The 288358-nt window shown below is 34.7% G+C and overlaps 1 protein-coding gene and 2 long non-coding RNA genes across 3 annotated transcripts; 1 reads left to right on the top strand and 2 right to left on the bottom strand.

The window, feature by feature from the left end:
- The first annotated feature begins 3499 nt into the window (after positions 1 to 3499).
- Positions 3500 to 5120, top strand: LOC138306642 (trophinin-like). Its single transcript, XM_069247083.1, has 2 exons — positions 3500 to 4401; positions 4433 to 5120. The coding sequence occupies exons 1-2, from the start codon at positions 3500 to 3502 to the stop codon at positions 5118 to 5120; spliced, it is 1590 nt and encodes a 529-aa protein (XP_069103184.1).
- Positions 5121 to 103386: 98266 nt separating this feature from the next.
- Positions 103387 to 247509, bottom strand: LOC138306247 (uncharacterized). Its single transcript, XR_011205816.1, has 3 exons — positions 247164 to 247509; positions 166730 to 166769; positions 103387 to 103897 (listed from the first exon to the last, which is right to left on the bottom strand). It is a non-coding gene; the product is annotated as an uncharacterized lncRNA (long non-coding RNA).
- LOC138306246 (uncharacterized) lies at positions 153424 to 159702 on the bottom strand. The gene is made up of 4 exons (XR_011205815.1): positions 159599 to 159702; positions 154690 to 154834; positions 154323 to 154368; positions 153424 to 153766 (listed from the first exon to the last, which is right to left on the bottom strand). It is a non-coding gene; the product is annotated as an uncharacterized lncRNA (long non-coding RNA).
- Positions 247510 to 288358: the final 40849 nt, after the last annotated feature.

Genomic DNA, 288358 nt, shown 5'->3' with positions numbered 1-288358 from the left:
ATGCATTACATCTCGATAACATGCATATTGCCGTTAAGTGTTATGGTGTAAGAGAATAGAGATCAAATCAAACATGTTAATTTGATAAATGGTTGTTCTGATGCGTATTTCTGATATGTATAATAATTTGTGTGTCCTTAATTTCATCACTGTATCACTACTTCATATTCCAAAGGTTGTACTATTCCAATCATGCAAGCAGAACAATGCCCTTAGGACGGCACCCTGATTACCTCAACGTTTCGGCATTCCAAATGCAATATTAAGGAATATTAACTCAGTTCTTGTATAAATGAAAACATCGAAATACAAGCTATTTATCGAACATCCCGTGACCATGTATTAACAAATGAGAATAGTGGAATATCATAACAAATATCATATTAAAGAATATGCTCACATCAATGAGTGGTGAACGTTTTGCGCACCAAAACTCTTGATAGAATCACCGATTACCTGTAAATTATATTCTATCTCAATTTGTAACTACATCATAGAAGCAAGTGGTGTCAACTGGTATATTGGCAAATCGTAGATAGATGAACAAACTGCATGCTGTAGTCTTGACTCATTGATTCCGGAAATAACATAATAACGTTTTACCGTTTGATAATTACAATAAAATGTTGAAACGTGCATTCATTGGCTACGACGTAATTGTAAAATGGTAATTTATAACGATAGCTCCTGTTGTGTCTTTTACATTATCAACATTTAAATCACTTTTTATATCGAGTTATAATACCGTCGCTCGGTGAATATTAATATTTAATTGTGTGTAAAAGCATAGTGATAATTACTCCCAAAGCGCTAACATTCCCTTGCAAATGTTTTGTGAGTTATTTAAGAATAATTTAGAATATTACAATGGTTTTTTTTATTTAACACATCAACGTGACAATTAGATACACATTAACGAGCGCAAAATGGCATCATCTCCAAAAGGGTTGCTGCCCAATCACTTATTCATCTTTCAGTGCTCTCTGAAACAGTGTGTAACTAGATACATGGATACTGTTCTGAGTCTGAATTTGATATTATTATCTCAATACAAACAAAACATGTGATGTATTTACACAATGCGGTAACATACATCATTCACAACATTATAAGTAAAACAAAAGCTGTTAACAAAACTAGTCATGTAAAATTAATCGGAATATCTTCTGTTTTACTTTGATATGCCGAGAAGCGGTCTGTGGAAAACTCTGCCATTATCGAGATCTGTCCGACTCGCACCATTATCAAAGACTTTATGGTTGTCTATAAAGTGAGTTTAAATCAAAACTGAATATCACAAACATACATTTTGTTTTAGATAATTGTTCAAACAATGTAAAATGGACCCAGTGTGTACTACAAACTAGATAGGAACCCTTTATAGTTTGATGGGGAGAAACAGTGAAGGTTAATGCTTCAAAAATAATCGAATAAAATGGCTTATCAATCATCTATAAAGATATTTTTATTACTGGTCCTAATGGAAATGTGGAAAACAGTCAAAATCGGATTAATGTGAATCCGCGTTGTATGCATGTAACCAAAAAGGATTTACACGAAAAACATTTACATACAGGTAGTTGAAATAGTGTACTTATTTCATGATGTTTGGTAGAAGTGAATCACTCTGTATTCAAAACACATAAATTGGACCTCGATGAACAAAAATAATATTGTCGGACTCAGATCGGTCACATAAAAAGATAAAAAAAATGAAAAAAAAACCTACTTATTTACCATGGTTTAATACTCCTACTATTAATTATATATACATGGATTAGTATTAGTCATAAGCATATAGATGTCTTTCCATCATTGACAGTTATCATCGCTTTATTGTTGTATAAGAACTAGGATTTCTCTCTGAAATTCATCATACATGTAGCTCAACAACATCATCATCTGATGAGAAACTATAGTTCACGTTTCTATGGAGCCTTTTGGATCTATATATCAAGGTAAAAGAATAATGTTACCATGACTAAACACAGACACATGTGTAATTCGGTCACATGTTATCTCATTACAAATGCAATTTACACATACGGAACTGGAAACAAGGAACCGTCTACGGAAGTTGGTAATAGTTCGTAAACCGGAAGTACTGACCTTTATTCTAACTAATTACATCCAATCAGATCGTGATTGTACTTTTAGCCCCGTCCTACATCCATTTCCGTTTTATATCACAGTGCATGCATTAATCATCCATCAGATCCTATAGCAAACAACCATTTCTAGTGTCTTGTCAACAGAGGTGTTATCGAAATTGTCAAGTTTCATAAAACTTCTTTTATTATACACATACCACAGATGTGCACATGCGACTGTGATTTAAGTCATCAGAACCTACATCATATTAAACATTGCTGTATACCAAATATGTATTTTATGAATTGAAATTTAGATATAACAAGGAGCATACCCTTCATACCGTGTCAGCCTCTGAAACACAGACGGAAACGTATAAACTTAAGATCTGCTTCAAGTCTGGAATGGTATCCTAGAATACTCAAACCTGTATTAGGATGGTAATGCCATCGATCATCATTACTTATGGGACACAGGGGACGTTGCCTAATTACAGATAATTAATTAGCTAAACAATTTCACGATTAAAGTCAATAGCATTTCGAGTGCTTGCAATTTTTTTCCAGAGGGAAATTCAACTCAAATGGCACATCATCAGTAAATCTTGAGTAAAAGTGTTGATTTAATTAGCGGGTAATGCAACGCTTTTCGAGGGTGAGCGAGTTTACAAAGTCAACAAAGCACTAATTTAACTTAAATTCAACTAATTATAACACGCCACGTAATCTTAAGTTGAATAATGCATGATTGGATGATGCTTCTAAACTTCAAATTTTCAAGGACTTTTATTATAGCAAATGTAGGCTTATTTCATAACATGGTGATTCCATACAACGTAATGCTAATACATACCACAGAGTTATATATACAGTCACTTGCCATTTCTTTGGTTCATTTGGAAATATAATTAAGAAATGATACCAAAATATGGACAACATAATATTTAGTTCAAAAACAGTTTATATAGCGAATGCATGTTTGTTCTTCATAGTCTGTCGAGCCAGTGGAATTTCTAGAATAGCAACTGGAAAAAATATGAACGTGTTGTTTAAGCAAGGGACAAATATAGCAATGATACATGTATAATGATTGTGAATAACTTGACTTTAATGTGAGATTTGGTGACAAAGTTCCTACTACAATGCTGATATACATGTACCTCCACATCTCACATCATTTGGCAAAATTAATCATATTATCCATAGCGAAACTATCAATTAAATATAGAGATTTAATCACATTCAAGTAAAAAGATAGGTTATTAGGTTCAGATTTATGGTACTTGTTGTTTGTTGAAAATTACATAAAATGTTAAATTCGAGACAAGGTAAGGAAATAATGGCCCCAAGCCACGCATCAAATGTAAAACAAGGGACCCAGATTGGAGCCACGCAAGGATACATTAAACATGAATAACAAGTCCATTGGAGGGAGAATTACAGTGAACAAGTCCATTGGAGGGAGAATTACAGTGAATAAGTCCATTGGAGGGAGAATTACAGTGAACAAGTCCATTGGAGGGAGAATTACAGTGAACAAGTCTATTGGAGGGAGAATTACAGTGAACAAGTCTATTGGAGGGAGAATTACAGTGAACAAGTCCATTGGAGGGAGAATCACAGTGAACAAGTCCATTGGAGGGAGAATTACAGTGAACAAGTCCATTGGAGGGAGAATTACAGTGAACAAGTCCATTGGAGGGAGAATTACAGTGAACAAGTCCATTGGAGGGAGAATTACAGTGAACAAGTCTATTGGAGGGAGAATTACAGTGAACAAGTCCATTGGAGGGAGAATTACAGTGAACAAGTCCATTGGAGGGAGAATTACAGTGAACAAGTCCATTGGAGGGAGAATTACAGTGAACAAGTCCATTGGAGGGAGAATTACAGTGAACAAGTCTATTGGAGGGAGAATTACAGTGAACAAGTCCATTGGAGGGAGAATTACAGTGAACAAGTCCATTGGAGGGAGAATTACAGTGAACAAGTCCATTGGAGGGAGAATTACAGTGAACAAGTCCATTGGAGGGAGAATTACAGTGAACAAGTCCATTGGAGGGAGAATTACAGTGAACAAGTCCATTGGAGGGAGAATTACAGTGAACAAGTCCATTGGAGGGAGAATTACAGTGAACAAGTCCATTGGAGGGAGAATTACAGTGAACAAGTCCATTGGAGGGAGAATTACAGTGAACAAGTCCATTGGAGGGAGAATTACAGTGAACAAGTCCATTGGAGGGAGAATTACAGTGAACAAGTCCATTGGAGGGAGAATTACAGTGAACAAGTCCATTGAGGGAGAATTACAGTGAACAAGTCCATTGGAGGGAGAATTACAGTGAACAAGTCCATTGGAGGAGAATTACAGTGAACAAGTCCATTGGAGGGAGAATTACAGTGAACAAGTCTATTGGAGGGAGAATTACAGTGAACAAGTCCATTGGAGGGAGAATTACAGTGAACAAGTCCATTGGAGGGAGAATTACAGTGAACAAGTCCATTGGAGGGAGAATTACAGTGAACAAGTCCATTGGAGGGAGAATTACAGTGAACAAGTCCATTGGAGGGAGAATTACAGTGAACAAGTCCATTGGAGGGAGAATTACAGTGAACAAGTCCATTGGAGGGAGAATTACAGTGAACAAGTCCATTGGAGGGAGAATTACAGTGAACAAGTCTATTGGAGGGAGAATTACAGTGAACAAGTCCATTGGAGGGAGAATTACAGTGAACAAGTCCATTGGAGGGAGAATTACAGTGAACAAGTCTATTGGAGGGAGAATTACAGTGAACAAGTCCATTGGAGGGAGAATTACAGTGAACAAGTCTATTGGAGGGAGGATTACAGTGAACAAGTCCATTGGAGGGAGAATTACAGAGAACAAGTTCATTGGCGGGAGATTTACAGTGAACAAGTCCCTTGGAGGGAGAATTACAGTGAACAAGTCCATTGGAGGGAGAATTACAGCGAACTGCTTAACAAACAGTCATAAACATACAATGCCATTGGAGGGAGAATTACAGTGAACAAGTCCATTGGAGGGAGAATTACAGTGAACAAGTCCATCGGAGGGAGAATTACAGTGAACTGCTTAACAAACAGTCATAAACATACAAGTCCATTGGAGGGAGAATTACAGTGAACTGCTTGACAAACATTTATACATGTAAGCATACATGATATCTTGCAAAACTAAGCGGTAAGAATCAAGGGTAAAAGGGTGATAATACATGAAAATATTAGCCTTTTTTATCTAATCAAACGTAAACAATACGTAAAATCAACAATGTAAAGAAAAAGTCGATATATCATAAAATGATTCATTTTTCTTTGGAATGACATGATATACACAACATTTAAATAATTGAGGAGTATCCTTATTATGATGATTTACCGTTTGGAAGCTGTTTGTTGGAATCAATATTGACATGTTTTTCTTACTGCTATCCCACCCTACCAACCTGTCGAGAAGTTCCTCATCAAAATGCAAAACAATTGTGTAGCATGACAGTGACATTCCCCATTTAATATAGTTAATATATATCAAACGTTTATCAAACGTTTTCGAAAGGGAGGCAACTCGAACAAAATTTATTACACTCACATAATCACGGGGTTACGTGATCTGTTTGTGACAAAGAAAGCAATTAAATAGTGTCAAGTTGTCATTTTCCCAGCATTGACGTGAAAGCATGTAATGAAACATAGGAAAATTTGCCTGAAAGCGAAAAGCATTGACTCATATTGTGTCTTCAATTATATGGTACATTTTTTATTACTGCTGAACACGGTATCAAGAGTTGGTTGAAAATGCCCTATACTTCGCTATGTTTCTATGATGAAAACTATTTGAGATTTTCTAGTATAAACAAATACAGTTATATTGTATTACAACTCCACTCAATTGACATGTCAATGTTAAGCAGAGTAGTGTTCGCGGAAGACTGACACCAGTACTCTTTACGGTACAGTAGCCAGTTGTGGTTGGCTTCCGTGTACTTTTACTAGACATCCCACCCTCCCAACCTGCCGTGTAAATCTGTTTATATAAAAACAGTTTTGCTTGATACTGGTACAACTCATTTGCATATAGTAAATCTATTATCAAACGTTAACTATACGTTTTCGAAAGGGAGGTAACTCGTACAGAAAATGAAATTGTGTGTAACCTAAAATCAATTTCATCCTTTAACGTTGTCATTTTGACAGTATTGTTTGTTTGTTTGATAGATTAACGTCCTATTAAGGATGTACTCCTCTGAAAAGTCAAATTTTTCTTGTATTAAACTTTTTTCTCATCAATATTTTTGGAAAAAGGTGTTAAAACATATGTCTGTGTGCTCGTTTTTGAGCTTTTGTCACTCAAAGACACCTAGTTGACAAAATATTGGATTTTATGGGAATTTTGCCGTTTTGACCATATAAGAAATAGATTTAAGCCATAATTTTCTAATGAGGTGTTTGATGTGTATGAGTGTTTTTCATTTCAAAATATTTTTATTAAATCATTATATCTAATAGGGATTGAGCAGCAGGCTATGCCTATATAATACCTATCCCTGTTGATACATACATGTACATCTCAAAATCATATATATAATATATGTAATTTTAAAGACAATATTAAAATGTGGATACTGTATAGCCAGATAATAATAAGTTGAAATTTATAATGGATTCATATCAGTTCAATATATACAGTTCCTTGATTTAAATCAGTTCATATTGATTTGAATTTAATTTGAATTTGAATCCCTCAATATCACTCCCACACAAGCCATTCCTAGTGACCGGGCAGTACTATAAAGTCCATAGTGTTACCACTGAGTACTGATCCTAGTCAGGAATGTCCAGAGAAAGAGCCATACTGAGGGAGTATATTAAAACATATGCATATAAATTAATTATAACATTGGAGAAAATGGGTTTATACATAATGTAATATAAAAATATGAGTGTTATAAGGGTTTACCTATGATCTACTCCTGTCAAAGAACTTGGTACAGACAAAGGATAAAACTTGTTATATTATATCTAGGTAATTCATTATAATAAAATGTAATACCAATAGTTCAATACAAATTTGAGAATCAAATGGTTGAGTTATGGTATGGATATATTTGAGAATAATAACCAATGCATACCTGCAGACAAAATAGTTGAATATATATATCCAAATCCTCCAATACTATTCATTCTTCATATTTCATGAAACAGTTAGATTATGTTTGTATAAGAAGTCATAAACATGTTAATATTCATATAATATTGGATAGTACAAAATGGATTATTTTGCTAAATTCTAATACGTACTTGTATATCAATAGATCACACTTTACACATAAACAAATAGTATAGTGACTTGAACTTATGTAATGAGGATTTACTTACTTGTATAGTGTGAAAAGCACTGAAGGAGTCTTCATATCATATACATGTACACACATGTATATATACCAGTGTATATAAATTGTGTTAATTTTTATGTTTTCTCATGTACTTGATGTTTTACATGTTAATATGATAATTATGGTGGGGCTCAAAGTCTGCCAGATGATTCAATAAATGTATGAGTGTTTGTAGAATTCATTTTCTAGCAGTCTTCTTTAAAATTATACCAGTTTTGATCAACTAGACTATTTTTTTCAGAATAACAACATATTCTACCCCTACCCATAATTTTGAGCTACGAAATGCGCCATTTTCAGCCATTTTTTTGCCAAATTTAAACATTTATAGAAAAAGTTCTGGTATTAACCTTTTGTTATTATTTTGCATATCAATAGGGAAACGGTTGTTCTTTCTAAATTATGAAGAAAAATTAGGGATCCGTGTGCTTACTTTTCTGCCCCATTTGAATTTTTGTTATTTTTCAGTATTTTAGACTTAGAAATAAAAGTGCCCAAATTACCACTAAATGTAAAAATAAAGTCACAAAAATTTATCGTTTCACATATTAATGCTCAATATTTCAATAACTACAAACCTAGTAACGATTTACAGCAATAATTAGCTAAAAAAAGCTAATAATGCTGGCGCAGTGATGATTTAAGTAAAAACAATTTCAGTAACAAATGGTAAAACTGTGGCTCTACTTGAAGCGAAAAAAAGACACAATTTCAAAATGGCCGCAAAATGGGCCATTTCTTAAAATCCCCGTAGAAAAAAATAGAAATGTAATTTTTTGACAAAATTTGCATCTGGCAACTTGCTACAGATACTGGTAAATTATATATGAAAATATCATAACTTCTTTGATATATGTTGAAACGAGACTTCAACGGGACTGAAACCTCAGAAGAATACATCCTTAACAGCTATGGTCATGTAAGAACGCCTCCAATGTATGCTGTATGTTGCGCGTATGTTGTTCGAGGTGCGTGTTTTGGGACACTGCTTTATATTCATGCAGTGTCTTCTTGTATAGTGGAACTGTTGCCGCCGAAGACATCAAGCAAAACACCCCACCCGGTCACATTATAATGACAACGGGAGAACCAATCGTTCCGCTCCCTGAATGCTGAGCGCTAAGCTGGAGCAGAAACTACCACTTTTATAGACTTTGGTGTGTCTCGGTCAGGGGACAGAACCCGGAGCCTTCCTCACATGGGCGAATGCTCAACTCAAGGCCAAAAGTTAGGCTGTGAAAAAGGAGGCATTAGGAAGGATGAAGCTAGTGAGGATGAAGTGAAAAGATAAAATCCTCAATTTATTTGCCTTTTACGATCATGCAATAAGGGCAGCAGGTACAATTCTTACGCCAGGACATTATTGTTTAAAGAAAAGTAAAGACTGTGAATAACGTCATGTCTGTCATCATATATTATGATAATAATATTTATTTTGAGTGGGTATGGATAATTTAATCAATGGCTGGTTATAATGTCTGGGTGGCAGGTTAATCAATTCTGCACGAGTTATTACTATTGACCTCGAGTCTTTAGATATATATGTCAGAATCAAATACAAATCAGATAAAGAGCAACCTGAAGTGAAAAAGAATATCCAAAGAATAGGCAAATAGCTAATTCTCTTTTCGCTGCCAATGAAATAATTTGAATTAAAAGTGAAAAAAAATCTGGTATTGGATTGCGATTAAAACCCGATGGAAGCATGATAATATCCACGTTATGCTGTGGCAGAGACCCTTCCGGAACCCCTATTTAACCTCAGATGTTCGCGTATTTCACGCAAATATCAACATTGGACTGGGCACATTTTCTCATATTTCTCTTGGTAGACAGTCTTTTATTAGCCATCCTGTGTGTTTTCCCTTGTCTAAAGTTTAAGACCTCGTTCTGATTTCTTAATCAAGTCCGAAATTTGATGGCAGCTTTGCTAGCGTTAGACTATTCCGTTTGTTTAATTAAGTCGGGATATCCTTGAGGCCTTCTCGTATGTAAATACTGGCAAGAAAGGCTCATCTATGGAGCATCTGACGGCAACACTGACACACAAAAAGTGCTGTCAAATACCTTGTCTTCATCTATCCCCTGAACTAATTATTAATGAAGTTTAGACTATGTTTTTAGTAAATATCACACTTAAACTACTATTATTAATTTGTATTCCAATCCTGTTATGCAGTACAGAAATATATGCTAAGCTGTAAAGTTGTCTTCGCGTTGTCCCAATCCCATCACTGAATGTTCTATAGTATATTGTGCTGGTGTCTTAAATCTCTGATCATCGCCAACTGTGCCCACACCCAGGTCATGTTGATGAAGAAGCAGTTGCCATAACGACGCTATTTAATGTTGTTTTACGAGGAAAGGATATAGATGACTGTATTAAGAATACCTACCAAACCCTTTTTCCCGGAGCGAGCGTAGGATTGAGAATTAGCACCTGTGGCCTACCATTAATTACATGTAACTATAAAACATCTTTTGAATGAATCGTTTTTTAGAGAAATGATATCGGTATATTTAGACATGTAGGTGTTTTGTTTGTATAAAATGTAATGCGAACCTTCAAATGTAGGATCGCGCAGTAAAAAGAAATGTTTTCAATATTTGTATTTAGATAGGAAAACATATTTCATAAACGCATTACATTTTTCAAAGGCGAATCTCTCGTCCATTGTGCAGTATCTCTATGTGCTCTAATCTATGATACATTTTTATGACGTTATTTCAATTATAAACTAACAACAAAACTGCTTTACGACTGTAAACCAGTTTTACTCTCCTCTAAAACGCTGTAAAATGACTGGCACACGGTAATGAGATATATACTGAATAGTATTGATGTATCCCTGGTAACATGTCAGTTACATGAAAAGTGCGTGCGCGCCGCCTATTTCGGGAGAAGTTCGAATTAATTTTGGTAGTTATTTTTCTTTTTATTTCTATAGTGACAAAGCGTATTGGAATACATACAGGGATATTAAATTCATGAACTGTTTGAAGATCGTTTATCTAAACTCGATCTGGGTTTTACAATAGAAAGACTTATCGCATGAAATATTTTACAATCTGTGACTTAAAACAAATAATATCCTAGATTGATCGTGCTGTGAGTCTCAGCGAAATATGAGCGGCCTATAAGCATCGAAATCCGATCAAAGATAGCGCTGACGCATATCTCCCTTCCAATAAGTTATACATCACTCGTGAGAAACGAAATAATGTACGTACTATTAACGAGGCAATTTATCTGAATACTTATGTCCCTTTGCTTCATTGTAGTGATTTCCCCTTAATCTGTTCCATTGTTTCTTTTTTTAATTTTCACTGGGGAGTCAAATGAGAACTTTAAAAATTCAGCAGCGGAGTAGTGAGACAGAATGTATCGATGACATCACGATATTTTGAACTGTATGCAGCCCCCATGTAACTTTGATGAATCTCACGCCGAGAACGTGTATATTTTACAGCTATAATGAAAGATAATTTGAATACTCTTTACAAAACTAAATCTGTAATACATAACTCATACTAATTTGTTTGTAGACGTTTAAACCTGATCAATTTACGATTTTTTTGTAAATATGATAAATACTAATGCAAGAGAGAAAGCGGTTGGAACGCATTCTTAACAATAATTATGATAGATGCATGTATTAGGAATATTGTAATATCTTAATCTACACTTGCCTATTGGTAAGACATATGTATATGCGAACAATATCTTTTTATGGAGGCATTAAGTGAAAATCACGACATTTCACTTTTTATTAAAGATGCTCCACCAATGACAGATCATAAACGATACTAATTACTTGAACAATCATTTGTGTTTAATTGTGTATATATAAGTCTAATTAACACAAAAAATGATATAAACATTGATTTTGCTTTCGGTGCCAGCGCAACAGTACATTCTGTTAGACATAGTACCACGGATATCTTTTTCAGGACGCAATTAATTATTTTTAATACTTCTTTTTTTATTTTGAAGTAAAATAGGAAGTTCAACTTCTCAATGGTGGTAATGGTGTAAAGAACGCAACTTGTAACTGTAGAAAATTACTAATTCGTCTGCTCCTGTTTTTGATAGAGAAAAATATCGTTTGTCAGCGATGAAGCACCGTTAAGAAGATACATGTAAACCGCCAGATTTCTTATTAATGCGGTTATTGGTCTTGTTTAATGTATATATGGTTAGGGTAGATTTTTCAAAAATGTTGTTTTTCTTAAAAGCTTTGGATAACTCAAGGAATAATAAAATAAAGTGTGTACCTAAAGACGGAAACCATTGAGTAAATGTCAGCAGATTACACTGATTTATATATCTAAATGAGCGAAATAAATAGGATTTAAGATGGTTTGTTAAATGTAGGTTTCGCCCAACCAAATAAATATTTTTGTAAAATCTGATAAACGAAAGAAAATGTGGGGGAAAAACCATATTAAAAATACCTCAATTTAATTTCTTAATGCGTATGAGATGGAACAAATGTGTCTTGAATACAAAATTGAAGGAAATCCTTGATTTATTACGATCGTCAGGCTGACAGGATTGGATGCAAATGAAACTGCGATGAATTGTGTTATCGAAGTTTCGCGCATACAAATCGTTATGCACTAAAAGTAAACAAAATAGCTGGACGAAATCGTGTGTGAAAAAATGTATCAGAATCGGCATCAAAGAGTTTGAAATTAGCACCCTGGGATATATATCTACTAGGGAATGAAACTCAGAGATGACATGTAGCAATAGAAGAAACAGAAGCCACATCTTAAGCGGAACTCGCCCGATTTCAACACATGTACCAGCGAACATACAGCGGCAGACTAACTACATACATGTTTGATGTACTAAGCTAGCGAACGTATGTAAGTAACTTGAAGTGTTCTAGATTATTTAACATGTATAAATAATCCATCGTACTTTGATTTGTTGTTGTTGTTTTTGACTAAACATGCCGTGTCAAGACTGTTACTTCTATCTGACATTTTATTGCACGCTTCCATTTGTTGATGCGACCTCGTTCTGGAAAAAAATACGAAATGTTCTATGTAAAGCTTGACTTCGTTCTTTTTTAGAGGAGTATTTTCCTGGTCAAGCTAGGCAACTGACCACCCATATTGTTCGTTGTATGCATCGAAAATGATCTGAAGATTATATCTATGTACAGGATAAATTTCAATTTCGTAAACTTTATATTTCATTGGGCGAAACCTACCTTTAACATTTCAAGTTCCATAAATTTTACATAAAATCACCAAATGATTTCCATATAAAATATTGCCTTTTATAGACACGACATAATCAATGTATGAATTGTATGATAAAGCTATAACTTTTTGGGTACGTACATCAATCTTTTGAGTAATAAACAATTTGGTTTTATAAATGGGAGATCTACGCAACTTCAGCTACTAATGATTTTGGAAGAATGGACAAAAATAATTGACAATGGTGGTCGGATGTAATTTACATGGACTTCATGAAAGCATTTGATAAAGTCCCACACCGTCGTCTAATAAAGAAACTTAAAGGATATGGAGTGAGTGATAGGGCTACTAACTGGATAGCAAATTTTCTTAGCAATAGATGCCAAAAGGTCATTGTAAATGGAGAAACATCAAAGATATATCCTGTATTAAGCGGCATACCCCAGGGAAGCGTCCTTGGACCAATTTTATTTGTACTCTACATTAATGATTTACCGGAAAATACAGAATCCCAGTCGCCACTTTTTGCAGACGATACAAAATTATACAGAGAAATCAGAAGCATAGATGATAAAAACATTTTGCAAAGTGACTTGATCAATCTTGAAAAATGGTCTGAAAAGTGGATACTTAAATTTCATCCAAATAAATGTACCGTCCTTGCGATTAAATCCAAAGAAAAGAGAGTATATAGTATGTCCGGAACAACAGGCGAGCAATTAGATCTTGATTATATTACATCAGAAAAGGATATTGGAGTAAAAGTGGATGAAGATTTAAATTTTAGAACACACATCAATTAGGAGTAAATAAAGCAAACAGCATTTTTGGACTGATAAGAAGAATCTTTACCTTCCTGGATGAAAAAATGTTTAAACTACTGTTTAAGGCTCTCGTGAGACCCCACCTGGAATATGCCTCAAGTGTGTGGTGTCTTTATATGATAAAGGACATAGAACTTATTAAGAACGTCCAACGAAGAGCTACAATGCTCATACCAGGACATTGCCATACCCAGAGCGTCTAGAGAGACTAAATCTGCCTACCCTAGAACATCGAAGGAAAAGAGGGGATAAATGTTTTCAAAATCTTCAAAAATTATTTATGATGAGCGCGTCACATCGTCTATTTTCCAAATGGATACCAACAGCAGGACAAAAGGACACTCCATAAAAATATTCAAAAAACGATGTAACACTGATATTCGAAAACATTTCTTCAGTTTTCGAGTTGTAGATACCTGGAGCAATTTACCCCAGCATGTTATAGATGCAACAGATGTCAAGAAATTTGAAATTCGTTTAGACAATCATTGAAGAAAGTGTCAACAAACATTTTAACTTTAATATATGCTTATTAACTCAAATGAACATTAAATACCATGTACATGTATATATTATATGTATATTGTATACTCTACATATAGCGATTAGAAGAATATGGATACAAAGAACATTTATAATTACTCTAGAAGTACTGAAGTAGTAATCATTGTATCATTGAATTCATGTAATATTGATATAGATATAGAGGCTAAAAGCCTGCATCTATTATATGTCGTATTAAATCGTATTAAATCAATATTAATAAACCATTTGTAGATAATAAATCAGAAGATGTGAGACATCCGCTCTAGCTTCTATACCTAAAATACAATCGTGTAGCAAACTCGTGCCACATATGAACACCAGTGGAATCTTATAGCTTTCGTAGACGTTTTCTTTTGATGTCCTATCTCAGATTAGTTGTGTATTTGAAGAATATTACTTCAGAAAGGAACGTTATGCCAGGCACTGTACATCAAATATTTTGTACTGACTTCGTCGTACAAAATATATAGATCGTTTTCAGAATTTATATCTGTCTCTCCTCCGTATGTCAATCATACAAGGAACATACTCCAAGTAACGTATCGTTGATGATGATATTATCTAATTAAGTAACGGAGATTTTACAGGCATTACAAAACCAGACCGCTTCATCATCTCCAAGGAACTTGACAGTGAAGTGTTCATCTTAATGACATTAAAATAACTCGTAACGCGGAAGTAATAGAGGCAAGAATTTTATGGCAACACTCTGAAATGAATAACGTTTCTTCCGTTCAAACTACTCAAACGTATAGAATGATGGTTTGAACAAGCACTGTTACCGGTGTCAATTGTACAACAACTGCTTCTTAATGTAGTAATGTAGGAAGTAATGCATCAGATCATACCTCATTATAGGTTAACCTTGTCTCTGTTCACAGATTAATCATACCTCATTATAAGTTAACCTAGTCTCTGTTCGCAGATTAATCATACCTCATTATAGGTTAACTTAGTCTCTGTTCGCAGATTAATCATACCTCATTATAGGTTAACTTAGTCTCTGTTCGCAGATTAATCATACCTCATTATAGGTTAACTTAGTCTCTGTTCGCAGATTAATCATACCTCATTATAGGTTAACTTAGTCTCTGTTCGCAGATTAATCATACCTCATTATAGGTTAACTTAGAGTCTGTTCGCAGATTAATCATACCTCATTATAGGTTAACTTAGTCTCTGTTCGCAGATTAATCATACCTCATTATAGGTTAACTTAGTCTCTGTTCGCAGATTAATCATACCTCATTCTAGGTAAACTTTGAGTCTGTTCGCAGATTAAGCATAGGTTAACTTAGTCTCTGTTCGCAGATTAATCATACCTCATTATAGGTTAACTTAGTCTCTGTTCGCAGATTAAGCATACCTCATTCTAGGTAAACTTTGAGTCTGTTCGCAGATTAAGCGTACCTCATTATAAGTTAGCCTAGTCTCTGTTCACAGATTAATCATACCTCATCATAGGTTAACTTAGTCTCTGTTGCAGATTAATCATACCTCATCATAGGTAAACTTAGAGTCTGTTCGCAGATTAATCATACCTCATCATAGGTTAACTTAGTCTCTGTTCGCAGATTAATCATACCTCGTTATAGGTAAACTTAGGGTCTGTTCGCAGATTAATCATACCTCGTTATAGGTAAACTTAGAGTCTGTTCGCAGATTAATCATACCTCGTTATAGGTAAACTTAGAGTCTGTTCGCAGATTAATGATACCTCGTTATAGGTAAACTTAGAATCTGTTTGCAGATTAATCATACCTCGTTATAGGTAAACTTTGTATCTGTTCGCAGATTAATCATACCTCATTGTAGGTTAACTTAGTCTCTGTTCGCCGATTAATCATACCTCATTATAGGTTTACTTTGTATCTGTTCGCAGATTAATCATACCTCGTTATAAGTTAACTTAGTCTCTGTTCGCAGATTAATTATACCTCATTATAGGTTAACCTAGTCTCTGTTCGCAGATTAACACCAGTTGAATCATATACATGTAGCTCTCGAAGACATTTTCTTTTGGTGTCCTGTCTCAGATCAATTGTGTATTTGGGGAATGGTACTTCAGAAAGGAACGTTATGCCAGGCATTGTACATCAAATGTTATGTACTGACTTCGTCATACAAAAATATAAATATGTATTCAGAATTTATGTCTGTATCTCCTCCGCATGTCAATCATACATGACACATAATTCCAGTCGCGTATCGTTGATGATGATATCATCTTATTAGGTAACGGAGATTTTACAGGCATTACAGAACCAGTCAGATCCATCATTTCCTAGGAACCTGACAGTGAAGTGTTCATCTTAATGACATTAAAATAACTCGTAACGCGGAAGTAATAGAGGCAAGAAGTTTATAGCAACACTGATAAATGAATAACGTATCGTTAGTTTAATTTTTATCAAACAGAATGAAGTTAAAAACAAGAATTTTATCGTGTGTCAGTCATATAGTAATTACTTCTTAATGTAGTAATGTACAATAAACATGCATTAAGTAATGCAGCAGATCATTCCTTATTTAGCTTGTCTCTGTTCGCAGATTAATCGTACCTTATCTTGATTTCATACATTTGACTCAAACAAATACCAACTCACAAACTATATTTTCGCTGTGAATCCCCAACAATTTTACTAATTCGTGCGGTATATGTAGTTAAATAATGTAAACAATGGTATAACAGGAAAACATCGCATTATAGGTGGACCTATTTGTCTTTCTGTTGAAACTGAATCAATTGATTTATTTAAAGATGTTTTAAACAAACAACATATCTGCTCTAAATATTTAATACCTCGCTTTTACTTTTGATGCACACCATCACTTCGTATTAAAGGTCGACCTATTTTCCTTTGGCGGATTCAACACACATCGTTAATCTTTTGATTTATCAATCACGTTCATACAAATAGGGCATGCACATATACGTCACTGTTGGTATACAGAAAGGGCAAAGGTCACACCGCTCATGAATATATTGGTTTTGAAAATGGAAACCAATCAGTCCGACTGTCAATCACCACCAGCGACAGTTCATTCCGCGGGATGTCCTTTTGAGGTCGAGTGTCGAGGATCTTGTTGACTTCGGATTGACTCCTTCATATAGTAGATGGAGTCTACAACACTATCAATTTTCTATGCATTCGTAATTTGACGGCGGATGAATAGTACAGAATGGCGGATAAAATGTCACACAAACAGTTTGATGATGTTTCCACATACAACGTTATGACCGACTTTGGTTGCGGTTGTAATGAAACGGAACAGAATATGAGGAGTCAGATTGTTTAAAATTGTATTTCTTGTAATTTTCACCATCACAAACTGTCATAAAACATACAGTGTGTGATTATGACTGCTAAATATGTTGGTTCAGATCCATAGAAGTGCCAATATACTTTTGACATAGCTGTTAATAGGACGTTAATAAATAAAAAAACGCATAAAATGTCACACGTTTTGAACGAATTGCCACAGTCAATGCCATATTTCAAACTTTCGGGAAATATCTGAAAACCGAGTTGCATCAAGTGATCGACATCGGCGATATCCGTATAGATCGGAACCTCCCAAGCCGTATCAGCCGTTTATAATTACGCATGGCCCGATGACGATAGAAATTGACCCTTTCTACATCTGACATTTTAAAGACAACAACGCTAGGAAACGGCATATGATATTTTGATACAAATTCGGCTTTATGTTGTTTTTCTTTAATATATTTTAAAATTTTGCATGTTCGTGACTTCTTTGGTTATACTGAAAAAATAGTATAACATAATAAATATCATATCTGCATTTTAATAAGAGTTGAAATCATGGAGGAAGCATTGAAAATAAATGGCGTTTTCACTCTAAAACAACTACCCAATTTTCCACCAATATTTATTTTTAAGATAGAATGAATGGAAATATATTTACTGTACGTGGAGATGAAAGATAGTGGCAAACATTCGCCATCCTGACCACACCGTGGCTGACGTGGCGAGCCAAAACATTCATTTTTTACATGGCTACACAATTGTTTTCAAGATATTTATTTACAAACATTATACAGAATGGAACAACACCAGATTAAAAAGTCAATCACCAGATACAACAGACATGAAACTGTATAGACAATCCTTAAGGGATGAGATATCGGCTGTAACATGGACGTGAATATATACTGAAAGTATCAAAGATATCAATCTAACTATTGCCACAATAATAAAATTATATCTAAACTGGAAATCTTTATATTTTACCATAAGTTTGTCAAAGTCCTACAACACTAAGGACAATATTTCAGTTTTAAACTTGGATTTGCACTACGTCTTTGTCATAAATTATAAAAAGATCTTAGCCATGAATTATAGGACACGTAGAATGAGGAGTGAACCATCTGCCTTTAAAGTGTGGGATTTCCTCAGCGAATTTTCACCATCACAAACTGTCATAAAACATCATTATGACTGCGTAATACAACGAAACCATAGAAACCAATATACTTTTGACATAGCTGTTAATAGGACGTTAATAAATCAAAAAAACGGATAGCATAAAATATCACACGTTTTGAACGAATTGCCACAGTCAATGCCATATTTCAAACTTTCGGGAAATATCTGAAAACCGAGTTGCATCAAGTGATCGACATCGGCGATATCCGTATAGATCGGAAACCTCCCAAGCCGTATCAGCCGTTTATAATTACGCATGGCCCGATGACGATAGAAATTGACCCTTTCTACATCTGACATTTTAAAGACAACAACGCTAGGAAACGGCATATGATATTTTGATACAAATTCGGCTTTATGTTGTTTTTCTTTAATATATTTTAAAATTTTGCATGTTCGTGACTTCTTTGGTTATACTGAAAAAATAGTATAACATAATAAATATCATATTGCATTTTAATAAGAGTTGAAATCATGGAGGAAGCATTGAAAATAAATGGCGTTTTCACTCTAAAACAACTACCCAATTTTCCACCAATATTTATTTTTAAGATAGAATGAATGGAAATATATTTACTGTACGTGGAGATGAAAGATAGTGACAAACATTCGCCATCCTGACCACACCGTGGCTGAGCCAAAACATTCATTTTTACATGGCTACACAATTGTTTTCAAGATATTTATTTACAAACATTATACAGAATGGAACAACACCAGATTAAAAAGTCAATCACCAGATACAACAGACATGAAACTGTATAGACAATCCTTAAGGGATGAGATACCGGCTGTAACATGGACGTGAATATATACTGAAAGTATCAAAGATATCAATCTAACTATTGCCACAATAAATAAAATTATATCTAAACTGGAAATCTACATATTTACCATAAGTTTGTCATAGTCCTACAACACTAAGGACAATATTTCAGTTTTAAACTTGATTTGCACTACGTCTTTGTCATAAATTATAAAAAGATCTTAGCCAGAATTATAGACAAGTAGAAGAGGAAGTGAACCATCTGCCTTGTAGGTGTGGTATTTCCTCAGCGACATCACCTGCCGTATACACCAACGTCAAACGATAGAAACAAATGACATCTAGGCTAGAATATATTGTCATGTTTTATAGTCTTAAATCTCTAACAATAAATCTATCAGGGACAGTATGGTTTTTTTTATAACATGAACACACATGCAATTTCTTCTGGTCCATCTGTTATTCTGTAAGTACTAAGACAAACTATCATAATGATCATTAATCCAAGTGCATTTCACATAGTTGCATTTTAAAGCATATGATTATTCACATATAACTCCTTTTCACTAAAAATGCAAAACTGCTATGCAATAATGAGAACCATATGACAAACCTATTTTTTATAATCAATTTATATTGATTCGTGTTTACGACCTATCCATGGTAGTGACATTTCTTTCAAAATATGAACATATAGCATTTCAAATTTTCATTAAGATTCTAAAATGATCGCTCGACTAATCAGCAGAATTCTTTATTTTGCTACTGGATTGTATTATTAGATAATCATACTGTATATCTTCAAATGTCATTACCTTATTACATTCTTGATTTGAATAAATAAAACACCGCTAACGTCTATGTATTCTTGTTTTCTTGATGTATATTACTACAATGTTTCACTTTGATGAAGTGTTATCAATACCTTTAGGATTAATATCTTATATCGGTTTGATGACATGTGATATATAACCAGAGAAACCGTATACAAAAGTACACAGAACTTCTGGTCGGCCCTACTGTGTGACGGTTCTTCATGGCAATGACAGAGAATCGATTGTTTATTGATTGTTGTCGAAGTGTTAATCCAAATGTTTTAACTCTCCACACAGTATTCATATCACAGCATTGTAAGCTTGACAAAATAAAATCGGATACAAGATACTTAACGTCCTAAACATGTATTAAATGCTAGAGTCATTTGTGCTGCGTGTGTGAGTGTCTGTAGAAATTTTTATAGATTGATGTTTAGCCTTATTGTTTGTCTTTGCAATGGTGGAACTCTTGCCGGTATTAATGTTAAAAAAAATCATGATATGTGATATTTCTAGTAATATTACGATATTGAATCAATTCTTTATGCATCTACTTTAGATTCATGTAAATTAATTTAGTAGTAAAACTGTCAAATATGTGTATGTATTACGTATACTACTATTGTTTGCATTCATTGGTAGTGATATATGACATATAGATAAATTTCCTATGTCCAGTCAAGAGATTAAATTATACATTTGCAGTTGTTCAATGTACACATTTGAAGTTAGCATCGTATTAACAACCAGGATTATTAGTTTTAAAGAATGATACATTAAGCTAACAAAGCTTTTTTGTCCAAGTCCTGGCAGTGACGCATGTGACGTAATCAATACGTGATAAATGCGAGTGCAGATAGAACTAGGTTTTATTTTTTAAATTAACATGCGACGAGCTAGAGTACATAACAATCGTTCTGAAACAAAGGAAGAAATTACGAAAAAGAACATTTATTTTAAGATCATCTAGAACAAGTCTTTTTAAGATTTAGAGTTTATTTATAGAAACTGTGTCTATAAAATTGTCAATGTTTCAAATGATTTTTTACACCATAGCTTATTCTTTAAGAATTTTCTACACAAGATACAATCGAAACTGTTTCAATAATTCAGACATCTTACTGCTAGAGTTCAGTGATATTTCAATACATTTTTTTACATATCGAATTCTTATAAAGACAGTTCGTCGAGACGAAGATGTAATGTTTTTAATAGTTTGATGGATTGGTTCTTCATCTGTCAATTTATATCCATAACATCCGCTTAGAAATTCTTTGTTTCAGCACCAAGCATTTGAAATAGATGTGACTGTAGTATGACGATCCAGGGGAGGCAACTCTTATCATGACCAGGAGGAGAGGAATTAAGCATGTACACATTTTATGTTTCGTTTTTTTGTCTCTAAAGTTATTGTCCATAAGCAATATAACTACGATGTACACAAAGCATGTATTTATGTATAATTATCTTTTTATTCAATTTTCATTCAATACAATATACAAATACACTCGATAGACTCTCAACCACATACATACAATGTACATACTGTTAAAAGACCCATATTTAACATAAATGTATGCATGTACCTGATACATTCAAAAAGCAAATAAATGCCTTTATGGAACTAGTGTAATTACCCAATAACATATATACACAGTAGATTTTTTATACGGGGATTTTAAGAAATGAAATTGTGTCTTTTTCGCTTTGAGTTGAGCCACAGTTTACCATTTTTTACTGAAATTGTTTTTACTTAAATCATGCACTGCGCCAGCATTTTCAGCTGTATCAAGCTAATTTCTGCTGTAAATCTTCACTAGGTTCGTGGTAATTAAAATATTGAGCATTAATGTGTGAAAAGATACACTTTCGTCACTTTTATTTTTACATTTTTAAATAAGCATGATCAAGCTTTAGGCTTTAGGTGGAAAGTGGAAAAAAATAGAAATTCAAATTATATACTTTAAAGTAACCCCCTTTGGCTAAGAAACAAATTCCATAAAGAATTAAGTTGTTTGGAAGGCCATTTTTACTGATTGGCATGGAAATTTGGTTGCCATGGCAACAAGGTCTCATAATTTGAAAAATGTTGAAAAAGAAGGATATTTGTATGAAAATTCAATCATTTATAAAAATGACATTTTTATGAAAACAATATATATTCATAATATGAAGTATATTTGATTAAAATAAATCATCAATAAACAATCCAAAATTATAGGATGGTTGCTATGGTAACAGTAAATATCCACATCCCTGATTTCCAAAATTGACGAAAAATGTGTACTTTTTGTTGAAAAATTATGGAAAATCCGTACATTTGCCATGCAATTTATATTACTGAGGATCATTAATGGATGTTTAAGTAATGAAAGAAAAAATAAAATTGGGTAGAAAATTCAATCTGTTTTCTTAATGGATGACTGAAATTAGGTCATTTTTACACATTTTTATTAGAAAAATATGGTCATTTCTGTTTGTTATTCTTTCAATGTTGTATTTGTTTCATTCAAAAAAAATATCACTGCTGGAAGCTTATTGAGTATGCTTAAAATTGGGCACATATTAAGGCCAAAAACATAGTTAACAGCATATTTATGCAGGCTTGAAAACATGCTGTTCTGTAAATAGATCGTCTTTTGTTGTTTCATGAATGGAGAGTTCCAGGCAAGGGAGGTAATTATATACTCAATCACTGGCAAGGGAGATAATCCAAATGCTAAATTATGCCATATTTCAGGAAATTCACAGGAAAAATATATAATTTATTCTTTCAATTTCATTTTTCTACCCAATTTTATTATTGATTATTTTTAACCAATTAATGCTTATTGTTTTAGTATAAATAACATTATCAAGCAATGTATGGATTTTGAGAAATTTTTCATTACTTTTAGCAACATTTCAACATATTTTAACTAATATTTTGGGGGTTTCCGGCCTCTTGGAACTTAAGAAAATTATGAAAACATATTTTTTGTTAATTTTTCACACGCCTATAAGGATTTAATCAATTTAAAATGTTGTGCATTATGAAACATGGCATAAATTTTAAGAAATTTCGTTATTTTTTAGATTAATGCATTTTTTCACATACATAATTGTATATACCCCCGGTTGCCATGGATACAAAAAATATTTTTTCATATCAACCAACTTTTTATGATTAGTTCTTTATATATAACAAATAAACAAACAATCATCAACTTCTGTGATTTTCACACTTTCCACTAATATGTGTACGAAGCTCGATGCTTATTGGCACGGTCTCTTAATGGTACTTTGAGCACTTTTAATTTTTACTGTAAAATATTGAAAAATAACAAGTATTCAAATGGGGCAAAAAAGTAAGCACACGGACCCCCCATTTTTCTGCATGATTTAGTAAGAACAACCCTTTCCCCTATTGATATGCAAAATATTAGCAAAAGTTTACTACCAGAACTTTTTCTAATAAGGGTTAAATCTTGCAAAAATGGTTTAAAATGGTGAATTTTGTAGCTCAAAATTAAGGGGTAGGGGTAGCATGTGTTGATATTCTGAGTAAAAATATGAGTCTTATTAGTCAAAACTGGTATAATTTTAAAGAAGACCACTGGGAAGTAAATTCTACAAACATCCATACTTATCACACACCTCATTAGGAAATTATGGCTTAAACATCTTGTGTATATGGTCAAAAAGGCAAAAATCAGATAAATTCCAATATTTTGTCAACTAGGTATCTTTGAGTGACAATAGCTCAAACACGAGTACACAGACATATGTTTTTCCTTCCATTTTCTTTTATGGTATAAACTCCTATTTCCAAAAATCCATATGAGAAAAAAAGTTTAATACAAGAAATTTTTTTGACTTCTCAGAGGAGTACATCCTTAAAACAAATATTGGTTTACGTATACCTACTTAAGCTGAATTATCATTCCATTGAAAGTAAACATAATTTGTCAAATTGATTCATGGAGCCCATAATCAAATATACAGAAACATGTTTAGGCGCCGCAAAACGTTAGAACAATCTACAAACCTTAAAACATAGAGGCATACCACATACTTGATAACTTTAAATAGTAAGAGTAGAAATTAAGGAATTATTTTTTTTAATATCCCTGTTTTGTTGTCGCTATACCAAGTAATACATGTTCTTATTGCAAATGATTTAACGTAACAACACCCTGGTGTATAACTATATAGGCAGTCTGCTGTAGAGTGTAAGCAAGTTGTAGTTATCTCCCTTGCCACACTCCGTTTTTACATTTCCAATAGTCCTGACGACCAAGGACTTGCTATCTAGCTGTACACCAATGCAACTAACGAGAATGTCGAAAAGAGACCAAACCACGTAATTAAATGAATAGTTGTTGTATCCGGAATACATCGTAATATTAAAAACCAATTTAATTTGTTATACGTGACCATTGGTTTAAAAAATAGTAATGTGAAGTGTTTACTCAAAAAATGTATTTTATCTGCATATTATGCCATATGATCAACGTATGATATCTTCCAAACATAACTATTTCATATATCAAAAGTACTTTCAAGATGTTCCACCGCTGACAGAGTATAAATTATATTCATCATTTGAATAATAATTGGATTTTAATCGTATATACATGTGTCTAGTAACACACAAAAAATAATCAGTACGTCATTCCATACAAGATTAGTGCCATGGGAATTTTTCGGATGCAATTATTTCTTTATATTTTTAACTTTAATCTAAATAAGAAGCTCAAACTTTTTAATGATGGTAATGGTGTAAAGTAAGTAACTTTTGTAACTGAACAAAAGTACTAATTCGTCTGCTTCTGTTTTTGATAAAGACAAAAAAAAAATTTGTCAGCGGTGGAATATCTTTGAATTATTGCATATTATATACTATTTCATATATGCCACAATATTACAACAAAGGTTTGCATTTTTCTGTGTGTTGGTAATTATCGTTCCCCAATAATGACATATCATATATAATATAGATAAAATACCAAGTCACAAAAATATGTCACTTCAAATTCTCTTAATGTGCGATTGATTATGAAAATGTTGTTTTCTCGGTATTCCATAGGTAAGTTACAAAATGTTTAACAAAACACCATTTGTCCTTTAGATTGAAGTATACATTCATAGATATGATTTTAAGTATTTAAAAGTGAACAGTCGGGCAAAGATGGCTAAAGTCGGTAAAAATGGTGTGAATGTATCCAGAATAATTTCTTATGGAATAGAAAAATAAACTTTCTCGTCAAAATCTGTCTGCGCACGTAGAAATTAATTTAAAGTATAGGAATCCTAAAACGTCCTCCCGGCTGACTATGCCCGTGGTTACATTTCCACGCAGCCTCGCTTTCAATGTTTTCACCTTTTCTTTATTTCAATGGTCAGAACTGGGAAACGTAAGCAGACCTTGACCGTCGCATTAATATGTGAGAACTTTTGGAAGGCCAATGAACGCATTTAGACTGGTTTTCTTTGCCCGACTATTCACTTTAAGTATGATGCGTTATTTATAAATCCATCATAGACTAAACAAATAATATAAAACAACATCACAAGTAGTTTTACTTTTTGAATCGTGCCAGTGTTTGTCCAGTAGTTTTACTTTGTCAGAAACAAGTAAGCATCGTGATACCATCATTCACACATGTGTCAGAATGTGCATGCTAAACCATCAATGTGAAGAGAGACTGGACAGGATTAAAGAGCAGAAAACCCTTTGAGGATATTGTCTATATTTGATGCGATGATTAAAATAGTAATAATATATGTGCATATATGTGTTTTATGTCGGCTAACTTCAAACATCAAATATATACAGATTTTATAAGCTGTTAACATTCGAAAGATGATATGAAATCACTGATGACAAAGGACTTTGTGGTTGAATCCCATACGATTCATGTTTGACAGCTTGGGATTGCAAGAGAACACGAAATGTAATGGCTTCACGTAGCTGATCAATATTCCGATCCGTGGTACACATAAAAGGCGTGTTAAAAGCGTGAATTGTCTCCCTTTAATCAGCTCTTCGATCTGTTCACCAAAACACACTGCCATTCAATCAAAGTTGATTTCGATTTTACGAGTGGATGGCTGGTCCGATAGAGTTCTTTATGAGTTTCCATCTGATTTTATACTTGTTTAAGTAGCTGGGACTGTTCATTTGTCAGAACTGCAATGACAAGTGTCGCTAGGCTAGCTGTACATCTCAGTGAGGCATTTAGATTTAAACAGATAGGTGGGATATTAGGGTATAGATAGATAGATGGGTAAATAACTCCATGGGAAGGTGGTACAAAATGTATCGACTGAATATACAGGGTAAGCGTAAGATGCGCTCGGAAACTTATGACACTTAGTCTAAATATATTTTTCACGGAAAAATGTGATTTCGCCGAATTTTTGAAGTAGACAGAAAACTTTAAAACAATTGAAATATATTTTGAATGAGTGAACTAAAGTTCTTCTTCACAAGAGTCTTGAAACCGCCTCAATTCTTGGCCATTTATTGAGTTGAGAGTCCGCCCCAGGGTCTTGCCTTTTTGGCCGATTATACAACATGGTCTATCAAACGGTAGTTTCCGATCCAACCTAATTCTAAGCGTATATGGAATGGGTCGACTGGTTTACTCGTTATCAGTGTAATGTAACTGGATGAGGGATATCATACGGTGGAATACGTTGATGAGATAAAATACACAAAGGGACACGAGATCCAGTATAACAAGGAAAAAAGAAAATTAATATACCATAATATACTCCATAAATCATTGTATATGAACGTCTTTAGTCGACTTTAAATGTGAGGGACGTTAGTACACCAACCAATATGGAAAAGTATTTTCGAAAAAAAAATGGTTTAGGACCAGAGTGTAGGAGTAAGTGTTGGTTTCAATATGTTTAAATGTTTCGGTTATAATAGTGACTAGGAGACTGTTAAGGATAAGGGGTAACGCAATATCATTATTTTACGATCAAATTGTTAGGGTACATTTTCTGTGTATATTAAGAAACTACAGCCTACGTTCCCAGTGAGTGATAACACCAACCTAACAGCCTACGTTCCCAGTGAGTGATAACACCAACCTAACAGCCTACGTTCCCAGTGAGTGATAACACCAACCTAACAGCCTACGTTCCCAGTGAGTGATAACACCAACCTAACAGCCTACGTTCCCAGTGAGTGATAACACCAACCTAACAGCCTACGTTCCCAGTGAGTGATAACACCAACCTAACAGCCTTGTAGATACGAGGGAGCAAACTACTTTACAAGTAATTGAAATCAATAGCAGTAAAATCGTCATCCCTGACTGAACAATAAATTGGCGAATTGGACAGGAAGCCGTAAAGACGGATGCAGACAATTAAAGATTCCTCCTCGATATGTTACGTTTTATCCAAGGATGCTGTCATATACAGAATAAAGGATATAAGTTACCAAGTTTGGCTCTACGAACTCTTTTATCGTGGCGCTGATGCCCTAAGACATGGGCGAAAAACTGTTCGACAACACCGATACTGTATCATTAATATCTTGTACATTTTGTATTGATTAGAAACCGTTGTTTAATTTCATTTAAAGAACATAATTACGTTAGCATTATTTTTGAAATTTTGTTATTTCAAATTGTTTAAAATGTAAACTGAAGATTTAATCGAAATAAGCTTATTTGTGATAAGTCATCGTTACTAGCTGACACGATAACAATCAGAAATCGATATCGACATGTGAAATGTAGCATTAAGTGCGTTTGCCATCAGGGTTTTATTCACAGATGTTCTCATCATTAAGTAATTAAAATTAGAAATTAAAAATTAATATCTCTTGAATTAAATTGATCAATATATATATTTATAATATTTTTCTGTTTGTATGTGCGTAGCGGTTAACCTAATCGATAACACAGGTTCTATCAGGACACTTCTGTAGTTATTTTTTTACATCATTTAACAGTAATCTCTGAATACTACAAGTAGACACAACATGATTAAAAACAGCATCCTAAAACGATACAGACATCTGCAAACGCAGCTTATTGCACATAGAGAGGCTATATTTGAATGATTTGTTAATAAATGTAATTACCCGGCCATGCATACAAGGAATATAATATAATTTCACAGATAACTTAATATTCATAAAAGACGAACTAAACATGTAAACCACCTCATGTTTGCAAAAGCAAAATATGCTGACTTTTCTTTAAAAACGTGAAATATGGCATTTTAATGCGTCCACGCAGAAATCAATCTATTCATAACACATAATATATTCTATTAACATGTAAACATGATATAATACGCTTCAAAAGTACCTTGAGAGTGAGTTTCAATTAATTAGAATTTAAGGTTTTTTTCTTTGATATTTTCAATCTCAAAACTTTTGGCAGGCTCTGGAGTTCATGCAACCTATTTTGCCTTGCATTAGAGGGATATTACACTTACTATTTTTCCTTGCACTAGGAAGATATTACTCTCTCTATTTTTTTCCGACCAAATTATTATCAACGGATTATTCTTTAGCACTGTTACCGCTTCATAATTACTGATAGAAATCTTAATGATGCACATTAAATGTTTCATTAGATCATGAATCATGACAATTGAACTAGAAACATAAATTATGTCTGAGTCTGAACTTTAGAATCATTTTCCGGTTATCAAACCCATGAAAGCTGAAAACAATTGTTCAACTTATCACAAAATGGAGGTAAATGATAATTAAAACCAAAATTACGACAAGATCCGGAACAAAGTATGAACCATTATACAGGAGACATCGCCAGTATTAATGAATTATTTTAGCGATTGCCAGTATTAATAAATTATTTTAGCGATTATTAGGGACGTTAACACATTATAAAATCAAATCAATTAAAATCATCTCCAAAAAACGTTAAAATTAGACCAGGCGGGTATCCCTGCTGTGCGATCACTATTGGTGATCTTCCGAGTTCGATATTTGTTAAAATCTTATCAAGGGCGATACCAAATTTTAAGCTGATAGACAACCATAAAACACACATATATCAAAATACATGTATACACTAATGCTGGTTGATTTTGATATGTAGCATTGTATGTCCAACTTAACATACCTATTGTACATCTGGGAATGATGTGCTTTACTTGTTTTCTCTGTCTAATTTATTTAACGTATTCAAGGTCCTATTTTGTATATCTCTTCCGATGAACAGTGGAAACATTTTCTAAAGACAAAGTGGCATTACAATAGGTTTTAAAACTGATGGCAATTGCATGAAACAAAGTCCCAACAGTGAACGGGCTATCTAAATATCGCATGCAGACATCATATATATCGGAACGGTTTCTCTATGCAAAACAAATAGTAATTGCATGATAGAGACAATATTTGAGATATCCTTAAATAGAATATATCATTTATTCCAAAAACAGATCAAACACCTACCTATATTTTTTTTTTATTTCATGTGAGAATTCTAGCATCATTGTATTTGTTGTTCGCTAGATGTTTTCTCTAAAAACCGTATCCCTTTACATAATTAAACTAACAGGCACGTATGCAATCTTCCTTAAGTAATATTGTTTTCTGAGGAGATGGAATTTTAGTTAGATAACTTGTGATTTGTATTGTTATAAGCGTTTGAGATGGCAAACCATCAGTGCATTGGAATTACACATAGAACGGAATGTTTACCATACCACAATGTTCCCCGGAGTAACAATAAGTGTTTTCGGTCAGAAAAATATCTAATAAGATATATCACTACATTGATCATACTGTCCAGTTATCTGGCATAATAGTACGTACAATGTGTTAATATCCCAACTGACCAATCTATAGAATATGTTTGCATTCATTGCCTAATGAATGGCAACGTTGAGGAATCATTTCTCATATCACGTCTTACAGTACGGCAAATGTGTTACCGTCCCACCAGACCAATCTGAATCGGATGGCATTCATTGGTTTATAAATAGCTTCACGCGATGCTTGTCTGATATCTAGCCTTTCATTGCTACAAACGACTTTACATCCTGATATATAAAGCGGCAGAGAGGTTTGCATTAAAACCGGATATACATGGTGAGATAGCGATTGCCGCTCTATTGCTGTTATACTTTAATTTGCAGAACAGAAAGTACATATCTAATATAAGCGTTTGATATATATTCATTACTATCTAAATTGCTTGGTTGTGATTGTGATTTGGGTCTTTGAGATACCTTTGATAGTGTAATAATCCAAAAACAATGTTTCACTATACCTGTATTTTTTTTATGTCAATAGAAAAAAATGCGTTCGAGAATTTTGTAAAATCGCATAATTTATAAGTTTCCTGTTAATACTACATTCCCTGAAGATATAAGAAATAACATCAAATACGAAACTTGCGGGTCGTCTTACGTTTACCGTCGTCGTCCTAAGTACCGAGCATTAGTTGACTATCACTGCGCCAGGCATTAAAACAGGTAAAATCATTTAGATGAACATTCCTTTACAGCATCGATCTATTCAGGCAACACAGTTAGTTGTATGACCACACCATATCTCATTGATATAGAGCTAAATAGTCAAAGGGGTAATTATCAACTTTGAATTTCTTACGGAAATGTAACTGGTGGTTAAAATATCAAACTATCCCCAGCTTTCCATAGGACGTTACGCATAACCAGTCAATGAACAATTGCAACAATATGATCCCAGACTTATCATGTAGATGACATTGATTATAATTGTGCTGCCGACATCTTCAGTACCATGTTAAATACAAATATGCAATACAGCGTGATAATGCTATATCGGAAGTATCAAGAGCAGCATCTTTGATGATAATAAAATGTAATATGTTATTGTTTGTGTTCAGTTATTCATTTACAGTTTAAGAAATTCTGAGCGGTTTGTTGTTTATGATGGGGCTATACGTGATGACGAATTTCCATCCACTGCAGAAATGCATCCATAGTCTCACAGGAAGTAACATGCAGCCTGAACTAACTATAACTTTGTATTATTTACATAAGAATATAAGTTTTACATCACTATGACAACAAAATTCAATAAGAATTAATATAAAAAGCAAACAATTTGATTAAAATACAAATCCTTATAACCACTCCATTAAATTGGGGATCTGACAATATTATTCCATAGGGGGTCACGTCCAGATGATCTTTATACCACGTGTACATCAGTTCTCTACACCTTGCAAAATCAATTGAAAACGTTATTTCGTCCCAGTATAGATAAACTATTAGCTTTGTTGTGCTCTTTGGGCGAGATGACTACGTAAACGAAAATAATTCTGACAGGTTTTCTAAACTATCTCGTCACCCGAAATCCACTGTCAAGTTTCTGCAGGTAGCAATTTGATTGGTCATTTTCAAAGGTCACCTGGACATGACCCCTAATGGGATTTGCTCTGACCCTCTTATCGAACGTATTGATAATACAACGTGTAAGTATCGGCATTTTTAATCAGATTGAAAAAAAAACCAAAATGCCAAATATGGAACGGTATAGAAATAAAGAATGGCAGACTCATTTTGAGGCTAAATAAATCACGACTGTCCTATCTACCTAACAATGTGTAGATAGTGGACCGATCCACCTTACAATGTGTAGAGAGTGGTCCGATCCACCTTACAATGTGTAGAGAGTGGTCCGATCCAGCTTACAATGTGTAGAGAGTGGTCCGATCCAGCTTACAATGTGTAGAGAGTGGTTCGATCCAACTTACAAAGTGTAGAGAGTGGCCCGATCCACCTTACAATGTGTAGATAGTGGTCCGATACACCTTTCAATGTGTAGAGAGTGGTCCGATCCACCTTACAATGTGTAGTGAGTGGTCTGATCCAGCTTACAATGTGTAGAGAGTGGTCCGATCCACCTTACAATGTGTAGAGAGTGTCCGATCCAGCTTACAATGTGTAGAGAGTGGTCCGATCCACCTTACAATGTGTAGTGAGTGGTCTGATCCAGCTTACAATGTGTAGAGAGTGGTCCGATCCACCTTACAATGTGTAGAGAGTGTCCGATCCAGCTTACAATGTGTAGAGAGTGGTTCGATCCACCTTACAATGTGTAGAGAGTGGTCCGATCCACCTTGCAATGGGTAGAGAGTGGACAGATCCACCTTGCAATGGGTAGAGAGTGGACAGATCCACCGTGCAATGGGTAGAAAGTGGTCCGATCCACCTTACATTGTGTAGATAGTGGTCCGATCAACCTAACAATGTGTAGAGAGTGGCCCAATCCACCTAACAAGGTGATGAGAGTGGTCCGATCCACCTAACATTGTGTAGATAGTGGTCCGATCCACCTTACAATGTGTAGAGAGTGGCCCGATCCACCTAACAATGTGTAGAGAGTGGCCCGATCCACTTTACAATGTGTAGAGAGTGGTCCGATCCACCTTACAATGTGTAGAGAGTGGTGTCCGATCCACCTTGCAATGTGTAGAGAGTGGTCCGATCCACCTTGCAATGGGTAGAGAGTGGACAGATCCACTTTACAATGTGTAGAGAGTGGTCCGATCCACCTTACAATGTGTAGAGAGTGGTCCGATCCACCTTGCAATGGGTAGAGAGTGGACAGATCCACCTTGCAATGGGTAGAGAGTGGTCCGATCCACCTTACATTGTGTAGAGAGTGGTCCGATCCACCTTACAATGTGTAGTGAGTGGTCTGATCCAGCTTACAATGTGTAGAGAGTGGTCCGATCCACCTTACAATGTGTAGAGAGTGTCCGATCCAGCTTACAATGTGTAGAGAGTGGTTCGATCCACCTTACAATGTGTAGAGAGTGGTCCGATCCACCTTGCAATGGGTAGAGAGTGACAGATCCACCTTGCAATGGGTAGAGAGTGGACAGATCCACCGTGCAATGGGTAGAAAGTGGTCCGATCCACCTTACATTGTGTAGATAGTGGTCCGATCAACGTAACAATGTGTAGAGAGTGGCCCAATCCACCTAACAAGGTGATGAGAGTGGTCCGATCCACCTAACATTGTGTAGATAGTGGTCCGATCCACCTAACATTGTGTAGATAGTGGTCCGATCCACCTTACATTGTGTAGAGAGTGGTCCGATCCACCTTACATTTGTGTAGATAGTGGTCCGATCCACCTAACATTGTGTAGATAGTGGCCCGATCCACCTTACAAAATGTGTAGAGAGTGGTCCGATCCACCTTACAATGTGTAGAGAGTGCCCGATCCACCTTACAATGTGTAGAGAGTGGCCCGATCCACTTTACAATGTGTAGAGAGTGGTCCGATCCACCTTACAATGTGTAGAGAGTGGTCCGATCCACCTTTGCAATGGGTAGAGAGTGGACAGATCCACTTTACAATGTGTAGAGAGTGGTCCGATCCACCTTACAATGTGTAGAGAGTGGCCCGATCCACCTTACAATGTGTAGAGAGTGGTCCGATCCAGCTTACAATGTGTAAAGAGTGGTTCGATCCACCTTACAATGTGTAGAGAGTGGTCCGATCCACCTTGCAATGGGTAGAGAGTGGACAGATCCACTTTGCAATGTGATGAGAGTGACATTTTCTACACAGTTCATTAACAATAAACACCGAGACTACGTGATGTTGTAATTAACAGTACATGTGTGTTTCGTCTAATGTATCTGTCATACATACTTGTATTTCTTGTGGATATCTATCAATATGAGTGTGTATTACGCCAATCAGAGGCGTTGTCGTTGTAATATAATTTGATTATTAAACCAGACAGATTAATTAAGGTGCTAAAGTGACGTTGTCGATTATGCGGTTTTTTATGTCAGGAGAAGCATTATGTTACCCATCGTAAAGAATCGATCAGTAACTTTGACCTTTAGTATTTTTGTCGTGTAGTGATTACTTATAGATATACATATTATAATCCGAAATGCTAATAAAAAGGAAAGATGATATATAATTATCATATATGACGATCGGAAATTGCTTGTATGTCGAAGCAAATTAATTTACAGCCCGGCATTCTAACTGACTTAATTTGATTTTGTATCTTATAAATTCAATATTTATTCTCTCCACAAGAAACATGAAATCCCTGCAAATCATTATTAAACCGTTTTTCCGTTAATTTCAGGTTATATTTCGGTTTTATGTTTCAAATAAAGTACACGTACTCCTCCGTCTATAGGAAGGCAGATGGAATATGATTCTGACCACTACTTGAAATATGTCTTTTTATAGGTGCGTAAAGTCAATAACAAATGACATTTACGAATGCAGCGCGACAATAAGGCAATAGTATCGTCCGTCGAGAGAGATATTCTCCGCCGAAATGTTTACCATACGCCGACGTTCCCTGGATTATCAATCAATGTTTTCTGTCAGATAAAGCTAAAGCATGATATATCGCTACATTGACTACACTGTCCAGTTATCTGGCCTAACAGTACGGCCAATGTGTTCATTTCCCAACTGACCAAACTCTAGAATATGTTTGCATTCATTGCTTAATGAATGAAGACGTTGAGAAATTATACATAATATGATGTTTTTCAGTTCGGACGAATATGTTAACGTTCCGATAGACCGATCTGCAGAATCGTTGGTACCTTTTAGTTCATAAACATCATGAACGAATCCCTATGTCCCTACAGATCGATGAACGGGTATTCATTCATATACAAATAACAATATTAGGATCATTTCGGTTGGTATTGTCCCAATTATCCCAACAGATATGACTGATTCCACTGGTCTGTAATGAATTTATTACATGATATATGTTAATGAGAATCTATAACGACTAATTCAATTTAAATAAACAATTTTCATCTCACCCCACACATGAAGAAACTTCAGTTAATTATTTAACACAACTCTTAAAAGTAGCTAACGAGTATTCAATTGAGTCTACTATCTAGGGTTGACGTGGTATTCGTCTGGTGCCGATTGATGTCTAACTCATCCACGCAGCATACTCTAATAAAGCACTACTTAAAAACCGTCGTTTGCCATCTTTGTCTTGCTCTATACATTCATATAGCTCATGGTATGAATGACATATTGTCATAAAAATTGTTAAGTATTATTCTCAATATCTTTCGGGGTTATGAAGTCATAAAAAACACGGAAGGACATTCTTCATAAACGCTCTTCGCGTCCATCAAGAAGAATGTCCGTCCTTTTTAAGTCTATAACTTCATAATGCCGAAAGGTACTGAGAAAAATGAATGTAATTTAATTCAGATAACCCACCAAGGTACTAATTAGGCATGCATTTTCATGGTTTTTACCTAAGGTGAGGGTACCCAAATTGTGACAGTACCCAGATTGTGACAGTTTTCACTAAAATGATTCTAACACGCCAAAAGAGTGCATTCAAATAAAATAAATGTCTACGACACCATAAAACGGTGTTGTTGGCGTTATTTTTTCATTGAAACCTAGTTGATCACTAGTGCTGTATCGCGATAGGCCTGCCTGGAAAATGGGCGAGTCTTGCGACATTGTTGGCTTCTGCACTTCGTCGCCCATAAGGAAAACAATCAAGAGTACTAATAACAGGTGATCATGACAAAAACAAATTTCCAACTTCAGCATCCGTACGTTTAGAAACATTATTTAAATGCATTTTCTGAAATAATGATATACCAATAAAATTATTAAAAATTAACAACTACTGTTGCTCATGAAGCTATAGATATATACAATAAAAAAGGTGCTTAAGTGACGTACTTGATTATGTTACGTGTTTTTTTTTGCGTTGTGGCGCAGTAATATCTTATCCAATAATTTAGTTTGGCCAATGACTGTGCCGCTTTTAAGATTCCCCCGAAACAGTTTTGTGTTACGTATGAACTTAAATCATTTATTGATAACGGTACAATTAAATAAAGACTTATAATAATCTTCCCCTGATTATTACATGCGGATAATTGTCGATTTTTATATATCATAAAATGGAACGGAAATGGTGACCACTGGAAAACTAATGTGTAAGATTTGGAGATTTAAAGGTCCACATTTTTATTGTGCATGACAATGGATGTCTTTATAAGTATCAAGGTTGTCCATCCCTGTCTAGATGCGAAGGAAAAATAATGTTATTTAAACATTTAAAAATGTAAAAGTTAAGCACGACATATTGAGCTATTTCTGTCCACATAGACAGAGTTGATATACATTTATAATATAACCAAAATGTCTTCGATTGATACTGACATGCATGCTTCTTTGTCTAGCATATCGTGTATCTGATGTAGTATTTACATCCAAAAATGTTTTAACGAAATCCGAAACGTACATGAAGATAATGGTCTAGACTATCACTAGGAGTTTTTTTTGTAAGAAGGGATTAGATCAAATTACTTGTCTTTCTGGCTGATGTCCCGGAATACGTTCATATTATTACACCACTATGTCTTAATATGTGATTCCTAGCACCAGACAGATAAATCGGGATATGATAACAAAATAATTAACGACGTTACGTATAGTTGTTTACTGGTCAGTAGACGGGTTGTCACAGGTGGTCTGATAGCTATAGAGAGTGTTGACCTGTGGTCAGTTCTGATCAGAACTAAAAGCTGTTAAATATTTGGGAGTGTGTTTGGATTGATGATAACTTCATTATATCACATTCTCAAACTGAACGTCATATCAACGTATTTGGCTACTTATTGTTAATGGTGTTTGTGGAATGACACCCTCTAGTTTGAATCAGCTTCGTGCTAAGTTAAGGTCCTAATATCCGCATCTTTTTTTTACTTTTTCATAATTTAGAAGAATTTTGAAAAACAAATCCTTTTGTAAATTAGGTAGGGACAAGACTAAATCGAAGTCAAGATGGGCGATAATGATTCGGAAACTTTTGATTAAAAATAAATAAATATTGAACATTGCTAGGTGAGTCATATTTAGTCAAACAATATGAAGTTAACCGACATTGTAACGTCTTTGACGAGAACGTCATATGACTACCGTTACTACGTAACGTTCTGTCCGAACTCTTCCGAGAACGGTCAAGGACTTTCCGACTTCCGTTCGGCAATAATCGTAACTTCTATTGTGATCAGTTTAAAATGAAGGCATGTTTACAAGTATCGAATTCAACAACTGTTCTAATAAAGTTGTTATTATATATATATTTTTTATATAACTTAATTTCAACTACATCTACAAATACTAACAATATCGGGGTAGAATCTAACTTGACTTTTTGTTGATAGGTACGTATGGTGTGACTTAAATAATAGCGCATGAGTGAGGTGCGCTGTCCGGTATATCTAGCGGTTTGCTTCAGTAAAACAACATTATAAATTCCGGAAGATTCCACAATATTATTGAGAGACACACCACTAATATACAGCAGCCTCCTAAACGGCAAGCCTGATTACCAAAACCAACCAAAAATTGATATATTTATGTAAGATATCATTGAAATTTTCAGTATAACCCTTATATTATATCTTATGGGATTATCATAGAGGAATAGCAACACACATTTACATCTGAATCCCTTTTATTAGCTGACGATACAACCCAAACTGTTTACAATGATACAATATTATTCATGGAACACCAATTGAGTATTTCCAAACCCTCTATTTCTGAACATTCGAATGTTACATGAGTTTTTCACTAAAGCTAAACCAGTTATCTGATAAAAACATTTCGCCTGCGTCCGTGGTCCGTCGTCCGCCGTCTGTCGTCCGTAAACAATGCTTGTTATCACTACTTCTTAAAAACTACTGCAGGGATTTTTGTTCAAACTTCACATGGAGGGTCCCCTTGGTCCATATTTGTGCCATACAGATTTGTTGCTGATCTTAAAACCAATGATGGCCGCCCAGGCAGCCATCTTGGATTTTGGCAGTTGAAGTTTGTTAATCGATATTTCTTGAGAACTGCTGAAGCGATTTTGTTCAAACTTCACATAGATTTTTTAAATGATACCATGATGAAAAAACAAGATGCAGCCATCTTGGATTTTGGATAGCTTTGAAGTTTGTTATCGATATTTCTTGACTCCATGTACTAAAGGGATTTTGTTCAAAACTGGGCATCACATGGAAATTACCGTGGTACATTTGTGCCATACAGATTTTTACGATCGTGAAAAAACAAGATGGATCCAGGCAGCCATCTTGGTTTTTGGTCAGTTGAAGTTTGTTATCAATATTTATGGCAATACTGAAGGAATTTTGTACAAACTTCACATGGAGGTTACCCTTGGTCCCTCGTTGTGCCATATAGATTATGTTGACTGAATCGAAAAAAAAACAAAGATGGCCGCCAGGCAGCCATCTTTGGATTTTGGCTGTTGAAAGTTCTTGTTATCGATATTTCTTGAGAACTGTGACGGGATTTTGTTCAAAACCTTACATGTGAGGTTTACCTTTGCGTTCCCTTGGTTGTGCCATTACAGATTTTGAGGCTGATAGGAAAAAAAAACAAGATGGCCGCCACGACGGCCATCTTGGATTTCTGATAGTAAATGGTTTGTTTGATATCCCTATTTCTCAAAAAATTGCTGCAGGGTTCATTTCCACCACAATTTAATATGTAGGTTTCCCTAGGGACATAGTTGTGTGCATATTGGAATTTTGGACCAATCGGTAGACACACAATGGCCGCCAGGCCGCCATCATGGAGTTTTGATAGTAATAGTTTTGTAATCGCCTATTTCTAAAGATCCCTCTTGCACTTTGTCCGATCTATAATCATTCGTTTGGTGGGCGCCAAGAAGAATCCCTCTGGGATCTCTTGTTATATTATAATTTCTATTATTTAAACCCAATCTATCACATGATGAAAACTGAAAAGAAGTCTAAGAATATTAAGATTATAAAGAATTTTTTTAAATGTTACCATGATGAAATGTAACTTTTGTGCTTCATATAGTGTTTTTTAATGATAGGTTTTTAAATCATTGAATGTATTAACAGTGCATGATTGTTAACTCCATGTACATTTCTTCATACGTGACTCATAAGGCTATAACGGCCTGGCATCAATAAAATTACTTTGTTACATATTATTATATCGATGGCTTGTATATTTTTTACGATGCGTGGACACTCAATAATAGAAGAATGATTGCTTGGTTGTTTTATCGAATTCCCCATTCAATTGCTCTTTATGTAACATGCAGCACAATAGAAACCTTCCTTAAGAGAATGATCTTTTTGGAAGGTTATATGAATGATCTGTGCCATCAAAGAAATGAATCTGTATCACATCATATCAGTTTTAAACTGTGACAGGAACTTTAGGGTCTTCATGGATTTCTTCGCATTTGCAGATGACATGGTGAGGTGAAACTACAAAGGCATCGACTTTCAGATTGGTATCAAAAGTATAAAAAAAGCAAGGCTAAAAAGCTTTCAATATTTTTTTTTCCTTTTTTAAGGATATTTACTAGAAATGCTTGTTCATGAGGCGTATGGGCCAAAACATGATTTTTTTTTTTTTTTTTTTTATTTTTTTTTGCTTTCACTCTATAATACAATGGCCGTGCGAACGGAACTGGAGTAAGTTTGAGAATCGAAATCCTCGATGTTTTTATTTTTCATTTGTAGAAAAAAAACTAGGGGTCGGAGGTAAAACATAGTTCGTCGGGTAAACCTAAATTAATACATATGTTTTTTTACAACCTAATGATACATACGCGTCAAACAGCCTAGAGTACATATAAAAGTGGCTTCCCTTGAAATGTGAATAATGCCTTGCGTTGTGGCTGATGTATTTAGGAGGCTGCGGGGGGTTATATGCGGTGTCAGTGTCTCCTTGTATTATTGGGAACTCTTGTTTCTTGTCTTTCACGAGCTAAGATATGTGAGAGGTCTAATTAAAAGTTGCTGTTGTCATAGAATGCAGAAGTTAGCAGATCAATGACATTGATTCTGATATATCTGGTGTGGACAGATAGTCAAATGGTATCTATCGAGTAGAGGATTCGCTGCCGAAATGATTTACCCATACGTCGTTGGTTTTCCTGTGGATTTATCTATCGGGGTTGTATTTCTGCCTGATAAAGAGTAAAGCATGATATATCGCTACATTGACCACGCTGTCCAGTTAATATGGCCTAACACGGACCAATCCCTCTAGAATATATTTTTGTAGTCATGGGGTGGATAATTATGCCGGACGTTGATATTTTTTCTGATGTTCCTGAATCTTACCAGTACGGGTTCTCGCTTTCAATCACAAAGCCAGACCAGGTCACAGACATAACATGATTTCTATCCGTCCGACAAATTACGAGTATTTATTCTTTTTTTTCTGTTTAAACATGTGGTATATGTCTGTCTGTGATTCTAGAAAGAAAAAAAATATAGCCCTTAAGACTCAGATTTTGTAGTCCTGACCTTTATCAAACTGACATTATTACATAGAACCAACCCAATCATATTTTAGTGTTTACGTTCATTATTTGCCAAGTCTTCATTACATTGTTATATCATCAAACTCGCACTAGTACCACTTGTTTTGTATAGGCTATGCAATATCCTTGTGTACTTTTTGTAGGACGTTTTAAAAATATTTCTCGGGGTAGATATGATTCCAGGTTCCGGTTAATTTATGGCACCACTTACATGGATTGAATATTTTCTGTGTTGCTATTTAGCAGTCATAACAAGTAACCATATTGGATCATATTCTACGGAGAAAATATATTTATCTATTATAAAATACAAATGCCCAGGTATCAGCATTGCTATCTGATGTGGGGACAGAAACGTATGCTATAATTAAATAAAAATACAACATAGGTTTTACATCTGGCAGTGGTTATACATTATTACAGTCATATTGTTGTGTGTATGCTTTCATACACCAATCTTCTGATCAAGGACATTTTAGATATCTAGATCCTGTCCGGATAATAATCTATTAGGATCTATGTTCAAGCGATAAAAAGACACATAGGTTGTTCTATTTTTGGTCTGTTTTTATGACTCCGCGGATTTAAATTATGATAAATCCTTATAAAACGAAGTTGGCGATTCTGCACTTTCGTTTTGACCCACTGGCAAACGAATTTGTTTTTTGTTAAGAACGGCACGCCATTTTTTAAATCACTATTTTCGTTACAAATGCCATGTATTTTAACCATGGATCTATGGCATTTAAGCATTTTATGTCTGACTATTTTGGTAACTTCATCGGGTGTATGAAGGGAATTTTCGTTTGCAAACAAATGTGTTAATTCCGCTGGATTTACTATTAAACAGTTTGCGATCAAAATTTATTTTACCATACCCGATTGATAGTTAAAACACATAGTGACCATCAAAAACTTAAGACTATTTTCTTCATACTACTTGTACTTAATATTGTCCATGATAGCGTCGAGTCCTCACGACATTCTATGATTGAATTGTTTCTTATTTCTCTCTCTTGTATTCATTAAAAATCAAAACAAAAGGATGATATTCAAAAATTCACATAGACGCAATAAGTAATAATATGTTTCTTTCGTAGAAGGAATTTCCACACTGTTCTTAATTTTACGTTTTAAACCTATCCTTTACTCTAATAAAACATCTAAATCATTGTTACTGATGTGAAAATAGAATCATGCAAATACTGAGAATAGGGATTTCGATATACAACGCAAAAATAAAAATTGAATTATTTCACCTTACATATGTTTCGGAAATCGAAAAACTAAACGTTTCCCTTTAGCCCTTGATGATGTGCGATAAGGCGTCACACTAATAATGCACATTCCAGTATATAAACGCTTTATCAATTGATAATTATAAACAGCACAAGTCGATATGCATAAAAATTTCATAAAAAACCCAAACATAAACAACAAAAAATAGTTTTTTACATAGCATGTGTGTACGTAATTTTTCCTCGTTAATTTAATATTTGTTACATGCCGCCATAGAAACTATTACAGGTCCATGCATCAATCCACTAAACGAACCGTGGTACCCCCCCTCCCTCTATAGTAAGTCAGTGGGTATGCTGTGATATTTCGCCGGTCCGTCTAACATACAACTTTGCTATCCCCAACCAATGTTAAACTGTATTAATAACAAACCATACTTTGATTCCCAAGCCTAGTCATAATAAATAAAGGCATTGCTACTGTTGATAACCAACGCTTACATCACAAAGAAAATAGACGAAAATCATTACTTATCATTTGCATAACCATTACGGGCGAATGACTCTGGATACAAAGGGTACACAATTATAGTAAATAATTGAGATGTAGACAGTGAAACAGCCAGGGAAAGAGTGGTTATACATCACTATCAAACCATTTGTGACTACTAGTGGCTTTATTTTGATTGGTATACCACGGAAAAATAGTGTTAAGTAAATTAAGAATAACCTTCAATTTTCATTGATCGGACCCCATATTATTCCTGTTCAATACACATGGCTCATAACGTTATCATCATGTGTTCAACTATTCCTTGGCAAACACAGGTCTTTGAACTTGATTGATTCCGTATAGGGATCAAATTTCCACAATCAACGATACGGTATTCTATATGTCATTTATAATAAATCACTTGTCATCGCTTAGGTTACAAAGGGTATACTGGTATACCACTTCTAAATATTCGCTTAATTTACCCCTAAAAGGACATTTCAAATCTTGATAGTATTAAAAACTTCTAAGGTTCATATGATTATTGCCTGGCTTTTTGAAGAACATATCTATGCTGTATTCAGTGATTCACGTAACAGGATCTAGACCATCTTTACGTCTTTGTATTCCAAGAGTGGTTCTATTTTACATCAAACTTGGTTGCCTTCCACATTAGTGTGGAGGCAAGTGTCGTCGAAACATCCCAATTATCCCGTCTGCGTGTCACTATTAAGACATTTACTAGATAATAGTAACACTCGCAATCGTTATATAACTTGATTCGTAATCTCAGGCCAATAGCAAATTTATCGTATATACATAATGATAAAATGACGTTTATTATAATAGGAGTATGACCGGTGCAATAATACTGATTCAATGGTCTGTTCACGCTCGTGCACCAATTGCCCGTCACATTGCGTTATGTAGTCATGGTAGATTTTTCCATGAAACTCTTTATAATAAACTTACGTTGCGTGGGGCCTAACATCGACAAACAGCAAAGATTAACTAAAAATATTGTCTAATCTATATATGCAAGGGAGTGTGTATGTGAGTGGCGTCAATGTATACACTCTCGGAAGAGTTTTAGGCATATACTCTTGTGATCGTGTTCTCCCTTGTATTAAGAAAACTCTTACTCTTTTTATATGGTTATCACCACTGAAGCATACTGGGCATAGACACCGAGTAACAGGCACACTCATTAAACAGTCACTTTACTAACTGATAAAAACGTACATAACCATTTTCGGGCCGCTAAAGTTACGCGGAGGGCTAGGGGAGCAGGAAATACGAATATTCTTTTTATTGATACTGCGCCAAGCGGGACATTGCTTACGACTAGGGTCAGTGGTGATTGCCTTATCTTAAATCAGGACCTAGTGTCCTGTTTTAATGTAGCGAACAAGACTAGAATCCTATGGTTGGAGGGGATTTCAGAATTTCTTTGATCCTTTCTCCCAAAGTGAATTAATACAGATGTATGTTTCAAACAGTTGCATGTACCTAGTAGTACAAACTAAGCTATAGTTTATTTAAATATATACAGAAGGCCAACTTAAATTTTGTCGAATAATCATAACATTGTACATGCTTTGTGATCCTCTAATATCTGATAAACATATATCATTTTACACAGCATCTATAAATACATTGAATTAACGAAGGCATCGTTTAGACTTTCCATCGTAAGCTTTTTGAGTACAGAAAGTCGATATTGGGTGATTTATGTGAGCTCGGATGGCAATGATCCTATGAAAATTTGTGAATGGTGTTTAGTAAAGTCTATAATATGCTTTGCCGTGGAAACATTTTAATTAAAAGCTGGGGATAAATCATATCACCATATACAGAATGTATATAGCGTAATGTGTTATGATCGTTTTATGTATTTGTTCTGCCATACACAGAGCGTCAGACATCCTAAATCGGTAATGGTATAACGAGTCTCAATGTCTGCAGCATTTGAGTGTCTGATGCTAGAGATAGTGATCGCTAGGACTAGTTTATTTTCACTTTGTTTTCAATTCCATCCTTAATGGTTTTAAGTTAAATGTATTTAAGCGTTAACTTTAAGCTATTCTTTTACTATATTTTTTCATTACGACACACTATTTTTAAGTACAACATCTGGTCCAAGTAAAATCGTTAAGTGAATTTGCGACCCAAATGTTGCTTGATATTTTTGGGTTATGCATAATGAGAAGGTATTCAGTACAATTTACAGTAAAAATAGGACCAAAATGCGGGCCGCAAATTCACTCAGCAATTGCACTTTGACAGGATAATTTACTTTCAGAAAACAATGTGTTTTACGTACATTGGTACGTATGTCCTTATTCCAAATATTTTAAAATATGTTCTAGGATACAGACTGCTTTGTCGTTAATTATATATTATTTATATGTAGCATGAATTGTCATATGAGCTATGTAACACTGAAGGGAATACTAAAATAACGAATAAATACTATAATATGCACGAATAAAAATATTTCCGGAACACTCCTTCTTTTGCTATCCAAATGCATTTTCATTTAAAACAAAATTTCATTTAATTACTTTTGTTCTTGACAGCATGTCAAACAGCGACGAAATAACCAATTTCAATGTCTCCTTTGTATCTGAATTTACAAAGCATGGCCCTTACTCCTGTCATCCGTACGGAACACTACTCCCATCTTTCCGGTGAGCTCGGCAACATTAAAGCTAATGACCTGTCAGTGATGATCTGTAATCCATATATTACATAAAAGGCGCAATCTACTCTGATATATCAATGATAACCCGTCACAGGGAATATCTCTAATGATAAGACATCCCGGAAATAGGATCTCAGCGATCTCTCAGACATCGCTAAATATACAGCATAAACCGGACAAAAGGATTTATTCCTTATGCTATATCTCAAAATACATAATTCAGCATCGTTTGTCGTCGGTCTTTGTTCACAGTGTTGCTATTTGATTCTCTATCATTTTCTTTATTGCACATTTATATGTACGTATGCAACACATGAAATCTATACTATATATACGTCTTCGTTAATCGATCTCTATCGCCATGATCTTATTACACTACAGTGAAGGCAAAAGAACTCAAACGCTCTAATCCCTTCTTAAGCAGGATTAACGGAGATATATTGGATATGCCGAAGTGGCATCACAGTATAATGATTGTTATATTTCCATGTCCGATAGAAGGATTCGGATACTGCAAGTGATATGAAAGTACCATTCAGAGAACTTTAAGAAATACAAATATAGAGGCAAAAACAATATATGATTCACAACCAATAACTGATAGAATGGTAAATTTACAACAAATACTTGTAGAACGAGTCCCGACCATTATCAACAGGGTGCTAGAGTCTTCTTTTTTATGAATGGAAACCGTTATTATTTACATGCCTATTGATTTTTTAAACGAAATATTTAAAAAAGGTGATAATTGTATTGTGCGTAAGTTCATAAACATCGGGAAACATAATGACATACTGTCGTATAAAGTCGTATAACCTTGTGCTTTTTCCGGCAATAAAAAAATGTTTTATCCGCAAAATTCACGTGAATCACGCATTTTTTCTAAATTGAGCCCAAACCTTAACCTTTTGGCGAAGATAATCTTATTTAATCCCGCCAAAGTGTGAGGTTGCATTCACCAGAATGACGTGATTTTTACGAAATCGAAACCTCTGTATTGTGGTATCGTCGTTTTTGGCTCATGGCGGATGCATGTATTCTAGATAATAATATGTTAGGAAATGCCTGCGTCATTTTTAGTGATATTACACTCTGAATTTTGAAAGCATGGCTACTGGTACTTCCATAACATGAGAGTCGACTGGTCAGCCTTTTTTTATTGGACGTTATTTTGCTGACTGTCGACTCTCATTTCCGAAGCGTTATTTCTTTGATGCAGCTTCCGACGTCAGATGAAGGCGGAAGGAAAAGTGCAATAATACCAATATTTATATCTTTAACAGTGATGAAATTGATGTGTACTAACAGTTTAGGTATTAATTATCCCATTTATCTAGGAAAACCATAACATGAGGCATCATAAAATAGCATTTTAGCGGATTAGATATGATGAATCCTTTCCGTAACATTTTGACCTAGTTTTAAATATGGCGACTGGTTACTACACAAAACGGAACGTGAACTCAATCGGCAGAATGCAAGTAAAAGTAAAGGCAAATCAAGCGTTTTGGGGACTTTGTAATTTTTTTTACTATTTACCGGCCGGGTCGCTATCAACATGAAGTTTTGTATGGGTTATGAAAGTTAACGTTAGAAGATGTAAATATTTGTTTTAGATGGATTTTACGGCTGATATTGTCAAAATACTTGTTGATTTATGAAAAAGAGGTAGGTATATGACATTGATGACTATTTAAATATGATTTAAACGTTTATATATTGTCACAATCCAAACTTTGAAGTGATACCCACAGCATCGGGTAAATAGCCTATCGGAAGTTAGAGGTTAGACACGACGTAATGTTCCAAAAGTGTCTCGTCGTGCTATACCTCTAACATTGTTGGAGTAGGATACTAGAACTGTTATGTGCGCTTATAGATATTTCCCACGGCAGTAAAAAAGTGAAAAAAAAGCTTCATCAAGATTTATAGAGTACGACACAGTAGCGTCTCGCTTCAAGCAAAACTAAATAAATTTGCTTTCGTTTTGAATTTCGTTTATAACCCAATAGTTGCAATATAAACAGAATACACGGATGAACACCAAAATAAGTGCTATAGTCAATGCCTGAAGTCGTTACACCAAAATAAATCTCATAGAGGTGACCCCGTCATCTAGCTATAGGCTTGCCGAAGTCTTACACCAAAATAAATCTATAGGCTTGCCCGAAGTCTTACACCAAAATAAATCTATAGGCTTGCCGAAGTCTTTACACCAAAATAAATACACCAAAATAAATCTATAGGACTTGCCGAAGTCCTACACCAAAATAAATCTATAGGCTTGCCGAAGTCTTACACCAAAATAAATCTATAGGCTTGCCGAAGTCTTACACCAAAATAAATCTATAGACTTGCCGAAGTCTTACACCCGAAGTCTTACATCAAAATAAATCTATAGGCTTGCCGAAGTCTTACACCAAAATATATCTATAGGCTTGCCGAAGTCTTACACCAAAATAAATCTTGAATTGTACGATATTAACCATGTATTCTAAATATATTTCCCATTATATCTGAAAACAACATATCTGACAATGAAAGATACAAAATGTACAAAATGTCTTTATTACTATTACCATTTCACTTGAATCTGTTTCGTGTGTATAGACTCCGATAACACATTACCATTTATTTTAAATACGTACATATAATACGTTCGCATTTTCAAACTCGTTAAATATTTTGTTATGTCACTCGCCTAAAAGCGAGTGTCATGTCAAAATATTTGACTCGTTTGATAAATATCAGATCATATTGCCACTCATACAAGATAATCTATATATGGTTTTGCACAATGTAATAACATCATTGAACAAATAGAAATAACATTGAAATCATCTATAGCTTATGAATTGTTCGCATGGGAGATTTTTTTTTCAGGTTTACCGAATAAAAATACGATACATCTATCAACAGTCGCAAACGAAATTTGCACACGGTCCTTTTAAAGAATATTATTAGTGTCAATATGACATCCAACGTACTTTAAAACTTACAACAAAACCAAAAGTCCTGAAATTCGCCTGTTTATCTTAAATTCATTCTTGAGGTGAGGAACAAAGAATTTATCACAAGCCCAAATCACACATGTATTTATCTGCAGGAATTACATCAGAAACGATGTGAAACGACTGGGAACAATACATGGTATTCCATTAATGACGTTAACATTCAGATACACTTATAAAAGTATTCTGGTAGATTTGGTAAATAATCAACCTTTAAAAAGATAATATTCTTTCTTTCCATATTTCTATCTCTGGGATATCTTTGACCTAAAATTCAGAGTGTGTATGGAAATTGTGTAGACTTAAAACCATAGTTCCTACATTGCCCTTTTAAACCTGTAATATATATAAGCAGTTCCATAACCATGAATTTAAACCAGTTTACCTACTTTCAGTCGGCGGATGAAGATAAGCCAGCCGTACTCGAAATGCTCAGTAGGACCACACTCCGCGTGTTTGTGATGAAATTGTACTTGGTTCAAGATCAGCACTACGGCCCTGAGTAACCCTGAATAAAGAGATATCTGCATTGCATATAAACGCGTGTTTGCCGAAAATGTACAAGGCAGCTTCATATTTGGTACATGAAGGGTACTGATTGAATTTATAGGTGGTGCAAGCGGATCGTTACTACTGGACATTGAGCTGAATACCGTAATGTGGACATATTGCATTATGCCGAAATAATTAAGGTTAACCTGCGTTACATTGAACCTGAGTACTGACCAACTTTCGTGTTTTGATTTTAATTATCAATATATTTATCTTTTTGAGATAATTCAAGTGATCTTTTCCTACATTTTCTGAATGGAATTGATGTGCCTATTTCAAAAATGGTTACCCACTAGGTAGTAAATGAATCGTATCATGGAAGTAATATTTAGCGACGATACTGAGTCGAACAGTTATTATATCACCATATCCAATACCGGAAACCCGGTTTAACCTAGAGATAAGTCATGTCACTTTGATTACATGGGATACAACGATCCATCCTAGTTAACAAAATGAAGTGAAAACTTATATCAAATTATGATCGTCCCTAGTCGTTCCGAATTTCCTTCGTGAATCAGTCATCGTGAAAAGTAGACCGAAAAACAGCATACCATATATAATGTCAAACATTTTGGCGGGAATTTAGCAAAGATCAAAGGAATGTTCCAAATGGCATACAGCATTAACCGGAAGTGCTACCGAAAAATAAAAGACACCAAATTCATCAGAATGACATTCTGCATCGATATGTGAAAAGAAATTTCGGCAAAATCAAAAAAAATAAAAATTTGTGAACTTTGATCTCATAGCGAACTTTTTTGTTTGACCTTTGACCTAATTGCTGTAACTGAATAAAAATTAGTCTTTTATACGATCTACATAAAACATCAAAAATATTTGCTGTATCTTAAACGGTTTTTGAGGTATGGCTGTTTTAAACTTTTTAGGTATGACGTCATGGCGGCCATCTTGGATTTTTGACCTACTTAAAAATGTTGCGGTCACCCCTTCAACTCATGCCATACAATATAACAATAAGGCCATTGGCATACCTCATACCATTTTAAAGATCTTTTGGACACAAAAAAAAGTGTAGAAGAATAATAATAATAATAATAAAAAACAGAACAAAAACAATAGGTCTTTTCACCACATGGTGAAAAGCCCTAATAATACATTATAAATTTTGCATTAATGGTCAAGCTTATTAATGAATCAGTTAAATGGTGCAGGTAAGAATGCTCGAAGGTATTGGCTTTCTCAGTGGTTGATGTAGGTCATGTATAAAATCCAGAAGCAATCGAATTTTTTCGACAATTTAGTTGTACACTGGAGTGTTGGAAAATCACGATTTGTGCTATAGATCTGGTTATACGCGGATATTAGTTCACCTTCAGATGTGTTTGTAAAGATATGACTATTATATATGTATTTTCTAAGATATCGTATACTAATAAGTGCTTGACTTTTCTGTACTTTATGTGTTTGTAACTCAACGAGATCATAACCAAACGTTTATGGTTCACTTACAAAAGCTTCGTATTCTATGAACATCTAAGGATTATACCTACTGATTTTAACTTATGTATATCAAGATCAAAGCTTTTGTCCTTTTGCCGTTTTACACTTCTAACATTGTTAAAGCAATCCGAGTTGAATTATCTTTGATGTTCTCGTATCACCAAGGGTTGCCGAGTCCGTCACACAGTGAAGACTCTTTATGTTGTGATAATGTGTAATGTGGTATGAGCTTATTTTATCAATTTAAGGCAGAGAAAGTGGCGAACAAAAGCTAAAACAAAAACAAATGAACTTTTCGGTAAGCCATTAAAATCTTAATCTCTGTATCATTTTGTTCTCTTCATCTATTGCGATCAGAATATTTTAAAAGGCACCACTCTTTGATTTTAAAACAATCATAATTGCATATACTTATATTTTACGTACATACATGTAAGACAGATACCATCGCATTAAGTTTTACCCCCTTGCGACCCTTTTTAAAGATAATTGGAATTATCGCTAAAAGTAAAGTAGAATTGACTTTTGGTTTTCAATAAAATATTTGAAAAATTCACTTTATGCCTAAAATATTTCAACAAGCTTATCTTTAAGTTATAAAAAGATTTTCAAATGTTACAGAATTAAGAACGTTACAAAAAAAACCTCATATCTATAAGCATTTAATGAGATTTATGATAGAATTGTATTTTTTCTATTCTCACATGCGGCTATTTTTTTTTTAGTTGGTCATGTTTAGAGATATATTTTTTTTTCTTTTTTTCTTCCATCTTTCTGAAGGCATGTATTGTTAAGGGTTTTTTTTCATTACGATGTTTTGAAGGTCCCATGTCCACAGATATAGATTACATACTGACACGAATCTAACTTTGTTCAGTACTTGTTTTCATTGTCGACTCTCTACGTTATTCAGTACACAAGGAACTCAAACAACTTCTTCATCGCTGCCGACACTGGTTCAGTTACACCATATGTATATGTCACATATCATATATATCGATAAAATAAGGTCGCCAAAGTTATGCACAGTTTAATAAGAACAGCGAACACTACCACATCTTAACGGATTTTATCAAGATATAGGAAAACATGAGAAACAAACTAATAAATCAAAAATGTCATTTTAATATATAACATTGAAATATAAGGTTTTATGGTGAAAATCTATGTGGTAATTTTCATCTAAGTTAAATACCCCTTTAGAGACTTTTGATATTTTCAATCGATATTGACCAATCGGAATACAGCATATACAGAGAAAATTTCGTATTGGCAGGGAAAATATAACTGTAACTCGTCCAAAACAAAGAATATCCTTTATATATTTAAATTGCTAATGAATGAACTAGAAGTACATGTCCCCTTTCTTATAACAACATCGTGATCCTTATCTATCGTTGGAATTGTCTAGGAGACACACATATACTATACCGGACCTGAGACCAAGATAAAATAGCCTGCTGTAAGCTTCAAATACGTCTGGGAATGTAGACACAAGATCTGAAAACTTCTTAAACCTGCCTAGATGGACTTTAGAATACACTGACCGGGACAATCTGACGTGTCTAAGCCGGACATAGATGTCTGTAAATGTCAAGCGGCAGTGATACATGTTTAAATATATCTCACTCCAAGGAGCTAGGTACCGGGACTTCATAAACGACAATATGCTTTAAAATGCAGATCATTGTACTCCGTGTCATGGAGGGATGCCGACGAATCCATTGGGGCAATAGAAAGTAGTAATAAAAAAGATCAATATTTATCAGATTGCATTCACATGGAAACTAGTTTTAAGTTAGTACAAAAGTGCGTTCGTTTACAATTTTTCGAAATTCAACACGTTGTAATCATCTAATTTTGATCGATAAGCAAATAATCATGTACTTAGAAAAATGATAATAAACTGACATGCTTCACTAGACAAGAGGATGACAACTCAGTGGACAGGAAATTAGAACATTAAGTTCCATTGTATACAGTGTGTTACAGATAGTGATATTATGTTATTTTTTCCAAGATACCTTGAAAATTTGTTATGCAAAATATTTAGAATGGTTTAATGCTATATAGCCTTAAAGACGGATCATAAAAATGGAAAAAAAATTTGATTTCCTCGATTTCAGATCAAATCACGAAAATGTTCGACAGTTTTCAGTATAATGTGACCGGTTGGGTGTGTCTCTTGGTGTCTTTTGCAGCATGTGGGAGGCCGTCCTTACATGACCTGGTTGTTAATAGGACGTTAGTTAATCAGTCAAAAATGAAAAAAAAAAATATGTAGGAGAGGAGAAAGAAATCGGTGCCTTTCTTAATGGACGAGAGACTTTTACCATTGCTATGTGTAATGTACTACGCCACTCACTGGTAGATGTAAGTTGTATCGAGGGAGACATTAACAAATAGAGAAAAATCACAAATAAGTAAGAGGAGAAAAGATAAGACACGAAATGAAGTCGACCATTACAATTATGTTATCTCACAAAAGGGAAGCAAACTATCGTTTTGGAATAGGCAATTAAGTGGTTACTGGTCCCCTGGGGAGTAATGACCACTTCGGTGTGGGGATTCGTCCGTTAGGATAGTCGCTATCAGATACAGCCAGCCAAGTCATGCGGCCAATACCATTTCTGTCTGATGTATGGCCACGAACGACTGTACAATGTATTTACATTAGGTCGAGAGAACCGAGTCCAGCAGTTCGTATGTTCATATGTGATTTTTATTAAACGGTAAAGCACTATTCTTGATATTGAATAGGCTTTCATTGCCTGATATACACAGTAAATGACGTATGAAATGCTTTTCCGAAATTGCAAAAACAATCCGTACAGAAGCTGTCTCCAGGGTATTACTAGAGTTCATTGATTAGAAATCACTAGCAAAAAGTTGAGGTATACAGGTGGCGTGCACTACATAAACTACGCCACCATGGCCGATCTGTCAGAGATGTATACATGTAGTTAATTTCCTCCTTATCTGAAAGTACAGCGGTAAACTGATGTCACATATATTCACGTCCCGGATGGGTAGTTAATAGCACTATACAAGGGACATGATGTTAACTACAATGAGCATGCATTCAAAGAAACACAAATAGGAAATAACAACAAATTACTCCTTGGCTCTAGAGAATAAAGAGACACATGTTGTTGTTTATTGTGAAGGAAATCCACAAGCGAAAACCACCACCATATAGGGACAACAATCACAGCAGACATCATCCTTGAAACCCCAAAACTTCAAACGACGCACTGCCTACCTAATCCTGTAAGTGCGCGTGCGAGCGTTTCATCTGCATCAAATCGACAAAGATGAAAGATGAAGAAATTTGAGGTATCATTTCACAATTACATTAAAATATATACCTTTACACATTACTGTAAACCAAAGTCCTTTCGCGGTACTAAATTTCACGATTTCCGTTTCAAATTATTTTTGCGCAAATTAAGTTTCGCGGATATAAAATCAAAATGAGATAATCTTGGGATTTAATTGTGTTAGAATGATCTAGATAAAGGTACGATTTTTTTTGGCGGAGATGAACATTTGCAATTAACCTTGTTCGTTTAATTCGCTAAAAATAAATCGCATGCGAAAGAAAATTTGTTTTCCAGTACTCTAGTATACGACAATGATTCACCTATGCTTGTGACGTCGTTTCTTTTACGACGTCATGAAATATTACGAAACAAAAACGATTAATAGAATGTTCACCCGAATGGAAACTGAAACAAAGTTAGGAAAAACGTGCTTTTTATTCAGACTATATACGTATGTTTAATAAATATACCAAACTTCTATGTTATCTCACCTTTCACCTAGCCATCCGGGTTTCGATTCGTGGCACGGAAAGATATACTTATACACGATAATAGTATTGTTTGTTTGTCTGTTTGAGTGATAATTTTAACGTCCTATTAGCAAACAGGGTTATGTAAGGCGGCTTCAAATATATGTAGTGTGTAACGTGTGTGAAGTGCGAGGTGCGTGTCTTGGGGGACTGTGGTATGTTCATGTTGTGTCTTCTTGTATAGTGGAACTGTTGCCCTTTTTATAGTGCTATATCACTGAAGCATGCCGCCGAAGACACCAAGCAACAAACCCCATCCGGTCACATTATACTGACAACGGGCGAACCAGCCGTCCCACTCCCTGTTTGCTGAGCGCAAAGAAGGAGCAGAAACTACCACTTTTATATTATTGAATGAGAGATTAGACGTAATAGAATGATGACTATGTACAGGCTGTTTATATGTAAATGTTTTAGATAATAAAATAGGTATGAAAAGATACAAACTAAAGTTTATCTAAGTAGCGAAGACGCGGTACCTTCGTGGTTTCGTTTTCAGGTTCAATAATAACAGAACCATTACATCGTGTCATTACTAGTTCTACCTAGGAGTATGGGGCCGCGGTGGCCGAGTGGTTAAGATGTCCCGACATATTACCACAAGCCCTCCACTTCTAGGATGCGGGTTCGAATCCCATGTTGGGCAGTTGCCAGGTACTGACCGCTGGCCGGTGGTTTTTCTCCGGGTACTCCGGCTTTCCTCCACCAACAAACCTGGTACGTCCTTACATGACCCTGGCTGTTAATAGGACGTAAAACTTAAACCAAATCTACCTAGGATACATTGTCACGTCATTTAATTTGACAATTATTTTAATCGGCACTTATGCATTTACCATCAAAGTGCACGAGTTGTCATATTGTGTAACGTACACAATAACAGCCTACAAAGAAAAACATATCTAAATTACATACTGATCTCGGAACAGAGTCTGACAAACACATTAATTGTAACTGTAATTCCGAACACGCCATCATGTTTTGTGGAAATCTTAAAGTAATATTGGATACTGACATATTGCATTCACAAATGCAATGGAATTACGTTAGCTACAAATTTAACGCGAAATTTAGCAGAATTCAATTATTGTTTCCCAAGTTGAAAATTTAACAATGTTTTTTTTTTATATTGTTATTCGTAATTGCTATTAAGACTCACCATTAATGACGTTGTTGCACTAAACTCAAATATATCAATAACTGCACCCTGGCAACTAGTTGCTATTCCGCCATTGAAATACTATACCAATGCACGCACGAAAGTTTGTCATGGTTATCGACATCGCTCAATTGCTTCTATTAAATCCAACTAACAAGACAACTTGGCGGTACCCTTTGGATGCTATTGTGCGAACTTATTGCTGGAAAAACAAATTAAAACATTTATGACATACACATCATGTTTTATGTTACGGATACGTAACATTAGTGACATCTACGTTCTGCAGTTCTGTATTGTCGTGAGTAGGTATGTACAGGTGACATATTATAAGACTATTTCATATGTGGATATGAAGGATAGAGATATTCTACCCGAGGGTCACAAAATGTTTTAAAACCCGAGACTTCCGGAGGGTTTTACAACATTTTGTGATCCCGAAGGTAGAATATTCCTATCCTTCACATCCACGTATGAAAGAGTATTTTTCTCTCATAAATCGACGTTTAATTGCAATTTTACTACTATGCTTTTTCGCCATTTTGAAATAAATTTAAACATAAACCGCGACTACAAGTCAATTATCCATACATGAAAATATGCGTGATATTTTCAACACAAATCCTGTTGTTTGTATCTTTTAAATTAAATCCAGCCTAGTTTCTGAAAAAAAAATGTTTAAAATTAATGAGACATTAGTAAAAACAGTAATTTTTGACGCTGTGACGGTAGAGGTAAGCCATGCAATACAGCCTCGGGCGATATGAGTGTACTGCTCTAGACCAGCAAGTATTACACGTGTAGGTATAAGATATATAGGGTAAACATCCCGTAAACCATTGAATGGCCATACTAATACTTAATATTGAATGATAAGTGTATCTCCTGATTACAGGATTTGACAAATAACTCAAGTTGGTATCTTTTATCAAATATTGAGATACGGTAAACGTTTATACTTTTCTGCTAGCGCTTTAAGACTCCAAATTGTTTAATTGTAATGATAGATGGCATATTTCTAACAATATGCCACTCATTCTGTAGAAAACAAAGTATTTCAAAATCGTCGACCCGATATGACGCATGCAGCTTTAAGTATTCCAAATATTCTACAGTCTTGCATATTGACATGTCTATCCGTTTGTAAACTATTCAGCATGCACGCAGTGCTAACGTCGTAGCGTCATACGCTCTCTGACATAACATGGATTCCGACGGAGGTCTCTGTAGTCTAGGCCCACATCATTTGGTGTGTGTTGTGTTCTGAACGGAAAGGCTCTGTTGGTGTCAGACATGCTTGTTTGTGTCTGTTTAGGCTATGGGCTGCTATGCTCCGTTTGGAAATTTAAAAATCAGAGCAATGCATATTTATTATAAAATATGTGGCTAAAATGTGGTTCTTGTTTGTTTTTTTAACACATCCGTATGCCCTTGACATCAGACAGATAGTTATATCTAACGCGTTCTTCATTCAGATTGAATTGTTCCAGGGCTTATGTTTACGCAAAAAATAAAGAGGCGAAAATATTATCCCTTTAACCCCAAACGCCCTTGGTGTATGTGTTGTAATTAACGGATTTGTGTGTGAAGTGAAAAATTGCAGATATCGATCATAACAATTATGGAATTATACCTAACATACACCTTCTGTTTATATAAGATCAGATACAATTAGTTACCGTCATTTTATGTATAGTATTGGCCGTGATATGGAGAACATGATGAGGCTTTACCCGTGTGTCGTACATGTAGTCCAATAGATGTAATGGTGAAAGCTTTATTGTCACTAATCAGGTGGTATTGTACGATATGTATGTATGAATGTATGTACCTACCGAAGCATAAGAACACGTCTATCATGACGATATAACCTTGAAATGCTACATTGTACTACTGTAGTTAATAAATTTTACAATTTGTTTTTGTACTTTATTTTAAGATATAAATTAATAAAAAATAATGTTGTGGACTTAAAATATATCTGGGTAGAATTTAAATTTAAAATATTAAAAGGAGGATGTTGGCATCAAATAACAAGTTGTCGTCTGCTTACACATTGTTATCAGAGCCGGTGTTGGCTTTGTTTATAATGGCATTTGTTGGAGATTTCGACATTTTGCATGATTTACTGATTGATCCAGAAACAGATGATGAATCAAGATTTCCTCAAGTTGAAGGTAACGAAACATCAAAGTCTAGAAATGAAATTAGATCATCATCCTCAACCATTGTGTCGTGTGCTCCCCCTCCTCCTGAACCCACCCCCGATACCAATATATACATGACCTTATTCCATCCCATATTTACACTTCCGGTGTCTCAGATCTGAGAAATTATCCAGAGTAAAAGAAACAAGGACATAGTCATTCAGATCCACGCCAATGGAGATATCAAAGCTGAAGTAAGTTTGATTGTGGAGACTTATGTGTATGGAAAAAAAACAGGAAAAAGGAAGTTGAGTCAAAGAAAGATGGAGTATAATTCAAGTAGAGCGGGGCTGCAGTTGTTGAATCAGGTATACAGCCTTGACATTTGTTGGCGATAATTTTCCCGTTTTTTTTAAATATTTTACTCCACGCAGTATTAAATTCAAGGTCTGTGTTGTCTAATGTCTTAAGATACATATATCATTCAAATTTGACCGCAGTTTTAAATTTGTATTTTCTTTCATCCACCAAATAACACTGCCACAAATATAATCCAAATGTTTTTCTTTCTTTTCTGGTAAGGGCAGATACAGCAAGGTGAATAGTTTTATGAATGTGAAGCATATAGGTGAAAACCTTTAACCTGTTTATAACTAGTACAATGACAGTGTCATAAAGGGCCTAAAAAGAATGTGTCTATGAAGTTTCGTGGAAATATCTCTGCTGGTTTTAGAGTTATGCTCCGGAAATGAACCTGCTACAAAAATATGATATTTTCAGCAATGTTTCTATGGTTACAGAAAAAAGCACAAAAAGTGAAAACCTAAAAATAGCAAAAGGCACTACTAGACCATAAGAATAATGTGTCTATGAAGTTTCATGGAAATATCTCTGCCGGTTTTAGAGTTGTGCTACGGAAACCATTCTTACATAAAAATCTGCCATTTTCAGCAATGTTTCCGTGGTTACAGAAAAAAGTACAAAAAGTGAAAACCTTTAAATAGCAAAAGGCACTACTAGACCATAAGACTAATGTGCCTATGGAGTTCCGTGCATATATCTCAACCGGTTTTCCAGTTATGCTGCGGAAACGAACTTGGTACAAAAGTATGATATTTCCGGTAATGTTTCCATGGTTACGGAAAAAAGTGCAAATAATGAAAACCTAAAAATAGCAAAAGGCACTACTAGACCATAAGAACAATGTGTCTATGAAGTTTCATGGAAATATCTCTGCTGGTTTTAGAGTTATGCTCCGGAAACGATTCTTACACAAAAATCTGCCATTTTCAGCAATGTTTCCATGGTTACAGAAAAAAAGTACAAAAAGTGAAAACCTTAAAATAGCAAAAGGCACTACTAGACCATAAGACCAATGTGTCTATGAAGTTTCGTGGAAATATCTCTTCTGGTTTTAGAGTTATGCTCCGGAAACGAACCTGGTAAAAAAATATGATATTTTCAGCAATGTTTCCATGGTTACGGAAAAAGTGCAAAAAATGAAAACCTAAAAATAGCAAAAGGCACTACTAGACCATAAGACCAATGTGTGTATGAAGTTTCGTGGAAATATCTCTACTGGTTTTAGAGTTATGCTCCGGAAACCATTCGTACGGACGGACGGAACCCATTTGTATATCCCCCGCCAACTTCGTTGTGCGGGGGATAATAAAAACACTGTTAAGGAAAACTGAGGGGTGCATTACAAGATTCAAAGACTGGATCCAAGCTCCTCCTAGGTCCGACCCCAGGGATGTTCTTCAGATTCTGCCATTTGAACTAGATACATACATTGGTGGGTTTTTGCTGTCCCTTCAGAAGAATGATGGTTTTAATTATGAGCCTGATACTCTTACCAGCTTTCACAGGAGTATTGACTGCTATCTTAGAGAAAATGGTTATAGTTTCATCATTTTAACCTCAGATTTATTTGCCACGAGTCGTCAGGTACTTCAGTCTCGGCGTAAAGAGTTGAAACAGAAAGGACTTGGGAATCGTCCCGATAAAGCCCAACCTGTCTAAGACAGCGAAGAGGAAATGTTGTGGGAATGTGGTCAGCTGGGTCATGGCAACCCACATGCTTTGCTAAACACCGTCTGGTTCAATAACACTTACACTTTTGGGGTTCAGAGGGTGTGATGAGAACAGACACTTAAAATAGGGAGATATAGAATTGAAGCAGGATGAAACTGGATCAGAATACCTGGAATTTAATGAAAGAACAACAAAACCAAGAGGGAGAAACAGTACAGTACACACATGAGATCGTTTAATCCGAAACAGTTTGGAAATCCTGAAAATAAGTTGCGATGTCCGATCGAGGCCTACAAATTGTACGCAAAGCATCGACTTCAAGCGATGAATACACCCGAATCTCCATTTTACGTTGATATTAATCAAAACAACAGTGGCCAGAAGTGGTTCAAAAATCAACCCGTCGGAAGAAACAAACTCGGTGTAATGATGAAAAGAATGGCAAGTAACGCTGGATTAACTGTTAGAAAACAAACCAATACTTGAAAAAGACACTGTGTACAAAACTCCTTCATTTAGGTGTTGCTCCTACGACAATTATGCAGTTATCTGGTCACAAAAATAAATAGCGTAAATAACTATGCCGTCGCCTCATTTAACCAACAGCGTGAAATGTGCGAAATTCTTCAAAATATGAAAACGTCTACTGTATCCTCCAGTGTGGATTCCAGTGTAACTTCCACAGTATCACGCAGGCCTATGACCATGACGGAAACATCACACAGGAAGAGTTTACCAGATGTCACCACGTGTTGTGAGAAAGACGAAAGCCTACAAAATCTTGCGACGGGAATGTTTTCTTGTGTAAAATATCAGTGGTGGAACGTTCAATATCTCTTTCCAAATATCATCCCAGAAAAAAAATACAACATCTCCTAACACTTCACCTCCTTGTATGTACGAACGTTTAGCTCAGCTACCGGACTCCGATTCTGACTGAAGTTAAGTCGTGGGAAATTTTGAGTGTGTGACCGATGTCGGTGACGTCACGATCAGACCATGATATCGCGAGTTGGGAGAATTTACTATGTTATTGTGGTTTTTTTTTATCTTATTTTACAAGTAATTGTTGTAAATCTTAATGAGAAATTATTGTCATATATAAAAATCAAAACCTGTATCTTACTTGTTGAGTTATAATTTCGCTGACTAAATTAAAGAAAACGAGATAGTTTGCAAAATCTACTCTTTGTAGCATTTTGTCTCTTCTCTCTCTGATATGCAAGGCAGTGGCTTGTACCGAAATTGGTTCAGACCGGTTTTTGAAAGACGAAGCGAACTGAAACATTTAGATTTTTGTTAATCATCTCAAAGTCAATAAAACGATCTACATCAAATAGGGAAGGTATGTGATAAAAGCAAGACCACACACTTGTGTTTTTCTAACGAATCAGAAAGCACGAGTTTATTGTGCGGACCAATATATTCATGAGTGCGCTGTTATGTATATACTCAAAACAAAGACGAGGTGGAAACTTACGTTATGTCTGATGTTTATATAAAAACACATTATCAATGATGTTTATATATAAACACATTATCAATATAAGTTCTAACTGTCGGTTTTACCGCCATTTATTTACACGTTCGTCTTTTAGTTACATCATCCTTTTGTTTATTATATTAATATTTCTTGACTAGCACAGCCACAAACAAGTTTTGTTGCTATTACACTATATACATATGCAACAAATATTTCACGAGCGAGGTCTAGGTATATCTGACGAATAATGTGATAACATTTCTTTCTGTGCCATAACACGTCATATAAACGTTCGAGTTGTACCCTTCACTGATCTTGCCGATAATCTGTAGAATGACCTGCTGTATTGTGATCAAACATCTTGCTTATCTGTCTAAAATACATTCTCGATTTGATAATATACTGGGTTTTTAAGGAGAATTATTCTCCGCTAAAAGACACTTAGTAATATATCAGAGTTACCAGAATCCGGCAATGAGCAGTTTTCAGTATGTAGACCAAGAAAGATGAGTGATACAGCAATAAACAAAGATGTAAACTTTAGTTCGTTTTCTCCTCTCAAATCGTAACGATGCAGCAACTCCTTTTGATGTGAATTTACGTTCTATATCAAGGTCGATCTTACAAGACTCTTTTACACGCTGATATATAGGCTATATGGGTATTACAAAATGTAGTAAAGAAAATCCCTCCCGAACCTTGACGAGAGTACTACAACCTTTTGTAACCGCGAGGGTAGAATATATTTTCCCGTCATTACCACATATAAAAGAGTATGTCTCTGTCATACATCGACTTTTTATAGCAATCCTGCTATTTGTATTTTTTAGTATTACTATTAGACTTTATGAAAATAACTTTTTCAGCGATGATGTTATGATGTCACACAACTGTATTGCATAGGTAGCCATGTAATACAGCCTCAGGGGTCATAAGTGTACTGCAAAGGATAAACCAGTGTTTTACCCGTAGGTATGAGAGAAATACATAATTGGAATCTCCTAAAGAAAATTACACTAAAGCTAACCAGTCTCTAGAATATTGAAAAAAATCACTAAACTTTGGCTTGATTATTTTTGTCTCTACAACATGTCTGAGAAAGTTTTAACAACAACTTTGGGTCTGGTGGCCGGTCTAGCTAAAACTGTAAACATTCAAATTCGCCTTTGGTAGTAAACAACTATTGTTCTTTAGGTCAACACCAGAGAAACCAAGAACAATTTCTGTGAGCTTGCTATTTGACTATTATGTAGACGCTACTTGTAGGCTTCTGTTTGAAAAAGACCAAACCATACAGAAGAAAAACATGTAATGCTTTTATTTTCTAGAAGAGGAGTCTCTTATAACCTAGATGAAGTGCCGAATAGTCATACAAACGTGTCCATATAAATTACATTCCTAATCCTGTGTCCTTCCCACTACCGGATGTCAGACTGTATCGTCCTGTGACGGGATCCTATAGAGTTTGCTCGCGTGCTCCCGTTGTCAACATAGCTCTATTATCATGTAAATTGGCAGCTTGAGACGAGATTAAGACGTTAGTGACCACTGTATAGAATACGTTACCTATCCATGATTGGAAGTATGAATGGGCACAGGATCATAACGGCCTTGAAAATAGTAGCGATAAACACGCACATACACTGAAGAAGTTTCCATCGTACATAGACACTGGATACTGATTTCAATTTCTGATTGTCATTGGTATATTTGTGGATTGTGTCGAAAAATATATTTCAGGCACAATATGCGTAATATATAAAGTAAACTTAAGTAAACTAAGAGTCCTTTATTAGACCTGTGATAAACAACAACGATGATTCAGACAACCTATACCTATCCATCACTGTATCGTTACTCATTCCATACATCGTTTTTAATACAAACGCCCCTTGTTTTCGCCTTGCCATTCGCTGGTCTCTCAGTTTCGATAACGTTGCCCTCACAAATCAAGGAAACAGTCTATAAAAACAGATATACATATTATGTATTTAATCAAACGTGGTTTTACTTTTGAACACTTCGACTTGAGGAATATCTCAAGAGTTGAGAAAACTGAGTTGAGGTATTTTGCAAGCCATTTTGAGGAATATCAGGCAATTTGAGAAAATCATTCGAGATGAGGTAAGACTTTATAAAGGGAGTCTGCGTTCCGATTTACTGTGGAAAAACAACGTATGAAAAACGGCATTAAATTTTGGAACAGAGGAGGTCGCTTGCGAACGCATTCAAAACATATATGCATCCACGTGCCATTGACCATAACTAGGAGTTGAATGTATCATAATAAACCTCGGCATTGGCTTCGTGTATCATTAGAAGTCGTGGACGCAATATCGAAACGTAATTTGAACATAACGAGAGCACATACTAATAATTCTGATTCAAGAAGTTACATTTTTGTTATTGTCAATATCTAATTACCTAGATTGATTACTCAATTACAATGAGTTCATAGAGGGAAACAGGGAATGACTTTTAACGTAATGTATCTACAGAAAAACTCTATAAATAAAGATGCTGCGCATGGAAATACCAACGAAATACCAATCTATTGTGACTTATTTATGACCGTCATAAGAAAGTTTTGCGAACATATATGCAAATATATGCAGCAAACACATTGCTGATAGCTTGCTTTTTAAAATTGGGAACATTTATGAACTACCAGACGGAAGTGCTTAAAACAAAATACAAGATATTTTTTTTCTGAAGTTAAAACGTCAAGAGTGAAAATTTGAAAAAAAACCAAAACAAAAAAAAAAACCAGATTACCAAATACTGAAATGCAGAAATGACATTATAGGATTAAACTAGTATATAAATTAAATGTTTAACTGTTCATAAATGATATAATGATATAAAAAAACTGAACATTCTTCATATGCTGATACCATTAATAAATGTATTTTGATATTGAACATTGACTATAGGTCGCTGTATATTTGACAACGTAAACGGTCATGTGCATATGATTTAAAGGTATATTAAAGTGTTTATTCATTAATTTCTCAATTGTGTAATTTAAACTAAAACTACATAATCTATATACTATAATCTATTTTTGAGTGGCATTTATTTTCGCCAGTGATTAGATTTCGCAAAAAATAAATTAATACAAAAAAGATCCAACTTCTTCGACTATAGAGCGTATTACCTGTAAATCGCAAAATTAAGCGTTATTGGCCTCAGGATTATAAAACAGCCGTAAACTTCATTTTTAGCCCACCATCTGATGATGCCTTCAAATTGCCTTTTGTCTGTGATCCGTCGTTCGCCCATCTTTCCGTCATTCCGTTGTCAAGGGCCACAGTTGTGCATATTGCATTTTGGGACCGTTTGGTCTACAAGATGGACGCTAGGCACCGATCTAGAATTTTGACCGTTGAAAATTTTTACCGCTTTTTCGCAGAAAGTACCTTAGGGATATGTCTCAAATTTTGTTTGTAGGATTTCCGAGGACCCTAGCTGTACATGTCACATTATGGGGCCGATCGGTCAACAAAGTGGCCGACTTACCGCCATCTTGGATTTTAATAATGTAAGAGTGTTACCGCTCTTTCACAAAAATATATGGAAGAGGTTTTTCTCAAACTTCATATGTAGGTTCCTCAAGGGCCATTGTTGTGCATAATTTTGGGACCCATCGGTCAACAAGATGGCTGATCACCCACCATCTTCAATTTTGATAGTTAAAGTTTGAAATGCAGAGTAAAAATCTCTCTTGTTGTCAAGCATAGATCAATCTTTGGTGGGCGCCAAGATGCCTCTGGGATTCCTTGGGATTTTTTTTTTTTTTTTTTTTGCATAGCGTATCAAAACTGACGTTACTAATTTTAACGTTATCTGTAATTGGTTAATTTCGAACTTATTACTACTTTAGACTTAAGACCGTTTGATGAGCAAGGGTCCTGGAATATAAGTTAGTTAACAGTGTTTCGTAACATTGTTGATTTGCCAATATCCAAGCTTACAAACTTCCTTTTAATAATAAGAATTTTTGACAGGTAATCAATCACGTCTTGTTATTCTATCAGATGCGCATACGCCTGGACCTACACGTTTCCAATCCGTTTAAAAGCAAATATAGTTAAGACGTCCTAATATAATACATTTTGACGTTAATCGGATAACAATCAATCTTAATAACAGCAATATACACGTATTATTACAATAATAGTCTCATCTTAGAAATGCTCATTTGCTGCATGTCGTGTGATGTTCTATATCGATTTATCATTAATACCGCCCGCATGTATGTAAACATTACTGAGAAGTGTACACTTTAATTTGATACTTCTTAATTATTAAATCTTCACTATAAATAAACATGATCCATATTAGAAAATGTAATACATGACATATATAAAGCATAATGTTCCATTTTAAAATACAAGACGATGTATAATGTGATGACAAAAGTAGGTCAGCTAATGATATATGATCTGGGCCCCAGTTAAACTTACTGGATGTAACTTAATCCAGTTAAGTTAAACTACATCTCTAACCATTAACATGTCAGGAAGAGATTTACACTAATCTACAGTTATTAAATACGGCGGAATCGGAGTCCTCGTCCTAAAGTGGCAGTCACTTATCACATCATTACTGGAAAACAAGATTTCTTGAATCAATACAGATTACTTATTAATAAAGGATCTTTGATTTACCAAAAGAGCCTTCAAGGAAATCCAATATAAACAAATATTTTTTTTTATATGAAGGAAATCTGAAAAAGTTATCATATTGCGTATTATTAATTAACTACTTGCGTATTGGTAAAAATATGAAAAAACGGTCCGATCAATATCACTGCAAAACTGAGCCAATATCGGCAAAAGTGAGCCAATATTGAAAAACTGAACCAATACGAGAAAACTGAGCCAATATGGATAACGCGCTAATCGAACGCACGCAGAGACGTTCGGAACACATTTCGGCTTTTCGTCAGCGACTACGTATATTTCCGAGGCGATAACGACCTTCACCTTATCATCCATTCCGCTTCACTGGGGGCAGACGACAACAAACTGAAACATGGAGAGAGTGTCAGACAGGTACGCAAAACACGGCGAGGACATGCTCGCTATTTTAATGCATGACATCGATAGATACGAGGCTTTGGGCGAACTAGATGATTTTAACGATGTTCTAAAGAATAATACAGCTGTAAACACAGCGCAAGATCTTGACGGAATCGACATCCAACTGTTTTGTTAAATTTAAATATATTGTTGTTATTAAATTTGTTGAACTGATTACATATATTGTTGTCATTACTAAATATGCAAGTAGTTAATTAATAATAGTATCATTAATCAGCCAATTCCATATTGGCCCTGTTATTAGGCCTCGGTCTGTCACATTGACCCTCGGCCTACGGCCTCGGGCCAATATGACAGACCTTGGCCTAATAACAGGGCCAATATGAAATTGGCTGATTAATAACCCTATATTATATAACAGTGCTTGCTAAGAACCGTATCGATGGTACTTAAGATGCTAGGTCTCTTGTATGTAATAGTATGTTTAATATTCTATCTTTTATTTGTATTCTTTTATTCCATATGTTTCTTCGCGAATAATTGGCGTGTTTAATCTTTATGTCAGCCGTATCAGATTTTACTCATTAATTAGAAGATATGTTACTATTTGTGTTCTATTACAGTTCTAGAATGTCCTCAGCCTATTATTAGTAACTCAAGTAGCTAAAGACCTCATGGACTTCTTCTCATTTCGTCATTGTGTCCTTTTATGATAAGATCTCCTTCTCATTTCTTGATTGTGCCATTTTTAACAAGATACGTTATTAATTACTGTCTGTAACCGAGACTAAAGGTAAAAAATAGTAATCGTAGCTTCATTTGTTTAGTTAAAATATACGAATTATTGACGAAACTCTATAGCTATCAGGCGTTGCGGTATAATTGCCTTATTGCCATCGGTATCATCTTGACCACTGAAATTATCATGAGGCCTCGTGCGTGTTCCTTTATCATTACGTTGTAAAGATGCCCGTGACAAATGTGACTGTCCCTGACCTAATCGGAATGCCTCTGAACAATAGAAGAATTGGTAGTATTGTAATAGTTGGCTTTCCCATTCATCTGACATTTCTAGCAATCTATGCAAAATATTCAATAAGATATGGTTGCCCTTCGCCCTGTACATTCTTGGCCTTGTCGCAATGACTCTGGGGAGATAATAAACGCTGGAGACTATATACGTTATCTTCACCCACGCAGACGAATCAACAATTACTAAACAAAATACTATGTAATACTGACACACGAGGGAATTTTTTATCATGATACCAATGCTTTGTCGGTTTGGTTTTCTATATCCTACACCAGTACGTCATCGTCGGTTCAGACTGTTATGTGAGAATGCATATTACGTAATTACAGATAATCATCATTTTGTCATAGTGCAACGTTTGCACTATGACGAAAGTCTGTTTAGCAAGTAATCAACATATTCCAAATAAACCAGAAACAAAATACCAGGCCCGAGATCATGAAACAGTATTAAGTCCGAAACAGTTTTGAGTTCATACCTCACCAGGTTTAGACTTGAAATCGTCATTCATACGACATGCTGCAATATCTTAAACCTTTGATCAATTTCGCGAGGTATTACATTTTGTGATTTTGGATGGAACTGCGAATTTAGCGAAATAAAAACTCCCGCGAATATTACATCTATACAGTAGGCCTTGAATCGATGAAACATACACAACTATACAAAGGTGATCAAGTGTTATTCGGACTACACATATCCCTGATGCACATACAACACGGCTATTACTGGTCTTTTTAGATATTGTATTATTAGTCTATATGAATACAATCTGATTGAAATGAAGATTCTTATAACCACTCCGTTAAATAGAGAATCTGACAACATCCGATTAGGGTCACGTCCAGATGACCTCTTGAAATGGCCAATCAAATTAGCACTGCCAGAATATTGACTGGAGGCGGAATAGTTAAAAAAAAACTGTTCGAATTATTTTTCTGTACCTAGTCATCTCGCCCAAAGAGAACAGCAATGCTAAATCTTAATATATACTGGGACGAAATGGCGTAATCAATTGACGTAGCAATGTATAGAAATGTATTTGATTTGAAGCACACGTGGTAAAAAGTTCATCCGAATATGACCTCTTATGGGATGTTGTCAGATCCTCTATTGAACGGAGTGGTTATAAGGTTTTGTATTTTAATCAGATTCATATGAATATTATATAGCAATACTGATAAGTCTAACGATGTAATACGTGCACGATATTTTATATATTCATATGCAAGTCAGCTGTTTCTATCGACCGTTGATACATTTAAATGGTCATTAAAACATCAGTAAAATGTGTTCACAAAATCTGCTATCATCCAGGTTTTTTTATCAGTACGGTTGGATTAGTATATATTTCTTATGTAACAAGTGAGGAGAAAATGTAGCGGCCAGACCGGGATTCGAACCCGGGACACTCCGAATACTAGCCGAGTGCTCTTTCGACTGATCCAATCCCGCTACACTTAAATCATTATCATCCTCGTTGAAGAAATCGGAATAAGTTTCAATTGAAGAAGACGAGTAGGCGGGATATGGTGGGGAAGGGATTACAATTAAACGATGTGTTTTTTCGTTAAACTAGCGTTGTTGGTCATGGCGTATATATGTTTAAGGTACAAATACATATCAACATTCGACGATGGTTACGAAAGGAGATAATATTAATAAAAACCCATATTAAGTGCAGAACAATGTGTAATGTTTTTTAAGTTTTTTACATCGTACCTGTCCAATCGTTTTCAGACTGTATGTTTTAAATCATCGCTTAGCGACCCATGTGAAATTTTAACTGGCGTACCACAGGGTTCGATTATTGGTCCCCTGATGTTTTTATTATATGTAAACGATATGCCTCTCCATTGTAAACAATGTGAAGTTTTTATGTATGCTGATGACACATCCATGCAAGTAGCAGACAAGAAAACTGATGTTATCGAGTCTTGTCTACAATCTGACTTCGTAAATGTTAAAAGTTGGTGTGAAACAAACAAAATGGTCATTAACACTGAAAAAACAAAAGTTATGCTAATAGGAAGTAAACAGAAAAAACAAAGGGTTTCAAATGAGATTAATATATTATGTGATGTATCTGACAACAACAGTAAGTTAGAAAATGTCACACATGAAAAATTACTTGGTGTTTGCATTGATGATACCCTTACTTGGGATAAACATGCCCAAGATGTTATAAAAAAGGTCAATTTTAAAATTCATCAATTATGTCGTATAAAGAAATTTTTACCAATTTCATCTAGAATTACGTTTTTTAATTGTTTCATTTTACCTTACCTTGATTATTGTTCAAATGTTTGGGGCCATTGTAGCCAGCTGTACATAAGCAAACTTGAACGAATGCAAAAGAGAATACTTCGTATTATTTTAGACGAAGATTATACCGTATCAGGTGAGGAACTTCTTTGTAAATTAAAATGGCTACCTTTTAGCAAAAGAGTAAAATATAATGAGTGTATTCTTATGTTTAAAGTTATTAACAAATTATGTCCTAATTATTTAGATTGTAACAATTTAGTATCCAATATTCATGAAAAGAAGACTAGATCAGCCACTTCAGGGAAATACTTATTACCTAGATTTAAAACAGAAAAATTTAAGAGCTCATTTAAGTATAGTGGACCATCACTATGGAATGATCTACCACAAAGTGTTTCTAAAAATACAAAACTTTCCAAATTCAAATACGAATGCAAAAAAACACTTCCTACATGTATCCCAATAATCACTGTTTCATTTGCTTCTTAATACCAATTTTTAGTAAACTCAGCACTTTTTGTTCTTTTATTGTCTTAATAAACTATCGTTAATTAATCAAACAAAATCAATTTTAATACATGCTATAATAGCATATATTCTGTCAATTTTTATTCTTTTGTCATATTTGGCATATATGTATATTAGACACTAATTCATTAAGATGTGTTTTTATTTTTCCATATATTTATGCACTATGAGCTTTATGAGTGCCTTTTTAATTTTTACTATTTTCTGTGATAATCTGACTGTGATATCCATTATAATAATACATGCAACGCTGTAATATGTATTGTCTATGATATATTCCATGTTGTAAATATTGTATATTTTTATGTCGACCACTTGGAAGACGAGTCTGTGACTCAAAGTGTTATCGACTCTAAATAAAGTCTATTATTATTATTATTATTATTACAAGCTAACCGACATTTACATAATATATAATTTTCAGTCATGTGGACATGACGTACATAGGAATTATTTTACATACTGAATAATTTGCGTGCCCCTGTGCTTGGGCTGAGGTGACCAATATTACATTTAAGGGTCCCGGAATAGCAGTTGAGATGGGTTGTTTTTATCTTGTACATACGTTCCTTCCACATATTCATAATTCTAAATACAACTGTCGAAGACAGATATATCTGGATCAAATTATCGATGAAAAGTTACATAATACATATGTATAAGACCACGATCAAGTGTATTGTGGGTAGAGATAGGCCTAGGACGTCTCCTTGCAGGCGGTATATGGAATTTTCAAATTATTATTTGCCTAGATGAAATAAATGATTTGTTTTAATGTCCAGGAGACAGGAGTCATCTCGTCTTTCCGTGTCAACACCAAAATAAAACTAACAGGCCTATTCAAGGACACGTCCTTGGCCTAGCTACTGTAAGATACTGACCATGTATATATCCGATGTAAATCCTCAGATATATAATTATTTATTCTGTAGTAATAGAGCTACATGTACATGTAGCCCTCGCCAGATATTGTGAATAGTTTGAATAGGCATGTTTGTATGATATATTAAAAAAAATGAAAAAAATTGTCGCCGGTGGAGAATCGAAAGATCAGAAGATCTGCACGTTAACACTAAACCAGATTTCTGCTTTTTTATATACAGTGATTTTTTTATAAGAAGCAGATAACATTGTTGTATGATAGAGTATTTCCTTATAGGAAAAATAAAAAAATTGTAAATGTAATGTGCATGTAGCTGTTGTTTCAGCATGAAGAAAAGTGAAAAAAGGATAATAACACATTGATAACAAATCACAAAGTTTTTTGTTGTTCTTTAATATACCTGGTATACGATAATCTTTGTTATTTTATTGATTTTTTCTGATATGCTCGAACGTCGTTGAAGACACCCCCTGAGAGGAATGAGCTAGATTTCGCCGAGACGAAGCACACGCTCGTGTTACGTTGATACGGAGAAAACGACAGTTTTCATTTTATACCATGGAATATCAAAGTTATATTATGCATTGAGAAATTGTACAATACAATCTTTTTTAGATTATATCTTTCTACTGCGTATGCATCGTAAAATTCTACTAAGTTGCATGAAAAAAAATCACGATAACTGCAGGTACAGGTATAGTAGGCCTAATGTTATACAATGCACAGTCGATGTCGAGAACAGATCCGATTTGATGCATTCAACTCAAATATAAAGAAATGAATGCTATAGCCGAAACCTTTTGAACTCAGAGATAGTCAAAGATCGCTTTTTTAATGAATAAGAAGAAATAAACACGAAAAAATCACGATAGCTGCTCGCAACCCAGTGGTACCGCGGTTCATCGGTTTTCGACGGCGAAAGACCAAAATAGATTTTTTACACACAATGTCAAACATATTCAATTCAACTCATTAATTATATGTGTCAGAAGCATGTTAATGATGTTTTTTGTGCAATATTTCATGAAATTCATCTACTAAACGAAGCCTTGTATCCACAAACGCTGTAAGATTTACATTGTAGCCTACGTATGCCTACTGTTTCTTTTTGTCAAAGTGACGTTTAAATAATGAAATGTTCCAAGATAAAGTAACACCATTATTTCAAACTATGTTAAGCTGTATATGAGTGCAAATTGTCACCATAATACCGCAAATGAGTGCTTATTCAATCCTTCAAAACGTCAGCTTGCAAGGTCGAATTACCCGGGCTCATATACAGTAGAGGACTAAAAAGTGACGTCATTGGAATGTTCGGGATCAAATCGTCAAATTTAGAAATGGTAATCAGAATAAAGAAATTAATCATTTATTTACTCACATCGCAATATTTTCATATCGCAACTGTTACAGGAAATTCTTATTACCTGGTATCGAGTTCTATGCCTGATTACTGTAATCTCGATATTTAGTGTTGAAAATATCTGGTTTATTGATATTATTCCGCTACTTTTGTTGAGTTTGAATTCGCAAATTCGAAGGGCGTCAGAACGCTTGTTTTCAACCGGAATCAACACCGTAGTGATAAAGACCTTCCAAGAGGATTTTTTTCATCGACATAAAAAGTTGATTTTCTCAAAAAGTAAGAAAAATAAAATACATTAATTTTGCTGGAACACTAAAAAAAATCATTCTGATTTTGGAACAGTTGGAATCATGAAGATACCTCTAACAGTATTTTTATTATTATTATTATATATTATGTAAGTAATTATGTAAACTAATGTTAAGATGTACACAAACTAATCAGATAGCTCGCTAATACCAAATTGGTCACCGGCCACTTATCTTCTTCAATAAAAAAACCCATCAAATTCAATAGCTTAAGATTTAATTCAGATAGCTGAAGTCACCATGCACCAGGTAACTCTCTGAGGTAATTATGTAATGTTATTTTATGGATAACAATGATGAAGTGATATTTCAGACGCGGCAAAAATCCACCATTAATGAAGATAAATCTTATCCGCCTACACGGCGTTTCAACGGAAATTCTAATGTGATGTTTGCAATTTTCCAAAGGTTTGGTGTTCAGCTTATTTAGATAAGATTCAATATCGTTACATTTGCTGTCCTACTTTTCAAACACAGAGATGACCATGGTGTGTGTCATGGTTTGTTGACTAACTTCTGATGAAGAATACGGCATTGTTTTGCAGTGTCAATTTCAATTATTGTTATAGCCCTAACTGATTAAAATATATATCCTTATTATCACTACGTTTGATGAGAGGATCTAACAGCATCTGTCCCTTGTAGTATTAGGAAGCGAGCGGAACGACTTGTTCGCCCATTGTTAGCCGTATGAGGTGTGATTGTGCGGTCTGTCCCTTTATCAAGACACATCATATTTGAAAAATAGAATCCATTTCCGCGCCTGACTACCATAAATGGTGTATTTAAAGTCCATGTGTAATACATTCTATGTCTTGTCTAAAGCCTTTAAAAGACATGCTACCAAATTGTTGTCGTCTTGTACTAAAATCGTCCTTTCCATAAAAGATTAAAAAACCTCAGAGAGAAGAAGAATAACCTTAAACTTTGACAGATGAATCCGTAACAACGTGAACAATTTCCTGGTGTAAATAATTCTCAAAATATACATTTGGACGCATTTTTAATGCATAAAATTTTCAAATCTTAATGTTTCTGGAATTTTATATTTTAAAAGTCAAAATTTCAAAATACTCTTTATTCGTGAAAATACTACATGAATATATCTTTGAAAAGTAATTGATTTGCAGAAATTTACTATTGTGAGCAAAATATTGAAATGCATTTTATTCATGAATTAATATTGATCTGTGTTCTCCCTGATGTGTTGTTGAATTAATCAAAAGACGTCGTTAAAAGGCTGTCTAGTAGACTCTGTATTCAAGTAAGGTTATTAGCAACAGCAGATAATCAAAATTAGATTTCAGCACTTTTTTGTATTTGCTGCATACTGCATTCTAAACTGCTGATAACTTTTTGTGAAAATACTTAGTCATTGTCACACGTTCTTTTGTGTTGCTGTCTGTAGAAGTCAATATAAGTAAATAACTAGACGAGATGTTTTGTAAATAGATTATTCTAATTGTCCAATACTTTTACGACCGTGGCTAAACTGGTATTCTTTTATTGTATGGCTATCGCATGCTGACAACCTGAACAGAAACGTTCAAATCCGTAAAATGAAATAATTCAAACTTCAAAATTAAAATTTAAAGTTAAATATTTGTTGTCAAATAAAACGGATACGAAGTTTGGTCAAGAAATGAAAATAATATGGGTAATGTTTTAAGATTATTCAGGTTTTTCCTATCATATGAAGACTGCGTAAAACAGATAATTTGTCGAAGAAAAAAACCTTTTCTGACTCGATGCAATCAAAACATTGCTACATATAGCACATCCAAAAATATAAGAAAAACACCGTTCGCACACGGAAACAAACAGTTGTTTCTGTGTTCCATATGTTGCCCCCCCCTACCAATTCTGACCATCTGTATCAGGCTCCAGGAATCTGAAATACTGCAATCAATGTCAAATAGCCTTTATATTGATCGGCAATACCCACTCCGTAGTCAACAAGCGTTTTGTTTGATTTCATCTGGCATAATTGGATCAGTGTGATAAAGACGCTTGATAATATCCATGGACAGATTTGTCATGGTACAATTTCACACGAGATGTCGTCTGCGGCCAGTAATCGTTGTGTCTGGCATCCCACCTGATTAGCCAAAATTACATTTGGAAAATGCGCTTTCGACGTAATTGGCCACTAGGTCATGTAGTATTACACCTGTATTGTGATACCATAACTGTTGATATAGCAGAAAGAGAACAATAATTGCTTTGTAAGCTTTATTTTAATCCAAAGTCAAAGTTAAATGCAATAAAGACGAAATGCCATGCACAATCCCGCAACTAAATCTTTTTAAACATATTCTATAGCTCTCTTTGATTACCTTACATTGCTAAAGGCATCGATAAAGCATAACAGAAACCAAGGGAATATCTTAAGTTTTGGAGCCTTCTTTTAAATCCTTAAATGTAAGAAATGTTTATTAAAGTGGGCTAAGGACCAGTAGAATCGACATCTAGCGAGAAGGGGTGAACTCTTGTGTTGTATTATACCACATTATACCTAATAAATTTGTGAAAAAGTACGATTGATTGCCATTGAATCGCCTGATTCTGAAATTATACTTGTGAAATGAATGACACACATATACATTATATAATAGGCTATAAGAGTCATTAGCATTGTCTACCACCTGCTGTCTGGACGCGATGTACCTAAAATGATGGCTGGGCTTTTGTTCTATACTAATGGAGTAGGAACGATATAAAAGGTTTCGTGATAATTGATCAATCACCTTTCGATAATTTCTCTGTATATTCCTTGGGACTTTTGTACCAAATGATCTGCCTATATAAGGAAATAATGATTTATAATTCATCATATACTTATAAGTAGATAATAATATAATTGTTGATAGTATTGTGATATACAGATGGTTGGCCTTGTAGGCAGATCGATGCATTCTGTGATGATGAGTTCATGTTCAAGCAGACTAATATATGACAATGGTTTTGGTTTGTTTTTACCGTCATAGGGTCATTTAAGGACGGCATTCCAGGTGTGAATACCACAACCTCCCAAAATATGACGACAAATAGGTAACAGATCGTTAAAAGTTAATATAAAATTACATATATCATTACATATGGAGTATTGTATTGATGTGTTTAAACAAAACCTATACAATGTCGTGTTAAAAGAAGGGAAAGGATATGGAATTAAATACTGACCTTCGATCACTTAATGTTTACTTCAATGTATGTGCATGATATTGAATTCTTGTGATATATTAGACAAGACAATATTGTAACTTCATACCGCTTGTATCTTAAATAGGGAGAGAGGAATATAAAAACTAACTGAGTATTAGACCTTGATGTACCAATGTACACATTACCAAAATAAACATTCGAAAAGTATGTTTAGATGTTGTCTACGAGTAGACAATTATCAAACGCTTGAATCCTACAGGGCGTCAAAACGATAAATGTAACGGACACTGTAAAGTAACTTCAAAATAATTAAAATGTACGTCCTCAAGGATAGACTTTAAATAGGGGACTAACTGATAGGACAGTTACATGTTTAGTAGCAATAACAGCTGATACGATACTCAATTAGCGTACGTCAAAGTTACATGTAGATTACGGTATAAAACGTCAAGTTAGTATCAAAACTATTTACCCGGAGATCCCAAGAGAGGAGTGCTATGTAAGATACTACGTCACAGAGACAAACCAGATGAAGCATGTCACGTATTTGGATGATAGCTGATCCTCAGGAATGACATCTGTCGGATAGCTCTACCTATGACGATATCGTCAACACTGATCGAGGGTGTGGTGTTCAATGTGAGATGACAGTTTGGTGATTCGTGATTGGCGGTAACTTGTCATTCTTTAACAAGTGAGATGAACTAGTGTATCTCTAACATGATTAATGACGTTAGCGTTGGCATTCAATAACGGATTAAATCTTAAAATTGATGTGTTCATTTTTTTACCAAGGATGATTAAGAAAATAATTTTGACATTATCAAAACCAGAACAGTACCATATAATCATAAAAACGGATTGTCCCATCATCTCTGAAACATAGTGATCTTGCCAACACATATATATTAAAACCAAGCTTATCCAATAGTTTTGTTATTGATAAAACGTTATTTTTAAGTATTAACAAAAAAATAAAAATAGTATAAAGTAAACAGTTAGCCAATTCCGACCGGTTTGACAACCCAAATATATTCATGTAAGGATGAAACTCGTGTTATAAGTATGTTGTGGTTAAAAATTTCATCTTTAATGTGCTATTATGTGTTTTAATTGAAAAGAAGCTGGATCTTTGAAAGAAAGTAAATGAGATTGTCAAAACCAATGCGTGAAAGTCGATTTTCAATCATTTCATATTGGCGTTTTTCATTAAACCTTCTATGTCTATCTCTAGGGTTTAGATCATGCACAGAGTATATGAATGGTTTAAAAATAATGCCTTTTTACTGTATATGACAAACAAGTCTAATCCAAACGGTAGCTGCTGCATTGCTTGTACTAGTATCATTTCATTAAATAAAAAAATGTTCCAAATAACGTAAACTACATAAAATTAATCAACTATTTTCTTTGTTCACATTTAGCAATAGGAATGAAGACCGCCTCATTAAGGCTCTGTTTGGCGAATTTGTGCTATCCTTTTAACATGCGTTGAGGCATAATACATGACGTAAATCATATTGATCGTAGCCCTAATGGTTTAGCCTAGATTTTACAGTTAAGCGTTCTGAACGTTTTCGATGATTGAATCGTTGACGGGTTATTGTATATTTTTATACGTCCTAATGAAGCTATTTATTTGCATGTCTTTATATGTTTGAGCGCAGTTTGTTCGATATGTTCCCTTGCAATAGTAGAAATCCTTTTCTATTCATAACGCTATCTCAGTGAAGCATGTCACCAGAACAACCGACCAGAACATCCCATCTGGCCACATTATACTGTTAACGAGCAAACCAGTCGTCTCATTCTCTGTACGCTGAGCGCTATATTGGAGCAGAAACTACCAAATTAATAGAGGCTAAAGGACACTACACAGGAGCTCGACTATATAAATTCAGCCAAATGGCGGTGTCAAGATAAGATGATCCTAAATTTAGTCTCCTTTTACGGCCTTGTAAATTGTTCCAAGTATACAATTGATATACTCAGGAAGTTAACAATAATCAACAAATCTTTACTAAAGTAATGGTATTAATCAATTGAATAGTAGCATGCAATTAACTGTCTATTTAGATAATTAATATCGTATAATGTCAAAGGAAGAAACGATCCTGTAAAATAAGTGACAAATGAAAATCGCAATTCATTATCCAAATGTTTGCCATGTGGATTAAGCAATTCATATGGTTAAAAAACATTTGCTGCATCCTTCAAGTAGTATCCGAGGTAAAATGTCCCTGTAGAAACACCATATATGTCAACCTCACCATGTTTAAAGTAATCGTATCAGATATTCCTAAATCAAATCAGATTCTAAGAGCTCTCAAAATCCATCTAGCAGAACAGATTGTAATCGACATATCTGCCGATCTAATTTGCGTTCCTTGTACTCTTGCTATTCAACAAGGAATACGTTCTAATGTTAGTAAATAGTTCTAGAATGTCTTGTAGACAGGTTTCCTGGAATTCCATTTGAAGAAACACTTTACGTAATTAAATCTTACTAGAGTGCAACATGTGCACAAATACATTATTTTCTAAATTCGTTATTTCCAATGCACCTCTTCCATATGCCATTCCAACGTATTTGAAAGCAAAACATTCATGTATGCAAACTTTAATTCGATATTATTAATATATAACTTCCAAATGCCTTTAAGTCCTAAATGCAAACACGTTTGTGAGTGCAAACAGTTATACAAACATATTTTGTTCTATTTTCCTCTAATTGATAACTTCCATATGCCCTTATAAGGCACTACTGTAGAACCCTATATAGAGCAATGAAACGTATTGTTGTGACGTTTATTTTACTTAATATTCCGTGGATATACCTAAATTCTTCCCCAATTATTCTATTGTCTTGAATGGGTGCTTCAATCTAATATTATCATGGCTTTATATCTAGTACACACCACTCCAACTCGTTAGGAGACCATGAGATCAACATGTATATACCTTACTAGTAATGGTATGTACGTGATTTATAATTATCCAATTACAGAAGATGCTGCGTAATTTCAGCGATATTTACTTTTTAACCTATTCTGTATTTTCATAAAACAGAATTATCTCCCTTGCGGGTAGGTATTGATTGTGACGTCATATGTTTGTGAGTGTAACGTTATACGTTTTGGAGAAAACGACGTGAATTACACTCACAATATAATGACGTAACACGATACCTAACCGCAAGGGAGCTGACTCTGTAATATGCAAAGACGGAATATGACTCAAAGTCATCAGTGTGTGAGGATTAGCTTTACCCTTTAATCTACAATAATGTAAGCGGTAACATGCATGAACCGTGCTATATACGAAAATGTAATTAGCAATATATATGAAATGTATAGATCAAAAGTGAAATAAAACACAGAAAATACCTAAGAATAATAACCGTATCCTATTATGTAATCGTGTTCGTTTTGTATGTCTTGATAAAGGGGCAGATCGCCTCGAAAAATTTACAATTTTGTTTTGTCCACACGGTTGGAATTACTTTCTTGTCCCATATTTACCATTTGAAGTAATTCGTTTCCAACAGACTTACGTTTGACTGGATCCCGTGTCATCTGGAAAATCCTGTTGATCTTACTTCTTTGACCCCTAACAATAATACAGAAACAGTGTAACACTTATTCTCCTCCATAGAAGTCAGTGATCTGTGACGACTATAACATCATAAGCTTCATGGATGAATGTTGCTCTGTACAACGCATTTAATATTTATAATTACATCCAACTCCGTATGCCTTCTTATAGACTTTATATTTTATAGAATAGATTTTATTGTTAACACCATAAATGCATTTATCCAATTATAAATAATAAATGCCGGTTAAAACAAACAATTCTCTGGGACAGCTGTTCGCCGATAAGCTGTCCCAGATTAGCGGGGGGTGTCCTTATATCCACAGAACAAGTCCCTTTAAGATTGTATATAACTCACTGACTCTGATTGTTACAGTGTTTATTAATAGGATTACAGTAAACATCTCTTTGAATGGGATGCTTGTTTCACTTTTTGAGCCCATCTGTATAGTTTATGGCAGTGTAAATTTGTTCGATGTTATATGTCTCCATCGGAGAGAAAAATATCAAATTGATTCATATCCGGAACGCGACTGGTTTTCAATACATGTTGCACGAAGGCAGTGTGCTGTGTATTTCCTATCGAGGTGTGCACCTTTACAAATATCCGGCATCATATTGGTATATATGCGGGCAGCGAGAAGTTTACCGGGAAACCAAACTGGAGTTGACACGACAACATCACGGATATAGTGATTGAATTACATTGATGCGGATTGTTCAGTCTTAGAAATCAATAGACAGCATTGCTACGGGACACAACTCCGAATTTCCCATTGCCTTTTGTCGGAAGGAGGCTCCAGATTTGTGTTTCCTTGGAATGCTTTTTCTTATGTTAGGTGATTATAATTAATTGTCACATATTCAAGACCGTTTTCATCGTGTGCAAAATTAGAGGAGTCTAACCGGAGCTGTTTGTAAAATTCCAGGCCGCGACTTATACAAAGTGTATTGCTAAATTGTACCAGAATGCTTGTCTAAGGATAACAGGAGAGGAGTTGTAGCCATTTTTGAAGTAAGTGCTTATTTTTTCTAAACCTTCTCTACAAACGATTGCTTTGTGAGCTGTAGCTCTGGATATACCAGAACGCATTCTCTCCTTTAGCATACCATTTATCACTTTATTGCATGCTTTGAACTGACTGTCTGTCACAATATCAATGTTCCTACCCAAGTCCTGTAAATGTCCCTACCCAAGTCCTGTAAATGCCGATTTACTCCTGCCCTAATGTTTCTAAGTGTGTTTGTATGATATTGCTCTGCATGTTGTTTTTTTCAGGCTATTTTCCCTCTGTTGTACATTCTTTGGTCGGGCTTCGCAATAAAATTTACATAATTTTGAAGCCAGAGTTTCCGGAGAAATTTCACCGAAATCTACCGAGCAGCAGAAGACTTCCTGGTGCCAATCTACAAATACAACCAAAAAATATTATCCTTTGTGTAATGATGGCATAATTCGTATGATTGCTTAATTTTAAATGCAATTGTCGATTTATTTTATCAGTGTGACGATTTGTTTGTGAATCGGTGCACACGTTTTTACACAGAGGTTTAAACGTCATGACGCCTATTTAAGATGCTGTACCAGTACATACAATCTTTCAATATTTGTTATATTTTAATTTTACCTTGGAAAAATCAAATTGTCCAAATAGTATTTCTCTTTGTCGAAGTTCTTTGATTTGCATCCTCAAACTTCTGCATTTCCTCGTCAGTTACTGTTTTGAATCTTTTTGTTGATTGTTTGTTTGTGACTGTATCAGTTGCGCCTGCGGGCATTTCAGGTGAAAACAAACCATCCATGTCTGATTCCTTCTGTGCGCTTTCAATATCCTGGATTTCAAATTCAGAAAGTTCTGATGCAGCTATTAAGTTGCCAATATAATTTTCATCAGATGTTGAAATATTTTTGTTTACAATTGCGTCTGGTGTAAACAAAGAACGCTGTGTACGTAGGTCGCGTGATAGTTTTCTTTTCTTTTTTTTTTTTTCATTTTTTTCTTGTTTTTAATTAAAATATAATCTAAATGCTAATTGACATTCACTTTATTTTTACTGCTAATATTATGGTGTTTAAAATTGTTTTACATTAGCTTTCTTTCTTTGATCTATTTTCAGTAAATTCTCACACTGACGTGAACCCAGTGTTTTCGTGACCTCTTGAACTCTGATTGTGGTATTAATACGCCAGAGCCTAACTACCAATGTTAATATTGGAAAATAACATACATTGGGCTTAGTATCAACATATAGACACTGTGCAGTGGTAATGTAAATATTACGTGATAACCTCAATAGCGATTCAGTGTTGATACAAATAATATACAAATGATATATCCTGATAGAGTACATATATCTATAAAAAAGTAATAAAATAGAAGAAATAAAAATGTACCAGAACCCAGACTCATCAGGCCTTAGTAAAATGGCACTTTTCTGTGAACGTATGTGCATTGTCACGTAACGTTATTTATGACGTTAATGAATTGTCCTTAATAAAAAGACATCCATGAAGAGTTGATTTATTGTTTTCTGTATATTGAACTCGACATGGACACGCACGGTCTCGACTTGTTATTATCCCCGACCTGCTCTATACTGATACAACCGAACATGTGAACGCTGCCTGTATCCCAGACGTACAGGGGATGCAATAATTAGGATTTCACGAGAGATAGCTGTTCGATCTTCAGGAAAGATAAAACGATGACTGGTGATACAATCCCCACGAGTACACTGAGATCGATACGACAGGTAAGCACGGCGTAACAGGGCTGACAGACAGACGCGGGGTGTAGCGGATGAACTCCTGGCATGACGGTCACACCCTGTTGCCGTGCCTAATGAAGCATGATAGTCGTTATGGCTATTTTATCGGCGTGTCTACAAACACACGTGTCGAAGGTTCGTCAGTGTATTGACGACTTATATGCCATATAAATAGTCGGGGTTTAAAAGACTCGTTAGAAACTATTGTTGATGGTGCTTGATGACCATAATATAATTATATTGAACGGATCAGAAGACTCTGAATGAAGTTGATAGCGTACTATGACCGTGTTACCACAGATACAACACCAAGATAAAATAGCAGGAATATACCAAATAGTAATGGTTCGTACATTTTATTTATTGCTCTAATTTGAATAAATATCAAACAGATATTCAGAGTTATTTAAAGCTGACAATGCAAGTTTAGAAAAAAAATATTCAAAAACATCGGAATACTGGTAGAAAGAACAACAAAAATAGCTGTCCTCAACAGGGGAATCTCTCATAAACGATTCATGATATACAACTGTACTGAATGCTTTGAACGGTATATTGTTTATGCGGTGTCATACGTGAGTGTTTGCGTGTTTTGGGAGACTGCAGTAAGTTCGTGTTGTGGCTGTTGGTTTTGTATTATTTATTTTTTCACTTAAGCTTCCTGAAAGACACAGAACAGTCGAAAAACAAGCATGTCTTCTGTGCTATACTTTCTATGTAAACGTACATTGAATGTTGTTTCATCAACCGCATTATATGTATCTTAAGGGGATAGCAGAACACATGACTGGTAAAAATTCAGACGAGCATGAATCGGTAAAATAGACCGGTTCTAACCCTAACCCAAAAACAATGGCGAAGGGTAAAATATAGCGTATCGACCGTATTGCTTCAATGGCATTATTTTAATGGGTGGGCTATTTGAAAGTAGGTATTTACATATATGTAACTTATGGAAATGAGTATAATATACCTTTGGCAAAGATGTGTTCGTAACAAGTACATTATGGGAAATTTTATTATGTGTTTAAAAAGCAAAGCCAGATTCAAGTAACAGCGAATCCATTTATTTATGTCATTTTGTGGAATATAAGAGCAACGGATCAGCAATTGGCTTATTTCGCATCACAACACTTTTGTTATGTATTTGTCTTTAATTGTAACATATGTGAACAGTTATACTTGCTCTTTCATGTGAACGACACATTGCACTGTTCTACTCGAGAAAAAGTAGGAAAGACTTGGCACACCGTCATAGACAATTACGTGACAATCCATACTATTATCTCGCTGTCATATTTTGTCAAAACACCGAACTGGATTTCTGTTCCTGTCATATTACAGTGACAACGGACAGTAGACTGTGTACTTGATTCGTTATATATCATGTCCGTTCTGCTGAATGATGGGATGTCCAAATGAATAAACGTGAAAACTTACCACTAAAACTGGGTTATTTCTTTGGTACTGGATATTGCATTTTTAAAGCATTGCAAAAATGAATTATTTATTGACAGCCGTCGTTAAGACTACTATCAGGTTTTGAAATATCACTCAGACATAAAGTTAATTCCCATGTCATATTTTGTGTGTATATATCAACCGAGACCTTGAGATATCCATATTATATGTGATTGATTTCGCTGCTGCTCATAATTAGTGTAACTATTTACAATATCTGATATTGGTGTTCATATTTCACTATATGAAGAGCTTATATACAAAATATCCAGAAGATATGTTATTTATCTTTAGTTGATTGCGCTAAATAATGCTATTACGATTTGTTGTTAATCAATTGATAATCCGTGAATATCGGATTCCGTCTGGTATTATAAATTACGTGTCAATGGGGGAAATCAGGACATATTCCACGTATGTGTTAGTTCAATCGGTTGAATCGATCGTTCTATATACCCTCTGTTTTTGCAACGCAGTAACCATAAGAACGATTCGGGGGCTTCTGTAGGCTTGTGGTCCGAGTTCACGGCCCCTATCAGGGTTCTAATGAATCTATTACACGTGCATTGACGGCTCATATCAGTGCAAACACCGGTATGCATGTACAAGGAGTTTCCCTGTGTCAACAGCCTATTGCTCTAACGCCAAAGACGTTTTATCGTGATATTGGCCACAGCAAGAGGTGATGAATGGAAAACGATCATTTTAAGCATGATTTTTTGTCATTCGGACAAAAACTGCAGTTTTTGCTTTCGGTTTTTTTGGTTTTCCAAGCTTTTGAAATTTTGCAGACATTTTTTTTAACGTGTTGATAAAATTCGAAAGACTGAACGTTTAGTGTAAAACTTTCGTTGTTTTTTTCTTTCATTTTCAAAAGAGAAAATGCCAATATTCAGCCACCACAGTTTTGCGTCTCTGCATCAAAACATAACACATTTTTCATCATAGTGACATCGGAGGCAAATATGACGTTTCGAGGAACCTGGGACAAAGGTCAATAGGGAAGGGAAAAAATAAGATCAAAAACTTCTCCGGAAGTCGCCATGTACGATTATGCAATCGAGTACCAGCGACAATTGTAAAGCCTTGAATACAGGACATGGTTGACAAATCACCCATAATAGTATGTGTTTTTTTCATAATCTTATAAGATAATTATTTTAATGATAACAAAACCTACGATAAACGTTGAAGCAATTTGTAATTTAAACTACCATCCCCCACTAGAGTCTCGACTATGCGGAGCTTGTGCAGAACATTTATGACAGACCAAATGGCTGAAATACTATATCATTCTGTATTTAGAGTGTCTTATGTCAAGTTTTTGAGTCTGGAATTATATGGATTCGCAGTGTTATAACTTTCTAAGCGTCTTCGTTCATGTGATATGTCAAATGCTGTAATTACAGCAGTAAATACAAATTGCTCAGTCAGATTGCACCATCGTATTTTGAATTTCTCCGAAAACAATTCCTATTACTAGTAATGGATTTGTTTTCGTCGCAACTTAATTTTGCATCTCCGTACCTAATATTTTTTTTCTCTGGCGATTGAATTTCGCGAAATAGCTCTACTGTTTGAAACATTTTTTTGCTCGATTAATTTTTACGTTCTAAGACATCGCCAAACAGATAAATAATAATTTATTTTCAGAATATTGCCAAACAACAACATTTTCTATGTAATCTGGAATATTACAATTTGTGCTGTTTTTATATGTACTGCCTACATTGTATAGAGTGACAGCGTTGTTTTAGTTTACTATAAAATTTCGCGGGTGTAAAAGTTGGCGAATTACTATTTTAAGTTTATTATTTGACAAATTATTTAGAAAGCATTTGTCATCCATACAACATGCTATAATATATAAAATTATTTTGATAGATCTTATATTTTGATGGAGCCGTGAATGTACCGAAATTAAAGCTATTTATATTAACAACTATACAGTTATATAGAATACCTCCGTAACATACCAAAAGTTTAAATGTAAACTCCGTTGCTGTACACATCGGTAACTAATTTGTTTCGAGCTTTTGACTAGATTTTTATTAGTCAAACTGGGAATGACAAACTTGGCCCCTTACTTCAGTTAATTTTTATTCAAATCTTCCCACTGTGCGCGGGAGAGCTCCGTCAAGATGTTTAGGTAACTTGAACACTATAAACAAGATTTTATACATTGGCTGTTCCTGGTATACCGGATACTTGGTAGCACATGGGGACATGCGTAGACATCTACGCATGCTTTCCTTGCCGAAATTCCGGTTACTTTGGTAACCAAGTTACTATACACAGGTTTTGTAAAACGGCCATTAACTTATTAGTTGTTGACAAACTTGGTAAATATATTTGTGACATATGGATATCTATATTGTCACACATCACATGCTTCAATAACAGTTACCATGGAAACGTATTGGAGAAACATTGGGCTGCTATGCTCTCATATAAAGGGTAGCGGAATCTATTACAGTTTTCTAGATAATTACAGGTTTACCAAACTAAACAGGATTTTAGATTTCGAATCACTGTTGCGTCTGTACCATTCTTATTGAAAACCTGAAAACTTGAAAACAACGCACAGTGTTATCCAACAGATAATACTATTAATAAATACAAGTAAAAGTAGGAGTGCTCTTATGGCATTGTTCACAACAATATATAGCATTATATAACACCCAACGTCATACAAATTCAATAAATTGAGACGAAATTTGAGCATTAGACATTTTGGAGTGGTTAGTTAATGTGTTCAGAAAAAATCTATACATACATTCTTCATACATTAACTTTGTTAAATCTTAATAACAAAAAGAAAGTCTGGGTCAACAAGTCAAGGTCTGTGACATATTTAGGTCGAATTCCATTATTCTTTCGAAACCATGCTTTTTTGTTGGTGTATGAGGGTCAACCCTTGTGCACTAAAACTTAAGTTTTAACTCTTTACCATCATAAACAATGAATTGAATTTCGGAGAGCTATTTACAAAAAGTAATATTATGGATGTTAATTCTCAATAGCATTTAGCAAACTTAAAGTACAACAGAGACCTGAGATGACCTTAGCCTTTCATCTGTTAACAATGATTATATTACTACCATCTTTTTTCTATAAATTCCTGTAAGAATATAGATCAATCTATTATGTCAGTGTAAACCTAGATCTATCGAGACTGGGGAATGAGCGACTTGTGTTGCGATAACCTTGTCAATCAGCACAGACAGTGACACCCTCATGGGTGTCGGACCCTCGATACATCACCTGACAGGTAAGTTGTCTATCCTTTGGGATCCGTCACCAGGTACAGACACACATTGCAACAACGTCACTGTTCTATGATAATAGTATAGATATAACAGCCGACATCTCGGTAAATTCAGATACCCTTTACCTCTAGCACTGAATTGTTCTCCGGATATCTGAATATGACGGCGTTTAATCAGCTGTGATATAATATGCTGCTTGTGGCATTTCATTGTATTTAGTTTAATGTTTATCATTTTACTAGTCATTAATCCCAAGGACAAACAGTGTCAAAATTACAATATGTTTCTATGCAATGGAGGGACACACCAAGCAATATGGCATTATCTTCAACACATGGTAAGTGTAAATTCAATTCGATGCAACAACAGAAAATGAAAAGCATTTCCTGACTAGAAGACATTTGGTGAGAAAAGATGTCTCTTCTTCATCTGTTTTCTTTTCGAACAACTCGTTTCAAGGTAATGTAAGGATGTGTTCTAGTGAGGTTTAAATTTAGTGCTGTAAAATATTTTGGAATTGTTCATAAATTGCCATTATTTGTATGACGTAATCATATTAAAATTACATCACAATTATACTTCTATTAAATTCATATTTAGGTTTAAATCGTCCATTGTTTTACATATTACGCTTCATTTCGTTCACTTAATTATTACTGATACCTTATTTTCAATTACACATACCTTATTACTGATACCTTATTTTCAATTACATATACCTTATAACTGATACCTTATTTTCAATTACACATACCTTATTACTGATAACTTATTTTCAATTACACATTATTCAATTATACGATACGATATAGATTATAAAGCAAATAAAGTGAACATTTTGATATAATTGATATTAAAGTATAAATTGTTAGTCCAAACTTATCAACAAATAACAAATATCAAAATGGTAAAACTAGTAGAAAAAAATCAATTAATTTTGTTCTTTATATATACAAATTAATTTAAAAAAATAATTGCTTTATGACGTGTTACATCTGGCAAAATCAACAAAATAACTAATTTCTAATAATAATATAGGTGTAGAGGTAAAAAACTGATATTCTGAGTAAATAGAAAGGGTAAATAACAATAAGTTTAATTATTATTTGGTGTAGGGAAACAAATGATTGTTTCATTCTTTAAATTGTCATATATATCAGAGAACATTCCCTGAAAATAGTTCTCTTGTCTGCTGTGTGCATACAAATGTAGTGTTTCACGTATTCTTTCAATCATGTATCTTTGGTTGGCAATGGCTAAAACACGAGTACACAGTCATATCATTTTACACTTTTGAACTCCCATTTCAATAAAAATAAATATGAGAAAGCAAATTTGATATAGAATATAGAAGAATTGTTATACACTTACACAATAAATTTAGATATACGGATTTCCAACATACGGTTCAATCTTACTCTATGTTAAATCGATACAGCCATCCGTCAAACCACATTGTGATATAACTGTATGCCCAGGAACGATGGACAGGCTATTGTAGTCATTAAGATAGGGGTCACGACCTCTATCATGGCTCTGACGTGTCCATTACACGTGCATTGACGGTCATATCAGTACACTTACACCTATGTATAATTAGGTAATTAATATCGTCGTGTCACGGTCGTGACTGATTCACCAACATTGTTGTTACACCGTATCTACGTTAATATGATTTTATATCATCACAGCATGCATATTACGTTGGTTAGGGGGCCGCGGTGGCCGAGTGGTTAATATACTCCGACATATTACTACAAACCCTCTATCTTTGTGTTGTGAGTTCGAACCCCATGTGGGGCAGTTGCCTTGTACTGACAGCTGGGAACTCCGGCTTTCCTCAATCAGCACGTCCATACATGACCCTGGTTGTTAATGGGACATTCAACTAATAAAAAATATCAAAAACGTTCGTGAGACTCTCTCAGATAGCAATAGGTCTACATGAGTTTTTCCGTATATTCAAAGAATTTCTGTTCATAATATACATATTATATTAGGGGATTATAGTTTACGTACTGTGGTTAACCCAATGAAATGGGCAGCGCATCATCACAATATTTTGTGTATTATAACCAAATATATTCATTTGGAATGGGCAGTACATCATCACAATATTTTGTGTATCGTAACCAAATATATTTAATCAAATATTTATGAATAACCTGTTATCACCATTATGATTCAATGAGCTAGAACTATAAAGGAGGGAAGGATTCCAGTATTACAAAGGGGCGACACAACATGCACGAAAATACCGCGCACTCCCAAAATAAACATAAATTCATGCATTGCAATACTTCGCACACAGACCTTCCTTAAATGGTCCTGGATGTTAATAGGGCATTAATATAATAAGCAAAACCAAACCTTAAGCCTCCTAGTGCCGAAACAAATCGTAATGATTGCGCTGGGATGTACAAGTCCCCGCGCACATCATTAAAAACGGTTAGTCATTGAATTGTGCAGAGAGGTACACGCGCACTTTTCCTGTAGATACAATATATCTTGGTCCTTGTGCTTAGATGCAATTATCCAAAGGATCAAGATGTTGCAATGAGCATTAAGTTAAGGATTAGATGTTATAGGCAAATTCAGTACATGTCTGGGTGAATTATTACAGACTGGGTCTGGAGATAAGTCGGAGAGGACAAACTTTTGAGATCTACTTTTGTGGACCTATTAATGCAGTGACCGGCGAATCTATTGAGATTTAGCCACACATTTATAGACAGTGAGGTGTAGCGGAATTGATAAATGCTTTGGATATGTCGCCACTGGGAGGCGCGGTTTGGAAATGTGTCAAACTTAAAATAAAGATGCAAATATAAAGTTCGAATACTTATGAACAGTATTTAACAGTATTTTGTTTATCGTTTGTGACTGTGGTCTAAAAATACCAAAGTGAAAAATATATTTGTTAGAATTCAATCGGTTTGGACAAAGTTTGCATAATCATAAAAACATGTTAACAGCAAACCAATGGCAAATAAGTAGTGTTTTTTCACGTTATTTTAATAAACATATATAGGAATAAACTTATGACGAAGAACTAGTACCGCACAACTGTATCTTACTGTGAATCAAACAAGGTGGATATAACACATAATGTCATGATAGGTGATTTGCAAATTGTATATCATATTGCACAAAATAAACGACATTATAGACAATATGCTACCAGTTAAAACAAAACATGTCGGGATCAGAAAAGGTACATATCACATTAAAAAAGTATGCCAACATAGATATACCGATATGAAGCTACAATGGAAGCGACAACTCAGTGATTTAAATAAAATCTAAGCACATATTACAAAAATATACAATATTAGTCTATTGTATTTCTTAGATACCAGATCATGCATTCCCCTCTCCGAATACTTCACTTAGTTTATACTAGTCTATTGTATTTCTTAGATACCAGATCATGCATTAAGTAAATTTCAACATTTTTATTGACATATATTCAGCCAATATGTATGCGGTACGTTATGTCGCTGAACAATTTTCTACATTGATATAAACGATATTTCCATGCTGTTAATTCAACAATATGAAACGCACACTGCAAAAACATTGTTTTCTTTATTTTTTACCAATCGACATTGCATTTGATTGATATTGTTTAATCAATATTTGTAACTTACATACAATATACATAGCTTCAAGTAGAATGATGTTTTTTAAGGACTTTGTCATCACGTTTACACAATTAAACACTGCGACGCGCGTTCGAGCTCTCAACAAAAACACCTACACCGAGATACATGTAACATGATAAAAAGGCAAAACAAAACATCGAACATGTCTATAGTCCACTTATACTTTTAATGTAACACACTCCAGATTGAGTAGAGTTGTGACACATTTCTTGCCATGTTTGACGAGTTATTTTAATGTCAATACATAACGCTACGATTAAGCAGAAGTTCCAATTAACAAAAACAAATATATTCAGAATGGCCAACTGGCAATCCTGAAATAATGACCACTACTCTATATGTCTGGTTTCTATGCCGATGGTACCATTAGAAAAGCCATGCGTCCAATACGTCTTGTATTCGATAACATTATTCCTTGATATATGACTGTAAACGATACTTAAGTATTTGTACACTGAGTCGCCGGAATGCTTCCAGCCATTTGTAGGCCAATTTGCTCTACGTTATTGAATGGTAAAGAACTTTATTTGGCAATGAAGGGAATCGTTTTACTACGTTAACTACGCTGCGAATACCATCAATAAAACGTTCCCGAAACTGTCCTGAACCACGCCATACATCCCCAGGGATATTAATTATCATACATTGATTGGGTTACCTTCATGACTTTGTGACCGTTTGGGGTATGTTGCTCGGTGTCTTCTGCTGCATGCTGGGGTGATATAGTACTTATCCTGCTGCTGCCCACATACTGACGGATAACTATTGCCCGACAAACTTGTGTTTTATCAATCAATACAAAATGTTTTATCCTATAAAACAAAATACTTACTCCGCCAATACAATCATGTAAATTTGTTCCATATCTGGCGGAACGTTTTCATACTTGACCCAGAAGTTTAACGTTCCGGTTAAGGAACCGCTATTCAGACCCGTTTAACAATGACGTTACATTCACCGGAATAACACCATTTTTACGATATCAAAAATCTGGTAAGTGCGGTGTCTTCTTTTTCTCTTGGCTCATGAGAAAGGTATGTATTTTAAAGGAATTCTTTGGCTATTTATTGGTAATTATTGTTTTTTGAGTATATTCATATTGTTTCAGAGGTACTACGCATCGTCAACTCGAACAAAAATAAATGTATATTGTAAGATACTAACCACCATATAAATAAAAGACCTTTTATCCGATCAATGTGTTTTAGAGCCATATCGAAAATTTCCTTTGTGCGGATTAGGTTACACGTAGCGTTCTATCAACAACCAAAGTTATTGGTATGCGAAGTGTTACGTGTGTAAAGTCTGTATGTTTTGGTACGACGAGTATAGTTTATAGTTTGGCAAAAACAACTACAAACTGTTCCTGCATTAGCGTATATTATTCAGCTCAAAAGACAACATAAACGTCTGGATGTATTTGGGGAGGTTTGTGATTGAGGTATCAAATGGGGATGCCATTAAACTATTGGAATCATGATTCATATTCTTTTGTATTCCCTCATCTTTTGAGGTATTGGACTAAACTTAAAAAACATAATTATACAAATAAAGAAGTATATACGTAAATATAAGAGAAATGAAACATATAAAAGCATGGTACACAAAGATTTGAAAGCAATCACTTTTATATCTTTCTGTACCAAAACAGCGGCCGAAAACAGCCATGGTACAGAAAAATGTAAAAGGCAAAAGACTCAAATGTTACTGAGTTTGACAAATGACTTCCTGATAAAGTTACCAACAGTTTGATAGTATACATCTTCATGGGAAAACACCACAAAACAATTAGACAAATATGTCAATGTTATGAACCATGTTTCATTTATTTACCTATATAAATACCACGTCATACCGGTTTTAATTGGCAATTGTAGGCCCCAAATTACACCAGAGAATTAGCAAAATAATTTTGTGTAAGTTTGTCCTCAGAAATGCTTAACTATAATTTATGCTTGTTGTGACGCCCTAATCAAATCGCTACTACTCGGGGTCAGTTCCGGTCATGGTGTTTAATAAAAAACATTCCAATGCTCCTTTCACATCTTTGTGTACCAGTTTCACGCGTTTTTGTACCACTAATAGGACAAACAGATGTGAAAGCTCAGACCCGTTCATACCTTTTTGTACCACTGATTGTAAAGGTAAGTTACATGCTTATATAACATGCTTTCACATCTTTTTGTACTACAAGTGGTATAAAACAGCTTTCACATTTTTTTGCCGGCTCATTTCGGTTTTGGTACCTAAACAAGTGAATGTAATCTGCTTTTTTCCCGATATATTTGTAATCTTTCTGTAAAGCACTCTCATATGTTTTTGTACCATAAATTTTCTACAAAAATATGTGAAAAACTGTACCATGATACAGACTGGACACAAACAATGCATTAAATTTATTTTCCTCATTTGCGTTCAAATATGGGTCTAAAAATGACCTGTCGTACCTTAGCGTAACATTAATTAGACATGCTGTAAAACCTTCAATTTAGCGTACGATTTATTTTAGCGCTTTACCACAGTAAACTGTTGATATTAAATTAAACTTTCGCTGAACTCTGTATTGCTTACTTTTATACACTATGTATAACAAGCACGTATTTATTGTTATTATTTATAATCTGAGTATTTATAGTTATAAATGATCATTACGATAATAATAATTACTGACAACTGCTGCGTTGTCATTTGTCCGAAAAGTGTGACTAAAGTCTTATAGTCCAGTCAAATAAATGTGCATTTTGGCCTAACAAATAAATAATTGCACAAGAAAAAGATTTCATTTTTGCTGTTGTTTGTGTTTTTATTTTATTTTTTTTTCCTATTTTTTTTAATTTTTTTTTTTAAATTTATTTTTTGTCTTTTTGATTAGAAGTAATCGGTAAAATAAAAACAAACAAAAAATAAGAAAATACTTGTCTAGTATATTGCAAGATCAGAAAATTCAGCATTTAATTGATTTTTGGTCACACACCCATATCTTACCCGAGTGCGACATTTTATGTCAGAGTTACCTCCCTTCCAAAAACGTTAGGTGAACGTTGAATGGATGATGGATGCATTTTATTATATGCAAATGAGTTGTACCACTTCCATGCAACACATTTTTTTGAATAAGAGGAATTACTTGGCTGGTGGGCGGGTGGGATGTCTAGTAGACACACTCCTACTAATTCCAACTCAGAGGACTACTCACCAGGTTTGGCATTAGGGGAACTCGCAAAACAGTAATATGTCTGCCTAATCTGGATCAAACAGGGGTACTCCCCAATTCACACAACTGAGAGCATTTAAAGAGTGATATACCTGCCTCCTTTGTAACACTCATCCTAAAAAAATATATGTGGAATCTAAATTTAGAGTAGTACATTGGTTTGTTTCTTGTTTTATAGAGATGAAGTGTATTTTGCTTTCAGGCAATTGACATTCATATTTTCGTTCAATTTAAATATTTGTAAATAAAAAAAAACCCAGATACTAAAATAGTATTACATGTATCTAAATTTATTGATTTTATCTCACGGTATTTTGGCAAAGCAGTTAACTTTCAAATAGTATACCAAAACAATTAGCATTTTCCATTTGGTCGGCAAATACAAAAACATTCACTGTACATATGTTTTACAAGACTTAAAATATCGATGTATGACAATTGACATGTCTTTCCTTAGCGCAATTTCAAACCCACTGTAAAATCTTTTACCACTTTAGTGCGCGATTTATTTCAGCAGTAACGCATAAGCACTAAAATAAAAGCTTATTGATATGTGTACTGATCAACATGTTTTAATCTACATAGAACAAAGACATGTTTGTTAGTTGTAGTCAGATTATTTATAGTTGCAAATAATCAGTACGAGTTACCCCGTGGAGTACCCCACTGTACAGGTAAGGTTTAGTGACTGTGAGCTGTTTTAATCAGTCAACCATGCTATTGAAACCGTTACCATCAGTTCTTATATAATCATCCATATAACGTTTGGTATTCCCCTTGTCTGATGTGTCAATCATGACGATTTATTGATAGTTTACAGATACGGGAGTTTGAATTCTCACCAATTTCCCAAGCGATCTCTGAATTTAAATTGCGACAAAAAGGTATCTTATTCACGAACTCTACAATTTTCGCTGAGTCAAATTGAATGGTTTTACAGTTCTTAAAAGTTCAAAGCAATACATTAGGTTTTTTTTATACATTTTTATATTCTATTAGAAATATAAAGATGTAAAAACGTTATTTGAAAAAAAAAACCTTGCCGAAATATTTTTTTTATTAAAAACATCGCGTAAAGAAAGTTTTGATATGCATTTTTATTTGTATCTTTAATTAATCAAAAATATAACTCTAGTAGCAATAAAAAATAAGTCTTATTTTCTAGATTATTAATTTTCTTCCCGTACGTTTATGAGAAACTTTTTAACAGGAATGACGTTATATTTGTTCTACTGCCCCTATTTCATGGTCGTAAAAGGTGACTAAATCTAGGATCATACCGTTCCTTTCTTTCTAACTTGCTTTGTTCTCCCTAATGTTTCCATTGACGCTTTTGCCCTTCGATTGACCTATCGCCCACGTAAGGAAGGTTCTGGGTTTCTATACCCGTGGCCGAGGCAAATCAGTCTATAAAGGCAGTTTTTCTCCTCCTGCTTAGCGCTCAGCATTAATAAGGTGGGACGACTGGTTCGCTGATTGTCAGTATAATGTGACCGGGTGGGGTGTGTTGCTTGGTGTCTTCGGCAACACTGTACAAGAAGACACAACACGAATATACATTGTAATGCACCTCAAACTTCCCACACGCAGGACACCATATACCTCGGAGACTGTTCTGAAACGACGTTATTAATAGGACGTTAATTAGTCAAACAAACAAACTAAAAGTACAACACGATATAGATATTTCGTGAACATGACGTGTTAAGAAACACCATCTGAAGCTTCGGCTAACAAAATTAAATCCATTTCTACAGCAGGTCGGATAGAAATATATAAGTAGTGTTATTCAACTCCTGTGTCACTTCTATTTCGAATCTATCCTCTCCGCACTCGAAATAGCAGACTCGTGTCGCGACAAATCTGTCTATCAGCGACAGCTCTGCCTATCCGTGTAGACAGATTGCCACCTTGATGCGCATCAGACGTGGGACCTATAGCTTACTGACACATTACTGGAGCCTTGTCAGTAGTTACAGACACTGACATTAACACCGTAACGTACAGGTGATAAATACACATTTATCTCTGGAGCAGTGGTAGGATACTGATACAATAACGATTTGTCTTAGTTGATGTTTGTTGTTTCCCTATTATTTCACCCGTGGTGACATTCACTTCAATAACAAATCATAGTAATGACTCTGCATCCTGATTTTGATGATTATGATTACAATTACAATATGTTTATTATGACAAATTGATTAATCTCCTGACGTTTGAATAGTGTTTCGCTTTGATATATTTTGTACAAAGCCATATATATATATAAGCTTTTATGTTGTAATGAACATCAATGCTATTACTAACAGCCTTCAGTCTTTATTACGTCTTAAATCGATCGATATTCTGTATTTTAATACGCATCTTCTTGATTTTGTTTTTATGAGCGATATCTCATATTTTTTTTTTATTTTAAGAAATATAAGTATACGTTATATTATGACGTTGCATTTTATCTAGAATTTTACTCATATTTGGACAGATAGTGTAGTCTTTTCTGGCTATTTCATTTTTTGCTTACAAAAGTATCGCAGTACACATTATTGATATCAACATGTTATGGTGTAAATTTATAAATACTTTTTTTAAGATTTATAAATATCTTTTGACGTCCAATTTCATGTTAATCCAGATTTAAGGCAATATTGCACGGAAATTTTTCTATCAAAGCCTTTTTCCGTCAATCTCTATTTATGGTTACAGTGTTATATTCCTCGGCACGGGTTTCAGGCTATCGTAGGCGTACGAACAGAGGTCATCGGCCTAACCAGACCTGACGAATCTATTACAGTAGAATTGACGGCTTATGTCAGTATTAATACTTTTATTCTTTAATACTTATATTCCTTATTCCATACATATGACAGATGATGCGACGAATGTTACGTTTTAAGCATAATACAATTTTAGCTTACATCGTAATATCTGCGTGGTGATTATGCAAAAAGTGTTGGTTAAATATTGAACGTATCGATGTTAGGACTGCCGTATATGTTTGTTACAGTTAAATTATTTATAACAACACTAGGATCGAGACTAATATTTATCACTAAATCCACCTGATATCTAGTGATTTTACCCGTGTAATATTTTTGCGTATGTCACTAGTGTAATATGACCTGGAGCGATTTTCATCGACTGGAAATGCATTGTGACGTCAGACAGAAATGATAAAATGACGTTGCTGGAGTTTTGACGTGAAATTCAATGTTAAAAAAGTATTTGTAGTAATATGATAAAACGTATATATTTTTTTTTGTTTCTTTCATATGAAATTTTATGAAACTCGTCTCGAAGTTTTCGTTTTAGCTCGACAAGGCTCGCAAAAATAAAAACTTCTTCGACTCGTTTCATAAATTCTCATATGACATGAACATTCATGTAAGATCATATGTATATGTATATTTGACAACATCACTGAAATGTGAACAGACGAGGTTGCTTAAATGCAAGTCGAATTTTATACATTATGTTGTTCAAGAAAAAAATAAATATCAACGTAGATTTCCCTCACTGACGACAATGTGGTATTATTATCATTATCTCCATTTTCTCCAAGTTCAAAGATTACATAAAGAATAGCTATCAGAATAAAAACATCAAGTAAACAGTGAGTCAATTACAAAACAGGTACATGTACAAGCAGTAACAATTAAATCGTAACACTAAATATCATATATTTACCTTGATGAAGTAAGATGGGTATCAATTTTTACTAAGTAAGCTAATGACGTATTTTCCAAAAGGGATTTACTGATGATAAAATGAGAATCTAATGTAATTATTTTCAAAGTTACAAAATAAAACAACGTTTAATTTACCTATTTCAAACTCATTGTTTACAAATCATCTGGAAAAATAATATCGATGTTTGTGATAACCACGTCTATATATGATAACGGCAGTACGCGGGTAATAAAGCGATACCATGTATCTCTTATTTATGTCCAGTTACGACCATTAATCACGTTTACATTGACTTTGGGGAATGCTTACGCAAGCGGTAGTCCTATTTCCTTCATATTATTAAATAGCGCTGTACGGTATTCAGCAGTTCAGGGAAATCGCAGATAAAAACATTGAAATGTTTCCGAAGCGACAACAGAAACAGTTCGGTTATATACTTTTGTTGATTCCAAACAGTTTTCCTCACGAATAAAAATACTATTGTATATATTTATTGAATGTGTTTAATCCAACGGTTTACGAGATTAAAGGGAAACATACAGTAAATGGTGACTATGTCTTAGCAGTAATTTCATTGTAGCGCTTTTCGCGGTAGCTTTGTTGCGCTAAGTTTATTTTTTCGTATTTGATTCATAAAGCTATTACTGTATAGTTACTAATATTCGTGTGATTTGTTTTCGGTAAATTCCATTGATTTTTAGATTTAAAACCTCCCGATATTATTTCAAAACCCTGGTTTTATACATCACATCGTATCAAGTGAATGACACATTCAAAATCTACAAAGGTGATTCACGAAAATAAACAACCGCGAATATATTGCGAACAGTAAGTCGCGAAATTTTACATCCGCGAGCTTTAACAGCTATACAGTACGGTGAAAGCTGAATTCGCTAAACTGACCAGTATTATGATTGTTTACAAAAATATGTTTAAATAATAAAGTTGTATTTTTTGTAGTTTTCACAATCACAAATTGTCATAAAACATACAGTGTGTGAATATTGAGGCTTATATATGATGGTTCAGATCCATGAAAGCACCAATATACTATTGGGATAGTGGTAAATATCGTATAAAATGTCACATGTTTTGAAAGAAGTGCCATAGTCAATGCCTTTTTCAAACTTTCGGGTAATATCGGAAAACCGAGTTGCATCACGTGACCGACATCAATGATACCCGTAGAGTTCGGATCCTCCCGAGCTGTATCACGAGGGCAATATCGGCAATACACTTGCAAATCGGAATAGATCGGAGCATTTCGGATACGTCCGAGCTATTTCAAACGAGTACACGTTAAAAATCAATATTTTAATTTAATAGTTAAATAACTTTACAAAGGTCGATAGATATCGGAAGTTTAAAATTTAAAGAGGCAGAGAAAAATATGTAGAACAACTTTATTTTTTTTTCTATGCCAAAATTACAACTAGTCACAGACCATACAACTTTAACGAATCAGTGGTATAGTTTTAGTATAAAGTGTTAGTAATATAAGAGGGAACTGTTGGATCTCAAAATGTGTTCAAATGTGTAATTTCTTAAGAGGGACAAAGATGTTCTCTCTGAAATGTGCAAAGTTTTTTAAATGTGTGTTTTCGAATTTTTTACAGACAGGAATCCATGCACAATTGATTCAAGATGTTACTTATTGTGTAATTGAAACGTCCCAAGTTTTTAAATGACACTGTTTTCGAAACACATTTAACCTGGTTACAGACAGTTTGCATCCATTGAAAATGTAAAGCCGACAATAATCTATAATATCTTTCAAGCTGATAAAATGATAAATCAGTTAATACAAAAAAAATCATAATCAATGCATGTAGAAATGTGTAGCATGTATAAGCTGTAGCATGTAAAAGCATGTAAAAGCTGTAAGAAATGTGTACGTCGAAATTTCGGATATTGTTTCGCTATGTTTGGCTTTACAAGGGGCACATACTTAAATAATAGCGAAAACTGTATTGATAATATAGCCGAACAAATCACCCTAATGTGTTTTTTTTAATGTTATGTCATAAATTAAGCTCGTTCGATACTTTTACCATAACCAATATCCTTAAACCTCACATTACGTTATACATTATAGGAAGTAATAGCAAAACAAGGATAAAAAACCGTCTGCTCCAGTTTCATAACAAGGACATAAGTATATCGACATATCATCAATATAATAGCAATGAGTTTCAATTGCTGTTCACTAAGGGAGTGGTTCTTGTCCAGACGTAAATATTGCATATTTGGTACAGAAACTTCCTTTGATAGTGCACTAAAACGCTCAATCTTGAAGATCATATTCCAAGCTGTCCTTGTCAGTCTACGAGTATAATTGCAGTGAATTAACCGAGATTTATTATTTGTGTACGCCTACAAGACTGCTCTCAAAATACTTGAAGAAAAATTAATGACAATTACCATGGCGATAACATTGATCCTGTGATTTATAAATATATATATTGTGGAATATTGTTTTATTTTCAGTAATTATATACAACGTTATCAGGTTTTTTTCCGAAAAAGCAAAAGCAAATTGTATATACGTCAACTAAATGTACAATTACACGATATGAGTGTTCTTTACTCGATAGTATAATGGCAGCATGCAGAAAACATTACAAACGTCATATTATTTTGAAATACATTATATTCGTATCATATTTCTATACAAACTAGCTAGAAAAACAGAAATTGTAATATATATATCACAGAAAGTGTGTATCCTTTCATTATTTTTTTTCAATTTTAAGGGGATAAACAAAAATGTGTTTACAATCTGTGAGTCAGTGAATCCTCCCCCCCCAATAACATCTAACGTAACAGTGATAACCATACTTACTGATAATTAATATTTCAGACTACATTTTTATTGACAAAATACGATTCTCATAATTCAAAAAATATTTTCCATATTTAATAGCAACGTCTATATTGTGATGTCGTGATAATGATGTTTTCCACACAGTTTTGGTAAAAAAAAAATAATCGGCCAATCAGAAATTCAGATTTAGTGTGAAATTATCATGTGCCACTAAATTCATATTGCGACGTAACATTCGTCCATTTATATGTTTGCTAAGCTCAGAGCACTGCATAACTGTTGCATCATTTCAAATGCATAAAGTTGTGTATTCTAACAACCGTCCAAAAATGACTTTGCTTATATCGTTAACATTCTTTTAATAACTTACGTTTACTACCGCTACTTATAAGAAAGTACGAAATGTGTCACATTATACCTATCAATGATTTATACACAGTTTGATAATTTATGTTTAAAGCTAGTGTCATTCCAGGACGGGCTTCACTTTATACATTGCGTGAATCATGCCATCGACAAGTATGTAGTAATATCCCACTGGAACATACAAAGACTCCGAACAACACAGCTCACCCGATCATACTTTGTCACCATTTCGATTGGTCGTCCCTCCCCATGTATGCCGTGTATGTTTGTGTTGAACAGGGAACGGAACCAGAACCTTTCTCAGAGTGTAAAGCTTAAATTATATCTATAGTCGATTTTTATATCGTACAATGAAGATACAAGATGGAAAAGTACACGCCATACTCCATACAAAATGAAGCAAACAGGGCCGCGGTTCAGATCTACATTATTGAATAGTCGAAACAAGTTAAATGTAGAAGATATCGGGGGTTTGAAATATAAATGAATATAAATAACTAAGATACTTTTATCATGATCGCCTCCCGGACGTGTGACATTTAGGAACGATTTTATTGTAATCCACACACAGGTGCGATTTCTGAATGAAACATACGGGATATTTTGATTAGCGATGTGAAAAAAAAACAAATTAAAAACATCGAAACAAATACAATCGTATTATATGTCAGTAGCACAATCGATTTTAAGAAGTGTGTCATGGATATACATATGATTATTATAAATACTTGGATGAATGATTTTAATCAGGTAACGTTTGATAATTTATCTTGGTTACTGAAACTTCCATGTGGTCTGCGTTTCCTGACAATCGATCATAAGGTTGGGCCCATAGTAATTGAACTCCAACTTCTGGCAGTTCTTAGTGTAACAGTGTATCGATATTGTGGAGGACAAACACTGTAGAGAGATTATGTTAAGTTTGGATGTTGGTCCGAGTAGATTACACGGGGATCAAACGTATTTACCGGAGTCAATCATGGTATACATATGTATGAGTTGTTGTCAATAACAAAAGGCGCGGAAAATAAAGGAGGAGGCAACAAAGGAGAACAGTTGCTGGTCAATACGTACATTGTATTTATGTAACATATTGCACGACTTCAAGTGTACGTGTGACTTTATAAAGAATGCATTAATAATGTTTAATGAATATTTGCAATATATACCTAAAATGAATATGCGTAATATCTATTAATATATGTACGTATTTTTATTTCGCTTGTAACAGTCTTTCATTAGCCAAATTCATTTGTTTATCAAGAGAAAGACCGAAAAATCAAGCACATATCTGGACGACATCATATTTCAACGCCAAGTTCACTAGTCATATTTTTTGTATTAAACAAGTATATAATGGTCAGTGTTATGTGACCGGAAAGGGTGTGGTCAGAGTCTATATGTAAAGGACAGAAAACCACACAAGACAAAGACACACAGCACATTGCTCACAGTCCGTAAATGACGTTTAGTGATGTCATGCCTTATTCTGTATTTGCATATTACAGCGTTGTCTGCCCTTGCGGGTAGGTAGTTATTGTTACGTCGTGCATTTGCGAGCATAATGCCATAGTTTTCGGGGGATAACGACGTGAATTGTGTTCACAAAACAATGACGTAATAAATGATACTTACCCGCAAGGGAGATAACTCTGTAATATGAAAAGACGGAATAAAATAGCCTACCAGCAAATCATTCACATATAGACTAAAATATTATCCCGCCCAAACCTCACTAAACATTAAATATATGGTAAAATGATTGTATATGTAGATTTATACTTAAAATAAAAACTGTATATTTGCTTATAGCACAACTAAAGAGCACAAATCGTCGCCATGCTGTGGATGTTAAAGGCCAGCTGATTATCATCAAAGTTAATATTAATCAATTTAGTTAACTTCCCAGGAACAATAATTATAAATGTTTGAGGTTTGATACAATTTTCCTGTCATCGTTTTTTAAAGTGTCTAGTGAAAGAAATAATTGTCACATAATTATATGGACAGCAGACAGTATTTGCCGTTCCCGACATTCCTTTTCATGGTGGCATTGTAATTTATCAATGTAAAACAAAACGCCAGTAAAAGTCAGTTAGTTTGACATTTATATATACTAGTTTAAAATTAATTTTATTTCCACTATATTCTAATGTGCAAAAGAATTCAATTTTATAGAATGAATATTTACATGCGTCTTTCACATACAAAGTCTCTATGCGGGGATTGTCTTGTTCTTAATCTGTGTTTCCGATTCATTTAATCATGTTTTGCATATCGTAGAAACCCCTTTATCTGAGGTTGGCCATCACCGCCAATAGAAAATACTACAAGAACCAAATGTTACTGTGGTGTTTGATGACTGTTTATTGTGTTATATTTCTATTCGATGATCCCTTTTCACCTCTATTTAACACTTTAAATGTGTTTTCCTAACATGTCCCATTAGTGATCTTGGTAATGGCACGTTTGTTTTCGTTTAATGAGAAAGAAATTAGAAAAAAAAAAAATATTACACAACTCTGTTATATTAAACGTGCTTAAAGTCTTTCTTGTGTGACACCATTACATTATCGCTTAAGAATTGACAATTCATGCTGATTAAAACCATGCCAAACTTTATTTCTCCTTTGACGTGGTATAAAATATACGTATGGTTGTGATGTAAGGTTGGATTTCCAGTCTATTGGGATACATAAAGAGAAATATCAAGAGTAGTGGGCACATTTTTTTTAATGTCATCATAAAATCATCATATTTTCGTAAGCAATTTTCATTGATCTTCTGTCTCGATAGAAAGCGCATGTTTTTTTGTTGTGTTTTTTTTAAAACAATATTTAATGATCGAAAATTTGATCTTTTATTTTTCATGCATACACATAACGTTTATAATTCACGATTTAGGCTAATGGTGTTTTTTATTTGATTCTCCAAATACGCATAGAAAGTCAAGATACAATAGATACACAACAGGTTAACTCCAACCCATATTAAGTCACTATGTATTAAAACTTTCATTTCTGGCGATTTAATAGGACACATCCATGTAAAAGAAACAAACAGAATGATAATTATTGTTAGGATGTTTGAATTTACAACCTTTCAACAACAGAAGCCTTTATAATATAAGCTTGAATATTAAATAAAAGTACAAAACTGTAATCTTGCTAAAATATATAATTAATTTCATTTCACTTTTGTTCATTTTCTGATTTAGGGTACGGTGCAATTTACAAGGTTTAGAGAGTTGCATCTGCTTCAAACATTATCGACTGTTATCAATGTATAGTTTTTGTTGTGACTCTGGCAGCAGATCGTCCATCAGTCAGCCAGTGTAACTAAAAATCGTGTTTATCACGGAGGGGACGAAATGTTTCCGCCGGATCAACAAAACAAATGACATGTTAGACAAACCACCATGATGGATGGCCTGTTGTACTGTGTGGGTTGATGCCTAAAGCAGCAGTTACAGTGATAACATTAGTTACTTACCCCTGTCTGGTTATCCACTTACGAAGATAAAAAGTCAGCTTTGTAAACGTCCGGAAACCGAAAATAAACCTTAAGCTTTCCAAGGAACGGGAAATTAATCCTTCCGCACAGGAATATGGTCTGGAGATAGAAATGGTACTCACATAGATTTACACTAAATCCCACATAGATGGCCGAATTCTTTATCCATTAGGAATAACATAGATATCCAAATGGAAACGTCTTGATAAACAACGTTAATCCCTTGTCGACGAGGTGTCCTAGAAGTATCTTCTTGTTAAATAACTTCAATCACTTTGAAACCAGCATCATGCAGGATCAAATTGATCTGTGTATCAATATTTGTTTTCAATCTGGAAAAAAATCACAAAAACATGTGTTACTGTTGAATTCAAAACAATAGCAAAGCGTGCAAAGAGGTCAATTTTGTAAGAAGTATAGGCCAACTACATGACCAGTCGGACACGTGACGTGTAACATATCCATCTAATCCTACTAGGATATTGGGAGATTTAGTCCGCGATTGGTCTCATAGATACTCGTTTATACGACAGCGCTAGGCTAACCGTTCACTATTCCATGAGCGTGTTTTGACGCTGGCGGACAAGATTTCCTCTTGACAGCAGTCGATACGCTGTATGTCTCTAATGTAGAATGTTTCCCAATTATCAATAACTCAAATTTCCTTAGCTGTTAGCAGTTCCACATATTATATATATTGGCCATGTAAAACAAATTTGGTAGGTTCCCTATTCGAGTTGTTTAACTGATAATAAAATACTAGCCTTCTAACATGTAACAAACCTAGTTCATGTGGCATTGGCAAAGTGTTGGACATGATTCAAACAAGTACAGTGTCCGCGTAACAAAATGAATATAAAATTGGCAAAGGTTTTTATTACAACAAATAATAACAAAACGAACATACTTCTGTCTCCAATAAAAGTGCACGCATTTTACACGTACAACCGCAAAAGTAAGGGAGATATCCTAGAATAGCCCTCGTTGTTGAGATGGCGGTAATCCATTTCAAACAACCAACTAGTAGTGAATTATAATATAATATAAATAAATAAATGGTGACGTTTATACATGTAACGACGCCAATGATTTGCTTAAGCGAAATGAATTAGTGATTTATATAAGACAACCCTAGAAATACAAATTGTATAACCGTAAGGAATGAAGGAATTAAGGTAAGATATAAACATAACTGTTTGACATATTATACAGTAAACTTACGTATATTGGTCACGAAAAATTAAAATTAATCTTGAAACAATATAAACATTCAAAGCTATCGTAGGGTTATGTTACCAAAAGCGTCAGATCGTGACCACGAAACAGACATTTACAAACAAGTGTCATTTATGTAACCGTTAAATAGATTTCGAAGTCACGTTAAATATCGTTAGTCTAGTCTCGTGTTGGATTCCGATCTGCTATTTATATGGGCGCTTTCTATTCGTATAATACGCCTGTTAACCATAAAAATCGCGAAATTCTCAATCACAATAAAATATCTTGCTGGAGATTCCAATCCTGTAATTTGACAATCGATGATATAATTACTTGACATTGCGTTTGTGTCACAGTGAGAATTGTAATCGAAAACTTAGAATCAACAGCATAAATTGTCGACAACACATATGATTCGTATTGACAAATACAATGAACGCTATGTGTTTTCGAACTTAACAATGTGATTTCTCAAAATTAAATTAGTAGGAGAAGCTTAATAATAAACTTATTACCGATACTTAAGTTGTTATTTGTAATTGCGTCATGAAATTAACAATAATACTAAAACAAACTTGGTCCTCGTTCGTAACTACATGTCAATCCGTCGTACAAACCTGAGCATTATTCACGCTAATTGCGAAATTATTTGTCATTGCAGCGCACTTGCCATTCATTTCACCTTGGTTTCCGTGTGTATGTCAATAATCCACAGTTCACCGCCGAATAATGCTATATATATCTATTAGCACAAGATTATATTAAATAGTATTTTCCTTCAGTAACAAAAGTTACGTAGTTTACACTATTACAATAATTGAAAAGTTTGAGCTTATATTACTTCAGAACAAAAGTATTTAAAATATATTATTACATCCCGAACAAAAATCTATGATACTATGCCATACATAATTTTATGTGAAATGAGGTGTTGAATACGCAGACAACAAATGAAAAACAATTCATTTTATAAGTATTTTTTTGTGCATTAGACATATATAAATATGCACCAGTAAACATCAACTGGTATCCAATATTGTTGATGATCAAAATTTATTTTCTAGCGAATATGTGTTAAATATATTAAACGTGTTACTGCGGCAAAATATGTCAAAACAAATTAAATTAATATTAGTAAAAATAGACGACCATTTTGTCAAGTTTTAGAGAGGAGTCGGAATGTGTCTCTTCAGACGTTTGGGCGTATCTAACGCATTATAATGTGGAGATCGTGTAAACTGCATCAGATACCTACCTCAACTGTCATCAAGAAACCGTCGATATTTTCAAACAGTTTCTGTTCTACTGTTTGTGTAGTGTTCAAAACTGAAAATACTTGACAATGTTGATAAATGACCCTGTTTCGAAAACAACGTGTTTAATCTGCATATTGGTCGTTGACCCTTGTATACTGAGAAAAGAGTCACACCGAATGTTAGATTCACTGGGTGGTGCTTCTCCTTGTATAGATGGAGTATGGGGACGAATGTCCGAATGTCCAGTGGCGCTAGCATTGACGCTATTATATCAGTAGAGTTGTCCTTAGGACATATTCACACGTGTTCTGTATAAGACGAGGATTAGATGTCAAACAACAAGTACTATCAGTACACCAGACGTGCCGGGAATGCAATGACAGATAGAGGGTCTGTGAAGACAGATTTCCTGTGGAACACCCACAACTTCTATATCGGGAATTGTCTCTCAGAAACCAATTACTACCCTCTGAGGATTGCATTGTCGAATACAATATACAACGCAGGTGTCATATTTACTTACTCTGTCGATCGCGTAACGTTGCCCCAGCAATATTTTTTATACATTTACAATATAAATCATTAATATATTGACGAGATGTCAGGAACTGGACATATCGGACCAAAGAAACCATCACCAGTCTTATATAATAACATTTTGACCAAATCGTTTGTCACAGCCTGACATACATTGAAATTTGATATTTAGATCACTTTGCGAGACTTGACATCGGACATCTTTATAGCATGCGTTATAGTCGACTTTGATCGAGATTCTAGCGGTTTATAGGACGATGAATCCTTATAAATATAATTCATGTTTGGAAAATGATGCCTTAATTCCTTACGGATACGTAATAGTACTGTGATCTACATGTATTATAAAGACATTAAGGTAGGTCCATATTTTGAAAACCGCGCCAGTTCATATGACGCGAAACCGGAAGCTGTCGAAGTTGTTTTGAATTCCAGAATGGTTTCCGATACGCTACGACATTCAACTTGGAAATTTTCCCAATAGGTAAAAGTTGTTTACATATAAAATTGAATGTTTAAAATCATTAAATAAATCCAATAAAACCATTTAGTGAATATTACGATGCTATCTCTGAGGTTTTTGCGGGCCCTGTCGTTTACGGGGATGTATTTTCAAACACTGGATATGACGTTCGTCGCTATAAATGATAACAGGGGACCCGTCCGGACCGAAATTCCGGATTTCTTAAAAAAAATCGCCTGCGGATTTCATGAAAACTCAAAATTTGGAGAAAATCATAAAAATAAACAGAAGTAAACCAGATACAATATCACAAAAACGTATGAACTGATGTTGAATGTTTTTTTTTTTTTTTTTTTTTTTTTTTTTTTTTTTGGCATGATTTTCAAAAAATAGTCAAATATGACCCATCTTAGCCCTGGATGAAATGGGTTAGGGTTGTGATTTACAAACAAACAGTTTGCACATTTGCTACGCGGATTCACACAGTTTACAAACAAAATTTCTTTCATACCCCGATGAAATTAAAAAGTAGTGACTTCATTGCTTAATTACAGACAAAAACTTACTTCTTCTTAACGAGACTGTGAGTAAGCAGCGTTCTCTGTTGTTTGTGTTAATTGCAAATTCGGAGAGTGTTATTAAAAACCATTGCACTAAATTTTTCAACAAACATATTCAATCCTTATTTTGGATAAAGGAGACGCATTCTCCTCCATTTGTTTACCTGAACATGATTCCTAGCATCAGTCCCTGAGGCGTCATGGATTCTTTACATAATTAACATTATTATGTTTAATCCAAGAAGCATGCTATTCTTGTAATGGTCTGCACACACTATTAGTCAGATCTCACCATTACCATTGCTGCTATATTTTTCATTATCAAGCAAAAAACAAGATTTCGTTAATTTACTTTGAAGTTTTAAATGTAAAAAATAATACGATTTTCGTGTTGAAATAATAGGTCAAATCAAGTTTCAATTATCCTTGTGCGCTTTTCTCTTTTAATCACAAGACACGTGCCACAATTTTTGTCACGCGAAAACCCATGTAATGTGTGACACCTTGCACGTCCATTTACTGACAAACAAATAACTTGGTGCGTGATCTGGGACGTTAGATACAAATAGTAATTTCTGTAGTTCATGATATTATATTTGAATTCTTAGTATAACTATATTTGTAAAATATTGATCTCAATACATATAGTTAGCACCATAGTTTTTTCAACTTCACGATGTCTACAAAAACACAACCAGAACAGGGAAAACCTGTCGATATTATTTCAGATCTCACTAATTATACATATAAAACACGTTCTTAATACAAGACACGCCAAACTCCCTACAACAATTCTTTGATAAACTATCACAGACACGAATGAAGATTATTTATCAGATGTGACATGGTAGGGCAAAACCGATCTGGTCAGGGTCATAGATTATCTTTGACCGAGTGCAAGATTGACATGGAGATAAAATATTTTACATACTAGCTTCAGATGTAACAGACTGTCATTGTTGTATGTAAATATAAGATATTTTACATACTAACTTGGGATGTAATCCTGACCAGACTGTCATTATTATATGCATATACAAGATATAATTCATTTTATACCACAATACGCCGTGTTATTCAACTGTCAGGCCATTGTATAAATGTGCTGGGCATTTGATAATTATATTGATATTCAACTAGCGGAATAAAACCTTCCGGTTTATTGATTGGTCGAGATTTTTACTACGTCATCAATTATCGAATGGCGTCATGTTGATGTACTCTGATTGCTGCTTGCAGAACAAACCGCTGTTAAAACCGAATGTGTGACGGCGTCGAAATCTCTCCTGTCTCCCATCTAACACACCTAGGCCGTACTCTAACTTAGTTACAATAGGCTGATGATTATTTGGCGGGAATTTAATGTCCCTTTGCCGTAAATATGTCCAAATGTAGTTCGGCAATGATTATGTCATTGTTTAAGTACCAATAGAAATTTCACATCAAAAAGACATTCGGTAATTAGGAATGCATGGAATGGTTGTTCATAATTAAAAGGATTGGTTATGAATACATTATTTAAGCAATTAAGATTTTTGAATATTAATGAGTGCCTATTTGCTGATGATGATATCCCTACACCTTATTTGCATATGTCGGCAAATGACGTTATCTTGTTCTGGCCTTCATGTAGATGATTTAATTGTGATAGATACAGGTCAGACAACCCGGGGTTATTAGATATGGAATTTATTACACTCTTAATCTATTGTAAAAACTTTTAAAAATATCTCACTCGTGTGTAATAAAATCCATCATATCCAGCAACCACGCGTTGTGTGACCTCTATCTAATAAACCAAGCCTATGTATAAGCGTGATATTTATACTCTGATATATTTCCATCTCTGTAGTCCTACACGAAGTTTCTCATGTAAGATACATTACGTAATGATAATTTACGTTGTACTTTGCCAAGGTGAAATAGCCAATAAATTCAGAGGAAAGTGGCACACATCTATTCCAATGTCGGGTGAAATAATAAAGCTTTTTAGTCTCAATGTACAGATCGATATGCTATTCCACTGGGTATTCATCTTGTACTCACTGCACACTCACAATGTACACAAGAACATAATATCATCTAAGTAGAGAGCATGGATCTATGTCTAATCTCAGGCTGATTCAATGGTAATTGTTTTCATTCTACAGCTAACTTTCTGACTGGTCGATGTTTTTTTCAATGAAAACAAGTAATCCGAGAATGGCGCGAAATCACGACTATATTGTGACTTCGCAATAGAGAAATTAACGATGCGCATTTACTGGACAATAACCTCTTTAACCATCAATGGAATCGTACAGTACAACGTTTTTTTATTGGATCAAGTAGACGACAAAATTTATTATAAGCAATGTTGTCACTGTTTGTTCAGTCTATTGAGTTATAAAAAAATGTGTGTAAACATTTGTCAATACTCTAATGAAAATTAGAAATAGCTACAAATAGCGACATTTGTAGAATACTTTATTTCATTACATATATTGATGCTCTATCATAAAAACTTCACAAATCTAAAATACATTAAATATAAAGAAAAACAATTTTTACTCCCTCTAGAATCGCAAAAATAACATGCATTAAGGGATTATGTTGTCTAAAACATTGCATTAGTGAAATATTGTTCACGATGGGAATTTGCTTTCTTGAATAATGTATGTCTTACTCAATACGTTTCATGATGACATGAAAAAAGGGTGTGAATATGATTGATCTGACAAAAATTATCAAAACAACTATCCATAACATATCAGGTGATTACCGTAGCAACTAAAGCTGAATAATATTTAAACTTTCGTCACCATTTGGTGTACAAAAATATTTCAAGTACGTGTATAACTTCCGAATGGTCTAATCATCTATATGCCATAGTCAAGATCATACCTTGTAAACGGAAAGAAAATATTTTATAGATTGATGTTTTTTTTGTAATATTAGCTTTTTAGAAAAGAATTTCATTTAAAAAAATTGTTGAAATAAACCCGGAGACTACCTAATGGTGAGATGCAGTATAATATAATTTGTAAGATTGTGTTGGTAATATCTTTACAACTGTTTTATGTCATATTAATTTCGAAGGTCTATTTTGCCTTAGTTGGTTGTTTCTTGTATCGCATCATTATTATGTGGGATATTCTCTTAAAGATGCTCCACCATCGACAGAGCATAAACGATACTCATTATTTGAACAAAAATTGATGTTTAATCGTGTAAATGTATGTCCAATTAACACAAAAAATAACATAAAATAATTAATTTTGCTTTCGTTGCATGCGCAATCAGTACTTCATTCAGTTTAGGATATAGTGCCACGGATTTTTTTCGGGTTGCAATTAAATATTTTTAATATTTGTATCTTTAAGTAAAATTAGAAGTTCAAACTTTTCAATGGTGGTAATGTAAATATAACATTTAACAAGAATTACAATCCATCTGTTCTGTTTTTGATAGAGAAAAAATACTGTTTGTCAGCATATTTAATATTAACCTTCCATGCTCATCCCCTCTGCCCCGGGTGTCGCTATGTATCGGCGACGCGAAGTCTTTGTGGGTAAAATGTTGTCTAAAATCGAGACTGGAGGCCAATAGACTTATACGTACTCCGTCATTCTAATTATAGTGTAAACGTACAAAAGACAAAGCCCCATCATGATTAGGCACCGTGATACAAGCACCTCATTACGACCATAATCAGCTACAGCGGAAACAATATCAGTAGACCTAGGGGGATTATACGTTTATTACGCTTGTTTTAGTCTGTTATGGGTGAAAGGTCTACCCTTACTATACACGTTCTCTTGCTAAGCCTTTTTTCTGCTTACATACAACAATGGTGGGCGGTTAGATTCGATCGATTACACGCCGCTTTATGTTATGTAATGCACGGCTGCTGCTTGAATTAAGTATATTTGGAAGTCTTGATTCTAAGTTCTTATAATCGAGTATATCATACGGCACAGAAAAGTAGCCGAAGCCTACTCCATTGATCAAACCTGCAATTAAAATTAAATCTTGTTTAAGTATATATAGGGTTTTGTGTACTTAGCGTTATACAATATACAGAGCCTATCATGTCATATGTATGAATTAGAAATCTATGACAATGACATCAAGAGGGAAACACCAGGGTATAAAGTATTACAATCAGCACACGCCACTAAAATCAGTGTAAAATATATAGATAGGATACCAACTTCTTTTTTATGGATTTTAAAACGACAACCGGACAGTTACTACGCGGTTTCATATGAATCCATCCAGTCAGCCAACCAGCCGATGATGCCACATACATAATGGCCGAATAGGAAAGCAACAGATAGACACGTCTAGTTGAAAGATGTTATAAACATATAGTTATGTATATTAAAACAAACTCAGTAAAACAATGTGCAAGATAAAATACCCTAAAACAAACACATATGGTTAGGGTTAGGTGTGCCATCAGTAGACCTCCCCAGCCTGGCCTTGTCAATCTGTATTAGCCTCTATAGACCTCACATAATGTAATCAGCGCAAAATAGCCTTTGTATTGATCGGAAATAGCCACTCCGTAGTCAACAAGCGTTTTGTTTGATTTCATCTGGCATAATTGGATCAGTGTCATAAAGACGCTTGACAATATCCATGGACAGATTTGTCGTGGTAAATCTTATAAGAAGTGTCGCCCGTAACAGTTATCCTTTCGTCTGATATCCTGCTTGATTATGCGAGATTTCGCTTGGGCGAAGCGAGCGAGTAGTTTCTGTCTTTTGGAAGCATGATATCCTCTGGCACAGAAACATTATCTACCAGCTAAGGCAAATGTCATCACGCAATAACCAGCCGTCCTATAATTGTTGTATATTTCGTTTACTTGTTTTCCCTCATCAATTGCATCTTCACCAAATGTGATGATGTCTGCCCCAAACATTCGTTTTATGAGAGAAAAATATGTTTAGCAGGTACACTATATAAATATATATTTACGGTGACCAAATACATACATTGATGTTTCTAAAATGCTTCGAGTATGCAGGACTCAATAAGGTGGCAGTTGCCAAGTACTAAAATCATATTGGTGGTTGTTTTCAGGGTACTCCAGGTTTCCTTTACATCCTTAGTATGCTATGTCCTTATATTACCATGTTTAAAAAGAGTAGCCCACGAGAACAATTTCTGCCTAGTTTCGCATATTCAGCTGATTGTATTTTAAATGCATGAAACAAGATTCTTGGGGCTTTAAAGCATTTTCGCAGGTATATTAGGACACTGCGTTGCTTTCATGACTACAGATTGTTTTTATTGAGATTTATAAAAATCTTTATTTTATTTGTTTTCTAAGGCCATGATTATCTATACAGATGAAGCGGAAGTGATATAAACAGCCGGAAGCTGTTATTGCCATTTAATGATCCGATAACTTGATGTATTCAATTCACAATACTGTTTTGTCATTAACAAAACAAATGGTTCTTGTCGGCATAGTATTATAGTCTTGTAACATCGCCTCAGATTTCACAGTAATTTTTGGTTGGCTGGTTGATAGGCTCAACGTCCCACTAAGAGCTATATATAAGCTGTGTTGCAATTACGGTATCCCCTATATGCGATGTGTTGTGTGTGAATGCCTGTATGTCTTTTGTTGTATATTTGTGGTGTGTTTCTTTGCGATACTGACAATTTCACTTTTTCAAAGTTAAGTTATATATCACAGCAAAAGATATCATGTTTATTTTCTTTATAAAGTGACGATGTTTTTATCATCCAAATGTTCAAAGGATGTCCGTATTACAATACTACACGATAATGGTTGACGGCTTTAACATTGTTAAAATGTACGTCGGGTCTTCAACATGAACCATTCTTATAAAATTAAAACTCAACAAGGTATATTATGTACACCAAACGAGAACGATACGATGATGAACAATCACGACAATCGAGTGTCTCCTTTATATATTCGATGGTCAGTCTGAAGCATTTGGTAAAAAGCTACATAATAACTCTCTATGTCTCAACAATTTGTTTCGGTTTAACAGGCTCAGTTAACACCTACTGTCATTTAACTGCGACATTCCGTGTGGTCAATGTACACGTTAGGTGTGCAAATGTTTTGGGAGACTGCGATATATTCGTGTTGTGTTCCCTTGTAATAGTGTTCGACTTATTACAATGAATCATGCATGCAACAAACGGCATATTTCACTCGTTCACATTATGAATAGAAACTCCCACTTTTAAAGACTATGGTGTGTCTAAGTCAGAACTCATAGCTTTCCACACAGAGGCGAACACTCAACTCAAAGCTTAAGTGGGGCGGTGTCAAGTGAGTCGTTTAAGAAAAAGTCCGTTAAGAAGAGAGAATAAAAATATCAAATTAAGTTTCCTTTTTTCGATCACGCAATGAGGGAAGCGGGTACTATTATAATGTTCAATCTAGGTCACAACAACAAGAATTTATCCAATAGTGAAAATACTACATTATGTTTCCAGTAACCTTGAATTAATGAATACGTCTTATCTATGTCAATGTTCTGATATCAATATCACCTCTGTAGACATATATAATTATCGCATCAAATGAAATCTTGTTTCAAAAAGATACACTGTTAAATTCATAATTTAGAACGGTTGTGTGAAGTTGGCTCGACATAGGGCATTCGACATTGAACATTCAAATTATTTCTATATTCTATATTGTTGGCCACCGAGCGGAATTTGAATGTCGAATGTCGAGCAGCACGACATTCAAATTCCGTCTCGTTGACCAGTTATAGGTTTTGTATATTAAATGTCGTATGTCGAGCTGCGCAACTCTATATACGTCCTTGAGAGCAGGTGCTAGACTGGGCTAATGGACTTTTTTTCAGTCGATGTAATGTATCCCAATTCCCCATTTTCACATAAAAACCAATCTGGAAACCTAAAAGTTGTTTGGCTTTGTTGCATAATTTGTAATTACAATCTTTCGAACTTAATAACTTATTTAGTTTCTGGCTCATTTTCCTCAAAAATCATGTGCACTTATGTCATATGCCGTCTATTAATATTTACTTTCAATCGCTACTTGCCATGAACGACTGAGATGAATTGCTTGCAGACAAGTACGAAATATCCATTGGAGATAAGGAACCGTTTAGATACAAACCATGGTTCTGTCCATCCTCTTATCTCTCAGAATTTTACTTATGTATGACATCAACATGTGTAACAATTCTTCTTATGTACATGTATTTCATTATTTTTCTCTCGAGATTTTGGTCTTGATTATGCATAAAAAATATTTAAAAAAATATGAAAATGTTCAAAGATAAATTTCTTGCTTGATAGTATAAATCAAACTGTCATTTGTGTTGATATGATATGAGCAGAATAATCGTTTATATAAAACAAACTTTTGTTTACGTAACGTCTCGAGCTCAAATTCTATGTGGAGCAGTTGCCAGATACTGACCGCTGATCGATGTTTTTTATGTGGGTACTTCGGCTTTCCTCCACCAACAAACCCGGTATCTCCTTAAAATGGCACTGGCTGTCCATAGGACATTAAATCCACACTGTACGTAACTATCAACAAAAAGTTAGATTCGACCCCGATATTGTTAGTATTTGTAGATGTAGTTGAAATCAAGTTATAACAAAGAATGTTTATAATTATTTCTTAATAACTTTGGAACAGCAGTTGTTGAAAGTCGATACATGTAAAGATGCCTTCATTTTAAATAGAAGTTACGATCATTGCCGAATGGAAATTAGAAAGTTCATGACCCGTTCACGTAAGAATTCAGATAGGCGTTACGTAGTTACGGTAGTCACATGACGTTCTCGGCAGCGACTTTACAATGTCGGCTAACTTCGGCTTGTTTGACTACATGGAACCCACCTAGCGATGTTCAATATTTATTTGAATTCTATCAAAAGTTTCCGAATCATTATCGTTCATTTTGACTTCGATTTAGTCCTGTGTCTGCATGATTGTCAATAGGATTATTCCAACCTTCTTCTGAATCATGAAGCATATAAGACAGGTACGGATATTGGGACTTCAAACTTATAAAACCTACGCATACATGAATCAAGGGAATATTAGCACCACAAACGCAAAGAATTATTAATAAAAATAATAAAATTATTTGCGATTACGTTCTGTAAGGAAGTCATAACTTGATATATTTAATAATCATGTTTGCACAATAAAGAGGTGTGGGTGTAATTACAAGGATTGTCGGTTCTGATGGGCGATTCGCGTCTTTGTTATAGCGAGTTCTTTATAGTAGCATATATTAGCAAATCTCAATTTGATAACCCTACGTTTACGTCACATACGATCAAAACGTCCCCCAGGATCACCAAATCAAGTGACATGTTATATAAAAACAAATAAATTGTCTATTACAGTTAGTGGTCCGGTCCAATTTTTGCGAACATACTTCAACGTGAGAAAACTCCTTAAACTAAAACCAAAATCTCCATATGAAAGCATTAAAGAAGTTACCTTTCTTCTGAAACTCATTCACATGAATCTTTTTATGATAAGGGAATTATTTTACTTAACAAATGTGGCATCTAGTGTTTAAAACATACGTTATATAGGGATAAATACATGTATGACTTACCATGTCTCGCAATCCAATTACGAAACAACACACATAGCTTTGTGAACGTGAATACGAAAATAACCATTCCGCTTTCCACTGAGGATACACAGTAATTCCATCTCTAAATCCTTATGTTAATCCTGTTCCGTTGAGGACGGTGTCTGAAGATTTGATACCACTATCGATATAAACTTCCGAACATCGTGACGACACTTACATTCTACATGAAGGATTTATATCCATATTGCCAGGTCGTGTCACATAGCGGAAATCAAATAACGATAAGTGTTATACAACCTAGACTGAATATTGTAGGGAATTTCCTTTCAAATCTGCAACACGATAATTGTTTTCTGTAGATTTTAGAAATTGTTATTATTTTACGTTATGTCCAGATTTATAACTGGTAGATATGTACAACACCAGTGATCAGACACGTGACACGTAACAACTTCCCATCTAATCATATACGGATATTGAGAGCTTTAGTCCCGACGATGTCCGAGAGGCAAGGTGGGGGACGATTCCCACAGCGTGCGATTCGATACCAATCAACAGACATACAGTTTGACAACAGTCGACGCACACTGAATTAGCATCAGTAATTTATGAAATACAGATAATATAACTGCCAGATATGCATATACCTATTCGTAATTGATTTGTAATTTCATACTTTATGTTGTGTTTAGCAATACAGAATATGGAGCACATTGCGTTACGCATTGTACAGCTTATATTTCAGTCCAGGTAAAGAAATTTATATTAATGAAAAGTACAATTATAATTACTTACACAATGCACGTGTCTTTTAGAACATACATACATACAGGGTACTAGCCATATGTGTCGTCCTCGTAAAGTTTTAATCTGTTACAAAGGACTTGTCAATAATATTTGCCACGTGTCAGTTTCTGACAAATTCTAAATTGTTCGGAAGCCGCGATTTTCGAGTCATTCCATACGGCTGTTAATCTAATTTTAGCAAATAGCAATGTCATCAATCATCACACTGCATCCCGCTACAAATTCTCGGCATTAACACATACTGGTTCAATTTCTTGGGATATTTTTATTTCTACAAATCAATGGAAAGCGTTCTTTGCCGAAATCTTAGAATGAATAAGATACAAAAATAACCAATTAATTAAACACTTCTTAAGTTTTGTACATTATATTGCTACTGTTATTACAATAAAATTAATTATTTTAAATATTAAAAATTTTAATTTGCAATGGTCAATTTAAGTATTTTGCGGTTTTTATTGTGGTTAAAATTGCTATAATTGCTTTATCACTTCAAAAATACAAAGACAACTAGAAAAATTCGACACATGGAAGCCATTTTAAAACAAAGATGCATCTTAGCACTGCAATCTAAGCATTTTCCACTGGTATGGTCGGATCGTTTGTCTGAATTTGTCACAGTGACGGACCCTTCTCACCGTCGATGGAATCAAAACCACGGAACAGGGCGACGATACCACATGCATTTCATTGTCTAAAACGATCGATAAAAAGTAAATTTAATTATTTCTTACACACTCACGCTTGTACATCGAGATTAACTGAATCACTTTTTGGTGGTGAATGAATAGTGGTGGCGCAATTCTTCTACTATGGTATTGTTACAAGGACACTGGGCATTGTGGACTCGTTGTGACGTCATTGAGCCGAATTCTGGAAACATAAATTGGGATCTTAGGGTCAGCGATTGTTTTTGCAAGATGACCTACCATTCATTAAAACATGATAATCTATTTTGTTTGGACTAAAATATCCATGTGGAATGAGAATAAAATTCTAATAGATTCTTCTTTTCTACTACATATATTCCGTCTTTGCATATTACAGAGTTAGCTCCCTGCGGGTATGTATCAACTGTTACGTCATTATTTTGTAAGCGCAATTCACGTCGTTTTCTCCGAAAAATATGACATAACGCTTGCAAATACTTGACGTCATAATCAATACCTGCCCACAAGGGCAGATAACTCTGTAAATTGCAGATACAGAATACTTGACGTCATACAGCTATTATCTTTTTTGTTACTTCCATCATACGTTGTGCATACAGGTTTAAAGGCGCTGAAACGCGTGCCACAAGGACAAATATAAACAAAAATTTCGATTTTGTTTAATTTAATGTATTATGTCTTACGTCATACTACATGTAACAGCCATGGTCATTTAAGGATAATCTCCCATGTGTGCAATGGGTGAATGCCCGTGTGTATTGGAAGACTGCAGTATATCCGTGTCTGATTGTAAAGCTGGAACTCTCGCCCTTTTGATTGTGTATTTATCTCAAACTATCCGTCCAACTCCCTCTATACTTAGCATCTAGCAAATACAGAAACTACCATGCATAGTTTTAAATTAAGATTATAGTACTACCAAAGGACACACAGAGACATAAAACTAACACACCACAGCTTCCCAAAACACAGACATAGCTACTGACACGCATCATATTTTACGTCATGTGAAGGCCGTCCTCAAATGACGTTAATTGTAAATACGATGGCAATATGTAGGACAACAAGAGATACAACATATATACACCACATCTTCCCAAAACACAGAGACACACCTCGAGACACGCATCACTCTGCATCATGGGAAGGCCGTCCTTAAATGACATAAATATATAATATGACTGAAGGCAAGGCCTTAAAGGGCGCAGCAAGATGTTTTAATATGAATCATGCTCGGCATGGGAAGAGCGAAGCTCTACTTGTTTATTTTATTTTCTATTTCATGTAGAAGATATAATTTAGAAATAAAAAGATGCACTTTAAACTATAGAAGTATATTATGATGTAGTAATTTTCTATCATAAACTAAAAGACATGAACTCAAAAATTCGGATTTCTCTGTGTCCATTCAAGGCCTGAAGTGCCGCGTATGCGAATCCTATGATTTCGCACCATTTGCTGACGTTATGTGACGTTATGATTGCTTGTGCTCATCTTCGCCTTGTTTGATCTTTTGACTGCATTCATAGCTTTTAATTTTCAAAGTGTTATTATTAGTATTTTTTAAAAAATAATAAAAAATGTTTAACTAATCCTGTTATGCAATTGCATTAGTTAAAAATATGTTTACTGGAAGAGCAGTACCGGTGCAAAACACAACCTCCCCATATGTATGAAAAAATGGCGACCGCAAACTGAAGCTGTCAGTGTGTAAGATTGAATTTTGAAGATTGTGATTTTTCTTATATTTTCGTATATTTCTTACCTTTGGAGTGCTTCGCACTTCGTGCCCGGCACGAAGGGCTGCGCCCTAATAATATCAACAAAGAACCGGCATGTTTCAGTTAGATATCAATAAAGGACCATAGGGAATACACAACGGCTTACCAAACACACAGATATTCACTCACACAACACATACAGCGAATGCCGTCCTTACATAAACTAAATATTGGTGTTATGAAGGCTCATTGTGTGTCTAATTGCATCACAAAATGCCGCAGCATCAGAAGATGATTATGCTATAGAAACGTTTTCTGGAAATATCAACCAGATAGTGGAGATGTGTCAGTAACATTATTGTTCTGTATAACGGTTGACGTGCGATTGTATCTCTATAGAATATACACTTTTGGTTGGTATGAAACGTGCTCTCTGACATACCAGCATGAATATCGGTCTGAATTAAGAGATTATCTTTTTTTAATGGGAAAACTCTTGAATACGAAAATCAGACAGAAACTGTAACAATATATTTTTTTATAAGATGTTTTAATACAAAATGTTATAATCCAAATCACTTGACGTCATTCATGGTTAATACGACACAATAAAAGCCGGCAAGTATTCTTAAAATTGATAGAAGAATGGTGATGTCCTTATTAGAACCATTGCTTGACAATTAATTTGTTTTCAACCGAAGCAGTTTAACAAAACACTATCGGTATCTGTGGCACTTGAGTCCGATTTTCTAACATTAGTCCTTGAAATGTCCATGATTAAATTTGTTGATTTCAATCCATATCAATCTCCACTCAAATGACATGGTATTTATAGAGAAAGGACTCGGAACTCCTCCAATGGCTTCCTAAACACGGCTCCAAGTTCATTCAGTGCCCATGTAACACCGCTTCATCGTTGAGTTTGTATCGGTAACAAACAAGTTATATCAACTGTTTAATTGATGCTGCTTTGCCAGTGGACATCGTATAACAGCGATTCATACGTTTACCATAGATATTTGAATGAAATAATTTAGGAACGATATCGATTTATCGTTTAGTCGATGCTGAATGAAATATAAGAGACGGTAAAAACCACAAATATAATCATACGATAGGCTATGGTTTCACTGAAATCATAACAATTGTACAAGGGTATGTAATGGGATACTCCGCATGAAACCTGAGGTATATAAAAAAAATATTCATAATTCCCTTCGCTAGCGAATTTGGTGAATTATCTAAAAAGATGATGTAAACACATATTTCGAAGACATTTTTCTTGAGTCCGTTAGGTAAAAGCTTTGTTTACATATGAAACATCTCACACAATTGCAATACATTGTACATATCGGCGATAGTTATGATAATAGGGGAAGTCTATGTTTAGAAATACCCACTGTTAATAGTTCCTAACCATGTCAGTCAATGGACATATCTGAGTCTAATGAGAGTTCTAAACGTACAGCGTATTTTGCACCTGAAGTTGTAGCCGAGTCATCGAACAAAAAGTAAAAGTTCAAGTTCATTTATAATCTGATCGGAACTACAATTCATCGTACTGGTTTCAAACTTTCAAAATTATAAGTTACTACAACCAAACATTATTTTGCGGCTATTGAATTCCGCGATTTTAACTTCAAAACAAGTTCGCAAAAATAAAAATTTGCGGATTGCAAAATTGAAGGAGAATTTCTATCAATATAATTTATATGGTATAGATGGTAATTACCGGGGGTTAATTTCGCTTTTACGTAAATTCGCAAAAGGAAATCGGACCCGATAGAAAATTGGTTTAAGTTATGAAACGAACGAAAATTCAGTTATAGAAATGCCATAGATTGCGTTTTGATAAAGTTCGTATCCGACTATATCATTGGCTTGCATGCGATATAAAGAAGGAAGCCAATCATTTTGTCTCCTTGACAACATGTCAGAAATGATCGGTACGTGACACTTTCTATAGATCTTCCACTCCCTTGTGACCTCTGACGTCATCACATCGCTATTATTATGTAAATTGGACGATTTAGACGGGATTAAGACGCTAGTGTGTCTCTCTACACTGTACGTCACAAATATATAACAAACATTCATAAATAGCTCGAAGATTAACAATTGTATTGATCAGAAGACATACATATTACATTGTACATATACCTGGATATGCATTGTGTTGTAACAATAATTCTCAATATCTTATCACTGTAACCAAGGATAATTTTAGGGTCACATTCAAATAAACGTTTAGTTATTAATTTATTGAGCTCAATTACCTAATACCGGTCACGTACATTTATTGACAGTCTTCACTGTACGCTGTTCTTTGAATGTTCAGAGTACTTTTTTTTATCCGACTAACATATACATGTACATTGTCTTCTTGTAGCAGTGACATGTTCCTCTCGTCTATTGTCTTATAATTGGAACAGTGTGCCAAGACACCGAGACGGCACACTCCACTCGGTAACATGGACGAAGCAATCGTCCCATTCGTTTTTATGCTGAACTTACAAATTATGGTTGATGTGCCTTAACATATTGACTGAATGCTTGTGTTCACTCAATTTGACACAACACTAATATGCCACAGCCTTCCAAAACATACAGACTTTCCTGTTCGCGACATAATGCAAAGATGTGAAGCCATCCTTAAATGACTAGCTGTTATGTGCGTGCAAATAAAATTGTTTAAACAGAAAATAGATGATACCCTTCTCACTCAGCCATTCTGTCATTGCGCTACCCTATAAATAAATTATTAAATTATTAATACTTCATTGCATTTAAATGAACAATATCAGCGTAAATTTCATCCTTCGTTAATGTTTGTAATGAGAAAAGAGCAGGAAAGGTGTGATCTATTCCACACTTCACTGGGTTATTTAACATCCGATTTTTATGTGTTTAACACGTTCAGTGACAACTTATATATACGATACAGAATTGGAATAATGTTTCGCCATCAATCATCATTACATGTTAATAAAATTAGGCAGCTATGTCAGAAACAGACACATTTCCTGTTCTGGTTCAGATTTGTCTTTGATTTAGAGTGCAGCACTCACTGTTGGCTACTGTCACTAATTAGTGTAGGCTACAATCGTCTTTAGTCATGTTTTCTGATAGTCTCGTTATGGAGTTGTCTAATTCAGAGTAGAGGGAGATGGCTTCTTTGATTCCGGTCTGGAAACATGGGATCATATTTCAAAGATCATATCATTCTTGTGATGTACCTTGTACATTATCAGAGAAATAAAATATAGACGAACATAAATATCGGTGGTATATTTTGTTTAAATAGTCAACACATATGTCTCTCTTAAAAACCACAGTCCAGTAACATCGAAGAGAGATAAGTTTAGGTCATTATTTGCAATATTTCTGAATAATAAGGCCATACGTATCGCAACAACATATTTTAATTGGTAGCTTTATCATGTAAGAAAGGTTCATGTGGATGCATACCATAAATGCGACATTAAAATTTATCTTTTATGACCTTAAAAACTCTTCAGGTCAATCAACCAAACATATCTTTGATGATAATGGGGAACAAATAGCTGATTTAACTAGATTAAACCGTGATAAAAACCAGAGAGAAAAGTGACAAAATCCAATTAAGTCAATACAATAATACACTTCAAACTTGCATTGAGTTTGTACAACGGTAGAAAATTCTTTGAAATCAACACATTCGTTATTACAGTAAAAATTTAGAAGGGAAATGACTAATATAAAACAATCGCATTTGGCTAGAATTTGCAATGCATTTTTCTGAGATAGCCAAGGAATATTCAATAGGAACGAATCCTTGATATTAAACACGTCAAATTGTGCTTGAGATTAATTGTATAATCTGAAAATGTAATTAGAAAAGATTGCTTCAACAAATGAAGAACAGATTGTCAGTGGTTAATGACACTGGTTCGGTGCCACGAGACTGCCTAGATATATGGTACCTGAGAACGACTTGTAACCAAACCTTGATATGTACAAACTTGTAATTAACGCAGCATCGTCTTTCTATTTGTGGACGATTGATGCTATTTCCTACACGCTTCTGTTTCCAGTTCCATTAGAACGGCTCCTTTATTCAGCGTCTTTAATGCAGGTGGCACAGCATGATGTAATTGTTTTAAATAAAAACAATGGTATCGACTGCATTGTCTTAATGATTAGCATCAGTGTATCGACAGGTGATATGGTTACACCCCGCATACATTGAAATTAGAATGTTAATGTCATACATGACAAATGTCAACCACAGAAAGCTAACTCATTGAAGGTAGAAAACGTATTTATCAAGCTGAAGATCACCATAACAAATGATAGGAGTAGTTTTGGTACATAATGTTCATTTGTAAACAGAGGTAGACACGGCATTGTATGTGATGAGAGCAACATAATATCAATAATCACCATTACAATGATACACTGTAATAATAGAGTGAAAGATAAACAGAACATCATAACGTAACGTTAATAGTCAAAAGGAGTAAATTAGTAGCCAACGAAGAAAGCATTAATATTTGGCGCAGAGAGAGACATCTGACTTTCAGTTTACATAAGTTAGGTTCACAGGTCAGTGTATCACATCACTATGAAATGACTGGTGAAATTTTGTAAAAAATGTTTTAAATTGAAAAATGTGCAACGGCATTTGACATACACATATTTATGCAGCTTGATCGATCTGAAATAATTTGACAATCTTTATATGTTTATTGAAGATGTAATCTAAAGCTTATTTAGCCACTTCACAGTAGATCAAAAGTAAATTTAATGTTTGTATGGATGCATTTTGTTATTCTAAAATTCGAAGTTTTTTGTTGTTTTTTTAGTTGTACGATCCATTGACATCTGAGATAAACAGTATATGTGTGCATCTCTTCCTACATCAGTGATTTTAAACTAAATACCAACTGTTATGACAATATAATTAACATACCTATTGGACCCCTGAATAGCGATACCTTCAGATGCTTTATAGTGCTACTTATGCTATATTTCCGTGTCTAAGTGATGAAGATAATTAATGACTTTAACAGTGCTGCTAATTATATAACCGTATGCCTATGATAACAGTGAAATTCGTGTGGTCTACACTATAGCCTATATACCAGATGGCTTACAAACGCGCCATTACATTCATATACAATATATAGTGCCTTTTTCACACTGTTGTAACATGAAAATAAGCAAATGTGAGACGAAAAAACACGTGTTTGTACATGTTATCATGATCAAAGAAAGATGAATGGAGATGTGTTAACAACAAATAATATGTCTGCCCACACGCATACAGTCAAAGTAAATGTAAAGTGCCTTAGTCGTCATTTGAAAGAGGAACGGGATTTTACTGGATGTGCATTGACGAGACAGAGGGGTTGACTATTAGGACTTTGTGTACTAATATAAAATAGTCATCTATTGAGGGCGGTCTCAAATGTGCATATCTGTGTATGTTTGTGAGACAGTGTGGTATATTACCGTTGTGTATCTTTGTCATATTCGACATCCATATGGTAGGGAAGTCCACAGACTATATTATATAACCTAACAAAAACAGTCTACCACGCTTTACAATGTTATTACAATTATGCTTCATATTATCTGGCAATCAAATGTCACGTTAATTTCCGACGGGATTTTGCAGTTTTCTTTCCCGATGCTTTGTTTAGGTATTTCAACGTCCTATCAACAGTTAGGGTCGTGCAAGGACGGCCTCCCATGTATGCAGTTTGTAGCGTGTGTGAAGTGCGAGGTGCGTGTTAAAGGAGACTGCGGTATGTTCGTGTTGTGTCTTCTTGTATAGTATAGTGGAACTGTTGCCCTTTTTATGGTGCTATATCACTGAAGCATGCCGCCGGAGATACCAAGCAACACACCCTACCCGGTCACATTACACTGAACCAGTCGTCCAACTCCCTGTTTGCTGAACGCTAAGCAGGAGCAGAAACTAACATCATTATAGGCTTCGGTGTGTCACCGCCAGGGGACAGAACCAAGAGCCCTCCTCACAGGGGCGAACGCTCAACTCAAGGCCAAAAGTGAGGCGGTGCCAAGGGAGGCATTAGGAGATATAAAGTCAGTTAGGAAGAAGAGAAAAGATAAGTTCCTAAATTTAGTCGCCTTATCCCATCATGCAATAGGGGCAGCAGGTACAATTCTAACGCTCTACCTGCAGGGCTAATTGTTTTCCATGAAGTCACTTTCTGGTTTTTGCTTTTATATGCAAACCAAACATACGAGATTCTTGTTATTTGAACGGCAGGATGTATATTTCCTCGCACAATATCAAAGTTATTACATGCTTAATTTTGTGTTTAATGACATTTTTCTTCTTATCCATTAATATCAATACATACATTGCGTGACTCGGACAACATGGATATTCTAATGATTTTTTTATGCTTGTTTGTAATTTATTTATTTTCCGAACAGTTATATTCGGATGTTAATCTATCCAACCCACCTAACTGAAGAACACACTATATACCGCACGTGACTTGAGACACGTGCGTCATTCTAAACATATCTTGTCCCGTATACACGTCCCCGCTATTGCAGATAGCATTATCAAACTGAAAATGAACACTGCACTCACCTGACAAGGTTTCTTTGAAGTTATATTGGCAGTTAGATCCCAAAAAAATGTCGAGCACAAGCTAATAAAACACTTCAATACACGCTTGGTTTTACACGTACATGTAAACGTGTGTGTCATTGGTAGTTCATATATATGGAAGGGTCGGCTCGTTCGGGACAGGTGTTCACGTGCACGCAGTCGAGTACATCGGGTACGCGAATATACGTGGGGATATGTGGCCGGGTTATTATTTCTATTCACTTATGAGGGAATGTTATTTTGAGAAACATCGACAGCTTTATTTGTGGAGTTCACATGTTTTCTCGCTAAAACAAGCCCCATACAGATTTACTTGTAAGGGATTCGTTTACGTATTAGTAGGGATACATAGTGGACAACTACTAGACTGAGCACATGTGTGTCCATTCACGCGTTTTGTATAGGGGTCGGTGAGTGCGTCGGAATACTGGTAGAGAAAAACATGTATAAGCGATTGAAATACAAGTGTTCTTACTCATTTTTTTAATTCAATTAAATTCTTTTGAACTAATATTGTCAGCTTAAATATTGAATATTGATCTTTTTGTTGTACGCAGGGTTTTCTAATCACCTCTTTTTTCATTAGCCTTTTAGCGTACATGTTATTCCAAATGAATTCAATGTGACAGTGGAAGCAGTCTCCTCCCCTACGCGGACGTCGCCGTAACAAGTCTTTGAGGACCATAGCCTGTCTGAAATCAGTCTAAGAGCAAAATACGTTCACGGGAACCTTTTTTTTTTTTGCTTCAATAAATCAGAAATATTATATTATGATAAGACGCCATGGTAGTGTAATCTTGTAATTATAATGATCACCTGCAGAACACAGAGGAAAACAAAATAAAAATAAAAACAAATATGCGCAAATCACGAGTTTTTCATATCATGTAACACAATAAAGCTCTATCATAAGTAATGAATTGTGTTACGGATATTTTTATATGAAAGATTTTTCGTAACTTTCTTATGTAAATGACTAAGATCTACTGAATATTGTTCTCATTGTAAATACAATACTGTATAAAATGGTTTGTTATATTATGTTTTGTGTTGTTGTATCCTTAGTATATTCAAGAGTTACTTCCCTTGGTTTCCCTCTGATTGAAGGAAATGAAAGGAAAGGGCTCTAATATATCATATATGTCATTCCGATTCTGGTCGTTCAATATTTGCTTTGAGGCAACCAATATCAAGATATCGTTTTGTTTTATTTCGTCAAAGGAATATGAGACTTGTTTTACCGATGGCATTTCTGACAATAATCGTATATGATATCAATCTTCAACTTTGAAATAACGACAACAAATATTTTAGCCATCAATACTTTGCATGCTAATAGGTATCCCAAAATTGTATTTTAATGACAGACGGCCTCTTCCTGTCACCGAGTTTATTGTTGTGCTCCGTATTTTATGGACTTTTCCAGACGTGCTGGAGTTTTAGTCGTGTGGTGGCAGATATCTGTAGTAGATATACTTTACTTTCTACAGATTTTGAAGTTAGGTAGCCAGCTGTATCAGATTAGTAATATAATAACTGAAATATCGTAAACTTAACCACATTTACATCTGAACTGTAGGTTGACGAATTATTGCTACGAAAATACATTATATGTGATTGTTTATCCACATTTAGAAAAGTATATCCATCCCCGCAAGTAGACCATTACAATGGTACCTGCTCCCCCATAGCATGATCGTAAATATAATATCTTATATGTTCTTTTTCTCGTAACTTACTTCCTTGTTCTTGTTACTATCTCCGTTTTGAGTTTAAATTCAGTGTTTGGCCCCACGAAGAACACTATAGCCTCTGTTTCCTGACAGAGAAACAGCATAGTTTATAAAAGTGAGAGTATTTCTTCTGTTTAGCGCTCAGCACTAAGAGAGTGGGACGACTGGTTTGTCTTTGTCGTATAATGTGACCGGATATATGTTAATTTTGCGATATTTTTCAGTATGATAACATTGCTAAGCGGATAAGACACTGATATACCGCAGTCTCCAAAAACATACAGGCAATCACACATGCCGCATATTCCATATTGAGGATGGCATCATTAGATAATCGGAAGGCTTGATGAAGTCCAGGTCATGTTATGCTCTGTGTGTACCATTGTATGTTTGTTTCAGTAGGTTGTGGTATGTAAGTACTGTGTTTTCTTGGAATAAATCTTATCCAATTAACAACGCTGAACGATAAATGTTTTAGTCTTGAAAAAAGAAGGTAATTGGAACGGTCAGTCGTGAAATATGATGATATCATAAATAACGAAACTCATGTTGGAGATTTTTAAAATAACGCTCTTCTGAAAAAAGATATGTATGGAAATGGTCGATACACATAAAATATCCAGCCAGAATCAGCTTTTCACTATTACAATTACTTATTAAATGAGGCTTTGAAAAATTATGCGAATATAACAATCATGTATTATGTTATATCAGTTGAATCAAATAATGTTTTTTAGCAACATCATTAACCAAAACAGTAATTATGTATTTATGACCTACTTCTCCAATTTTTATCTATTTTCTGAGCTGAAACTTACAAACTGTTCAAATACACGTATCATTTCTGCACTAATATGGAATTGATTAGGACTTACATAATCCAAAAACGTCAATGTTCACCCTTTGTCATTTGACTGAAATTGCCATATGCCCTAGAAAGCATGGTTTGAAAAGAACACAAAATACAGATCCTAATGTATCTTCGTGCAAAATAGTTTGCCTGTCACTGAGTGGTATTAGAACGGCCCGACTTTTTCTTCAATTTTTCCCACTCAGATCTAAGAATATTAGATTTTAAGGTGAGCATTTTTTTTCCATCAAAATAGTAAAAATAATAATAATAATACTTAATGTGGGGATTCAGATTCATTACGACTCATTACAGATAAGCCTCTATGTACTGACGGAAAATTTGCAGATTAACCAGATCGCACTAGTTTTGAGATTCAGACCATCGACCAAATTGATTATTACAATATACCTATTAATAAGTTGTTTATTCTTGAATGAATCAGTTACAGGTGTTTAATTGCATTGTTTGTTACAGTTTGGATAATTACATACAATTTTAGTTATCCATTACTGCCATCGACGATTGTTTTTGTCTTATTTCCCTTACATAACGAGAAGAAATGTATAACATCTTTACCGTTGAAGTCGGATAGGATACATCGTGAACCTTTTTGAAACGTTTTGAAAACTGAATAACTATTTTCGTATTCCTTACGTTTCAAGCGGAGATATCTTCGAAACCTTTTTTTCAGACATGATAAGTAATAACAGTAGTAAAACCATCAATAAAATGCTTGTTTATAACTCCGGCTAGGTCAAACTGTACAACAGGCTATCAATCATGGATGTTTGTCTAGCATGTCATTTGTTGATCCTGGGGAAACAGTTTGCCCCGTTACGTGTAACGCGAGGAATTTCTCTAGTACTAGTATAGCCACGCATGCTGAGTGTCACCAGGGCAACTGACAGGTAGATACATGTACCTTTGATAAGAGTAACTGCTCAGTCCGTTACTGATGAATATTCACTACCTAAATCGTGGCCACCTGTGTACATTTTTAAAGCTTCATCCGAAAATGAAATAGTATTGTATACATTGTATAATACTATTAAAAGGGCGCAAAGTACGAAGCACTTTTAAGGTAACACATACATGAAAATATAAGAAAAACTCAATTTTCAAAATTCAATCCTACACACTGACAGCTTCAGTTTGCGGCCGCCATTTTTACCCACTGAAAAAAATCCATCAGCGTGAATGTGATGCTTTGAAGTCAGCTCATTATACAATCAAGCGGTTCAAACGCTTTTATGATCTGATGAAACGTAATCTTCATCCGGCAGAAGCTCAGTGCTATTGCTCTTTATTTGCAAGCGTTCAAGTGATAGACCACCTTTTAATATACTCAGCTAACCAAAAACGGAATATCTGCTACGGAAATAAAAAAAATCTTCTTTTTGTTATGTAGATTTCCTTCTCAAAAAGGGGTTTTGGGACAAGGATAGAGTGTGAATATATGAATGAAAAATAAACAGATAGTTCGTCTCCACGAATTGAACTTTGTAACAGTGCAAAATTGTTACTGAAACATCTGGCTACGCCCTTTAAGGCCTTGCCTTCAGTCAAATGATATTAGTACATCACATGATAATTACTAGGAATTACCAAAAAATTACCAGTCTTTGCCTTCAGTCAAATTATACACATGTATAGTATATAATATAAACAAGTCACTAATGTTGATAGAACAGTAAATGAATATATGGTTATATATTGCTATTTGTTTTTGGATACTGCATCTGAGTATATTATTTTACTTTGACATATTATATTTAAGGTGCTAATGAAAGTCAAGATAATTTATTATGACTGGTATAATGTCGATGTCTGAATGTTTTGTATGGTTGCCGTATATTTCAATGGCGTAATCAAGGACCAACTAACGTCTTTCGATTTTACTTCATAGGCCGTTAAATACGCCCTCATGTGTGCAATACATTGAATGTGAATATGTGAACGTCTATGTTTTGTAAGTTCGCGGTTTATTTCAGTTGCGTTAAATCTATAACAGACCAACGTCCTCCGTGTTGATTAAGCAATATATTTAACGTACTTATGTTTCAATGTGTCTTGGTTGCAATAAAACATCGGATTATTCGATTTTTTATACATATATCCTTGACATACACAGGCAGAGCTGATGGCATTCCGTTTTTTATCTCTCATTATATCATTTCGTAAAGCATAGCCGATCCGATGAAACATTGATTGTTCAAGGGGAATTTTTGCTGTTTTATTACTGTAGCGGGATTAGACGACACAGTCGATCATAGGATTACGATAGGAGTAAAGGAAATAATGCATTCTGGGAATATCCGCCTAATATTGATATTGTCATTCGTTTACATCAGTTAGTATTTATTTTAGTAGGACTACATGCACTGATATTCTATTATGGCCCTTTCCAGAGGGAACAGTTCTCCTGTAGTCTTGTCTGGCGAGGTACATGTATAGTCCCCGAGTCGAAGACGAGGGTACTATTCCTCGCCAGACAACACTATACAGTGTAGGAGAACTGCCGCAAAATAGACCTTGGCTGTTATCCAATCGCATTCCTAGTAATTATCATGTGATGTACTAATATCAAATAAAATATCCATTAATGAATATCGTTATCTATGTAGATATTTTTTAAAAATCGGAGTACATTTCATATAAAAGATGTCCATTCTCGAAAAAAACGTCGGTCCAATCCGGAAAAAGGTATCGACACAAAACACACTAATTCCTCCTTCACCACAATTATGGCTGTAAATGTATTATCGTGTTACTGATTGACACACACACGGGAAGGCTAATAATTATATAATAATTATAACCTGTGCCTCCCTGGTCATGAACATGCTCGTCACAAATGTCATGTAATGGGATTCATTTCTAGGTAAAAGTTCATGCGGCACAATAAAGTCACACCACATGTGTTGTAAATGTCACTGGGCACTTGCTATTGTCTTGTTATGTGTTAGGGATACCAGTTGAAGCGGAGGGTTGTACCAAGTATCTTCAACCAAGATGAAACCAAAAATACTAAATGTCGGTCGAACAGATGACACTATGGAAACAAATTACTTTGTTGTAATTACTTCGAATACAACGTCAAAATTATAGAAAACACAAATTAGGTTTCTACTCATCTTCATTCTTTTTGTAAATATGTATTGCAGTCCATTGTTGCATCATTTTGCTATTACTAAGCGAACACTACAAATACTTTCATTAAAATGCAGTGTGTAATCGGTGTTCGAAATCCTTCATTTCGACAACAGCTAGCTTAATATCCAGGAATCTGGTATTTACACATCTATGAATATCGTAATTTACACCGAAGCCTTAAAATGAGACAGATCCAAATTAACAATACACAATTACTTGGAACATTAGTACTGACGAACGCTTTAGAATTGTCTAAGGCAACTTAACGTCGAAGGCTTCACTAAAATCAAATAATGTATTACATTTGTAAAACATAATGATTTTAATGGATATTTGGAACTGTTTATTAAATTTATCAATACATGACACAGTTGCACTCAACTCAGAGATATAAAAAGAATAAAAAAAAATAGTCAACATGTTTTTATCAGGTTTCTGTTTGTGATCGCCAGGTTATATGTTCAGAAGCAGACACAAGCTTGGTGATATATTATCATTCTATTGTGATGAATATTATTGGACTAAAACTAGTATACAAGATGATGGTAACTCTCAATGACACTAACAAATCGTCACAAGATGATTATATTACCCTTAACTGACGCCCTATATGAATGCGGTGTGAATCAAATCGTCACTGTGGTGGATGGTTAACATTGTGCAATTTTCGCATTATATTGTTTAATGGTATTATGTATAGGCCTTTAGATGTCATGGAACCAATAAATACAATGTAATCAATGTCATTGATATAAATTATTTGCTTCAATTGGATTTCCTATATCGTTAGGATATCTACTTTTAAAGAAGGCAAAACTTTGTAACCACACATACTTTGCTTTGAAACATCCCATTCACATCAATGTCCACAAATTGAAGCTGTTTACTTATGTGTTGTGCTCTCTAATATTACAGTAAAACGTGGCTTCTGTTCAGTTGATAATCATCTGGACCAAGTGTTCGGTGCACGGTTTATCAATAAGGAAATAGCTACTTGGCGTTGGACGTGATGGTATACTGTTGTGTTACAGACTATGATTTGTATCGTACTATAAATCAAATAATCAGTGTAAGGTTCAAAAGGTAAGTTTGGATTAAAGCTTCTGATAAGAATTGCAATTCAGATGTAAGAAGGTTGGGGGAGGGGGTTAGAAAGCGTTTGACTTACTTAATTGATATGGTTTATTGATATATAAAAACAACATAGTATTAAAAATGAATTATAAAATAGAAACGTCGATGCATGAAACATAACGTACATAAAACGTATCCCTACCTAGATATGCGGAAAATCAACTATAGTTGCTTGGAATAAAGAGCGATTGGTTACTCTTTTGGATAGTAAGTCACTAGTCCGCTGTGGGATGCATTTTATAAATAAGTCATATACATCATCATGGTAAATACGTAGGCAGTACGATGTACTATTGCGTCCACATGGTAGATAACTGTCACCTAGACACTGTGTGTACTGCTATTCCGTCTCATGGTCACGTTAACTTATCACCTGATTCGTTACATGAGGCAACTTCTTATGGCGTTTTCTGAAGAGGAAGTTTGGCATGGTAAATGCATACAAGAAAGATTTTTTTTAATATTACATAACTGCAATAACTTACATAACCTTCGCCGTCATCGAATTCCTGTCGTCATATTTTCTATTTACAAAACGTCACGCCATGACTTCAGAAAAGACTCCCAGCCAAAGATAAGTGTTTAAGATTACATTGCACTAGTAACATATGGAACAGGTATTGCATGTGACACTGGCCATCAGGCTCAAATGTACGTGATGAATAAGTCTATTTGCCAAACAGTAATTACAGTCGTCAGAAGATTCAAAATGTATTCAGTATTGACTCAAGTGCAACGACGGTTGTAGGTTCAATTGGTTCCGTTGGTATTTGGACGGGCACCTTGCTGAGGTCGTGAGTGGACAAATGTCCAATGGCGCTGACAAGTAAGGCCACACTAGTGCAGTTATCCTTGGGACATGGTACCTAACAAGCCATGTAAAGTTATTGCGACTTCCACTAACAGTCAATTTGGCGAGGCTAGACGTGTCCGAATCATACTGACAACTAATTGATGTGAGGTACACGGTCAATGATTTATCGTACGGTATTATAGGTACCAATCGACGTACTCACATTTAGACCTCGGCGAACTTTTTCACGACCTTTCGCACAAAAGGGCCAAATTAATTCAGAGGCATGCAGTTTCGTATTAGATACAAATACAAGTAACAATATATTCGTCAATGAATCATTTTCGCATTTTTAAGACACCAATGTTCGGATTGTGATGTACACAGGCCATTCTTACATGACCTTCAGTTCTTTGTTTGATATTTAAGTTATACAAACAAAAAGGGTATGGTGCCAGACACCAAACAGTGATATAGTTTACGGCAGATCCACACAGACACAACTATCTGACAATACTTCCTATCCGAATGTCACAATACAGTTAATAGAAGTGTTCAAGGACAGACTACGATAATAAAACATACCGGCTCCCCTATCACTGAATTAGACATAAGTAAATGTAATCTGAAGGGGTATTTATTATCTGTCGGGACAGTTTATATCTATAATAGAAATGTATATTTTGATTACCAACAAATAAAGTGGTCAGTAAATAATCTCCTTATCTATACCAACACATCATATTGAATACAAAACAGCGTCCAGACATTTGTAATGGGGATGATATGTTTAAGACCGCTATCATAGGGAAGGTTCGACATGAAAAGTCTTCGACGTAAGTTATAAGCCATTAGGGGATTGACTTTGCAGCAGCTTTTAAAGTGTAGCTCTAATATACTTTATGGGGTCGCAGTGTTTTTGTCTGCTATAAAATGATTTTAACTCCGATTAGTGAACAGCCAACTAGATAAAAAAAAGACCTTCGAAATGGCCCCTGTGTATACAAAATTGAAAATTTTATGTCGGCCGCTGATTGGCTGGCTAATCATGAATTCCAAAAGTGAAAAATATTTACTGACAAGTTATTATCCTAGATTACCATGATAAGAATTTGGAAATTCATATTTAGATTTAGGTTCAAAATATCAATTTTGATAATGAATAGGTAAAAATAGAAGAATTTCAGGACTTTTTACTGCAAAATACTTCTGATTTCAACATAGCTACCCTGGTTGGAGTTTGAGCAGAAGGACACATTTTTTTTCTATCTAGTGTTATATGAACCTAGACTTTAATTATAGAACGCAATAGCTAACTAATATTCCTTTGTTTTAATAATACAGTACAAAATTTTAACAAAGTTTAACACTGTGGTCTATGTAAAAAATATTTAGTTGGTTGTTCTCATTAGGATGTTTTAACCTAATGTTCGGATGTAGATGAAGCATAAACAATCATTCATATTGGAGAAAATGTCCTTTATGCAGAAGGAATGCAGAAGTTTTAGTCAAATAGTTTAACTACTACACAAAATGTATGATAACATATTAGCAATATTATAGGGTTATATTTACACTTGCTAGCCTTGTTCACTATTCGCAAGTTCTAGCTGATTTTGTTTACCATAACTGCATGGTAACATTGAACTTTGAACTTGCGTATGAAAATGTTCTATGCAACGTAAAGGGGCAACTTTAAAAAAAAGAAACACACGGCTTTGTTTACATTTTGACGCAACATTTCGTGTATATTGTTGTTGTTCACAGACTTTTTGGAAAAATGTAAACAATACATATATGTTGTATATAAGATACAAATATTTTTTTCAAATTAACAACTGTATAAAAAACTGAAAATTATCGCGACCGGGGCGACGTACAGTGCTTTCATTTTTGTTAAAAATGATGGATGTCAAATGTAAACATTACCTCTATGTCTGTGTTCGTCTTACGATCGAGTCTTTGGGGTGGACGTGCGTGAAACCCTCTGACAGAGGTCAGTTATAAACATACTCTCTTGTCTTTGTTCTTTGAGAATTTAATCGTGTGTATTATAAAACATGCACCATTAGTAATCAACGTGTTGACAGTTGTGCGTCACCACAAATACATTGTATCCATCGAACACAAGTGAAGTTGTTCCATCTATACTATCGATGGCGATAGATCAAAGCGTAACTTTAAATTCTATAATCACATGACTCCCAAGGATGTAATATCGTCAAGTCAGACGACAATCTCAAACACATTGAGCTACTTGAATACCGGTGTTTTGACAACTTCGGCAAACTCCAGTGTGTAAGCGTGCGTCAGCTTCGCTTCGCTGCACAATAACGGTCACCGAGTCCACACATGTGGCCGAGTACAAATACTTTATGTTATTAAGTTATATATTAACTTTTGGCAAAATTGAATATATATTTAAAGTTCTGATCTGATTAAATAAAATTATCTCTGAAATTTACTTTGTTTGTCATGTTTATTTACACTAAAATATTGAACATTTTTGTCGTCGCGGATGAATAATTCCATCTTACGTGAAGAGTCATCATTCGCTGTTAAATTGAGTAAGCTACTCCCACTTTTGACCGACTTTTATTGAATATGTACATCTCTTTCAATTGACGATTTTATTGCATAAAATATAAATAGAAAAATAGTATGAGTGTAAATATAGGGATTAAATTTCGGTTTTATGTTAACCTTGCTTGTATGGAGCGATTCCTCTAAGAAAAAATATTCAATATGGGGCGCTTTTAATATATTCTTTGAGGAATTGCTCCATACAAGCATGGTTAACATAAAACCGAAATCCAATCCCTATATATATTGTTAAGAATGATGCATCAGCCATTCCCTGTTTCGCAGTGTAGATGAATACCTTTAAGACCAATTCATATTCTACGTACACTATTGATAGGTACCGGATTAACAGTGCTAACGCACGCATTTTTTGTTTCAACTCAGAACAATGCAATAAGTTGATACGAATACGTGTTGATCTTATGACACTACCGGGAAATTAATACAGTTCACTTTAATCGATATGCCACCTTTTCATATCTCTGCTTGCCAATATAGATTTAAATGTTGTTGAAAAAAATGTATAATAAAATGGCCAAACAAACGACACTCACAGACATGGTTGCGTCGGTTGGTAACCTCTGGAGACATCAATACATATGCCTTGCCATTACAGGCTACTTCTCGTTTATAGAAATGTTAAGTCAATGATAGAGGTAACTACCAATAGAAGAGGAGACTGACTGGACAACCGTTGTTCAATGCATAGCGAAATATTAATAGGACAATTACAATGCACATAGTGGGATATTATTGAAACGATGAGGGAAAAACGATTGAATAAATCTTTTTCCGAAAACAAAGGATAAAGTAACGGACATTGTTGATCTTTGTCGTATTTTCGCACTTTTTTTAAGCATTAATATTACTATTTTCCAACTTCATAGGGATATGAAAAAAATTGTTTGCAAACTGTGAAAATCCGCAAAGAACTTACAAACACAATTTATTTCATAACCCTATGAGGTTAGAAAATAGATACATTTATACTTATGATTAATTTTTTAGACTACTTGATAACATAAATTACGTTTAAACGTACGATTCTTTTGATTTTCCAATTGATTATTTTTTTCAAAATATTTACGCACCGTCGACGTCTCTATTGTGTAATGTACTACATGTGAAAAAGTACGTGTTGGATCCTCGCGTATAGCCTTGTTGATAGTGAAGTATACTGTCAAATACACTCTACACAATCACGTCATACTGACAACGGGCCAACAGTCCTATCTTGTCTTTATACTAAACGCTAAGCTGGAGCTGGAAATACCACTTTTACACACCTTACTGTTAACCATAAAATCGTTCTATGGTAATCAACTTTATTTATATCATTAACATACCAAATAGTTTAATGAAATTAAATGAATAGACCTACGGTAATAACTAAACGTATTCCTTGCAAACATTTAATGTAATAATCTTGAAATATGCCTAGGTTCAACCTGCTCGGAAAAAAACCAGGCTAAAACGAAGCTTAACAGCAAATGCTACGTTTTCCAGTTGAGCATCCTAGTCTGAGTGACAACACACCGAATAGTCGTGTCTCAGAATACGACATTTGCAGTTTGAGCTGAAATATGAGGATTGCTATTTTCTGTGTTAAATACCCTTCGACTATCTGTCATTCGTGATCACTATGTGACAAGTGACTGTAGAACGCGTGCTCCCCAGTGTTCCGTGGTGTCGACGCGGACTGATTATTATGTAAATAGGAAGATTGAAAGATTAAGTTGTTCGTGTCCCCTCTATATGGTATAGGTTGCATATCGATACACACAGACATACAACATAATTATCTCAGGCATTAGAAGAGTTTAAAATTGTGTATGTCCGATAATAAATAGATTCATGGAAATTCGTAGTTTTATAAAGAATATATTTAGACGTAGAAAACAAAAATAATGTATGTTTAAATGAAGCAATGCAAAAAGCAAATAAAAAAATACTTTAAAGTATTTTGCAACCCTACCAATGTCATGCTATATAATGATATAACATATTTTTGTAATGTACGATTACATTGATTTCCAAGTGATTTTTTTCCAAATTCCTCTATTGCGACGTCATGATTCAGCTAAAGTGCAGTTACAGCTGAACTGTACTAAATTGAAACCGAAATGTATTATTCTGATACCAGTAACAAGTATTACAATGTAAAACAATCATAGTCCAATAAAGCCTTGATTTGTAATGGTATTGTCGTCCGTAGCGTTGTTCTGATACTCGCGGTAGAGATGATTGCTCTAACAGTGATGCTTATGTTATAATCATACGATTGTGGTGATCGTGGAACGCTATGATGTGCGGTCTAATCAATAAATGTTCCATTTATGATAGAAACGTGTCCGTACATCAGTGTTCATTCTGTTGTAAATAAACAAACCAATCATAAATGAAAACATATGATTTGTATCAAAGAAAGTTGAAATGGAAATATTAAACCAATACAATATCCACCCCTGCATGATCTAAGTGATTGATGGAAACTTTTGACAATACGATTTGTATGTATGTTTTTGTTGGTGTTTTCTCTCTCTCTCTTTTGTTTTGATATGTTGTTTGTGTTTTTCTTTTTTATTTACTATCTCTAACCCGAATATAACTTTAATTTCGATAATTTACTACATGTAGTGTCGAAATCTTACTCTTGGTCTGTCATCCTCATGTATTTCCAAACAAATACACCTGAACTACTGGATTTTTAATTTGATTTTCTTCTGCTGATTAATCAAAACATATACATTTATAGCGTCCTATCGATTTAGCTAAGTATTGCAATACAGGGCGATTACAATATGGCAATTACAACGGTTATGTTGTTCCAGAATTATACGTCATTCAATTGGTATGCTGATCAAAGAAGACATCAAAATAAGAATTACGAAATTACTGTATGGACCATTGTGAAACATTTCTCGTCCAACTTTAACTCTAGTGAAATTATTCGTCGCGTGAACAACTAAACATGGGATAATAAACAAATACAATGTATATTACATCTTTCTCCTCTCATGTCGGCAGATACTCTGCTTTATTACCATATTGTTTTGATGGACATTTTGTAAATATGATTATTACAGGCGTCTTTGTCTCAAGGCCACAACGAGGCAGTTTATTGGTGGTAAATAAAGTCTTTCAGGATGTCGACATGTCTGAGATTGAAGCTGGAGGCAGGGAAAATCGTATATATATATATATATGTATCCATTTACCAAATTAAAGTGTACAATTATGTTATAAGAGGCGATGTTCATCAACACAAGATGCCGCATTACAAGTACGTTGTAAGTATCCTGATCCTCACTGAAATATTGGGAAGCCTTCGGCGGGTCATACGATTGCTAAACAAGAATTTCCGATATCGATGAAACGTTACTAACTAAAGAATTTATACCTAATTTTACATTTTCTTCACGCAAACGAAGTTATTATTTGGTACCAAATTAAATTTTTGAAGAATTCGACATATCTGAAAACACAGCTGTAGGCATGAAAAATTCGTATACAAATATAAATTCATTTATCTACTGGAAATGTATATAGTATAAGAGGCTTACGTCAACAATAGGACGACGCTTTACAAATACACAATGACTATCCCGATAACTACCGGTGATATAGACAAGCCTTCGGTGGCTCACGATATAACTAAACAAAAATCTCCGTTATCGATGAATTATTATTAGGATTATTTTAACCTAATGGTTTGTGTGATCCGGACCAAACATTGTCTTGTTGATTGACTAGGTTTAACGTCGTTTAAACAGCTGGCGTCATTTTAGAACAGCCACTCATAAATGCAATGTGGTACGTAGGAAGATGTGGTATAAAGGGGCTCATATTCACTTATAGTACTATATATCACTGCAACATACTGTCAAACACATAAAACAGCATACCCCACTCGGTCGGATCATACCAAGAAACAAATCATCCTATACTATTCAGGTAAGTGCTGTACAAGAGCAGCGAATGATAGTCACGGTTAAAATAAGAAAGGCAGTCAGGAGAAAGAACAAATTTAGCCGCCTTTTTATAATTTGCAATGAGGTAGCGGTGACAATTCTAACGTTTAACCTGCAGGGTAAAAAGGACGTGTTGGTTGTTTACAGGGAGCTAATTATTTTATTCACAGAAAATTACGGCTAGTGGTGCCTGTTCTGAAGGTTTAAGGGTCTTGTTTTATTTGGCATTGCCGCACTCCTTGAGTATCAATTCAGTTCCAGGAAGTTCGGGAATGCAACGTCCTCTTTGTTAACGGCACCTACCAAACATGTATAGCTGACATAAAGAGTATGCTACATTGGCCTATATGGGTTTAGTGGTGACCAACAAATACCTTTTATAGATTATAGTTAAGATGAAATAATGGAATAACGAATTCTGGCGTGAAACCCCAAAGAGTGAGCGTCTAGGGTTTATGATGTTATGTCATCTTATACATGTAAGTTCAGTAGATAGACTCTTTGAGAAACGTCCTTGGAAGCATCAGCTGACCATATTCTGATCTACAAATGACTGAGCTGTTTATTTCTTGAGCCGTCCATGATACGAAGCTTAAACTATGTTTAAATCATGCAGACGTTTACTCAGGCAACGCATGACATACGGAATAGTCAGTCCTTGAAATACACTGGCGGTTACAAGGACGTAAAGTACAATCAACCAACCATATATATGTGTCACCCTCCCCGGCCAATTCTTTGTATATGTCGCCCTCTACTGCCAGCCTTGTCAATTCTATCCATCCTCTATACGATCTGTCCATTTGCTGTCCTCCCCTTCTAACCATGTCCATCTGTATTAACCTTTAGAGACCACAGATAATGTAATAAATAGCAGCCTGGGTTCCTATTGATCCCAGATGGCCGCTCCGTAGTCAACAAGCATTTTGTTTGATTTCATCTGGCATACTTGGATCAGTGTCATAAAGACGCTTGATGATACCCCTGTATTTGTAAATCCGCATAACCTGTCATCTAATAAGAGTTATCTTAACGTTTTATGTTCTTTCTTATCATTAGGAAACACATACTCTACAAATTGAGCAATATGTCATCTGATGCCTCACAAAACGTGTTTAATAAAACGGAAGATAGCGGTTGTTCGCTACTGGAAGTTCTATAACCCTTAATTAATATATCATCCGGTACCAAATGCCAATGTTACTTAGCAATATATTGAAGTTATATAAAACTGGTATGCCAATGAATGTCAATATTCATGAAATATATAACAGATGAGTTCCTACCTTACATTTAACCATTGAATTGTTTTATAGTAATAAGATACCACAGTACCCGATGTGTTTCCATAGACGGCTATGTTAACGTTTGTCAATGTTCAGGTTAAATGTAGTTTTGAATAATGGTCCTTAAGCGCTGATTTCATATCAAATGTATCAAACACCTGTGAATTAAAGTTTATCTGGACTCTGTCATCTTGCATCAAATAACACTCACATCTCCGCCCTTGAATAGAACAGACATTATATTATAGAATAAAGATAGAACACAGAAAGTCATAATAAGAACGCACAATTTGTAATACACATCAAAAGATTAGCTATAACCTAATATGCAACCAGAAAAAGGTTTTTTAAATCTGTAATAGCGGCCGCCTTGCCAATGATATTTTGTTTATTCTATTACAAATGCTTGGATCAAGGTCTTAAGGTTTTTAATAAATGCTGCAGATGCGTCTGGGAGCTATCCAACAGTGTTGTTACCACTGTTCAAAATATACATGTAACCATGTAATCTGAAGAGAATGAAATATTTATTTCCCGACAATTTTAAATTGTCCGTCAGGGCCATGATTTGCCGATGTGGTAACGATGCTAACTGTCTTTAGCTATTACTATTAGATAGCACGATGAGTTAATGTTATAATGCCATGGTCTTATCAACACACCATACTGTATAATTCAAGGCATCATGGAACCCCATCCTAATCTGTTAAATTCCATCGGATTTAACCATGGGTTTTTGAAAGCAAGATGTCTTTACGCTACGTAGTAACTACATGTGTTTGAATTGCGTTATATCTTACTGTAGTATTGTCGTAATACCATTGGATGTTGTCTACTGTAAATGTAAGCTGACTCGTTATGACAAAAAATAAAGGTATTGAATCGTTACGTATCGCACAACTGCCTTTATGGACCTAGTTGACGGTGTGAAAGTAGTACTCGTGAGTTTAAACATAGGACCGACAGTAAGATTTCTTGGCATTGTTTGTCAGTAGTGCGAAACTGAAGCAGTTATCATTATCGGGTAATTGAGTAGTGTTTCAGGTTGTTGTTTTATTCATTAGTACTTGGTTGATTAAGTTATTGTTATCCATAGTTATGCTATTGTTGTGAAGTGCGTGACAAGTCGACGTACTTGGATAACTTTAGGGTTTTAGGGTGGGTCAGGTTCGCGAACGCGTCCCGAAGGTGACGAACGGAAGTACTTCATTATCCGGCAGTTTGGTTTGATACTCCGTTTGTTACAGGCGTGTATTCATTCTGACGGCTTAGTACCGAACTTTTTTGCCAAAAGGCATATATACATTTCACCATACATTCAAATATATATATATAAAACATATAAACATATATATATATATATGGTTTATGAGTGTCGATAATGTCCTATTGCTTATATAAAAATGATTTATCTGACATAAATATGTAAAGAATGATCTTTGTTTCCTAAAACGGAAGTAAAGACAATTATGCAGCAGGTGGTAGACTGCAAAACATTTGGTATTCGCCTCTATCCCGTTTTAGTAAGTCTTACTACTCATTCTTATTTTTTCCAGACATATTGCATTAATGGAATATTTTTTTCCTAAACTAGAATCTAATTGCAAATCGTCTCCCTGTTGACAAATAATTTCGCTTTTTTGCCATTTATATGCCGAAAGCACCTTAATCGTAAACATATGATAGTAAATATACAACATATACATGTAAAAAATAGATTTCTTTTATCATGGCCCATACAACTGGCAATACTATGTATGCAACGTTGCGCTCTGCATCAATGTTTTGCCCGTGGTCGGTATAATGTGACAGGTGAGGTGTTGTTGGTGGCATAGAGCACGTCATATTGAGACCCATGGTCATTTAAAAAGTGCTTACCATTTACATTTTCGTGTGCAGTGTGTTGCAATATGTGGGTGTCTGTATGAATTGGGAGGCTGCGGTATATTTGCGTTGTGTCTACGTGTATTAGTGAAACCCTTGTATAGCATATAGTGTTATCTCAATGTTCAGCATCTCAGTAGAAGACAACAAAGAGTATCTCCATCCAATCACATTATACTGCCATCCACTGTATTTTCAAGTATTCAATATTTCTCTATAATTCATTCATTTATTCATTCACGAATACAACAATTCGTAATCTACTGGTAGTAATGCATTCATAATACGTTTTTACATTAATTGTCGAGACATTTTAACTGACCTCCAAGTATTTTTGCCCTAGCTTGAGAAAATAAAGTACACTAGAGTAAAAATACACTAAAACATTTCCAACATGTTTGCTCAGAACTGTTTTATTAAAAAACGTCCAATCGACACTTTAGGCTAACGTATTGCATGTGATGTTTTGGTTAATTCTGATTATCTACTAGATATAATATTTTACATTTTGTCCCGCATCCTTCACTGATATAAATACTAACAGAAATTACACGAACCAGTGGAATCCTGTGAGTGCGTAAAACTGTGTTTATAAAATCCATCGCATTACGACTCATTTAGCGATTTGCAGTTGCCCCTTAGACCGCATCGAGGCATGGCCAATTGATGCAAATCCTATCTGCTAACATACTTGATGGTATTACAGCGTAGTAGACTGGACATTTATTCAGCTTAAAGTACGCAACATTCTCCCTCAGAATGAATAAATAACCGTTAACGTTCTGTCGTACAGAAAAACGTCATAAGTGATTAGGCTTGTAACTGCACGGAGGGGTCCCATGGATTTCCGTGCCAATGTCCCTCCAATCTGCACTTGATCTGCGTACAGAAGACGTCGTTCGGGATATTGAGAAAGCCGTGTATTTTAGAAAATATTTTCAGCGATGGACGCTTTTTTCTATTAAAAGACATAGAAGTAAAACCAAGACGGCGTTTCAATCTGAAGGTGTTTCATTTCAGTTCAAATGCGGAGTGCCTCGGCGCAAATAATCTTCTTAAACTTAAATCATTTGAAATGATAAAAAATGGAGAAATTGAAACCACAACACTTTAAATGCATGTGTCACATTGATCTGACAACACGTGTTGGTATAAACACCCAGAGATTAAAACAACAGACAATTCAGGATAAAAAACCTCCAGGCCTTCAATGACATTCATAAAATACAAATGTAGAAACAATTGGTAAATACCGCTTAGCTTGGAGCTTGCAGTCACGTCTGTGCCTTGCATTTGCCCTACCTGATTTGTGTCTGATATATAATCAAAGACCAAATAGAACTGCTTTCAATTGTACAAGATATATTAACGGCAGACAGAGTAGCGGCGGTCAATGACCTCCATTGAACAGAAAATCATTAGTATTGACTTATATCAACGGAGATAATACTGAGGTGTGAAGCATACACTTAAACGAGTTTTACAATCATAAAAATCGTATTTCGTCGTAATATTCCTTTTGTTTAAATGATGAATCAGTTTTTCCGCTTTTGTAATTACAATTATTATTTGAATTATATTTCTCATAAGAAGATGAAATCTGCGAATAGATATTGAGTTCATACCGTGGAAATTTGTATACATGATTCTCAACCACATACCATGATAAGCAATGTTCTAGCTAAGTGGCAAAGTGTTGTATCAAAGCAATGTATTGCTAACGTTATCGCAACATTGATTGTTGTATGTTCACAATATGTTTGTAAAGTTACACAAGTTCCTTAATTCAAATTTTAAGAGCCTTATATGCTGTATATGGATTCAGGTATCAGATAATTCTGATCCAGGTTAAGTAGAATAAGGATTTCAAATATATGGACCACATAACATTAAAACTACTTATTCCGATGCAAGATGATATATTTTATATTGCATTTGTATTTTTGGCTGTTTTTATAATAATACCGATCAAACATTGCTATCGTTTATTATGATACTTATTAAGTAATTCTGTGTTTATTCGAATTACTAAAATGTAACATTCTGTGCTGTCATTTAGAAAATATTTCATCAAATTGACATTTATTAAGGAAATTTATATCTTTTTAATTACCATTAAACCTTCACATGACCATATCATCAATTCAAATTTTCTTGACTATACATGGCATTTTGTGTGGTTGGTTTTATTTGACATGCTGCAATAGCCATGATATATAATTTGTTGTATATTTCAAATTAGGGTTAGTTTTGTTACATTGCCTTGTATGTCAATTGCAATCAAACGCTTTTATATAATTCCATTGACTGTATGGCCAATGGTACAAATACAATATCAGTAATTTCATTTTCATTGGAAACATGTTAGTTCCCGCAGCGCCTTGCCAAAAATGGTAGAAAGGTTACACACGCTAATTATCTGACATTCATAAAGTGTTTGTAAAGATTTGGAAGGAAAATCATTACCGTTACCACAAAACTGATCAAAGTAAATGATCATAATTGATCAATTTGATGTAGCGAAACGTCGATGGCAACAACCATGTTTTGATTTAATAATATAATTTCATTTGTTACGCTCATATTCATTGGTTAGAAATATGAGATTATTTTCCCGTAGACTGAAATACTTATGCATAGATTATTGTGACGTAATAAGCGAAGAATATTTTCGCGGGATTTTTTTAAAGCGACTCAGTCATCTGTCAAATAAAACCTTTTGGCGTGGACATCAATCAACCTCAAATTAATTTGTTTTAGTATAAAAGTAAGCAAAAAATAGAAAGTATTTTCATTGACTTACACCACTATCTCAGCCAATAATGTAGACGTACAATTATGTTTTTAGTCAGGTGACCGTTAAGGTCAATGGATGTTTTGTCTTGATTTGATAAATTGTATAGTATTTTCTGTTTTGCTTTCATTAAATATGCATAAATTTGCGGTTCATTTCAAAGCAAACAAAAATGTATTTTTGTTTTGTTTGAAAATGTCAATGTTCATTAAACTACATCCTGCCACTTGCGAGGCTCCGTACACCCAATTAATGTTACAAACAGAAAAAAACACCGTAAATTGTACTTTCAGTGGAGACGTATTCATCTCGTAAGTATCAAATGTGATGGAATTTTTTTACACGCTAATCAGGTGTATGAACGCGAACACTGGGACGAGGAACGCCAATGTTATCAATGATTATGCGCATAATAAGGAACAGAATTATCAGGGTTACTAAAGCCTCTATGTTATCAATCATTTTATGTTTCATTATAAATCAAATCCCATGATATCAATTATGAGTCAATTTCTTAAAATGGATTTCGAAAGGGATTTTAATTACATCGTCGTGAGCTTGAATCAATGTAATAAAATTTATATAAAACAAACTTTTTTTGCACGTAAGAATGGTTTTCAATCTCAACAAAGATTGAACAAGGGAATTATCGTATTCTGTATATACATTATAACAAGGGGAATAACCGGGTGTTTATTAGAAATTGCCTCACCAAGTGACTGATCCACTCGGGTATGGGGCTCTACCAAAAACATGTCCCCATCAACACGGAGTGTATATATCCGTTGGTACAAAGAGGTCATATTAACAAGCATCGGAAAAGCCTTCCCTCGGATAACAAAGAGGGCACTGAAACCATCTAGGTTTAAATCATTCTGATAATAATGTTCCTTGTCATATGCTATTTCGTATGGCAACCATGTTGCGACTGACAACAAAATCGTGTCGAACACGTGTATATCATTATTGTTATGATTATCACAATGTGCCATAGGGACGCTTTTAAAGAATGATAGGTCTTATGAAGGATATGTCGACCGTACGGAAATCAACACTTTCCATATCCATTGAATCAAAAGTATTTTTCTGAATATTATAACGTTAACTTTCATATAGTTCCCTTTCAACTTCCATTTCTTAAAGTGCAAATTTGATGCCTGAAAGTAATGTTCTGAATCAATACAATGTTATAAAAAATATCAATGCCTTTTTTCTTATCTTGGTTTTGACCACGCCCATCTGACCTCGTATTCGTATCTACGACCAGGCAATGGTAAAATTCCTACTTCTGGCCGAGTGAACCCTGGCAGTTCTTAGTGTAACAGTGTATCAATAGCGTGGAGGACAAACACTGTAGAGAGATTATGTAAAGTTGGGATGTTGGTCCGAGTAGATTACACGGGGATCAAACGTATTTACCGGAGTCAATCATGGTATACATATGTATGAGTTGTCATTAACAGGAAGTGAGGAAAGTTTGATTCGACATTAAAAGACAATGCAAACGATATCTAGTCTTGTAAAGTCCAACATATAATTAAATCTTTTGAACAAATACCAATGGCGTTATTTCTACTTCAAAGTGACGCATGTCATTGTATGAAACCTTCGACACATAGTTTGTTTGTTTGTTTGTTTGTTTGAATTTTGTGATGTCCTATTAACAGCCAGGGTCATGTAAGGACGGCATTCAATGTATGTCATGTGTAGCGTGTGTGAAGTGCGAGGTAAGTGTTTTGGGAGACTGTGGTATGTTCGTGTTGTGTCTTCTTGTATACTTGAACTGTTGCCCTTTTTATAGTACTATATCACTGAAACATGCCGCCGAAGACACCAAGCAACCCACCCCATCTGGTCACATTATACTGACAACGGGCGGACCAGTCATCCCACTGCCTGTATACTGAGAGCTAAGCAAGAGCAGAAACTCGACACATAGACGGGAAAGCATAAACTATTCAATGTTTAGTGGTGTACACCGCATACGAAACTTACAGGAATTTGACATATGTTTTGTTGATAACTTTTTATTGTGATTCTGTCAGCAGTCATGACATCAGACAATCAGCGTTGCTAGAAACATTCCGCTTTTAACACCCAACAGGGCAAACATTATCCCGAGAAGAAAGAAAATAAACGACATGTTAGACAAACCCCTTGGATTGATTGCCTGTTGTACCGTGTGGCCTAGTACTCCCAACAAACCTTTTTATTGGTGGTATTGGTTACTTACCGTGTCTGGCAGTTCAATTACGAAACTAAATGTACAGCTTTGTAAAGTTGTAAAATACGAAAACGAGTATTTTACTTTCAAACGTAATCCGAATAATGATATTCTGTTAACAAGAGGTCATTGTTAAAGATCAGACAGGTACAATATCATTAACAGTAAATTTTGCAGATATTGTTGATGCATGAAACATATGTATCACGTTACCTGAATGTCATCAACTCAGCATTCTTCATGAAATGTGTCTGCTTGTAAAATGTCTATTTTTCTAATTTGATTGAAAATTACAAATCACGTGCAATGTTTATTTCGAGCAAATACGTGGATCGACACGTAGAAGGGGCCGTGAGTTGAATAACCAGGACTGTAAAGTATCGATGTTTAATACAGCTTTGATCAGATACGTGACAAGTAACATTTCCTCTAACACTATATGAATATTGAGAGTTTTGGTTCCGACATTGTCCGCTAGTCAGGATAAGCCTTTAGATTATAATATGGATATGAAGGAAAGGGATATTCTACTGGAGGGTTACAAAATGTTGTAAAACCCGAGGCTTGCCGAGGGTTTTACAACATTTTGCGATCCTAAGGGTAGAATAATGCTTTCCATCTTCTTATCCGCGTATGAAAGAGTATTTTTTTCTCTCATACCTCGACGTTTTGTTGAAATTACTACTATGATTTTCCGCCATTTTGAAATAAATTCGAAAAACACAACATTAAGTCAATTCTACATACATGGAAATTGCGTGATATTTTCAACGCAAATTCAGTTGTTTATACCTTTTAATGAAAATCCAGTTTTAGATTGTTAAAATTGCACCGAGAAAATAGTTATTTTGTTAACGCTGTGACGTCACGAGGCTTTATTGCATGAGTAGCTATGCAATACAGCCTCAGGCGACATGTGTGTATTGCCCTAGACCAGCCAGTATTACAGCTGTAGGTATGAGAGAAATATGATTATACGATGGGGATAGCCTAACCTCTAGTCAGAACAAGTCTGTAGATATACGTCTCGTACGATGAGGTTAGCCTAACCACTAGTCAGAATAAGCCTGTATATATACGTCTCGTACGATGAGGTTAGCCTAACCACTAGTCAGAATAAGCCTGTATATATACGTCTCGTACGATGAGGTTAGCCTAACCACTAGTCAGAATAAGCCTGTAGATATATGGCTCGTACGATGAGGTTAGCCTAACCACTAGTCAGAATAAGCCTGTAGATATACGTCTCGTACGATGAGGTTAGCCTAAACACTAGTAAGAATAAGCCTGTAGATATACGGCTCGTACGATGAGGTTAGCCTAACCACTAGTCAGAATAAGCCTGTAGATATACGTCTTATACGATGTGGTTAGCCTAAACAATAATCAGAATAAGCATGTGATATACGTCTCTTACGACGAGGTTAGCCTAACTGCTCACCTTTCCATGAACGGTTGTTTTGACACAGGTTGTTGAGTCGTATTACTAATGTATGATTTACAATAAGACAGATCCCTCTAGCCGCCAGCAGTTACATATCGTGGGTTAACAACAACAAAACGCTTTGCCATCCCGTACCCGATTTATAAATGATATGTTGCCATATGTCCTTTAACAATACACAAATCAATGTAACAGCTATTTGGCTCATTGTCAAAGCAACACACTCATATCGGACAAATACATTATCCGGCCACTAACTTAATTTAGATAACATTGGTATATCATTTGGTATAAAGTGTACAATGTAGTTTTCTTTCTGTAATGACGTTGTTGTATTTGGATGGCATCATGCGTTTGTTAGGGTTAAATGCGTATTAGCCATTTAACTACCATTTAAGGATGCATCCCCATGTCTGTTCTATGTGTCGCTGTGTTTGTATGTCTGTAAGCTGTGGTATGTTCATATTGTGGCACTTTTTTATAGTGCCATCTCCTGAAGCATGCCACCGATATATCGAACAAACACACCTTACCCGATCATATTATACTGACATTGGGTAAATCATTCAAACGAACACAATGTTAGGACGGCGACGGAAATGATCCTCTTATTATCAAGATTTTATATTTTTCATCATTTAGATTCTCCATATTTCTCGAAAAAAATATTATATACACTTTTCCTGCTCTAGGTGAAGATACCGACATTTTAAGATATTCATTTTTATTACCATCAATAACCAATTACCATTATGAGTATATGTTACAGGTACAGACTCATGTTTAATGTTCAGTACCAAACTCAGCGTTGACTACAACGTTACTACTTGATGATGTAAGAGAGTACTCTTACAATACGGAGTCCAGCGTCACAGTTAAGAGTAACAACGTAGATTCATTAGGTATCGATACAAACCCGCCGTTGGAGCAATGTGAGGACGAATGTCCAGCGGCTTTAGTACTTGTCAGCATGATTGACAAGTAATATTGGAATATGAACATACTTTATAAAGACGAATTAAACGGGTACTCAATACTTATCAAAAAACTAACTCTGACTTGCATGAACTCATTTTGCAAAACAAAAAGTGCCGAATTCAGTCAACAACTTAAGTCATTTCCTTATGTTAATGAGAAAGAACACTTAAGTTTGTTATTAACTTACTTTTTAAGAAATCGGGACCAGATATTGTCTCCCCGACTTTTGTTCGTCTATAAAGGAAAATTGCTTATTGCTCTTGTATGGGTTTTAAATGGAAACGCAGTCAGCAAATGCCGTAACTTATTATTCTGGCTTTATTACTATGTCTGAAATATCATGTCCTCACACAGGAAGGATAATTGCAATATTTCTCTGTCATTAAAATAGCAATATATACTTCTTTCTTATAACCAAAACATCGCCATCATATTAAACAATAAGTCTGTGATATAATTATATACTACATACATCTGTAGTGCAAAAGTATCCAAGAATTGATATTTACGGTTTCCATTTAATCCTGATATGTTCATGTCAGCCAATTGAATTTCTTTGATTCAATAAGACAGTTTCTTACCCGTGTTATGATTGTTTTGTCTAATACGTCTCTTTGGTTTCCTTCTCACTGTTGCTACTATTGGAGAGAACTTAAAATAAGATTTATCTGTTTGTTCAATTAGTAACATGCAAAATAATAATTATTAATAATGTTGTATGGGATACCAACTTTAATTACAACAAATCTTGTCACTTGAGCTGATGTGTATGACCATAGGTACAAATCCAGCGCCATTAATTGCACTTCAAATGATCGGTCGGTCAGTCCCCGTAGTAACATTTCAAAATACAATATAATTGTTTAGTCCGCTAATTGGTTGATATAAAATGTGAAGTTTACCACGTCATTATAAAACGTGTCACTATCAAATTACGTAATTATAAGCGTAGTCAAGGGGAACAACTCAGTTGGTACTTCTGTTCACGAGATGGCGTTACCACCACACAGTGTCAGTTCTGTGGTGGATGGTTATCGTTAGTAATCGTTAATCAATTGTAAATAGGCATATCAAATGGATATTATGTGTGTAGCTATAGTTGAGGACATATACAAATATTTACAATATATTAATTGGTGTGTTAATTTTCCCTTTATGACAAAGGTTTGGGTAAACGATTATCAATGGCAGCAATCAGCTAATGGTACACGTGAATAAGTATCAACACAAACTGATTGTAGAAAATAACTGATACATTTGATTTTTTTTTTTTTTTAAGATATTGTTTCGCATAGCAAACACTTCAGCGATGTTCAGATGTTAAGCTTTTCATGCATTGCAATGACAAGCAAATGTAAACCTGGTAGAAGGCAAGACTACCAAGCACTAACCAGAGACACTAACTTCTATGTTCAATTTGAAAGTTGTGCATGTGAAATGAAGATTTAAGAGTATACACGAACAAAATCAAAGTTATATGGTTTTAAATGTTTTTAATGCAATTTAAAACAAGTTCATGGTATGCATCCATGGTCGATCTATCATTATGTAAGTACACACGTACCTCTTTCTCAGTAAACGTGACATTACATATTAGTTTGTCTTTATCTCTGTAACTCAGACAGTTGAATCCGATTTATTTATTACGCTTAGTTAATTGGTTCACTGCTGTTTTCGTTTGGTTGGTTATATCGGGACATCTTCACACAGCCCCCTCGGGTGACATTTTTGTTTTAAAGTATAGAAATATAGAATGTCTTTGGACATTATTCACAAAAGCCATCTCAATCAAGATATTTGGTTTTCGAAAAATGGAGATGCATTTAACATACATATACTACAATTTATTACGATCGTAATTTAGGTCAATAAACTTCTCTGTCTAAAAAAGGTGGTATATATAATTGTCTCTTTGGAATAACAATAATTTCGTTAGGAAAATAGGATTATATGACAAAATTAAATAGTCCATGGCCATATCAATACAACAGTAACACTCATATCACAACAATGCCTTGCCGTAATTTCGACGTAATATAACTAGTCCATATATGTAGTGAAATAAATGTGGTCCTTGAATGGTAGTGTGTTCTATAACGATACAAATGTTCAGATAAAATGTTACAAAAAGGTTTTATTTCAAGGACGCTTATTATCTAAATAGCATCAATTGAAGTGGCGCGTTCCAAGTACCGTTCACAAAGTCTCGTACAGACATGAGTATTACATTTTTATCCCAGAAATCACCCTATCGCACTAGGATATACGTCCGGTAAGAGACTCTGTTGATCTGTTTTATGGGTTATGTCTGGTTTCGGAGGCTATAGTGTCATTGTACCAATCACGATTTGTTATGATTTGCATTAATTTTATTGTTGGTGCTGGTGCTTTCGAACAATTCAGTAGTGGTAATTTTATTCCCGAAGTCGGTGGACATATCAATGCATCCTAAATTAGGTTATGATTTAATTTAGCATATCAATACGCTTCATTCTCAAATTAAAATAGGGTAAAAACCAAGTGAATATTTTGTTATTCTGTTATCTATCTTTTGCGCAAAGCTAAGAAATCGTACTGCCTGTAATTGCCTTCAATATCTATATCAATGTCAATAGAAATACAGCAGTGTTTGATTATTACAGAATATTTCAAATCTAAATAGTTTTATTATGATCATCTGTCCAAACAATCCCCGCAAATTAATCGTTGAAAGTCATTTAAAATGTTCTTCCAACTTCTGGCTGACTAACACCTGAGAGGTTAATATAGAGGTTAGTGTTTAGCTGGTCCGAGTAGCTAGTATTTCACAGCGTTACCTCACCTCTCTTGCGTGTAGGTATTCATCGTGACGTCATGATTTTGAAAGCGACACTCACGTCATTTTCTCTTTAAAAGTACAAGTATGACGTTATCCCACAAAGGAAGATAACTCTGTAATATACAAATGTAGAATAGCTAGCAGAAAGGAATAACAATGCAATGAGTAACATAGGACAACCTCTTAGCAAAATATCCTGTCAAAGTAAAATGACTGAGTGAAATTGCGACCCGAATTTCGCTGAATATCTTTTCATTATGCATAATGTATAATAATGTTTGCCCGATATGTCATTCTGTACCCATTAACAAAGTGAGGTTTTTGGTAGTACATATATAACATTAGCTGAGTAAAGTATATGTTCAGTATAACATTTTGTTCGACATTGTTTGAAACATATGCTTTCTAATTAACCCTAGTTTTCATTTAGATAAATCATAGATAGGAAGATATAAAACCTTCATCTGATATATGTCTCTTTGATTGATTTATCATGTTACTGTCATCGGACCCGACATGTGTCAGTCGGAGTTTGTACACCAATGCGACTTTTACAAATACCGGACAAACTGTTTCTCCAAGATCAACAAACAAAATGGCATGTTAGACAAACCACTATGATTGATTGCCTGGTGCTTACAGAATGCATTGGTGATATTAGTTACTTACCGTGTCTGGTCGTCCAATTACGAAACTAATACACAGCTTTGTTAACCTGAGGAATACGAAAATAATTGTTCAGGTTCACTATACGTTATCCAATCGATGATAATCCCTGTCTTGAGAGAATGGTGTTTTCACATCAAAATTTACAGAAAAAAACATGTCGAATATGTATCAAGTTTACAGACGAAATGGTATAATGATACATCCAGAGGCCGAAATTGGTGTCGATCTTTACTACAGCACTAATCACGTGATAACTTACATCAACTGCAACCCTACACGGATAGTTTACGCTTTGATCCACCTTGTCAGTAAACCGAGACGGGCGTTTAGTTATACGTTATACGATGATACTAAACTAACCGTTTACCATTCCAAGATCGTTTGCTCTAAACCAAGCCGATGAGCTGAAATTTCGACACTTGTCGGGCCTTTGGAAAGTTCTACTGTAGCACACTTCCAAATTATCAATAGCAAAAGTCGCCTTGGTCGTCAGTAGATACAGATCACTAGAACTTATGGTAAAATTATATTTAGAGAACATAAAGAAACAACAAAGGAAATAATAAAACATCTTTTCTTCGCTGGTTTAACCTAAAAGTTGAAATTCTTATATGTAAAACACCAATATATTTTCAGATTACTGTTTTTTAATGTTACAACGAAATATGCAATGGATACATGTAAATCTACTATCAATGACCTAATTTAATCGATATCTAACGTGACGCTACCGAAATTACCACTCAACCGAAACTGTTACACGTTTAATATATATAAAGCAGTATCTTCAGTTTACAATCTAAACTAACAATAGCTGTCCTGAACAAAAGTAAAGGTGCTTAATGGTAAATGTGACATTTTGCATATGTCCCATTCTTTCCTGTTAATTATCATCTCAATCATGAGAATAATAAAATATTTTTTTAAAAATCCGGGAAACGAAGTCGTGCGAAAAACCCTAAAAACGCCATATATTTCAAAGCAATTGCTGAATGGGATAATTTTGACGGATAAGAGGTTTAAATAAACTAAAAAAATGACTTTCCTTTTATGAATTCAAACAATTTTTATCATGTCTAGACATTTATTAATCAAATCAAATCTAGGTGTTGTACTATTTTGGGTACTCAGCAAGCCTAAACACAGGGCTGGACCGGACAAAAATCTAAACTCTCTATCTTTAGATATATGCACTTGCTTACAAATAAACAAATCATGAAATTAAAACAAAGCATTTGTTTGTGGAATATTGAAAGAAAAATCTCGATTCAAGCACACGTTAGAAAATTTTAACAAATATCTCCAAAAGTTGTATCAATTTTCGTAGTGTCATGTTACATTGTTTTATTATTCCCGATGGTAAAAAATAGTTGAACCTTTACAAGTAAAATCTTCTGCTGTGACTGTTTTACGAAACCTTTTCTGAGTCTCCCATTAAGAGTGAATTACTGAGTATCAATATCTTAATTGGGAAACATAATTACAAAAGTCGCCTAACAGCTGAAAATCAGCATCCATGTCGTAAAAGTCATTAGTTATGTGACACTCGACAGAGTACCTGTGTGGAAACTGAGCACTCAGCAGCCTTGAGACGTTCAAATTTTAATTCGATGTTAAATGATAAAAATGTGTAGGACTGTTGATCGATGTGTTGTGGGTCTCATATATCAACATTTTGATTCCAAGGTGAAAAAATATTAAGGCACACAACGTCGCTAAAACACAAGCGGCAAAACTTCACCTATACTCCGTTAAAACTTTGTAGCATAGCAAAGCATTTTAGTTCATCAAGCGGATGTCGTCTTGCAGTAGTTTTATTATGACTGATAATTAAGACATTATGCATATGTTCAGATATTACGCTTTAAACTAATTTAAGATACATGTATAGCATTGCTCGATATAAGAATAACATTGATGAGAATGAACAACATATATATATATAATAAATTTTATATGTATAACAAATAAAAATATATTTTCTTTTCTTTTCTTATTTTGTTTAGGTTTTTTGTGTGTTGTTGTTTTTTTAAATAAGAGGGAAATTGTCTGTGACAACGGATATCTCCTCTTTTATCTAACGAGGATACTGTGTAACTTGTTTTACTATACCGGTTTTTAAAGTATAATTTAGAGTAAAAGTACCATACAATTTCGCTGGAATACCAAGGGATTAAGATTGGACAAGGTACGGTTTTAACAGTTTACACTACTTATATATGTATTATATGTATATATGTGTGTATAAATCACGGTAGACATTGAATCCCTATGACGTGAACAAATTTATATTGATAATGAGCGGGCAATTATTCCTTGAACTTGCGTTCATTAATGCAACAAGATTTAGTCGTTTATCATATGCGATGTATATAGAATGGGGTAACTGATATTCAGGAAGTAGGTTTAACAGGTAAGTCTATATATCACGGTCTAATGATCTTTCCGGAAACTGGCGATGCGAATGTTTACTTTGATGTGTTTGACAGACCATTAGCATTGGCGGTATCGGAAGAAGATTATATCAATATTTATGTATTAAACATGTGTGATGTATGTGTAAACTATACACTGATTTAAGCTGATCTGAAAGTTAATTGATAAACCAGGAAGAAGTATGATGATATCATCACAGTTTTGAGATACCTCGATGATTTGTTTTTATATATCCGGCATGTTTATTTATTCTGATTAAAAGCTCATTGAAACTGCTTTATATATCTAATCACAGTATATATATTTCAAACTTTCATTTGAGAAAGTCGTATTATCTATTCACTACCATGTCGCATTTATCGTTGATTTTTCCTCAATTAACGACAGTGGTTAAAACAGTGCATATTTAACTTGAGTGATATAACACGACATTATCGTCCTCAAATAGCTTATACCTGTAATCTGTGATAAAAATAGTGCTATTTTATTCTTAAATAGATATATCTATACATTTGTTTGTAACAATATCGGTTACCAATGACTATAATCTGGCAAATCTATCAGTTAATAAGTTAACATTTCAAATGCAGTACGCCTTGTTTCTTATGGGTGGCGTTCATGACAGAAACTCAAATATACATGTAACAGGGTGCAACTTTGAAAATCGATAATGTCATATTTCTAATAATTGCTTTAACAATGTATTCCAAGTTTGAAATATGACGATTCATTCTGCATGAAACGAATAAGACGTCTTAAATCATACATTAAATTATGTATGGCAGTGGTTTAACGATCGTTTGATCGTTTTAATGTATAGAAGGATATAAATTAATCTGAAATTGCCCTAATGGCAACAGATATGGAAAACGCGGGTAAAAAAGTAAATGACTAAGTACCCCACACTTAATAAATAACTTTTACAACATGTCGTAATACTTTACACTGTTCTACTCGTATGACATCCAGAGATAAAACGGTTTCAACAGCTTCCAATCATTAACTATTTTAACATTTCGCTCTAGCGGAAGGATACGATACACTGATTGGACGGGGTTTGTCAGTTAGCAGTCATTTTTCCTCCTTACACCATTATTTATGTTTGAGTTAGAGTACACATCTCCGTGTTCTGTGTCAATAACTAATGGGGGACACGACCCCCAACTAATCATGTCCCCATTACATTAGATATGTGTCTCAATCAGATTAAAAACCGAACCTTTCTTTGATTGATTATGGTATGCCACCATGTAGAATTAGCAACAGCACTAACAGATCAAATTGTATGGTTAATTTAAAAGTACGTCGTAAGAGGGGATGTTCGTAAATTCAGATATTTAGAGAATTAATCTGAAAATTGCAGATCATTAATATCCCCTCGTTTTATCTAGGATCTGACAACATCCCATTAGGGGTCACGTTCTGGTGACCTTTTATATAACGTATAACAACGATTTGTGTTTTTGGGCCTATATCTTTTTGATAGGATCCAATTCAACTTAATTACTAACACTCGATGTATTCAGCAACATGATGGGTTGTTTATTTAAACATAACCTGGGGAATCCAACATCCAGATGTTCGCGACATTTCCAGAAAAAACATATGCTTTGCTGATTAAAGTTTGTTAGGGTTAAACAACGAAGTCATATGAATAAATCAAGTAAATATTTCTTTTGTATCTTTCGCTAGGTCTTTCGCTAGTATTTTATTCATGTTTCCGTTATTTACATTACAAATACAATAAACATGTCTTTCTTACTAAAAGTTGCATAAGAGGCTGATTTTCTATTTATACCTGTTACTTGTCTTTTACTAGTTGGTTATTGAAAAGATGGTCGCTAGCGACGTCAGATATTAAATATTATCAAATGACATAAAAACATATTAAGGAATAGTACATGAATAATTCTGAATATTCCAATTTGAATAGTGTTACATTGAAATGCCCAAATTGCATTACTATCCATCTTTTTGGAAAGCACAACGTTAAAGACGTTAAAGTAGTCACTACTATATACATGTATTATAATAATGTTTGGATATAAATATATGTTGTTCTACCCGGGAGTCACAACGTGTTATAAAACCCAAGGGTAGCCAAAGGTTTTACAACTTTGTGCGATCCCAATGATAGTATATCCATATCTTTCTTACACACATGACGAGTAATTTTTATCACATTTCTTCAGGTTTTTATTCCATGTCTGTTGATATACTACCATGTTGTAATAAGATCAAATAAAACTGTGACTGCTAGGCAATTCTCCATGCATGGAAATTGCATTATATTTGAACGCAAAGTTGTATGTTTCTTTTACAATAACAAGAACAAGTTAAATTGTTACCGGGGAGACAGTTATTTTGTTGATACAGTTACGGTTATATCGCATGAGTAGCTATGTTGTAGCTATGTGATACAGCTTCGGCCAACATGGGTGTATTACATGGGATAATCCAGTATTAACCTGTACGTATGTATGGGAGAAATGCAAACATTTCATACTGGGACTAGATGGAAACATTTCAAAACCTTTTCTTTATGGGCCAACATGAATTTCGCATTACACTATTTTGATTTTAAATGAATATAGAAAACACATGCATTTTAAATTGTTGAATACATAATGTATTTCTAAATATATACGTACGTCTTTACATGGGTAACAAAAGTCATTACTTTTAAATTAACCGAGATGTAATGGCTTATGGATACTAACCCGGTTCAAGACACGACTGGTTCTATTTCACGCTCCGGCAAGATGTTGCATCATAATTATCTAAAATACTTTGCATTTACATAAACTTTCTTTAATTTTGCGTAAAAATAAATTTCCGACCTTATAGAGACTTTCGTGACTGATCCTTAGGCGCCACGTAAATGTGAAGTTTACTACATGTATAGGTAATTAGTTTGTTGACTAGGATTATAGCCCTTATAGACATCTCCAATTCTGAGCGTCAACGTATTACATACACGTAGGCGGGCGAGTACTCAGGGACTGTATCAAAATTAAAACACGTGCTAGTAATAAAACAGGGCAAAAATTTAGTCTGATTGGATTTAAAGATACTTGTTACTTGTAAATCCTGTGACATTGTAGTATTATACTATTGGTATCACTAATGTTTACAAAGCACAGGAAATATTTACCGGAACTTGGGGTATGTGTTTTTAGTTTTGAGATGTACCCCGAGTACGGAATCGCATACAAGTAGATATCGTGAGTCTACACTCATAACTGGATTTATCTACATCACTCTGACTAAAGGACAAGACAAAAGCTAAGTTTTTGGATGTATTATATTTACAACAGAGAATAGAATTGTCCAGTTAATGCCATTTTTATTAAATGAGAGTAACATGGAAGACATGGTAACAACAATGTCAGCCATGCTGAATAAACATATATACAACGGATTTGTCTATGAAACACCATTTTCATTTCTGGATGACCTCCAATGTATGCAATGAGTTATGCACGAGTGCGTTCTGGAAATTATTCTACATTTTAATTCTGTCTCTTTATAATGTCGTTGTTAATAATGGCTTATTACAGTGTTATCTCACTGAAACATACCACAATAGACGGCATCAGACAACACACTCCATCCTGTTGGTCATAATATACTGTAATATACTGAAAACTAGTCTCCCTGCTCTAGTTATGCTGAGCGCTAAGCATGAAGCGATACTACCAATTCTGTTTTCAACCATTGCCCTCAATAACCATCTCTCCATTCGTCGCCCTTCCTGTCTGCCATGTATATATGCATTAACCTCTAGATCAAATTTATATATCCAATGCCAACTCGTTTTAATATGGATAGGAAATATATATATCAACTCGGTAGTCAACAAGCGTGTTTTTTTTCTGATTTCATCTGGCATAATTAAGTCAGTATGTCGTAAAGCGCTTGGTAATACCCATGATCATATCTTAAAAGGACTTTGACTAAGTCTACTACCAAATTATCTTTGCGTTTACAACCTTTGAGATTTTTCAAATCATTTTTGGAATATGCAACTTAGACGAATGAGGCCGTTACGTCACTTTATGTCATACATACATGTAGAAGTAACAATTAGTGTCCGAAAGAGTAGTCTGCCCCTTCCGGAAGTGTATTATCCTAAGACGAAGATCAATTAGCTACGCTCCTAAGTCAATATCGTTATGTAACAAAGATTATGTTCAATACGTATTACAACATGCCATGTCTATAATGGAACTAATTCACGTACCATGTGATACCTGAACACGTTTATACGAGATTATGGTTTCTATTCGTGATAGAATGACGTTAAAAGATGATATTCCGTGCTAACATGATTTCAGCGGGAAGATTACAAAGAGTTACGTTCCATCACCTCTGGAGATACTAGTACCGCACACACAAAACCAGGTATCACGTGATACATGACCTAGCCCATTATAGGGTTTCATAACTAATACCACTTGCTGTTTTAAATACTTATAACAAACAAATACAAGAACCGGTAAAGAACCGTTGCGGTATTGGTATTTACACGTTGATCAAACAAACAAAAATAAAAACAATATGAAATTGAAATCAACAGATTTTCCATGGCTTCCAAATGTAATCGTTTTTTTACACTTTATGATCTAGACTTTTTTTCTTTTTTAAAAATAATTTTTTTCTACGACAAAATAAATCCAAAATTCAACATTAGATTGTTGTTATGTGTATTCTTTAAAAATAGGTAGATTATGATTTTAAAGCGTAGACGTAGACGAACATACTATACTTTTAATGATTCCATATGTTTAAATTCACTATGCTATTTCAAATTGTACAGATACGTGTTAATGAATCTATTTAGGAAGTTACATGTTTGTGTAAATATAGGTATTAACTTTTTATTTAGATTACATATGCAAGACAATGAGCCTGACTCAAAGGTGGCGCTTCCATCTACGGTAACATTACACTGACAATGGGGAAATCAGGCATCTGACTCATTTTATGCTTTAGGCGTCACCATATTGTCAGCCAAGAGTATTAGATGGGATTTTAATGGCGACATTGCAACCGTTAATATGACGTAAACGTCTAGCAACTAACCCATCAACGACATTGCATCGCACACGAAAGAAGCCAATTGCAAAAGTTTTCACGTCAGGGTCATGGATAGACTTGGGTCACCCACAAGTGGTACGGTGGATTTTGTGAGCAAAAGTGAGCGAAGCATTAAACCATTAAAATATTAGTAGTTACATGAAAGATATTAAATAACAAACGTTTGAATACTTGATCTTTGCCTAAGCTCAAATATCAGAAAGTGCTTGCATTTCGGTCAAAATAAATAGGATAACATAATTCCATCTCTTATCTACATTGTTTCAAACAGTGTATCTATCACTTCACAAAGGATTAAAACACTTCAGAAATTTGGGATAAAACATTAAAACATAGATGTCCTCTCAGTGGTTATACAGACTTCCAACAAAATAACATAATCCGTTATCCGATATGTGCATAGGGTATAGATTTTTCATTTGTCTCATACAAAACACCTGTACAATTTATGGGTACTATGTAGGATTTATGTTACGTGATATCTGATGGCAGGTACCGTAGATAAAACATTATCACAAAGAATACAAGTCTACCAGACCAATCCTGCCAACATCACATACGCAACATCAAACAGAAAATTAGATTTTCATGTTTGTTATCAAATATCGGTTTTAGTTTCCGTCGTTCTGCAAATGTGTCTGATATGAAATAAGTGCAGCAGATATGTCTAGCACTTTATGTGCATTGCGTAAGTCATACTTGTGTACTTAGCTTGCATATTTACGTAACATTAAAGTACTTTCTTCAACGCTGATGTACGTTAACAAATACTAATGAAATATGCACGATTAATCTTTAATTGTTAAGAATTACTGCACCTGAACAGAAAATGATGGATATAGACCATATTTGCTGTACCAACTTTTTTCCGCGTTGATAACTGCTGACGTTGTGTGGGTAATCGTAATAAGTGCGTGTTTAATCCTAAATTCCGTATTATCGTTTGAGGCTACTGTGCAATGCTATTTCTACATATGTGGTAATATTATGATGACAAATTTCATGCCCGTAACATAAAGCTGTGTTGATATTAATGCCGCTTTAAAAATTATGTGTTAAGGGGATGTTACCAAATACTCATATCACGCGTAGCGATAAAAATGATCTGAATTTCAATCAGATTTGCTATAATGTTATGATGGGGAATTCCATGATTTCATTCATTTTTTTGTTTAATAGCAATATTGAATGTGCATATATAGATGACAATTGAGTTGACATGTACGCACCAGTGTACTGTTAATACCACATCTAATGATTCAACCTGGATAACGTTATTTTCTTATGTTGTCATTCACCGTCACTACCGAGCATTAGCTCCTACTGTTTGTTTGGCATACTTCTTTTCTATTTGGTCCTAATGTCAAATATTGTCCATATCTTATCCCACATGGGATATGGGGTAATTTGGTTTTATGATAACATGATATTTTGATGTCGTAATCCAGATGTAATTTCGAAAAACGTCAAGATATGATGTAATCGGCTTAGATATTATCCCTGACGAGGTTGATGTTGTATTCTATGACCATGCTAGATTATGGATATTCCTTGAGAATGATGGGTACATTTTGATTACATTTAGATATGCGTGTGATATACGTAACACTTCATTTTTTTAATGATCTACTTTTGATGTGATTAGATGTAAACCAATATGTCAATTTTATGCATACTCGTATATAGAACGTCCCATGGCATCGAAACTCATAGAAGACGTACCTTTATCTGTAGTTTAAGTAATGTTATTTTGAAAAATAAGCTATTATAGGCATCTGTAAAGCTCGGTTTTATCGGGTGGATTTAAGTGATATTCCATGTCACACATGTAAGATATATCTTTCTGGTTGTTTTAGGTATCGTATTTAGCCTATATTACGTACAACTGCTCCAATAAAAGATAACATGCATCGTACTCGATATAGGATATGCTTGTTCGTGTATTAGGCAGCATTTTCCAGTGAGATACTAAGTACTATATATAATAACACTCTATGAAGGGTATGCGTTCCGCTTTCGCAAAGAGACACATCTTAAAATAAACCGTACATTCACAACATATTTATCATAAGAGAAAAATGATCCTTGTCGTTACCATGACTGTAAAGGCCCACAACCTTTCCGAAACGGCTTTTAATTTTCACAATGGAAGCATAAAACGAGATTGATAATTCTGTACATTCGCAAAAGTTATCTGCTTACCGTTAATTCTTTACCAATCATCGTCTTATGAACAATTTAATTGAAACAAATTAATTTTAATTTTCATAACGCGGGTCGTATTATGTTTCCGCCGTCGTCCTAATTACCGCGTGTTAGTTGACTATCACTGCGCCAGACGGCAAAACATCGAAATGAAACTGCATTGTTAACATAAATTATGAAGGACCTCATCTTAGGCTATCAGTAGATATTTCCGTTTGTAATTGTTGGTTTAAAGAAACTTAAAATTTGGGTTTTAGAAAGGCAGTTGGTTTTTAAGCTCAATACTAACGTTCAACAGAAATATGACTCTTCGATCTTATCACGATAGCAACTAGGTGTATAAAATAAGGGACATACGAACAAACAAAAATAAATTTCAAACTTATAGGACAAACAGCAGGATTTGTTCTATAACTTGTACAATAATCGTGTCTGCTTTTGAGGCCAAATATCGGGTAAGTAACGTGTGTACAGTATCAGAGACACCCCTAAATAAACAAAATTCGGTTACAGTGACTGAAAGTAATCCTCGTGTATAAGGTCGTCATTGATTTTAAAAAAAAAACATTAAAAATAAGGATTTTGATTAAGAAATAAAATTCAATGACCGTGATGTCTTGTTGCTGATGGTGATAATTATTCTTATTTTGAAAGGCGATTGAAGTGTTACCGAATTGAATCGCGAGATTTACTCCTATAACTAATTAAGTCCTATGTTATCGGTACAAACAACACTGATCAGTTTGACGTCTTCAAACCTTTGTGTCTTCTTAATTCAAGAGTTCTACTAAGGGGACAAAAGTCTTACAGGTATACTACAGCAACGTTTTCAACGCAAACGTTCCTATCATAAACAAATGTGTTTTGAAAAGAGATGAACAATCGAAAAAATACATATAATTCGGAACCGCTGGCATTTTACGTGATGACCGATATGATCACTTTGAAATAACTGGTTGGTAGCATTAATGTATGACTAAAAATAATTATGAAACTCATTCTTGCTATTGTACATTAGAAACCATAGAATACACAACAGTTCAGTATTAAGCTAGGAGTTTAGAATAGAATTCGCGTCTGTTAAATGTGGCAACAGTTTGTTTTGTTAAACTTTCTGAACATTACGATTTTGATCCAAAATGTGATGTTTGTAGGTGAAAAAGTAATATTCTGCTCTAGATTGCAAATAACACAGAAACCCTAAAACGTTACTCACCTTTTGTTTGAAACCACTTTTAATGATAAAGAAAGTATTGACAAGACATCAGAGAAATGTGATGTACTAATTTTAAAAGTCACATGTTAACCTCCGGTGCTGAGTTCACGGTACCACGAGAGACCATTTGACCCACAAACCGAACTTTTAACCTTTTATTACGTGAAGTGTCATTGACCTATTAAAGCCATCGTTCCATGTCACGTGTTTATGATTCGTATTGACTAACACTCTTATGCATGACCATTTTAGGCCGTGTTCTTTCCAAGCAATCATAATGACTACATTACACGAACGGTTTGCTATCAAGAAGTATATCTTTCAACCCTTAGCATGGTTCAGGTAATTTCGATGTAATAGCTATGCTATTAAAATAGAATGTAATAGGCAAGGTGAAGATTTGTTATTGCTCTATTATTTATTATTACGTAAATCTAAAAAGCATAAATAAATATCTAACGAACTGAGTTATTTTGTGCAGAAATAATATCTAATTGTAGAGAACAGATATACTTCAAACATTGTTTCATTAAGGCATTAGGCAATTGAGGATGGCTGAAATAATTTTTATCTCATGTCAAATATATATGTGTTTCAATAAAATATTTTGAAATCAAAATGCAGACAAAACGTAATATTATCCGGTAGTACTTCTTCAACAATTCGTTACATGTTCACTTCCTTTACTGATAACAAAACACGCCATGATCCTAATGTCCAGCTTCACTTCTATACGAGAATAGATACAGACTTATTGATAGATAAAATAGTCTGCTGTAGACTGCTCGTATATCTTGGAATGTAGAGAATACTCCTCCAATATGCTTAGATGTACTTCAGACTATACAATGTATTGTCGGACCTATCTATCATTCCTAAGCTGGACATTAATGCCTAGAGATGTCTAACGGATGTGATAAATGTTGATGTCTACAGTGAACACTCCTACTAAGGTTAATGTATCGGAATCTTGTTAAATTGTAAAGTAGCCTAACATTTGATTTGATACTTGATGGTGATTTTCTTGTTTCATAAGTAACTAATGTCCGATTATTCCAAACTATTGACATCACATTTGACGGTTGGTGCTCTGAATCTCATGGCGTTAATATACGAGGTGACAAGCGTGATGTAATTACCTAGATTTTCTCAACTTGTTTAAACACAAATAGTTGAAAATGTCCACTTGGATATTTGTTGTTTAATGCTTATCACAATTAAGTGTAATTTGGAATTGGCGACCATATTTTACTCTGTGATTTTGGCTTTAGGGTGATACACTTGTGTGGTGATTGCACAAAGTTATGGTGTGCGATGTAGGCATAAAGTCTACACGATGTGATGAATGTGCGGGTATACCGTGCATTCTGTATGTGCGGTTATATGTGTTGTTTCTTTTACACGATACTATATTTGTTTTAATCGCTTTTCGAATAAATATTGAACTTACCATTTGCCGGTTTGCCTTTTCTCTGAATCCGTACACGTTTCTGAAATGGAATTACTTTAATCTATTAAGTGTTCAAAAAGCAAGATCAGAAGTATTATTTAAAACATTTTTTTTCAATAAATCAAACAATAAAACAAAATCTTCATTGAAGCCGAACCAAAAATATGAGTAAGTATATTTGTGAGTTTACGTCAGCGATATGTCTATATATCTCGGTACGTATCACGTCATCAAACGTAGTCCCGATCAAATGGTAAACATTTGTATCACGTGACTAAATGCTGGAAACAGCTTCTACTCTTAATTTGATAGTCTGGGAGTTATATAACGCCCATCATTAATACGATGATATTAATGCATGTTTAAAGGCAGCCCAGACAAGTAAAGGATATTCATTCATGGTTAATACTGTATGATTATCATTATGTAAGTACACGCGTACCTTTCCTATCGACAAACGTGACATTGCATATCAGGTTAACGTTGTCGATATCTCTGCAGCGCAGGCAGCGCAATGTGATGTGTCCAATACCCTTGCTGAGCTGGTTAAAGTGTCAGACTGTTTCTTTGCAGTGTCTTTCTTCTTTCTTAAATTAATCGACCTGTTTATGTTATTTAACACATCACTTAACATTGTAATTATAATTTCAAGAATATATGTCATTTGCATCCTTCTATGCATATTAGTTGATAATTGTTTGATTTTAAGACATCATATTAACAATCAGGGCCATTTAAGGACGGACTTTCATGGATGCATTAAGTTGAGTGGATATTACTTTGGACGAATTCTAGAAATCGGAGAAAAAGTTTCATGTTATAGCAAATATTTGGCCGGTCAGTACGAGTTACCTCCCTCACGAAAACGTAAGGTTAACGTTGGATAATACATTTACTATATGCAAATGAGCTGTACCATTGTCATGCAACACAATTGGTTTGTATAAGAGGAATCACATGGTAGGTTGGGAGGGTGGGATATCAGATACGTTCATTGCCCAAAGTACTGTTCGTATAATCTCCTCTGAACACCAGTCAGTACCGTGAGTGTGAAATAACTGGATTTACTTAACGGTTTAGCAATACAATACGAGGCTTTACTTGTAAATATTGTCCACTTGCTCCGCAAAGTAACCAAGTGACTATCATCTTGGGCAAGTTAAATATGTAATATCTAAAGAGACATGAAGGAATTACAAGGCGTATCTGATTGCGTTTCGGTACATTTCATTTAAACAAAAAATTGATGAAATTTGCAAAGTTGTGGTTGTAAATCCGCCCAGGCTCCTATTTTTTTTTTTTTTTTTTTTTTTTTTTAATTTTGCAATGTTACATGCCTACTTTATATGTGCTTAAAAAAGTCATAAAGGCCCTATAACATTTTTTTTTTCTAAAAAATACTTTTTTAGGTATTTGCAATAAATGACTCTAAATTTAAAAAAAAATGCTCATAGACACCATAATAAAACAACACAGTTAGGGATATAATTTTTTCTAAACTGACACTTGTACTATAAAATAAGTGGATTTTTTTCCTTGCTTTTTCCCTAACAGTTAAAAAAACGAACAGCTAGATATGTTCTTAGAAGAACAAATAGTTTCCTTTTTAATATTAGAAATAAAAGAAATATTGGAATATATTGGGAAGAAATATATTTTTTGTCAGCAACGCCAACTCAGAAGATACAAATTAAAATTATCAATCTCATTTATGTAGATAAAACTATTTTGAATTGAATTAGATATGATTTAAGAGGAAAACAGAGCTACATTTTATTTCAAATAAAATATATTTAATCTAAAAGACTATCAGAAACACAAAGGCTATAATCTTAATTTTGACTAATCAAGGGGCCTTTATTTCGTTACAATGGCAGCAATGTATTTAAAACTGTTACTATCTCATTCGGCATACCTACAATTCATTTGAAGCAATTTTCACATATAGCTAATAATATATAAATTTCAATAAATTAGATACCTCTTTTTTATTTTCATAGCAACTAATGTTTTTGAAAGTGATGTCATGTTACTCAGCATACTTCATAAACCCTACTTATAAATTTCTTTTAAATCTGACAATATCTGAATTTTAGCCAATCAGTACCTCCATTTTGTTACCATAGCAACAAATCTTTTTGAAAGTGAATCCATGATATTCAATTTACCTCATAACCATATTGTACTAATTTTCTTATCAATCTGTTTTTTATTTAAATTTCAGCCAATCAGAAGCCTCCATTTTCTTACCATGGTAACCAAAACATTTTTATTATCTAAAATTATTACTATACACTAATTTTTACTTACATTGGACTCTGATATCTTAAACTAGAGATGTTGAGCTTGATGTATTAACAAAACAAGAGTTTTGTTGCTACCTACATGTACACTCACCGTTCTCTCTGATTTTATTTTTAAACTAAATCACAAATTGACAGAGAATGTCATGGAAGTATTTTTAATGCAGAGAAAAATATGGATTTTAATATGGTGAAATGAGATGACAAAGAGCAATATTTCGTTTTCAATTTTTTCTCAAAGCTAAAGGGTAAATGTTTTGTTAAAATTACATATTTAAAAAAAAAAAAAAAAAACGTTCAAAATCTGAAAAAAATTACTCAGATATAAGTTATACGATTTACTCAAATGATTTATGAATAAAAAAATATTTAACAAAGGATGGTATATTTTGATATATTTGTGCAAGTAGTTTTATTGAAAATAAACACGAGGTTTCAAGCCCTTTGGTCCTTTTAAAATCACAAAAGGAAAAAATAGTCTTACGTTAAGGGGCAACTAGTATTACTTTCGATATGCAAAGACTAAAGAAAATTGGCCTGTTGGCATTTTCTATGGCACTTTTAACATAAGCTTGAACACCATCTTTAGGAATTACGAAAAGACTGTACAGATTATATGGTTTGGACACTTTTTGCCCCCCCCAAATTAATCGATTTTGTGAACTGAGTATCAAAAACTAAAATTGCTGCATTTGACATTTGAGTACACCTCATCACTTGTTTAAAAGTCTTCTAATTTTGTAGATTTAAGTTGCCATGGTAACCATCCAAAATATGCATAAATTAACTGAGCTTGATTTATTTTTCATTTGTTGCCTACTTTTGATAGTTTTTGTCTAAGAAGCATATTGAGAATAGTGAACTTAGCAACTACAGCTACAATGAATGATTGCCATACCTTTTCTACCATATATGTACTCAATATTTTATATTAAACACTAAATAACAGGTTTGAAATGTGATAAATTTGAGGACTAAAAAGCGGCAAACCATAGTCATTTGGCATAAGACAAGAACATTGACTGAATACAAATCCGCGGATTATTCATTGTGATTCAGAAGCTTTGATACACAATGAATAATAAACGTAAATTACTTGACCACTATGGCTGTAAAATTAAATGTTGAAAAAGGTGTATAAGGAAAAAAACCGAAAATGTAAAATACCTAACAAATTCTAACACCAGTACACCGGATATAGCTACAGTAGACGCGACAATACAAAATAAGGATTTTCCTTTATAAAATAAGTATATGATCTTATTTTTTTGTTTCAAAAATCACTATAGTGTCGCTATAAAGTTTCATTTTATAAACAATAAAACGAATTATCCTTGTGATAATATCTATGTAGTTTAATACGTTTCACGCAGCTAAGGGCATTAAAGAACAGTCTCTGTACGTGACGTGTTGTGTGTGTATTCATCAAGAACTGTATTTATTGCCGAAGTGCCAAATGTATCCCGACGCCAGCCAATGTTTTTTTTTTTTTTTTTTTTTTTTTTTCACTCAGAGTTGAGAATATTAATTTTTTGAGCATTTTCTTTTATTCTTTTCATTTTCATAAAAATACCGATTCATGCAATATACATACATACATACATACATACATACATACATACATACATACATACATACATACATACATACATACATACATACATACATACATACCTACATACAATGCATGCATGCATGCATACATACATACACACATACATATACACACACACACACACACACACACACACACACACACACACACACACACACACACACACACACACACACACACACACACACACACACATACATACATACATACATATTGTACACATTTATTATCTACATCTAAATACTCTATTAACATGTACATGTATGTAACATTTGAACATAATCACTCATTCATCAAATAATATAATTGATTAGTTTAATTTGCTCACTTAATATTCTCGTTTCATCATAGTGGGTGAACGATTATTATTTTATTTACATATTTTTCAAATATTAATAAGTAAAGAAATAATTGCAATTCATCCATCATGGATGCTGATAAGTAATGTAAGCATATAACGAAAGCAGGCGGAGGCGCGCGGAGCCTGATCAATTGCACAGAGAGCCAAATTTCCGTGTTGGTCTTATCTACTCTAGCCACATTGATCTGGCTATCTGTACAATTGACCAGGCCTTTTGTAATTACTTAGTATATTATTTTGATATTATTTTGGTAAGTAAGTAAGTAAGTAGAAGACGGTCAGAGAAAAAAGTTCATTGATAGAAAATCCGGATATAATACACCTTTCCGGATCCATAGCAAAACTGTATTAGGTAGTACCACATAACATCCGGTTCAAAAACACGAGGTCCTGGAATATACTAACGCTGAATAAAATGGTAAATATATCCACATTTGTATCATATTATCATGTCTTACATATTACACATTAGTCAAAGTATTTTGATTGTCTGTGATTATAAAAAAAATAGAAAAAATTAGAAACTATAGGCAGTGTTACATAATTGTCTGTCATTATCAGCTGATTATGTAAGAATGTTTTTGAGTTCGGAGTATTTTTCTAGGAGGGTTGAAATTTTGGTTCCAGTCAAGTGCACTCTATTATTAACTTGTAAAAATAAGTGAAGGTTTTCTGATAGGACCGCTTTAAATATTTTGAAGGCTGATAAGGGTGTCTGTCGTTTATTTTGATATTTAATTATATTTCTAACTTTCCATATGACCCATTTAAAAAGTGAAAGTTATTGTACTGACAAACCGATTTTCATCGTCGTCTTCACCAATCAAAATGTCCTTGTCTTCTTAACGTGTGTCGATCAAATTTGCTAATAAATCACATATAAAACGCCAGCCAATGTTCATCGAGTGATAAATGCTGGTATATAGCAGCACCTGCTGTCTAGAGAATTATCATGTCTGGAAAAATAAATACTCTATCTCCTTCATGCTTTATAGACTCTTTATGTTAAACGTTTCAAAATCATATTTTGCAAAAAAAATATTTATTGGAACTAATATTACCGGACGAGGAGAAAAACAAATATTTAATTTTATCGGTGTACCTACGATACCACGAACGATGATAGTTCGAAAACGTCACAGTGTGGACAGAAATATCAGGGAACGGATATCATTGACTAAATAAACAGGATTTCTACAGTCTTGGAATTGCTCCATCTGGACAATGGATGCACTTAAACGGTCAATAGAGGCTCTGACAACATCTACACAAGGTCACGACATTTCGTTCCAGGTTAATATATATATAAGCTTTGTTGTGCGCTTTGGGCGAGATGACTACATATACAACAAAATATTCTCACATCTATTTTACACTATTTCGGCCCCAAAAAAATCAAGATGGTGGAAGCAGCAAGTTGACCATCTCGAAAGGTCGCCAGAATGTGACCATTAATAGGATGTTGTCACATCCTTCATCAAACGGAGTGAAAATGATATATATTGGTTTTGAGGACACAAACGGATTATAGACTCGGTGTATCTAAAATTATATACATCGTCTTGAGTTGTACTGTGTGACCTAGTGCTCAAAACATATATAACATTCGTGGTGTTACATTATAGTTACTTACTGAGTCCTGCAGTCCAGTTACGAAACTAAATATACAGCTTCGTAAAAGTGATACATACGAAAATATCCATTCAGCTGTCTAAACGAACGGTTTTAGTACCCCCAAGTCTCTCGATGGCGCTAATAACGAGCACAATCGGGATATCTGTATCATATTGAAATTATGTGAAAAGTCTGTATTCATGTGGTTAGGTTTTTGAGAAAAAGCTTTAAATCGTACGCTGAAAACTTATACACAATACGATTGAATTGTGCTTTACTCAGATGTGCTTTATCCATTTGAAAGCTAAGTGAAGTTGCGATAGAGCTTAGGAAAACAGGAGTGGTTGCATAGCGGAATCAAATTGTAACGATCTGTTTTAAGTGCGTTTATATTAAGAAATCGTGATTCAAACAAGTTATTTATACATAACATTATCCGTGATTATACGTTATCTACGTAATATCTGTTATATAATATGTACTTTATGAATGAACTTCTGTTGCCAAAATAGACAAATAAAACATAAAAGCTCTTCACTCGTCTGTTCAGAGTTGCGTGCGGGATGTACGTAATGTGTATTATCGTAATTAGGTAGACAATACCATGGACTGTTATGGCTATGCTGTATAATACCACTGACACCACCCAGACAGTGTCAACGAGACTATTCCCTCTGATTGTCACATCAATGTTACACCAAACTTGTAAAGATGTATACTTTACGACTTAAGTATAACTTGGTTTAACGCCGTTGGAGTGCCAGCAAATTATCCTTTGTATGGCCGCGAGAGTCTTTATGGGGTGTAAGGTCATTTGGTAGGAGACAAACAGCATGTCATAATCTCCTGCGGCCGAACGTGTATTTGTGCGGGTATCTTAGGAACACGGTCGACTGTTTGTCATCTAACACATAGTGTCATGGGGCCAATACGTCTCGAAAGCAAAAAAAAAGGAGATCTAAAAGTACATAGTGACAAACAATTTAAAAATCTTGTTTTGCGAGGCGTCAAGTACCATAATTAGTAAAATTAAAAAAAAAAAAAAATAAAAAAAAACAAACAAACAAATAAACTAAAAACGGTAACATAGCTATCATAATTTAAATTATGATATTGACCTCTCCACCGATTCACTGATAAAGACTTGTCACCACATTTTCTGCAAAACCTTTTTTGAAAATTGTACATATGTATCAGCTAAATATTCTATAGTTCGTTGCATCGAACAGTGAGATCGAAACAATGTCGATAGTGTGAATGTTTGTACGTACATGGATAATTTAAAACATATCCTATCTTAACGGCAATGAAATTTATCATGAATATATCTCAAGGTTTAAATAGGTAGTAAGAGTGTACTTAGAACTATTGCAATGTTTAAATAACAAATTGGGAATACACTTTATCCGTCTTTACCTAAAAAGCCTTGTTCCAAAAGTCATTCATTTATGTGTTTGTAAATAAATAAAAAAAACTTACACATCGTGCATGTATGTGCGGGTATCTTTGGTCGACCGTTTATCTCAAATTAAATAGTTTCATGGGGCCGATAACGTCCCGAGAGCATAACAAGGTCTGAAGGTGCATAAAAACAAGTAGTTTACAGTCATTTCTGTTTACACAGATAAGAGAAACGTCTGCCAATTTTGACATGTAACGCTGAGACAAACTGCCAAATAAAGACTCGGACCAGTACACACCAACCTGTTATATCATACATGTACTTAATTGATGGTCAGGGCTAAGCCGGATTACGACTTTTGACGACTATTGTGAGTGTTTCAACCCGGGATAGAAACTGGAGCCTTCCACAACAAAATATACATGTAACATAACACACTCTAGAGATAGAAAATTAGCAAGGATAAAAAAGGAACCATTCATGCGTCGGCATTTCAGGCAATATTTGGGTTAATTCAGTAACTTATAAAATCACATTACATATATTTACTACAATCAGGTCCTCATCGTTGTATCGGGAAACACGGGACTCCTAGTTCGACACTGGATGTGGTTCTCTACTACTAATCACGAAGACGCCAATTGATTGTTTTAATTAATACTTATATTAATTAAAGTAATCAAATATGTCTTGCAAAGTAATTTGAACACGATTAACCGACAGCTCTGAAATGACCATCGCTATCAACGGAAAAAAATAAACATTTAAATAACTATTCGCTGTTAGTTATATCGGGTCATTATAACGAAGACATTCGATCCCATACACACTACAGACATTTGATTTCTTTGTTTCACTAGTACAGACATTCGATCCTTTGTCACACTAGTATAAGACATTTGATCCTTTGTGTCGTCACTATTACAAATTAGATCTTTTGTGTCATCGGGGACATTCACTAATCCTTTGTGTCACTAGTACAGTATTAGATCTTTTGTGTCATCACTAGTACAGACATTCCCTTTGTGCCGTCACTAGTACAGAATGTGCCGTCACGTGCAGACATTCGATCCTTTGTGTCGTCACTAGTACAGACATTCGATCCTTTGTGTCGTCACTAGTACAGACATTCGATCCTTTGTGCCGTCACTAGTACAGACATTCGATCCTTTGTGCCGTCACTAGTACAGACATTCGATCCTTTCTGCCGTCACTAGTACATACATTCGATCCTTTGTGTCGTCACTAGTACAGACATTCGATCCTTTGTGCCGTCACTAGTACAGACATTCGATCCTTTGTGCCGTCACTAGTACCGTCATTCGATCCTTTGTGTCGTCACTAGTACAGACATTCGATCCTTTGTGCCGTCACTAGTACAGACATTCGATACATTGTGTCGTCACTAGTACAGACATTCGATCATCTGTGCCGTCACTAGTACTGTCATTCAATCCTTTGTGCCGTCACTAGTACATACATTCGATCCTTTGTGCCGTCACTAGTACAGACATTCGATTCTTTGTGTCGTCACTAGTACAGACATTCGATCCTTTGTGCCGTCACTAGTACAGACATTCGATCGTTTGTGCCGTCATTGTACTGTCATTCGATCCTTTGTGTCGTCACTAGTACAGACATTCGATCCTTTGTGCCGTCACTAGTACAGACATTCGATCCTTTGTGCCGTCACTAGTACAGACATTCGATCCTTTGTGCCGTCACTAGTACAGACATTCGATCCTTTGTGTCGTCACTAGTACAGACATTCGATCCTTTGTGTCGTCACTAGTACAGACATTCGATCATTTGTGCCGTCACTAGTACATTCATCTGTGCGTATAGTACAGACATTCGATCCTTTGTGCCGTCACTAGTACAGACATTCGATCCTTTGTGCCGTCACTAGTACAGACATTCGATCCTTTGTGCCGTCACTAGTACAGACATTCGATCCTTTGTGCCGTCACTAGTCTAGTACAGGCATTCGATCCTTTGTGTCGTCACTAGTACAGACATTCGATCCTTTGTGCCGTCACTAGTACAGACATTCGATCCTTTGTGCCGTCACTAGTACAGTTCATTTCGATCCTTTGTGCCGTCACTAGTGACGTCACTAGTACAGACATTCGATCCTTTGTGCCGTCACTAGTAGTACAGACATTCGATCCATTGTGCCGTCACTAGTCTACAGACATTCGATCCATTGTGCCGTCACTAGTACAGACATTCGATCCTTTGTGCCGTCACTAGTACAGACATTCGATCCATTGTGCCGTTACTAGTACAGACATTCGATCCTTTGTGCCGTCACTAGTACAGACATTCGATCCTTTAGATGTCTCATCAACATTTATCGTTTCTGGAATGGTAAATATTTAAAACAAAACTGTGTTTAAAAATAAGTCTACATTCAAATGGAGATGAAATGCCAATGTTGCATTCACTTTGTCTGTATATTTTGTTTTTACAAATATTGCCATTAGGTAAAATTTTAGTTCATTTCTATTAACAAATTGAATCTCGTTGACCTTATAATGTTCCTTCCTTGTGTTGCGGTAAAGCCTTGTCAATGTCAATATAAGCTGACTCCTTCGTTCTACGTTCTAATGGTCCTCAAAGTATCCACGTAATATGTTTATCTGTTAGTTCGTCTCAAATGTACATCAATGTATTGAAAAATCACAAAACAGAATTCGGATGTAGACATCATAAAAATAGCTTGATGGTATCTCTAAATGTGCATTATATTGTTGGTCTCATCATAAAAAACATGACAAATACAACCTCTTTGACATTTAATTATAACTGTATTTATTTGACGGACATATAGTGCAGCCTATGCCATCCTACCATTAATATGATGATTATGAAATAGTCAAAGGTGTCACCTTATTTCTGTGAATGATTGGTTACTTGGTAAATTAGGCTTGACTTCCTATCCGTATGCAATGTGTTAAGTGTGTGAACGTCTGTATGTTTTGGAAGGTAAAGACACGTTTCAAAAAGGAACAAAAAGAGATTTTCCACCTTATAATTTCATTCAGATGGTTTATGCAGTGTGGTTTTAAGCCAGCATGATTAAAAAAGCCACAAACCTATTCGATCTATGATTTGAACGAGAAAGGCAATTCCATTTTATCTGGACAGATTGACACAGGTTTTTTTACCTCGAATCTTTGGACGAACCAATCATGGCCTACACTCGGGGGAAATAAATAACGGATAAAACGGATTAATTTTCAGTGAAGTCTTCGATCGTGGTAATATGGAAGAATTCAGTACATTGTTTACTCATATCTCAAACCGAACTGTGTCACAACCCTGATACATGGGATTCTAATGGATTCATGGTCCCTCGCGATGGATATTTGAAAGCCCACTGGTAACGCCTGCTACATTGTGATTACTGTTGGTCGTATGTTTCTTAAATCTGAAGAAAACAATTGTCTACTTTAATATGCAAAACCTTCGGCCATTGTGGAGTCTTTACATCTGATATCACTCATCATTCCTATCTCATCCTATTACTTCAGTGAGTAAAACGTGAACGAGTTGGGTTGGCTGTTCGGTATCTTTGGTAGTGATACAGCTAAAGTGTCGATATGACGTAAAGACCCAACTCGATAAGACGGTATATTCTCAGGATATGTAAGGTAATATTGGCTGCTGTTTTGTAGTTAGTGATTCATACCAGGGACCCAAGTATATGGTTATAACAACCCCCGCCCGGTACGTTACAGAAATCTGCATTTAATTATATTTTACCAAATACAGGCAAGTGTACTGAAACACTAATTGAACTCATGATAACACCAATACAAGGGACTAATGTCAAATCATCTCACCAATTCCGAGTGACGACGTATGGATCAGTCTTACCACATAATACCACCTTTGATAGTAATAAGAGTATTTCCGTTGTTGGTATCTCTCTGTTCATGCGGTAAGGTTATCATGTTACAAGATTCTGTAGAATGTTTGTTCCCTTGTAACATTCGGTGTCACAAAAGACCTATTATTATGTAATTGGATAGCGTAGAAATTGAAATAAATCGCCTCGCTATATACTAACGAGAAAGCACATGCGTCGAAAAGCCATGGCCTATGTGGATTCTACAGTAAAATCGTTTACTGACATTTGTGTGATACAGGATAATCACAACCCGAGGGGATATGGCTCTCGATTTGTTAAATATGACGCCTAATTATCATATCAAGAAGGTCGAGATCTCTAGCAACAAATCAGAAGGGATTATATATATTTCACATAACCTGCTAGATATCCAATGACCTAGCCCGTATAATGTTTTCCATATGTCAGTAGTAGAATATAACCTGGAGTGATTTGATTTTCCATATGTCAGTAGTAGAATATGACCTGGAGTGATTTGTTTTTCCATATGTCAGTAGTAGAATATGACCTGGAGTGATTTGTTTTTCCATATGTCAATAGTAGAATATGACCTGGAGTGATTTGTTTTTCCATATGTCAGTAGTAGAATATGACCTGGAGTGATTTTCATTGGTTGTGTCAGGCATCAGAAAAAAAAAAATCACGTGAAGTCAAAAATGGCTGCCTCACATGGATTTTTGTAACACGTTTTTGCGTTGAAGTTCGTTTTACAGTTACCGACGATATACCGCTTCTGTCGCATTCTAAAAAACTGTTAATGCACAAGTGAGTTCACCCACAATATAGCACGCAAAAAATGATAATGCTTAAAAAAAATGGTTGTAAAATTAGTTCGTCTAGTATATTAGTCCTTTCCGTTGACACATCTGATGTAAAGGATGGGGTAGGGGTACAATTTTAATTACTACACTCTAAAGAAACCGTGTTAACGTCAATCGTTCATACGTTAATTATTGTTTAACCCGTTACCATAGCAATAAACAAGTTTATGGCAAATATTAATTAGTAATTGTAACAGTCTTAATGATTATTGGTTGATACATTTTAAATTACCAACTATTACTCGATAACGAATGTCTTAGAATTAAGTACGTGATATGTGAAGTTTTATCACATCGTTGTCGAGTTCCTTGTTGTAGTACATTCCTCTGTGTATTTATTCAAGCGACGATAACTAATGGGTACACGACCCCCAACTAATCATATCCGCCCGACACATTATAAACATGTCTCGGCCAGATTAGGAGGCAATAGTTACTGTGATTGATAAAGGGAATCACTGCCATTATTCGGGAGAGATCAAACAATTTCCTCATAGACAGAGTGGGGTAACTAGTGCACCCGTTGTCAGTATAATGTGGCTTGATGTCATATTCTGTTTAATGACTTTGGCATTATGTTTCCGTGAGATGTAGAGAATACATGGTTAGTATCTTACAATACAAGGTTTATTTTGTTGCGAGAATTAGAAAAGCCGAGATGACGAGGCTTTCCGAGTCAACTCGGCTTTCCGTGTCGTGAACCACAATAAAACTTGTATTGTTAGATACTAACCATGTAGTCTGTTTATCATGCAATCATTATGACATTCGAAACGAAAGGGAATTGTCAGTTATTTACTTGGTTTTGCTCGAAGCAGGATGCTTCTTTAATGCGGAGGAAAAGATTCATTCATTAAACCGAACGAGAGTGTACTCTTTTTTACTTCTGTGGGATATATAGAAGTGCATTCGCAAACAGTACCAGTAATTATATTGCGTGTGTAATATCACTGAAACAATATAAAAATACTTAACATCACACAATTTTTACGGATAAAGCATTTTGAATTGACGGCTAAAGCACAATTTTAACCAGCCGTAGATATCCGTCTACTGGATTTTGTATGTAATTGAAGATTTCAATGGGGGAAAGCTTTCTCTACATTTATTCCGTAACTATAAGCGCTTGAAGCAACACTCTCTTCGGTTGAATGTCAAAATATATTAACAGCGGAAAAACTGGATGAAACATATCGTGCAGAGCCTTTGTCACCTCTAAGACGGTATATGTTATTAGCGGAAAAATCCTATAAGGCGCGATACAAGAACATCATTACCATCCTCATTTCAAGTAAAACCAAATTCGACGGGCCTCCAGCGGATCATTACGGTATATAACGCAAGACTGTTTTGGTACAGTGAAGCATTATATCAGCTTAGGTTGAAGTCAAAATGTTCCCTGATCTGGAACAAATTGTAAAAAGTTCAACCGGTAATGCTAAAATGTCATGACTTATATCTTAGTGAGGAAAAACCTACATCACTCAAAAAGTCCCAAATTTACTCCTTTAGAATCGATGTTGGTTCGATGAAGGTAAGATTTAAGGTGCGTAAAACACTAATCAATAAGACATCAAGTCTAAGGTAGGTGTATTATCCTTTTGTTTTGTGTTTGAACACGCAAAAACCACTATTATATTACTTGTTGTTGCATTCAAGGACATCTTGAGTACTTCAAATGAATAACTATTTCATTAGCATTTGATTTGGGAGATACTATGACCCTGCAATATTAACTACGCGCTAATGAAAGCATTGTAATTCCTATGATAAAGTCTAAGGTAGGTGTTTGATCTTCCCTTTCGTTTTGTGTTTGAACACGCATTATGCAAGTAAAAAATTACTATTACGTTACTTGTTATTGTATTCCAGGACATCTACACCAACAATATAAAAATACAACCCATTGTACAAAACATTATGTATTAGTATGTGGATTGTTGAATGAAACAAGCACCACACATATGCAATGTAAAAAGATGAAGCCGCTATTTAACCTAAGTTTAAAATCTGCACGCAATGAACATTTTACATTCGCCAGACAGCATAAGGTCCAACTTAAGCTGAAATCAACGTCTTTCCGGTGTTCAAATTATTGTTATAATAATCTTTACAGCATGAAGTGTGTGTGTTGGTAATCATACACGTATCGCTGAATTTACACAAATATATACAATAATATCTGCCTAAACGGTCAACTGTACATAAAACACTGCTTAATAAGACAAATTTCAACATAATTCAACCGGTTTATACATACCACCTGGATATAAATATTATTTCCGCTTCGCTTGGATGACCTCTATAGACAGGTTGGTCTGTATAATGATAACCTTTGACTTGCTGGAAATACATGTTTGATATTTTGTTCTTGTAGGAAGTAAAATTTGAGCTAAATATAAAAGGATTTATCAATATGACCGATTTCGGTATAATGTAACTTCAATGATAAAATTAGTGGCTAAATTTTATCGGTATGACTTTGTGATAGCATTCATTGTGATAAGTTTTACAAGTACACATAAATGGCGGTACCAAAGAGTTCAACAAAATCTACCCATTGATTCTATATTTAAAGTCTGGTAACCGACATCCAGTCGGAAAGGCGGGCAGGCAGAGACACCGACAAAGGTATATCTAAACACAATACATGTAGTCCTCTGCGTTGTCATTGGTTGTAATTAAATGTTATAGTAGAGAAAGAATATTACCTAAACTGAAAAATTCCCCAAATGACAAGACTCAAAGTTATACATAGGGCATCTGTGAATCCCACGTGTAAAATCATCACAAAATTTAAACACTCACCGAATATCCTGTCAAATAATCCATAATGCTAAATACTTTTCACTCCAGAAATACGTTCATGATGTTTTGTTCTATAAAATTGCTATCTTCGACTTTAGTATTTATAAGTGATGTTATGTTTCTTATATATTTCAGACTAATTTTCGCGTATTCGTGTATAACGGCTTGTTTACATATAATAAATATCGTTATTGTAATATATATCGTTATGGGGAAACTAGAACGATACAGAATGAATTTTGTGGAATAGTCCAATTTTCTAAACAATTGTAATTCATTACAACTCTGTAAACGATATTTGATGGTAACTGGGAGAACAAAAGTTCAACGCAATCGCTTTCAGACTGAGAGAAAAACGCCACTTTTTTTCTCTCAGTTATAAAAAACAACTTTGCATTATTATCGGTTTAAGTGCACGACAGCTCACGGTTCACCGAATTAACCTTCAGTGAATCCATATATCGGAAGCTGTAGATCTGTGCTATAATCAATGCAATTATTTTCGAATGCGATAAATTTTGCCAGTGAATATCGTTTCTGCGAAATCGTGTCAACGTAAACTGTTCGACGCGAAATCAAATAGTCGTTTTTTTTAATCTAAACACGCTTTTAGAGGCGTACTGTAGAGCAACTCGGTGTTTGTGTAAAAGTAATGTTATATAGGAGTCGACCAAAGGTTTACTCTTTATTCTTAGTAAATATAGATTATCAATTTACTACGAGATATAGTTCTCTGAAGATATTTTTTTACGCATGCAGATATATTTGTCGGCCATAAACTCGTTGGAAATTTGCTTTGAGAACTGTATATAGTAATACGGTGGTAACGTTAGGTAGACGATGTTCGGCGCCCTAATAAACGATACGGTGAGTGTGTTGTGTAAGTGTTTTGAAATGTTTTTGTAAAAGGAAAAAAAAACGGATTTTTATGCTAGAGATGAAATAATTTGTAAATGTTGGATGTACAGTGTAGCATAGGACAATCACAGTCTAAATATATATAGAGTGTACAAAAACGAGTAAATTCTGTTGTACTTCAATGTGTTAGAGCAGTATTTCATTTTAGTTTTCTATGTTGATCGGGTACTAACGGCACTAATTAACTATACTATTCTATCTTTCTTTCCCCTTCTCATGCCTTACCTATCACTACATTCACGTGACATGATCGCCAGGTAGGTGATCATTTTTAAATTGATGTATATGTAGAAAACGTTATATAGAAGTCTGGTTTCAAATTAGTTTCATTATGTTTTCTAGTTTCATTATGGTATCAATATCAATATATATCAATAAATATCACTTTTTTATCAAACAAATGCATCGTAGACAAAAGCCAATTCTAATGGCAATTACATTAGTTGGTTTTACTGTGATGTACCAGAAAAGCCCACTGTAGCTCTTACAGTCTTGTATTCACGTTATTAGGTCCACGTTCTTGTCCTAATATAATGTCATCAACTCCTCAGTTGGTATGCATTGCATTTTATTACCGTACGTGACTTCGGCTCGAGTATGGGTACAGCACATATGTTATACCTGCTTAAACGCGTTGATTAAAGATTTTGAATTTCAACGGTATTAATCAAAATACTTAACAATGTCGTGGAATGTTTCAATATTTCTTGTTATAAGCTTTATAAGGAATCAGAACAATACTTGTATGTCCTATTTCGCTTCGTGGTTATGTAACAGAATTAGCCTCACTGAATCGTCCCTTTAAAGACTTACTCATTTACAACGTTTGGGAGTGGCCTAATCCAAAAAAAGACATACGCTTTATTTACCATTCTTAAGTTGTGGTTTCGCTTCCTATTGCGTTTTGAAATAACGTTTTATTTCCTCTGTACTTTCCATTTAAGAAATAAACTGTTTCCAGTTTGGATATACAGTTAATATGAATCATATCCGGAAGAAATACAAATAGAATGACGCCCGTTAGGGCGCCATGAATATGTTTTTTTTCTATTTCTGACGGATGGGCTTCATATCAACTGTATGTCCAATCTGATAACAGATTATAACATATATTTCCATTACTATCATTAAAGTTCAAAACTATATTTTGAATTTCCCGTTTGTGCTAGTGTTGACGTCACTAAGTTCAATAAACGAAATAGTCATGGCATCAGCTTCTGAATAAAGTTCATCGCAAAACGGTTGGAAACAAGCGAACAGATGAAAACTATGTTATGAATTTTTTCAATATATGCTATTTCGTCAACACAATAATACTATTGGATTCCAAAGACCACACAACTTCAAATTATTTGACCGTAATATATAGGCGTAAGTATACATTGTATACATTATCAGTGACGCGCCTGAAACGTTAAGTATCCCAACGATTGACCAGAGGAGAATTCATAGCCTGATATTTCCCATCTGGTTTAACCTAGATTGAATGGAAAACTGAAAGTAGAAAGTAAATATAGTCGAAGGTGAGAAAAATCTCCCCCTATCATTTATCTTTGTTTGCTTGATATCGTGCGAAATTAATAGCTTTTACAGAAAAAAAATATTTAAAAACGTAATATCACACGTTAACACCACATCGGTTTGGCTTTGTTTTCTATCCCGCAGTTGTGGTTTCGCCTCATACTTCGTTTTTAAATAACGTTTTTATTTCGTTTGTACTTTCCGTAGGCAAAGACAAAATGTTTTCTGTGCTATTTCTCTTTGTTTACTTGATATCACGCGAAAGTAATACATTCAAAAGCAATAATAATATTTGAATGATGGCTTTTGCTGTATGAAGATTGTTGCTGGAGCAGAATTCTTGGACTGTTAACGGACGGAGATTAATTCTTTCAAGGTAATTTTGATCCTTGTATGTTCTCCCTATCCATTGTTAGACGACGCATCCCGCCTAATTCTACTCACGAAGTGTTTTGTTAAAAAAATCATGGTTTTACTTGCGTTAGTGTGGGGACATTCTTTTGTGCGACGTCTTGGAGATTATGAATCTACATCTAGTAATAACTTTCATAATTTTAACTTTGATGGGAATGTGATTCAGATATCGTGTTCTGGCTTAGGTGGAGGTACTGTATTACCGGGTCCCAAATCTTTACAACTGCCATCGGACATATACACTTCTTTCCCTGCCGACATTGTATTCATACAAGCTGGCGGTAACGATTTATCTAAACCACGCTGTGATCCGGACGTGTTAGCTCAAGCTATTTTTAACTTGGCATGTAGTGTATCGAACGTGCCCTCTGTTCGCATAGTTATAGTTGGACAGCTTCTGCCTCGCTTCAATGACGACGGCGTGTACAATGCTAAGCTGACGACGGTCAACACTTCATTAGCATCCATGTTGAACGACAAAGCTAATATGGTATGGTGGAAACACCGAGGTTTTTGGCAGAATCCACAAGAACTTTATTCAAAAGATAACGTCCACCTTAATCGAAAAGGGATGACAAAATATGCACGGAGTGTGAGATCGGCCATTGGCTCCCAGCTCAAGCGATTCCATGACAAATCTTAGCAATGTAATTTATCCTTGGTATACTTTTCAGTAAGTCTTTCCGAATTTCATTTAAATTTATATATACGTGCTATTGTGACGTCCTACTCTTTCACGATGGTATATATTGATCTTGAGCGGTGTTTTTAAATTTGTTGATGTCGATATATAAGTAAGGGGAGATAACTCCTACTCATTTGTCAACATTATTAAGGGCCCAGCGTTAGGGTCATATTGCTTGAGTTTTCAACTTTCAATGTTGATATATGTGAAGTTCTCTCATGGCTATGGGACAATATTTTAAATATATTCTAGGCTAGCGTGCAGATTCAAGCCTTTTATTATTTGTTTGTCTTTTGAAAATCATAATTATACATACAGTACAGTTTACCATACAAAATTAAACATTCATGGGTCTTTTCAGACCATTATTGTTTTGTCATTTTATATCTTTATATATATATATAGTCACTCATGGGTCTTTTCAGGCCATTATTGTTTGTCGCTTTATATCTCTTAGACATTCATGGGTCTTTTCAGGCCATTATTGTTTGTCATTTTATATCTTTAAACATTCATGGGTCTTTTCAGACCATTATTGTGTTTCAATTTATATCTTTTAGACATTCATGGGTCTTTTCGGGCCAATTATTGTTTTGTCATTTTATATCTTTATATATATATATAGTCATTCATGGGTCTTTTCAGGCCATTATTGTTTGTCGCTTTATATCTCTTAGACATTCATGGGTCTTTTCAGGCCATTATTGTTTGTCGCTTTATATCTTTTAGACATTCATGGGTCTTTTCAGGCCATTATTGTTTGTCATTTTATATCTTTTAGACATTCATGGGTCTTTTCAGGCCATTATTGTTTGTCGCTTTATATCTTTTAGACATTCATGGGTCTTTTCAGGCCATTATTGTTTGTCATTTTATATCTTTTAGACATTCATGGGTCTTTTCAGGCCATTATTGTTTGTCATTTTATATCTTTTAGACATTCATGGGTCTTTTCAGGCCATTATTGTTTGTCATTTTATATCTTTTAGACATTCATGGGTCTTTTCAGGCCATTATTGTTTGTCATTTTATATCTTTTAGACATTCATGGGTCTTTTCAGGCCATTATTGTTTGTCGCTTTATATATCTCTAAAACATTCATGGGTACTATTGTCATGCCATTATCATTATTGTATTGTTATTTTTTTTAAATCTTAGACATTCATGGGTCTTTTCAGGCCATTATTGTTTGTCATTTTATATCTTTTAGACATTCATGGGTCTTTTCAGGCCATTATTGTTTGTCATTTTATAAATCTTAGACATTCATGGGTCTTTTCAGGCCATTATTGTTTGTCATTTTATAAATCTTAGACATTCATGGGTCTTTTCAGGCCATTATTGTTTGTCATTTTATAACTCTTGGACATTCATGGGTCTTCTCAGGCCATTTTATGTTAGTATGTAAATAATATAGCTATTTTACAAAGGTATCTTAATTACATAACTACCTTGTATGTATGCAAGTCACCATGAATACTTAATATTACTTTGCGATGATTTCTCAACAGTAATTTCTGACCTTGAGGCATCAATGGATTTATTTTTGACTTATTGTTTGCCTTAGTATATTACTATATCATAGATTTCATCATATGCATGGACGGGTTTCACTATTGGATATCTCATTATCTATTATTAATATTTCTAGTTAAATTTGGATCTTTCTCATTTTTGAAATTTTCACTCAATTATTATATAAGACTTTATGCAATACCGATTGTATGGTGTTTTTTCTTTTTTCTTTTTTTTTATATATATATATGATTTCTGATATGTAAGTACTTAAAACTTCATTCTGGGCTTTCATTTTTCATTAAAATTTGAATTAAGTCCCTTGACTAATTGTATAATCATCTTGTTTCATTTGTTTTCGAAATATGATTATAGTCCATCATATATATTTAATGACTTTAATATTACTATACTTATACATTAGCTTACACACAGGTTATCTTTTTAATTGCATTCAATGATACAATACTAATTATATGTCTTAAACATATTGTTCACATGCAATATGTTCAGTTTTTGTTTTTCATTGTCAGACCATGACCAACTTGTTGGATTATTTCACATTTACAATTTTTCAGACTATCCATGACATTTTAAAAGATGTCGAGCAAGCCACCCTCCAGAAAAAGGCGGCGAACAACAAAGGAACCAGCGGTTCCTCAATCTACACAGTCTGTGCATCCTCGCCAGCCCAGATCAAGGCGACAGTCTAGATCTATTGTCCCCAGCCAGGCGGAGTCTGTGGACAACGTCCAAAATGTCACATCTATCGTCAACCAGGTTCTTTCAGCTGTTCGAAGGGAGACAACCTCACTACCGCTGTGAAAGAAGCTATGGACATGGTCATGGTGGGCAACTCTTCCAGTGTTTGTTACTGTCCCACAGCTACTTTGAATACAGATTCTTCAACAAGTTCAACCCATCTTATGAACCTGGAGCTGCCGCCGTGTGATCAAGGACAGGGCACTTTGTCACAGTCCAATGACCCTGTGGTGTTACCCAGTGGGTTTGCAGCAGCTGATACCATTCCGAGAAACACATCTAACCTATCTGCGGTGCGGACACTGTTCGAGTCGCCAGGTGAGGAATCAACATCGCCTGCCAATGAAGCATTTCTAACATGCTCATCTTCCCTGCCATTAGGGTATAATGTATCTGACCGTACAAGGTCACAAATCCTGGATAATGACTTCATCGAATTTGGCGAACTGGTGTTTCCTAGTACAGATTCTGACACTAGGCTAAAACTAACGTATGAAAAAAAACGGGCTTGGCTTGACAGCTAGTACAAAATCAAAAGGCGTCTTCAATATCAATCATTGGAGTAAAGCTTTTGATATATTTGTTTCATTATATACTGAGAAATACCCTAATGAAATCGCCTCATTATTAAAATATGGCAACACCATGCGCCTTCTCAATCAAAATTATGGTTTTCAGGCCGTAAAGTTTTACGATGAGAATTTTAGAAAGCTTCGACGTAGACAGCCAATTGCATGGAATATTGTACATGAAGAGTTATGGCGTTTGGCTGCCATGCGCGCAAGTACTACTCCTCCTACTCAATCAAAGCCTTTTGCTAATGGTAGTCAAGCCAAGCCCTTTTCTTCCGGTAATCAGCCCTTTCGAGGAAAACCCCATCAAAAACCCAAACTCCCATATGGTTATTGTTGGGGATATGGCCTCGAAGGGACATGTAAACAGGGAAACTCGTGCAAATTCAAGCACGAGTGTTGTGTCTGTGGCAAAAAAGTTGCCACCAAGAACTGTCACTGGCCCATCAGTCAGTACAAGTCCCTCACTGCCCAAACTTCCAACTCCAGTCAACGCAGACCGCCTGAAAAGTCTTCTCATTAAGTATAACAAAAGTCAGGAACTCGTTGTAGGTTTTTCTTCAGGCTTTTCTTTAGGCATTTCAGGGGAGATAATATCTGCGATAGATACTCCCGAAAACCATAAGTCTGCTCGTGAAAGCCCTGGGTTAGTGTTAGACAAGCTGGTAAAAGACATAAACAAGGGTCGTATAGCTGGTCCTTTTGATCAGTTACCATTTCCAGACCTGATCATTTCACCTTTAGGCTTAATTCCTAAAAAAGAACCTGGGAAGTACCGCTTAATTCATAACCTTTCGTACCCAGAGGGAAATTCAGTCAACAGTTTAATTCCGCAAGAGTTTTCAGCAGTCCAATATGAAACTATTGAACATGCTATAGATTTAGTTCGGGGTTTTGGGAAAGGTTGCCTCATGGCTAAAGCCGATATTGAAGATGCCTTTAGACTACTCCCCATTCACCCTTCTCAATACAAATATTTAGGTTTTTTATGGGACAAACAATACTACTTTGATAAATGCTTGCCCATGGGATGTTCTTCTTCTTGTCAACTATTTGAAAAATTAAGTTGTGCTCTACAGTGGTACATGACCCATCATCATCAAGCCTCCATGTCACATCTTTTGGATGATTTTTTCTTTGCTGGCCCACCTTTATCATCAAAATGCAAAGTAGATCTAGAAATGTTTTTCAAAATTACTGAATATTTAGGTATTCCAATCAAACATGAAAAAACTCAATGGCCATCAACAGAAATAATTATTTATGGCATCCAGTTGAATTCTATTTCAATGACAGCTACCCTTCCTCAGGATAAGCTTGAAAAAGCACATGGGCTGATCAACTCATTCAAAAACAAAAAACGTATACAACTCAAGGACCTTCAGCAAATTATAGGATTTCTTAATTTTTGTTGTATCGTCATTGTCCCTGGCCGTGCCTTCCTTCGTCGCTTAATAGATTTGACAGTAGGAGTAAGGTATGCTCATTATTTCATTAGACTTAACAACGAGGCTCGCGCAGACTTACAGGCATGGTCTTTGTTTTTAGAACATTTTAATGGGAAAGCATTTTTCCTGTTTGAAAAATGGATTTCATCAGATACAATCAAACTGTATTCTGATGCTGCAGGAGTGCATGGTGGCTATGCGGCAGTTCTTGGTGTCAGCTGGTTTGTGGGACACTGGACAGATCAGTTCCATGGTGTTCATATAACAGTTAAAGAACTTTTCCCTATTGTTCTTGCGTTAGAAATTTTCGGGCTTAAACTAGCCAACCACAGAATACTGTTCTTATGTGACAATCAAGCAGTAGTAGAGATAATTAACAAAATGTCATCAAAAGAAAATACACTGATGAAACTCGTTCGACGTTTAGTTTTGGCCACGTTAAAATTTAACATACAATTTCGGGCAAAACATATCCCAGGATCGACTAATGTAGTAGCTGATAAATTATCTCGTTTTCAGTTTCAGGAAGCTCGCAAATTGGCTCCGTGGCTCAATCTGACTCCTGTTTCAATTCCTCCACATCTAGTGACACTGTAATCACCAAATTATTGTCGGCGTCTCTAGCTCCATCTACAAGAAATAGTTACAAACGTGTTTTGTCTCAATTCTTGGACTTTCATCAAGCTAAATTCCCTAACCAAGCTGCGTTTCCAGTCTCACAGAATGTATTGACGCAATTCATTGTCCACCTTTTTCAACTTAAGCTTAGCTCTGCGACAATATACTCTTATATGTCAGCCATTAGTTTTGTTCATAAGTTATATATATGAAGAATATGGCTGATCCTACAGATCTCTTTTTTATAAAGAAATTGGCTTAAGGGTGTTCAAAACAGCAGACAAGTTTCAGACTGCAGATTGCCAATTACTCTTGATATTTTACATAGAATTATCAATGCGATGAGTAATGTAATTCACCCGTTGTTTAAGGTTTGTTTATGTAGAGCAATGTTTCTCTTGGCTTTCCATGCATTTTTGCGTATCGGTGAATTCACGTTGAATCACAACAACTCTACATCTAAAATTCTGCAGACCAGTGACATTAACTTCTTACGTGACGACACCCATGCCATTAAAGCTATGACAGTGAGAATTGTGAATTTCAAACATTCTGATAATCAAACAATTACTCTAGAAATCCCAATCAAGGCAAATAAAAACTATTGCCCTGTTTTAGCTCTGCACAGTTACCTACAAATGAGCAATCACTCAAGTGGCCCTTTGTTTCAATTTGCAGATAAGTCACCTGTTACTTATTCTTATTTCTGTAAGTCGTTGCAGGCAGTTTTGAAATTTTTGCAACTGGACACCAGAGTATACAAGGGTCACTCATTCAGAATAGGGGCTGCAACTACTGCCAGTCAGTTAGGTGTCCCTCAAACCATTTTGCAAAAATATGGTCGGTGGAAATCAGACGCTGTTCGCTCTTATATTCGCATAGGAATTTTCAAATAAGGATTCCATTATCCAATTATTATAATATCTGACCTGATCTGTCCTGTGCCCACTTTCCATGCACAATCATTTTTTACGGAAGGTCAGTACAGCCTGCTTCCTTTAAGTTGATTGTATGTTTTGTTATTTAATCTGTCACCATTGTAAGTTTGTATGGAAGGTCAGTACTGCCTGCTTCCATTATAGTTGATTGTGTTTTTGGTAATTTTATCTGACACTTTTGTAATTTTGTATGGAAGGTCAGTACTGCCTGCTTCCATTATAGTTGATTGTGTTTTTGGTAATTTTATCAGACACTTTTGTAATTTTGTATGGAAGGTCAGTACAGCCTGCTTCCTTTAAGTTGATTGTATGTTTTGTTATTTAATCTGTCATCATTGTAAGTTTTTTTATGGAAGGTCAGTACTGCCTGCTTCCTTTATAGTTGATTATATGTTTTTGTAATTTGATCTGCCACTTTTGTTATTTTGTATGGAAGGTCAGTACAGCCTGCTTCCTTTAAGTTTATTGTATGTTTTTATTATTGAATTATATAATATGTCACCTTTGTAAGTTTTATTATATGGAAGGTCAGTACAGCCTGCTTCCTTTAAGTGATTGTAATTTTATCTGCCACTTTTGCAAATTTGTATGGAGTTGAATGTATGTTTTTGTATTTCATCTGGCATATACTTTGTCAATTTGTATGGAAGTCAGAATAGCCTGCTTCCTCTTTTTTTTGTAACATATGTTGCTTTCCGTCTTTGATTGTACCTTAATTAAGATGTTCAGTATAGTCGGGTTACCCGAGATAGTGGTAATTGCTTATATTGATCATTACTGCAAATACGATTGGTAGCGCACACTGCCTGCTATCATAAGTTTTTGCAAGTTTAATTTTTCATTATTATCTGGTACATAATTCGTTAATATCAAGGATCTGATGTTGTTACAGTATGTCTCTTTCTGTTGCTTGTATATATATATATCTGTATTGTGGAATTTGTCAGTTTATTGGATATAGACTGCTGCAATTCAATTTCTTAACATGCTTTTGTAGAAGTTGTTTGTTGGATAAATTTCTGAATTAATCCAGTACTCCTTAATTTTACCTAAAGAGCATAGTTTGTTTTACTCTATATGATCCTAATTGAGAGGTTCAGAACATTATGACCTATTTTTATTATTATCTAACTTGGTTGGTGAATTTATTTTCTCTATCAAGCCGTTAGACATGTTAGACATGAAGTTGTAACAAGTTAATAGGAGCTCCGTGACCTTGGATGGGGTGATGACCACGTTCATATCTGTACTTTATTATATGTAACAGTTCAGATATTGATCTTGGTCATCTATGCCTAATTTGTACCCCATCTTTGCTGTTTAGTTCAAATATTTGTTCTCCAATCTTATTTTTATTGATGTTTATCAATAACACATGATGTTATTCTATCAAACTTGAAATATTGGAGAAGTCATTAATAAATGACATTTAACAACTAATATTGTCTCCATTATTATTCCTTTGAGTACAGCAAACATAGCTTCGGTCACTTTGCTCTCTGTTACGAAACTGAGATGACATAAATGACATTTATTTACCATGGTAAAATAAATAGATTTATGTCAGGCTGTTTCATTTTTTACTTTCCTAATTTGTAAGTGGGGCCCCGCGCCCTTAGGTGTGTTTACTTATACACACATGCAAGGTCACAGTGTACATGTGCCTGCGTGATGGAATTTCCCCAAATTAGCTTGACCCCTGGTCAGTGCGAGAGAATAATTGATTGGTCAGCCAATCAGATGCTTTGCTTACAGCCTCCGGACCAATCACTGAGGGCGTTGACCTTTCTTTGTCCTCGGTGGCGTCACTATTGCATTACCATCTTAGCCAGCGTGAAGATTTTTGTCTGTGTCTAATTAAGATTATCCATAATCTACAAGAATTCTTTCAATTTCCCTCCCATCTTTCCCGCCCCTTTTTCATATCTATTTATTCCTTTTATTGGATGTGATTGGGCAGGTTATATGGTTTACGAATATTGTCTTATCAACAGAGACTATTTTTTCACAGGCCTATGTTGTATTTTGTAGTTTTTAATTTTTGCCTAATTTGTACCCCATCTTTGCTGTTTAGTTCAAATATTTGTTCTCCAATCTTATTTTTATTGATGTTTATCAATAACACATGATGTTATTCTATCAAACTTGAAATATTGGAGAAGTCATTAATAAATGACATTTAACAACTAATATTGTCTCCATTATTATTCCTTTGAGTACAGCAAACATAGCTTCGGTCACTTTGCTCTCTGTTACGAAACTGAGATGACATAAATACCGATATTTTAAAAGTGAGATTACAACTTAACACCGCAATAGTTTTACATGTTTGCATGACAATTAACTATATCACATTGGTTTAACAAGAGGCGTTAAAACAACATCTAACACATAACACGCACATACATGTATAACAACTGAACTTGCTCCTACGGGTATGAGACGTTAATTATTGTTGAGAGGAAGAAACATTGGAAGTCAATTAGATTTGACATGGTGGTAGTTTGAGTCTTGCATATAATCGAATCTGTTCAGTTAAATGATTGCTTGTTTTCATTCCATTCCATTCCAACTTTAAACTGTTAACAAATAGGTAATACTGTAGGCATGTGAAGTCGATTCAAAACCAATCCGAATTGACCTACATAATTACTTTATTTTTTTTAAATTTTATTCATGATTTAGTATTTCGTTGATAACGCTACAATTGTGTATATGGCTGCACAATTGTCCGTCAGATCCTGACTTTATACATTTTCAAGTGTAATGAAAATAACAAAAAACAACTTGACGAAAAATATTGTCAACTAATGTGGTTAAATCAAGGAAAATATATGTTAAAATACAAATATGTATATGTCAAGGCGTTTTTGGTATGTAGTATAAAGCCACACTATACGTAACTATCAACAAAAATTCAAGTTAAATTCGACTCCGATATTGTTAGTATTTGTAGATGTAGTTGAAATTAAGATATATTAAAGAATATTTATAATGTATTTTTAATAACTTTGGTACAGCAGTTGTTGAAAGTCGATACATGTAAACATGCCTTCATTTTAAACTGGTCGTCATAGAAGTTACGATTATTGCCGGACGGAAATCGGAAAGTTCATGACCCGTTTTCAGAAGAGTTCGGACAGACGTTACGTAGTTACGGTAGTCACATGACGTTCTCGGCAACGACGTTACAATGTCGGCTTACTCTGGCTTGTTTGACTAAGTGGGACCCACCTAGCGATGTGTAATATTTATTTGATTTTTATTAAAATATTCCGAATCATAATCGTCCATCTTGACTTCGATTTAGTCCTGTCTCTGCATTATTTACAACAGGATTTTTTTCAATATTATTTTAAATCATAAAAAATAAGAAAGATACGGATATTGGGCTTTTAGTAATTGTATCATCTGCTAGAGGATTTTACAAACAATCTGATAAAATCTAATTCAATAAAATACATTATACATTTTGCATTAATGGTCAAGCTTATAAATGAATCAGTTAAATGGTGCATGTAAGAATGCTCGAAGGTATTGGCTTTCTCAGTGGTTGATGAAAGTCATGTATACAATTCAGAAGCAATTGATTGTTTTCGACAATTTAGTTGTACATTAGAGTGTTGGATAATCACGATTTGTGCTATAGAACTGGTTATATACGCGGATATTAGTTCACCTTCAGATTTGTTTGTAAAGATATGACTATTATATATGTATTTTCTAAGATATCGTATTCTAATGAGTGCTTGACTTTTCTGTACTTTAACTGTTTGTAACTCAACGAGATCTTAACCAAATGTTTACGGTTCACTTACAAAAGCTTCGTATTCTATGAACATCTAAGCATTATAGATACCGATTTTAACTTATGTATATTTAGAACAAAGCTTTTGTCGTTTTACACTTCTAACATTGTTAAAGCAATCACAGTTGACTTATCTTTTGATGTTCTCGTATCACCAAAGGTTGCCGAGTCCGTCACACAGTGAAGACTCTTTATGTTGTGATAATGTGTAATGTCGTATTTATCAATTTAAGGCAGAGAAAGTGGCGAACAAAAGCTAAAACAAAAACAAATGAACTTTTCGGTAAGCCATTAAAAACTGTATCTCTGTATTATTTTGTTCTCTTCATCTATTGCGATCAGAATATTTTAAAAGGCACCACTCTTTGATTTTAAAACAATCATAATTGCATATACTTATATTTTACGTACATACATGTAGGACAGACACCATCGCATTAAGTTTTACCCCCTTGCGACCCATTTTAAAGATGAATGAAATGATCGCTAAAAGTAAAGTAGAATTGAATTTTGGTTTCAATAAAATAGTGGAAAAGATCACTCTATGCCTAAAATATTTCTTCTCAACAAGCTTATCTGTGTGTTATAAGATTCTGAAATGTTACAGAATTAAGAACGTTATACAAAAAGAACACATATCTATAAGCATTTAATGAGATTTATGATAGAATTGTACTTTTTTCTATTCTCACATGCGACTATTTGGCGAAATTCTTTTTTTCTAGTTGGTCATGTTTAGAGATATATTTTTTTTATCTTTTTTTCTTCCATGTTTAGAAGGTCCCATATCCACAGATATAGATTACATACTGACACAAATCTAACTTTGTTCAGTACTTGTTTTCTCTGTCGACTATCTACGTTATTAAGTACAAAAGGAACTCAAATAAACTTCTTCATCGCTGCCTACAATTGTTCAGTTACACCATATTATATGTCACATGTCATATGCATCGATAAAATCAAAAAGTTATGTACAGTTTAATAAGAGCAGTGAACACTACCACATTTTTAACGGATTTTATCAAGATATAGGAGAACATGAAAAAAAGTAATGAATCACAAGTGTTATTTTAATATATAACTTTGAAATATAAGGTTTAATGGTGAAAATCTATGTGGTATTTTTCATCTGAGTGAAAATATCCCTTTAGAGACTTTTGATATTTTCAATCGATATTGACCAATCGGAATGCAGTATTTACAGGGAAAATATCGTATTGGCAGGAAAAATATAACTTTTACTCATCCAAAACAAAGAATATCCTTTATATATTTGAATTGCTAATGAATAAACTAGAAGTACATGTCCCCTTTGTGAAAACAACATCGTGATCCTTATCTATCGTTGGAATTGTCAAGGAGATTAGACACACATATAATATACCGGACCTGAGACCAAGATAAAATACCTGCTGTAAGCTTCAAATACGTCTGGGCATGTAGACAAGATCTCAAACTCCTTAAACCTGCTTAGATGGACTTTATAATGCACTGACCGGGACAATCTGTCGTGTCTAAGCCAGACATAAATGTCTGTAAATGTGAAATGGCAGTTATAAATGTTTGTATATATCTCACTCCAAAGAGCTAGGTACCGAGACTACATTAACGACAATTTGCTTTAAAATGCAGATCCTTGTAAACTCTGTCATGGAGGGATGCTGACGAATCCATTGGGGGCAATAGAAAGTAGTGATAAAAAGGAAATGTATTTATCAGCTTGCATTAACATGGAAACAAGTTTTAAATTAGTAAAAAAAAGTGTGTTCGGTAACGATTTTTCGAAATTCAACAAGTTGTAATCATCTAATTTTGATCGTTATGCAAATACATAATGTAAGCATGTACTTAGAAAAAATTATAATAAACTGACATGCTTCACTAGACAAGAGGATGACAACTCAGTGGACAGGAAATTAGAACATTTAGTTCCATTGTATATAGTGTGTTACTGATAGTGATCGTATGTTATTTTCCGAGAATACCTTGAAAATTTGTTCTGCAAAATATTTAGAGTGATTGAATGCATATAGCCTTAAGAAGGATCGTAAAAACAGAAAACCGCTAAAATTTGATTTCCTCGATTTCAGATAAAATAATGAAAAAAAATTACCAACGATAAAAGCCGGAATGTTGTTTGCCCGTTATCAATATAATGTGACCGGGTTGGGACGTGTTTCTTTGTGTCTTCAGTAGCATGTGGGAGGCCGTCCTAATAATAACCTGGTTGTTAATAAATACTTAATTAATTTATCGAAAAATGGGAAAAAATGTTTTGGCGGATGGAAAATAAGCGGTGCCTTTCGTACAGGGATGATCGACTTTTACCATTGCTATGTGTAATGTACTACGCTACTCAATGGTAGATGTAAGCTGTATCGAGGGAGACATTAACAGATAGAGAAAAAATCACAAATAAGTAAGAGGAGAGAAGATAAGACACGAAATGAAGTCGACCATTACAATTATGTTATCTCACAAAAGGGAAGCAAACTATCGTTTTGGAATAGGCAATTAAGTGGTTACTGGTCCCCTGGGGAGTAATGACCACTTCGGTGTGGGGATTCGTCCGTGGATTCGTCCGTTAGGATAGTCGCTATCAAATACAGCCAGCCAAGTCTGATGTATGGCAACGAACGACTCTACAATTTATTTACATTAGGTCGCGAGAACCGAGTACAGCAGTTCGTATGGTCATATACGAATTTTATTAAACGGTAAAGCACTATTCTTGATATTGAATAGGCTTTCATTGCCTGATATACACAGTAAATGACGTATGAAATGCTTTTCCGAAATTGCAAAAACAATCCGTACAGAAGCTGTCTCCAGGGTATTACTAGAGTTCATTGATTAGAAATCACTAGCAAAAAGTTGAGGTATACAGGTGGCGTGCACTACATAAACTACGCCACCATGGCCGATCTGTCAGAGATGTATACATGTAGTTAATTTCCTCCTTATCTGAAAGTACAGCGGTAAACTGATGTCACATATATTCACGTCCCGGATGGGTAGTTAATAGCACTATACAAGGGACATGATGTTAACTACAATGAGCATGCATTCAAAGAAACACAAATAGGAAATAACAACAAATTACTCCTTGGCTCTAGAGAATAAAGAGACACATGTTGTTGTTTATTGTGAAGGAAATCCACAAGCGAAAACCACCACCATATAGGGACAACAATCACAGCAGACATCACCCCCAGACGGGTTGAAACCCCAAAACTTCAGCGAACGTTCTGCAGCGCACTGTTAAATGCTTCCGACTATTCCTGTATTAACGACCACGCCTACCAATGCAAGTGCGAGCGTTTCATTTGCATCAAATCGACAAAGATGAAGAAATTTGTGGTATCATTTCACAATTGCATTAAAATATATACCTTTACACATTACTGTAAACCAACGTCCTCTCGCGGTACTAAATTTCACGATTTCCGATTTAAAATCAAATTAAGATAATCTTGGGATTTAATTGTGTAAGAATGATCTAGATAAAGGTACGATTTTTTTTTTTTTTTTTTTTTTTTTGCGGAGATGAACATTCGCAATTAACCTTGTTCTTTAAATTCGCAAAAAATAAATCGCACGCGAAAGGAAATTTATTTTCCAGTACTCTAGTGTAAGACGTCATGAAATATTACGAAACAAAAAATATAATAGAATATTCATCCAAATGGAAACTGAAACAAAGTTAGGAAAAACGTGCTTTTTATTCAGACTATATACGTACATTTGTATGTTTAAAGTGAATAGTCGGGCAAAGAAAACCAGTCTAAATGCGTTCACTGGCCTTCCAAAAGTTCTCACATATTAATACGACGGTCAAGTTCTGCTTAGTTTCCCAGTTCTGACCATTAAAGTAAAGAAAAGTTGAAAGCATTGAAAGCGAGGCTGTGTGGAAATGACATAGTGAGCCGGGAGGACGTTTTTGAATTCCCATACTTTAAATTAATTTCTTCGTACGCAGACAGATTTTGACGAGATATTTTATTTTTTCATTTCATAAGAAATTATACTGGATACATTCACACCATTTTTACCGACTTTAGCCATCCTTGCCCGACTGTTCACTTTAATAAATTTAACAAATTTCAATATTATCTCACCTTTCACCTAGCCAGCCGGGTTTCGATTCGTGGCACAGAAAGGTATACTTATACACGATAATAGTATTGTTTGTTTGTTTGTTTGTTTGAGTGAAACTTTTAACGTCCTATTAGCAAACAAAATCATGCAAGGACGGCCTCCAATGTATGTAGTGTGTAGCGTGTGTGAAGTGCGAGGTGCAAGTTTTGGGGGACTGTGGCATGTTCGTGTTGTCTTCTTGCATAGTGCTATATCACTGAAGCATGCCGCCGAAGACACCAAGCAACAAATCCCATCCGGTCACATTATACTGACAACCGGCGAACCAGCCGTCCCACTCCCTGTTTGCTGAGCGCTAAGTAGGAGCAGAAACTACCACTTTTATAATATTGAATGAGAGATTAGTACGTAAGAGAATGATGGCTGTGTACAAGTTGTTTAGACTTCCGGAGGGTGTTACAACATTTTGTGATCCCGAAGGTAGAATATTCCTATCCTTCACATCCACGTATGAAAGAGTATTTTTCTCTCATAAATCGACGTTTAATTGCAATTTTACTACTATGCTTTTTCGCCATTTTGAAATAAATTTAAACATAAACCGCGACTACAAGTCAATTATCCATACATGAAAATATGCGTGATATTTTCAACACAAATCCTGTTGTTTGTATCTTTTAAATTAAATCCAGCCTAGTTTCTGAAAAAAATGTTAAAAATATACTGAGACAATAGTAAAAACAGTAATTTTTGACGCTGTGACGGCACGAGGCTTGATTGCATGGGAAGCCATGCAATACAGCCTCAGGCGATATGAGTGTATTGCTCTAGACCAGCAAGTATTACACGTGTAGGTATAAGAAAATATAGGGTAAACATTCCGTAAACTATTGAATGGCCATTGTGTTTTAATACTTAACATTGAATGATTAGTATATCTCCTGATTACAATAACTTGACATATAACTCAAGTTGGTCTCTTTTATCAAATATTGAGATACGGTAAATGTTTATACTTTTTGGTAGCGCTTTAAGACTCCTTGTTTAATTGTTATGATGGATGGCATATTTCTAACAATATGCCACTTATTCTGTAGAAAACAAAGTATTTCAAAATTGTCAACACAATATCACGCTTGCATCTTTAAGTATTCTAAATATGTGCAGCCAAACTTACCACGTTATAATGAGTGGTTATTCTACAGTCATGCATATTGACATGGCTATCCATGTGTACACTATTCAGCATGCACGCAGTGCTAACGTCGTAGCGTCATATGCTCTCTGACATAACATTGATTCCGACGGAGTTCTCTATAGTCTAGGCCCACATCATTTGGTGTGTGTTGTGTTCTGAACGGAAAGGCTCTCTTGATGTCAGACATGCTTGTTTGTGTCTGTTTAAGCTATGGACTGCTATGCTCCGTTTGGAAATTTAGAAATCAGAGCAATTGATATTTATTATAAAATATGTGGCTAAAATGTGGTTCTTGTTTGTTTTTTTAACACATCCGTATGCCCTTGACATCAGACAGATAGTTATATCTAACGCGTTCTTCATTCAGATTGAATTGTTCCAGGGCCTATGTTTACGTAAAAAATAAAGAGGCGAAAAGTATGATCCCTTTAACCCCAAACGTCCTTGCTGTATGTGGTGTAATTAACGGATTTTTGTGTGAAATGAAAAATTGTAGAAATCCGTCATAACAATGGAATTATACCTAACATACACCTTTTGTATATACAATTAGCTACTGTCATTTTATGTATAGTATTGGCCGTGATATGGAGAACATGATGAGGCTTTACCCGTATGCCGTACTCCAATAGATGTAATGGTGAAAGCTTTATTGTCACTAATTAGGCAGTATTGTACGATATGAACTTGATACTAGTTATAATAACTGAGAGCTGATGAGGACATGTCGCTAAGCTGCTAAAGTCATTTAATGCAGCCACCTATGTATATATGTACACCAACAAAACGTATATTGACATTCACTAGCAATATATCGAAGTACTCAAAACACAGACACATCAGCGGTAACGCCTTAACGTGGTTTTAGAGAACAACGCATCAGTGAAAAACATACTGACATGAAATTATTCCTGGGCAACATTGATATGAATGGAAATCCATATTGAAATTTAGGTTCAAAATATCAATTTTGAAAATGAATAGGTAAAAAAGATGAGTATTCCAGGATTTTTTAAGTGTAAATTACACTGTTTTAAAATGACTACCCTGGTTCGAATTTGAGCTGAAGAACCCAATATGCTTTATCTTGTGTTATATAAGAACCCAGACTTTATTCATAGAACACAATAGCTAGCTAATAATCAGCTGTTTTACTAATATACATTACTTTAACAAAACTCTATGTATAACAGTGTGGTCTTTGTAAATGCGGAAAAAAATTAATCATGATAAAACCTAATGCAGCCAAGGCAGACATCTCCACGGCAATCACGGTCACCATGAAGCAAACGATATGCCACGTGCAACAATGCAGTGGGACGTGATAGACACAGTCTAGTGTTATTTGCAACGAGGTGACATCAGGAGGCGCCTCTAAGCGCAAAAACATTGAAGGCCAACATCGACATGCTGCAAACCAAGCTTCGCGCCGAGTCAATTTTGCGTTTTTTCTGCTGTAACACGTATTAACTACGATCTTATCTCGCTATCATGTCATTTATTACTATCTTATTTCTTCTGTTTGTGATACAATTTCGTGGTGTTTTTATTTTTGCAATTTCCTGCCGCTCGCAAAATACTTAAAAAAATATTGCATACGAATATATATTGGTTCACAGTACCAACACAGTCGTAACATACACTAGGCATTACATCAATAAAAGGTTGTTCGAAAAAAGGTCCCAAACTTATTGTTAGAAGTTAAACAATTTCTAAAAAAAACAGTCACTATTGTAATTATCAACAGATGTTTATATGTTTATTTTTGAATTGCTATTGTATTTCATTTGGACGAATATCAAGGATGATGTATGTACCGAAGCATAAGAACACATCTATCGTGACGATATAACCTTGAAATGTTACATTGTAGTACGACATGAATACCACGGTTCCATATCAAATAAAATATCATCACCTCATATCCTTAGTGAAGCTATTGGAATTTCTTTGACAGAACTTATTTAAAAGTCTGCTTTATCTGCCCCGAGTTAGACCAATTTTGCCATAATTGACAAATGACAGTAGACAGGACTTTCGATCATATTGGTGTTATCTGATTACATGTGACATGCAGGGTCAAACTGTATCTGGACTACACTAATGGTACCGCCGATCGGCCGATATTGGTAGGCAGGTGTTCACTTTGTTCGATAACCTGTACCGGTACATGTGTGCTAAAGTTGTCAGTAATTAAGCTCCAGGGTTATAGCTTTACATTGTATATACTCAAAACAAAGACAGACATATCTTATTGAGGTGAAACCTTACGTTGTCTGAAATTTATATAAAAACACATTATCAATATAAGTTCTAACTGTCGGTTTTACCGACATTTATTTACACTTTCGTCTTTTAGTTATATCATCCTTTTGTTTATTATATTTAGATTTCTTGACTACCACAGCCACAAACAAGTTTTGTTGCTATTACACTATATACATATGCAACAAATATTTCACGAGCGAGGTCTAGGTATATCTGACGAATAATATGATAGCATTTCTTTCTGTGTCATAACACGTCATATTAAAAGTTCGATTTGTACCCTTCACTGATCTTGCCGATAATCTGTAGAATGACCTGCTGTATTGTGATCAAACATCTTGCTTATCTGTCTAAAATACATTCTAGATTTGATAATATACTGGGTATTTAAGGAGAATTATTCTCCGCTAAAAGAAACTTAGTAATATATCAGAGTTACCAGAATCCGACAATGAGCAGTTTTCAGTATGTAGACCAAGAAAGATGAGTGATACAGCAATAAACAAAGATGTAAACTTTATTCGTTTTCTCCTCTCAAATCTTAACGATGCAGCAACTCCTTTTGATGTGAATTTACGTTCTATATCAAGGTCGATCTTACAAGACTCTTTTACACGCTGATATATAGGCTATATGGATATTACAAAATGTAGTAAAGAAAATCCCTCCCAAACCTTGACGAGAGTTCTACAACCTTTTGTAACCCCGAGGGTAGAATATATTTTCCCGTCATTACCACATATAAAAGAGTATGTTTCTGTCATACATCGACTTTTTATAGCAATTTTACTACAATCCTGCTATTTGTATTCTTTAGTATAACTAGTAGACTTTATGAAAATAACTTTTCAGCGATGATGTTATGATGTCACACAACTGTATTGCATAGGTAGCCATGTAATACAGCCTCAGGGGTCATTAGTGTACTACAATGGATCAACCAGTGTTTTACTCGTAGGTATGAGAGAAATACATTATTGGAATCTCCTAAAGAAAATTACACTAAAGCTAAAACTTAGACTGGCCACCAGTCTCTAGAATATTGAAAAATATACACTAAACTTTGGCTTGATTATGTTTGTCTCTACAACATGTCTGAGAAAGTTTTAACAACAACTTTGGGTCTGGTGGCCGGTCTAGCTAAAACTGTAAACATTCAAATTCGCCTTTTGTAGTAAACAACTATTGTTCTTTAGGTCAACACCAGAGAAACCAAGAACACTTTCTGTGAGCCTGCTATCAGACTATTATGTAGACGTTTTACTCGCTTCTCGCAGGCTTCCGTCTGAAAAAGACCAAACCATACAGATGAAAAACATGTAATGCTTTTATTTTCTAGAAGAGGAGTCTCAACATTATAACATAGATGAAGTGCCGAATAGTCATACAAACGTGTCCAAATCAATTGCATACCTAATTCTGTGTCCTTCCCACTACCGGATGTCAGACTGTATCGTCCTGTGACGAGATCCTATAGAGTTCTTGCTCGCGTGCTCCCGGTGTCAACATAGCTCTATTATTATGTAAATTGGCAGTTTGAGACGAGATTAAGACGTTAGTGACCACTGTATAGAATACGTTGAATGTCTATGATTACAGACCAAACGTTAAAAGCTCGAAGTATGAATGGGCACAGAATCATAACGGCCTTGAAAATAGTAGCAATAAACACGCACACACACTGAAGAAGTTTTCATCGTACATAGACTTGTTTGTTTGTTTGTTTGATTTATTAACGTCCTATTAACAGCTATGGTCATGTAAGGACGGCCTCCCATGTATGCGGTGCGTTTCGTGTATGTTGTGCGAGGTGAGTGTACTGGGAGACTGCGGTATGTTCATGTTGTGTCTTGTATAGTGGAACTGTTGCCCTTTTTACAGTGCTATATCACTGAAGCATGCCGCCGAAGACACCAAGCAACACACCCCACCCGGTCACATTATACTGACAACGGCCGAACCAGTCGTCCCACTCCCTGTATGCTGAACGCTAAGCAGTAGCAGAAACACTGGACACTGATGTCAATTTCTGATTGTCATTGGTATATGTGTGGATTGTGTCGAAAAATATATTTCAGGCACAATATGCGCAATATATAAAGTAAACTTAAGTAAACTAAGAGTCATTTATTAGACCTGTGATAAACAACAACGATGATTCAGACAACCTGTACATATCCATCACTGTATCGTTACTCATTCCATACATCGTTTTTAATACAAACACCCCTTGTTTCCGCCCTGCCATTCGCTGGTCTCTCAGTTTCGATAACGTTGCCCACACAAATCAAGGAAACAGTCTATAAACAGATTTATGTATGCTCCACATAAAACTCGACACAAATGTGTGAATTGAAAATGGCCATCTTACAAAGATGATAACATATTATATAAGGTGACGGTTTATTATAAGTAAACCATGTTATATGTGTAAAAATCATATAAAAATTATCAATTAATACATACAAAATAATGGAATGGTCATAACATCATAATAATTAGTACTCCATATTCAATTAACACATACATTGTAACTAGAGACTCAAAAAATGACCATTTCAATAAACATAGCTGTTCTCTTTCAAATAGAGAAAAATAAAGATAAACATTAAAATTTTACAAATGATTACAAAATATTTTCCCTATTTGTGAGGATTCGTCAGAATTTGCGCCACAAAGTGAAAATGCTGACAATCTTGCACTTGCAAAAGAGTTATCATATTCACTGCCCCTCTTAATCAAACGTGGTTTTACTTTTGAACACTTCGACTCGAGGAATATCTCAAGAGTTGAGAAAACTGAGTTGAGGTATTTTGCAAGCCATTTTGAGGAATATCAGGCAATTTTAGAAAATCATTCGAGATGAGGTAAGACTTTACAAAGGGGGTATGCGTTCCGATTTACTGTGAAAAAACAACGTATGAAAAACGGCATTAAATTTTGGAACAGAGGAGGTCGCTTGCGAACGCATTCTGAACATGCACGTGCCATGGACCATAACTAAGCGTTGAATGTATCATAATAAACCTCGGCATTGGCTTCGTGTATCATTAGAAGTCGTGGACGCAATATCGAAACGCAATTTGAACATAACGAGAGCACATACTAATATATCTGATTCAAGAAGTTACATTTTTATTTATTGTCAATATCTAATTGATTACTCATTTACAGTGAGTACATGGATCTTCGGAACAAGACGTTTAAAAAGGGAACGTAATGTATCTTAAGAAAACACTATAAATCAAGATGTTGCGCATGGAAATACCAACGAAATACCAATACATTGTGACTTATTTATGACCGTCATAAGAAAGGTTTGCGAACATAAAAGCGAATATATGCAGCAAACACATTGTTGATAACTTGCTTTCTAAAATTGGGAACATTTATGAAGTACCAGACGGAATTGCTTAAAACAAAATACAAGATACTTTTTTTCTGAAGTTAAAACGTCAAGAGTGAAATTTTAAAAAAGCAAACTACCAAATACGGAATTGCAGAAATGACATTATAGGATTAAAATGGTATATAAATTAAATGTGTAAACTGTACATAAATGATATAGTGATACAAAAAAGATAACTGAACATTCTTAATATGCTGATACCAATAATAAATGTATTTTGATATTGAACATTGACTATAGGTCGCTGTATATTTGACAACGTAATGGGTCATGTGCATATGATTTGAAGGTATATTAAAGTGTTTATTCATTAATTTCTCAATTGTGTGTTTTAAAACTAAAAGTACTTTAATCTATTTTTGAGTTGCATTTATTTTCGCCAGTGATTAGATTTCGCAAAAATAAATCAGTGCAAAAAAGATCCAACTACTTCGACTATAGAGCGTATTACCTGTAAATCGCCAAATTAAGCGTTATTGGCCTCAGTATTATAAAACAGTCGTAAACTTCATTTTTAGCCCACCATCTGATGATGCCTTCAAATTGCCTTTTGTCCGTGGTCCGTCGTTCGTCCATCTTTCCGTCATTCCTTTGTCAAGGGCCGCAGTTGTGCATATTGCATTTTGGGACCGTTTGGTCAGCAAGATGGACGCTAGGCAGCCATCTTGAATTTTGATCGTTGAATTTTTTACCGCTATTTCGCAGAAAGTACCTTAGGGATATGTCTCAAATTTCGTTTGTAGGATTTCGGAGGACCAAAGTTGGCCGACATGCCGCCATCTTGGATTTTAATAATGTAAGAGTGTTACTGCGTTATCACAGAAAGTACAGAAGGGATTTTTCTTAAATTTCATATGTAGGTTCCCAAAGGGCCATTGTTGTGCATATTGAATTTTAGGACCAATCGGTCAACAAGATGGCTGACCACCCACCATCTTCAATTTTGATAGTTAAAGTTTGAAAAGCAGAGAAAAGATCTCTCTTTTAATTGTCAAGCATAGATCAATCTTTGGTGGGCGCCAAGATTCCTCTGGGATTTCTTGGGTTTTTTTTTCTTTTGTTTTTTCTTATCTAATCAAAACTGACGTTACTATTTTTAACGTAATCTGTAATTGGTTAATTTCGAACTTAATAATACTTTAGACTTAAGACCGTTTGATGAGCTAGGGTCCTGGAATATAAGTTGGTTAACAGTGTTCCATAGCATTGTTGATTTGCCAATATCCTAGCTTACAAATCTTCTTTTAATAATGATACGTGTTGACAGGTAATCAATCACGCCATGTTATTCTATCAGATGCGCAGTAGCATGGACTTACACGTTTCCAATCCGTTTAAAAGCAAATATAGTTAAGACGTCCTAATATAATACATTTTGACGTTAATCGGATAACAATCAATCTTAATAACAGCAACTGTAGTTAGTACGGCTATTTTTCTATCATATTACAATAATAGTCTCATATTGGAAATGATCAATTACTGCATGTCGTATGTTATTCTCTCTCGTTCTATCATTACTACCGCCCGCATGTATGTAGACATTACCGAGAAGTGCACGTTTTAATGTGATACGTTTTAACTATTAAATCTCCATTATAAATAAACATGATCCATATTAGAAAATACAATACATGACATACATAATGCATAATGTTCCATTTTATAATACAAGACGATGTATAATGTGATGACAAAAGTAGGTCAGCTGATGATATATGATCGGGGCCACAATTAAAATTACTGAATGTAACTTAATCCAGTAACCATTAACATGTCAGGAAGACATTTTCACTAATCTGTAGTTATTAGATACGTCGGAATCGGAGTCCTCATCCTTAAGTGGCAGTCACTTATCACATCATTACTGGAAAACAAGATTTCTTGAATCAATACAGATTACTTAAAGGATCTTTGATTTACCGGAAGAGCCTTCAAGGAGATCCAATTTAAACAAATGTTCTTTTATGAAGCCTCTTTAATAATAATTGAAAATTATATAACAGTGTTCACTAAGAACTGTATCGTGTTTGTCTGTGGGAGTGTTATTGGATTTTAACGGCAGTACACCTAATCAAAATGAATACATTTCACACTAGCAATACATGGGGATTTCTACACTTGGTATTAGATCAACTATTGCTTAATATGATCAGTTAGGTATTCAGCCTTTGAAACTTATCATAACCTGAAAAATCAAAAGGTTATTTTTAACCAACCCTCTTCATTTAGCTGATTCAATTATCTAAATGTAAATTTTAACATGGCTTGTTTTGCAATCGATGTAAGTTAAAGAATTCTTTATGTTTCTTTTCATGAAATGATCTGCCACTTCCCTGGGAACATGTAAGACAAAGGCACATACTATTGGCCACAAATTTGAAAAGAAAAGACATTTCCACTGTTTAAATATGAATTGTATACCATACATTTACCACGAGATTCAATAATTCATTGATAAAATAACTGTTATTGTTATCAGTCATCTCAATATCGTGGTATCCGATTCGGGAGAAAGTCCGATGGTCCAGATAGATGCTAGGTCTCTTGTATGTAATAGTATGTTAAATATTCTTTTATATATTTTATTTGTATTATTATATTTCATATGTTTCTTCGCGAATAATTGGCGTGTTTAATCTTTAGGTCAGTCCCATCAGGTTTTTACTCATTAATTAGGAGATATGTTACTATTTGTGTTCTATTACAGTTCTAGATTGTCCTCAGCCTATAATTAGTAACTCATGTGGCTAAAGACCTCATGTACTTCTCCTTCACATTTCGTCATTGTGTCCTTTATCAATAAGATCTCCTTCTCATTTCTTGATTGAGCCTTTTTTCAACGAAAATACGTTATTGATTTCTGTCTGAAACCGAGACTAAAGACAAAAGATAGTAATCATAGCTTCATTTGTTTAGTTAAAATATACGAATTATTGAAACTCTAAAGCTATCAGACGTTGCGGTATAATTACCTCGTTGCCATCGGTATTATCTTGACCAACGGAATTACCATGAGGCCTTGAGCGTATCCCTTTATCATTATGTTGCAAAAATGCCCGTGACAAATGTGACTGTCCCTGACCTAATCGGAATGCTTCTGAACAATAGAAGAATTGGTAGTATTGTAATAGTTGGATCTCCCATTCATCTGACAATTCTAGCAATCCATGCAAAATATTCAATAAAATATGGCTGCCCTTCGCCCTGTACATTCTTGGCCTTGTCGCAATGACTCTGGGGAGATAATAAACGCTGGAGACTATATACGTTATCTTCACCCACGCAGACGAATTTACAATTACTAAACAAAATACTATGTAATACTGACACACGAGGGAATTGTTTATCATGATACCAATGCTTTGTCGGTTTGGTTTTCTATATCCTACACCAGTACGTCATCGTCGGTTCAGACTGTTATGTGAGAATGCATATTACGTAATTAAAGATACATCATCATTTTGTCATAGAACAACGTTTGCGCTATGGCAAAAGTCTGTTTAGCAAGTAATCAACATATTCCAAATAAACCAGAAACAAAATACCAGGCCCGAGATCATGAAACAGTATGAAGTCCGAAATAGTTTTGAGTTCATACTTAACCAGTTTTAGACTTGAAATCGTCATTCATACTACATGCGGGGATATCTTAAACCTTTGATCAATTTCGCGAGGTATTACATTTTGTGATTTTGGATGGAACCGTGAATTTAGCGAAATAAAAACTCCCGCGAATATTACATCTATGCAGTAGGCCTTGAATCGATGAACATACACAACTATACAAAGGTGATCAAGTGTTATTCGGATTATACATATCCCTGATGCACATACAACAAGGCTATTACTGTTCTTTTTAGATATTGTATTATTGGTCTATATGAATACAATCTGATTGAAATGAAGATTCTTATAACCACTCCGTTAAATCGAGAATCTGACAACATCCGATTAGGGTCACGTCCAGATGACCTCTTGAAATGGCCAATCAAATAAGCACTGCCAGAATATTGACTGGAGGCGGAATAGTTTGAAAAAAAACTGTCCGAATTATTTTCTGTACCTAGTCATCTCGCCCAAAGAGCACAACAATGCTAAATCTTAATATATACTGGGACGAAATGGCGTAATCAATTGACATTGCAATGTGTAGAAAATGTATTTGATTTGAAGCACACATGGTAAAAGGATCATCCGAATTTGACCTCTAATGGGATGTTATTATATCCTCTATTGAACGGAGTGGTTATAAGGATCTGTATTTTAATCAGATTGATATGAATATTATATAGCAATACTGGTATGCCAATCGATGTAATACGTGTACGATATTTTATAAATTCATAAGCAAGTCAGCTGTTTCTATCGACCGTTGATACATTTAAATGGTCATTAAAACATCAGTAAAATGTGTTCAAAAGTCTGCTATCATCCAGGTTTTTTTATCAGTACGGTTGGATTAGTATATATTTCTTATGTAACAAGTGAGGAGAAAATGTAGCGGCCAGACCGGGATTCGAACCCGGGACACTCCGAATACTAGCCGAGTGCTCTTTCGACTGATCCAATCCCGCTACACTTAAATCATTATCATCCTCGTTGAAGAAATCGGAATAAGTTTCAATTGAAGAAGACGAGTAGGCGGGATATGGTGGGGAAGGGATTACAATTAAACGATGTGTTTTTTCGTTAAACTAGCGTTGTTGGTCATGGCGTATATATGTTTAAGGTACAAATACATATCAACATTCGACGATGGTTACGAAAGGAGATAATATTAATAAAAACCCATATTAAGTGCAGAATAATGCTATGTAAACTAATGTTAAGATGTACACAAACTAATCAGATAGCTCGCTAATACCAAATTGGTCACCGGCCACTTATCTTCTTCAATAAAAAAACCCATCAAATTCAATTGCTTAAGATTTAATTCAGATATCTGAAGTCACCATGCACCAGGTAACTCTCTGAGGTAATTATGTAATGTTATTTTGTGGATAACAATGATGAAGTGATATTTCAGACGCGGCAAAAATCCACCATTAATGAAGATAAATCTTATCCGCCTACACGGCGTTTCAACGGAAATTCTAATGTGATGTTTGCAATTTTCCAAAGGTTTGGTGTTCAGCTTATTTAGATAAGATTCAATATCGTTACATTTGCTGTCCTACTTTTCAAACACAGAGATGACCATGGTGTGTGTCGTGGTCTGCTGACTAACTTCTGATGAAGAATACGGCATTGTTTTGTAGTGTCAATTTCAATTATTGTTATAGCCCTAACTGATTAAAATACAAATCCTTATTGTCACTATGTTTGATAAGAGGATCTAACAACATCCCACCCCAGGTCATGTCCATATAACCTTTGGAAATCGCCATGACTCGGTATGTTAATCAGTTTTGATATTGATACTAGTGACTAATGTTGTAGATGTAACATTATGTACAATTAGCATCATGATATAATAGAAGAAAATAATTCAAAAATTACGATCACCTAACGGTTGGACTGAATGCACTTTTTATTATGACCTAGAATTTACCTTTCGTGTAATAGACAAGAGTTTCGTTCAGTAATCCATTCATTAAGCTAATGTTATAATGCCGCTGTATCATGATTTGATTATAGGTTCATGATGTTTCATTCGGGAAAAAGAGATTAAACGCCTTAACGATCTGTTGTATTTTGTATCAAGTACATGTATATAAGTTGTCAAGTGATCGTTGATGTAAATATATATTATACGTATTATCTAATGTAATTGCCGGTGATTATTTATAAATAATATGAAAAGGTAAAAAAAAGCTGTGTTTGAATAAAGTTCTTCAATGTCAAATGATTGCTTCTTTCAGTTTTCTCGGTCAAACGTCTCCCATGACAATGCTTCACTTTTGGCCTTCGATTGAGCGCTCGCCCCTGTGAGTAAGTCTCTGGGTTCTGTCCCCTGGCCAAGGTACACCAAAGTCTACAAAGTGGTAGTTTCTGCTCCTGCTTAGCGCTCAGTATAAGGAAGTGGGACGACTGGTTTGCCCGTTGTCAGTATAATGTGATCGGGTGGGGTGTGTTGCTTGGTGAAACAACACAAATATACTGCAGTCTCCCAAATTACACACTCCATACACGCTGTACACCGAATACATGGGAGGTTGACCCATGACCTTGGTTGTTAATTGGACAATACTTTAATCAAACAAATACAGAAACAACCGGTTATATTATCTTATTTATTATGTAGATCACCAGCCCCTTATATACTATTATTGGATCCTTAATATAGGATTAAGATGTCTTTGGGAAAACATATCTTTAGGATTTACACTTGGTCTTAATATCACATACGTGAAATCCATCTTCAAATCTAGGAATTGGTTTCTGACATTCCTATACGGGAGTGTACAGAGACATACTGACTAATGTACTTGTCCCTGACCAAATACAGAATGTCTACATTTATAATATGGTGCCATTGTGCTTACAGATTCAGTTGGTGGTTGGAGTAGTTCAGCAGGGTGATAACAGAAATATGACTGGGCCGTGTCCTTGACCTTCCTATCAATGATTCGCAATCGATCAGGGAAAATAATAAGCATTGTCGGACACACTCATGGTGCATTTCATTCAACCAAGACGTTCCAATATATAACAGTAAACTATCTAGAGTGGACACTATTGAAGCGACAGTGTAATATCGTATGTCCTTTGGATTTATATTTATATGTAAAAGTCAACAGATTGTACCATTACGTACGCTGGTTTATCTAGATACCGGCGACATAAATGTGGAATTACTAAGCCTAGTGCTTAAACCGACTATTCAATTTACATGACAAAATGAGTACACATGAAGTTACATTCATACATTACAGGAAACACTTATGATACAGTTGGCATTAATCATAAAATATATATAAAATATCTGTGGTTATAATTTTGTAAAATATTGTCTTGCCGATGTCTATGAGACTTTTGTTACGTCTATTAATTATGGTATGTTTTATAATTTGTGTCTGTTGATACATATTGGTGATGGAGTGGACCGGATGCTCGGTTTGGTGAGATGACCAGGGTGAACTGGTTCATATGTAAGAGTCTTTTTGGAGGAGAGAAATGAGTGGTTTGATCATCAGATATTTGCAGCGGAGTTGAGCTGGGTCGATCATCAGAGACCAGGAAGCTCAATCGGTAAAACATTCGAGTAGTATTCGAAGGTCCCGGGTGCAAACCCCGACCAAGCCACTACATTTTCTCAACATATGTATTTCACCACTGAGTTTCCTATTCCAAATATTCACATCAGATTATTTTTTGAAAAATATCTTTCTTTCATTTCTATTTTTTTAATAATGAATCTCGTAATAGGATAACAGTTGTAAGGAAAATATTAAGTACGTATCATTGTCCTGGCCACCGTTAATAAGTAACCAAGAAAAGTAATGCTCGTCATAATGTTCGTTTCGTGTCTGTATCTATCATATCTACGATCTATCGGATGAGATTGTTACAGAGGAAATATAATAAATGTCACTACAACGCTTGTTCCGTTTGGTCAGATTGAAAAGTTGTTATTATTGTATTAGAAAATCTAAATATATATCAAGTAACAATAAGTGACATATCTAGTTTAAATTGATTGATAGGTAAGCCATACGTTATGAACATACTGCATTGAGGTTAGCTGTAATCCGGTACGTCAAAACTGTTGATTTATGGCTTAAACATTGGAGTGATAAGACCAAACGCAATACATGGCAATGTTGAAGATTCAAAGACTTATCTCTAAGATATGTCCCTTGTAGAATTAAGAATCGAGTGGAACGACTTGTTCGCCCATTGTCAGCCGTATGAGGTGTGATTGTGCGGTCTGTCCCTTTATCAAAACACACTATATTCGAAAAATAGAATCCATTTCCGCGCCTGCCTACCCTAAATGGTTTATTTAAAGTTCACGTGTAATACATTTTCCGTCTTGTCTTCTGCCTTTAAAATTTAAAAAACATGCTACCAAATTGTTAACGTCTTGTCCCAAAATCATCGTCCTTTCTAAAAAAGACTAAAAAAAACCTCAGAGAGAAGAAGAATAACCTTAAACTTTGACAGATGAATCCGTAACAACGTGAACAATTTACTGGTGTAAATTATTCTCAAAATATATATATGGACGCATTTTTAATGCATATTTTCAAATCTTAATGTTTCTGGAATTTCATATTTTAAAAGTCAAAATTTCAAAATACTCTTTATTCGTGAAAATACTACATGAATATATCTTTGAAAAGTAATTGATTTCCAGAAATTTACTATTGTGAGCAAAATATTGAAATGCATTTTATTCATGAATTAATATTGATCAGTGACCTCCCTGATGTTTTGTTGAATTAATCAAACGTCGTTTAAAGGCTGTCTAGTATAATCTGTATTCAAGTAAGGTTATTAGCAACAGCAGATAATTAAAAATAGTTTTCAGCACTTTTTTGTGTTTGCTGCATAATGCATACTAAACTGCTGATAACTTTTGTGAAAATACTTAGTCATTGTCACACGTTCTTTTGTGTTGATGTCTGTAGAAGTCAATGATTGAATAACTAGACGAGATGTTTTGTAAATAGATTATTATAATTGTCCAATACTTTTACGACCATGGCTAAACAGGTATCCTTTTATTGTATAGCTATCGCATGCTGACAACCTGAACAGAAACGTTCAAGTCCGTAAAATGAAATAATTCAAACTTCAAAATTAAAAATTAAATTCAAATATTTGTTGTCAAATAAAACGGATACGAAGTTTGGTCAAGAAATGAAAATAGTATGGGTAATGTTTTATCATTATTCAGATTTTACGGAAACTTTGTGTTCCTATCATATGAAGACTGCGTAAAACAGATAGTTTTTCGAAGAAGAAAACTTTTCTGACTCGATGCAATCAAAACATTGCTACATATAGCACATCCAAAAATATAAGAAAAACACCGTTCGCACACGGAAACAAACAGTTGTTTCTGTGTTCTATATTTTGCCATCCCTACCAATTCTGACCATCTGTATCAGGCTCCAGAGATCTGAAATAATGCAGTCAACAAGCGTTTTGTTTGATTTCATCTGGCATAATTGGATCAGTGTGATAAAGACGCTTGATAATACCCATGGACAGATTTGTCATGGTACAATTTCATACGAGATGTCGTCTGCGTCCAGTAATCGTTGTGTCTGGCATCCCACCTGATTAGCCAAAATGACATTTGGAAAATGCGCTTTTGACGTAATTGGCCACTAGGTCGTGTAGTGTTACACCTGTCTTGTGGTACTATAACTGTTGATATAGCAGAAAGAGAACAATAATTGCTTTGTAAGCTTTATTTTACAGCAAGAATAGCATTCGTAGTCCAAAGTCAAGGTTAAATGCAATCAGGACGAAATGCCATGTAAAATCCCGCAACTAAATCTCTTTAAACATATCCAATAGTTCTCTTTGATTATCTTACATTGCTAAAGACATCATTAAATCATTACAGAAATCAAGGGAACATTTTAAGTTAAGGAGCCTTCCTTTAAATCCTTAAATGTAAGGAATGTTTATTAAACTGGGCTAAGGACCTGTAGAATCAACAGCTAGCGAGAAGGGGTGAATTCTCATGTTGTATTATACCACATAATACCTAACACATTTGTATAAAAAGTACGATTGATTGCTCTTGAATCACCTGAATCTAAAATCATACTTGTGAAATGAATGACACACATATACATTATATAATAGGCTATAAGAGTCATTAGCATTGTCTACCACCTGTTGTCTGGACGCGATGTACCGAAAATGATGGCTGGGTTTTTCGTTCTTTATGTATGGAATAGGAAAGATATAAAAGGTTTCGTGATGATTGATCAATTACCTTTCGATATTTCCTCTGTATATTCTTTTGGTCTTTTGTACCAAATGATCTGCCTATATAAGGAAATAATGATTTATGATTCATCATATACTTATAAGTTCATAAGAATATAATTGTTGACAGTATTGGGATATACAGATGGTTGGCCTTGTAGGCAGATCGATGCATTCTGTGATGATGAGTTCATGTTCAAGCAGACTAATATATGACGATGGTTTTGGTTTGTTTTTACCGTCCTTGGATCAGTTAAGGACGGCATTCCAGGTGTGAATACCACAAACTCTCAAAATATGACGACAAATAGGTAACAGATCGTTAAAAGTTATATTAAATTACATATATCACTACAAATGGCGTAGTATATTCATGTGTTAGCAGATTGAAACAGAACCTATATCATGTCGTATTAAAAGAAGGGAAATGATATGGAATTAAATACTGACCTTCGATCACTTAATGTTTACTTCAATATGCATGATATTGAATTCTTTATAGTATTAGACAAGAAAATATTGTTACCCCATATCGTTTGTATCTTTAATAGGGAGAGAGAAATATAAAAAAAAGAGTATTAGAACTTGATGTACAAATGTACACATTACTAAAATTAACATTCGAAACGTGTGTTTAGATGTTGAGTAGAAAATTATCAAACGCTTGAATCCTACAGGGCGTCAAAACAATGTAATGGACATTGTGAACTTACTTCAAAATAATTGAAATGTACGTTCTCAAGGATACCAGATATGACAGTTACATGTTAAGAAACAATACTATCACTGCTGATACGATACTCAATTAGCGTACGTCAAAGTTACATGTAGATATTACGGTATAAAACGTCAAGTTAGTATTAAAACGTATTACCCGGAGATCCCAAGAGAGGAGAGCTATGTAAGATACTACATAACAGAGACAAACCAGATGAAGCATGTCACGTATTGGATGATAGCTGATCCTCGGGAATGACATCTGTCGGATAGCTCTACCTATGACGATATCGTCAACACTGATCGAGGGTGTGGTGTTCAATGTGAGATGACAGTTTGGTGATTCGTGATTGGCGGTAACTTGTCATTCTTTAACAAGTGAGATGAACTAGTGTATCTCTAAAATGCTTAATGACGTTAGCGTTGACATTCAATAACGGATTAAATCTTAAAATTGATGTGTTCATTTTTTACCAAGGATGATGTCTTTTGATCAAGACAATACATTTTGACATTATCAAAACCAGAACAGTACCATATAATCATAAACACGGATTGTCTCGTCATCTCTGAAACATTTTGATCTTGCCAACACATATATATTAAAACCAAGCTTCTCCAATAGTCTTGTTATTGATAAAACGTTATTTATAAGTATTAACAAAAAATAAAAAATAGCATATAGTAACCAGTTAGCCAATTCCGACCGGTCAGACACCCCTAGTATATACATGTAAGGGTTAAACTCGTGTTATAAGTATTTTGTACATCTTTAATGTGCTATTATATGTTTTAATTGAGCTGGATCTTTGAAAGATAGTAAATGAGATTGTCAAAACCAATGCGTGAAAGTCGATTTTCAATCATTTCAAATTGGCGTTTTTCATCAAACCTTCTATGTCTATCCCTAGGGTTTAGATCATGCACAGAGTATATGAATGGTTTAAAAATAATGCCTTTTTACTGTATATGACAAGTGAGTCTAATCCAAACGGTAACTGCTGCATTGCTTGTACAAGTATCATTTCATTAAATAAAAAAAATTGTTCCAAATAATGTAAACTACATAAAATTAGTCAACTATTTTCTTTATTCACATTTAGCAATAGGAATGAAGACCGCCTCATTAAGGCTCTGTTTGGCGAATTTGTGTTATCCTTTCAACATGCGTTGAGGCATAATACATGACGTAAATCATATCTGCCGTAGCCCTAATGGTTTAGCCTAGATTTTGCAGCTTAGCGTTTTGAACGTTTTCGATGATTGAATCGTTGACGGGTTATTGTATATTTTTATACGTCCTAATGAAGCTATTTATTTGCATGTCTTTATATGTTTGAGCGCAGTTTGTTCGATATGTTCCCTTGCAATAGTAGAAATCCTTTTCTATTCATAACGCTATCTCAGTGAAGCATGTCACCAGAACAACCGACCAGAACATCCCATCTGGCCACATTATACTGTTAACGAGCAAACCAGTCGTCTCATTCTCTGTACGCTGAGCGCTATATTGGAGCAGAAACTACCAAATTAATAGAGGCTAAAGGACACTACACAGGAGCTCGACTAAAGGCCAAATGGCGGTGTCAAGAGAGGTATTAGGAAGGAAAAAGAAAGCTAGGAAGACGAGAAAAGATAAGATGATCCTAAATTTAGTCTCCTTTTACGGCCTTGTAAATTATTCCAAGTATACAATTGATATACTCAGGACGTTAACAATAATCAACAAATCTTTACTAAAGTAATGGTATTAATCAATTGAATAGTAGCATGCAATTAACTGTCTATTTAGATAAATAATATCGTATAATGTCAAAGGAAGAAACGATCCTGTAAAATAAGTGACAAATGAAAATCGCAATTCATTATCCAAATGTTTGCCATGTGGATTGAGCAATTCATATGGTTAAAAAACATTGGCTGCATCCTTTAAGAGACTATTGATCCCTTGAGATGTGTCAGGGCGCCGTCTTTGTTCCCGACCTATAATATCCGAGGTAAAATGTCCCTGTAGAAGCACCATATTGGTCAACCTTACCATGTTTAAAGTAATCGTATCAGATATTCCTAAATCAAATCAGATTCTAAGAGCTCTCAAAATCCATCTAGCAGAACAGATTGTAATCGACATATCTGCCGATCTAATTTGCTTTCCTTGTACTCTTGCTATTCAACAAGGAATACGTTCTAATGTTAGTAAATAGTTCTAGAATGTCTTGTAGACAGGTTTCCTGGAATTCCATTTGAAGAAACACTTTACGTAATTAAATCTTACTAGAGTGCAACATGTGCACAAATACATTATTTTCTAAATTCGTTATTTCCAATGCACCTCTTCCATATGCCATTCCAACGTATTTGAAAGCAAAACATTCATGTATGCCAACTTTAATTCGATATTATTAATATATAACTTCCAAATGCCTTTAAGTCCTAAATGCAAACACGTTTGTGAGTGCAAACAGTTATACAAACATATTTTGTTCTATTTTCCTCTAATTGATAACTTCCATATGCCCTTATAAGGCACTGCTGTAGAACCCCATATTCAGCAATAAAACGTATTGTTGTGACGTTTATTTACTTAATATTCCGTGGATATACCTAAATTCTTCCCCATTTATTCTATTAAATGGGTGCTTCAATCTAATATTATCCTGGCTTTATATCTAGTACACACTACTCCAACTCGTTAGGAGACCATGAGATCAACATGTATATACCTTACTAGTAATGGTATGTACGTGATTTATAATTATCCAATTACAGAAGATGCTGCGTAATTTCAGCGATATTTACTTTTTAACCTATTCTGTATTTTCATAAAACAGAGTTATCTCCCTTGCGGGTAGGTATTGATTGTGACGTCATATGTTTGTGAGTGTAACGTTATACGTTTTGGAGAAAACGACGTGAATTACGCTCACAATATAATGACGTAACACGATACCTAACCGCAAGGGAGCTGACTCTGGAATATGCAAAGACGGAATATGACTCAAAGTCATCAGTGTGTGAGGATTAGCTTTACCCTTTAATCTGCAATAATGTAAGCGGTAACATGCATGAACCGTGCTATATACGAAAATGTAATTAGCAATATATATGAAATGTATAGATCAAAAGTGAAATAAAACACAGAAAATACCTAAGAATAATAACCGTATCCTATTATGTAATCGTGTTCGTTTTGTATGTCTTGATAAAGGGGCAGATCGCCTCGAAAAATTTACAATTTTGTTTTGTCCACACGGTTGGAATTACTTTCTTGTCCCATATTTACCATTTGAAGTAATTCGTATCCAACAGACTTACGTTTGACTGGATCCCGTGTCATCTGGAAAATCCTGTTGATCTTGCTTCTTTGACCCCTAACAATAATACAGAAACAGTGTAACACTTATTCTCCTCCATAGAAGTCAGTGATCTGTGACGACTATAACATCATAAGCTTTATGGATGAATGTCGCTCTGTACAACACATTTAATATTTATAATTACATCCAACTCCGTATGCCTTCTTAAAGACTTTATATTTTATAGAATAGATTTTATTGTTAACATCATAAATGCATTTATCCAATTATAAATAATAAATGCCGGTTAAAACAAACAATTCTCTGGGACAGCTGTTCGCCGATAAGCTGTCCCAGATTAGCGGGGGTGTGTCCTTATATCCACAGAACAAGTCCCTTTAAGATTGTATATAACTCACTGACTCTGATTGTTACAGTGTTTATTAATAGGATTACAGTAAACATCTCTTTGAATGGGATGCTTGTTTCACTTTTTGAGCCCATCTGTATAGTTTATGGCAGTGTAAATTTGTTCGATGTTATATGTCTCCATCGGAGAGCAAAATATCAAATTGATTCATATCCGGAACGCGACAGGTTTTCAATACATGTTGCACGAAGGCAGTGTGCTGTGTATTTCCTATCGAGGTGTGCACCTTTACAAATATCCGGCATCATATTGGTATGTGTGCGGGCAGCGAGAGGTTTACCGGGAAACCAAACTGGAGATGACACGACAAAATCACGGATATCGTGATTGAATAACATTGATGCGGATTTGTCAGTCTTAGAAATCAATAGACGGAGCATTGCTACGGGACACAACTCCGAATTTCCCATTGCCTTTTGTCGGAAGGAGGCTCCAGATTTGTGTTTCCTTGGAATGCTTTTTCTTATGTTAGGTGATTATAATTAATTGTCACATATTCAAGACCGTTTTCATCGTGTGCAAAAAGGAGTCTAACCGGAGCTGTTTGTAAAATTCCAGGCCGCGACTTACAAAGTGTATTGCTAAATTGTACCAGAATGCTTGTCTAAGGATAACAGGAGAGGAGTTGTAGCCATTTTTGAAGTAAGTGCTTATTTTTTCTAAACCTTCTCTACAAACGATTGCTTTGTGAGCTGTAGCTCTGGATATACCAGAACGCATTCTCTCCTTTAGCATACCATTTATCACTTTATTGCATGCTTTGAACTGACTGTCTGTCACAATATCAATGTTCCTACCCAAGTCCTGTAAATGCCGATTTACTCCTGCCCTAATGTTTCTAAGTGTGTTTGTATGATATTGCTCTGCATGTTGTTTTTTTCAGGCTATTTTCCCTCTGTTGTACATTCTTTGGTCGGGCTTCGCAATAAAATTTACATAATTTTGAAGCCAGAGTTTCCGGAGAAATTTCACCGAAATCTACCGAGCAGCAGAAGACTTCCTGGTGCCAATCTACATATACAACCAAAAAATATTATCCTTTGTGTAATGATGGCATAATTCGTATGATTGCTTAATTTTAAATGCAATTGTCGATTTATTTTATCAGTGTGACGATTTGTTTGTGAATCGGTGCACACATTTTTACACAGAGGTTTAAACGTCATGACGCCTATTTAAGATGTTGTACCAGTACATACAATCTTTCAATATTTGTTATATTTTAATTTTACCTTGGAATAATCAAATTGTCCAAACAGTATTTCTCTTTGTCGAAGTTCTTTGATTTGCATCCTCAAACTTCTGCATTTCCTCGTCAGTTACTGTTTTGAATCTTTTTGTTGATTGTTTGTTTGTGACTGTATCAGTTGCGCCTGCGGGCATTTCAGGTGAAAACAAACCATCCATGTCTGATTCCTTCTGTGCGCTTTCAATATCCTGGATTTCAAATTCAGAAAGTTCTGATGCAGCTATTAAGTTGCCAATATAATTTTCATCATCTTGGCTGACATGGAAATCTCCGTAATCGGAGATGACTTCTTCGTCAGATGTTGACATGTTTTTGTTTACAATTGCGTCTGGTGTAAACAAAGAACGCTGTGTACGTAGGTCCCGTGATAGTTTTCTTTTTTTTTCATTTTTTCTTTTTTTAATTAAAATATAATCTAAATGCTAATTGACATTCACTTCATTTTTACTGTTAATATTATGGTGTTTAAAATTGTTTTACATTAGTTTTATTTCTTTGATCTATCTTCAGTAAATTCTCACACTGACGTGAACCCAGTGTTTTCGTGACCTCTTGAACTCTGATTGTGGTATTAATACGCCAGAGCCTAACTACCAATGTTAATATTGGAAAATAACATACATTGGGCTTAGTATCAACATATAGACACTGTGCAGTGGTAATGTAAATATTACGTGATAACCTCAATAACGATTCAGTGTTGATACAAATAAAATATAAAAATGATATATCCTGATAGAGTACATATATCTATCAAAAAGTAATAAAATAGAAGAAATAAAAATGTACCAGAACCCAGACTCATCAGGCCTTAGTAAAATGGCACTTTTCTGTGAACGTATGTGCATTGTCACGTAACGTTATTTGTGACGTTAATGAATCGTCCTTAATAAAAAGACATCCATGAAGAGTTGATTTATTGTTTTCTGTATATTGAACTCGACATGGATACGCACGCTCTCGACTTGTTATTATCCCCGACCTGCTCTGTACTGATAGAACCGAACCAGTGACCGTTGGCTGTATCACAGACGTACAGGGGATGCGATAATTAGGATTTCACGAGCGATAGCTGCTCGATCTTCAGGAAAGATAAAACGATGACTGGTGATACAATCCCCACGAGTACACTGAGATCGATACGACAGGTAAGCACGGCGTAACAGGGCTGACAGACAGACGTGGAGTGTCGCGGATGAACTCCTGGCATGACGGTCACACCCTGTTGCCGTGCCTAATGAAGCATGATAGTCGTTATAGCTATTTTATTGTACAAACACACGTATCGAAGGTTCGTCAGTGTATTAACGACTTATATGTCATATAAATAGTCGGGTTTTGGAAGACTCGTTAGAAACTATTGTTGATGGTGCTTGATTACCATAATATAATTATATTTAACGGATCAGAAGACTCTGAATGAAGTTGATAGCGTACTATGACCGTGTTACCACAGATACAACACCAAGATAAAATAGCAGGAATATACCAAATAGTAATGGTTCGTACATTTTATTTATTGCTCTAATTTGAATAAATATCAAACAGATATTCAGAGTTATTTAAAGCTGACAATGCAAGTTTAGAAAAAATATTCAAAAACATCGGAATACTGGTAGAAAGAACAACAGAAATAGCTGTCCTCAACAGGGGAATCTCTCATAAACGATTCATGATATACAACTGTACTTAATGGTTTTTAAATCTGAATTAAATACTTTGAACGGTATATTGTTTATGCGGTGTCATACGTGAGTGTTTACGTGTTTTGGGAGACTGCAGTAAGTTCGTGTTGTGGCTGTTGGTTTTTTATTATTTATTTTTTCACTTAAGCTACCTGAAAGACACAGAACAGTCGAAAAACAAGCGTGTCTTCTGTGCTATACTTTCTTTTGTAAATGTACATTGAATGTTGTTTCATCAACCGCATTATATGTATCTTAAGGGGATAGCTGAACTCATGACTGGTAAAAAAAGTCAGACGAGCATGATTCGGTAAAATAGACCGGTTCTGGTAGTTAACCCAAAAACAACGGCGAAGGGTAAAATATAGCGTATCGACCGTATTGCTTCAATGGCATTATTTTAATGGGTGGGCTATTTGAAAGTAGGTATTTACATATATGTAACTTATGGAAATGAGTATAATATACCTTTGGCAAAGATGTGTTCGTAACAAGTACATTATGGGAAATTTTATTATGTGTTTAAAAAGCAAAGCCAGATTCAAGTAACAGCGAATCCATTTATTTATGTCATTTTGTGGAATATAAGAGCAACGGATCAGCAATTGGCTTATTTCGCGGATTCCTCGGACAATGGATGTGGATAACACATGATGCCTATATTCGACTGTTGTTGTGATCAAAGTCATATCGTATAACATGTAGATTATCATCACAACACTTTTGTTATGTATTTGTCTTTAATTGTAACATATGTGAACAGTTATACTTGCTCTTTCATAGTGACCGACACATTTGCCATGTTCTACTCGTGAACGACACATTGCACTGTTCTACTCGAGAAATATACAAAATATCCAGAAGATATGTTATTTATCTTTAGTTGATTGCGCTAAATATTGCTATTACGATTTGATGTTAATCAATTGATAATCCGTGAATATCGGATTCCGTCTGGTATTATAAATTACGTGTCAATGGGGAAATCAGGACATATTCCACGTATGTGTTAGTACAATCGGTTGAATCGATCGTTCTATTTCCCCTCTGATTTTGCAACGCAGTAACCATAAGAACGATTCGGGGGCTTCTGTAGGCTTGTGGTCCGAGTTCACGGCCCCTATCAGGGTTCTAATGAATCTATTACACGTGCATTGACGGCTCATATCAGTGCAAACACCGGTATGCATGTACAAGGAGTTTCCCTGTGTCAACAGCCTATTGCTCTAACGCCAAAGACGTTTTATCGTGATATTGGCCACAGCAAGAGGTGATGAATGGAAAACGATCATTTTAAGCATGATTTTTTGTCATTCGGACCAAAATTGCAGTTTTTTGCTTTGGGTTTTTTTGGTGTTCCAAGCTTTTGAAATTTTGCAGACATTTTTTTAACGTGTTGATAAAATTCGAAAGACTGAACGTTTAGTGTAAAACTTTCGTTTTTTTTTTTTTTTTTCATTTTCAAAAGAGAAAATGCCAATATTCAGCCACAACAGTTTTGCGTCTCTGCATCAAAACATAACACATTTTTCATCATAGTGACATCGGAGGCAAATATGACGTTTCGAGGAAGCTGTGACAAAGGTCAATAGGGAAGGGAAAAATAAGATCAAAAACTTATCCGGAAGTCGCCATGTACGATTATGCAATCGAGTACCAGCGACAATTGTAAAGCCTTGAATACAAGACATGGTTGACAAATCACCCATAATAGTATGTGTTTTTTTTTCATAATCTTATAAGATAATTATTTTAATGATAACAAAACCTACGATAGACGTTGAAGCAATTTGTAATTTAAACTACCATCCCCCACTAGAGTCTCGACTATGCGGAACTTGTGCAGAACATTTATGGCAGACCAAATGGCTGAAATACTATATCGTTTCTGTATTTAGAGTATCTTATGTCAAGTTTTGGAGTCTGGAATTATATTGATTCGCAGTGTTATAACTTTCTAAGCGTCTTCGTTCATGTGATATGTCAAATGCTGTAATTACAGCAGTAAATACAAATTGCTCAGTCAGATTGCACCATCGTATTTTGAATTTCTCCGAAAACAATTCCTATTACTAGTAATGGATTTGTTTTCGTTGCAACTTAATTTTGCATCTCCGTTCCTAATATTTTTTTTTTCTGGCGATTGAATTTCGCGAAATAGCTCTACTCTTTGAAACATTTTTTTTGCTCCATTAATTTTTACGTTCTAAGATATCGCCAAACAGATAAATAGTAATTTATTTTCAGAATATTGGCAAACAACAACATTTTATATGTAATCTGGAATATTACAATTTGTGCTGTTTTTTATATGTACTGCCTACATTATTTAGAGTGACAGCTTTGTTTTAGTTCACTATAAAATTTCACAGGTGTGAAAGTTGCCGATTTAATGTTTTAAGTTTATTTTTTGGCAAACTATTAAGAAAACATTTGTCATCCATACGACATGCTATAATATATAAAATTATTTTGATAAAACATATATTTTGGTGGAGCCGTGAATGTAGCGAAATTAAAGCTCTTATTTATATAAACAACTATACAGTTATATAAAAATACCTCCGTAACATACCAAAAGTTTAAATGTAAACTCCATTGCTGTACACATCGGTTACAAACTTGTTTCTAGCTTTTGACTAGATTTTTATTATTCAAACTGGGAATGACAAACTTGGCCCCTTACTTCAGTTAATTTATATTCAAATCTTCCCACTGTGCGCGGTAAAGCTCCGTCAAGATGTTTAGGTAACTGGAACACTATAAACAATATTTTATACATTGGCTGTTCCTGGTATACCGGACACTTGTTAGCACATGGGGACATGTGTAGACATCTACGCATGCTTTCCTTGCCGAAATTCTGGTTACTTTGTTACCGGTTACTATACACAGGTTTTTGTAAAACGGCCATTAACTTATTAGTTGTTGACAAACTTGGTAAATATTTTGTGACATATGGATATCTATATTGTCACACATCACATGCTTCAATAACAGTTACCATGGAAACGTATTGGAGAAACATTGGGCTGATATGCTCTCATATAAAGGGTAGCGGAATCTATTACAGTTTTCTAGATAATTACAGGTTTACCAAACTAAACAGGATTTTAGATTTCGAATCACTGTTGCGTCTGTACCATTCCTATTTGAAAACTTGAAAACAACGCACAGTGTTATCCAACAGATAATACTATTAATAAATACAAGTAAAAGTAGGAGTGCTCTTATGGCATTTGTTCACAACAATAAATAGCATTATATAACACCCAACGTCATACAAATTCAATAAATTGAGACGAAATTTGAGCATCAGACATTTTGGAGTGGTTAGTTAATGTGTTTAGAAAAAATCTATACATACATTCTTCATACATTAACTTGTCTTTGTTAAATCTTAATAACAAAAAGAAAGTCTGGGTCAAGAAGTCAAGGTCTGTGACATATTTAGGTTGAATTTCATTAATCTTTCGAAACCATGCTGCTTCTGTCGGTGTATGATGGTCAACCCTTGTACACTAAAACTTAAGTTTTAACTCTTTACCATCATAAACAATGAATTTAATTTCGGAGAGCTATTTACAAAAAAAGTAATATTATGGATGTTAATTCTCAATAGCATTTAGCAAACTTAAAGTACAACAGAGACCTGAGATGCCCTCAGCCTTTCATCTGTTAACAATGATTATATTACGAACATCTTTTTTTTATATAAATTCCTGTAAGAATATAGATCAATATATTACGCCAGTGTAAACCTAGATCTATCGAGACTGGGGGATGAGCGACTTGTGTTGCGATAACCTTGTCAATCAGCACAGACAGTGACACCCTCATGAGGTGTCGGACCCTCGATACATCACCTGACTGGTAAGTTGTCTATCCTTTGGGATCCGTCACCAGGTACAGACACACACTGCAACAACTTCACTGTTCTGTGATTATAGTATAGATATAACAGCCGACATCTCGGTAAATTCAGATACCCTTTCCCTCTAGCACTGAATTGTTCTCCGGATATCTCAATATGACGGCGTTTATTCCGCTGTGATATACTATGCTGCTAGTGTCATTTCATTGTATTTAGTTTAATGTTTATCATCTTATTAGTCAAAAATCCTAGGACAAGCAGTGTTAAAATTATATTATTATACCTCAAGTGAGAATCCTGCATTATGATTGGTCGAGAGATATTTGGTGTTTAAACTATCACACGACAGGTAACATAAGAACAATATGAAACAATAGACACGTTCGTAGCAAACCCCCTTGCAACGGGCGATAGTGTATTTTTTACAGTGCAAAATATTAACCGCCCGAAAAAGATGCGCACGTGTTTCTTTTTTTCGACACCATCTTTGTTTTTTGAAGCGACGCTTCAAAATTTATCTGGAGCTATTTAGTAATAGTTTTGCCAAATCAGTCTGTTTATCAATAAAAAAATGCAGATTAGGACGGAGCTTTCCGTTCACGCCTTTGCGCTCACCGTGAAAACGCTATTCTTGTTTTGTAATGAACTGGTCTTGGCGTCGATGGTGACCACCATAACCGGAAGTACGTATCATTGTCGTAAAAAAAAATATATTTTCTTAAATTCACGTTTCCTGCATGTAATTTGACTGACTTATCAATAGTATAGTTTACTGATCAAATCAGATAAATTATAACGTGTTTTTTTGGATTTATTTTGCGAAAAAAATATACGACAATCGTGCTGGTTTACGATGCGCGCGCGCATTCAAAATCGGCCGAGCCAACTACCTTAAGTAGAACTCAAGTGATCACAAAATCGAAGAAACTCTGTTTGTCACACCTCCTTGACACAGGCGGTTTGAATCGGACGCCGCGTCACAACTACGTTAAATATCCTGCAACGTTATGAATTGTGTAAGCGTGTGTAATAATACGAAGCAAAAGATTAAAACCAAACTGCTTTGCACCATGGTGTTTTTTTTTACAACAGATAAATATAACGATTTATAGTTTGATACCGGGAAAACACCAGATATATGCTTCATCAGACGGAACTCATTTTATTTGTATGTTCATTGATAAATTGGCGGGAATTTCCGCCACTTCGAGTGGCTGTTCCAAATGCCCGTCGGAACCAAACGATATAATCCAATTTTAGTCTTATTTATGCCATAAACACTATTAAGTGTAAATTTTGAGCTATGAAAATAATAGTTAAGAATGTAAATATAAGGATTAAAGTCTCTTTCTGGTGGTTCTATCGAAGGATAAAGTTGAGTAGAGTATCGATATTTGTTTCATGGACCGCTTCGCGGTCCATTCCAAATATCGATACCCTACTCAACTTTATCCTTCGATAGAACCACCAGAAAGATACTTTAATCCTTAATTACACATACCTTATTACTGATAACTTATTTTCAATTACACATTATTCAATTATACGATACGATATAGATTATAAAGCAAATAAAGTGAACATTTTGATATAATTGATATTAAAGTATAAATTGTTAGTCCAAACTTATCAACAAATAACAAATATCAAAATGGTAAAACTAGTAGAAAAAAATCAATTAATTTTGTTCTTTATATATACAAATTAATTAAAAAAAATAATTGCTTTATGACGTGTTACATCTGGCAAAATCAACAAAATAACTAATTTCTAATAATAATATAGGTGTAGAGGTAAAAAACTGATATTCTGAGTAAATAGAAGGGGTAAATAACAATAAGTTTAATTATTATTTGGTGAAGGGAAACAAATGATTGTTTCATTCTTTAAATTGTCATATATATCAGAGAACATTCCCTGAAAATAGTTCTCTTGTCTGCTGTGTGCATACAAATGTAGTGTTTCACGTATTCTTTCAATCATGTATCTTCGGTTGGCAATAGCTAAAACACGAGTACACAGTCATATCATTTTACACTTTTGAACTCCCATTTCAATAAAAATAAATATGAGAAAGCAAATTTGATATAGAATATAGAAGAATTGTTATACACATACACAATATTTTTTTTTATATAAGGATTTCCAACATACGGTTCCATCTTACTCTATGTTAAATCGATACAGCAATCCGTCAAACCACATTGTTATATATATGTATGCCCAGGAACGATGGACAGGCTATTATTGTCATTAAGATAGGGGTCACGACCTCTATCATGGCTCTGACGTGTCCATTACACGTGCATTGACGGTCATATCAGTACACTTACACGTATGTATAATTAGGTAATTAATATCGTCGTGTCACGGTCGTGACTGATTCACCAACATTGTTGTTACACCGTATCTACGTTAATATGATTTTATATCATCACAGCATGCATATTACGTTGGTTAGGGGGCCGCGGTGGCCGAGTGGTTAATATACTCCGACATATTACTACAAACCCTCTATCTTTGTGTTGTGAGTTCGAACCCCATGTGGGGCAGTTGCCTTGTACTGACAGCTGGGAACTCCGGCTTTCCTCAATCAGCACGTCCATACATGACCCTGGTTGTTAATGGGACATTCAACTAATACAAAAATATCAAAAACGTTCGTGAGACTCTCTCAGATAGCAATAGGTCTACATGAGTTTTTCCGTATATTCAAAGATTTTCTGTTCATAATATACATATTATATTAGGGGATTATAGTTTACGTACTATGGTTAACCCAATGAAATGGGCAGTGCATCATCACAATATTTTGTGTATTATAACCAAATATATTCATTTGGAATGGGCAGTACATCATCACAATAGTTTGTGTATCGTAACCAAATATATTTAATCAAATATGTATGAATAACCTGTTATCACCATTATGATTCAATGAGCTAGCACTATAAACGAGGGAAGGATTCCAGTATTACAAAGGGGCGACACAACATGCACGAAAATACCGCGCACTTCCAAAATAAACATAAATTCATGCATTGCAATACTTCGCACAGAGACCTTCCTTAAATGGTCCTGGATGTTAATAGGGCATTAATATAATAAGCAAAACCAAACCTTAAGCCTCCTAGTGCCGAAACAAATCGTAATGATTGCGCTGGGATGTACAAGTCCCCGCGCACATCATTAAAAACGGTTAGTCATTGAATTGAGCAGAGAGGTACACGCGCACTTTCCCTGTAGATACAATATATCTTGGTCCTTGTGCTTAGATGCAATTATCCAAAGGATCAAGATGTTGCAATGAGCATTAAGTTAAGGATTAGATGTTATAGGCAAATTCAGTACATGTCTGGGTGAATTATTACAGACTGGGTCTGGAGATAAGTCGGAGAGGACAAACTTTTGAGATCTACTTTTGTGGACCTATTAATGCAGTGACCGGCGAATCTATTAAGATTTAGCCACACATTAATAGACACTGAGATGTAGCGGAATTGATAAATGCTTTGGATATGTCGCTACTGGGAGGCGCGGTTGGGAGATGTGTCAAACTTAAAATAAAGATGCAAATATAAAGTTCGAATACTTATGAACAGTATTTAACAGTATTTTGTTTATCGTTTGTGACTGTGGTCTAAAAATACCAAAGTGAAAAATATATTTGTTAGAATTCAATCGGTTTGGACAAAGTTTGCACAATCATAAAAACATGTTAACAGCAAACCAATGGCAAATAAGTAGTGTTTTTTCACGTTATTTTAATAAACATATATAGGAATAAACTTATGACGAAGAACTAGTACCGCACAACTGTATCTTACTGTGAATCAAACAAGGTGGATATAACACATAATGTCATGATAGGTGATTTGCAAATTGTATATCATATTGCACAAAATAAACGACATTATAGACAATATGCTACCAGTTAAAACAAAACATGTCGGGATCAGAACAGGTACATATCACATTAAAAAGATATGCCAACACAGATATACCGATATGAAGCTAAAATGGAAGCGACAACTCAGTGATTTAAATAAAATCTAAGTACATATTACAAAAGTATACAATATATATAATGGTAAATATTGATATTATTAGTAAATCCATTCCCCTCTCCGAATCCTTCACTTAGTTTATACTAGTTTATTGTATTTCCATAGATACCAGATCGTGCAGTAAGTAAATTTCAACATTTTTATTGACATATATTATATTCAGCCAATATGTATGCGGTACGTTATGTCGCTGAACAATTTTCTACATTGATATAAACGATATTTCCATGCTGTTAATTCAACAATATGAAACGCATACTGCAAAAACATTGTTTTCTTTATTTTTTACCAATCGACATTGCATTTGATTGATATTGTTTAATCAATATTTGTAACTTACATACAATATACATAGCTGCAAGTAGAATGATGTTTTTTTAAGGATTTTGTCACCACGTTTACACAATTAAACACTGCGACGCGCGTTCGAGCTCTCAACAAAAACACCTACACCGAGATACATGTAACATGATAAAAAGGCAAAACAAAACATCGAACATGTCTATAGTCCACTTATACTTTTAATGTTACACACTCCAGATTGAGTAGAGTTGTGACACATTTCTTGCCATGTTTGACGAGTTATTTTAATGTCAATACATAACGCTACGATTAAACAGAAGTTCCGATTAACAAAAACAAATATATTCAGAATGGCCAACTGGCAATCATGGAATAATGACCACTTCTCTATATGTCTGGTTTCTATGCCGATGGTACCATTAGAAAAGCCATGCGTCCAATACGTCTTGTATTCGATAACATTATTCCTTGATATATGACTGTAAACGATACTTAAGTATTTGTACACTGAGTCGCCGGAATGCTTCCAGCCATTTGTAGGCCAATTTGCTCTACGTTATTGAATGGTAAAGAACTTTATTTGGCAATGAAGGGAATCGTTTTACTACGTTAACTACGCTGCGGATCCCATCAATAAAACGTTCCCGAAACTGTCCTGAACCACGCCATACACCCCCAGGGATTTTTATTATTATACATTGATTGGGGTAACTTCGTGACTTTCTGACCGTTTGGGGTATGTTGCTCGGTGTCTTCGGCTGCATGCTGGCTGATATAGTACTTATCCTGCTGCTGCCCACATACTGACGGATAACTACTGCCCAATAAACTTGTGTTTTATCAATCAATACAAAATGTTTTATCCTATAAAACAAAATGCTTTATCCATCAACACAAAATACTTACTCCGCCAATACAATCATGTAAATTTGTTCCATATCTGGCGGAACGTTTTCATACTTGACCCAGAAGTTTAACGTTCCGGTTAAGGAACCGCTATTCAGACCCGTTTAACAATGACGTTACATTCACCGGAATAACGTCATTTTTACGATATCAAAAATCTGGTAAGTGCGGTGTCTTCTTTTTCTCTTGGCTCATGAGAAAGGTATGTATTTTAAAGGAATTCTTTGGCTATTTATTGGTAATTATTGTTTTTTGAGTATATTCATATTGTTTCAGAGGTACTACGCATCGTCAACTCGAACAAAAATAAATGTATATTGTAAGATACTAACCACTATATAAATAAAAGACCTTTTATCCGATCAACGTGTTTTAGAGCCATATCGAAAATTTCCTTTGTGCGGATTAGGTTACACGTAGCGTTCTATCAACAACCAAAGTTATTGGTATGCGAAGTGTTACGTGTGTAAAGTCTGTATGTTTTGGTACGACGAGTATAGTTTATAGTTTGGCAAAAACAACTACAAACTGTTCCTGCATTAGCGTATATTATTCAGCTCAAAAGACAACATAAACGTCTGGATGTATTTGGGGAGGTTTGTGATTGAGGTATGAAATGGGGATGCCATTAAACTATTGGAATCATGATGATTACTCGGGTTCTAAATAGTGTTCTTTTGTATTCCCTCATCTTTTGAGGTATTGGACTAAACTTAAAAAACATAATTATACAAATATAGAAGTATATACGTAAATATAAGAGAAATGAAACATATAAAAGCATGGTACACAAAGATTTGAAAGCAGTCACTTTTATATCTTTCTGTACCAAAACAGCGGCCGAAAACAGCCACGGTACAGAAAAATGTAAAAGGCAAAAGACTCAAATGTTACTGAGTTTGACAAATGACTTCCTGATAAAGTTACCAACAGTTTGATAGTATACATCTTCATGGGAAAACACCACAAAACAATTAGACAAATATGACAATGTTAGGAACCATGTTTCATTTATTTGCCTATATAAATACCACGTCATACCGGTTTTAATTGGCAATTGTAGGCCCCAAATTACACCAGAAAATTAGCAAAATAATTTTGTGTAAGTTTGTCCTCAGAAATGCTTAACTATAATTTATGCTTGTTGTGACGCCCTAATCAAATCGCTACTACTCGGGGTCAGTTCCGGTCATGGTGTTTAATAAAAAACATTCCAATGCTCCTTTCACATCTTTGTGTACCAGTTTCACGCGTTTTTGTACCACTAATAGGACAAACAGATGTGAAAGCTCAGACCCGTTCATACGTTTTTGTACCACTGATTGTAAGGGTAAATTTCATGTTTATATAACATGCTTTCACATCTTTTTGTACTACAAGTGGTATAAAACAGCTTTCACATTTTTTGCCGGCTCATTTCGGTTTTGGTACCTAAACAAGTGAATGTAATCTGATTTTTTCCCGATATATTTGTAATCTTTCTGTAAAGCACTCTCATATGTTTTTGTACCATAAATTTTCTACAAAAATATGTGAAAAACTGTACCATGATAGAAAACGTTACAGTTTCTTTCATATTTTTTGCTAGGCTCTTGTCGATCATCATAAATTTTCGATCGAAATTCAATATACGGTAATTATACAGCATGTAAAGTGTGAGCAGCAAGACGATCGTACATTCCACCGATGCGTTAGTAATTGTCTTCAAAATCAGCACAAATACGGGCCTGTACTTTTACGCTACAAAATAATAGACATTGGTAATGTGGCTTATAAGAAATCATTTGTTGAAACAAGTACGTGTATGTAAATGAATAGGAATATTTATCTTAATTGATATGTACATGTACTGTTTATTGGTATGTAGAGGAAACACTTGTTACAAACATATTTAGATTATCAATAGAAATTGATTGGATAAGTAGTCATCAGTAATGCCAAAAGTAAAATGTGAAAGTACGTTCTCAGCCTATCACAAGGTCCTTATTACTGACTTTCCGTAAGAGCTAACTCTTACAACAGTTACTTGTCTGATACAAGTACACATCAGCCATGTCCAAATGGTACCTTACAGAAAACTACTCCCCAAATCACACAACTGAGAACATTTACTGCCGTTGAACCCTATCTGTGAACGTCGAAAGTGGAATACAAGTATGACAAGTATCAATAATATATGATCACAGACAAGTGCTCCGTGGCGTCGAGAATCAAAATGTTTTCTCATTGGATGATACGTTTATAAGGTGGGCGGGGCCAAATATAACTTGAAGGGCTCGTGAGTTTGGATGTTACAATTTGATGTTTGGGCCGTCATGAAAATTTGATACTTTATAAAAGTTTTAGATACTGCCGAAATTTTTTTGTTGTGACATATCGTTTTGTGAATAAAACGAATCTGTATAATGAAACGAATCAAATATAATTAATTACTGTTAAAAGGAAATATAACTTTTTTGACATCGCGAAAATCTAGAGCTGCAAAATTGATTAAAAATTAATGTTTTAGGCACATGAAATTAAGTTGATTTTAAATCCTCCCTTCTACAAGCAGATAAGCTGAATTAAACATAAAATATATTATCACTAATTAATTGTATGATCAACACGTTTAATCAAAGTTTTGGTCTCGCTCATCTATAAACTACGAGCAGGAGACACATGCATATTAACTATGTGAACTTCAAAAATCGAAAAATGTTCTTTGTAAATGGGGCTGGTAAGTCCTAGGACAGGACTTCGTATAGATGGTATAGAATGATTTTGAAAGGAAAATTATAGCTCTTTCCAGCGGTAGTAGCCGCTTGTCGCTGCAGTAGTATAGTACTTTCGTCCTTCACAGATAGGGTTCAACGACAGTAAGAGTGATATACCTGCCTCATCTGTGACACTTATGTTACAGAAGTATTAATTAAGGTCTAACTTTAGTATAGTTTCTTTTGTTAATGTATTTGGATTCAAATTTGATCCAATGGACATTCATATTTTTGTTTTCAATTACTTAGAAAGAACCATCTAAATTTATTGATTTATTCAAGGTATATTTTCGCAATGCTATTATCTTTCAAATTATACACCAAGCCATTCACCATTTTCTAATGGTCAATCAATAACAACCGGTGCCTTCGCAAACACTGTGCATATGTAGACTGGACACAAACAATGCATTAAATTTATTTTCCTCATTTGCGTTCAAATATGGGTCTAAAAATGACCTGTCGTACCTTAGCGTAACATTAATTAGACATGCTGTAAAACCTTCAATTTAGCGTACGATTTATTTTAGCGCTTTACCACAGTAAATTGTTGATACTAAATTTAAACTTTCGCTGAACTCTGTATTGCTTACTTTTATACACTATGTATAACAAGCAGGTATTTATTGTTATTATTTGTAATCTGAGTATTTATAGTTATACATGATCATTACGAGTTAATAAATACGGACAACTGGTGCAATGTCATTTGTCCGAAAAGTGTGACTAAAGTCTTATAGTCCAGTCAAATAAATGTGCATTTTGGCCTAACAAATAAATAATTGCACAAGAAAAAGATTTCATTTTTGCTGTTGTTTGTGTTTTTATTTTATTTTTTTTTCCTATTTTTTATTTTATTTTTTTTTTCAATTAATTTTTTGTCTTTTTGATTAGAAGTAATCGGTAAAATAAAAACAAACAAAAAATAAGAAAATACTTGTCTAGTATATTGCAAGATCAGAAAATTCAGCATTTAATTGATTTTTGGTCACACACCCATATCTTACCCGAGTGCGACATTTTATGTCAGAGTTACCTCCCTTCCAAAAACGTTAGGTGAACGTTGAATGGATGATGGATGCATTTTATTATATGCAAATGAGTTGTACCACTTCCATGCAACACATTTTTTTGAATAAGAGGAATTACTTGCCTGGTGGGAGGGTGGGATGTCTAGTACACACACTCATACTAATTCCAACTCGGAGGACTACTCACAAGGTTTGGCATTAGGGGAACTCGCAAAACAGTAATATGTCTGCCTAATCTGGATCAAACAGGGGTACTCCCCAATTCACACAACTGAGAGCATTTAAAGAGTGATATACCTGCCTCCTTTGTAACACTCATCCTAAAAAAATATATGTGGAATCTAAATTTAGAGTAGTACATTGGTTTGTTTCTTGTTTTATAGAGATGAAGTGTATTTTGCTTTCAGGCAATTGACATTCATATTTTCGTTCAATTTAAATATTTGTAAATTAAAAAAAAAACCCAGATACTAAAATAGTATTACATGTATCTAAATTTATTGATTTTATCTCACGGTATTTTGGCAAGGCAGTTAACTTTCAAATAGTATACCAAAACAATTAGCACTTTCCATTTGGTCGGCAAATACAAAAACATTCACTGTACATATGTTTACAAGACTTAAAATATCGATGTATGACAATTGACATGTCTTTCCTTAGCGCAATTTCAAACCCACTGTAAAATCTTTTACCACTTTAGTGCGCGATTTATTTCAGCAGTAACGCATAAGCACTAAAATAAAAGCTTATTAATATGTGTACTGATCAACATGTTTTAATCTACATAGAACAAAGACATGTTTGTTAGTTGTAGTCAGATTATTTATAGTTGCAAATAATCAGTACGAGTTACCCCGTGGAGTACCCCACTGTACAGGTAAGGTTTAGTGACTGTGAGCTGTTTTAATCAGTCAACCATGCTATTGAAACCGTTACTATCAGTTCTTATATAATCATCCATATAACGTTTGGTATACCCCTTGTCTGATGTGTCAATCATGACGATTTATTGATAGTTTACAGATACGGGAGTTTGAATTCTCACCAATTTCCCAAGCGATCTCTGAATTTAAATTGCGACAAAAAGGTATCTTATTCACGAACTCTACCATTTCGCTGAGTCAAATTGAATGGTTTTACAGTTCTTAAAAGTTCAAAGCAATACATTAGTTTTTTTTTATACATTTTTATATTCTATTAGAAATATAAAGATGTAAAAACGTTATTTGAAAAAAACCTTGCCGAAATATTTTTTTTATTAAAAACATCGCATAAAGAAAGTTTTGATATGCATTTTTATTTGTATCTTTAATTGTTTTAATCAAAAATATAACTCTAGTAGCAATAAAAAATAAGTCTTATTTTCTAGTATTATTAATTTTCTTCCCGTACGTTTATGAGAAATTTTTTAACAGGAATGACGTTATATTTGTTCCACTGCCCCTATTTCATGGTCGTAAAAGGTGACTAAATCTAGGATCATACCGTTCCATTCTTTCTAACTTGCTTTGTTCTCCCTAATGTTTCCATTGACGCTTTTGCCCTTCGATTGACCTATCGCCCACGTAAGGAAGGTTCTGGGTTTCTATTCCCGTGGCCGAGGCAAATCAGTCTATAAAGGCAGTTTTTCTCCTCCTTCTTAGCGCTCAGCATTAATAAGGTGGGACGACTGGTTCGCTGATTGTCAGTATAATGTGACCGGGTGGGGAATGTTGCTTGGTGTCTTCGGCAACACTGTACAAGAAGACACAACACGAATATACATTGTAATGCACTTCACACTTCCCACACACAGGACACCATATACCTCGGAGACTGTTCTGAAACGACGTTATTAATAGGACGTTAATTAGTCAAACAAACAAACTAAAAGTACAACACGATATATATATTTCGTGAACATGACGTGTTAAGAAACACTCTGAAGCTTCGGCTAACACAATTAAAGCCATTTCTACAGCAGGTCGGATAGAAATATATAAGTAGTGTTATTCAACTCCTGTGTCACTTCTATTTCGAATCTATCCTCTCCGCACTCGAAATAGCAGACTCGTGTCGCGACAAATCTGTCTATCACCGACAGCTCTGCCTATCCGTGTAGACAGATTGCCACCTTGATGCGCATCAGACGTGGGACCTATAGCTTACTGACACATTACTGGAGCCTTGTCAGTAGTTACAGACACCGACATTCACAACATAACGTACAGGTGATAAATAAACTATTATATCTGGAGCAGTGGTAGAATACTGATACAATAACGATTCGTCTTAGTTGATGTTTTTTGTTTCCCTATTATTTCACCCGTGGTGACATTCACTTCAATACCTAATCATAGTAATGACCCTGCATCTTGATTTTGATGATTATGATTACAATTACAATATGTTTATTATGACAAATTGATTAATCTCCTGACGTTTGAATAGTGTTTCGCTTTGATATATTTTGTACAAAGCCATACATTGTATATATATATAAGCTTTTATGTTGTAATGAACATCAATGCTATTACTAACAGCCTTCAGTCTTTATTATGTCTTAAATCGATCGATATTCTGTATTTTAATACCCATCTTCTTGATTTTGTTTTTATGAGCGATATCTCATTTTTTTTATTTAGAAATATAAGTATACGTTATATTATGACGTTGCATTTCACTTAGAATTTTACTCAAATTTGGACAGATATTGTGTTTTTTTCTGGCTATTTCATTTTTTGCTTACAAAAGTATCGCAGTACACACTATTGATATCAACATGTTATGGTGTCAATTTATAAACACTTTTTTAAGATTTATAAATCTCTTTTGACGTCCAATTTCATGTTAATCAAGATTTAAGGCAATATTGCACGGAAATTCTTCTATCAAAGCCTTTTTCCGTCAATCTCTATTTATGGTTACAGTGTTATATTCCTCGGCACGGGTTTCAGGCTATCGTAGGCGTACGAACAGAGGTCATCGGCCTAACCAGACCTGACGAATCTATTACAGTAGAATTGACGGCTTATGTCAGTATTAATACTTTTATTCTTTAATACTTATATTCCTTATTCCATACATATGACAGATGATGCGACGAATGTTACGTTTTAAGCATAATACAATTTTAGCTTACTTCGTAATATCTGCGTAGTGATTATGCAAAAAGTGTTGGTTAAATATTCAACGTATCGATGTTAGGACTGCCGTATATGTTTGTTACAGTTAAATTATTTATAACAACACTAGGATCGAGACTAATATTTATCACTAAATCCACCTGATATCTAGTGATTTTACCCGTGTAATATTTTTGCGTATGTCACTAGTGTAATATGACCTGGAGCTTTTTTCATCGACTGGAAATGCATTGTGACGTCAGACAGAAATGATAAAATGACGTTGCTGGAGTTTTGACGTGAAATTCAACGTTAAAAAGTATTTGTAGTAATATGATAAAACGTATATATATTTTTTTGTTTCTTTCATATGAAATTTTATGAAACTCGTCTCGAAGTTTTCGTTTTAGCTCGACAAGGCTCGCAAAAATAAAAACTTCTTCGACTCGTTTCATAAAATCTCATATGACATGAACACTCATGTAAGATCATATGTATATGTATAACTGACAACATCACTGAAATGTGAACAGACGAGGTTGCTTATATGCAAGTCGAATTTTATACATTATGCTATTAATGAAAAATTAAATGTAAATGTAGATATCCCTCGCTGACGACAACGTTGTATTTTTATCATTTTCTCCAAGTTCAAAGATTACATAAAGAATAGCTATCAGAATAAAAACATCAAGTAAACAGTGAGTCAATTACAAAACAGGTACATGTACAAGCAGTAACAATTTAATCGTAACACTAAATATCATATATTTACCTTGATGAAGTAAGATGGGTATCAATTTTTACTAAGTAAGCTAATGACCTTTTTTCCAAAAGTGATTTACTGATTATAAAATGATAATCTAATGTAATTATGTTCAAAGTTACAAAATAAAACAACGTTTTCTTTCCCTACTTCCAACTCATTATTTAGAAATCATCTGGAAAATAATGTCGATGTTTGTGATACATATGTCTATATCTGATAACGGCAGTACGCAGGTGATAAAACGATACCATGTTTATCTTGTATATATCCAGTATCTCTTCCTTATGTCCAGTTACGACCATTAAGCGCGTTTACATTGTTTTTGGGGAATGCTTACGCAATCGGTAGTCCAATTTCTTTCATATTATTAAATAGCGAAGCACGGTATTCAGCAGTTCAGGGAAATCGTTCTTGCTGCGATGAATGCACGGATAAAATATCTTAATGTTTCCGAAGCGACAACAGAAACAGTTCGGTTAAAGCCTTTCGTTGATTCCAAACAGTTTAACTCTTGAATCATCATAGTATGTTATATACCTATTGAATGTGTTTAATCCATTGCTTTGCGAGATTAAAGGGAAATATACAGTAGAAGTTGTACATATCTTAGCGGTAATTTCATTCTAGCGCTTTTCGCGGTGTTGCGCTAAAGGTATCTTTCGTATATGATTCATAAAGCTATTACTGTGTAGTTGCTAATATTCGTGTGATTTGTTTTCGCTAAATTCCCGATTTTTTTAGATTTAAAACCTCCCGGTATTATTACTAAACCCTGGTATAAGATATCACATCGTATCAAGTGAATGACACATTCAAAATCTACAAAGGTGATTCACGAAAATAAACAATCGCGAATAAATTGCGAACAGTAAGTCGCGAAATTTTACACCCCGAGCTTTAACAACTATACAGTACGGTGATAAGCTGAATTCATCGCTACGCTAACCTGACCAGTATTACGATTGTTCGCAAAAATATGTTTACAATATTAAAGTTGTATTTTTTTTTGTAATTTTCACAATCATACACTGTCGTATAACATACAATGTGTGAATATATGATGGTTCAGATCCATGAAAGCACCAATATACTATTGGCATAGTGGTAAATATCGTATAAAATATCACATGTTTTGAAAGAAGCGCCACAGTCAACGCCATGTTTCAAACTTTCGGGTAATATCGGAAAACCGAGTTGCATCAAGTCACCGACATCGATGACACCCGTATAGATCGGATCCTCCCGATCCGTATCACGTGGGCAATATCTGCAATACACTTACAAATCGGAATAGATCGGAGCAGTTCGAATACGTCCGAGCTATTTCAATCGAGTACACGTTAAAAATCGATATTGTAATTTGATAGTTTAATAACTTTGCAAATACGACCTTTACAAAGGTCGGTAAAGGTCGGACGTTTAAAATCTAAAGAGGCAGACAAAAATATTTAGAACACTTTAAATACTTTTTCTATGCGAAAAATACAACAAGTTACAGACCATACAACTCTAAGGAATGAGCAGTATAGTTATTAGTTTTAGTAGAAAGTGTTAGTAATAAAAGAGGAAACTGTTTGCTCTCAAAATGTGCTTCAAATGTGTAATTTATTAACATAATTGCACAAGGGTGCTCGCTGCTGAAAGGTAAAAGTTTTCAAATGACTAACTGTTTTCAAAATACATTTTTACAGACAGGAATCCATGCCAATTGATTCAAGGCATTTACTTAATGTGTAATTGAAACGACATCCCACTGTTTTGAGTATGCACACGAAAAAATAAAGAAACATCTTCAAACCTGGTTGTCCATTTAGTCTGAAAATTTGCAAAATTAAAAAGGCAATTATTTCTTTTTGAAAATCAATTATCAGAATAAATATGCATCAGTATAAAAAATCTGATTTTTAACTTGTTTCTAAATATCTTGCAGATTAATATTAGCGAGTGACAGTGTGCTTTACCTTACTACAAAATGTATGCAATTGTGTTCAGCAATTCTTTTTTAAAATTCAATATGAAATACGTTTACACCACTACCAGATAACAAAAACTAAAAGGCAAGCGTGTTATAATTTCAAACATAACACGTATAACCTTCAACAGGTTTATTGCAATAATAAATGTGATAAAGCTAAAATGGTGCAAAGCGTGAGAACACATTTCCAAAATATCCCTATTTGACACATTCATTTTCAACTGAGACAACTTGATGCAACTAGAAAGAACTACATTTGTATATTGAACATCTCAAAACAAATTAACGAGGTAGAAACGAGATTTGGTCGAGACTGAAACCTAAGATAAGACAATATTTAAGAATCCCTACGATCAATGTAAGTCTTTATTTTTACGCATTTCTTTTTTTTTCACAATAATTGCCTTTCGAAACTAAACCTTAAACACGATTAGTCAAGATTAAAACGAGACTTTGACGAGATTGAAATCCAAGTAAAGCTACCAATAAATACAGTGAAAGCGGACAAACCGGTCGTCCCACTCCATTCTTGTGAGCGTTAAATACGACTACGTTTAAAGATTGGTGTGTCAGAGCTAGGGAACGCAATCCAAAGGCTTCCTCATATAGGCAATCGTTCAAATGATGGCGCTAATATAATTACAAAATAGAATGTACACATTGGGAAATGTCACTAAATGTATTACTTTTAAAAATAAATTGTCATCATATTCAAAAATATTCAAAAATATGGTCGTAAGATATACATTGTATTTCAGAGGTCGATGATTGCTTCTCAAGTTCTGGATATTTTGGATCACCCGGCAATATTCTATAATATCTTTAAATTTGATAAAATGATAAATCAGTTAATGCAAAAAATCATAACCAATGCATGCAGCAGACTAAAGCTGTAAGAAATGTCTACGTCGAAATTTCGGATATTGTTTTGCTATGCTATTTGTGGCATTATAAGGGGCACATACTTAAATAATAGCGAAAACTGTATTGATATCATAGCCGAACAATTCACCCTAATGCGTTTTTTTTTTATTTCTATCATAAATTAAGCTCGTTCGATACTTTTACCATAACCAATATCTTAAAACCACTCATTACGTTATACATTATAGGACGCAATAGTAAAGCAAAGATAAAAACCGTCTGTTCCAGTTTCATGACAAGGACATAAGTATATCGACATATTATCAATATAATAGCAATGGGTTTCAATTGCTGTTCACTAAGAGAGTGGTTCTTGTCCAGACGTAAATATTGCATGTTTGTTACAGAAACCTCGAATTATAGTGCACTAAAACGCTCCAACATAAAGATCATCTTCTAAACTTTCCTTGTTATTCTACGAGTATAATTACAAGGAATATATCGAAATTTATCATTTGTGAACGCCTACACGACTGCTCTAAAAACAATGACAATTACCATGGCGATAACATTGATCCTTTGATTTATAAATATATATATTGTGGATTATTGTTTTATTTTCATTAATTATATACAGCGTTATCAGGGTTTTTTTTCGAAAAAGCAAAAGCAAATGGTTTATACGTCAACTAAATGTACAATTACACGATATGAGTTTTCTTTACGCGATAGTATAATGGCAGCATGCAGAAAACATCAAAACTTCATATCATATTGAAAATATTGAAATACATTATATCCGTATCATATTTCTATACAAACTAGTTAGAAAAACAGAAATTGTAATATATAATATCACAGAAAGAATGTGTCTTTTTTTTCAATTTCAAGAGGGATAAACAAAAATGTGTTTGCAATATGTGTGTCAGTCATTTCCCCCCTAATAACATCTAACGTAACAGTGATAACCATACTTACTTATAATTAATATTTCAGATTACATATTTATTGACAAAATACGATTTTCATAATTCAAAAAAAAAATTCCATATTTAATAGCGACGTCTCATAATGTGATAATGATATTTTCCACACAGGTTTGGTAAAAAAATAATCGGCCAATCAGAAATTTAGATTTAGTGTGAAAAAAAATTATCATAGAATAAGTGTTCCACTAAATTCATACTGCGACGTAACATTCGTCCATTTATATGTTTGCTAAGATCAGAGCACTGTATAACTGTTGCATCAATTCAAATGCATAAAGTTGTGTATTCTAACAACCGTCCAAAAATGACTTTGCTTATATCGTTAACATCATTTTAATTACTTACGTTTACTACCGCTACTTATAAGAAAGTACGAAATGTGTCACATTATACCTATCAATGATTTATACACAGTTTGATAATTTATGTTTAAAGCTAGTGTCATTCCAGGACGGGCTTCACTTTATACATTGCGTGAACCATGCCATCGACAAGTATGTAGTAATATCCCACTGGAACATACAAAGACTCCGAACAACACACCTCACCCGATCATACTTTGTCACCATTTCGATTGGTCGTCCCTCCCCATGTATGCCGTGTATGTTTGTGTTGAATAGGGAACGGAACCAGAACCTTTCTCAGAGTGAAAAGCTTAAATTATATCTATAGTCGATTTTTATATCGTACAATGAAGATACAAGATGGAAAAGTACACGCCATACTCTATACCAAATGAAGCAAACAAGGCCGCGGTTCACATTTAGGAACGAATTACATTAGGTCTACGTAGAATTAGGGTTTTTATTGAAATCCACACACACGTGCGATTTATGAATGAAACATACGGGATATTTTGATTTACGATGTGAAAAAAAAACAAATTAAGAACATCGAAACAAATTCAATCGTATTATATGTCAGTAGCACAATCGATTTTAAGAAGTCGGTCGTGGATATACATATGATTATTATAAATACTTGGATGAATGATTTTAATCAGGTAACGTTTGATAATTGATCTTGGTTACTGACTCTTCCATGTGGCCTGCGTTCCCTGACAATCGATCATAAGGTTGGGCCCATAGTAATGGAACTCCAACTTCTGGCAGTTCTTAGTGTAACAGTGTATCGATATCGTGGAGGACAAATACTGTAGAGAGATTATGTTAAGTTTGGATGTTGGTCCGAGTAGATTACACGGGGATCAAACGTATTTACCGGAGTCAATCATGGTATACATATGTATGAGTTGTTGTCAATAACAAATGGCGCGGAAAAATAAAGGAGGAGCCAACAAAGGAGAACAGTTGCTGGTCAATACGTACATTGTATTTATGTAACATATTGCACGACTTCAAGTGTACGTGTGACTTTATAAAGAATGCATTAATAATGTTTAATGAATATTTGCAATATATACCTAAAATGAATATGCGTAATATCTATTAATATATGCACGTATTTTTATTTCGCTTGTAACAGTCTTTCATTAGCCAAATTCATTTGTTTATCAAGAGAAAGACCGAAAAATCAAGCACATATCTGGACGACATCATATTTCAACGCCAAGTTCACTAGTCATATTTTGTATTAAACAAGTATATAATGGTCAGTGTTATGTGACCGGAAAGGGTGTGGTTAGAGTCTATATGTAAAGGACAGAAAACAACACAAGACAAAGACACACAGCACATTGCTCCCAGTCCGTAAAGACGTTTAGTGATGTCATGCCTTATTCTGTATTTATATATTACACCGTTGTCTGCCCTTGCGGGTAGGTAGTTATTGTTACGTCGTGTAAAATGCTTGCATAATGTCATAGTTTTCGGGGGAAAACGACGTGAATTGTGTTCACAAAATAATGACGTAATAAATGATACCTACCCGCAAGGGATATTACTCTGTAATATGCGAAGACGGAATAAAATAGCCTATTAGCAAATCATGTACATATAGACTAAAATATTATCCCGTCCAAACCACACCAAACATTAAATATATGATAAAAATGATTGTATATGTAGATTTATACTTAAAATAAAAACTGTATATTTGCTTTTAGCACAACTAAAGAGCACTAATACAGCGTGAACCACAACAAATCGTCGCCATGCTGTGGATGTTAAAGGCCAGCTGATTATCATCAAAGTTAATATTTATCAATTTAGTTAACTTCCCAGGAACAATAATTATAAATGTTTTGGGTTTGATAAGATATTCCTGTCATCATTTTTTTAAAGAGTCTAGTGAAAGAATTAATTGTCATGTAATAATGTGGATAGCAGACAGTATTTGCCGTTCCCGACATTGCTTTTTATGTTGGCATTGTATTATATCAATGTAAAACAAATCGCAAGTAAAGGTCAGTTATTTTGACATTTATATATACTAGTTTAAAATTCATTTTATTTCCACTATACTCCACTATGTGCAAAGGAATTCAGTTTCATAGAGTGAATATTTACATGCGTCTTTCACATACAAAGTCTCTATGCGGGGATTGTCTTGTTCTTAATCTGTGTTTCCGATTCATTTAATCATGTTTTGCATATCGTAGAAACCCATTTATCTGAGGTTGGCCATCACCGCCAATAGGAAATACTACAAGAACCAAATGTTACTGTGGTGTTTGATGACTGTTGATTGTGTTATATTTCTATTCGATGATCCCTTTTCACCTCTATTTAACACTTTAAATGTGTTTTCCTAGCATGTCCCATTAGTGATCTTGGTAATGACACGTTTGGTTTCGTTTAATGAGAAAGAAATGAGAAAAAAGTTATTATACCACTTTGTTATATTAAACGAGCTTTAAGTCTTTCTTGTATGACACCATTACATTATCGCTTAAGAATTGACAATTCATGCAGATTAAAACCATGCCAAACTTTATTTCCCCTTTGACGTGGTATAAAGTATACGTATGGTTGTGATGTAAGGTTGGATTTCAAGTCTATTGGGAGACATAAAGAGAAATATCAAGAGTAGTAGGCACATTTTGTTTTAAATGTCGTCATAAAATCATTATATTTTCGTAAGCAATATTCATTTGTCTTCTGTCTCAATAGAAAGCGCCTGTTTTTATTGAAAACAATTGTTAATGATCGAAAATTTGATCTTTTATTTTTCATGCATATACATAACGTTTATGGTTCGCGATTTAGGCTGTTGGTGATATTTATTTGATTTCCTAAATACGCATAGAAAGTCAAGATACAATAGATACCAATTTACAAGGTTTTGAGAGTTGCAGCGGTGCGAACTCTGCTTTAAACATTATCGACTATAATTAATGTATAGTTTTTGTTGTGACTCTGGCAGCAGATCGTCCATCAGTCAGCCAGAGTAACTAAAAATCGTGTTTATCACGGAGGGGACGAAATGTTTCCGCTGGATCAACAAAACAAATGACATGTTAGACAAACCACCATGATGGATGGCCTGTTGTACTGCGTGGGTTGATGCCTAAAGCAGCAGTTACAGTGATAACATTAGTTACTTACCCCTGTCTGGTTATCCACTTACGAAGATAAAAAGTCAGCTTTGTAAACGTCCGGAAACCGAAAATAAACCTTAAGCTTTCCAAGAGACGGGAAATTAATCCATCCGCACAGGAATATGGTCTGGAGATAAAATGGTACTCACATAGATTTACACTAAATCCCACATAGATTGCCGAATTCTTTATCCATTAGGAATAACATAGATATCCAAATGTAACGTCTTGATAAACAACGTTAATCCCTTGTCGACGAGGTGTCCTAGAAGTATCTTCTTGTTAAATTACTTCAATCACTTTGAGACCAGCGTCATTCAGGATCAAATTGATCTGTGTATCAATATTTGTTTTCAATCTGGAAAAGAAAAACACAAAACACGTGTTACTGTTGAATTGAAAAAAAAATAGCAAAGTGTGCAAAGAGGTCAATTTTGTAAGAAGTGTACGCCAACTACATGACCAGTCGGACACGTGACGTGTAACATATCCATCTAATCCTACTAGGATATTGGGAGCTTTAGTCCGCGATTGGTCTCATAGATACTCGTTTATACGACAGCGCTAGGCTAACCGTTCACTATTCCATGAGCGTGTTCTGACGCTGGCGGACAAGATGTCCTCTTGACAGCAGTCGATACGCTGTATGTCTCTAATGTAGAATGTTTCCCAATCATCAATAACTCAAATTTCCTTAGCTGTTAGCAGTTCAACATATTATATATATTGGCCATGTAAAACAAATTTGGTAGGTTCCCTATTCCAGTTGTTTTATTGATGATAAAATACTAGCCTTTTAACATGTAACAAACCTAGTTCATGTGGCATTGGCAAAGTGTTGGACATGATGCAAACAAGTACAGTGTCCGCGTAACAAAATGAATATAAAATTGGCAAAGGTTTTATTACAACAAAGAATAACAAAACGAACATACTTCTGTCTCCAATAAAAGTGCACGCATTTTACACGTACACACCGCAACGCAAGTAAGGGAGATCATCCTAGAATAACCCTCGTTGTTGAGATGGCGGTAATCCATTTCAAACAAACAACTAGTAGTGAATGTTTTTATCCCGATTTTATCAAACAATGTAATTGCGTGGAAAATGCCTGCATATTACAATTTAAAGATGACGTTTATACATGTAACGACGCCAATGATTTGCTTAAGCAAATGATTAGTGATTTATAAGACAACCCTAGAAATACAAATTGTATAACCGTAAGGAATGAAGGAATTAAGGTAAGATATAAACATAACTGTTTGACATATTATACAGTAAAGGAGGAGTGTCAATTTCGGCCCTCTGGATGCCACTGTGACCTTTTTTTAGACACTAAGTTATATTTTCCAAAATGTTTTATTTTTTAACATATAAATGCCTTATAATTCATAAAAAAAATTCAAAATTATAATTTCCCCCTCCTGTTTAACTTCAAAATTATAAATTTCCCCCTCCTGTTTAACCCCCCCATAACTCACAAGGGGCCTGACCTTAATCATGTGTTATATCATGACGTCCTAACCCCCGGGCATCTGTAAACAAAAAATAATGCTTATCGGTTATGGCCACCAGAGGGCCCAAATTGACATTCCTCCTTTACGTATATTGGTCACGAAAAAATTAAAATTAATCTTGAAACAATTTAAAAATCAAAGCTTTATGAGGGTTATGTTACCAAAAGCGTCATATCGTGGCCGCTAAACAGACATTTACAAACAAGTATCATGTATCTAACCGTTAAATAGAATTCGAAGTCACGTTAAATCTCGTTCGTCTAGTCTCGTATTTGATTCCGATCTGCTATTTATATTGGCGCTTTCTATTCGAATCATACGCCTGTTAACCATAAAAATCGCGAAATTCTCAATCACAATAAACTTCTTGCTGAAGATTCCAGTCCTGTAGTTTGACAATCGATGATCTTATTACTTGAAATAGTGTTTGTGTCACAGGGAGAATTGTAATCGAAAACTTAGAATAAACAGCATAAATTGTCGACAACACATATGATTCGTATTGACAAATACAATGAACGCTATGTATTTTCGAACTTAACAATGTGATTTCTCAAAATTAAATTAGTAGGAAAAGCTTAATAATAAACTTATTACCGATACTTTAGTTGTTATTTGTAATTGCGTCATGAAATTATCAATAATACTGAAACAAACTTGGTCCTCGTTCGTAACTACATGTCAATCCGTCGTACAAATCTGAGCATTATTCACGCTAACTGCGAAATTATTTGTCATTGCAGCGCACTTGCCATTCATTTCACCTTGGTTTCCGTGTGTATGTCAATAATCCACAGTTCACCGCCGAATAATGCTATATGTCTATTAGCACAAGATTATATTAAATAGTATTTTCCTTCAGTAACAAAAGTTACGTAGTTTACACTATTACAATAATTGAAAAGTTTGAGCTTATATCACTTCAGAACAAAAGTATTTAAAATATATTATTACATCCCGAACAAAAATCTATGATACTATGCCATACATAATTTTATGTGAAATGAGGTGTTGAATACGCAAACAGCAAATGAAAAACAATTCATTTTATAAGTATTTTTGTGCATTAGACATATATAAATATGCACCAACTGATGTCCAATATTGTTGATGATCAAAATTTATTTTCTAGCGAATATGTGTTATATATATCAAACGTGTTACTGTAGCAAAATAAGTCAAAGAAAAATTAAATTAATATTAGTAAAGATAGACGACCATTTCGTCAGGTTTTAGAGAGTAGTCGGAATGTGTATCTTCAGACGTTTGGGCAGATCTAACGCATTATAATGTGGAGATCGTGTAAACTGCATCAGAGACCTACGTCCACTGTCATCAAGAAACCGTCGATATTTTAAAACAGTTTCTGTTCTACTGTTTGTTTAGTGTTTAAAACCGAATGCTAGATTCACTTGATGGAGCGTCACCTTGTATCAATGGAGTATGGGGACGAATGTCCGAATGTCCAGTGGCGCTAGCATTGACGCTATTATATCAGTAGAGTTGTCCTGAGGACATAGTCACACGTGTTCTGTTTAAGACCAGGATTAGATGTCAAACAACAGGTAGTATTAATACGCCAAACGTGCCGGGAATACAATGACAGATACGGGGTCTTTGAAGACAGATTTCCTGTGGAACACCCACAACTTCTATATCGGGAATTGTCTCTCAGAAACCAATTACTACCCTCTGAGAATAGCATTTTCAAATAAAATATACAACGCAGGTGTCATATTTACTTACTCTTGTTGATCGAGTAACGTGGCCCTAGCAATTCTTTTTATACATTTATGATAGAAATCATTAAGATACTGACGAGACGTCAGGAACTGGACATATCGGACCAACGAAACCGTCACCAGTCTTGTATAATAACATTTTGACCATATCATCTGTCACAGCCTGACATACATTGAAATTAGATATGAAGAAAGATCACTTTTCGAGACTTGACATCGGACATCTTTAAAGCATGCGTTATAGTCGACTTTGATCTAGATTCTAGCGGTTTATAGGACAATGAATCCTTATAAATGTAAGTAATGTTCAGAAAATGATGCCTTAATTCCATATGGATGTGTAATAGAACCGTGATCTACATGTTTTATAAAGACATTAAGGTAGGTCCATATTTTTGAAAACAGCGCCAGTTCATATGACGCGAAACCGGTTGTTTTGAATTCCAAAATGGTTTCCGATACGCTACGACATTCCGCTTGGATATTTTCCCAATAGGTGAAAGTTGCTTACATATAAAATTGAATGTTTAAAATCATTACCTAAATCCAATAAAACCATGAAGTGAATATTAGATACTATCTCTGAGGTTTTTGCGGTCCCTGTCGTTAATGGGGATATATTTTCAAACACCGGATATAACGTTCGTCGCTATAAATGATTAGAGGGGACCTTACCGGACCGAAATTCCTGATTTCTAAAAAAAAACGTCTCCTGTGGATTTCATAAAAACACAAAATTTGGAGAAAATCATAAAAATAAACAGAAGTAAACCAGATACAATATCACAAAAACGTATGAACTGATGTTGAATGTTTGTCTTTTTTTTGTTTTTTGTTTTTTTGGCATGATTTTCAAAAAATAGTCAGATATGACCCATCTTAGCCCTGGATGAAATGGGTGTAGGGTTGTGAGTTACAAACAGACTTTGTTTGCAAACTTTTGTGAGAATCCGCTACGCGGATTCACACAGTTTACAAACAAAATTTCTTTCATATCCCGATGAAATTAAAAAATAGTGACTTAATTGCTTAATTACAGACAAAAACTTATTTCTTCTTAACGAGATTGTGAGTAAGCAGCGGTCTGTGTTGTTTGTGTTAATTGCAAATTCGGAGAGTGTTATTAAAATTGAATTTTTAGTATAACTATATTTGTAAAATATTGATCTCAATACATATACAGAGGGAGTTCTAAATTGTACAACTACATCCACTTTGAATAGTTAGCACCATAGTTTTTTCAACTTCACAATGTCTACAAGAAACACAACCAGAACAGGGAAAACCTGTCGATATTATTTCAGATCTCACTAATTATAGATATAAAACACGTTCTTACTACTACCTCACAAGACACGCCAAACTCCCTACAACAATTCTTTGATAAACTATCACAGACACGAATGAAGATTATTTAGTCATTATCTGATCAGATGTGACATGGTAGGGCAAAACCGATCTGGTCAGGGTCATAGATTATCTTTGACCGAGTGCAAGATTGCCATGGAGATAACCTCCGGTACACGATGCATAGAAAATACTCCAACGTAGGTTACTAGCTTTGTTTTGGAAGTCAGCTTCGGCACACTTACGAGCACTGAAGTCATTTAATTAAGTATACCATGGCCACTGTCTGTCTGTATTCCTTAGTATGCAGGCTGTCAATTAAGTCGCTGTTTAACTCGCTTTGCGTGTTATTCAGTCACAGTCATACGTTTATTTTTTCTAGAAGCGTGGGTGAAAGGTGACGAAACTGGGGAAGTAGTATACGTATGTGACCTACTTGTGTGGACAGAGCTCTGTGCGCATCAAGGACGTGCTTACAAAGTACTATATCCGTGTGATTACAACGTAATCAGACATCGCGAGTTCCACAAGAAGCATGACAATCTATTGACTCGTGACTTATTCGGACCTCGAACTCACGATCTACGGCACCAGATCGCCTAGCCAAACATGCCTGCGCCTTCTACCACTGCGCCACATCCACATCCCCACATAAATAAAAACATACGGGTTTATTTAGATACATATAGTAGAAAAATTACGCCTGAGAGTTACTGATTTATGTAACTGCTATGTTTTTGGTGACTTATATTGTTAAAATTCACCGTAATTTAGTTTTTTTTTTATTTTTAGTATTTTTTTTTGTGGTCTTGTAAGGGCAATATATCGGCTATAAATAGACACAGTTCATGGACGATAAAGTATTTTACATAATAACTTTAGATGTGATCCTGAACAGACTGTCATTATTCTATTTAAGACTCCTATCATTGTATGTATATATAAGATATTTTACATACTAGCTTCAGATGTAACAGACTGTCATTGTTGTATGTAAATATAAGATAGTTTACATACTAACTTGGGATGTAATCCTGACCAGACTGTCATTAATTTATGCATATACAAGATATGATTCATTTTCTACCACAATACGTCGTGTTATTCAACTGTCAGGCCATTGTATAAATGTACTAGGCATTTGATAAAAATATTGATATTCAACTAGCGGAATAAAACCTTCCGGTTTATTGATTGGTCGAGATTTTTAACTTTGACCCGAACTACTTTTTATCATTTTTATTTCATAAATTGTTGACGTCATCAATTATCGAATGGAGTCATGTTGCTGTACTCTGATTGCTGCTTGCAGAACAAACCGCTGTTAAAACCGAATAAATGACGGCGTCGAAATCTCTCCTGTCTCCCATCTAACACACCTAGGCCGTACTCTAACTTAGTTACAATAGGCTGATGATTATTTGGCGGGAATTTAATGTCCCTTTGCCGTAAATATGTCCAAATGTAGTTCGGCAATGATTATGTCATTGTTTAAGTACCAATAGAAATTTCACATCAAAAAGACATTCGGTAATTAGGAATGCATGGAATGGTTGTTCATAATTAAAAGGATTGGTTATGAATACATTATTTAAGCAATTAAGATTTTTGAATATTAATGAGTGCCTATTTGCTGATGATGATATCCCTACACCTTATTTGCATATGTCGGCAAATGACGTTATCTTGTTCTGGCCTTCATGTAGATGATTTAATTGTGATAGATACAGGTCAGACAACCCGGGGTTATTAGATATGGAATTTATTACACTCTTAATCTATTGTAAAAACTTTTAAAAATAGCTCACTCGTGTGTAATAAAATCCATCATATCCAGCAACCACGCGTTGTGTGACCTCTACTTAATAAACCAAGCCTATGTAGCGTGATATTTATAATCTGATATATTTCCATCTCTGTATTCCTACACGAAGTTTACTCCTGTCAGATGAATTATGTAATGATAATTTACGTTGTACTTTGCCAAGGTGAAACAGCCAATAAATTCAGAGGAAAGTGGCACACATCTATTCCAATGTCGGGTGAAATAATGAATCTTTTTAGTCTCAATGTACAGATCGATATGCTATTCCACTGGGTATTCATATTGTACTCACTGCACACTCACAAGGTACACAAGAACATAATATCATCTAAGTAGAGAGCATGGATCTATGTCTAATCTCAGGCTGATTCAATAGTAATTGTTTTCATTCTACAGCTAACTTTCTGACTGGTCGATGTTTTTTTCAATGAAAACAAGTAATCCGAGAATGGCGCGAAATCACGACTATATTGTGACTTCGCATTAGAGAAATAATTAACTATGCGCATTTACTGGATAACAATCACTTTAACCATCAATGGGATCGTACAGTACAATGTTTTTTTATTGGATCAAGTAGACGACACAATTTATTATAAGCAATGGTGTCACTGTTTGTTCAGTCATCAGAATATATATTTGAATTACTGCTAAAAGTTAATAGTATATTCGAATAACATATTGAGTTATGAAAAAATGTGTGTAAACATTTGTCAATACTCTAATGAAAATTAGAAATATTTTCCCCGTTTTCTTTATACAATTGTTAATTCAAAACATGTCAGTATCATATATAAATATAAAAACATATATGTATTGTTTACATTTTCCCCAAAATTCTATGAAAAACAACAATATACACGTAATGTTGTGTCAAAATGTAAACAAAGCCATGTGTTTCATTTAAAAAAGTAGCCCCTTTACGTTGCATAGAACATTTTCATAACGCAAGTTCAAAGTTCAATGTTACCATGCAGTTATGGTAAACAAAATCGGCTAGTACTTGCGTATAGTGAACAAGCCTAGCAAGTGTAAATATAAGAAAATAATATTATCAAAGTAGAGAGCATGGGCCTATGTCTAATCTCAGGCTGATTCAATGGTAATTGTGCTCATTCTACAACTAACTTACTGACTGGTCGATATTTTTTTCACTTCTCAATGAAAAATAATCTGGCGCGAAATCACGACTATATTGTGACTTTGCAATAGAGAAATTAACGATGCGCATTTACTGGACGATAACCACTTTAACCATCAATGGAATCGTACAGTACAATGTTTTTTTTATTGGATCAAGTAGACGACATAATTTATTGTAAGTAGTGCTGTCACTGTTTTGTTCAGTCTATTGAGTTATGAAAAAGAGTGTATAAACATTTGTCAACACCCTAATGAAAATGAGAAATAGCTACAAAATAATGTACATATGTAGGAATACTTTATTTCATTACATATATTGATGCTCTATCATAAAAACTTCACAAATCTAAAATACATTAAATTTAAAGAAAAACAATTTTTACTCCCTCTAGAATCGCAAAAATAACATGCATTAAGGGATTATATTTGTCTTAAACATTGCATTAGTGAAATATTGTTCACGAAGGGAATTTGCTGTCTTGAATAATGTATGTCTTACTCAATAAGTTTCATGATTACATAAAAATTGTGTGGTAAATATGATTGATCTGACAAAAATTATCAAAACAACTATCCATATATCAGGTGATTACCGTAGCAACTAAAGCTGAAGAATATTTAAACTTTCGTTTCCATTTGGTGTACAAAAATATTTCAAGTACGTGTATAACTTCCGAATGGTCTAATCATCTATATGTCATAGTCGAGATCATACCTCGTAAACGGAAAGGAAATATTTTATAGATCGATGTATTTGTAATATTAGTTTTTTTATTAAAGAACTTATTAAAAATTGTTGAAAGAAACCCGGAGACTACCTAATGGTGAGATGCAGTATAATATAATTTGTAAGATTATGTTGGTAATATCTTTACAACTGTTTTATGTCATATTATTTTCGAAGGTCTATTTTGCCTTAGTTGGTTGTTTCTTGTATCGCATCATTATTATGTGGGATATTCTCTTAAAGATGCTCCACCATCGACAGAGCATAAACGATACTCATTATTTGAACAATAATTGATGTTTAATCGTGTATATATATATATATGTCTAATTAACTCAAAAAATAACATAAAATAATTAATTTTGCTTTCGTTGCATGCGCAATCAGTACTTCATTCAGTTTAGGATATAGTGCCACGGATTTTTTTCGGGTTGCAATTAAATATTTTTAATATTTGTATCTTTAAGTAAAATTAGAAGCTCAAACTTTTCAATGGTGGTAATGTTGTAAAGTGTAACATTTTAACTAAAGAAATATACAAATCCATCTGTTCCTGTTTTTGATAGAGAAAAAATACTGTTTGTCAGCATATTTAATATTAACCTTCCATGCTCATCCCCTCTGCCCCGGGTGTCGCTATGTATCGGCGACGCGAAGTCTTTGTGGGTAAAATGTTGTCTAAAATCGAGACTGGAGGCCAATAGACTTATACGTACTCCGTCATTCTAATTATAGTGTAAACGTACAAAAGACAAAATCCCATCATGATTAGACACCGTGATACAAGCACCTCATTACGACCATAATCAGCTACAGCGGAAACAATATCAGTAGACCTAGGGGATTATACGTTTTTATCACGCTTGTTTTAGTCTGTTATGGGTTAAAGTCTGTTACACGTTGGGTGTAGGGCGTTAGAATTGTAAGGTCCTATTGCATTCGTAAAAGTAGACTATACACTTATCTTTTCTTTCTTCCTAAAATTTTTCAATTTTTCTGCCTCTTACATACCGCCTCATTTTTGGCCTTGAGTTGAGCGGTTCGCGCCGCCCCTGTGAGAAAGGCTCTGGGTTCATGTCCCCTGGCCGAGACACACCAAAGTCTATAAAAGTGGTAGTTTCTGCTCCTGCTTAGCGTTCAGCAATACAGGGAGTGGGACGACTGGTTCGCCCGTTGTCAGTATAATGTGACCGGTGTGCGTTTGCGTTGCTTGGTGTCCTTCGGCGGCATTGCTCCTCATGATATAGCACTATAAAACGGGCAACAGTTCCACTAACAAGAAGACACAACACAAACATACCGCAGTCTCTCCCAGTACACTTCACCTTTGCACAACATACACGCAACACAACGTCGAAGCTACCGCATACATGGGAGCCGTCCTTATATGACCATAGCTGGGAAGTTTAATAAAATCGAAAAGGTCTAACTAACTTACTATACACGTTATCTTGCTAAGCCTTTTTTCTGCTTACATAGAACAATGGTGGGTGATAGAGTATTAGATCGATTACACGCCGCTTTATGTGCTGTAATGCACGGCTGCTGCTTGAATGAAGTATATTTGGAAGTCTTAATTCTAAGTTCTTATAATCGAGTATACCATACGGCACATACAAGTAGCCGAAGCCTACTCCATTGATCAAACCTGCAATTAAAATAATATGTTGTTTAAATACATATAGGGTTTAGTTTACTTAGCGTTATACAGTATAAAGACCCTACCATGTCATATGTATGAATTAGAAATTTTTGAAATAATGACATCAAGCGGGAAACCACCAGTGTATAACGTATAACAGTCAGCACATGCCACTAAAACCAGTATAAAATATATAGATAGGATACCAACCCCTTTTTATGGATTTTAAAACGACAACTCGACAGTTACTACGCGGCTAAATATAAAGTCATCCAGTCAGCCAACCAACCGATGATGCCACATACGTAATGGCCGGATAGAAAGGCAACAGATAGGCACGTCTAGCTGAAAGATGTAATAAAAATATAGTTATTTATATTCAAAACAAGTCAGTAAAACAATACACAAGATAAAATACCCTAAACCAACACAGATTGTTAAGTGTGCCATCATTTGACCTCCCCCGCCTGGCCTTGTCCATCTGTATTAGCTTCTATAGACTTCACATAATGTAATCAGCGCAAAATAGCCTTTGTATTGATCGGAAATAGCCACTCCGTAGTCAACAAGCGTTTTGTTTGATTTCATCTGGCATAATTGGATCAGTGTCATAAAGACGCTTGATAATACCCATGGACAGATTTGTCGTGGTAAATCTTATAAGAAGTGTCGCCCGTAACAGTTATCCTTTCGTCTGATACCCTGCTTGATTATGCGAGATTTCGCTTGGGCGAAGCGAGCGAGTAGTTTCTGCCTTTGGAAGTACGATATCCTCTGGCACAGAAACATTATCTACCAGCCAAGGCAAATGTCATCACGCAACAACCAGCCGTCCTATAATTGTTGTATATTTCGTTTACTTGTTTTCCCGTATCAATTGCATCTTTACCACATGTGATGATGTCTGCCCCAAACATTCGTTTTATGAGAGAAAAATATGTTAAGCAGGTACACTATATACATGTATATATACGGTTACAAAATACATGCATTAATGTCTTTAAAATGCTTCGAGTATGCAGGACTCAATAAGGTGGCAGTTGCCAAGTACCAAAATCATATTGCTGGTTGTTCTCAGGGTACTCCAGGTTTCCTTTACATCCTAAGTATGCTATGTCCTTATATTACCATGTTTAAAAAGAGTAGCCCACGAGAACGATTTCTGCCTAGTTTTGCATATTTAGCTGATTGTATTTTAAATGTATGAAACAAGATTCTTGGTGCTTTAAAGCATTTTCGCAGATATATTAGGACACTGCGTTGCTTTCATGACTACAGATTGTTTTTATTGAGATTTATAAAAATCTTTATTTTATTTGTTTTCTAAGGCCATGATTATCTATACAGATGAAGCGGAAGTGATAAAAACAGCCGGAAGCTGTTATTGCCATTTAATGATCCGATAACTTGATGTATTCAATTCACAATACTAATTTGTCATTAACAAAACAAATGGTTCTTGTCGGCATAGTGTTATAGTCTTGTAACATCGCCTCAGATTTCACAGTAATTTTTGGTTGGCTGGTTGCTTTATAGGCTCAACGTCCCATTAAGAACTATATATAAGCTGTGTTATAATCACGGTCTCCCCTGTATGCGATGTATTGTGTGTAAATGCCTGTATGTATTATGTTGTATATTTGTGGTGTGTTTCTTTGCGATACTGACAATTTTACTCTTTTTTGTTTGTTTGATTAATTAACGTCCTTTTAACAGCTATGGTCATGTAAGGACGGCCTCCAATGTAGGCAGTGTATTGCGTGTATGTTGTGCGAGGTGCGTGTTTTGGAGACTGCGGTATATTCATATTGTGTCTTCTTGTATAGTAGAACTGTTTGCCCTTTTTTAGTGCTATATCACTGAAGCATTGCCACCGAAGACACCAGGCTACACACCCCACCCGGGTCACATTGTAACTGACAAACGTACCCCGGCGAACCAGTCGTCCAATCCCACTCCCTTTGTGCTGAGCGCTAAGCAGGAGCCAGAAACTACCAGTTTTGTAGACTTTGGTGTGTCTCGTGACAGAACCCAGAGCCTTTCTCACAGGGGCGATTGCTCAACTCAAGGCCAAAAGTGAGGCTGTGCCAAGGGAGGCACGCATTAGGAAAGAAGAAGTCGGTTTGGGAAGACAAGTAAAGATAAGATCCTAAATTTAGTCGCCTTTACGATCATGCAATTGGGGCAGCAGGTACAATTTAAAAAGTAAAGTTTATATATCACAGCGAAAGAAACAATGTTTATTATCTTTATCGAGTGACGATGTATTTGTCCCCAAGTGTTCAAAGGAAGTCCTTATTTACAATACTACACGATGGTTGACGGCTTTAACATTGTTAAAATGTACGTCGGTGTCTTCAACATGAACCATTCTTTCATAAAATTGAATCTCAACAAGGTTCATATGTATGTTACACAACAGCATAGAATGGTACGATGATGAACAATCACGATAGTAGAGTGTCTCCTTTATAGTTTTCGATGGTTCAGTCTGAAGCATTTGGTAAAAGGTTACATAATAAACTCTCTATGTCTCAATAATTTGTATCGGTTAAACAGCCCCAACTGTCCAATTAACACCTACTGTCATTTCACTGCGACATTCCGTGTGGTCAAAGAAGAGAGAAAATGTTTCCTTTTTCGATCACGCAATGATATATTCGTGTACTATTATAATTGTAATAGTGTTACAATAACAAGAATCATCCAATAGTGAAAATAATACATCATGATTCACTATCGTTCAATTAATATAATACACGTCTGATTATCAAAGACAATGTTTTGATATCAATAATCACCTCTGTAGACATATACAATTTATGACGCATCAAATTGAAATCTTGTTTCAAAAAAATACATTATTTCAAATTCTTTAATTTAGAACAACAGTTGTGTGAAAGTTGGCTCGAAATTGAACATTTATTATTTTTATATATTGTTGGCCACCGAGCGAATGTTGAATGTCGAATGTCGAGCAGCACGACATTCAAATTCCGTCTCGTTGGCACCAGTTATAGGTTTTGATATTGAATGTCGTATGTCGAAACTGCGCAAGTTGACTATATTTCAGTCCAGATAGCAGGTGCTAGACTGGGCTAATGGACTTTTTTACAGTCGATGTAATGTATCCCAATTCCCTTTTCACATAAAAACAAATCTGGAAAATTGAAGTTGTTTGGCTTTGTTGCATAATTTGTAATTACAATCTTTCGAACTTAAAAATTTATTTAGTTTCTGGCTCATTTTCCTCAAAAATCATGTATTTACTTGTTTGACGGTTCGTTTGAATTCCCCCTCTATTAAATTGTGCCTTATGTCGTTTTTGCAGCGTTAATAGTGACCGATACAACATGAGGTTGCTTCCAGATAAGTACGATATTTGCCAGATAAGGAACCGTTTATGAAAAACCATGGTTTGTCCATCCTCTTATCTCTCAGAATTTTACTTATGTATGACGTCACCATGTGTAACAATCCTTCTTATGTACATGTATTTCATTATTCATTTTTTTCTAGAGATTTTGGTCCTGATCATACATAAAAATAAAGAAATAAAAGCGTTCAAAGATATATTGCTGACTTGATAGTATAAATCAAACTATCACTTGTGTTGATATGATATGAGCTGAATAATCATTTATGTAAATCAAACTTTTGTTTACGTAACGTCTATAAATCTGGGTTTCGAGCTCAAATGTGGAGCCATTGCCAGATACTGACGGCTGATCGATGGTTTTTATCTGGGTACTTCGGCTTTCCTCCACCAACAGACCCAGTATCTCCTGAAAATGACATGGGCTGTCCATAGGACACTAAATCCACACTATACGCAACTATCAACAAAAAGTTAGATTCGACCCCGATATTGTTAGTATTTGTAGATGTAGTTGAAATCAAGTTACTTCAAAGAATAGTATATAATGTTTTCTCAAATAACTTGGAAACAATAGTTGTTTGAAGTAGATACTATGTAAAGTTGCCTTCATTTTAAAAGAAGTAGTTACGATCATTGTTCTAATGGAAATTAGAATGTTCATGACCCTTGTCGTAAGAATTCAGATAAACGTGACGTAGTTTACGGTAGTCAAATGACGTTCTCGGCGACGACTTTACGATGTTGGTTACTTCGGCCTGTTTGATTAAAAGGAACCCCACTAGCGGATGTTCATATAATGTTATTTGACTTTATCAAAAGTTTCTGAAACATTAGCGTTAATTTTTTGACTTCGATTTAGTCCTGTGTCTGTATGATTGTCCCAAACTCAGGATGTTTTTTCCGAAACTTTTTTTTTCCCTCTAAGTTCCATTGAAAACAAATTTTTTTAAGAACAATTAACTGGAACACTTGGACCTTTTTAAAACCTTTAATAAAAAATCCAAAAGCCATAATATTGAAAAATCAAGAGGCAAAATATTAGCAAACCCGACAAGAAAGCAAAAAAAAAATAGTTAAATATTGGCGATTTTAATAAAATAATAGTAAAAGTTATTTTGGCCGATTAACGTTTTTAATGTATATAAGCAAATCCAATAACTTTTGATACGTTTTTATATTTTTTTTAATAATCCAAAAAATGTTTTTTTGGCACTGTTAAAAGCGTAAAATGGGTGGTTAATTATAAGGATGGGGTTCGGTTTTTCTGAAATTGGTCGATTTGTTCTCCCCCGTAAGAAAAAACGCAATTAACAAAAAATTCCCTTTACTTTTTCTGTCCTCGTCAACCCTTTCAAATATGAAAGCTTTTTTTATAAATGTAAGTCGGATTAAAGTTTTTATCTAACTTTTAACAAAATACTGGCCATCCTGTTTTTGTTGTTTTTTAAAAAAATCATGCGTTATATTAATATGCCATTTAAAGTGGGGGGGGGATTATTAAACATGTTAAGAACTTTAAACCATGGGTTCTTCGAAAAAATCCCAATTTACGAAAACAACACGACAAAATGCGCCTTTTTTTTTGGTGAAACGCGAAAAATACGAAAAAAAATAATCCCAATTCCGCCTTTTCCAACTGAGGATACAAACATGTTTCATATCCATCCTTCTAATATTCCCTTATTGTTTTTTTTAATCCCTGTTTTTTCCCGTTTTTTGAAAGGACGGTTGTCTGAAGGATTGTAGAATTTTCCCACTATCCGAATAATACACTTTAAACCTCAAACATCGTGACGACACTCTTGCAAATTTCCTACATGAAAGAATTTTATATCCCTATTGGCCAGGATTTCCGCCTTTGGTCAACAATTCAGCGGGGAATCAAATAACGATACACTTTTTTTATACAACTTAGACTGGATATCTTTGTAGTGGAATTTACCTTTTCAAAATCCTGGCAACACGAATAATAGTTTTTTTCTTTTTTAGAATTTGTTTTTAGAAATTGTAATTATGTTTTTTACGTTTTTTTATGTTCCCCAGAATTTTTTTAAATAACTAAAGTAATGAAAGTTAAGTAAAAGCAACACGCAGTTGGATTGCAGAAACGCACGTTGTGTGGGGGAAACACTGCAAACAACTTTTTTTTTACCATTTTCTAATGTTCAATGATACGGATATTTGAGAGCCCTTTTTTAAGTCCCCCCCCCCCCCCCGCCGAACGATGGTTCCCCGATGAGGCCCAAGTTGGGGGGAACGATTTCCGCCAAACCGGGCCCCGAGGGGGCACCGATTCACGATTACTCCAATCAACAGAAAAACATTACAGTTTTTTATTTTGACAACAGTCCTCCCCCCCCCCCCCGGACGAGGCAACACTTGAATTGAAAGGCATCAAAGTAATTTTAAATGGAAAATACAGATAATTATATAAACCTGGCCGATAATGTCATTATACCTATGCGCGAAATTTGAAAGTTTTTTGTGATTTTCACACATATTCTTTTAATGACTTTTGTGGTTTTAAGCACACTACAACAGAAAAACATATGGAGGCAAGAACAATTAACGTTGTTTTTTTTAAGCCCACCACAAGTAACAGCAGTTAAAAATACACTCTTTACCAGTCCTAGAGTGAACTCAGACAAACTAAATTTGCTAAATGTTTTTTTAGGTTTTTTTTTTTTTAAACTATAAAATTAACTTTTTACACCAATTGGGCAACATGGTTCCCGTTTATTAAGGAAAAAACATACATATCATACAGAGGGTAACCAAGCCCATATACTAAAATCTCCCGCGTAATGTTTTTCTTTTTTTTTTTTAGTCCCTGTTTTACAATAGGAACTTGTTTAAAATAAATGTTCCATTTCCCGTTACCCCCCCATGCGTGTTCCCAGTTTTTTGTTTTCTGTAACAAATCTCTTTTTTTTTTGTTTATATTGTTTTTCTGTCGGCAAAAGCCCGGCCCCGATTTTTTTTTTCGAGTCCATTCCCATACGCCCTCTCTTGTTTAATCCTAATTTCTTAGCAACTAAGCAATTGTCAATCACAATCATCCACACTGCCAAAATGCCCCGCTACCAAGATTTTTCTCGGCCAGTTGAACCCACCACACGGGTTTTCAATTTTTCCCTTGAAAAATATTTTTTTATTTTTTTTTTTTTCCTTCCGGCAAAATTCAAAAAATGGAAAAAGTTGTTTTTTTTTTTTTCTTTTTGCCGAAAAATCCTTAGAAATGAATAAGAAATCGCAAAAATTACCAATTAAATTAAAACTTTTCATTAAGTTTTGGACATTATATTGCTTACTGTTATTACATTCAAAATTAATTCTTTAAATATTAAAAAATTAATTTGCAATGGCCAATTTAAAGTATTTTGCGGTGTTTATTGTGGTTAAAATTGCTTAATTAACTAAATAATTAATAAAAGATTCGGATTTCTCTGTGTCCATTCAAGGCCTGATGTGCGAAGCAGTTTAACAAAACACTATCGGTATCTGTGGCCGCTTGAGTCAGATTTTTCTAAACATTAGTCCTTGAAATGTCCATGATTAAATTTGTTGATTTTAATCCATATCAATCTCCACTCAAATGACATGGTATTTATAGAGAAAGACTCGGAACTCTTTCAATGGCTTCCTAAAAAACGGCTCCAAGTTCATTCGGTGCCCATATAGACACCGCTTCATCGTGGATTTGTATCGGTAACAAACAAGTTATATCAGCTGTTTAATTGATCCTGCTTTGCCAGTGGGACATCGTTTAAACAGCGATCCATACGATTACCATAGATATTTGAATGAAATAATTTAGGATCGATATCGACTTATATCGTTTAGTCGATGCTGATGAATGAAATATAAGAGACGGTATTAAAAACCACAAATATAATCATACGATAGGGCTTTGGTTTCACTGAAATCAACTACATTGTACAAGGGTATGTAGTGGGATTACTCCGCATGAAACCTGAGGAGTTATATAAAAAAATCATTGCATAATTCCCTTCGCTAGCGAATTTGGTGAATTGTCTAAAAAATGATGATGTAAACACATATTTCGAAGAAGTCATCATTTTTCTTGAGTCCGTTAGGTAAAAGTTTTGTTTACATATGAAACATCTCACACAATTGCAATACATTGTATATATCGGCGATAAATATGATAATACATTGTAGGGGAAAGTGTTCTGTTTAGAAATATCCACTGTTAATAGTTCCTAACCATGTCACTGTCAATGGACATTCGGAGTCTAAATGAGAGTTCTAAACGTACAGCGTATCTTCCACCTGATGTTGTAGCCGTGTCAATCGAACACAAAAGTAAAAAGTTCAAGTTCATTTATAAATCTGATCGGAACTACAGTTCATAGTAACTGGTTCAAATCTTTCAAATTATAAAATTTTGCTACAAGAGCAAAACATTATTTTGCGGCTATATTGAATTCCCGCGATTTTAACTTCAAAACAAGTTCGCAAAAGATAAAATTGGCGGATTGCAAAATTGAAAGAAAATTTCTATCAATATATATATGGTATAGATGGTAATTAATTAGCGGGGATATAATTTCGCTTGTGCACTTAAATTCGCAAAAGGAAATCGGACCCGATAGAAAACTGGTTTAAGATTATGAACAAAAAAAAAACTAAAAATTCAGTTATAGGAAATGTCATCGATTGCGTTTTGATAAAGTTCGTATCCGGACTATATCATTGGCTTGCATGCGATATAAAGAAGGAAGCCAATCATTTTGTCTCCTTGACTACATGTCAGAAATGATCGGCACGTGACACTTTCTATAGAGCTTCCACTCCCTTGTGACCTCTGACCTCATCACATCCCTATTGTTATGTAAATTAGACGTTTTTAGACGGATTTAAGACGCTAGTGTCTCTCTACACTGTACGTCACAAAATATATAACAAGGCATTCATAACTAGCTCGAAGATTGACCAATCGTATTGATCAGAAGACATACAGATTACATTGTACATATACCTGGATATGTATTGTGTTGTAAACAATGATTCTCAATATCTTATCACTGTTACCAAAGATAATTCTAGGGTCACATTCAAATAAAAACGTTTAGTTATTAATTTATTGAGCTCAGTTACCTAATACCGGTCACGTACCCATTTATTGACAGTCTCCACTGTACGCTGTTATTTGAATTTTCAGAGTACTTTTTTTATCCGACTAACATATACATGTACATTGTCTTCTTGTAGCAGTGACATGTTCCTCTCGTCTATCGTCTTATAATTGGAACAGTGTGCCAAGACACCGAAACGGCACACTCCACTCGGTAACATGGACGAAGCAATCGTCCCATTCGTTTTTATGCTGAACTTACAAATTATGGTTGATGTGCCTTAACATATTGACTGAATGCTTGTGTTCACTCAATTTGACACAACACTAATATGCCACAGCCTTCCAAAACATACAGACTTTCCTGTTCGCGACATAATGCAAAGATGTGAAGCCATCCTTAAATGACTAGCTGTTATGTGCGTGCAAATAAAATTGTTTAAACAGAAAATAGATAATTACCTTACTCACTCAGCCATTTTCTGTCATTGCGCTACCCTATAAATAAAATTATAAATTATTGATAATTCATTGCATTTAAATGAACAATATCAGCGTAAATTTCTCATCTTTCGTTTAATGTTTTGTAATGAATAAAGAACAGTAAGGGTATGACCTATTCCAACACTTCACTGGGTTATTTAACATCCGATTTTTTATGTGTGTTTAACACGTTCAGTGACTAACTTATATATACAAGACAGAATTGGAATAATGTTTCGCCATCAATCATCATTAGATATTAATAAAATTAGGCAGCTATGTCAGAAACAGACACATTTCCTGTTGTGGTTCAGATTTGTCTTTGATTTAGAGTGCAGCACTCACTGTTGGCTACTGTCACTAATTAGTGTAGGATACAATCGTCTTTAATCATGTTCTCTGATAGTCTTGTTATGGAGTTGTATAATTCAGAGAAGAAGGAGATGGCAAATTCCGGTCTGGAAACATGGGATCATATTTCAAAGATCATATCATTCTTGTGATGTACCTTGTACATTATCAGAGAAATAAAATATAGACGAACATAAATATCGGTGGTATGTTTTGTTTAAATAGTAAACACATATGTCTCTCTTAAAAACCACAGTCCAGTAACATCGGAGAGAGATAAGTTTAGGATATTATTTGCAATATCTCTGAATAATAAGGCCATACGTATCGCATATAATATATTTTTACTTGGTATCTTTATCATATAAGAAAGGTTCATGTGGATGCATACCATAAATGCGACATTAAAATATATCTTTTATGACCTTAAGAACTCTTCAGGTCAATCAACCAAACATATCTTTGATGATACTGCGGAACTAATAGCTGATTTTACTAGACTACACCGTGATAAAAACCAGAGAAAAGTGACAAAATGCCTTTAAGTCAATACAATAATACACTTCAAACTTGCATTCAGTTTGTACAACGGTAGATAACTCTTTGAAATCAACACATTCGTTATTACAGTAACAATTTAGAAGGGAAATGACTAATACAAAACAATCGCATTTTGGCTAGAATTTTCAATGCATTTTCTGAGATTGCATTGCTAAGGGATATTCTATAGGAACGAATCCTTGATATCAAACACGTCAAAGTGTTCTTGAGATTAATTGTATAATCTGAAAATGTAATTAGAAAAGATTCCTTCAACAAATGAAGAACAGATTGTCAGTGGTTAATGACACTGGCTCGGTGCCACGAGACTGCCTAGATATATGGTACCTGAGAACGACTTGTAACCAAACCTTGATATGTACAAACTTGTAATTAACGCAGCATCGTCTTTCTATTTGTGGACGATTGATGCTATTTCCTACACGCTTCTGTTTCCAGTTCCATTAGAACGGCTCCTTTACTCAGCGTCTTTAATGCAGGTGGCACAGCATGGTGTAATTGTTTTAAATAAAAACAATGGTATCGACTGCATTGTCTTGATGATTAGCATCAGTGTATCGACAGGTGATATGGTTACACCCCGCATACATTGAAATTAGAATGTTAATGTCATACATGACAAATGTCAAACCACAGAAAGCTAAACTCATTGAAGGTAGAAAAACGTATTTATCAAGCTGAAGATCACCATAACAAATGATAGGAGTAGTTTTGGTACATCATGTTCATTTGTAAACAGAGGTAGACACGGCATTGTGTGTGATGAGAGCTACAGCATAATATCAATATTCACTATTACAATGATACACTGTAATAATAAGACTATGAAAGTAATACAGAACAAGACCATAACGTAATAGCTAGGCACGGATAAATAGTCAAAAGGAGTAATCTAGGAGCTAACGAAGATAGAGTTGCATTAATATGACATGTGACTTTCTATAAGTTACATACAGTTAGCGTTCACAAGTTAGTGTATCACATCCCTATAGAATGACTGGTGAAATTTTGTAAAATGTTTTAAATTGAAAAATGTGCAACACATTGTCGTATACATATGTCATATACATAGTTGTATATTAATGCAGCTTGATCGATCTGAAATAATTTGACAATCTTTATTATGTTTATTGAAGATGTAATCTAAAGCTTATTTAGCCACTTCACAGTATATCAAAAGTAAATTTAATGTTTGTATGTATGCATTTTGTTATTTTAAATATTCGAAGTTTTGTTGTTTTTTTTTTTAGTTGTACGATCCATTGACATCTGAGATAAACAGAATATATGTGTGCATCTCTTCCTACATCAGTGATTTTAAACGAAATACCAACTGTTATGACAATATAATTAACATACCTATTGGACCCCTGAATAGCGATACCTTCAGATGCTTTTATAGTGCTACTTATTGCTATATTTCCGTGTCTAAGTGATGATAGATAATTAATGACTTTAACAGTGCTGCTAATTATATAAACGTATGCCTATGATAACAGTGAAATTCGTGTGGTCTACACTATAGCCTTATACCAGATGGCTTACAAACGCGCCATTACATTCATATACAGTATATAGTGCCTTTTCACACTGTTGTAACATGAAAATAAGCAAATGTGAGACGAAAAAAGACGTGTTTGTACATGTTATCATGATCAAAGAAAGATGAATGGAAATGTGTTAACAACAAATAATATGTCTGCCCACACGCATACAGTCAACGTAAATGTAAAGTGCCTTAGTCGTCATTTGAAAGAGGAACGGGATTTTACTGGATGTGCATTGACGAAACAGAGGGGTTGATTATTAGGACTTTATGTACTAATATAAAATAGTCATCTATTGAGGGCGGTCTCAAATGTGCATATCTGTGTATGTTTGTGAGACAGTGTGGTATATTCGCGGTGTGTCCCTTTGTCATAGTCAACATCCATATGGTAGGGAAGTCCACGGACTATAATATATACCCTATCAAAAAACAGTCTACCACGCTTTACAATGTCATTGCAGATATGCTTCATATTATCTGGCAATCAAATGTCACGTTAATTTCCGACGGGATTTTGCAGTTTTCTTTCCCGATGCTTTGTTTGTTTAGTTATTTTAACGTCCTATCAACAGTCAGGGTCGTGCAAGGACGGCCTCCCATGTATGTAGTTTGTAGCGTGTGTGAAGTGCGAGGTGCGTGTTAATGGAGACTGCGGTATGTTCGTGTTGTGTCTTCTTGTATAGTATAGTGGAACTGTTGCCCTTTTTATAGTGCTATATCACTGAAGCATGCCGCCGAGATACCAAGCAACACACCCTACCCCGGTCACATACACTGACCACGGTCCACACTCCTGTTTGAACCAGTCGTCCCAGCTCCCTGTTTGCTGAACGCTAAGCAGGAGCAGAAACTACCATTATTATAGACTTCGGTGTGTCTCGGCCAGGGGACAGAACCAAGAGCCCTCCGCACAGGGGCGAACGCTCAACTCAAGGCCAAAAGTGAGGCGGTGCCAAGGGAGGCATTAGGAAACATAAAGTCAGTTAGGAAGAAGAGAAAAGATAAGATCCTAAATTTAGTCACCTTATCCTATCATGCAATAGGGGCAGCAGGTACAATTCTAACGCTCTACCTGCAGGGCTAATTGTTTTCCATGAAGTCACTTTCTGGTTTTTGCTTTTATATGCAAACCAAACATACTTGATTCTTGTTATTTGAATTTGAACGGCAGGATGTTTATTTCCTCGCACAATATCAAAGTTATTCCATGCTTAATTTTGTGTTTAATGATTTTTTTCTTCTTATCCATTAATATCAATACATACATTGCGTGACTCAGACAACATGGATATTCTAATGATTTTTTATGCTTGTTTGTAATTTATTTATTTTCCGAACAGTTATATTCGGATGTTAATCTATCCAACCCACCTAACTGAAGAACACACTATATACCGCACGTGACTTGAGACACGTGCGTCATTCTAAACATATCTTGTCCCGTATACACATGTCCCCGCTATTGCAGATAGCATTATCAAACTGAAAATGAACACTGCACTCACCTGACAAGGTTTCTTTGAAGTTATATTGGCAGTTAGATCCCAAAAAATGTCGAGCACAAGCTAATAAAACACTTCAATACACGCTTGGTTTTACACGTACATGTAAACGTGTGTGTCATTGGTAGTTCATATATATGGAAGGGTCGGCTCGTTCGGGACAGGTGTTCACGTGCACGCAGTCGAGTACATCGGGTACGCGAATATACATGGGGATATGTGGCCGGGTTATTATTTCTATTCACTTATGAGGGAATGTTATTTTGAGAAACATCGACAGCTTAGTGGAGTTGACATGTTTTCTTGCTAAAACAAGCCCCATACAGATTTACTTGTAAGGGATTCGTTTACGTATTAGTAGGGATACATAGTGGACAACTACTAGACTGAGCACATGCGTGTCCATTCACGCGTTTTGTATAGGGGTCGGTGAGTGCGTCGGAATACTGGTAGAGAAAAACATGTATAAGCGATTGAAATACAAGTGTTCTTACTCATTTTTTTAATTCAATTAAATTCTTTTGAACTAATATTGTCAGCTTAAATATTGAATATTGATCTTTTTGTTGTACGCAGGGTTTTCTAATCACCTCTTTTTTCATTAACCTTTTAGCGTACATGTTTTTCCAGATGAATTCAATGTGACAGTGGAAGCAGTCTCCTCCCCTACGCGGACGTCGCCGTAACAAGTCTTTGAGGACCATAGCCTGTCTAAAATCAGTCTAGGAGCAAAATACGTTCACGGGAACCTTTTTTTTTTTTGCTTCAATAAATCAGAAATATTATATTATGATAAGACGCCATGATAGTGTAATCTTGTAATTATAATGATCACCTGCAGAACACAGAGGAAAACAAAATAAAAATAAAAACAAATATGCGCAAATCACGAGTTTTTCATATCATGTAACACAACAAAGCTCTATCATAAGTAATGAATTGTGTTACGAATATTTTTATATATAAGATTTTTCGTAACTTTCTTATGTAAAATGACTGACTAAGATCTACTGAATATTGTTCTCATTGTAAATACAATACTGTTATAAAATGGTTTGTTATATTATTGTTTATTTGTTGTTGTTGTATCCTTAGTATATTCAAGAGTTACTTCCCTTGGTTTCCCTCTGATTGAAGGAAATGAAAGGAAAGGGCTCTAATATATCATATATGTCATTCCGATTCTGGTCGTTCAATATTTGCTTTGAGGCAACCAATATCAAGATATCGTTTTGTTTTATTTCGTCAAAGGAATATGAGACTTGTTTTACCGATGGCATTTCTGACAATAATCGTATATGATATCAATCTTCAACTTTGAAATAACGACAACAAATATTTTAGCCATCAATACTTTGCATGCTAATAGGTATCCCAAAATTGTATTTTAATGACAGACGGCCTCTTCCTGTCACCGAGTTTATTGTTGTACTCCGTATTTTATGGACTTTTCCAGACGTGCTGGAGTTTTAGTCATGTGGTGGCAGATATCTGTAGTAGATATACTTTACTTTCTACAGATTTTGAAGTTAGGTAGCCAGCTGTATCAGATTAGTAATATAATAACTGAAATATCGTAAACTTAACCACATTTACATCTGAACTGTAGGTTGACGAAATATTGCTACGAAAATACATTATATGTGATTGTTTATCCACATTTAGAAAAGTATATCCATCCCCACAAGTAGACCATTACAATGGTACCTGCTCCCCCATTGTCATGATTCATATGATCTTTTTCTCGTAAAATATTCCTTGTTCTTGTTATATCTCCGTTTTGATATGTTTGGCTATGGGCTTTTTCTCGTACCTTATAAAAGTGAGAGTATTTTCTTCTGTTCAGTTTGTGTTGTTGTTACTATCTCCGTTTTGAAGTTTGTATGAAATTCGTGTGTTTGGCCCCACGAAGAATTCACTTCTTGTATGGGGAAACTATCCCTGTTTTATCCTGAAGCGCCTCCGGAAACAACACCTAGTCTTTATAAAAGTGAGTGAGTCGTCCCCACTCCCGTTCTGTTTAAAGCAGGAGTAGAAAATACACTAAGAGGTGTGTCTCGGCCAGACGACTGGTTTTGTCGAGCGCTTGTCGTATAATGTGGACCGGTTATCCTAAATTTTGTGCCTTTTACGTTTTGGCGATTACAATTTTTTCCTGCAGTATCCACTAAGACTAACACTTGCTTTGTCGTCGTATAAGCGGATATGTGGTTTTGACACTGATATAACACAAAGCGGATAAGCAGTCTCTCCAAAAAACATACAGGCAATCACACATGCCGCATATTCCATATTGAGGATGGCATCATTAGATAATCGGAAGGCTTGATAAAGTCCAGGTCATTTTCAGATGACCTCTCCGTCATGTTATGCTCTGTGTGTCTCATTGTATGTTTGTTTTAGTAGGTTGTGGTATGTAAGTACTGTGTTTTCTTGGAATAAATCTTATCCAATTAACAACGCTGAACGATAAATGTTTTAGTCTTGAAAAAAGAAGGTAATTGGAACGGTCAGTCGTGAAATATGATGATATCATAAATAACGAAACTCATGTTGGAGATTTTTAAAACAACGCTCTTCTGAAAAAAGATATGTATGAAAATGGTCGATACACATAAAATATCCAGCCAGAATCAGCTTTTCACTATTACAATTACTTATTAAATGAGGCTTTGAAAAATTATGCGAATATAACAATCATGTATTATGTTATATCAGTTGAATCAAATAATGTTTTTAGCAACATCATTAACCAAAACAGTAATTATGTATTTATGACCTACTTCTCCAATTTTTATCTATTTTCTGAGCTGAAACTTACAAACTGTTCAAATACACGTATCATTTCTGCACTAATATGGAATTGATTAGGACTTACATAATCCAAAAACGTCAATGTTCACCCTTTGTCATTTGACTGAAATTGCCATATGCCCTAGAAAATATGGTTTGAAAAGAACACAAAATACAGATCCTAATGTATCTTCGTGCAAAATAGTTTGCCTGTCACTGAGTGGTATTAGAACGGTCCGACTTTTTCTTCAATTTTTCCACTCAGATCTTTAGAGATTTTTTAGATTTTAAGGTGAACATTTTTTTCCATCAAAAATTAGTAAAAATAATAATAATACTTAATGTGGGGATTCAGATTCATTACGACTCATTACAGATAAGCCTCTATGTACTGACGGAAAATTTGCAGATTAACCAGATCGCACTAGTTTTGAGATTCGGACCATCGACCAAATTGATTATTACAATATACCTATTAATAAGTTGTTTATTCTTGAATGAATCAGTTACAGGTGTTTAATTGCATTGTTTGTTACAGTTTGGATAATTACATACAATTTTAGTTATCCATTACTGCCATCGACGATTGTTTTTGTCTTATTTCCCTTACATAACGAGAAGAAATGTATAACATCTTTACCGTTGAAGTCGGATAGGATACATCGTGAACCTTTTTGAAACGTTTTGAAAACTGAATAACTATTTTCTTATTCCTTACGTTTCAAGCGGAGATATCTTCGAAACCTGTTTTCTCAGACATGATAAGTAATAACAGTAGTAAAACCATCAATAAAATGCTTGTTTGTAACTCCGGCTAGGTCACACTGTACAACAGGCTATCAACAATGGATGTTTGTCTAATTGTCACATGGGGAAACAGTCACGTTTACACGCGAGGAATTTTTTCTAATATAGCCACGCAATGCTGGGTGTCACCAGGACAACTGACAGGTAGATACATGTACCTTTGATAAGAGTAACGTTGAGCGCTCAGTCCGTTAGGATGATGAGGTTATGTCACTACCTAAATCAGTGGCCACCGGTGTACAAGTTTTAAAGCTTCATATTTGTCAAGGGCGCCAAATACGAAAGCACTTTTAAGTTGTATGGTTAATCACTTTCGCTCTTTTGTCATAGTGAAAACTGTTTTTAAAAAAGATTATTTATACACATTTTTCCAGGGGGGGGGGGGGGGGGGGGGGGGGGTCTGTCCGAGGTTTAAACTTTCTACTTTTTACCACTTTTTTTAAAGTTGCAGCACAGTGGACTTATTTTTAAATTATAGAAGTAAAAGAAACCTTTTTTAACGTGTACCAGTCAGTCTCCCAGCTGTAGATACATGTACCTTTGATAAGAGTAAACAGCGCACTGGCTCAGTCCGTTACTGATGAATATTCACTACCTAAATCGTGGCCACCTGTGTACATTTTTAAAGCTTCATCCGAAAATGAAATAGTATTGTAAACATTGTATAATACTATTAAAATGGGCGAAAGTACGAAGTACTTTTAAAGGTAACACATACATGAAAATATAAGAAAAACTCAATTTTCAAAATTCAATCCTACACACTGACAGCTTCAATTTGCGGCCGCCATTTTTACCCACTGAAAAAAATCCATTCAGCGTGAATGTGATGCTTTGAAGTCAGCTCATTATACAATCAAGCGGTTCAATACGCTTTTATGATCTGATGAAAACATAATCTTCATCCGGCAGAAGCTCAGTGCTATTGCTCTTTATCTGCAAGCGTTCAAGTGATAGACCACCTTTTTAATATACTTCAGCTAACCAAAACGGAATATCTGCTACGGAAATAAAAAAAAAAGTCTTCTTTTTGTTATGTAGATTTCCTTCTCAAAAAGCGGTTTTGGGACAAGGATAGAGTGTGAATATATGAATGAAAAAATAAACAGATAGTTCGTCTCCACGAATTTTGTAACAGTTTGAGAACAATGGGACATCTTTTATATGAAATGTACTCCGATTAAAAAAAAATAGTACATAGATAACGATATTCATTAATGATACATCACATGATAATTACTAGATTACTAGATTACTAAATTACTAATTACCAAAAAATTACCAGTCTTTGCCTTCAGTCAAATTATACACATGTATAGTATATAATATAAACAGGTCATTAATGTTGATAGAACAGTAAATGAATATATGGTTATATATTGCTATTTGTTTTTGGATACTGCATCTGAGTATATTATTTTACTCTGACATATTATATTTAAGGTGCTAATGAAAGTCAAGATAATTTATTATGACTGGTATAATGTCGATGTCTGAATGTTTTGTATGGTTGCCGTATATTTCAATGGCGTAATCAAGGACCAACTAAACGTCTTCCGATTTTACTTCATAGGCCGTTAAATACGCCCTCATGTGTGCAATACATTGAATGTGAATATGTGAACGTCTATGTTTTGTAAGTTCGCGGTTTATTTCAGTTGCGTTAAATCTATAACAGACCAACGTCCTCCGTGTTGATTAAGCAATATATTTAACGTACTTATGTTTCAATGTGTCTTGGTTGCAATAAAACATCGGATTATTCGATTTTTTTATACATATATCCTTGACATACACAGGCAGAGCTGATGGCATTCCGTTTTTTATCTCTCATTATATCATTTCGTAAAGCATAGCCGATCCGATGAAACATTGATTGTTCAAGGCAAATTTTTGCTGTTTTATTACTGTAGCGGGATTAGACGACACAGTCGATCATAGGATTACGATAGGAGTGAATGAAATAATGTATTCTGGGAATATCCGCCTAATATTGATATTGTCATTCGTTTACATTAGTTAGTATTTATTTTAGTAGGACTACATGCACTGATTTTCTATTATGGCCCTTTCCAGAGGGAACAGTTCTCCTGTAGTCTTGTCTGGCGAGGTACATGTATAGTCCCCGAGTCGAAGACGAGGGGACTATTCCTCGCCAGACAACACTATACAGTGTAGGAGAACTGCCGCAAAATAGACCTTGGCTGTCATCCAATCGCATTCCTAGTAATTATCATGTGATGTACTAATATCAAATAAAATATCCATTAATGAATATCGTTATCTATGTAGATATTTTTTAAAAATCGGAGTACATTCCATATAAAAGATGTCCATTCTCGAAAAAAAACGTCGGTCCAATCCGGAAAAAGGTATCGACACAAAACACACTAATTCCTCCTTCACCACAATTATGGCTGTAAATGTATTATCGTGTTACTGATTGACACACACGGGAAGGCTAATAATTATATAATAATTATAACCTGTGCCTCCCTGGTCATGAACTTGCTCGTCACAAATGTCATGTAATGGGATTCATTTCTAGGTAAAAGTTCATGCGGAACAATAAAGTCACACCACATGTGTTGTAAATGTCGCCAGACACTTGCTTTTGACTTGTTCTGTGTTAGGTGTGCGATATCACTCATTGCATTCCATTGTTGCATCATTTTGGCTATTACTAAGCGAACACTACAAATTCTTTCATTAAGATGCAGTGTGTAATCGGTGTTCGAAATCCTTCATTTCGACAACAGCTAGCTTAATATCCAGGAATCTGGTATTTACACATCAATGAATATCGTAATTTACACCGAAGCCTTAAAATGAGACAGATGCAAATTAACAATACACAATTACTTGGAACATTAGTACTGACGAACGCTTTAGAATTGTCTAAGGCAACTTAACGTCGAAGGCTTCATTAAAATCAAATAATGTATTACATTTGGTAAAACATAAAGATTTTAATGGATATTTGGAACTGTTAATTAAATTTATCAATACATGACACAGTTGCACTCAACTCAGAGATATAATAAAAAATATAAAAAAATAGTCAACATGTTTTTATCAGGTTTCTGTTTGTGATCGCCAGGTTATATGTTCAGAAGCAGACACAAGCTTGGTGATATATTATCATTCTATTGTGATGAACTCCAAATATTATTGGACTAAAACCAGTATACAAGATGATGGTAACTCTCAAATGGCACTAACATATCGTCACAAGATGATTTAATTATCCTTAACTGACGCCCTATATGAATGCGGTGTGAATAAAATCGTCTCTGTGGTGGATGGTTAACATTATGCAATGTTCGCATTATATTGTTTAATGGTATTATGTATGGGCCATTAGATGTCATGGAACCAATAAATACAATGCAATCAATGTCATTGAAATAAATTATTTGCTTCAATTGGAATTTCCTATATCGTTAGGATATCTACTTTTTAAGAAGGCAAAACTTTGTAACCACACATACTTTGCTTTGAAACATTCCATTCACATCCATTTTCCACAAATTGAAGCTGTTTACTTATGTGTTGTGCTCTCTAATATTACAGTAAAACGTGGCTTCTGTTCAGTTGATAATCATCTGGACCAAGTGTTCGGTGCACGGTTTATCAATAAGGAAATAGCTACTTGGCGTTGGACGTTATGGTATACTGTTGTGTTACAGACTATGATTTGTATCGTACTATAAATCAAATAATCAGTGTAAGGTTCAAAAGGTAAGTTTGGATTAAAGCTTCTGATAAGAATTGCAATTCAGATGTAAGAAGGTTGGGGGAGGGGGTTAGAAAGCGTTTGACTTACTTAATTGATATGGTTTATTGATATATATAAACAACATAGTGTTCATAAATGAATTAGAAAATGGAAACGTCGATGCATGAAACATAAACGTACATAAAACGTATCCCTACCTAGATATGCGGAAAAGCAACTATAGTTGCTTGGAATAAAGAGCGATTGGTTACTCTTTTGGATAGTAAGTCACTAGTCCGCTGTGGGATCCATTTTATATAAATAAGTTATATACATCATCATGGTAAATACGTAGGCAGTACGATGTACTATTGCGTCCACATGGTAGATAACTGTCACCTAGACACTGTGTGTACTGCTATTCCGCAGGTAGGGCGTTAACTTTGTACACTGCTGCCCCTATTGCATGATCGTAAAAGGCGACTAAATTTAGGATCTTATCTTTTCTCTTCTTCCTAACTGACTTTATCTTTCCTAATGCCTCCCTTGGCATCGCCTCACTTTTGGCCTTGAGTTGAGCGTTCGCCCCTGTGAGGAAGGCTCTGGGTTCTGTCCCCTGGCCGAGACACACCAAAGTCTATAAAAATGGTAGTTTCTGCTCCTGCTTAGCGTTCAGCATACAGGGAGTGGGACGACTGGTTCGCCCGTTGTCAGTATAATGTGACCGGGTGGGGTGTGTTGCTTGGTGTCTTCGGCGGCATGCTTCAGTGATATAGCACTATAAAAAGGGCAACAGTTCCACTATACAAGAAGACACAACACGAACATACCGCAGTCTCCCAGTACACTCACCTCGCACAACATACACGCAACACACCGCATACATGGGAGGCCGTCCTTACATGACCATAGCTGTTAATGGGACGTTAATAAATCAAACAAACAAATACTGCTATTCCGTCTCATGGTCACGTTAACTTATCACCTGATTCGTTACATGAGGCAACTTCTTATGGCGTTTTCTGAAGAGGAAGTTTGGCATGGTAAATGCATACAATAAAAGATTTTTTTTAATATTACATAACTGCAATAACTTACATAACCTTCGCCGTCATCGAATTCCTGTCGTCATATTTTCTATTTACAAAACGTCACGCCATGACTTCAGAATGGACTCCCAGCCAAAGATAAGTGTTTAAGATTACATTGCACTAGTAACATATGGAACAGGTATTGCATGTGTCACTGGCCATCAGGCTCAAATGTACGTGATGAATAAGTCTATTTGCCAAACAGTAATTACAGTCGTCAGAAGATTCAAAATGTATTCAGTATTGACTCAAGTGCAACGACGGTTGTAGGTTCAATTGGTTCCGTTGGTATTTGGACGGGCACCTTGCTGAGGTCGTGAGTGGACAAATGTCCAATGGCGCTGACAAGTAAGGCCACACTAGTGCAGGTATCCTTGGGACATGGTACCTAACAAGCCATGTAAAGTTATTGCGACTTCCACTAACAGTCAATTTGGCGAGGCTAGACGTGTCCGAATCATACTGACAACTAATTGATGTGAGGTACACGGTCAATGATTTATCGTACGGTATTATAGGTACCAATCGACGTACTCACATTTAGACCTCGGCGAACTTTTTCACGACCGTTCGCATAAAAGGGCCAAATTAATTCAGAGGCATGCAGTTTCGTATTAGATACAAATACAAGTAACAATATATTCGTCAATGAATCATTTTTGCATTTTTAAGACACCAATGTTCGGATTGTGATGTACACAGGCCATTCTTACATGACCTTCAGTTCTTTGTTTGATATTTAAGTTATACAAACAAAAAGGGTATGGTGCCAGACACCAAACAGTGATATAGTTTACGGCAGATCCACACAGACACAACTATCTGACAATACTTCCTATCCGAATGTCACAATACAGTTAATAGAAGTGTTCAAGGACAGACTACGATAATAAAACATACCGGCTCCCCTATCACTGAATTAGACATAAGTAAATGTAATCTGAAGGGGTATTTATTATCTGTCGGAACAGTTTATATCTATAATAGAAATGTATATTTTGATTACCAACAAATAAAGTGGTCAGTAAATAATCTCCTTATCTATACCAACACATCATATTGAATAAAAAGAAACAGCGTCCAGACATTTGTAATGGGGATGATATGTTTAAGACCGCTATCATAGGAAAGGTTCGACATGAAAAGTCTCCGACTTAAGTTATAAGCCATTAGGGAATTGACTTTGCAGCAGCTTTTAAAGTATAGCCCTAATACAATATACGGGATCGCAGTGTTTTTGTCTGCTATAAAATGATTTTAACTCCGATTAGGGAACAGCCAACTAAATAAAAAGAAGACCTTCGAAATGGCCCCAGTGTATACAAAATTGAGCCCAGGATAGAATTTTAGCTCGGCCGCTGATTGGCTGGCTAATCATGAATTCCAAAAGTAAAAAATGTTTACTGACAGGTTATTATCCTAGATTATCATGACAAGAATTTGGAAATTAATGTAGAGATTTAGGTTCAAAATATCAATTTTGATAATGAATAGGTAAAACTATTAGAATTTCAGGATTTTTTACTGCAAAATACGTCTGATTTCAACATAGCTACCCTGGTTGGAGTTTGAGCAGAAGGACCCAATTTTTTTCTATCTAGTGTTATATGAACCTAGACTTTAATTATAGAACGCAATAGCTAACTAATACCCCTTTGTTTTAATAATACAGTACACAATTTTAACAAAGTTTAACACTGTGGTCTATGTAAAACATATTTAGTTGGTTGTTCTCATAAGGATGTTTCAAATAGTTTAACTACACAAAATCTATGATAACATTTTAGCAATATTTTAGGGTTATATTTACACTTGCTAGGCTTGTTCACTATACTCAAGTACTAGCCGATTTTATTTACCATAACTGCATGGTAACATTGAACTTTGAACTTGCGTATGAAAATGTTCTATGCAACGTACAGAGGCTACTTTAGAAAAAAGAAACACATGGCTTTGTTTACATTTTGACGTAACATTTCGTGTATATTGTTGTTTTTCACAGACTTATTGGAAAAATGTAAACAATACATGTATGCTTTATATATTGTACAAACATTTAAATTAACATTTGTATAAAGAAACGGGAAAAATTATCGCGACCGGGGCGACGTACAGTGCTTTCATTTTTGTTAAAAATGATGGATGTCAAATGTAAATATTACCTCTGTGTCTGTTTTCGTCCTACGATCGAGTCTTTGGGGTGGACGGGCGTGAGACCCTCTGACAGAGGTCAGTTATAAACATACTCTCTTGTCTTTGTTCTTTGAGAATTTAATCGTGTGTATTATAAAACATGCACCATTAGTGATCAACGTGTTGACAGTTGTGGCCCAGTACAAATACTTTATGTTATTAAGTTATATATTAACTCTTGGCAAAATTGAATATATATTTAAAGTTCTGAACTGATTAAATAAAATTATCTCTGAAATTGACTTTGATTGTCTAAAGTAATTGGTGGTGGTGATACAAGAGTAATACGATGAATTTAAAGTGTAACATATCTGTAAGCGAATGTCCTGGTATAATCCTTGATCCTTCCAGGTTTCAAATTCACAATAAATCACAAATCCACAAGGAAATTGAATGTCCACCGATGATTTGTAAAGTTCCAGGCAATATGAATAAATCCACACAAAGTGTGTGTAATAATCCACAGATAAAGTCACAATAGCTCTCCCAAAATAATCTTATATGGCGCTGTACAATTCTTGATATGTCTTATTACAGGTCTCATTACAGTTCTGATTAGCCTTGGGCAGCTGGAGTATATATAGCTTAACCCTAATTCAAGAATATTGTAGAGAACCTTCTACTTCTAGAAAATATCTAACTAAAAACAGTAAACAAGTAAAACACACATAACTTTCTGGAAATAGATCATTCTAGATCTCTACTTAAAATCAACATGTTTACAAACATATTTGTTTTATACATGATTATATTCTAGAAAGTTCTAATAACCTAAATCAATCATATGACCTTCATAGGATGTATTGATAAAAAAGCTATAGGAGTTATCTCCCTTATCTCATAACTACATGTATTTAGTGTCATACATAACACACCCCTCCTTAAAGAAAAGAAAGTTTTCTTGAAAAGGAAACTTTCTTGACATAAAGTCATATTAAAATCCTTGATAAAGCATCAGCTAGAATATTGTCTTTCCCTTTGATATGTTTGATGTCAAGATTGTACTCTTGCAAAGTCAAACATCCACCTGAGAATTCTTTGGTTTTTGTTTTTCATTTTCCCAATGAATGTCAAAGGGTTGTGGTCGGTGAAGACCAACACAGGCACAACTGTAGTGCAGATATACACATCAAATTGGTTCAAGGCCAAAATCAACGCTAAACATTCTTTCTCAATGGTGGAATAATTTCTCTGGTGTTTGTCAAACTTTTTTGAGAAATAAACAAATTGGATGGTCAATTTGTTCAGTACCTTCTTGCATCAAAACAGCACCAACACCTACATCGCTGGCGTCAACAAACAGTTTAAACTGTTTATTAAAATCTGGAGCAGTCAGAACTGGTGAGTTTGATAGTATGGCTTCAATTTCTCAAAGGCAGACTTACATTCGTCTGACCAGACAAATTTGACATTTTTCTTTAAACAAAGCAGTAAGTGGAGCTGCTATAACAGAGAAAATTTTGACAAAATTTTCTGTAGTAATCCAGCCATACCAAGAAACCTCATCAGCTCTCTCTTGCCTCCAGGAGCTGGAAAATCTATAATTGATTCTACTTTGGCCTGAACAGGTTTTAACCTGCCCCTGTCCCTACAACATGGCCTAAAAATTCAACAGTTGCATGACAAAATTCACATTTCAATAAGTTTACAGTCAATTTCATGGTAGTGAGTCTTTCGAAGAAATCACGAATCCCGCGTAGATGGTCTTCCCCACATGTCGTGGTAGTTTGATGACGTCATCAATGTATCCATCACAGCCTTCCAGGTCTGATATCACGCTGTTAAGAAGACGTTGAAATGTTGCCGGGGGCATTCTTCATACCAAATGGCATAACTTTGTACTGGTACAAACCTTGCGAGGTTACAAATGCCGACACTTCTTTAGCTCTTTCTGTTAATGGCACCTGCCAATATCCTTTCAACAGGTCAAACTTGCTTACGTACTTGGCTTTGCCAACTTTGTCAATACACGAGTAAATCCTTGGAATTGGATAAGAGTCTGTTTTACTGACCGAGTTTACTTTTTTCTGAAGTCAGTACAGAACCGGTATGTCTTGTCTGGCTTTGGCACCACAACACATGGAGAGCTCCATTCACTTTTGCTTGGTTCAATAATATCATTGTCCAACATGTATTGAATTTCTTTCTTTAAGTGTTCTTCTTTCAAAGGATTAACACGGTAAGGATGTTGCTTGACAGGTGGCGCATCGCCTACATCCACGTCCGTGATAGATAGCATCTGTTTTGCCTGGTGTATCCGGCGGAAACAAATGTTTATACTCAAGTATCAAATCTTTAAGTTCATTGCGTTCCTTTTCCGATAGATGACATAGTTCTTGTCAAGTTCGCGAGCACATCTGAGTTCCGTAACTTAACACCACAGTTTAAACCTACATCTTGTACACCACCATCTAAGTCTAATTTACAAATATCAGCTGTACTTTCACTTTGTGATGGTACAGAGGCCAAAGTAAGCAATAGGTTGAGAGGTCTTGCTCTCTTCTCTATCTACATATTCTTAAGCATATTAACATGACATAATTGAGTTTTCTTGCGCCTCCCCCTGGAGTTTGTACAATGTAGTTAACATCATCGACCTTTTTCTCAACAACATAAGGTCCAAAATATCTAGCTTGCAAAGGGCTGACCCGGTATTGGTAATAGAGCCAAAATTTTGTCACCTGGATCAAAACTTCTTGCACACGGGAAATCTTTATCATACCGTATGTTCTTTCATTTTGGTTTGAGTAACGGCCAAATTTTCTTTTGCCAGTTCCACATTGCCCCTTGTCAACCTTTGCTTAGACACACTACATCTAAGAGATTCACTTTAGAAACTTCGTCCAAAATTTTGTCTTTCAAAATTTTCAAATGGACCACCTGTACAGTATGTCCAAAACACAAGTTTTTCAAAGGGACTGAAGCCAAGAGATTCTTGTATAGATTCTCTAACGCCAAACAACAACATGTGTATACCTTCGTCCCAATCTCTTTTGTTTTATCAAAACAATAAGATCACATCATATTCTTCAATGTCATGATGAAAACGTTCTAAAGCACCCTGAGACTCTGGATGATAAGCACTAGACTTATATTGCTTGATCTGGAGCTGGGTACATGACTTGTTGAAAAATACCAGACATGAAATTCGAACCATGGTCCCCGATTGGACAGCTTTATGGAAGACCAATAAATGTAAAGAATTTAACCAAAGCCTTTGACTATGTTAGGGGTGCTTTAATATTCCTGAGTGGAATGGGCTTCATCAAGGAAAGCGTGTGGAAGCACACATAATAGTTAAAAGATTTACTCATTCCCAGACTTAGTTTTGGGTAGAGGACCTACACAGTCTATAATGACTCTACTAAATGGTTCCTCAAATGCTGGAATGGGGTGGCAAAGGGTGCAACAGGGATTTTCTGATTAGGTTTCCCTACCACCTGACAAGTATGTGTCAAGACCTACAAAAAATCACGCCACCGTATCCCGTTTCAACTTGGGCCAAAAGAAAGTGATCTAAGATCCGTGTTATAAGTCTTGGTCACACCTAGATGCCCTGGCCATAGGTACGTCATGAGACAAACTTAGAATATCTTGCCTATACCTCGGTGGGACAACTATTTGATTGACAACCTCCAGTCTTCCTCGGGGGTACACATCAGGGGGGCGCCACTAGCGCATCAAACACACCTGACTTACGGAAGTAACAAACCGGGACTTTCTCAGCCTCTTCCTCACTCAAAGCCCGATTACACAATAAGGAGATTTCAGGATCTGTCTCCTGTTCTTAACTATAAGCTCCTCTCTAGACAAAGATTGAATTTGCTCACATCATGTCAGACACAAGACAGTACCCTTGTTAGGAAACAACTCCATCACTAATCAAAGTCTACAGGATTGCTCAAAAAGATCACACTTGCCCCCGATATCCTCTATATCATGAGCCTAAGAAAGTGTCACCTAACCCTGGACTATAATGATCCTCAACTACTGCAACATCAGTAACCTTACTCATTGAACGAGTTACAGCACAAGAAGGGAAAAAAACAGGAAATTCCTGTTGAATAGTTCTCAGCATCACCTGTTTTATCAGGGATACTGGACACTAAGGGATCTACCCCTAAACTTTCTCTCCAGCCAAGTCATTGCCTAAAATGAGCGACCACGCCCTCTATGGGAAGTTCCGGTCTAACACCAATGGTGACAGGCCCAGTAACCAAGTCTGACTTTAAATAAACAGAATGGAGAGGCAACATTAACAAAACCTAACTCTACACCTTGAAGCAAAACACTACTACCACATGAGGTCTCCTCAGACAAAGGCACTACGGCGCCATTTATAATATCAAAGAATGAGAAGCCCCAGTATCTCTCAAAATCTTCACAGGTTTCAAGTTGGTGATATCACTAGTAAGTTGAAACAAAACCCTTCAGAAATGAAGGGAGAGTACTTCTCCAAGACACAATCAGACTCTGAGCTCTTAATCTCAACAGACACTTTAGAATCTTCCACACAATATCACTAAGTTTCTGACTATGGCTTTGACATAGCTAACACAGAAGGAACTGACTGTTTACGCCTTTGCTCCTTACGCTGGAGAGAGAATAACATTCAGGACATAATAATGTCCTACTTTCTTGCAGTAATTACAAACAGGACCGGAAGGAGACCCCACACCTGCCCTATGATCTGTTTTATAAACAGACCGTAGTCTTATCACCTAATTTAGGTTTGTCGTTAGAAGGGCCACAAAAGGTTGGGTTCCTAGGCTGACACGAAATTTACTAGTACCTGTGGTACTGTTTTTGTCTTGAGAACTGTTTTTAACAAATGAGCCTTTGTGGGTGAGAGCGTAAATCAATCAGCCATTGTAGCATGCTTCACTAAGTTCATTTTCAACTTTTCTCCATCAATCTAAATGAGTTTTTATGTTTGTGTGGACACACACCGTTTTAAACTCCTCTATCAACAATAATTGCCTCAATTTTACCGAAATCGTCATCAATTTCTTTAGAATCACACCACCTATTAAATAATTGTTCTTTTTCTCTGGCAAATACTACATGAGTTTGTTCATACTCTCTTTCTCGAGTTTCGAAATTTTCTGGCGGTAAGCCTCAGGAACTAACTCTTTGAAAGCTTTCAAAATATAGCATTTCCTTGACTACTTGGTAATTTGAAATCTCATCTACAGATAAAGAAGAATAAATGTCTCTAGCTTTAACCAATCAAGACACATTTGAAGAAGCATTGCTAAGCTTATCTTCAGGCCATTTCATACTATCAGCTATTTTCTTTTTCTTTTTCTTCCTCAAAATGCAGAAAATATCTTGTCAACTTCTTTCTCTTTGAAAAGGAGGAACTAACCTAATGTTTCTACATGACATCAAAACCTCTATGTTTCCTTGTAAAGCCCCTAAAAAGTTAGATTACTTGAACATATGTCATTGAGAGCTAGCTCTAATTCTTTTTCATTGCAAGTTCCATGTTTCAGCTTGAATTTTCTGCTTCTCTATCTCTAACATCTGATCTCTCTCAAATTCTTTTTCTTAACTCTTAAACTCTCTTGTCTTTGTCTATTTCTTTTTCTCTTAACTCCTTTTATTTCTATTTCTCTCTTTCTCTCATTTTGTTTCTTTCTCTATTTTGTTTCATTTTCATTTCATGTTCAAGATTCCATTTGTCTAATTGGATTTCTGAAGTGACTTACAGTTTCCTCCTCTATACTATCTAATAAATTTGCACAGCTAGAGCGGGAGGGAGTCAAATTTGCCATTATGTCAACAAAAAATATCTTATAATTACATTCCGTAATTAATATCAGCTTTTCCTCAAACATTTCAGTTTTGATAGCTAGTACATTACATTCTCCTTCTTCTCCGAATTACAGTATCACCAGTTCAAGCTTTTCCTTTTTCCTCCTCAAAATTAGTTATTTTTATGATAAATAAGGTATTGATAGCTCTAATAGCTAAATCTAGGAGTTCTATAATCTACTAGTCCTAAAAAATGTTTTAACACACTCATATAAAAACAATCCAACAATAATATAAACAAAAATCAATATAGAAACCATTCTAATTAGTAACTTTCGCAAAAGAACATCTACCAACTATTTCCACCAGTATCACTTAACGTTAACTTCTCTTCCAGAGTGGGAAGTGGGCGCATTTAAACAAATAACCTGTTTCTATAAAACCAGTGCATAGAAGTCATGATTTTATCTAGCTGTTTGGATTCAAATGTGAAACGTAACTCAAAGTTTGTTACAAAACAAATATAGAAAATTTCTTAATTTAATTTTTCAAGTTAGATTTCACAAATGAATAATCATATCCCGTACAGCCCCCCAAATCTGTTACAACATTAACTATAACAGAAAGAGAAACCAGCAGCAAAATTCCAAACACAATTTTAATTCTATTTACTAACTATTATACAGTAGAAGGTTTACGAAATCAAAACGTTAATTAGTGGAGATACAAGAGTTTAATGACGATGAATTTTAAAGTAGTATAATATCTGTATGCGAATGTCCTGGTATAATCATTGTATCCTTCCTGGTTTTCAATTCACATTAATCACATATTGCCACAGAGGGAAATTGGAAATGTCCATACCACAGCCGTTGAATATTGTAAAAGTTCCAGGGCATATTTGAAAAATCAACCCACAAAGTGCTAAGAAAAATCCACAGAATAAGAGTCACAATAAGATCTCCCAATAGAATTCTGATATGGGCGCTGTACAATTCCTTGTTATTCTTTATTGTAACATGGTCTCGATTACGAGCTTCCTGATTATCCCTTAGGGCAGCTTGGAGGTAATAAATAAGCATAAACCCTAATTTCAAAGAATATTGCGAGTAACCTTCTAGCATCAAGAAATATCTAACTATAAAAAACAGTAAACAAGTTAACACACAGTAACCTTTCAAGAAATGAGAACATTATAGAATTCTCTTACTTTAAAATCACTCATTTTTATCAATAATTTGTTCTAAACTTGTATTATTTTCTAGAAAGTGTCTTATATACCTTAAAAATCAAATGATATGAAAACCTTCATTAGGATGTATTGATGAAAAAAGCTATAGGAGTTATCTCACCTTATCTCATAAACTACATGTATTCTTAGTGTCATACATTAACATATGTTTATTTAATTTATAATAATTATAACACTTGGCAAAATTTCGGGAGGGGGGGGGAATATATATTTAAAAGTTCTGATCTGATAAATAAAATTATCGTCTGAAATTGACTTTGATTGGTCATGTTTTATAGTGCGTTTTCTTTCAAATGAGAACCGATTGTGTATTTTTGACAAAATATAGAAATACAGATAAAAAAAATAGTGTGAGTGTTAAATCATAGGGATTGGATTAACGGTTTTTATGGTTACCCATTGCTTGTATGGAGCCAATTCTTTCTTCTAATTAATAATTCAATATGGCATGGGAGACGCTTACACGCGCCCCCATTAGAATTTATTCTTTGAGGAATTGCTCCATTGTAAGCAATGAGTTAACTATAAAACCGAAATCCCAATCACAATCATTTTATATTGTAAAAAATAGATGCATCAGCCACTCCCTTTGTTCGCACGTGTAGATAAATACCTTTAAGTGACCAATTTACATATTCCAACGTACACTATTGATTCCGGTACCCAGTATTAACAACAGATTGCAAACTGCAACAGCAATTTTTGTTTCTTACTCAGAAAAA

Source organism: Argopecten irradians, chromosome 13 (assembly GCF_041381155.1).
Source record: "Argopecten irradians isolate NY chromosome 13, Ai_NY, whole genome shotgun sequence".
In the NCBI taxonomy this organism is placed as follows: Eukaryota; Metazoa; Mollusca; class Bivalvia; order Pectinida; family Pectinidae; genus Argopecten; species Argopecten irradians.
Note: the sequence above shows the minus strand (reverse complement) of the source record. Positions and strands in the feature narration are given on the sequence as shown.

Coding starts and splice junctions, on each gene's coding strand:
- LOC138306642 (XM_069247083.1), top strand. CDS start 3,500: ATGAATAACAAGTCCATTGGAGGGAGAATTACAGTGAACAAGTCCATT. Junction 4,402..4,432: donor TCCATTGAGGGAGAATTACA/GTGAACAAGTCC, acceptor GGAGAATTACAG/TGAACAAGTCCATTGGAGGA.